This window comes from Rattus norvegicus, chromosome 6 (genome assembly GCF_036323735.1).
Source record: "Rattus norvegicus strain BN/NHsdMcwi chromosome 6, GRCr8, whole genome shotgun sequence".
Taxonomy (NCBI): domain Eukaryota; kingdom Metazoa; phylum Chordata; class Mammalia; order Rodentia; family Muridae; genus Rattus; species Rattus norvegicus.
In genome coordinates this window covers 48550339-48838696 of record NC_086024.1, presented here as the reverse complement: position 1 = coordinate 48838696, position 288358 = coordinate 48550339, and the positions used below count along the sequence as shown (strand labels likewise).

At 45.5% G+C, this 288358-nt stretch overlaps 3 protein-coding genes and 1 long non-coding RNA gene across 8 annotated transcripts; 2 read left to right on the top strand and 2 right to left on the bottom strand.

The window, feature by feature from the left end:
- Positions 1 to 25044: 25044 nt before the first annotated feature.
- Cmpk2 (cytidine/uridine monophosphate kinase 2) lies at positions 25045 to 36547 on the bottom strand. Of its 2 annotated transcripts, NM_001108017.1 has the most exons (5): positions 35180 to 35847; positions 33336 to 33450; positions 30696 to 30897; positions 28056 to 28289; positions 25045 to 26879 (listed from the first exon to the last, which is right to left on the bottom strand). In NM_001108017.1, the coding sequence occupies exons 1-5, from the start codon at positions 35762 to 35764 to the stop codon at positions 26762 to 26764; spliced, it is 1254 nt and encodes a 417-aa protein (NP_001101487.1). In that variant the 5' UTR covers positions 35765 to 35847; the 3' UTR covers positions 25045 to 26761. The 2 variants fall into 2 exon arrangements, with proteins under 2 accessions (NP_001101487.1, XP_063117965.1); XM_063261895.1 differs by lacking the exons at positions 25045 to 26879; positions 30696 to 30897 and having other exon boundaries at positions 28107 to 28289; positions 35180 to 36547.
- A 13904-nt stretch (positions 36548 to 50451) lies between these two features.
- Rsad2 (radical S-adenosyl methionine domain containing 2) lies at positions 50452 to 63712 on the top strand. Of its 2 annotated transcripts, none has more exons than XM_039112917.2 (6): positions 50452 to 50924; positions 52407 to 52568; positions 55754 to 55983; positions 57761 to 57910; positions 59419 to 59451; positions 59988 to 61009. In XM_039112917.2, exons 1-6 carry the CDS (start codon positions 50576 to 50578, stop codon positions 60066 to 60068), a joined length of 1005 nt encoding a protein of 334 aa, XP_038968845.1. In that variant the 5' UTR covers positions 50452 to 50575; the 3' UTR covers positions 60069 to 61009. The 2 variants fall into 2 exon arrangements, with proteins under 2 accessions (XP_038968845.1, NP_620236.1); NM_138881.2 differs by lacking the exon at positions 59988 to 61009 and adding an exon at positions 61028 to 63712 and having other exon boundaries at positions 50577 to 50924.
- A 19588-nt stretch (positions 63713 to 83300) lies between these two features.
- Positions 83301 to 90402, bottom strand: LOC134479352 (uncharacterized). Its single transcript, XR_010052554.1, has 2 exons — positions 89946 to 90402; positions 83301 to 84777 (listed from the first exon to the last, which is right to left on the bottom strand). It is a non-coding gene; the product is annotated as an uncharacterized LOC134479352 (long non-coding RNA).
- Positions 90403 to 90455: 53 nt separating this feature from the next.
- On the top strand, positions 90456 to 210456 carry Rnf144a (ring finger protein 144A). 3 transcript variants are annotated; one of them, NM_001082410.1, is made up of 9 exons: positions 90520 to 90608; positions 116152 to 116334; positions 167768 to 167913; positions 181784 to 181888; positions 182053 to 182113; positions 188530 to 188737; positions 192382 to 192529; positions 198158 to 198247; positions 206423 to 207049. In NM_001082410.1, exons 3-9 carry the CDS (start codon positions 167779 to 167781, stop codon positions 206552 to 206554), a joined length of 879 nt encoding a protein of 292 aa, NP_001075879.1. In that variant the 5' UTR covers positions 90520 to 90608; positions 116152 to 116334; positions 167768 to 167778; the 3' UTR covers positions 206555 to 207049. The 3 variants fall into 3 exon arrangements, with proteins under 3 accessions (XP_038968638.1, NP_001075879.1, XP_038968637.1); XM_039112710.2 differs by lacking the exon at positions 167768 to 167913 and having other exon boundaries at positions 90456 to 90608; positions 206423 to 210456; XM_039112709.2 differs by lacking the exons at positions 90520 to 90608; positions 116152 to 116334 and adding an exon at positions 160419 to 162231 and having other exon boundaries at positions 206423 to 210456.
- The last annotated feature ends 77902 nt before the right edge of the window (positions 210457 to 288358 follow it).

The following is a 288358-nucleotide window of genomic DNA, read 5'->3' as shown; positions in this document are numbered from 1 at the left end:
CCATGGAAGAGTACACAATCATTCACCTTAGACCAGTGAGAAGACCCTTCATGAAGTGAAACAAAGGAGGTGCCTTTAGCAATGTTTATGGTTCTTAATGGACTTTCAAGGGTTCTAGTGCCTACTTCTCTCTTGTCTGTTCTATAGAACCTAAGTTTCCCTTTGCCACCAGTGATGGCCCCAGAACCTTCTACACTGACCTACTAATCTGCAGACTCTTCTCTGTCCTAAGCACTTTAGTCAGCAGCAGTGTGGAGATGAAAGGGTTTATTTGGCTTACACTTCCAGGTCATAGGCCATCACTGAGAGAAGAGATGGCATGACTCAAGCAAGAGCTTTGAATCAATGCTGCCTACTGGTGTGCTCATGGACTCACATTTAGTTACCCCTCTGACACGAGACAAGCATCCAAGGTGAACTGATCGGTGTGCTCAGCCATGTTCCCATATTTGGAAAACTGACATATCATCCTGTCCTCTAAATCAGAGTTGTTATTTTCTCTAAAGGTGGGAGAAACTCAAGTGTTTGGTATAAAATACATGGATGGTGGTGATATGGCATGTTCATGCAATAGAAGCAAAATCTGACACCTGTTGTAAAAGGATGAATCGTGAGACTGTGCATTGAGTGAAGTAGGTTAAGCACAGAGAGGTCAACACTGTATGATTACACTTAATTTATTAGGTGTCTAGCAGTCAAATTCACACATTCCAAGTAGAGTTGTGCTGGGTAAGGAGGCAGAGGGAGATGTTTAATGAACATAGTTTGAGCTTTGCAAACTGAGAGGAACTTGTACCAGCAACATGAGTAGGCTGACACTGCTGACTGAAAATAGAAACAGATGGGTAAGATAGTAAAAAGCTATATGTTTCTTTCTGCTTCTAAAATTAAATAAATAAATAAAACCATTAAAGATGTGAGAGAAGAACAAAAGAATAAAGTCAAACTTTGGGTGCTAGAAATAAAATAACTGGCCTTAAAATTGATCAGAGACACACTTCCTGTCTTAAACTTTGTTAGGACCTGGAGAAGTTCAGAATAGAGCCTTACTGTGTATCTCCAGGACCTGCCTCATTATGACATAAACTATCACAAATCACTTGGACTGTGACACACTGCCCAGAAAGAGGTGTTGGAAAATTAGTAATGTCACATTTTCAGATAGATGAGGCTAAGGAACATCAGACATGGTAGGAGACTGAACTCAAGTGGAGGGCAATGCTCCAGAGAGGTTCTACCTTGGATCTATGGACTGTAAACATCTCTTGCTGTTTTCCCTCTGATAAGCTAGGGTTGGTGCATGGCCCTGGTTGTAATGAGGAAGCAATGGCCTCAGGATGCAGTGAAGAGAACCACTAAACTGCAGAGGACACGAATGGATGTGGGAATCATTGTATCCTACCACTGGCAATGCCCACCAGGGTGTAACAGGCACAGAAACAACAGGAAATGTAAAAGGGTATCCAGCCCTTTGCAGGGACCACATTGACCTCTGCCGTGTGTGTGGTTTGGAGGAGTATGGGGAACAGTGGTAAGGAAAGGGAAGAATCTGCGGGTCAAAAACTGCCCTTTGGGAATTAAATGTTTACATTTGTTTTCTCCAAAATTATACTCTTGACTTTTTCACAAGTGCAGGAAAATTACAGGCTGACAGCACATACTGTGTGCATGATGGATTCTGTCTGCCTGGAGGCAACCGAATGCAAAAACAAAACTCTGACAGCAGCAACAGCACACACACACCTACAAGGCAGTCAGGGCACACATTAACCTTTGCAAATTAATAGCTACTGTCAGTAAACAAACATCTTAGACATATGAGAAAAGACAATCCATTTTCTAACAGTTCCCAGAACTAGCTTAGAGAGTGGATACTAGAAATCTAAAGCTAGCTAATCCCTCTTTGTATTTATATGATATTTTTAGGTTTATTTTTTAATTGTAAGTGTATGAGTGGTTTTGACTGCATAGATGAGTGTACAGACTGTGTACCTGTGGCCCACAGAGGTCAGAAGAAGATAGCATCAGATTCCCTGGGACTAGAGGTACAGCCAGTTTGTGAGACACCATGTGAGTGCAGGAGAACGGAACTCCAGTCCTCTTGAAGAACAACACATGCTCTTAACTGCTGAGACATCTGTCCAGCCCCAAATCTCCCTTTGAAGATGTGGGAGAGGGCAACCAGTAGGTTACATCATTCATTAGTATTCCCCAGCAGCTTTGGAAGGGCAAAAGTAGGGATCCTTGCAGCTCTTCCTTCCTTCGCTTTTGTCTCTTGGTCCTTCTCTCCCATGCATGCTTCTTTGGCAGAGTCTGTTCTTATAGCTTCAGCTGGTCCCCAGTGCAGCCAGAATTCCTCTGACACCAACACTCCTTGTACAAATTGACTACACTGGGGCAGAAATCTTAATACGACTGGAGTTCTTTAAAAAAACAAAAAAAAAAAACCAAAAAAAAATCACAGTTCAGAAGAACTGGGACAGAAACTGTAATACTACTGGAGTTCTTTTTTAGAAAAAAATCACAGCTCAGAAGAACATAATAGAAAGATGAGGCAGGGTCAGAGGACTATAGATCACTGATCATTTGTATAACCAAAAGAAAGCCAGGATGTCTCTCATCTGCAAGTTTCTAGACATCTCCATTTCTCCTTGTATCTCTCTGGCCTTAGAGAATGTGCACCTGTCCATCAGTGATAAGCTCCTGGGCCAGCTTAGCGGCCCACTGGGTCAGATAGATCCTCTCCTGCATCATCGGTCTCTTCTAGCTCTGGAAGTCCCACACAGGGACACATCCTCCTCTTCTATGTCTGTTGGTCTTCTATGGCCCAGGTACCCTATGAGGTCTTGCGTCCATGGGTTCCTGGGGTTGTCTGGGGTTCGGACAGCTGTTCCTGCTCTTCAGTTTCACTGTGTCTGGTGAGAAGAGGGAAAGGCCAGGAGGCAACTTGGACCTAGCTCCATGATGCTTGTTCATAGAGCAAAAGATCAGGAGGCTTCCAAGGTTTCCTACTTGGCTACACAGGGGCATAGCTGTGGGAGAAAATGGGTTCAGGGAGCCATATCTCCAACTGTGAGAGCTGGAGGAACCCAGGGGGTATGAGTATTGAACTATTGTTCAACCTCCATGAAGAGCTAAGAGGCAAGATAGGTAAGACAGGGGCCTGTGGTGCTGAATAGAAATACTGGGACCCTCACTGTCTCAGGGCCATCTCTTCGTGTATGACCTGGAAGAATCTCCCTAACAGAGGGTGGGAAGCTTGGCTGTGTCCAGGGTTCTTCACATTATTCAAAAGAAATCAGACCTTCAAAGAATACCAACATACTCGGCATTGAGCTAGGTGGTCCGCCCCGGGTCCTCCATTAGTAATTTGGCTTCTTTCTACCATCTCCCCTCATTAGGAGACAGGTGAGCAGCCAGCTAGCTCTGAGGCCTGAGACTATACAATCTTTCTGTCACCTTTTCTGATCCCAACACCCCTCATCAAGCTGTGTTTAAGTGTGTGTGAATTTACATTTAGATGGAGAACATGGTCCATTTGCTAAGGTCCATTTTGGTAAGTGACAAATTCCAGGGTGGCAATGCATACTTACAACCAATTAGGAGAGAATTATCACTGCAAAGTGCCCTCTCTCACACCCTGGGACAGAAGCCAACATGTAACATTTATGAGTCTTACCACACCAGCTTCAGTGGACGGTAAAGAGGTCTAAATCCATTTCTACAAAAACACTTAATGCAAAACCTGAAACTTTAGGACTATAAAGCGTGATTAGTGGGTCAGTAAGAGGGGTCATTTCAGATTCTCATCTATCATTTCAGAAACCCACCCTAGACAGCAAGAATCTCTGGAGCATATATATGCTTTGTGTGTGTGTAATCTGTGTGCATGTGGGAATCAGAGGGAAAACTTGGTTCCAGTTCCTGCCTACCATGTCAACTGTTGCTCACATTATGTGCACCATGCAAATAGGCTCACCCAGAGCCTGTGCTTTTCTGTCTCCAGCTCCCTTCTTCTTATAGGTGTGTTGGGTGACAGCTGAGCTAATATGCCTGGCTGTATATACATCCTGGAGTTCTGAACTCAGATTCTCACAGCTGTGCAGCAAGCCCTATTTGCCATTGAGCCATTTCTGCAACCTCAACCCTAGAATATTGAAATTATACTAACCTGGGTTCAATTCCTATTTGTGTTACTACTAAGGCTTGTGGCCCTGGGCGTAGTATTGTATTGTGGGACTGTGAAAGGCACCCTGGTTCCCAGTTGAGCAAAGGCTTAAAACCCCAGTGACCCTGAAAGGGACAGTAGGCGTTTTGCCTAACTCCCGGAAAACCAGGTCCCTGTCACTAGCCACAGCCCTCCATAGATTTATGGCCAATGCTCCTCCACAGGTAGAAGATGTGACCACAGGTCACATAGGCTCAAGACAGATCTCCATGATAATGAAGCACTTAAAGGCCTAGAGGCTTAGCCAATGAACTTTCCTTCCCAGACACTCCTCTCCGCAAAAGGTATTTAATCTCAGGCCCACCCAGAGAAGTAGGGTACAGTTCTACTCATCTACCTTCTGTAATGAGAATAAATGTTTTAAAATCATGGACTACCTCTTTTCATCAGAGGTTTTGGGGAGCCGTAGAGAGCCCTTCACCTACAGAGCCACTGTCTACTCTCCCCTAAAAGGCTTCCCAGCACTGCCAGCTACGGCACCACCACCACCATAAAGTCAAGGACTATCCCCCCAATCCCCCCACCCTAGGCCTTCTTGCAGGCCTGGGGATCCCTGAGCCAGCTCCAACTGTGTCCTGTGCTCAGGCTGTACCTGCCCACCCTCGGAGCAGTGTCCTGCAGTTGCCCTATGGCTTGACATCTGCCAGGCAGCGGTGTGGGGTAAGCATGGTCAAATTTCCTAAGCGTCAGAGTCCTGTGGTGAAGTAGAAGCAGGACCCATAACCCTACATTGTATGGAGTGCAACGAACAGTGACATGTACCCTGTGGATTGTTAGAATTCAATGGCAAAGCCCAGAACCTTTGCCAGTTCATACGGAGCTCAGTGAGCAGCAACTGAGTGTGAGGTACTGTCCCACTGGCTGACATGATATTTAGTATCATGTATATGAAAAAACATTTCATGCTCTCCTCAGTAGGTTCCTAGTGCAAAATATGGCTCTTAGCATAAATAGCTCACAAGAGCAGTAAAAAAGAGAACAAAGATGACTGCAGAAAAGAGCTCGGGCTGCTCTTCCGCAGGACCAGAGTTCAGTTCCCAAGACCCACACCAGACAGCACACAGCGCAACTGCCTGCAACTCCAATTCTGCAGGATCCGAAGTTCTCTTCTGGCCTCTGCAAGTATCCTTTACACACGTGCACACAGAGTCAGATAAACACGTGATCATTAAGACAAAAACACAAATACTTTTAAAATTTTAACTAAATTTGTTGACATACGAGCATCTAATGTATTGTTTACACTGACTCCTGTCTTCCTCTCTCAGCTTCCTCCTACTCCTGTCATCCCCCTTGTCCTCCCTACAAGTCACCACTCCACATTCATGTCTTGTCTTGTCTTGTCTTGTTTTGTGACCCTCTGGTTGTCACAAATTTGAAAGTATCCATTTTATCTTAACACTGAAAGAATTATAAATGGTCAGCACAAATAGAAATAATGAGTTGATGTGATGGAAGGATGGTTCAGTGGTTAAGAACACTTGCTGTTCTTATAAAGGTCCCAGATTTAGCTCCCAGAACCCACATGGTCACTAGTAACTATCTCTAACCCCAGTTTCAGGGGATTCAGCACTGACTTCTCGTCCCTGTGGACACCACATATGCATGTGGTACACTTCCATGCATGCAAGGCAAGCACTCATCTGCACAAAATGAATGAATCTAAACCTCCCCACCCCAAGACAAAACTGTAAGCTGAAAGAGACATGAGATTGTTATTTTAAAATTATTTATCTTCAGGTGGATGTAGCTCAGAAGCAAAGTAGATGTCTAGCATCGAGGAGGCCTTGGGTTCAGTTCCTAGAATCATAAGACACACACAAGAATGTAACTTAAGCTCTTAAATTGAGGGCAATTTCCAGATGAGTCATATGTCCTACTTACTTTTCAATGGCTGTAATAAGACACTGTGACCAAGGCAACTTACAGAATAAAGCATTTATCTGGGGTATAGTTTCAGAAAGGTGAAGTCTATGACCACCATGATGGGGGGGGGGCGCTGACAGCAAACAGGCATGACACTGGAGAAGTTGCTTAGAGATCATATCTGATGCACAGGCACAAGGCAGAGGAAGAGGGAGAGAGAGAAAGGGAGAAGAGGGAGAGGGAGGGGGAGAGAGAGAGGGAGGGAGAGGAGAGCAAAGAGAGGAGAGGAGAGGAGAGGAGAGGAGAGGAGAGGAGAGGAGAGGAGAGCGAAGAGAGGAGAGGAGAGCAGAGGAGAGGGAAGAGAGGAGAGGAGAGCGAAGAGAGGAGAGGAGAGCAGAGGAGAGGAGAGGAGAGCAGAGGAGAGGAGAGGAGAGGAGAGGAGAGGAGAGGAGAGGAGAGGAGAGGAGAGGAGAGGAGAGGAGAGACAGAAAAAGGGAGAGAGGAAGGGAAAAAGCTAGTGGGAATGGTGTGAGGGTTTTAGAGCCTCAAAGCTTACCTGCAATGACATACCTTGTCCAACAATGCCACACCTCTTAATCCTTCCCAAACATTTCCACCAACTGAGGACAAAGCATTGAAATACTTGCAGCTATGAGGGTCATCTCAGTCAAACCACAATAGCATGGAAATTAAAAACCTTTCAAGATTCATACATCTTAGTGCAATAAAGAAGACTGTCTTCCAGAAAATAAATAGCCAAACACCAAACTGGAAAATGTGAGTATAGTCCATGAGACTGTGGAGCACAGACTTAAATATATAAAGAAATGACTTGAACTTCTCAAAAGGCAAGGTTCAGTAGGATACAATGATCATATTTGTGAAGAGACAGAAATAGACACAGAAAATACACAGCTACTTGGGCTCAATTTATATAAAATATAAATATGAACAATATAATAAATTATTCAAGTATATAACCCACACACATTTAAATATGAGTGTATTCTACACTGTTGGCATAATTATACGAATGCACTTTTTTATGCCAATGCTGGTTATCCAATTTGAACAAATTAGAAATGACTAGTATATAATCTTGGACTCTGAAGACTTTTTTTTGTTCTTGAATTTTTTTCTATAGAAGCTCCTGGAGCTATGCAAATGTACCCAAAACACAGAGGGAAAAGCTGAGGGATCAACAGCTCTAAGGGTGGTTTGTGGTCCTTTGAGGAGAGCTGACTGGAAGGAAGGGGGAGGTAAGTGAGTTTCAGGGTAACCACCCCATCCTACCTCAGCTCCAGTGAGTCTCTGGGAGCTGAAAACATAAGGCTTGGCTCATACCTGGAACCTGAAGGTCCTGAATATTGGCTTTCTTCCCAAGCCATGTCTCCTATGAAGGAATAGAAAAGCAACTTCAGACTGAAGCCCACATTAAGACATCAAGACACGGCTGCCTGTCTACAAGTGGAACACGAGATTCCCATCCACCACAACCAAAGCCATACATTGGAAATTTCCAGGCATTGAGCAGAATGCTAAGCAAGGCCTATGGATCTCTCAGAGAGGGTCAGAAAGTATAAAACCTCAGCCTTCTCCTGGTGACTGACCCATCTAGTCTTGAGTCCCTATGTGTAAAATGGGAAGAATGCCCCACCAGATTTTCCAACAAAGGAAGGAGTTAATGACAGTTTTAGAACCTTAACTGGTAAATACAAGGCACGAAAGCACTGTTTACTTGACTTCGGTTTCCATCCATCCTCTACGGGTGAGAAAACGATTATATGGACAAACCTGGGTTAAACCCAATGGGTCTCAAACTAAAAGGAAAGACACGAGAGAGCAATTTATAGGTGAAAGAGAGGTGAGTAGGAGACCTGGAAAGCCAGAGCAATCAGAATGTGTTTTATACATGCATGGAAATATTAAGAACAAATTTAAATAATTTACTTTTTTTTAAAAGATAAATTTAAAGAGGAAAACTGGCAGAAAAGAATGTCACAATAGTTTCTCCAATTTTTATTTGGATAGCTAGTAATCCCTAGGGTCCGGAAGCCTGGTTCTGACTCTCAGGAGTGAACAAGACTTAAGAAGCATTGTAGACCACTGAGGGTGCCACCCTCCACCCATCCCACCTCAGCACCCAAATCTTGATCTGGTGCTGTTTCTCCTCAGGATTACAGTAGATGCTATGGCAGTGAGCTAACTCTTTCCATCCTCAGCTGTACCTCCATCCTCTTAGAGCTCCAGGACTCTGAAATGGCTTTGCGAACAGTAAGAGGTCAGGAGACCAAGTTCCTTTTGTGCAACCCTGGTGCACAGTTAACTTCCTGTTTTCTCCACCCTAGTGTTATGCTGGAATTCCCTGATTCCTTACTCTACTGCCAGGAGTGGTTAGCCTTGCTCAAGATGTCATTATTAACAATATGCTCATGTGTTTTCAGTTTATTAGCCTTTTATTGCAGTTCTAATTATGCCTTTAGGGAAATTTCTCATAAAGTTTTAGGTCTACGAAAGGTAAACACATTTTAAAAGACTTGATACAGCTTCGAATGCAGCTTTCTGTCATTTCTGGATATCTGTGCATTCCTGTGGCCTAAGTTGCTGCTTTTTTTTCCCCATTAAGTTAACATGCTATCTTTGAATGCTTGTTCATTTTGTATGTCTTCATGCATGTGTAATGCATACACACAAGCCACAGATCAACCTCAAGTCTCTTCCTCAGTCCTTGTTTGTTTGAGACAAGGTCACTCACTGGGCTGGAGCTCACCTATCCCATGCAGCTGGGTGACCAGTAACTCCTAAGGATCTCCCTGTGTCCAATGTTCCCGCCACTGAGATTATAAGCACAACCACATGTTGGAATGTTGTTGTTGTTGTTGTTGTTGTTGTTGTTGTTTTGTTTTGTTTTGTTTCAATGTAGTTTCAGGAGATCAGACTCATGTCATTATGCATGTATAGCAAATATTTTACCGACTGAGCTATTGTCTCAGCCTTAAAACATACACAAACATGCACATGCATACTCAAGTCACTAGAATTATAGGAATTTTCACTATATTAAATCCATTTAATTCTCAGTTTTGAAGCAAAGAGAAAAGGGAAGGTAGGGACGGGCCATCCTTTATACTTAACTAGTTCATGGGCTTGTTGTGACAATAAAATGAGATCATATATTTTAAATGCTGCGTAAATGTCAAGGAGGAAGAGAAATGGATCCTATCATCCGACTTCCGATGAGTGCTTATGAAGCCGATTAATTACAGAGGCTCTTGCCACATCTTGACATTTCACAGCACTATAGATAATTCACATACATGGGCCCGAGAATCTGGGGCTTTTCTGGGAAATGTGAAAAAAAAATAAAGGTGATGACTTCCAGGAAGCCTTCCATCCTTTGGAAAAGATCACTTGGCCTGAGTCCCTGAGAAAAGACAGGATCAAGAATCCCATTTCTGAGAATGCCAGAAGTGGGAGGTTGCAGGAGATGAGCTGGGCTCAGCTCAGCTTCCCACATGATTGACAGTTGCTGGCTGGACCTTCACTCTTCTTGCTACATGAGACTTTAGCTGCAACCTGGAGCTTCTCCCTTCAGAAAATAAAATCAGCTATTTAAAGGAAATGTTTTTGAGACTATAAGGGGCATGTCCCTGAATCACATTCTTTTCTTTATTTAATTTTAAAAGTCATTGTCTTTAGCCCTGTTTGAATTTATTGATGTACTACCTCACCATTTAACACACACACACACACACACACACAGAGTATAAGAGAGAGAGAGAAAGAGAGAGAGAGAGAGAGAGAGAGAGAGAGAGATTCAAACACAGACTTTAGTTTTCAAGTCAGATAAGCAAGCTCCCAGAACTCCCTCTCAGCTCCTTACAGCTCTTTGAATACAACTCATATTTCCCAATCACCTTAGGGTCTTTGACCCCGCTGGAGCCTTCATGATCATCTACCTGGCTTCTTCACTCGAATCCAGCATTCAAACATCTTCCATGCCATCCAATGACTCATTACACTGCTGCTCTAGTCTGGGATCCCTCCCCAGATACACACATCTAGAGCACATAGATCAGCTCTGTGGAGTTCCCTGTTTCTCATCTGGCTCTGTAGCCCAGGAGGAAAACAAAATGAGGACATAAAAAGCACCGCCCCTATTACTCTAAGCCCTCTATGCTGACAATAACCATCAGAGTGGCCAATGAGTAGATCCTCTATGTGTTAAAATGTCTGTGGTAGGGCTGGGGAGATGGCTCCATCGGTCAAGTAATTGTGGAACTCAGTCCTCAGAAACCATGTGTAAAAGTCAGGTTCAGTGGCGTGGACTTACTTGTAATCTCAGTGCTGAGGAGTAAAAGATAGACAAACAGCCTTTCAAAATCAACCAGGCCCAGGTCTCAAAAATAAGGTGGGCAGTGCCTTAGAGATGACCACAAAGGCTTCCCTCTGTCTGACCTCCATATGCATGCATATGCAGACACACACGTGCATATACATACATGCATCTGTACACACATACATACACACACAGTCTATAAGAAGATCCTCTGTTCATACATTCAAAGGTCTGCAAATGTGTGAAAAGAGAAACGAGTTGAAATCACTCAGGATCTAGTCCTTATGGTGCAGGACTTCCCAGTAGAGTTGTCAGATACTTTTTCTGAAGATAGAAAGAATGTGAAGAGTTGTTCCTGAAGAAATCGTCGGAGGTGATTTAGGCCACAGTCACAATGATATAAACACAAGGAACTCCACACGGTACTGCTGTGCATTTCTGAGCGCTCATTTTTGGCTTGGCCTCTCTGTTCTAAAAGAACATTGGCTTGATGTTGCCTCTGCCGTAACTTTTGATAGTGGTTCTCAACCCGCGTGTTGGGACCGACCACTTCAGATGTTGAAAGACCCTTCACAGAGGTTGCATATCAGATCTCCTGCATGTCAGATATCTACATTATGATTCATAGCAGTAGCAAACTTACAGTTTTCACAGTTGCTAGCTGGACCTTCACTCTTCTTGCCACATGAGGCGTTAGCCGCAACCTGGAGCTCCTTGCTCCTGAAAACAAAATAATTCTGTGGTTGGGGGGAGGGTGGTCACCACAACATGAGAAACTGATATTAAAAGGACACAGCATCAGGAAGGTTGAGAACCACTGGCCTATGACATCTCAACTACAGCTTTCCTTTTCTGTCTATAGAGCCAAACACATGTGGGGCAGGGTCAAAGACCTATTGCTGTCCAACCTCTCAGCCCTGGGCAGGTGACATAACTTCAGAACAACTGCGGTAGAAGACTCTCAAAGCTCCTGAGTACTCTAAGCCAGCTAAGCATGAATCGCCATATTGACCATAGTAAACTCTTCCCTATTGGAAGTGTTTGGCCTTTATCTGCAGAAAGAGGCCTTGGAAGGTTTCTCTGCTTATGTTATATAATGAGGTGAATGCTTCCATTGCTACCTAAGTGGCTCATAACTCTTTAACAGTTGTCTATCAGTAAAATTAACTCATTAACTCAAACTGTTCTGGGCTTTGGGAAGAACCTGTGCACCACCATCACACTCAAACTCTCAAACTTAAAGTCAGTGCTGTGCATTGTGACCATTCCTCCCACGTAAAATAATGGTTATATTTAACATGATCAGATGAATCTTTGAAGTTGGGAAATCTCAATATTCCAGCTTTCAAAGTAACACAGTGGCAATATTGACAGCTGTATTCTCAGTGGTGCTAAGAAATCCTGCAAATTCCCTTGATTGGCTCAAAGAGGTAGAAGGAAAGGGTCACACTTCAGAGCACTTCCCGTAGGTCTGGGATAACCCCTTCTTATCACATCATCTCAGTTCAACTTCCAAGCATATCTCAGAGGGAAATCATAACATATTTTTATTTATAAGTGAAGGAACAAAGTCTCTTGGATTTTAAATAATTCTTCCACAATCACATATCTTATATAATTTCAAATCTTAACCTCAGTTCAGCCCTAATAAACCTGACATAAAATTTGTCCATTCTACTGACAAATATTTATTAAGTGCTTCTTGGATGCAGGCTGCTATATAGAAACTGAAATTATAGATATGTGTAACACAAACTCGCTGGGTGGCCGATGAAGTGAGGGAGTGGAAATAATCAATACATTGTACAGACACATGAAGATAGACGATAAAAATATAGCACTATATTGAGGAAGAGAGAGATTTGCTCATGGGTGTAGCTGAGACATAAGAGTGCATCTGATCGTGAGTATTGGGTGAGGTTCTGACTATAGATGTAGATGTAAGTGTGAAAAATACCCATGAGTTTGAGCCAACTAAGCCGATAGAGGTACCAAGTTAGACTGAGGAATAGAGAAGGTGTGTTAACAGTAATGCTAGAAGGAGAACTGAATGAAGCTCTTAGGGAGATGAATAGGTGGGGCATCCATGAGGACTCAGTATTGAAGGGATCTCATTGCTTGCAGTTCAATGATTAGACAGTAGGGGCAGTAGAGTGCCATGCCAGTAGGGCTTGGGGTAAGTAAGATAGGGGTGGGCGATAGGGGTGGAGGGAATGATTTACTCTAACTTCCCAGGGAGATCAAAGGTGCCAAACTAAAAGGGAATAAGATGAGTAGCCACCTATTTTACAAGTCCTTTTGCTGTCCTTTATGAAAAAGACCCACTTACTTTGGGTAAGATATTTGGAAAGAAATGCATACAGAATGCATAATATGCAAAATCCACACTTTCCCAAGTTGTTGAAAAACACCCATACCCTGTTAGACATTAGAATGTAATACGTTAATCCCATTTATACGTTAATCCCATTTTAACTCAGATGAAGCAATGGCATAGTAGAAGTAGGGGACTCATGGACCACTTATAGTCAGGTCCTGATTTGTAAACAGACAAATGGAAGCCCAGAGACAAAGAATGACTTCTTAGAGGTCACATGCACCCCGTTGGAAAGCATACTACCTCTGCTTGCAGCTTGGTGTTCCTCCATTGATCAACCTGTACATATGCACAGAAAAGAAGGGATCTCTGTCACTTTAAATGAAAACAAAACAAAACCATAGTCTGCCCACTTTTTACCTGAAAGACACATCTTCAGGTAACTCCACTAACTCTAAACCCCTTCACATTTAGTACAAGCTTTTTGCAAGTAAAAAATAGCCAGGAGATACAGGCTGTAACACTTGGAGGTGTAGGAGGAAACTCTATGATGTTTTGCTGCTTTCATTGGGTTTTGCTTTCAATTAAAACTCAGGAAATAATCATCCCCACCTCAGAGATGAACCAGTAAAGCATTAGAATTGGAGGAGCCAAGCCAGCAGGTGAGGCAGAAGTGAACTCTGATTGCACCCTTCTTTTACAGAAACGGAACACATCCTCAATTATGTCAAAATAAGCAGAGCCATTAATATCATGGATGTTAATAAAAATGTTGGAAACTCCACAGGAAAAAGTTTACGATGTGTTCTCTAAACCCTGGTATGTTGATGGCTGTTTAGTCATTCCAAGAGCCGCGAGACCTTGTAGGCACCATTATTAGCAAAATCCAACATAAGCAAGCAGTACGGTTCACATGGGATGCTATGGGATGAGGGGACCGGGGAGGGGACATTTGGAAAACAAATGAACAAGTACACATAAAAGGAGAGAATGTTTTTTCATGCCAGATCCCAAATCATAAACCTTGCAAGAAAGAAAATCGGAGCGTGTGCCTGTGTGTAAGTATGATTGTGTATTATTTACTGTCCCCGATATGCTGACACAAGCCATCGAGTTATAAAAAGCACTAGAGAATGAGTTGCAGAATTTATTACTCCGGCATGCATCTGCTGTTACAAATTATATGACCCAGAGCAGGGCAGGTCTCTCTCTGGGCCTCATTTTCCACAACTATTAAAGAGATTGAGCCCCGTGATCACCATGGCCTTTCTTTGAATATTTTTCTGACCTCAGGGCTGTATTTAGAATTCTTGAAGCACGAAATTAGCCACTTCGAAAGACTTGCTACTTTGACCTAGAAATGTTCTTCAGTCTGTCCTTTGTTTTCCCATTAGAGACGGCATTTAAATAAAAATGAAAGGAACTACTGTTGTTTTTCCAGGCTGTGCAGTTTGTGTGTAATGAGGAGAGTGGTTATCAAGCAAACAGAGCAGCTCCCCTGCAAATGAAGGAAATCGACGCTCTTCCTCCCTCTAGTGGTAATGGAGTGAACTGTTGCTCAGGAGTTTAGTAGACTGTGAGACTCATACCACAAGCAAAAAGGCAAGCAAGAGGAAGTGGGGTTGAGCCAAACACGGAAGGTTTTCCATAAAGGCCTCTTTTACCTAACACTTCTTTAAAGGAGCTCCAAATGCAAAAATGAAAAGCCCCAAAGGAGAATTGGCCCGATGCGTGGTCATCAACTACCAATTCATGCAGGCAGACGGAGATAGTTTGCATTTAGTTGATGCCTTTCTGTGTCTTAAAGTTGACTCTGGTGGGGAAATTGCAGAGCTCCTGAGTGAGTCCGACAAGAAAGACTGTCTAGGCAGAGTTTAGCGCTCTGAAAAGCGAGAATGCACCTATCAGAGTGCAGTGCAGGGAGGTGCGAGTTTCAAGTTCGTTTTCCATGCATGATGCATATCCTAGATGGAACTCTTCTAAGTCTCTGGGACCTCGGCTGGCACACCAAGCCAAGTCATTTACGCCTGCCTGGGTTTATCTCCCAAATCTATACCCATTGCAAGAGGACCATCGTAAGGATGTGTCTGCCTCACCACCAAGGGAGCTTAGTTGTCTGCTCCTTGAAATGTGAGGGGAATAAAATGGGAAGGCAGCTTCAAGTGACACATAATTTGTGACATCAGGACTTGAAGATATTCATTCTTAGTTGTTTTGTAACTGCCATGTTGGGAAATATTTATTTATTTATTTATTTATTCAACCACTCACTCATTCATTTTGAGATAGAGTCTCATGTGTACAGGGCTGCCATAGAACTTTGTATGTAGCCAGAACTTACCTTTTTGACATAAAAGCCCCAGCTCTCATCTTAAAGAGAATAAGAGATAGTTTATTCTGGAGCCAGCACGAGTGACCATGGCCTAGAAACACAGATTTAGGTTACCCCAAATTCCACATTCCAATACAGACACAGTTTCATAGGATTTTCCCAATGTTACAGAACAAAGAAAGGTATAAACCAAAGTGAGTTTAAAATACATTGGTGGGTGGACCAGAGAGGCAGGTACAGCAAAATGAGGGAAGCTTTTGGATAGGCCCAGGATGCTATACAGTGGCAATCTCAGCTCTTAGATTGGTGGAAGCTAGTGTCTTACTCAGTTAATAGCTTCAGAGAGGTATTTATTTATACAATATTTCTTTTTATTTATCATACAGTGTTAGTTTAGATACAGAGTAAGGCAAGCAATGGCTGCTCTGGAAGACCAAAACTAGCCCTGGATACAGTAATTAGCATCTGAACCTATGAAATCTAGTCTCTCCACAGTTTTGAAACTCTAATCAGTGTGCCAGTCTCTGCAGATACAGACTTCTTCCAGGAGATTTTTGTTCACGGCCCAGTACAGCTTCTTTTCCAGAATTTTTGCTCACACCTTGAACTTCTGTTCCTCCTGCTTCCACCTCCAAAGTAGTGGGGTTACAGGCACACAACACAATACCCTTTTTTGTGTGTGTGCAGTATTGGGGAGCAATACGCAGGGATTTCTATATGCTAGACAAGCATTCTACCCAGAAAGCTACATCCTCAGTTTGGAAAGTTTATTTTCAAAAGTCAAATCTAATCAGCCTGGAAGGATCTACTGATCTGATGGCTGCTCTAACGGGTTTGTTTGGCTTGGGCGGTGTCAAAGGTGTTCTACACGAAGGCACTGTAGCAAGACTCTAGAGAGTTAACAAGATAAATGGAAGCTAGACAGGGTCATCTGGACGTCCCATGTAAAGGTGTGAAAGAAGAGGGCTGTAGTTAGAAAAATGAGAAGCTACGGGAAGGTTTTCTTCGTCCCCTTTGCAGTTGGTTTGAATGCATAAATAATAAACTCCAAGTCAGCGATAACATGCCAGAAAGAAATCCAAGCAGTTGTCCTCGGTGTTATTTCACCAAGAACAAACCTAGATTTAAATTCCCTCTCTCGCCTTCCCTATGCCTTCCATCCTCTCTGTCTGTATGAGTCTGAAACCATGCTTAGCTGAAAGCCTGACTTGGTCCCTCTGTCTCTATGTCTATCTGAGTGTGTCTGTCCCTAACAAAGAGCTTTGCTGTGTCTTTATTGATCAGCATAAAACACATCAAAGGGAAGGAACACAGGACACTTTACAGAAATCTTTAATAGTTTTACAAGGGATTAAGTCACTTGGTCCAACTGACCCTGACCAACCCAGACAACAAACAGTATTACAAACATCACTGTTTGTCAAGCAATGTCCTTATGGTGTATTCAACAATTGTGTTGTGGATTTATTTTGTAAGACTACTTCCCGCCTCTACTTGCTAGTTCCAGCGAATGATTATTGTAAGGAACATGTGTTACTCAAGGTCAGGGACACAGAAGAGTATGTAATTGGGGATTACAACTATTTATCAGATTGTAACAGTTGATTCCATGGGAAATCTAAGGCAAGTAAGGCTGCTTGCTATACTGGTCTCTTAAAAAGTCACTTCAACAAACAGGCTGAGCATACAGTAGGATTTCGGTCTTAAGTCCTAACTGACCACAAGTTAACTCCTGCTGTCAGGTCCAGCATAAGTTCCAGTTTCTTAGAACGTAAGAATATGCTATTGTATTGCTATATTCCTTAATCACAAACAGTTGACAAATATTACTAGAATTTTAGACAAGCATATTGCTTGCAAGACACAAAGATAGCAAACTTTCCAGGAGATTTGACATTCTACAATAACTGGACAAGACCAAGGCAGCTGGAGCTGGCAAAAGAAGAAACAGAAAATGCAAAAGTTATTCAGAACCCACATGAAGGGCTCCTCAAGACAGGGTATTGTAGCTTTGCCAGACAAAGGACCGTCCTGAAGATTAGAGGCAACAGAACCCAGCATGTACACAGCACGTACACAGCTGGTACGGTACCTTCTGACTAAACTAAAGGACTCTAGGATCCATTCAGGATCTGCTAGAATATTACAAGAGGCTTACTTGCCTCAGCATGGGGTTGGGAGCAGCAAACTTTAGGTAAACCACTAACTAGTACCATCTAACAAGTCTTAAGTGCAACATTCAGATAGATCAATCTCTTCTAATGAGCCTAAAATATACCAAGCTGAGAAATTGTTACAGGGAGAAAAAAACCAATATCTGTCACCTAACAAGGTAGAATTCAGGATGGATAACATCCAATCTTAGGTTTGCCAAAACAAACAGGAAAAAGTGATCTAGAATGAGGGGAGAACTCAATCTAAACCAACTCAAAACCGACATGAATTATAATAGTCATCCAAGCTTCCTTCCAAAAACTTCAAAGATAAGCGGAGACGTGGTGGTGTAAAAACCATAATCCATTTCTCGAAACTGACATGCATTGAACTCAGAGGGCGGTGTGTATTTTTGGTGCTTAGTGAGACTGTGTTCTAATTTTCTTCATCTGTATTACACTTGAAAATTGTACCTCTAGGTATCTGAGAGGAAAAGTATTGAGGGGTGACATTCTGTGGTATTCAGACAATGATCTGTGATAGGCATGGTTTTGTTTTTGGATAATAGGGTTTATAAAGTATTGAATTATTAAATATTGAATAAACTAAAGTGTGTGTGTGAGAGAGAGAGAGAGAGAGAAGGGGGGACAGGGGAGGGAGGGAGGGAGGGAGGGAGGGAGGGAGGGAGGGAGGGAGGGACAGTATCATCAATTTGGGAGCTCACTGTATAAAGTGAGGACATGACAATTCCAAGGTTTGGTTGAAGGGAAAGGTTTTCCTGAGTTGCTTTTGAGCCTGATACTCACATCATCTAGAGGACATCAACCATGGAAGGCTTCCAAGTTCTCAGTTAATAGTCCCGGGCAAAAGAATGTCCCTGTGATGAGGTTTCCTAGTTAAAAACATAAAACTCAAGAAGGTGCAGACATCTTCACATTGTGGGCTGCATAGTCACCCAACAGAGCCCAGCTGAGGAAGTTGATGAGGTCAACCAGAAGGCTTTTTCTTTGAGCTTCCCATGGCTGAACTTCTGGCTCCTCTTTTCCATGGCAGGTGCTTTCATGCCACTGGGAAAACAGTGGTGTCCTCTTTTGGAAATGATTTACTTTCTAATTATTTCCAAAGATAAAATGGTTTTACTCATGGTATGTGCGCTGGTTAGTTTTATGTGAACTTGACATGTTCTTATTTTGAAAGAGGGGATCTCAATTGAGAAAATGCCTCTATCTGATTGGCCTGTGATGCATTTCTCGATTGACGATTGGCATGGGAGGACTCTGATCACTGTGAGCAATGCCACCTCTGGACATGTGGTCCTGGGAGTGTAAAAAAGAACAGGCTGAACAGGCCATGGGGAGCAAGCCAGTAATCAACATGGCCCCAGCATGGAACCTTCCTCCACAGTCTCTGCATCCACTTCTGCTTCCAAGTTCCTCCCTTGAGCCTTTGTCCTGACTACCCTACATGATAGATGGTGATTGGGACATGTAAGCTGAACCTCTCCATCCCCACTCCCATGTTACTGTTGGTCATGATATTTTATCACAGCAACATAAACTCTAAAACTCCCTGTCACAGAGTTAGGAGGTCAGTTCAATCTCATACAAGAGGATTTGGTGGACACTTTGGTGTGAACATGCTTGAGTCTGAAGTGGCAAAGGGGCAGGGTGGGCAATCCCATTTCAGAAGCCAGCTTCTCAGTGAGGTCAAATGACATGTGACAATTTAACAACCTAAAATGCATGAGAACATCTGTGTAGCCTTGGTTAGCCTGGAACTCTGTATGTAGACTAGGTTGATCTTGAAATCAGAGATCCACTTGCCACTGCATCCCAAGTGCTGGTATTAAGGGTGTGCACCACCACTCTGGCAACAGTGGGGAGTGGGTACAGAGACCCATAACCAGACATTATACGGAGAGTGAGTCTAAGTTGGAGGTTTCTATCAAATCCCCTCTGAGATCATGAAATCCTGAGGAGGTAGAGGTGGAAAAATTATAAGATCCAAAAGGGGTTGTTGTGACTTGAATATGCTTGGCCCAGGGAGTGGCACTATTAGAAGATATGGCTTTGTTGGAGAAAGTGTGTCACTGTGGGGGTGGGCTTTTGACACGTTCCTCCTACCCACATGGGAGACAGTCTGCTCCTGGCTTCCTTTGGATGAAGATGTAGAACTCTCAGCCCCTTCAGCTCTATGCCTGCCTAGATACTGCTATGCTTCTTGCCATGATGATAACGAACTGAGCCTCTGAACCTGTAAGCCCCAACTAAATGTTGTCCTTTATAAAAGTTGACTTGACCACAGTGTCTGTTCACAGCAATGGAAACCCTAACTAAGATGGGTAGAGATCACTAAGAGAAGAGTACACTCTGTGTGAACCACGTAAGGTGCAAATGAGCTCACAAAGACTGAGGCATCAAACACAGGGCCTACATGGGTCTGTGCTAGGTCCTCCATACACACACACACACACACACACACACACACACACACACACACACACACACACATATTTATATATAAGCTAAATAGCTTATTTTTTTTTTTTTTTGGTTCTTTTTTTCGGAGCTGGGGACCGAACCCAGGGCCTTGCGCTTCCTAGGCAAGCGCTCTACCACTGAGCTAAATCCCCAACCCCTATTTTTTATATTCCTGCTGTGAAAACTAAGAATGATTGGGTCTCTGACTCTTCTCTTCTGCTACTCTTGCTAGTCTTTTCCTCCTATTAGGTTGCCATCTCCAACTTCAATATGATAGTTTTTCCTTCATTTTATTATATTTATTTTGTTATATTTTGTTGTTATCCTTTAGAAGCCTGTTCTTTTCTAATGAGAGGCAGAAAGGGAGTAAATCTGCATTGGAGGGGAGAGTGGGGAGAAACTGGAAGGGAAACTATAATCAGGATATACTATATGAGAAAAGAATAAATATTCAATTAAAAAAAAACCATGAGAACAGGTTAATTACAGAAGCACCACCAAAGACCAGTGAACCTCAAGATGAGAGATCAGAAATGGGAAAAGCAAGGAGAAAAAATAATTACAAGACATAAGAAGATTATCATTTGCTTGTGGCTACCATGAACAATCTAAAGCATATATGACTGGGAAAAAGTTCCAAAGAGAGAAAAAGGGACATAAAAACTATTTGTTTTTTTTCAGAAGTAAAACGATAAATCTATATACCTAGCTTCAAACACATAACTTAACTTGGACAGCATAATCAAATTATTTAAGCCAGTAATGTAGAGAAAAGGTATTAGAAAATGACAGGTTATAGAATGAAGAGAAGACTTATAGCCAATCTCTCCTCAGAAACAATAATGGAGGAAATACTGAATCAATGATGTTAAAATAACAAAACTAACAAAATACAGAACCAACACATACAACACAAAAAACCTGGGATTCACATAAAGTTGGAAGGACAGAACCAACTCCTAAAAGTTGTCCTTTGACCTTGATACCAACACTTTGTTACCTGTGGATGTACACACACACACACACACACACACACACACACACACACACACACACACACATTTCTTTAAAGTAATACATTATCTTGCAGTTACAGAAACTGGTGGTTTAAAATGAACCCCTGAGTTCCTGGCTGACTCCTCTCCTGTCTCCTCCAGCTTCTGTCATTGTCATCTGTTGATGTTCGTCAGCAGCTGCAGACATCATTGCCTCCTTTTTCTTCACGGTTTGCAAATTCTCTAACCATCTAGGATCTGGGCAACTTGACTCCAGTACTACCTTCTGGTAAAAGAATAACACTTACCAAGATTTTATGTTGATTGGGGGATAGTCTGGCTTTCCTGGAGTTTCAGGGGTCCTAGCTATATAGCCATACATAGCCCTGGAGTCTTGTGCACTTATGTTGGTGGTGGTTGCTAAGATCTTTGAATTGTACACATATAGTTAGACCTATTGGAGAAATATCTTTTTTTACTGATTTTTTTTCCTTTTCTATTCTTTCCTTCTAGGACACAAGTTTGTGTATTGCAGATCTCCAAGGCTTTGTTAAATTCCTTATATTATTCAGATTTAATAATCTTTTTTACTTTAAGCATCTGGACTCTTCCTTTTGCTTAGTTGTTCAGCTAATAACCCAATCCATCAGTGGCCCATTATTCTACATAGTGAAATTTTCACTGTATAACATCCACTCAGTCACTCAGTAATATCTACCCAGCCCCTATACTGTAAGTCAATTCAATAAATAGTCTATAGGCACACACACACACACATATACCACATACACACATATACTTATTGGTTCTGTTTTTCTGAAGAACCCTACTTAACGCATATGGGAGAACCTGATTTTGTACATGGCACTTTAACTAAATTTCAAGCTAAAGCACAAACTTCACATGGTCTCCATACATACAGTCCAGCTAAGGGCAAGACTTAACTTCTGCAGGATATCCATCTCTTATACTTGCACATATAATAAGCTTGCCCCCATTCCATCTTCATTCACAGTATAAAGCTATCCTAAATTCCCAGCTGCTCCTGTTCATACAAGGTCATCTTGGAGTTGCTCTCCACGACTTGCCTGCTTTGTCTTTAACTATCTACATCCATGTTCTTCTGTTGTAGGCTGGGTGATTTTGGACTGTATCCTAGATTTGGGGAACATTGTGTTGCAGATATTCTGGATTCTCCTTAAGGTTTTAATGGCAATAGAAATTTTGTTATTGTTGTTTTAGCAGCTAAGTAATTTCGTTGATCCTAAAAGTTCAGTGTAATTATCTTGCCACTAGCCAGAATACATGCATGGACTTCATGTATGGTTTGTAGATTAGCTTGAAATTTAGTTAAAGTACATTTATAAAATCAGGGTTTCACATATGTATTCATCAGAATTCTCCAGAAAAACAGTATCAATAGAATATATATATTTATATAGTTATATAGTTATATATATGTATATATATAGTGTGTGTGTATGTGTGTGTGTATGTGTGTGTGTGTGTGTGTAAAATATTTATTGGATTGACTTACACAATAAGAGCTGGGTAGTTCAACAGTGGCCATGTGCATGCTGAAGGACTGAGAGCCTGGTGGCAGCCAAAAGGCCACATGTCTCAGGAATCCCAGTTTGCTGATGAAGACCCCAAGATTCCACAGCGAGTTACTTGTATTTAGTGCACATTGGAAGGCTGAAGAAGCTTCTGTCTGACACTAGCTGAGGACTACAATGGCAGAGTTAGAAGTACTCACTCATGAAGGAGTAAAGGCAGTCAGGCAACGTGGCCTTTTCCTTGGACCTCTGCATATGGGCCACCTGTAGAAAGGTTCTGCCCAGGCTGAGAACGGCCTTCTCCCCTCACTGGAACCTTGCTGAAAGTGCCTTTATATGCACACTTGGAGAGATATCTCCTAGGTCTTCCAAGTCTTAACCCAGTTCATAAGCCCATTTAACCAATACACAGGCTTTTTGCTATCTTTTACAACACTGCCCCCTTACGTTCTAGTAGGATCAGCCCATACTTAAATGTCTATGGGTTTTCTACTGGATCCAAGTAAACAAATGAGGCAGATATTGGCATGCCAGTCAAATAAAAGCCAGGGGCACTCAAGTTTACCCCACATTTCTTCCATGTACATTTTAGAATCTCCCTCTTGCACAGAATTTCATTGTTTTCTCCAGAGCATTCACTTGCTATTCAACCATTATAGATGATTTGAGAAGGCATGCTTGCTGAAAACTAAGACTGTTTTTGTTTGTTTTTTTGTTTTTTTGTAAATTGCATTGAGACATTATAGAATCCAGAATAGATGGAAAACATATGATGTAAAGAAAGAAAGTAACAAATCATTTTGGACCAGAAGCATGTTTACATTTTGCCTTTCTTGTTTCCATATAAGAGATTGTGAAAGATTGAGGAAATCAATGTGGTATCAGGGACGAAAAATAAATGTCAGTGTAATACCGGCATACATCAAGAGACCACACTGGGAAGAGACGAACATGTATTTTGGACTCTTCTGAGCACCATCCCCTAATCTACAGTGTAAAATGGCATGATAAAGGTCAGTTTGAGAACCATCCAGCTCTCAAAGCTAAGATTAGTCATCCATTCTATTGGGCAGGCTGCCTCTTCCATCAACTCTCTTCTCAAGTGCCTAGTGCATGTCAAATAGCATGTTGTGATATATTTACTTTATGAACTATAAAGTTTGAAACAACTGAGAGGTCAGATATACAAACTCACTACAGAGTAAATGGATGCATTTTCAGTATATGCTCAAAACAAAGACAATTTGCTGTGTGATAAAGAAAATGTGTGTGTGTGTGTGTGTGAGAGAGAGAGAGAGAGAGAGAGAGAGAGAGAGAGAGAGAGAGAGAGAACTTTACATTGGTATCCCTTAGAACTCAAAGGTAAACAGTCCTGGCAGGTAAATGAACTTTGTCACCTCACCTCTAACTTCCCTCTCTCAAGCCAAAGCTTCTCTTCCTGTTCTAATTGTCCTCTGACCAACAGAAGACAGAAGCACTACAGACCCATGCATGACTCTGTACAAACAACAGTCCTGGAGTGGTATTATCAGTAACTTGTGTTCACACCTTACCAGTCAGACCACCTTCTAAAGCTCACATAGCTGCAAGGGTTTCAAGATAATGCAGTTGTGTCTAGGAGACTGTGCATCCATTTAAGACTGTTAACTGGGGCCGTAGTTACTTTTCCCATTGTTGAGACAAAATACTTGACAAGGGCAGTTTAACAAAGAAAAGACTCATCTCAGATCATAGTTGAAGATGTATGGTTCATCTTGATGGGAAGGCATAGGAGGAGAGTGAGGTCATACTGCATCTGCGGTCAGAAAGTAGAGGCCAATGAGTGCTAGTACTTAGCTCATTTTCTCCATTTCAGCCAGCCCAGGATCCCATTTGAAGAAATAATGCCGCCATTGTTTTGTTTTGTTTTGTTTTGTTTGTTCTTTTTTTTTTCCGGAGCTGGGGACCGAACCCAGGGCCTTGCGCTTCCTAGGCAAGCCCTCTACCACTGAACTAAATCCCCAACCCCCAATGCCGCCATTGTTAACAGTGGATCTTCTTGCCTCAAATACCTCCCCTAAAGAAATGACCAGAGATCTGTATCCTGGGTGATTCTAGACCCTGTCAAGTTGACAATCAGTATTGGCTAGCACAGTAGGAAAGTGGGTGCACATGAATGTGGGGGAGCAAACCTTAGGTCCATGAAACAAACCCATGAGCATAACTCCCATCTATTTTGGGACCTTTTCATTCAGCACACTTACACCTATCCTGCTCCCCTCTGGAGATCTTCTTCTGGCTACTACCCAAATGCACCAGGAACAGAAGGATTTGATACTGCTCATGCTCCTTCTACCACATCCAGCCAGCTAGGCACATCTAAGTGCATGAGAAACTCAGCCCTGGGCTCTGTAGTCTTAGCAACCGTGTGCTATGCTGAACTGCCCTTATTAAGAATGAAAGGAGTCACGGAATAAGAATGCTGCTCACCTTATGACGAGCAGAGCTATGCCCTTTGGTATTAATAGGAGCCCCTAAGTTATCAAATGTAAATCACCTACCTATCAGTGGTACAGAGAATGGATCTTAAAACTCATTTTGATATTCATAGTGTGAAGATAATGGTTGAAACAAATTCCCCCTCATCAAAGCCCACTGACCACCAAGTCCACTCAGGCCCCAAACTCGCACCCTTACATAAACTCTCACTTACATAAGAACCTTTGACTATGGAAAGATGAACTTGTAGGGAGATATGCGGACAAGTGTGCCACTCAGCCATGATGACAAACTGGGTTAGGAAAGTCAGAGCAAGTTTATTCACGGGCAGGTTTCATGAAGAGAGCGCTAAGACTTCCTTCTCAGCTTCTGGTGCAATCATCTCAGAGAGGCTTGAATAAAACCCTCTGTGGAAGTAGCTACCATGTCGCACAGAGCCCTAGTGTTAATCAGCTTTAAAAATACGTTCTACAGAAGCCAACAAGAAATTTAAATACATAGACACATTTTTATAAGTTATACATAGTCATAAAAGAGAAAAATATTGAGGAGTTAATATTAAATTTTAAATCTTATTATAGTTTAAGATTAGGGTAAACCTTATAAGGCTTTCATGGAATTTCATATAATTATTTGGGGATGGATTCTTAAGAAATGGGACTTAGCATCAGAATGATGTAGGGAGACATCCACACTGGAACTGGAATGTTAAATAATAATCTGGTCCAGCCACCTACTTATGACCAAAAAATGACTTAATTTCTTTTATTGTTTGTTTTTGTTTGCATTTTTATTCTTATGGTACTGGGAATGGACACCAGAGCATGAACCCAGGGCCATCAACTGCCTCTTTTCAGAGACAAAGTATAGTGAGACTTTATCTACTATGGAGTTGCACCCCCAATCCTCTTTACAGTTTTTATCTTGGGACAAGGTCTCACTACACTACCCAGGCTAATTCTGAACTTACACCTAGCACTTTCAATTTTTCCTTTCTCAGCCTCCCAAGTAAATATTTCTGGGAGCACATTACTGCACCCTTTCAGCTCAAACTGTTGATGTTACCAATGTTAAATGACTAAGCCAAGGCTACAGAGCCACCAGGCTTCTCTTCCACAGCTCTATTCTCTATCTAAAGAGCCCTCGAAGCTGACTTCACACGCAATCAGAAGACATTCAAAGTGCATGATAATTTACTATGAAGTCTCATTCCAGAATCCACGGTGCTTATTAAGATAAATTAAATTTGTGTAATGAAAACACTGAGCAAATGCTTCATTTAGCTCCTTGGCCTCAGTTTGTGTGTGTGACTCACACACAGCTCCTACACTGAGGAAACACATGATGTAAACATCAATATAAACAAATTGGTGTGTTGGGTAAGTGCAACGCATCCAGATCAGTGCAGACTGCTCATTACACTCTGAATGAGATTTCAGAGTCGAGAAGAGGAATACAGACAAGCAGACGAGAACAAGAGGGGCTTGGAGCTCTTGCAGTTCAGGGGCACACATCTATTCAATTCTGAGGTGCTCATCCAGGCTGTCCAAGGGGTTCCCTGATCCTCTGAAGTAAGATCAATGGCTTCTTTGCAAGTGTCTCCACCCATGAATAGCTCCAAGGGAATGTCCTTAGACAGCCAGGCTCTGTGACATTTTTTAGTTACAGGGTTTGGGGTAAAAACCAATGAGGCAAGCTCATCAGTGTGGGCTAAAGCTGACATCCTTAGCTTCCAGCTTCAGTAAGACCTCCAGCAGGCTCACCCCTGGATCAGAAAGTCAAGGTGTTAAAATATATCCCAAGAAGATGGTACACGGCCAGACAGAAATGAATCAGCAGCTTTGGCTGGCTCGGTCAGTCAGAAGAAAAGCAAACTGCACAGTCTCCAGGTTTTTTTTCTACTAGGTTTGCTCATACGACCTAAATCTAAGAAACCTGAATGACAAGTGCTGGGTTTTGGTGCATCACACAGCTTCTCTTCCGGTATAATGAGGAACCCAGCCATAGCAACTGCAATTAATGACCAGCCCTCTGGATCAGCTGTAAAACTGTCTGCAGCACTGTCTCTCTGGACGGGCTGGCATCGACCAGACGGCAGCTTGGGTTCTCCATACGCTGGTACGTGGCTTCCACCCTGGAGGCAAAGATATAGGGGAGAAGTCAGTCTTCACTCCCACCCAGCTCATCCTGAAAGAGCAAATTTCTTACCTTGTTACTGAAGCTTAGAACAAAGCCCCATCTAACCCACCTTGGAGGCCAGCACCGCCCCTAAAGAGATGCAGTGGGGTTTGTTCAATGAAGGATGATGTCCGCGGTGATGCTTAATAACTGACAGCCTACTACCTGCCAATCATGTATCCTAGTCCTTTCTTCTCTGTTTATACTCAGATTAATTCTCATGGCAGAGAAGGCAACTGAGGCCCATTTATCCCCAATGATCACCCTAGAGTCCCATGCACAGATGCCATGAGTCTCTGAAGAGACTTTGAACTTCAGACTTTTAAACAGTGTTGAGACTGGGAAAGACTATGTGGACTTTTGAAGTTAGACTAAATGCATTTTTGCATTATGATATGGCCGTGAGACTATGGGGGCCAGAAAGTGAAATGTGGTGGTTTGAATAAGAAGGGCCGCCCATAGGCTCACATATTTGAGTGCTTAGTCACCAGGGAGTGACACTGCTTACAAGGATTAGGAGGCGTGGCCCTGTTGGAGGAGGTGTGTCATTTGGGTTGGGCTTGGAGAAACTGAAACTCAAGCCAAGCCCAGGGTCTCCTTCTTCCTGCTGCCTGCCTATGGATCTGGAAAAGGATCTCAGTTCCTTTTCTAGCCCCATGTCTACCTGCATGCCACCATGCATCCTGCCATGACAATAATGTACTAAACCTCTCCACTGTAAGCCAGTCCCAGTTGAATGCTTTCCTTTATGAGAGTTGCCATGGTCATGGCATTTCTTCACAGCAGCAGAACACTGACTAAGACAGATGCGGAAGGTCAAACCCAAGTTCTCTTACTTGTGCAGCAAGCACATGCCTGACTGAGTCCATCCCTAACCCTGAAACTATGGGTCTCAATCAAGGTCCCACCATTGCTGGCACAGAAACCCCACTTCTATCAAGTGGCGAGGCAATAGTCAGATGATAACAAGCACAGTGACAGGGACTAGAATGGCTTAGAGGACATTGCCTCTTGCACTTGAAGCATAGGAACTGTGCACTGTGCCCTTCACTCACATCCTAAAGCAGTCCCCATCTTGTCTTCAGGGACTGCAAGGCCTTCTACTACCCACATCGCCCTCAGGTAAACTTACTTCTGACGAAACACGCTGTTGACCTCGAGTTCAGCCTCTTCTTTAGTCTTCTCCTGGCCCCGACCCTGCAGTCTCCGCACTCTCTCCTCAGAATTCACAGTAAGCAGCAGGACCAGGTCAGGCTTCAGCAGGTCTCTTGGCCACTGGTACACAGGGTGGTGGGCAGGGGGTAGGTACTGTAGGCCTCCACTCACCTCAGTGGCTATGGCATAGGTGGCTGTGCTATGCCAGTACCTGAGAAACAAGGCAGCGATGAGTTCTCATCTTTGGAAGAAGTTAACGTACCATTTGAGGATGATGGTCCAGCCAGGCTGGCTCTGCTGAGGGCTTCTCAGCGAAAATGGAATATACTTGGATCTTTTTGTTTTTAATGTAGAAAACACAAAAATCAGAGTCAACAACAGTAGTAACAGGTGGACTAGTCATGAAATCATATATTCAATTAAAACCACCATATACCATAAAAACAGGTGTTAAATCCTTCTAGCCTTCTGTACTCTAATGTCTAGGGATGACAGACCTGCTCATCAGTGCCTTTTTATTTAATGCTATATCCCAAGTTGTGAAATATGACAGGCCTGAGAAGTTCCCATGCTGTGCCAAATTCAAATTGCCCATGGAATCCATGTTAAAGAAATAGAGGCTATAAGACCCTCTTCATCACTTCACAAACGTCTACTTGTCTGATTTTGCAGTGGTAATTAAGCAGAGAGGAGACCAATCTAGGCAGCCCCCAGAAAAGACAGCCATGGTCATAAACAGAAAAAACTCCAGCACACTATTTCTAGGGTCCCATCAGCTTTCTACCACCTACAGAAAAGGGTTCTGACTCCTTGGGAGGTGTGGGCCTACCTCCCAGCTTGGACCACATACCATCTTCACACCTTATCTCTAAGCAAGGATGATACCCTCAAATAGAAAAGTCCCTTCTCTGACTTCATAGTCCTACTCCATGAAGGCCCCATATAGAAGCTATGTCCCTCCTTCAGCTCCCCATACCCAGGAGGAGACTCTACTAAGGAACTGCTCGCTGGGAACCACAGCTATTGCTTCAGGTGTGAGATCCTGTCTCCCCCAGGGAGCTTGCATTCCTTGAGTGTTTCTTAGTTACATCTGTATCCTCAAACCTGAAAACTACAAAACCAGTACATAGTCAGTATGCCATAAGTGAGTGTTCCTCGTGTCTGTTAATGAATGGCATTTATTACTAAGCAATAATTAGTAATTAATTAATTGACGCATGCATACATATATCAGTGGATGATGTCAACTATCAGAAATAAGTAAATGTATGATATTATTAGAACAGGGGCTCAACTCTATGTGTCCCAACAAGTCTAGTCCAAGTGCTGTCACCAAAACCAATGGTAAACAGCAGGAAAGGGCTTCTTCTCACTATAGTCAAACCAGGAAGACAGGAGGACCTGCATTCTTAGCTTGGTCCTTGGGGACACTGACATGAGTGTCAATATTAAGTAGGGAAAAGGTAAATGCTGAGATAAAAGATCCATAGTCTTGGTCTAGATATGGCCTGGTTGACCATAAACTTGGGATCAGTCAGGAGGCATGTGGTTTCTATGAGATATTGCTATTGCCTAGTGGCAGACTCCACCCATGCTGGCAGATACTCATCTGTGACACAGACATAATGTCCTAGAATCAAAGGTAACCACCGTTGGGGATGAATTGGAGCAAAGGGGAAGGAGGTGCCAAGTATTATATATACACAATTTTAAGTTACCCATCAGGATTTAGTGAGCATTGTGGGGCCTCTGTGGACCCAAACAGAAAGTGATGTTAGTGAAAACACTCCCCAGGCTTTGGCTGCAATCAGACTCTTTATCCTAATATAAAGTGAATACATGTAAAGCTTCATATCGGACGTCACAGGAGGATAACCTACATCACGGACGTCTCATAGGAACTTAAGTTCTCAAGGGAAATAAAGTCGTTCCTAGGTTTGAAGACTTTCCAAGGCTGACTAACAGTTTAGGCTGGGTGATCATAGCAAATCCTATTATTCTCCACATCTTTGAGTTGCCATTTTCAATCCTTAACTTTCAATAGTTTTAGATCTTCTCAGAAAGGCAAAGGACGCAGTGGGGTGTCACAGGATCGGCTCACTGCGCTTGCCTAGAGGTTGTTGTTAATTATGTTAGTAGGAAGAATAATGTCCGTAAGTCATGATCTAACTTTTTTAATATTTTATTTATTTATTTATTTATTTATTTATTTATTTATTTATTTATTTAATGTATATGAGTACACCGTCACTCTCTTCAGACACACCAGAAGGCGGCATTGGATCCTTTTACAGATGGTCGTGAGTCACCATGTGTTTGCTGGGATTTGAACTCAGGACCTCTGGAAGAGCAGTCAGTGCTCTTAACCACTGAGCCACCTCTCTAGCCCAAGACCCACACAGTTAAGATCCACGTCCCTTATTAGTAAACTGCAGAAACTGATTCTAACCTATCCAAGGCACTATCCCAGGTGTAAGTATGATGTCGATAGTTAATAACTCATAGATAGTATTCATCTTGAAATAATAATACATGTTGACAATTCAGCACCTGAATATATTTGTGCAGAAGGAAGAGAATGACTCACATTTTAGAGAAAAAGCATCTTGCTACCCACCTGTCTACGATAACAGGAAACTTGGCTGACTGTTTAGCTATTTCAGAAGCCACGAGATAATTGCCCAAAGAGTAAAATGCTCTCCGAATGATAGTAGGCTCATCATCAAAGAGCTTCCTCCACTGGCTGATGCAGGGGGGTGGAGACTGTAAGAGGACAGCTTGGAGAGACTCTGACACGGACTGCGTCAGTGTGGTCTTACCTATGGGACATAAACAAAGCAGAAAACTAGCCGAAGCCACCATGGCACTCTCGGAGGTTAACATTAACCTATTAACCAAGGAAGAGAAAAGGTCTTTAACCTGCAATGTCCTGGGTTGGATAAGAAAGCAGGCTGAATAAGTCTTGAGGAGAAAGCCAATAACCGGCATGCCTTCAATGGCCTCTGCTTGGGTTCCTACTTCCAGGTTGCTATTTGTGCTCTGCCCTGACTTCCCTTCATGATGGGCTGCAAAGCTGTCAGATGGAATAAACCCTTTCCTCCCCGAGTTGCTTTTGGTCATGGTGTTTATAAAACAACAGACACCTAACTAAGACACTTTCCTTTTTCTACCTCACTCTGGGCCCTTTCAGATTCTGCGTCTGCTTCTGCTCACTCCTCTCTAGATCCATCTGCTCCAGCCTGTAGTCCTTCAGTCTGGCTTCTCTCTACCTGCTCCAGGCCCAGTTCTGCTCAACTCCCCTTAAAGACCACTCTGCTCTCCCAGCGCTGCCCCCGTCACTCTTGCTACTCCGCACTTGACATTTGGCTTGGCGTTTGGAGCTCCTGGATCTCCCTTCTTTAGGGTATATTAAGGTATATTTTTGATCTGCTCTTTGCATAGCCCTGGATGTCCCAGCCACTGCCTAGAGCACAGAGCTACAATGATAAGGCATAATCTACCCTAGACAGATGCTGTTTGAGGACCTCCCTGAGCTCCAACTGTTTACACTTATAGCCTTTCCCCTCTCTCGTATTTAATGCTAAAGATAGCAAGGCTTCCTCTCCGACTGTTCATTTACTGTTCCTCTGGGCTGTTCGGGCAGATCCCAACAGTGATGACCATTTTGCTGTGTGTGCTATGACAGTCAGCATATACCATGTTCTGAATGGCCAGTTCCACAGAAGAGTATTCAATGAGTCACTGAGCAGTAGAGAAGGTAATAAAGCCTCCTTGGTGGGCCATCCTGAGGATACAGCAGCCATCGCTTTCTCCTCTCCCTGTTACCACTTTCTGAACTTCACATGTGTATGCACAAGGGTGTGAGGTTCAAGGTTTGTGTTCTCCGTTGGTCTCACAGAATCTGAATTATCTCTAAGTATGAAAATCAGTTATCAAAAGTAAATAAATACCCGCTGGCAAATGGATAGCTGGTGTTAGCATTCTAGCTGTGTTAGCATTCTAGCTGTGGCTGAAAACAACCTGCATTAGGCCTCCACTCAGTGGTGAGAGCTAGCTGAATGCCATGCACGCTGCTTCTCCCACCGCGTGATGTGCAGTCAAAGCCAGGACAGTGAATGACAGACATCCTCCGCCCCCTCCCCCTGTGACCCAAGACATGCCCACAAGGAATGGACCTTTGAAATTATTATAGATAACAGTCTGGGGCCAGGGATGTGGATCTGTGGTAAAGCACTTACTTAGCAGGTGTGAAATCCCTAGAGTTAAACACTGGTACTGCAGCCCTCGTTCGTGTTCTGTTGCTGTGACTGCAACTGACCAAATCTATCATCAGGAAGAAACGAGTGTGCTTCATCTTACAATTCCCAGGTCTCACTCCACCACTGAGGGAAGGCAGGGTAGTAATCCAAGGCAGTAGCCTAGCGGGCAGGAACTAAAGCAGAGATAATGGGGGGATGCTACTCACTGGCTTACTCCTCCTCCTGGATTGCTTACCGTGCTTTCTATATAGCTCAGGACCCTCTGCCCTGGGTGTCACCACCAACAGTGGGCTGGACCCTGCCACATCAATCATCAATCAAGAAAAAAAATGTTTCCATCGACTTTCCTACAGGCCAATCTGATGAAGGCATTTTCTCATTTGAAGTCTCCTCTTCAGAGATGACTCTAATTTGTGTCAAGTTGACACAAAAAAAAACAAACAAACAAACAAAAACACCCGAATTGATGCAACTACCAAAACAAAACAAAAATAAGCCAGTAGTCTGCATCCATCCAAGTGACCCAGGAAAAGTCGGAAGCATTCCTCACCTTCAGCTTCCCCTGGGTTTGAATGTTCTGGTTACAATGTTAATGTATCTCCATGCTCTGACCCCTCTTGAACAGCTCAGGAAGCTTCCATTGCCTTCTTTCCCCAATTTTCTCTAAGAAGAAGCCTCTCCATGGCCTATGGCTCCTGAACATAAACTGTTTGGTAAAGTACTGCCCCTCACCCAGCCAATGCTTCCCCCTCCTGGTCCACATGACCTAATCTGCTCTTAGATCTAATCTTGGTTCTTAGAATTCAGCTTGGATATGCCCTTCAGTGTCCTCTGGAGACAGCAGCAGCAGAGCAGGAAATCTCCATTAACTCCTTCCTGTGTCCCAGTGTCAGCCTAGCACAGAGACTCACAGTATGGCATTTGCTATTGCAAGAATGGCCTCCCACAACCACTCGGTCCATGGCATGGACAAAGAGGACAAAGCAGAATTTGCTTACCAGTGGCATCCAGTCCTTCAATGGCAATGACCTGGAACTTCCCTTTCTGGATCTCCCTTGGGCACTGGTCAACTAGGTCAAGCACTTCCCGGGCTTCTGGAATAAAAGATGTGCACTGTAGGGGAAAAAAAAAAATCTGTGCATGAGCAAAGAAGTACTGGGGCTTCAGAGAACCTGTATCTGCCAGACACCACTTCCCAATGCCAATGAGGAATGTAATGAGGCCTATTACAAGTTGAACATAATACCTAGAACATGGGACCCTAGTTTTTAGAAGCTGAGACAGGCTCGAAAATTAAAAGGCTGCAATTGTCTGGGTTACACAGCCTCAATCCTTCACTGGCCAGCTTACCCTATAAGGACAGCTAGACATGTAATTCTAACCACAGCCACAATGAAACTACAGGTCTTGCTGGGAACAGGAGGCCTGAGGAACTAGAAGCACCCTGTTGACAAGTGTATCTGCACCCCACCACCACCACCAAACACCCACATGCTCCTAATGGTCCAGAAGGCTGAGAAAAGTGCTCGAAGCTACAGCAGCAGGATCTGTTTAGAATCCTCACTGTTCATCACCACATCCAATGCCTGGAAGACCTTCACCTGAGGTCCACTTTCATTTACTGGTTTGCTCACTGTGGGCAAGGCTCACTCCAAAGAGCTTTGTATTTGACTGGTCAATCTATGTGATTGCTTCTGCTATTTCCACCTTACGGATTGTCTTAGTCAGGGTTTCTATTCCTGCACAAACATCATGACCAAGAAGCACTTGAGGAGGAAAGGGTTTATTCAGCTTACACTTCCACATTGCTACTCGTCACAGAAAAAAAAAAAAAAATCAGGACTAGGAAGTCAGGACTGGAACTCAAGCAAGTCAGGAAGCAAGAGCTGATGCAGAGGCCATGGAGGGATGTTACTTACTGGCTTGCTTCCCCTGACTTGCTCAGCTTGCTTTCTTATAGAACCTAAGACCACCAGCCCAGGGACGACACCACCCCCAATGGGCTGGGTTCACTAACTGAGAAAATGCCTTGCAGCTGGGTCTCTGAAGGCATTTCCTCAGCTGAGGCTCCTTTCTCTGTGATAACTCCAGCTTGTGTCAAGTTGACAAGCAAAACCAGCCAGTACGTGGATTAAGGAAACTGAGGTGGAGAAACGAGCCATTAAGTGTGTGACGCCAGACATCCGATCATATGACCGGCTGACCACGGACTTTTTGCCACCCTCTGGCCCTATCCCACCCCTTGTAATACAGTGTTAACTACATAAACCAGCAGGCTCCAGGCACTGCTTGGGTATAACCCAACCTTAGGCTTTTCCCTGGAGACTGTTAGAAATCCCTGGTCCTCCACCATAGGAACATTTACAGATGACAGATATGTGTGTGCTGGGGACTTGGAGGCATAAAAGCAAAAAAATGCTTGAGCAGTTGAGGGGCCGTCTATGGCCCACAAACCAGTTGAATAATCACAGCCTCTTACACTCTCTGGTGTACATAGCATCTCCTGCACCGCAAGAAACCAGATTGGTAGCAAATGCCCAGCAAATTATCCCTTTATCTGGCTGACTTTCTTCTGATTTCCAGGGGACTCTTTACTCCCCCTGTAGGCCTTTGAGAATATATTAACAGCCAGGTGTTGGATGCACAGGTCACTAAGTTGACCTAGAAACCTGCACACAAAATATTGAAGGCAACACCAGTGTCTAACACAGAGTCTACCGGTTTTGTCTACATCACCTGGCTGGTGAACCAGAATAAACAAACCAGGCGGAAAGCACTTGATTGGTCAACCAAAATGCAGGGTCTCCAGCTCCACCCAGCGCCGAAGGGAAGGAACTCTTACCTCCTCCAAGACAGCCCGTGCAGCGTCCCGGTCTTGAAACACCGCAGAGTTGAGCAGATCAGGCAGCAGTGGGTGCAGATGGGGCTCCGGTGCCGGCAGGACGCATGCGCAGTCCACCTGCACCTGTCTGTCTCCCTGCAACTCCCACAGACGCTGCCACAGCAATCCCTGGGAATCGGCCTGGAACTCCGCCAAGTGCAGCCGTGTCGCCTCCTGGCATGAGCCCAGAAGCTGCAGCAAGTCTTGCCGGGTGTCCGGGTGGTCGCTGGGGTCGCGCAGCAGGAAGCCATGCTGGGCTTCGCTGGCCTGATCGCCTGGACCATATCCCAGCAGTTTGCTCAGCTCGCACCTCTGCAAAGGACCCTGGCGCAGCTGCAGCTGCAGGCGCTGGTACACCCGGGCCGCCTGTACCCGGGGCCCACAGCCTTCGCCTGGAACCAATGGCACACACAGCGCGTAGCTGCGCCCTGGGGGCCCGAGCAGCTCCGTAAGGCGAGCATCCCGGTGGCCCGCCGCGTCCCCCAGGACGAAGTGAGTCAGGGAGCAATCGGGCAGCTCTACAGTGAAGCGCCGCGGCCGAGCCATGGTCCCCGTGCAGGCCCGGTGTCGCGCGCACAGCCTCCGCGACAGTCGCCCAAGCCACAGTGGGGCTCGAGGGCAGCTTATTAGGGCCATGGGTGCCACGGGCCGCCTCCGCCACGCCTCGGAAACGAAACCGCGGTGATTACAGACCCAGGATCCCCTGGAAACGAAAGTGAAGGCAGATGCAGCTGGGACCTCCTGTGTGGCGGAGCTCCTCCGGGGCTAGGGCTTCTCCTCCTCCCACCACAGCCGCGCCTTTAACCGCCAGCGGCGGTTAGGAAATTCTGGCCCTGGGCTCTGGCGTGTTACTAACACCGTGTGGTCCCCGGGCAACGCCTTCTCTTGAGAATTCCAGGCTCCCCTGAGGAATCAGCTTTGTCTGGCTTGGTTCTGTGGTGGCAAGTGCTCCTAGTCCCAGTTTTGAACCCCTAGGCTACTTATTTCTGTTGTATGAGAACTTGGGGAGCTGGAGACTGAGGTGCAAAGAGAACCCAGAGAACAACAACAACAACAGAGAGAGAGAGAGAGAGAGAGAGAGAGAGAGAGAGAGAGAGAGAGAGAGAGAGAGAACCCTTCATGACCCACCTGTACAGGCAACTGACCAGCCTCAATGGTAACCTTTTCTCAAGTTCTGAAACCTGTTTGGGCAGCTTTTCAACTTTGCAAAGGAGGGAATCCCCCAGGGTGTGTCTAACTCACCTGGAATCCATTTGCAAAATGGTATGTGTGACCAGGTTGTCACATTAAATAATTGCCAATTAAAATTTCCCACATTGATGTCTTTTTTTTAAAGTATTTTTCTTCTTTTTATTTATTTATTTTTTTACACTACAGATTTTATTCCCCTCACGGTCCACCCTCCGACTGTTCCACATCCCATACCTCCTCCCCACCCACCCCCTGTCTCCATGAGGATCCCAACCCCCAGGCCTCCACCCCACCAGACCTCTAAAACCCCTGGGACCTCCAGGCTCTTGAGGGTTAGGTGCATCTTCTCTGACTGAACCCAGACCTGGCAGTTCTCTGGTATATGTGTTGGGGGCCTAATATCAGCTGGTGTATGCTACCTGGTGGTCCAGTGTCTAAGAGATCTAAGGGGTCCAGGTTAATTGAGACTGCTGGTCTCCCTACAGGGTCATCACCCTCCTCCTCAGCTTCTTCCGGCTTTTCCCTAATTCACCTCAGGGGTCAGCAGCTTCTGTCCATTGGTTGGGTGTAAATACCTGCATCTGACTCTTTCAGCTGCTTGTTGGGTCTTTCAGAGCGCAGGCATGATAGGTCTCTTTTTGTGAACACTCCATAGCTCCAGTAATAGTGTCAGGCCTTGGGGCCTCCCCTGGATCTGGATCCTCCCATGGGCCTGTCCTTGGACCTCCTTTTCCTCAGGCTCCTCTCCATTTCCATCCCTGCAGTTCTTTCAGACAGGAACAATTATGAGTCAGAGTTTTGACTGTGGAAAGGCAACCCCATCCCTCACTTGACGCCCTGTCTTTCTTCTGGAGGTGGGCTCTACAAGTTCCCTCTCCCCACTGTAGGACATTTCATCTATGGTCCCTCCCTCTGAGTCCTGAGAGTCTCTCACCTCCCAGGTCTCTGGTACATTCTGGAGGGGTCCTGCAACCTCCTGCCTCCTGAGGTTGCTTGTTTGCATTCTTTCTGCTGGCCCTCAGGGCTTCAGCCCACCCCCCATACCAAATCATGTTCCCCTCCCCCCCATACCCATCCTGTTTCCCTCTCCTGTCCCTCTCTCCTCCCTCTTGGTTGCTTTCTTCTTCCTCCCAAGTAGAACTGAGGCGTCCTCACTTGGGCCCTTCAGCTTGTTAACCTTTCTGAGTTCTGTGGTCTGTACCTTGGGTATTCTGTACTTTTTTTCTTTGGCTAATGTCCACTTATCAGTGAGTACATACCATGCATGTCCTTTTGGGTCTGAATTACCTCACTCAAGATGATATTGTCTAGTTCCATCCATTTGCCTTCAAAACTCAGGATATCCTCATTCTTAATAGCTGAGTAGTATTCCATGTCTAAATGAACCACATTTTCTGTATCCATTCTTTGGTCCTGGGACATCTAGGTTGTTTCCAGCTTCTGGCTATCACAAAGAAGGCTGCTATGAACATAGTGGAACATGTGCTCCTGTGGCATGGTGGGGCATCTTTTAGGTATATTCCCGAGTGGTATTGCTGGATCTTCAAGTAGATCTATTTCCAATGTTCTGAGGAGCTTCTAGATTGATTTCCAGAGTGGTTGTACCAGTTTAAGATCCCACCGGCAATGGAGGAGTGTTCCTCTTTCTCCACATTCTTGCCAACAGGTGCTGTCACCTCACCTGAGGTTTTGATCTTAGCCATTCTGATTGGTGTAAGGAGGAATCTCAGGGTTGATTTGATTTACATTTCTCTGATCACTGAGGACTTTGAACATTTCTTTAGGTACTTCTCATCCATTCAACATTCCTCTGTTGTGAATTCTCTGTTTAGTGTTTTATACACCTTTTTTTTTCCCACTGGGTTGTTTGGTTTTTTTATGGTGGTTAGCTTTTTGAGTTCTTTGTATATTTTGGATATTAGCCCTCTATTGGACATGGGGTTAGTGAAGATTTTTCCCAATCTGTAGGTTGCTGATTTGTCTTATTGACTATGTCCTTTGCCTTAAAGAAGCTTTCCAGTTTTATGAGGTCCCATTTGATAGCTCTTGATCTTAGAGCGTGAGCCATTGGAGTTCTGTTTAGGAAATTTCCCCCTCATTGTACCAATGAGTTCAAGGCTCTTTCCTACTTTCTCTTTAGATTGAGTGTATCTGGTTTTATGTTGAGGTCCTTGATCCACTTGGACTTGAGCTTTGTACAAAGTGATAAATAGGGTACTATTTTCATTTTTCTACATACAAGCGGCCAGTTAGACCAGCACCATTATTGAAGATGATTTCTCTTTTCCATTGTATATCTTTGGCTTCTTTGTCAAAGGTCAAGTGTGCGGTTTTATTTCTGGGTCGCCAATTCTATTCCATTGATCAACCTGTCAGTCTCTACCAATACCATGTAGTTCTTATCACTATTGCTCTGTGGTAGAGCTTGAGGTCAGGGATGATGCTTCATTCCCTCAGCCATTCTTGTCTTGTGTTTTGAAATTTTTGTTTACTTTTCAGTCTCTGTGTGTGTGTGTGTGTGTGTGTGTGTGTGTGTGTCTGTGTGTGTCTGTGTGCATGTGTGCATGTGTGCATTTGTGTGTGTGTGTGTGTGAGTATGTTGGTATGTGTGTGTGTTGGCTATATTTTTGGAGTCTCTAGACCACCTTAACCTCACTGATTCACTGTAAAAATATTATGTGTCTCAATGGTGTTTCCAACCTAAGATTTATTTCCCATACAATGAAGGGGTAAGGCCAGGGTGAGAGGACTGTGTGTTGAGGTGGTAGATCGAGAAGATACACTGCACAACAGACCCCAGAGTGAGCTGTTCAAGGAACACATCACCAACAGTAAACAGCCAGGACCTCTGTGAAATTACTGCCCGGTGTACCTGCCAGAGGCTCAGAGTCTTAGATTTAATTGTTGGAAACACACACACACACACACACACACACACACACACACACACACACACACACGGGAAGTGAAGGTAACCCTGCACGGCAATTTGTTTTGTGAAGTGTGCACAGAGACCTAAACCTCCCTGGGTAGCACACCAGGGCAAGAAGTTGCTTACATTTTGTTTCAATGAAGGTAGCAATATATCTTTTCCCCCATTGACTGAAGACCAGCAGATTGGCTAACTTTTTAAGAAATTGGGGCAAAGGAAATGAAGAAAAGGGGGAAGAGATCAGCCTCTCCTGGCCCACCAAGTTCCAGGAATGCAGCGGGTGGGATTTTCATTCTTTTAAAGTTGCATGAAACAAAAGGATGAAGATGAAACGACTTGAAGTCTCTTGCATAAAACCTTTACAAAATCGAGAGGTTTATAGAATGTTGACCCTTGGTGAGCTTGGATCAAAACAAAACATTTCTCTCATACTGACCCCATTACAATGTGCCCGGCAGGTCCTCATGATTGAATGAGGTAGAGACCAGCTTAGGCCTTTGTGTGAGTGATTGGACACGTACACACACCATCTACAACCACCGATACAGAGATCCATCAGAAGGTCTGATGGTTAAGGCTGGGACAGAAATGCACAGAACCTCTTGGTTCCTATGTGCACAGATAATGAGTCAACACTTGCACTCATGTGGATGGTCATTTCTTTAAAACTGCCTGTATTGGCTTGAATGAGGACACCCCCAGCATTTGAACACGTGGTCCCCAGTTTGAGAGAGCTGCAGCCTTGCTGGAACTAGCATACCATGGCAAGGAGGTTAAGGTTTGAGAGGTCAAGGCCTTCCCTCACTTCAGTTTATTCTCTCTACTTCATGCTGCCCTTTGAAGACGTGAGGACTCAGATTCCCTCTGCTACCAAGTCTGCTGCTTGCTGTCATGCTTTCCAGCCTCGGTGAATCCTTTTCCCCCTGAAATCAAAGTTAAAATAACCCTTCTATGAGTTACCTTGGTCGTGGTGATTTGTCACGGCAACAGAAAGCAATCTAATGTTACAGTTGGTACCCTCGAGGCAATACCCCACCCAGCTAAGCTCCCAGAAAGCAACTTCAAACAACGGCTGCTGCCACTGTGGCTCAGAGGGCAAGGGTCCATAACAGTTTGATAAAAGGGGTTGGGGACTTAGCTCAGTGGCAGAGAGCACTTGCCTAGCAAGCGCAAGGCCCTGGGTTTGGTCCTCAGCTCCGGAAAAAAAGAAAAAAAAAAAAAGAAAGAAAAGAAAACAGTTTGACAAAAGAGCTGGGTAGCGTTATCCACATGCAATGGATTTGGGGACATGACGAATGAAAAAGTGAAGGAATCGTGCAGTTTCAGAGAGCCACTGAAACCAGGCACTGTGTGGGTAGGAAAGTCCTTCATAAAGGCCCTTAGAGGGCGGTGTCCCCAACTGTGAAAGTAGAGTCTGGATGACAGTGGAGACTTCTGGAGTCTCCCACAGTGGAGATGATGTCAGGGCCAAGAGACATCTACAAAACAAACAAGAAAAACAAAAACCACAAAACTTCACAAATTGGGTAGAACCAGCTGAAAAGAAGCATGAAACACAGCTGAGAGGGCAGAGCCATCGAAGCCCCCCGACACTGGATGTGGAATTACAGGGTCTGGTATTTGCTATGATGGATTTAGGTCTTGCTTTGGTCCAGTATTTCCTCTTTATGATCTCATTTCTCCCTTTAGGAATGGCGATGTGTATTCTGTGTCATTATATGTTGAAAATAACTTGTTTTTTCATTTCACAGTAAATTACAATCTGGAGATTGGCTAAGTCTCAGAAGAGACTTTGGACTTTTGAAGGTTAACTAAACGTACTTTGCATTATGATAAGGCTATAAGCCCATTAAGACCAGGGAGTAGAATGTGGTGGTCTGAAAGAGGAATGTCCCCCATAGAGTCAGATGTGTGAAGCCTGGTCCTCACTTGGTGATGCTGTTTGGGATGGCTATGGGTTTAGGTGCTGCAGTCTTGCCAAAGAAAAAATGGTGGTAGGTGGGTGTGACAGTTTGCGTTAGCTCGGCCCAGGGAGTGGCACTCTTAGAAGGTGTGGCCTTGTTGGAGTAGGCGTATTACTGTGGGTGTGGTCCATCAGACCCATTTCCTAGCTGCCTGGAAGTCAGTATTCTCTTAGATACCAGCAGATGAAGATGTAGAACTCTCAGCTCCTCCTGCACCATGCCTGCCTGGATGCTGCCATGTTCCCACCTTGATGACTGGACTGAACCTCTGAACCTGTAAGCCAGCCCCAATAAAATGTTGTCCTTATAAGGATTGCCTTGGGGCTGGAGAGATGGCTCAGTGGTTAAGAGCACTGACTGCTCTTCCAGAGGTCCTGAGTTCAAATCCCAGCAACCACATGGTGGCTCACAACCATCTCTAATGGGATCTGATGCCCTCTTCTGGTGTGTCTGAAGACAGCTACAGTGTACTTATACATAATAAATAAATCTTTAACAAAAAATACTAGAAAAAAAAATAAGGATTGCCTTGGTCATGGTGTCTGTTCACAGCAGTAAAACCCTAACTAAGATAGTGAGCCTCAGGAGTTTAAAACCTTGCCCTATTTGTCTGGTTTGTGTTTGCCTTTGAAGATGTGAGCTCTCAGCTTCCCGTTCCTGCCACCGTGCTTGTGGCCTGCTTCGTGCTTCCCTGTCATCATGGACTCTCCTGTGGGACCACAAGCCAAAATAAACTCTTGGTTCCGAATGCTATTGTGGTCACAGTGTTTTATCACAGCCACAGGAAGCAAATTAGAACATCACCTATCAACTTGTCTTATGGGGAAACCAAAACAGTGCGGTGGTACAATGCTATTCAAACTGGAATCCCTAAATGGCCAGGAAAACAAAAACAAACAAACAAGAACAACAACAAAACCTAAAATGACAGCAACAACAACAAAAACCCTGCACAGTCTCAGTCAAATTTTTGAGTGCCAATTTAGGATTCCTAAGAAAGAGAATCTGGTGGCACTGGCTGATCCAGACTGAACAATTATTCCTGTATCAATTTCCCCGTTTGCAAGGAGATGAGAAGTAGAAGCTGAGAAAATACTTCAAGAGGTGACTTTGGGTGAGTGAGTGGATAAACTAATAGATTGATGAGTAGCAGGCATGTATTCAAAGAAATAATTATCATCTTCGGCCTAAGGAATTTGCTTTCAGTTTCCCAAGGCGAGAAGAGTAGTCATTTCAGTTTCTATTTACAGCATTGGCTCATCCTCAGCACTTCTAGTGCCAGGGCAAAGGAAAAGAGGATGCAATTATTCTAGACACGTGTGTGTGTGTGTGTGTGTGTGTGTGTGTGTGTGTGTGTGTGTATAGCAATGTGTATATATGTACATATGTATACATACACATATATGGGTAGATATCTATATATCAATATATTAAAATACTCTATATAAACAAGAAGGGTAAGTTCAAGACATTTAAATGTAACAATTAATATATTATAAAATGAAAAATGGCTCAGGTTTTGAAGTCCCTGCTAGCTATGGTTTCACTAGTCAATTCCATTCTAGGAAATAGAGAAGAAAATAGAAATTAGAGCTGTGAGAACACATGTATATATAGAAAATGAAAAGTGTCCAGGTCCAGCCTCAACACAGGATCTGAGTTCTCAACTGGAAGCAGGGATATCTGGAAGGCTCATAATAAATAAATACAGACTACTTTTTTGCATACAAACTGACACGCAATTTTTCAAGGCTTAAAGTTACTCTCTCTCTCTTTCTCTCTCTCTCTCTCTTTCTCTCTCTCTACACACACACACACACACACACACACACAAAATCTCACGTACACCTTTCTCTCCACTTGCTCTTTACATGCTCACACATGCTCACACATGCTCACTCACTTGCTCCCTGGCCTTTCTCTTGCCCCAGTCTTTTATTGATACTCCAAAAGCAAATAGAAAAAAAGACATTGTATAATCATTGCCAAATTAAATTCAAAAGAATAACCACATCCCACAAAGAATTAAGAATTACAATTGTTCCCCAGAGTTTCAAGCTTCCCTTATTCCCAGGCCTGTGACCAAAATAATAGTAATTACAAACTTAGCATTATTTAAACTTTAACTTTTGACTTACTATACTTCAGAGATCAGAGCTCTGAGGTCAGCTACTTGCATTTTCCTGTGTAGCTCTAAAGATAAGTGACATGGGCAAAGCTGCCAGGCAGTGGCCAGAAAGAATCAATTTAAACCTTAACTCAGCAGTTCCGCTAGCTTTCTGCTTCTGCGCATTGCACACAATGACTCTCCTAAGAGTCCCAGTGTTGTGACTTAATTTTACTAGTATATAATTTTATGCATTCTATACTTCCTTATCCAGGAACCACTCTAGAATGTTATACAAAACTTATTTCATAACTTCAATAACTTTTTCCTTTCTTGGGGTCCCAATACTGGCTCTAATTCATTTTCTATTAATTTCTTCTAACTTTCTTTGCAAGTCAAACATTAATCTGGAACTACCATTGTGCACTTATTACATTGTTTCCAAGATGAGAACACACGGCAGGCACCTGGGCCATTTAGGACCAGTGCTGTGCTGTGCCCCTATGCCTCAATTTCCAATTGTTTAAGAATCGTTACATCAAGGAACATCTAGTTTCACAGAATTCAACAGAGCAGAAGGAGAAAGAAATAGGAAAGTCAGATAGAATAGAATAATTATGCACACCAAGGCCAACTGAAAAGCAGTCACACACAAATGGAAATCTATACAGCCAGTGTTTAGGGCTAAGATTAGGAGAAATGGGAACAACTCTTTTTTTTCTTTTACGAAGAACTATAGCAGGCTACTGAGATGTCTCCATCCAAGCCTACTGCAGACAGCCTCTTATTTCAGATGGTGGGTCCCCTGGAGGGATATGTTTTCTGCTCCTGAGGGTTCCAGACACCAGGAACCCTTTTTAAACCAGGAGCTGCCACAAGCTTCTGAGGTGTCTCCATCCCAGCCTACTGCTCGCAGTCCCTGTCACGGTATGCTGTCCCCAGCAGAAAAGGACTCTCCACAGAGAGACTATGTCATGTAGTTACATATCAGTCTGTTTACTGGACACTGGAGATCTGTGGGGCTCTGACCTGGGGGCGCAGTCAAGGAGTTGCCCACTCTGAGGGGAAGAATGGAGTCACAGGGAGCAGCAGGAAGGGGAAGTGCAATCACAGCTGTTGAGCAGGCAAGTGGGGGAGGGGGCCTAGCCAGCTAGGTGAGGTGGCTAGAAACCAGCAGCAGGAAGTGACCCTGGTGTGCCCAGGCAGCTTCCAGCAGTGAAGGAGAGAACTCTTCCCAAGAGTGTGACAGCTCTCAGACGACAAAAGCTCCCAGAAGATCTTTGGTGAAACAGGTCCCATATCTTTATTTCTTCTGGATAGGGTCATGTTTTGGAGGCCTGAAAACAGATGCTTTCTATTGGCTTGGTCTGAGATGTTAGGGATGCCTCATCTACAATGGGGAGGGGTTTGGAGCTCTGTGACTGATGGCCATGATTCATTCCATGGGATGCTGAGGTCAAATGTCAGGGGCTTGTCGTGAGCAGTGAAGCACCTGTAGGCCTCTGATATGAGGTGCTGGGTGTTCTGAACCTGCTCAACCTGACCACGTTTCCTGACACGATCCAAAGTCCCACAATTACATACTAATAAATTCGGGTGTCACACTATAAGTAAAGAGGCCAGAATATAAGAGTCAACGGAAAGACATTCATGAAGAGTGCTGGTGATAGAATCCAATCCCCAGGTCAAGTGCAACAAAGGGATGGAGTGCCTGTACCAAGGAGAGGGGCGTGTCGTCTAGGTGACTCTAAGTCAGGCCCAGCTGGTACAAACCCTGAGCATCACAGTGCTGTGCTTCCATGGCTGGTGCACTCTCTGAGTGACGATTCAGTGAAGATTTCCTAAAGACTCTGATGTTTGCGAGTCAATAAACATTGACCAGAGGAACTTTATAACCCCTGCTAGAGCACTGTCCTCACCAGAGGTGGTGGAGCACGTTAGGAATGCACAAGGACTCTGGGGTAAAATCCCTGGATTAGTAAAAATGCTGGTGGCCATGGCTGTTGTCCCAACCTGTTTGAATTGTTTTCAGTATGAGACTCCAAAGAAGAGAGAAAACAGGGGCCTCCCTGATGTCACTCATGACCCACACCTACCTTCAGCAGTCTTTAGAAGATCCCCTCTTCCAACTTGACTTTGACAAGCCCTGACTTGGAGTGGACACCAGTCCCTAAAGTATGCTATTTTCCTCCTGGGAACTCACAGGGGCCATGTGTCAGTCTTTGCTAGAATATTCGGGAGGAAAATGGTGAAGAGTGAGTTTGGGGAGAATCCTGAAAAGATCTAGAATCAGCCAACACTACCCAGACTGGTCTTCAAGTCAGTGGGAACATTGTGAACTATCAATTGGCCCAAAGGTCAAATTTACAAGTTTCAGGTGTCTGTGGAGGCCATTGGTCAGTACTTATGACTGTACTGTAGTTTAATGTTTACATAAGTTCTATAGAAAGTCTGGGATATGGAGAGGTCTTGTGCGTGATGTGTGTGTGTGTGTGTGTGTGTGTGTGTGTGTGTGTGTGTGTGTGTGTGTGTGTGATCCCAGTGCTTTTAAAGATGATGGGAGACAAGGCCAGAGCATCCCTAAAAATCTATTGATATACTAACGTGTTGTCCACAGTGAAACAACAGAAGACCCTGTCTAAACAAGGTAGAAGGTAAGGAGCAACCCCCAACTCTGTCCTGTAACATCCACCACCAAATGAACTCTCCAGATTATACAGAAACAGACTCTGCACTTGCCTGATCCCTACTCTCTGCTGGGAAAAGAGTTAGAATTGCTAAGCCTGCCTCAGGAATGCTGAGAACATCAGGAACACTGAATGACTCACCTGTGAGCTCTGGACAGCAGGCTGTCCCTTCCTCACTTGTACTAGTTACACTTCCAGATTGTTGTGCTCAAGTCCCCGACCTGCACCAACTTAAGGGGAAAGGAATCCCTGTTGTCTCAGGGTGTGATGGGAGATGGTAGGGAAGTCACGGAGGCAGAAGCATGAGGAGCTGGTCACATTGTGTCCACAGTCAGGAAGCAGAAAGAGGACTCCCAGGGTCAACTCTTCCTCCTGGTGTTATGTGTTATTCAGTCTGGGCTCACAGCACAGCCTACAGGTGCCACTCACGTTCAGAGGAGGTCTTCCCTCCTCAGTTAAACTCCCTGGGAACATCTGAATGTACAAACACAGAGATGTTTCCACCATGACATTAGATCTAGTCAAGTTGACTATGAGGGTAACTGTCACATTTATATTTTACTCACAATTGTTGCTATCTTTATATGACCATCTCATACAGGGATCTCAATCAACATGCACTGAAGAGAAGGAAGATGAGAATCTGAAAGCTTGCCTGAGTACCTGAATTGATTAATTAGATGAATGAATGAATGAATGAATGAATGAATAATTGTAAGAAATCGACCTGCACAGAGAAGTCTTACCGAGAAGATAAGTAATGCTATTATGATAGTCAGTTATGAAGCAGCGTAGCCAGCGTTTGAACCCCGACTGAGATCTTGCGTGAGGTAAGTGTCCTAAGCTGTACTGTGAACCAGCAAGCAAATTGCAGCAGTGCCAGCCTCTGAAGCCGAGTAGACATTCCTCCCTCTACCATGGAAGCTCTACCCTTAATGATTAACCTGCACCCCAATTCTATTGACATTACGATGCCATGTGTGAGTTACACAGGACTATTCATGTTTCCCAGATATCACACAAGGTCAGGCAGACAAAGAGCTGAGTACGGAGCCGAGATGCAGCTTCCTGCCTAACCCCAGAAAACAGACGCTCCCAACCTAATACTAAATCTAGTCAGCTTGACAAGGAGGCTAGCAATCATTTTTATATTGATTGCCTTCACACTTGAGGGGATTTGTACACGACAGCTTCACACGGTCATCTCAACCAATAAGCCTCAAAGAAGTGGAAGATGGCTTGAGAAAAGTATGCATGGACATAGGAATGAATGACACGCTCAAAAATAAATCTCAAGCAGGTAATTAAATCTACCCCGAAAGCATGGGATTCAAACTCAGCTAGGACTTAGCACAGAAATATTTTCTCTTTCACTAAAGGTTGACACATAGCCATGTGACCTCGCAGAAGGGATTTCCCAAGTCGTGCCAGAGGTTACAAACACCTTTATTCCATCCGGTTTCAAGGGATTGAATCAGATAGCCCTGGCACAGCTGACCTCATTAGACAATAGGATTGTGCTCCAGAGTTTACTTTCAATTTCCTACCACAAAAATAGCAGAGGTTTCAGTTTCCATCCACAACAATGGCTCGGGGTAAGCAATGTTCTGTTGCTTCAGGAAAATGAGGGATTTCCTGGGTCACAAAGAAAGCAGGACTTGTTTGCTGAGGAAAGTGGAAGTTCACAGTGCAGTAACTAGTCCCTGAACAGAGTACCTCATCAGCAGCACCCCGTACCTGAGTACAGGACTTCAGAAGAGTCATCCAGCTCCTGCCTACGGAACCACGCCAAAGAATCAGCCAGTGGATGTTTTTTTCACCTTTCACGGGACATATATAAACAGCATTCCAATAAAAGAGGGATCTAGGGCAGCCTGATTCAGGAGTCTGTTACATGTCCTAAAGAAACGTGAAAACGAGGCCTAAGGGTGTGGCTCAGTTGGCAAAGAATCGCCTTGAAGACCTGATGGCAGCATACACCTAGGGTCCTAGCGACAGGGAAGCCTAGGGTAGGCAGATCCCCCCTGGAGCTTACCTAGCAAAATCCATTAGCTGTCCTAGGATCTGGCTGTCTCCACATGCCCAGGGCTGGGATTACAGCCAGGAAATAACAAACGTGCCATTATTTACGAAGGTTCTGGGAATCAGACTCAGGTTCCCCCATGTGCCAGGCATTAGAGCATGGTCTCTCCCCCCTGTGCTCAGAACAGAGTCACCTCCTTGCTATTTCAGAGCAAAGATTTTCTTGTTCCCCAATCAGGAAAACAGTTTAGTGATCTCCTAGTCTGTAGTAACAGAGTAGAGCTATTAATGTGTCTTAGCAGAAAGTAGTGGGGAAATGTCACAAGACCTCCGCTTGGTATATAGCTGGGATGCCTCCCGGCTCCCACTAACTCAAGTGATCTTGGAAAATACTAGGATGTACAAGAAGTTTAAGCTTAACTGAAAGAGGGGGCAGTTTCCATGACATCATCATCCAGGATGGGTGGGACTTTGCCAAAGAGCATTTCTTTCTAAGCAGCCTGTAAGTCCAGTAAACTCACAGCTCACCAAATTGGACTTGGATGGAATTGTCTGTTGGTCCTTCATCGCTGCCCTGAGATGAAAAAGACACTTGCATTCATCTCCTCACGAAATGATAACACAAATTGAGCCCTTTACCAAGGGAGTTATCTCTCCAGAGCCTGTATTACAATTTCATATCCATCAGTCTGCCCATAGATCCCCATCTTGGCTATTGGTGTGGAGGTGGGGGAATGCTACGATGAATGTGAACTTATAGTCATGTCTCTGGCATGCTGACTCCTTACCTTGAATAAATACCAGTACTGGCCATTTGGACCCCAGGACATGCTTCTTTGGCTGACTGTCCCAACAAGCTTCTCCTGAATCCTGGTCATGAAAGCCATCAAAGGAAGAAGCGCCCATGTGGTTACTCACATTGAACATGCGCAAATCCAAATTTGGAACAGTCAACTTTGTATGTACGCACAGGAGTAAATCTCCACATCTGTAACTGTTGCATGTGCAAACAGTTCAAAATGTGTCTAGGGTTATTTGCAGGTCTGTAAGTGTGGCTGAATCGTACTTGAACATCATTGTCATATTTGGACCACGCCCCTAAGACACATGCTATGCAACATGGGAACATGGCGCTCCCAGGGAAAGACAAGCCCCTTGATCACATGCTATGCAAGTATCCGCAAATCTGACAAGCAAACCAGGAAATAAGAACCCCTCTTCATATCCAGATGTTTGATAAGAGACACTCAACCTACATTCTCTTTATTTAAAGGAGAAAGCAGGTGGCTTAGAGGCAAAGGAGGAAGAATTGGAAATAGCATATCCATCGGATGTGTTAAATGGACAAAATGTTTCATTCGGAGAGGCTTTAAAGATGGCCTAAGGTTCTGATGTGCCTCCAACAGCACTTACCAACCCTCCTGGCTTGTAGTCTTCAGCCATGGCTCTGTCCCTTCCTTCTCTTAGGCAGACAGAAGAGTGGGCACGCACTCTCTACTTCCCCCAGACCCTGGAAGAAATAGAAACAGCTCAAAGAAAGCAACTGGGGGAACATGGCGCTCCCAGGGAAAGATGTCAGCAGGGACATCAAAAGAGAAGAAGTCCAGAGACTGAACAAAGCGAGTTTTGATATGTTGCCCCGAGGGACCTTATTACCGAAATATAGGAGCTTGCCTGGAGGAAAGGTACCAAACACACTGTCAGGATTGTAGTATGCTACCATACTGGCAAAACTTTAAAAGAAAGTTTGAGAAATATTCATACTGTATGCCCCTTTTTAATAATATAAAAAGGGAAAGGGTTAATTACTACGGAATCAACTTTCAAAATGGTTAATTTAGTTTGCCTAGTTTCTCTGTCACTTTTGCCTGGAATATACCAGTCTTGAGTTCCTTTGAGAGAGTTGCCAGGCACTGTCAAGGCCAGCATCCAATTGATTTGCTGCATACAAAGTTATGAAAGCCTAGGGTTCGGGTGGGTTTGTTTTGTTGCTTTGTTTGCTTATTTGGCATGGGGGAGGGGTGGGGGTGGCTGAGGTACTGAGAGCAGAATATTTAAAAATTGTTGACTATGCATAGATCACCATGATAAGGGTCTTTATACATATTTGTTTTGTTTGTTAAAATAACCTGCAAGGATGCAGCTATGTGTCTCTCTGTAAGGAACTTGTTCCAGAAACTGGCGGCTGCTGAAATCTTTGCAGTGTCATCAGGACAGATGTTTACATGGGTTATGGGGGCAGCCAGGAGCCAGAGAAAGGCAGTGGGTTGGCCTGCCTCCTGAAGTTCAGTCTTGGCTCTGGTTCAACTTTCATTTTCAGAAAACAGAAACTGCTCAGCTGAGACTTACTCAAGGGAGGTGTTTTCCTCCTCCTTGTGACACAATGCTCGGGAGGTGTGGCCGGTCTGCAGTTTATAAGCCCTTGCAGGCAGCTGCAGGTGTGTGCCTATCACCATGGGGATGCTAGTGCCTACTGCGCTGGCTGCTCGGCTGCTGAGCCTGTTCCAGCAACAGCTGGGTTCCCTCTGGAGTGGCCTGGCCATGCTGTTCTGCTGGCTGAGAATAGCATTGGGGTGGCCAGATCCTGGAAAGGGACAGCCACGGGTCCGGGGTGAGCCCAAGGAGACTCAGGAGACCCACGAAGATCCAGGCAGTGCTCAGCCCACAACCCCCGTTAGTGTCAACTACCACTTCACGCGTCAGTGCAACTACAAATGTGGCTTCTGCTTCCACACGGCCAAGACATCCTTCGTGCTGCCCCTGGAGGAGGCCAAGCGAGGACTGCTTCTGCTCAAACAGGCTGGTAAGTTCCTGGACCAGACAGAAGCCAGGATGTTCCAGGACAGTTGCACATAGGATGGGCATGGGAAGGGCTCCGTGTAAACTAGACACAGCATCACCAGGCAGGTGTCATGCGGTTTTGCATGAGTGGGCAAGGAGCGTTAGATAGACAAGAAGGGAGGTGGCCTGGCCAGAAGCGTGGAACTCACTCCTGTGAGCAGAGGTGTGTGGTCAGTGACCCTGTTTGCAACAAGTCCTCTCTGTGAACAACCTGGCAGAAGTTTCACCCTGTTCCATCTGTATTCCTTGCTAGAAACTTTTCTCTCTCTCTTAAAAAAAAAATTCTGTGTGTACTTGTAAACAAACAAGTTCTCAGAGCTGTCCAGCAAGTGTATTACACACTGAGCCACCTCCCCAGCCCGTGAGCCTTAAAATATGTTTTTGACGGGCCTGTCGTGGGATTTTTTTTTTCCTCAAGACTTGCTGCCCCACTCCATCAATCAGTCTCAGGTATAAATTCAGCAGTGAAGTGAAGATGTAGCAACTTCTCCTTCGAACTTCCCCTTCCTTCCTCCCTTCCTCCCTTCTACGCTTCTGCTCTTTCCAGAATACCTGTTCACCTAGAGGTGATCTTCTCTCTCTGGTTTCCCTTTAACTGAAGCACAGCAGATGTGTCTAGGAGGCAAGCATGCTAGCCGAACTTCCAGATGACTCATTTCCCTGGAGCAGAGCTGGGAAAGAGAAAAACCATCCGCCAGTGCTCCTGGTGCACAGTAGCCTCCAGCTAGCACACTGACCTCACCGGGACTCCCAACTGGACTTCTGATGCTCACATCAGACTGGTCCGATTCTGTGCTCTGATCATGAAACCATACAGTACATAGTACCACGCAGTAGGATCTGCCTCACTCAGCTCCAGTCTGTACCAGCTCATTACCCTCCGTAAATACAGTAAGCCTGGTTATCTCACTGGACCTGCATCAAAGTCTGGTGTTTTATCACCAGGAGTTTAGTGATGTAGCCACTCGGCCTTTGCTTTCCTAGCTGGAAACATGGTGTCTCGTTAAAATGCAGCTTGTGGATTCACTAGCCAACTAACTTATCTAAGCCTTTGCTTTTTGACAGAACTAGGTTCTGAGCCCTGACATCACACACACACACACACACACACACACACACACACACACACACACACAGAGTTTTTTTTAAAAAAACAAAATAATAATATTCATTTTTATGTGTGTGTGTACACTCATTTGTTGATGTTGCCAGAGGCATAGGATCCCTGGAGGGAACTGTGAGTTGTTCAAGGTGGTTGCTGGGAACTAGACTTTGGTTCAAAAAGTCTTTCCTGTGGAGCAATCTCTCCAGCCCCATAAGCCAATAATAAATATTGCTTGGAAATATAATATAACATAATATATATTATAAACGTAAATATATAAATATTAATAACTAAACAGGTGTTTGGAAAGTGGCTAAATAAAGAGTTTTCCCCTCACAGGTATGGAGAAGATCAACTTTTCAGGAGGAGAACCCTTCCTACAGGACAGGGGTGAATACTTGGGCAAGCTCGTGAGATTCTGCAAGGAGGAGCTAGCCCTGCCCTCTGTGAGCATAGTGAGCAATGGCAGCCTTATCCGAGAGAGATGGTTCAAGGACTATGGTAAGTTTCCTTGGATGACACCTTGGTCACTGCAACTTGTACTGTTGACTCCTATGTTTCCTCCCACTAGGCTACAGGCCAGAACATCTGGGGAACGGGGAGAGAATTAAAAAACAAAATCATCCGATCTTTCTTATTCTAATATCTCCCATGTATAAATAATCTGTTTGTGGGGCTAGCTTATTTTGTTTCCGTTGGGTGCTAAGTCAACAGGTATTGGGAAGCAGGTAAGCACACAGACCTTTGCTATGCCTTCTAATATAGTATGCATGGATGACTAATGTCTAAGTTTGGCCATTACTGAAGAAAATCAGCACACTCTATAGCCATATAAATGTCTGTGTGAGAGACAGGACAGGGTAGTGAATGCCTTTGATCTGAGAACTCAGGAGGCAAATGCATCTCTGAGTTCAATGCCAGCCTGATCTATATATCTATATCTAGTAAGGCCGCTCCTTTTTAAAAATCCCTGTTAGGACTAAGTTGGTTGTAAGTCTCATCACATCAGAAGCTCACATCACATGATCTGGCTGAATTCAGGGGCTCTTTAAGATTTTCTGAGAACCCCAGGGTTCGTCCAATGCCGTCCATGTTCACAGTTTCTTGGGAGCAATACATGAAATGACGCAGATCTTGAACCCAAATGTGCAGCTATGACTATTTCGGTTCAGGAGACAGTTATAACCTCCCCTCAGGGTCTCTTTCTCTGCCCTTGCTTTGTGACCCTTTGGAGCTCTGATGTCATTCAAATGGAAGTCTGTCACTTTTGGTTGGAGACACTGACCAGATAAGCTCACAGGATGCATCTGCAGGGGTGCCTGCAGACAAGGGTGGTGCTTGTGGGTGAAGTTTGTGCAGGCAAGGAGGATATTTAGAAGCAGGGACAGTGACCCAGGGAGGAAGCTGGGGTAGTATATTAAACCAGACATCTGTGATGGAGACCACCGGGAGGTGCAAAGTGAGAGAGAAGGAGATGACAGAAGCAACATGAAGAGATAGAGCAGTGGATTGTGCTTTAGAGGGTGTACTTGGACAGTACTCTTGCTCTAGGATTGGCTCAAAAATATCTGTCCCCGTGGCAAGGAGTGTGGACAGGAGGATGACTTCAGTACAGTGTCAGAGACTGGCTGCCCAAAACTGTTGATGTGACCCAGCATTCTTGCCTCGAGAAAGAGGAACACACAGACGACAAAAGCCAAATACAATCCTCTCTTCGTAGTAGCCGGGTAGCTGCCAATGACAAATGTTATTTGATGTTTATAATAGATGGAAATATGAATGTGGCATAGCCTCAAATTATCTAGGAGGCATAAAACCATAGTCTCTGTTAAATATGCCAAGTAAAAACGTCTGCAAATAACTTGGATCTATGCGCACGAGGAAAAGCTGGTCAGAGCCTCACATCTCCAAGTTAAGAGTTTGCCAAGATTCTTTCAGTGAGAGCAAACACAGAGCAATAGACAGCAGGGCACAGGTGTGGATGACCCTGTCCAGAGAGGACATCTGCTCCTGAGCCAATCTCTAACTGACCTGACACAGGTACTGCTTTCTTCCTAGCAGCGAACCTCAGGTGACGTTTGGGCTGTCTTCACACAGGAGACTCCCTTGGGTGTTGGGTCAGAGAGTGGCACACAATGGTGGTCACTGGGACACATTATTGTTAGGTATATAGCCAATGGGACCCCAACAATATAGCCAAACACATCCCACTTAGGTTTGCACAATCCTGACAAATGGCCCCATGGCTGGAGCTTACACACATCACTCCCATTGGTTACACAAGCTGGAGCAACAGCCGTTGTATATGCAGGAAAACATGGTGCCCTACGAGAGCTCCAGGGCTTCTAGGAAAACACAGGGACTGAGCAAACAAATGGGCTCTGTCAAACCATTCCTCCCAAGAGTTGTAACCAGGAGGAGGGGACATCACAGAAATACAGCCAAAGGTAGAGAGGTGTCAGGATGCAAAAATGGACTCACAGATGCTCAGTGTTCTTGTATATCAGCAAGACAGGGCACTTCTGGAAGGAACCAGTTTTCACATGTTAGGTTTTGAACTTCTGCTTTTCCTTGCTTTTGTTAGAAGCTAATGTCTAGTTGCCTCATCCTGTTTGATATCCCTCTAGGAATTTACTCGAGGTCAAGTTTTAGAACACATTGAGTTGTTTTAAATAGCAGCTTTATTTTGGCTCCTTTTTGTGCTTGTTAAATATAGGCAATAGGAATTAAGCCTTAAACAGGAGCTAAAATTAGTCTTTTCATGACTATAGAGAATACTGAATGCAGAGAATAGAGTCTAAAAGGACTCTTAGCTTCTATAATGTGAAAAAAAATTAAGATAAAATAGAGAAGTTTGGAGATGCTCAGTGACCCAGAGCACTCAAGCATGGTCATCTGCAAGGATCATCTCAGCTCTGAGGATGCCTGTTCTTCTCAGACAGGGGACAGCAGGGAGCAGGTCAGGGAGAGAGGTCACAGGAAGCAGGAAAACCTGAAGCTGCAGAAACCAGTAAAGAGAGGTGAAAACCAAGATGATTTTCAATAGTTTCTGAGCTCTTCAAATGACTCCTTATCAGAACTCTTAATGAGTGACCTAGCAGGGTGGGGCCTGGCTGAAGGGTGGCTCCTACACCCAGCTTGCCTTTATCTACGTATTCTTGGCCTCTAGATTAGTTGCGCCTGACATAGCACAGAGTCTCTGTAAATATTTACATAGTAAATAAAATGTAGCGAGTAAAATGCAGTAAAAAGGAAGCTTATGAGTCTGGTAAAAATACTAGATATTATCTATGAAGCAATTTTGACTGTGTGCAAGACAAATCTATAATTGTTCATTAAGTGATAGAAATAGGCTCCATAATTTAAATGATCTCTATGATGAAATAAGTGGAAAACCTGATTAAAATATGCCATTGATTCTTCATGTATATACATTATGCAGAGTTTAAAATTGATCACATTAAGGAGCTCTGTGCTTTCATTATACATGTATGTATTTTAATGATAATGTACACACCACACGTAATTCACATCTCTGACTTTCATGTGTATGAGACAGGGAATCATAAAATTCCTTCAGACACCGCTGGGACGAACAATGGGCCTTACTATAAAGAGATGTAAATGAAGTCGAGGACTCAGGGGGAATTTTTTAAAAATTATTCTTACTATCATTTTTCCTGCAGGAGACTATTTGGACATTCTTGCTATCTCCTGTGACAGCTTTGATGAGCAGGTTAATGTTCTCATTGGTCGTGGCCAAGGGAAAAAGAACCATGTGGAAAACCTTCAAAAGCTGCGGAAGTGGTGCAGGGATTACAAGGTGGCTTTCAAGATCAATTCCGTCATTAATCGCTTCAACGTGGACGAAGATATGAATGAGCACATCAAGGCGCTGAGCCCTGTCCGCTGGAAGGTGAGTCCAGCGGAGCACGCTCGACTTTACGCCACAAACACGCTCGAGAAGCTTGGCCCAGTGACACTGAAAACAAGAATACTGGGGATTCTGGAATTTTCTAGCCAGGACCTTGGCTCTTCTCTCTGTTTGGCCTACACTTTACTATTCCTCGTCTCATATTCTGTGGGCAAAACCTTGAAATAATTTCCTTCAGGACTTGTCTGAGAGTAAAGGTCAAGGCCATGTTGAGTGATTGGAGATGTTCTGAATAATAATAATAATAATAATAATAATAATAATAATAATAGAGCATTTATTCCCACTCCTGACTTGTGTATGGATGGAGGCTAGGTGTTCCTCTTAAATTTCGATGCTCTTGAGTTTGCATTGAATTACTTGGGACAGGGGAGTATGTAAAGCAAAGTCAGCCTTTATTTCAAAATACATTCCTTACAACTGGCCCAGATGTCAGGCACTGGTAGTCCCAGGCTCATAAAGATACAAGCCAGCCTATCATAGGTAGAACCCATAACCCTCAGGGGAAAGTCACTGTAAATTCAAATTTTCTACACTTGACTGCTCAGAGCCCCTCAAGAAAGGCTGCTAGGAAGGGTAGCTTCTTGAACTTCTCCCTGCCCTTATATCTAATAAGGGCAAGCCAGGAGGGTTGTCATGTGCACATATTTTTAACAAGCCACATGGTAACTCCTGTGTAGTTCCTTGAATCTGTGCCTGGAGACAGAGTAGACATGCCTAAGGGTAAGATTTGAGAACTGAGTTTTGGCAAGGACTATAGCATGGAGGACATATGTTCCATGACACTTGTATGTGGAGAACGTGGGGACGTAGGAGAATACCAAACTGAATTGCAAAACACCATGGAAGAAGTTGTCTGACTATATTTTGAAAGCAAGGAAGAATTTCCGCATGTGGGATGACCCAGGCAAGAGGGTCCCAGCCAGTCCAGTGTCATGCTCACCCACGGAAAGCTGTCATTTCAAGGTCACCTTTGATCTTCTTTATATATAGTGAGCCCCGCAGTGGGGATAAAGAGATATCATTTTTCTTTGATTGGACTATAATATGTTTGGAAGTAGGTTCAGGGGAAGTAAAACATGCTATATGCTTTAGAGATTTTTTAAAGTATAGATGTATTAAAATCGAATGTCAGTAACACCTTTGGGCACAGAGTAAATAGAAAGAATAATGAGTGGTAGAAGTAGGGAGAGGCAGAGACTTCTGACAGAGGACCCCAGAGACCTAAGGCTTGCCTCATTCAGTCATCTGTCATGTTGTTCGCCTTCTCTCTCCCTCACCTCAGGGTCACTGACTCCTACTGCTTCTCACTTTTCTACTATCTCTCACTCTTCTCCCTTCACCCTCTTATTCATAAAGTTCCTCTACACATTTTTCCTCCTTGCCTTGGATCGCTCTTCTCTCATGGCCTTTGCCTGCAATCTTCTGCCTCCCACACAGGTTTCCAGGTCGGCCATTTCAAGATACTGGCTGCCAGTGGTAAGGGTCAGTTCCTGCTTCTTAGGCATCTCTGATGTCGGTGGGCTTTTTACTGATATAGGCAGTTCCCCAAGGGAAAGCCTCTTTACTTCATTAGCTCCACCACTTGTGGCTCAGAGCCTTATATTGTAAGTCTTCACAGACATAGCAGTGACTAACAGTTGTATTCTGAGCTCACTAGGCGTGAGTTGGGTAGGATCAGCACTTGGGGAGGGTCTTCTCTTCGCTGAAGACTTGTAGTGAGCGATGGTGTGAGGCTCTTGGCTTTTCTCTCTCCCAGGTTTTCCAATGCCTCCTGATTGAGGGTGAGAACTCAGGAGAAGATGCCCTGAGGGAAGCAGAAAGATTTCTTATAAGCAATGAAGAATTTGAAGCATTCTTACAGCGTCACAAAGATGTGTCCTGCTTGGTGCCTGAATCTAACCAGAAGGTTAGATGCAGCAAAAGCTGCCTTCTTCACTACCGCATATGATTCTACATATTGATCTACTACAAAGATTCTAAGTGGGGAAAGTGGTGGCTTTCTCTCCTGAGAGCTTTGTGATTTGCCATGTTGTTATTCTAGACATTCTGGAAGGAAGAAGGGGAGAGGAATACAATCCTAGAATCAAAGAGATGGAGGTCCATCATGGACACCTTTCATTGGGGGGTGGGGTTCTTCAATGGTAGTAATTTCTTTTCTATCCAAAAATGGGTTTACCTAGACCACCTCAGAGATGATGTGATAAAAACGGATACTCACATGTATAACTCAATATAAAATTAACACACGCACTCAAACTCTACATGTGTCAGGGAAGCATGTGAATAGTGCTCAAACATTTAGGAAAGGTGGACTGTTTCAGTGTCGCTTTCAGTGTCATTACAAATGGCCCTCATACCTCCTTTCTAGTGATGATTTTAAAAGTTGGATAAAATATAGAAGAAATGTTTTGCTAGCTCTCAGGGTCTATATAGAAAGTAGCCAAGGAGCAGGGTTGCACTACATTCTTTCATTATTGTATTTGTGGTTTGTGTTTGTTGGTTTGGGTGGTAGTGACTTCCACAGTGTGGTGCAGAGCAGTTGGGACACAGACTGTGTCCCCTGCATATCCAGAAATATTAACTGGTCTTGAAATGTGTCTTAGGAGACTGCCTGGTGGAAGTTCTGGATTCAATCCCCCAGCGTAGCTAAAAACTGTCACTGCACATCTGTAACCCAGCATCCAGGAAGTGGTGTCAGGAGGACTAAAAACTCAAGGATATCCTTGGCTAGGTAGTGAGTTCGAGGTCAGCCTAGGCTACCTGATGTCCTGTCAAAAAGGAGGGGAAATAGAGGGGGAGGAGGGAAGGAAGGGAAGAGAAAGGAGGGGGAACAAGGAAGGAAGGAAGGAAGGAAGGAAGGAAGGAAGGAAGGAAGGAAGGAAGGAAGGAAACAGGAGGAAGAAAGAAATATTATTTGCTGCCTAGCCTTTATTAGGAGAAAAATGTTTGCCAAAACTTCCCTACAGACAGCACCGAGGTGCCCAATACACCCAAGTCTCAAGTCTCAAGTAAGGTCTCAGCAATGTTGGGAGCTTCAGAAACACAGTCCTTTGCAGAGAGCATGGCTTGAACATTGAAATCCTGGGAGAGTCTTGAATGGTGGCCTCTGTGGTAGGACTGAGAGATGACAACAGCTCTCCTGGAAATAGCTCGAGGATAAAAGAAACCAGCACTCAAAACAGGCCTCAGTGTCAAAGTCTTTTGGTCTGAGGCAGAAAATCCAGAATGACTGACCGTGCAGACTCTCCATTGCTGGGACCACTCCACAGCCCTGCAAATAGATGTAGAATGTGAGAAGGAGAGAAAAAATTCAGGGCACAGACAGACACCATAGGAGGGGCAGCCAGTGAGACATACAAAATAAACCATGTGTGTTAGATGAAAACTAAAGTTTGATTATTTTTTCCACTGCAGATGAAAGACTCCTACCTTATCCTGGATGAATATGTGAGTATTCCCCATGAGCTGTAAAATTACTTTAAAGTTAGCAGAGCAGCAATGCCAGAACTGTGCTAAACCGAGCTCCTTCAGAACACATCTGGTATGCCCAGAGCTCCCCTGGTGGTTATCCTCAGCATGGTACTGCCTTGGCTTCACATGTCACCCTTCCTCTCTGCACTTCCCAGGCACTATCCTGGGCTGGGCTGGCACTAGCCACCATGAGATGACATCCCAGGTAGCCATGCCTCTGCAGATGTCATAGGACGTCCCACTCAGGAGAGACCACCATGGTGTGGTCTCTGTGGGTTTGAGGGTTCTGTTGTGACAGCAACACTGTCACCTCCGCTCCACACTGTCTTGGATAGCTCAGGGGCTGCCAACACCTGCAGTGCAGATGAACCTTGACAATGGGAGGAAGTCTTATTGTCCCCTTCAGACCCCACCAACGTTATCTCCACGACCACTGCTTCCAAAGGAAAACCCGCCCTTCTTTAAAAAGGAATGAAATCATTGCTTTCCTTTTCTTTGTTGTTGTTATTTAGAACTTCTGGATTTATAACTTCTGCTGGTATCCCCCAGAGGACAGACAATTCCATTCCTGGCTCTGTGCACTCATGTGTTGACCTTGGCTTTTTGAGAAATATCTGTTACAACTTTTGTGTTTTGTTATTTTCAAATTAAGCAATGATAAAATACAGCAGTTGTACTTATTGTCAACATGAATTTTATTCAGTTAAGGTGGAAAGTTACCAGTGAACTACTCGGGTTATGGATCTAAAGAAGAGGGGAAATGAAAGTTATTTTAGAGTATAAACTCTCCTGATGGGCTGAAAATTTTTGAATAGCGCTGTTCAGTAAACCATGTGAGCCACAGAGTCAGAACAGACATGAATGAATCAAAATTTAATATTGTTTTTCCGATCGGATAACACTGCAATTCAGTGTGTGTCACCTGATTCCCTACAGAACGTAGAGAAACACAAGTACAAAAGACCTCACTTGTGCCTACAATGTTGAGAAGGAAAGAGTCAGAGGACGTCTAATGGATAGGATGTGCTGGGGGAACTTCTGTTCTTGGCCCTGCCCTTGCCCACCTCAGTAGCCTCTGTCTTGTCCCCTGTTCCTATCAGGAGAAGCGTGTGTGAGGATTCACATCACACACATAGCTGCCATTTTTTTCTGAGGTCAATTGAGCTGAGTTTCTCACAACACAGGGCAGCAGCCGCTCTGCTCTGCTCTGCGCTCTCAATGACATCAGTGCACATGTGGAACAAATCTAGGCGCCCACATTTAGAGAAAGTCTGTTCTTAATGTCCTCTCCACTCCAAGAAAGAATCAAGTCCTCTGGTCATAAGACACTGTTCACGATACTCCAGCCCTACCTATGTTCAAACCAAACTCTGCATGGCTGTGTGTTGTGCGAGCTGGGGATCGAGTCTGAGGAATTTAGAGTCTATCTTAGATCTCAATACACAGAGTCCATGTTCGGGATGTCAGAAATACTTTTCATAGGATACTCTTAGCTGGGTTTCACAGGACACACCATATGAAAACATACCTATTTCTACCTTGCTTTTCCCAGATGCGCTTTCTGAACTGTACCGGTGGCCGGAAGGACCCTTCCAGGTCCATCCTGGATGTTGGCGTGGAGGAAGCGATCAAATTCAGTGGGTTTGATGAGAAGATGTTTCTGAAGCGCGGGGGGAAGTATGTATGGAGTAAGGCTGACCTGAAGCTAGACTGGTGAGGTGAGATTGGACGGAGACTCTAACCAGCTACGAGGAGTCCACGAGCAGCCGCTCGCCACCACGCACATCTGGCTGTCTACGGACTGTTGCTACTGAGAATGCACTCTATGTTCTTTCTTTCAGTTTGACTGAACTAAGAAAGGAGTAAAACCATTCTGTGAACCCTTATACAGCCGATAAGGGTCCTCCACAGGGAAGGAGTTCAGTTCACAGAGGAACAAGGTCCAGCGATCTCAAAGAACTCACATTTTATTTGTATTCGAATTTTTGTATGGATCGTTACTGTGAATCCCATGTTTCCTTTTCCCTTTCTGTTCCCCCATGAGAAACTGGGTTATTTTCTGCTAACTATGCCAGTTTTGTCAACAGGAAGGATCACAAAACACACCCTGCGATTACTGCTGACTGTTCTAATGCTTTTCTGCTTTGGAATCTCGGACTTTTTGCTCAGAAATATAGAATCAAGAAGTGTGTTATAGAGCCGTACGTGAGAACCTTACTCTTTTGCAAGGAGCATATGGAAGGAGGTACTTCCGAGGACGTGTGTTCATGGCCTCAGCCTCTGCTGCTGCTGCTGCTTCAAGGATGGCTGTTCTATATCGTACCAATTCCTTCAAGGTTCTGGACAAAGCCAAGGTACACTTTACCTTTCATGGCATGGCCGTGAAGATGGCACTGACAGCCGCAACCACCCCAGCACTGAGGCTGCCTGAGTCTGTCAGGCTAAAAGGTTGTCCCACTTTTCTGAAAAGCTACAAGGGCTCTTCTGCACATCCAGCAGAATCATGACAGGATGGGCATGGAGGACTCTTCAGGAGTATGAAATGTGGCTGCTGCTCCTTACCATATTTCTCATGAAACTCTGAAATAAGACCTAGTAGTCTAGGTCACCATGAGAAAATAATTTCTTCTCTACATCAAATAAGCAAAAGAGAGAACATGAACTAGCCCAAATCTTCTTCCTGTGGAAACATTGCCTGAGTTTATTCAACCTAGACAGCCTCACTGCTTGGAAAATAATTCCCTGGAAATTAAATAAATACCATGGAAAATTTTGTTTTGTCCAAGAAATTGAACTCCTCTGCAATCCCACTGTGGCCACTAGAGGGCACCAGGAAGTCAGACTTCATTAAGTGTCTCAGAGACTTTTCTTCAGTCTGTTTTTAGGATTTGGTGAATTTTAATTCTGTTCCTTATCTGTTTTGTCTTTGTTTTTTGTTTTGGTGCCTATTACTAAAATTAATGCTAAACATTTTCCAAGGAACTGGAATTTTGGCCATTTACAAAAGGTCTTCATTCTTTAGTGAGGTCACTATAATTCAACTAAGACATACTCTGTCTCATTAAAAATAGGTCAGGTTTTCTGTGTTTTCTGTCTTGTTTGTGTGTGTGTGTGTTTACCTATTTTTGCTTGAATATAGATATAACTATGTATCCCAGGCTAGCCTGGAACTCATGATACCTCTGCCTTAACCTCCCCCTCTTAAGTGCCAGGGATTACCCAACTCCTGTACAGAGATTTTTAAGAGAAGTTTGAGTCACATTCCCCCCTGCAGATTGTGATTTTTTTTTAAGTTAAGTCCTGTGTACTTAGTTCACCTGGGAAACCATGACATCCCCGAGGACATGGGCAGACACCCACTTGGTCACACGACAGAGGGAAGCTGCATGTCTCTTTCCCTAATTAAAGTAGAGCATGAAGAAAGTATGATTGGAAAGTGAGCCATCATTCTACATGTACCCCCAACCCCTTGTGCATGCACCGGAGGTGGGAGATCTCTGTGCTTAAAATATTGAAAAGTCCCCTTTCCTTAAAGGGAAAAATTACGATATTTTACTATCATAGTAAAAATCAAACTTGGATTAGATCATACATTGGTTTGCTTTTTCAGTGTTAAATCTGGGTGTTCATTTTGTAAAGCATACGCTCCCTGCTGGGGAAACGAGGAGTGATCTAGTTGACATTTGTTAAGTGTGACCAGCAGATACCTTGTGTCCCATGATTGATTTATGCAGAGCAGTAATACTGGGAAGGGGGATTTACTTAAGAACATCGAAGGGTAGGACATCCCACACTGATTTCAAAGTTTTGGCGTCTTTATTATAATGTGTTCAACGGTAAAAAAAAAAGTCATGGGTTGTTTTCTTTGAAGCTGAAAGTCTCATGGTGTTATTTACCTAAATTATCTGAAAAATTTAAAAGGGGCCCAGGTTTCATTCTGCGTTGGAGTTTGGGGGTCTAATTGTTGCATAAATAAGCAGGCAACCAATCATCAGAGGTTGACTCCTCCCATCAATAATTCAGCTCGTGTTTTACCCTTTTGATGGACTGATGTTGTTTCATAAGCTATTAGTCGTCCAAGAACAATCATGCAGGCCTCATGTGAATGTGTTCAGATGAGGTTTGATGTTCGGGATACATGTGCATGTATCTCCCTGTAGAATGACACTGTATTTTGAGGCATTGCTCTAATGTATGGAAACGTGATCTGTGTATTAAAATGTTCTATGCATGACCTAAGACTCTGTGTTAGTCTCTCTTTGGTGTGTAACAGTCACTGTGCACTTTTACATGGTGAGTTGAATAGAAGTGAGTTCACTCTATAACTCAACCAAGTGATGGATGCTGTCAGTTCCAGACATCCCAGTCTGCAGCAGGGCTGCATGGAGCTGAACCACTGGAGAAAGTGTTCCAACCTAACACAAAAGCCAGTGTTTGAGAGCCCAGCAACCAAAACCCTGTCAGGCTCAGAAGGGCAGCGGTGCAGCTGGCCAGAGAAGGTCGCCCCAAAGCTCTTGCTGTGGCCACCAGTATGAAGGGTGCTACTACTCGGTAATACTTGGCCGTACTTGGTCAGCAGTTCAGAACCCAGAACAAAATCTGTTCTTGTAGGTCCTGTCCCTGTGAGATGGCCGGGTGCTGACTCCAACAATAGACTCACTCAGCAGAAGTATGAGACAGCCACCATCCAATTTACCATAGTAGTTCACACAGAAGGGCCGGTCTCCAGCACCAGATCTGAACTGAATACTTTAAAAGGCTCAGTGGCGGTCAGGCAACTCTGCTGATTGACAGTGGCAGCCATCTAACTGCTGGATGACATCTTCTCCCAGGCACTTTCTCTATCTCAACCTCTGCTGAAACCATCGCTGAGAGATGCATGTATTTGGCGAGTCAGCAAGAAGAGACTCCTTCAGACTTCTACAGTACACTCAGAGGTGTGTCTCCTAGGTAACTCTTAAGTGAGGCCCCACTGACACCAAAGCAAAGCATCGAGACGCAGTGCTCGGATCACTAGGGCACTCTCTGTGTGATGACTCAGGAGAAGATCTCAAGACCATGAAGATTGCAGCTCAGTTAGCAGACCCACATTCCACAGCCCCTGCTGTGACACTATTCCCAGGAGAGTGAATGAAACACGTTAGGAATGCACAGGTCCTCAGGGTGTAGCTAAGAAAAAAATCCTGGTGGCCTTTGGCTTGTTTTCATAATATGTTTGAATTGTTGTCAACCTGAGATTTCCAAAGAGAAAGGGAGCAAAAGCAGCCATTATGACGTCAGCAATGGCCTTTCACCTCCAGCAGAAGATCTCTTCCATCTTGGCTTTTGCAAACCAGGACTAGGGGGTGGGTCCCAGTCCCTAAAGCCTGCTATATTCTTCCTGGGAAGACTCAGGAGCAGTGCAACAGTCTTTGCTAAAATATACAGGAGGACAATGGCAAAAGGGGCATTTGGAGAAAGTCCTAAAAATATCTACCATCAGTAATTCTCATCAGGCTTGGCCTTCAAGTTTTAGCTGTCTATAGAAGTCCTTAGCTGGTACGATGCTTGCCCTTTGACTTAAGATAGATGCTTAATGTAAATTACTAAATCCAAAAGAAAGACTAGACTTTGAAGACTGGGCTGTGGGCAAAACCACTTGCCACTGAAGCCTGGAGACCCCAGTTCAAATCTTCAAAACTTATATAAAAGAGCACAGGGTAGTGAGTCTTAGGAAACTCAATACGCCTACAAGATGAGAGGACAGGACAATCTCCAGAAGTTCAAGGACAGCTATCCTATCAGAGTGTGGACAGTGGGGAGACAGGAGACCTTGTCCTCTGACCTCCATACCCCAGACGTGGGATATATAACACACATTCACAAACAGGGACACACACACACACACACACACACACACACACACACAATGATATGGAGAAGTGTCTAAGACATGTGGGAATAAAAAAATCAACACGCAAAACATTTCTATAATAATTCTGCATATGTGAGGAGAACTGAAGACACAGTTCTAGAAGATTCCAGACAAAAATGGAATGGCAACAGTGATCATTTTAATACAAAAAGGAATTTGCCCTTCACTTCGCTCCTCTTGAGAACTTTTGGTCTCTGTACAAACATAGATTTTCAGAGACTAAAGATCTTTGGCACAGTAAACGTTACCCACTACTTACTTTTCTTCTCTATGACAAAGAGTTGCATGTGCCATGTATAACATACCACAAACTATGATTTAAAACCCCACAGGAAGGTTCTATCAGCTTCCCTTGTATTCCCTATCTTATGATAAAGCAGGCCTTTCCTCCTCTTCTCCGTAATGCCCACTCTGACCAAGACACACACACACACACACACACACACACACACACACAAATGCACACATATGATCTGACATACAAACATACACATTCACAGGCACACACATGTACTCACATACCACATACCATAATATAACACACCATACACACACATACACACAGACACAGATACAAACACACACACACACACAAATGCACACATATGATCTAACATACAAACATACACATTCACAGGCACACACATGTACTCACATACCCACATACCATAATATAACACACACACACACACACACACACACACACATTTTGTTTCATTTTTTGGTCTATGACTCTACTCTTTGCTGGGTGGGGAAAGGAGGATTGCCCAGCCTGCCTCGGGAATGCTGGGAACCAGGAACACTGAATGACTCACCTGTGAGCTCTGGACAGCAGGCTGTCCCTTCCTCACTTGTACTAGTTACACTTCCAGATTGTTGTGCTCAAGTCCCCGACCTGCACCAACTTAAGGGGAAAAGAATCCCTGTTGTCTCAGGGTGTGATGGGAGATGGTAGGGAAGTCACGGAGGCAGAAGCATGAGGAGCTGGTCACATTGTGTCCACAGTCAGGAAGCAGAAAGAGGACTCCCAGGGTCAACTCTTCCTCCTGGTGTTATGGTGTTATTCAGTCTGGGCTCACAGCACAGCCTACAGGCGCCACTCACGTTCAGAGGAGGTCTTCCCTCCTCAGTTAAACTCCCTGGGAACATCTGAATGTACAAACACAGAGATGTTTCCACCATGACATTAGATCTAGTCAAGTTGACTATGAGGGTAACTGTCACATTTATATTTTACTCACAATTGTTGCTATCTTTATATGACCATCTCATACAGGGATCTCAATCAACATGCACTGAAGAGAAGGAAGATGAGAATCTGAAAGCTTGCCTGAGTACCTGAATTGATTAACTAGATGAATGAATGAATGAATGAATGAATGAATGATGAATGATTGTAAGAAATCGACCTGCACAGAGAAGTCTTACCGAGAAGATAAGTAATGCTATTATGATAGTCAGTTATGAAGCAGCGTAGCCAGCGTTTGAACCCTGACTGAGATCTTGCGTGAGGTAAGTGTCCTAAGCTGTACTGTGAACCAGCAAGCAAATTGCAGCAGTGCCAGCCTCTGAAGCCGAGTAGACATTCCTCCCTCTACCATGGAAGCTCTACCCTTAATGATTAACCTGCACCCCAATTCTATTGACATTACGATGCCATGTGTGAGCTAGGCACAGCTATCTGTGTTTCCAAGACGTATCACAAGGTCAGGCAGATGAAGGGCTGGGAATTTGGTAGAACCCATACCTAAAATGGAAGGGTAATCAGGAACGAAAAAGCCAGCAATAAACTGTGACCAAGAATTCACCCCAAGTTGTATCATAAGCACTGAGCCAGGACTTGTCCATTCAAACATTTTCTTTGTACCAACTTTGAGTTCCTGTGTCTAAAACTGATGTCACATGTCTGTGAGCTGGCACAAGGTGTTGTCCAACTGAGCTGGAGATGTCCCTGTCGTTGCTTCTGAAGATTTCAAGCACAGGTGTGGTATAATGCTGTGTTCATAAGACACAGCACAGTGGCTTCCAGTTTCCCAGTGCACAAAAAAGCAGAGGTTTCTGTTTCCATCCACAAGAATGGCTCAAGGTAGGCAGTGTTCTGTTGCTTCAGGAAAACGAGCATTTTCCCTCTTCAGAAATATAACAGGACATAGTGAGGGAAGTGGAAGTTCACAGTATGGTAACCAGCCCCTGTGCACAGTACCTCTGCATCACCCAGACCCTGAGCACAGTACCTCAGCAGCACAACCCAGCCCCTGTGCACAGTACCCCAGCAGCATTACCCAGCCCCTGTGCACAGTACCCCAGCAGCATTACCCAACCCCTGAGCACAGTACCTCTGCATCACCTAACTCCTGAGCACAGTACCCCAGCAGCATTACCCAGCCCCTGAGCACAGTACCTCAGTAGCACAACTCAGCCTCTGAGCACAGTACCCCAGCAGCACTGGCCAGCCCCTGAGTACAGTACTTCTGCATCACCCAGCTCCTGAGCACAGTACCTCTGCATCACCCAGCTCCTGAGCACAATACCTCTGCATCACCCAGACCCTGAGCACAGTACCTCTGCATCACCCAGACCCTGAGCACAGTACCTCAGCAGCACAACCCAGCCCCTGTGCACAGTACCCCAGCAGCATTACCCAGCCCCTGTGCACAGTACCCCAGCAGCATTACCCAGATCCTGAGCACAGTACCTCTGCATCACCCAGCTCCTGAGCATAGTACCTCTGTATCACCCAGCCCTTGAGCACAGTACCTCAGCACTTCCACCCAACCCCTGAACATGATGTCTCCAACTAATACCATTTGGCCCAAACAGTTTTCACTTTTGTCAGGACAGACTGTTCTGGTAAGAGAGGGACCATGTAACAGTGATATTCAGTATTCCACAATGCTTTCTAAGAAAATGTACAACTAGGGCGAAGGGAGTTTGTTCAGTTTCTAAAGTGTCTGCCATGAATTCATGCAGCGAAGGAACCTGGAGGCAGGAACTGAGGCAGAGGCTGAAATATGGCTTTTTTTTTTCACAGCTTGCTTAGCCTGCTTTCTTAAACAGTGGAGGACCTCCTGCCCAGGGGTGGTACCACATAAAATAGCTTGGACTCTTCCACATCTATCATAATCAAGGGCCCTGCTGTTTCCTCTCAGCACCAGCCTTGGTACTTCCCTGTCCCAAATGTTCTTTGTCAACCAATCTAACTCAGCACCTCTCAAAGGAATTCACTCAGGTTCTCAGAGCAAAACAGAATGGACAAAACATCAAATGACCAGACCCAAAGCCCAGATCCTGATAGAATCCACATTCCCCTCTGAAATCTCATTAGCCAGGCCACACTGTCTATGTTCCTCTCAACATTCTTATCTTTAAGCTCTGCCCCTAGTATTTAGTGCATTTCTAGCCCAAAGTTCCAAACCCTTTCACATTCCGTCCCCAGCAGCATTACCCAGTCCCTGAGCACAGTACCTCAGCATCACCCAGCTCCTGAGCACAGTACCTCAGCACCTCCTAAAGTCAGGTTTATTCAAGCAATGGCCTTACCTCCTGGTACTTAACAATTTCTATCTTAGTTTTGTCTGGTGTTGTTGTACATACCCCAGACAAAATGACTTCAATGAGGTAAGGCATTTTTGGCTCGAATTCCCAGGTCAAAGTCCATTATTGCGATGAATCAGTCAGCAGCTTAAAGTAGCAAGTTCACGGCAGAGAACAGAGTAGTGAATGAACACACGCATGTTAGCATTCTCATTAAATAGCGCTCCCTCATTCTGGGAGAGTCTCCCCACCCCAATGAACTCAATTAAGAGTCCCTTTGCCAACATAATCTATACAGCTCCTCATTGAGCTGTTTGGGTAAATATTAAAAATATCCACAAACCCTCCTTATCCAGCATCGTCAAGCCATATGGCACTAGCGGGGTGTATTCATCTCAGCAGCAGCCGGTTCTAGGGCGTCACGCCACGCTACCTCTAGCTAGTCTCTGGTCTCAGCAGTGGCCACCCTCTTGGCTCTCTGCAGCCCAACATTCCCAGCATCTGCTCCCTAATGGTTATAGTATCAACTCCCTGTCACCCATTAACATCAAGACTCAATAAGCTTGTAATTTAGCAATCAGATTTAGACCTTTCATTCTCATTCCTCAAAATGTCCACACAATAAACTCACAAACAATTGATATAAACCACCTACCTAGAAAAGATAAATTGCCCTATAAACATCCATCCCTTAAGAAATATTCATAATTACCTGCGGACTTAAATGGCCACATCTTCCACATCTTCCGGATGTCTCTGGAAGTGGTTTTCTGCATTGAACATCTCAGGCGTGTCGTGGTGCTCTTGACTTCTGAGTCATTTGAGGCATGGTGAGGCCTGTTCCCAATACTCAAGTGTGTCTGCTTTCAATAGAAAAAGAAAATAAAGCACAGAACAAGAACAAGATATTCCAGCTTATTGTTTATTGACAGATTTTTGAATAGAATATAACTATTCTGATGGAGTGATATTGATATTGGGAAACAGAACTAGAAAAAGGTAGGGTGCTGAGATATTCCTATTTTATTATTTTAATTAAGGAAATATTAATTTGTCATTATAATAAAATGGATGGGAATGAGGATATAACTCACAAATAGAGTACTTAACTTGTGCAATATCCTATGTAAAACACACACACACACATTCACACATAAACACCACAATGCCATATATCACACATACATACATACCACACATGCATACATATACACTGCACACATCAGACACACACATGCACACTATACACATACACAGTGCACACATCAGACACATACATATCACACATACCACACGCGTGCACACACACACACATACACACACAACTCATGTACACATACCACACATGCACAAAAAATGCACAAGTAAAATAAAACAAAATAGTAAATAATGGGTGTCTCCTCACAGATTTGGAGCAGATGAACTTTCCAGGAGTTGAACACTTCCTGCAGGATAGTGGTGAGTACATGGTCAAGCTCCCAAGGTTCTGCAAAGATGAGCTGGCCTTGCCCTCTGTCAGCGTCATGGTCAATGACAGCAGCATCCAGGAAATAAGGTTCAGGATCTACGGTGAGCTTCCTTAGGTGACACCATGGTCCGTACGATTCATACTTTTGGCGCCTGTGTTTCCTTCTATCCTGGGCTTCAGGCCAGAGCATCTGGGAAACTTGGAGAAAAGAAAATCTAATCTTGCAATTCTAATTTCCCCACGGACTGCCCATGTAGTTCGGGCCATTTTGATTCTGTAATATTCCAGATATTAAGTGTGGTAAGACAGGTAACAGGAAATGTCGTCAACAAGGTTTCAGCATCTAACGTAGCTTAGACACCTGGAGCCTAAGCTCAGCCACCACTGAAGAAAAATGCAAATTGTGTAATAAACCCCATAGGACCAAAGTCCATGTGTGTCTGTGTGAGAGGAGGAAACATTAATTGAGAAAATGCCTCTATAAGCTAGCACTGGAGAGAAGGCTCAGTGATTAGAAGCACTGGCTGTGTTTCAAGAGGTCCCTCGTGGCAGCTTACAGCCATTTGTAACTACAGTCCCTCGTCCAGATGTCCTCCTGTAGTGTTCCTAGGTATGGGTGCACAGACATTCATGCAGACAAAACACCCATACACAGAAAATAATTTAAAAAAGAAATAGGCCTGTAGGTAAACAGTGGAGAGCATTTTTCTTGATTAGTGATTGATGTGAGAGGGCTCAGTCCATTGTGGCTAGCAAGACCCTTAGACAGGTGGTTCTTAGTACTTAGAAAAAAAAACCAAAAAGGCAAGCTGAGCAAGCCGCGGGGAGCAAGCCAGTAAGCAGCACTCCTCCATGACCTCTGCTTCAGTTCCTGCCTCCAGGTTCCCACCTTGTGTTCCTGCCCTGACTCCCTTTGATGGACCTTGATGTAGAGTGAAATAAACCCTTTGTTTCCTGTTGCTCTTGTCATGGCATTTCATCATGGCAGTGGAAACTCTAAGACAGTGCCCAAAGGTCCAGGGCATATAGACTGGCTTATTTGGAGTCTTCCTTGACTTCTCTTATGCAGACATAATGAATAACCACGTAGTCCTCAGATTTCATTGTCACCCTGTTGTTAAATTTCCCATGTTTGTAGTGTCCTTAGAGCAACACACGGTATGAAGAAGCCCTGAAATTTGTGCAATTATAATTACGGTCTTTTTTTTTTTGGAGACAAGTTCTGCTCTTGCTTTATGAGAAATTTGAGTTTTGGGGTTATTCAAAGGGCAGCTGTTGGGGACATTGGTCAGTGGTCACTGTAAGGTATGTCTCCAGAAAGGAGGATATTTGCTGTGTAGATGCAGTCTATGAGGTGAATGTGACTGTTTTGATGCAGTCTAGAAAGGCTGAGCAGAGGGGGAATTCAGAGTACCCAGGGAGGGTGAATGGAGGAAGAAGCCAGGTAGTGTATTAGACCAGATTTCTGTGAAGGGAGGTACCCTGGGAAGACCACCGGGAAGTCCAAAAGGAACCTTGGGAGTCAGAATCATACATAACTAGGGAGTGAGGGAGTTGTGTAACAGAGAGTAGTGGTCCAGGGCAAACTCTCCCTCCTGGGGTAGGGGTGACTCTGTACCCCCATTCTTGTGTTGTCCAGAAAGGTGGCAGAGGCCTGACTACATTAGTAGGTCAGAAGCTTTAGTGGGTACCTGACAAGGATGGTATAATCCCTCATCATTGGCAAGAAGAGAAAGGGGAAAACATAAATATTGGGGGAAACATAAAGATTGGAGACTGAAATATTTTAGGCCCTCTCACAGCAGTCAAGTGAACAGCCATTGACAATGCTGAAATGCCTCTTGTGGAAGTCTGACATCCTCAAATGATCAGACACACAAAACTATATTCTGAATAGAAAGATTTGTGAATAACTTCACATATTTTAGATGGGTGAGGAACAAGTGCCTGCATGGTCATCTGAGCTCCATCTACAGTCAATTCTTGATCTCTGGCTTAAAAGATGAGGGTTGGGAAAATGTGTTTGGTTCTGAAGACAATCCGTTAGAGCACCCACAGTCTCTCCACATTTGAAGTCTATTAGTGGGCTGTCCAAGGCTCACTCTACAATAGCAAAGACAGAGAAAAAGCACAGATGTTCGTTGCTGAGTCCAGAGAGGACATCTGCTTCTGAGCTCACATGGGTTCCTCTTCCTATCAGTAGATGCCAGTGATGTTTGGGTTTTCTTCCCATAGGAGACTCACTTGGGTCTTGGTTCAGAGAGTGGCATAAAGTGCTGGTGACTCAGGTACGTATTAATAAGTACATAGTCACCGGGATCCCAATGATATATCCAAGCACACCACACACATTTCTACACAATCTTGACAAATGGCCCCCTGGCTGGAGCGCATGCATATCACTCACTGTGGTTACACAGGCAGAAGCAGCAGCCATATATGTGGAGAATGCATAGTAACTCACAGCCTAAGCCTCAGGGCTTCTACAAGACACAAGGACTGAGCAAAGACACGGGCCCTGTAAAACCGTTCCTTCCAAGAGTTGTAACCAGGAGGAGGGGAAGTCACAGAGTCACAGCCAAAGGGTGTCAGGATGCAGCCAGGGATTTACTGATGTTTGGTGCTCTTGTAAATCAGCCAGCCAAGGCACCCCTGGAAGGAACTGGTTTTTATATGTTTGGTTTAGAACTTCTGCTTTTCCTGGGTTTTATTAGAGACTACGTGTTCAGTTACCTCATGTTGATGTGATATCCCCTTTAGGAATTTTTTTAAGGTCACGTTCTGGGACATCTTGAGTTGTTTTGAATAACAGGAAAGTGTCTTATTTTGGCTCTGTTTTACAAGTGACATAAAATGAGGCTTGAAATAGAAATTACACTCACTCTCCGTCTTATTAGAGAGCAGGGGTTCATGGGGTCTTTGAAACCCTTAGCTTCTATAACGTGAAAGGAATTTTCAGAGAAAGAGTACACTCAAAGTCATAATGACTGGGAGAGCTCAAGTATGGTCATCTGCAGGGACTATCTCAGCTCCCAGGATGCCTGCTCTTCTCAGACAGAGCACAGCAGAGAGTAGCAAGGGGAGAGGTGGGGGGAGGGGGGTCCCAGGAACAGAAGAAAAACTGAAGCTGTAGAAATCAGTGAAGGGGAGCAGGAAGCCAGGATAATTTGCAGTGGTTTTTGAGCCCCAGTAAAGACTAACCAAACTGAGGATTCCTTATTCAGGTCCCCAGCGTGGTCTTGTTTACTTTCTGGTTCCTGCATCCAGCTCCTCTCGTGTGGGTTTTCTTAGCCTCTGTGTCAGTTAATCGACCTATCACAGGGCTTCTCTAAATTTCTCTAATGTTTATATTGTAAATCAAGTGTACAGCAAGCGTCAACCGAAGCTACCAAGCCTAGAAAAACAAATATTAGGTATCTTCTACAAAGCAGTCTTATCTGGGTGATGTAAAGAGAAATAAATCTGTACCTGTTGAAAGAACTCTAAGGAGATTCAGAATAATTTTAAAACTACTTTTGTGATTTCTATGCAATAACAAACGAGAAAAATCTCATTTAAATGCAGTAATAAGAGTTTGTACAAACACATGTGCAGTTTTAAATGATTGAATTCAGTAGCTCTATCATTTTACTATGCACATCTGGGCGGCTGTACTAAGTAGGTACCGTGTCTAGCTAACATCACAGTAACCACATACACACGATAAAGTATGTCGCTAAAAATAGTAACAAGATATATAAACACAAAGTGGTTTGTCATATACAGTCCAAATGACCAGAGTGGTTGGTTCTTCGAAAGAAAAAAATATTAATTGCTATTTATTCTTTGATAATTTCATATATGCATTCAATACAATTCTGTACACTCATTACTGCACCATTTCAACTCCTCTCAGGTTGCCTGCCTGTGCTCCTCTCCCAACCTCTAGGCCTGCTCTGTGGATTTTTGAGTAATCTAATGAGTTGCATTTGTGCTGCCCATATATTCATATATGTTATTCATATTAGAACATGGGCAAACCACTAATGGCCATACCCCAAAGAAAATTCTCTGTCTGTCCCTATCATCTGTCAATAACTCCTCAGCTAAGGGTGAGCCTCATAATCCCCTCCCCGCTCCACACTGGAATGTTGCCTGGCACAGGTCTTCTGTAAGTCACCACAGCCTTGTGACTTCATGAGAGAGATGGCTGTCCTGTCTAGAAATATCCCCTTTCTTGATCTCTGGCTCTTGCCATCTTCCTTCCCCATCTTCTGCAAAGCTAAGCTTTAAGGAGAGGTGACAGGATGTAGATGTCCTATGTATGGCTGAGCACTTTACAGTCACTTGTTCTCTGCCCTCTGACCGGTTATGAGTCTGTTTTAGCTATGCCTACTGCACAAGGTCGTCTGATAAATACAGGCAGCAACAATTACTTACGGGTACTCAGGTGTATGCTTAGAAGGTAGTTTGGTGTTAGGCTTGTTTAGCAAAATAATAGTAGTGTGTTCACCCCCGAGGGCCTGTGAACGTACCAGCCATGGATACTTGGCCAGATTTACAGTACCAGGGGTGTGTATTTCCTTCCAATGTGCCTTAATCAGAAAGAGGTTGGTCACCCCCATAATACCTATGCCATTATTATTTCCTTGGGGATATCTTGCCAGGCCTGGCATTACTGCAATTTTGGTGGTTCACAGCTGCATAACACTGTTGATGACATCACTCCCCACAAAGTATCTGCCAAGTACCTTCTCGGACTTGGAAAGACAGCAAGAATGGGAAGATGTTTCTAGGCTGGTGTCTGATCTGATCGATGTCTCCAAGTCCTGTGACCAAAGTCTGTGGTGGTTTCAACAATAGCGTCTTATCATGAAGTTCTGCTGGGTCAGCTGAGAACTGTGACAATTGGCTGCATTGGTTCAGGGGGTCCCTGCAACCAACACTTCAAGGTGTGGGGCTATCCCACATCTGGCACTGAGCTTTTTAATGGGTGACCTATGGCTTCTGAGAGGGGCATTAGGACACATACAAAGTAACTCCATATAAACACTTGTCTGTGTGTGTGTGTGTGTGTCTGTGTGTGTGTGTGAGAGAGAGAGAGAGACAGAGAGACAGAGAGACAGAGAGACAGAGACAGAGACAGAGAGAGAGATTTACATATGGTTTTTTTCAAGCTTACCCAGTATACAAAGTGTTTGATGCTTTCAAGGAGGTTAATACTCGGATTCTTGCCATCTCCTTGACAGCTTTGATGAAGAAATCAATTGATAACTTTAAAATTTGAATAGAATGTAGAAAGAATAATTTGTCAGCTTTCAGTGTCCTTAAAATATAGTTCCTGGGGAACAAGGCTGTGTCCCTTCTCTGATGTCACTTTTGTAGTGGCTTCAACGTGGCCCAGAGCCAGTTGGCTTTAATATAAACTGTGTAGCCTGTAGATCAAGAAACACTAGCAAGGCTTGAGATACTGTTTGGTAAGCAGAGAGCTTGCCTAGCCTAGAGGAGGTTCTGGGTTTGATCTCCGTTTGCACAAAGCAGAATGAGTGGCTGACACCTGCAGTCTCAGCACACTGGAGGTCGAGGAAGGAGGACCAGTGTGTTTAAGGTGACCCTCGACCACACAGCAAGTTTGACTCCAGCCTGAGTCATCTGAGACCCTGTCCAAAAAAAGGAATCATTACCTATTCCTTGGCAAGAAGAAAATGAACAGCTGAAAGCCTCGCACTGCAAACCCAATGCTGAGATACAGACTCAGGTGGTAGCCATCTTTAGTCCTGTCAGGGCAATATCAGCATGCTCGCAGAAGTCCCCCCTTATGCCCCAGGTGACCCACTACACCCGTACAGACAAAACCAGGAGATTCCTTACATGATGGCTACTGTGTGGCATGTCAGTGACAAAGAGAGAGGCTCTTCTGAAAGCAGCTCGAAGGCCAGGAGAAGGAAGTCTGAGGTCACATTCAGAGTAAAAAACCCAATGACATAGTTATCTTTTAGCAGAGCTGAGGCCGCCTAGATAGACTGAACCCTTCAAAGTACAGGTCAGCGTCACCCTCAGGCACATGCATATTGAATGGAAAATGCAAAGCTCAGAAAAGGTGAGGTGCACACAGCCTGCTGGACATGCAGCAGAGCACACACTGAACAGAGACACTGAATGACAACTAAAATTTCGTTCTACTTCCACGGCAGATGAGAGACTCCTGCCTTACTATGGATGAATGAATGAGTATTACTCATGAATTATATACATCACTTTAAAGCTGGCAGAGCAGCAATGCCAGAACTGTGCTAAACCGAGCTCCTTCAGAACACATCTGGTATGCCCAGAGCTCCCCTGGTGGTTATCCTCAGCACGGTACTGCCTTGGCTTCACATGTCACCCTTCCTCTCTGCACTTCCCAGGCACTATCCTGGGCTGGGCTGGCACTAGCCACCATGAGATGACATCCCAGGTAGCCATGCCTCTGCAGATGTCATAGGACGTCCCACTCAGGAGAGCCCACCATGGGGTGGTCTCTGTGGGTTTGAGGGTTCTGTTGTGACAGCAACACTGTCACCTCCGCTCCACACTGTCTTGGATAGCTCAGGGGCTGCCAACACCTGCAGTGCAGATGAACCTTGACAATGGGAGGAAGTCTTATTGTCCCCTTCAGACCCCACCAACGTTATCTCCATGACCACTGCTTCCAAAGGAAAACCCGCCCTTCTTTAAAAAGGAATGAAATCATTGCTTTCCTTTTCTTTGTTGTTGTTATTTAGAACCTTCTGGATTTATAACTTCTGCTGATTTTCCCCAGACGTTTTGTCTTTTATTTTTGTTTTTAATGAACTACAAAAACAACCACCAGCCTACTGTTGGCCTGAGATTTATGGACTTTTTGAGAAGTTCTCACCATAATTTTTGTCCTTTTTTTGTTATTTTCAAGTTAATAATGCCACGTTACATAAACTTTGTTTATTATCAACTTGGGTTTTGTACAGCTTAGCAGGGAAAGTAAGCATAGAAATGTTCAGTTTATGGATGTAAGGTAAAAACGTAAGTAAACAAAATTTGTTTTGGGACACAAATTGTCACGATTGCCTGGCGATTTTTAGCAACGTTCTCTAAGAAGCTCTCTGACCTCCAAGTGGTTGAAACAGACATGCATCCGCCAACATTTACTATGTCACCTGAATAACTCTGTGCTGGAGTGTGTGACGACTGACGCCCTAAAGAATGCTCCGTGTAGAGACATTATGAGTGTGAAGACCTCACTCCTGTTTGCAAACGTGGGAAGGAAAGAGTCAGAGGAAGGTAAACTGGGGGAACTTCTGTCCTTCCCCAGCTCACCTCAGTAGCCTCTGTCTTATTCCCTACTCCTTTCAGGAGAAGCGTGTGTGAGGATTCGAATCACACACAGAGCTGCCGTTTTCTTGAGGTCCTTCAGCTAAGTGTCCTCAGCACCTCGCTGAGCCCACTCTGCTCTGCTTTCTTCTCGAGTTTACCTCAGTGCACGATGTCTAAAGAAATCCAAGTGTCCACATTTAGGGGACGTCTGTCCTGCTGACACCCTGCGCTGCCCTAGAGGTGCGTGTTCCTTGGTACCAAGGACATACTTCAGAGCACATTCAGCGTCTTTATATATTCAGTCTGCCCTCCCCATGGGCATGCGTGTGCAGATGGGGTGAGGTAGAGTCCTGCTCAGTTCTGAAGACCTATTTGTTCACATGACTGGGATATCAGAAATGGGTTTATGTGGACACTCACCATTGTTTTAACTGAAAGCTAAACCCCATAACTAATATGAAGACATACTGAGTTTCTTTCTCCAGGGTCCGTCCTGGATGTTGGAGTAGCGGGGAGACATGTAGTAGAGTTGACCCAAAGGTGAACTGGTAGAGCTGAGGGAGAGGAGACCTTGACCATTTGTAGGGAAGATCACATGCAATTGCAAGGTCTGGGTCTTTTTCTATGGCTGACTCTCTCCGTGCTGTACACCACACCTGCGTGACTGTGGACCTCTGCTATTGAAGAGTGTTATGATAATTTTATGCAATTCAACACAAGCCAGAGTCATTTTGGAAAGGGGGTATCAATTAAGTGAACGTCACTCTATTGGCCTGTGGTGCATTTTCTTGATTGTGGATGTGGTAGATCCAGTTCACCGTGGGTGGCGCCATCCCTGGCTGGCGGTCCTGTGCGCTCTGAGACCGTAGTCTGAAGCAAGCCAGTCAGCAGCAACCTTCCATAGCCTCTGCATCAGCTCCTGCCTCCAAGTTCCTGCACTGTTGGGGTTCCCGCCCTCACTGCCTTCAGTGGTGAATTGTGATGTGAAAGACTAAACCAAAATAAAGCCTTCCTTTCCAAAGTTGTTGTTGGCCGTGGTGGATCTTCACACCAAGAGGAAACACTTTTCAGCTTGAACTATGAGAGGAATATAACCGTGCAAGAAAGCACAGGCAAGCTGCAGACACAAGGGACTGGGATATCTCCTGAGGAACTCTGAAATGAGACCCAGTATAAGTCAACACGAGAAGAACCCGTTCTCTCCATATAACCAATCGACCCAAGAAAGAGTCACTGAGCTCTTTAGCTTTTTGTTAGCCTGACACAGTCTAAGGTCACCTTGAAGAGAGGGAATCGCAACTGAGGGGAAAAAAGCCTCCATCAGATTTGTGTGTGGGCATTTCTGTGGGAGCTTCTATTTGATTGTTGGCTGATGCGGGAGGGTCCAGCCCAGTGTGTGTGGTGCCAGCCCTAGGCAGGTAATCCTGGCTGAGAAAGCCATAGGTTCAAGATAGTAAGCAATGTTCCTCTCTGGCTCTACATCAGCTCTAGCCTTCAGGTTTCGGCTTTGAGTTCCCGCCCCGACTGCCCTTCATGGCAGACTATAAGCTGTAAGGTGAAATAAACCCTTTCCTGCCCAAGTTACTTTTTTCAGTGTTTTGTCACAGCAGCAGAAAAGAAAACTAATACAATCATGTAATCAAAAGCCTCTTGCTGTGGAAATAGTGCATGGACTTTAATATACGTCCTAGACAGCGTCTTAGAGTCTGTTTCCAAAACCACCAGGGAAATTCTGATGCAATTCCAATATACGCCACAGGAGGGCGCTTAGCCATTTTGAGTGCCATGAGCATTTTACAGAAATTCTGCTTTTTAATCTCTTTTTACGTGTTTGCTTTTCTTTTTTCTTTACATAAAACATTCTTACTTCACTGTAGTTCAACTAGCACGTGTTTGTGTGGCGTCCAGAATAGGACAATTTTCTGCACTTTGTAATTTATGCTTTTCTGTTTGAGATGTGATCTATGCAGCCTAGGCTTTGGGGGGATCTCATGAGCCTCCTACCTCAGGCTCCGGAGTGCCGGGGATTACAGACTTGCACAACCATGCCTAGCTTTTATGTACTCGTTTTTTAAAGAGAAAAAACGAATCATGTTTTCTCCTGTGGATTTTGATGTGACCTAAGCTAAAAACAGCCTCCATGGAATCAGCTTACATTTAAAACAAATCCAGCTAAGTCCAGTGCACTCTCTTTAGGGATGAAAGCCTGGAGGACATTGGCTGATACTCAATGGGAGACTAGGTCATGTGACTGAAACATAAAATTGAAGTTGAAGCCAGATCTTCTGCATTGACGATATATATATATATATATATATATATATATATACATATATATATATATATATATATATATATATATATATATATATACCTAGTCCAGGGAAACTATTGCTCTCTCCCCCGAAGGAGAAAAATCTATGAATTAAGTGTACGCGCACGCAGAATGAGGTACTCTAAAGGCAGCCTAGCTGTTTCACCCATCGTGACCCCGTATCCACATGCCCGATGTGTGGGGCCTCTATGCTTAAAACAGTCAAAACTCTCTTTTCCAAGAGGAAGAAATAAGAACATTGCATCATGGGAGTCAAATTCGACTTTGCATTAAATAGTGCTTTTGCTTACTTTGGCGAAACCTGAGCGTTCTTTGGTGAAGCACAGGCTTTCTCCCGGGAAACTGCAAGACAACTTGATTTACATTCCTATGTGTTAAGGACAAATGTTTTGCATGAGATCGTTGCTCTAATTAGGATGACGATTCTGTGGCTGGGACTTTTATATTAGGAAGATGAGGGGGTAGGACACACTGAGATGGATTGTTTTATGTCACCTTGACACAGGCTACAGTCATCCAAAAGGAAGGAGCCTCAATGGAGAAAGTGCCTCTGTAAGATTAGGTTGTAAGCAGAGCTGTGAGGCATTTTCTGGGGAGAGGGCCATCCCATTGTGGGTGGTGCCACCTCTGGGCTGGTGGTCCTGAGTTCTATAAGAAAGCAGGCTGAGCAAGCCATAGGGAACAAGCTAGGAGGCCTTCGATGGCCTCTGCATCAGTGCCTGCCTCCAGGTTCCTGCTCTGTTTTGGTTCCTGTCCTGACTTCCTTCAGTGATGGATATGGCACTAAAGGCAAACAAACCCTTGCCTTCCCAACTTGCTTTTGGTCATGGTGTCTCATTCCAGCCATGGAAACCCAAACTCAGACATGCATGTTGGTTTGAAAAGGCTTTATCACCCCTCTCTGTAAGTCAGTGATGGTGTACACCCGTGGCTTGTTCGCTTCTTTTCAAGCTTGAAGCTGAGTGGAGTTACTGGGCTAAAGTCTCTAAATAATGGGTTGTGTTGGAGTTTGGGGTCTAGTTGTTACACAGCAAAACAGGCAACCATCAAATCTAGCAGCAGATGGTTACTTTTAGTGATATTTATCTCATGTCCTACCATATTGGTGAAAGGATGTTGTTTAGTGTGTTCACATGAGGTTTAGCAATATATATATATATGTATATATATATATAATGTATATATACACATATATATACAAATTTACATTCTAGTCATACACACATGCACACATTCCATACACACACACACATACACAAACACACACACAGACACACACACACACACTTCTTTTTTTGATATTTTATTTATTTACACTTCAAATGCTATCCCCTTTCTCAGTTTCCCTTTTGGACACCCCTATCCCCTCCCTCTTCCCCCTGCTTCTATGAGGGTGCTCCCCCACCCACCCACCCACTCCCACCTCCCTACCCTGGCATTTCCCTACACTGGGGCATCGAGCCTTCCCAGGACCAAGGGCCTCTCCTCCCATTGATGTCTAAAAGGCCATTCTCTGCTACATATGTAGCTAGAGCTGTGGGGCATTCCATGTGTACTCTTTGGTTGGTGGTTTAGTCTCTGGGAGCTCTGAGGGATCTGGTTGGTTGATATTGTTGTTCTTCCTATGGTTTACAAACCCCTTCAGCTGCTTCAGTCCTTTATCTAACTCCTTTATTCCAGACTCTGTGCTCAGGACAATGGCTGACTGTGAGCCTTTGTAATTGTTAGGTTCTGGCAGAGCCTCTCAGGAGACAGCTATATCAGGCTCCTGTCAGCAAGCACTTCTTGGCATCTACAATAGTGTCTGGGTTTGCTCTTTGTTTATGGGATGGATCCCCAGGTGGGGCAGTCTCTGGATGGCCTTTCCTTCAGTTTCTGCTCTACATTTTGTCTCCATATTTCCTCCCTTGAGTACACCTATGGTCACTTGATCTTTGACAAAGGAGCTAAAAACATCCAGTTTCCAGCATTTTCAACAAATGGTGTTGGTTCAACTGGAGGTCAGCATGTAGAAGAATGCAAATCAAATCGATCCATTCTTATCACCCTGTACAAAGCTCAAGTCCAAGTGGATCAAGGACCTCCACATAAGACCAGATACACTGAAACTAATAGAAGAGAAAGTAGGAAAGAGCCTCAAACACATGGGGGCACAGGGGTAAATTTCCTGAATAGAACACCAATGGCTTATGCTCTAAGATCTAGAATCGATAAATGGTATCTCATAAAATTGCAAAGCATTTGTAAGGCCAAGGACACTGTCAAAAGGATAAAATGGCAACCAACAGGTTGGGAAAAGATCTTTACCAATCCTACATCTGATAGAGGGTTAGTATTCAATATATACAAAAAACTGAAGAAATTAGACTCCAGAGAACCAAATAACTCTATTTTAAAATGTGTTACAGAGTTAAACAAAGAATTCTCAATTGAGGAATACCGAATGACTGAGAAGCACCTAAGGAAATGTTCAACATCCTTAGTGATCAGGGAAACTCAAATCAAAACAACCCTGAGATTCCACCTCACACCAGTCAGAATGACTAAAATCAAAAACTCAGATGACAGCAGATGCTGGTGAGGATGTGGAGAAAAAGAAACACTCCTCCGTTGTTGGTGGGAATGCAGACTGGTACAATCACTGTGGAAATCACTCTGGCGGTTCCTCAGAAAATTGGACCCAGTGCTACCTGAAGACCTAGCTATACCACTGAGCATATACCCAAATGATGCTCCAACATATAACAACGGCACATCTTCCACTATGTTCATAGCAGCCTTATTTATAAAAGCCAGAAGCTGGAAAGACCCCAGATGTCCTTCAATGGAGGAATGGATACAGAAAATGTGGTACATTTAGGCAATGTAGTACTACTCAGCTATTAAAAGCAATGATTTCATGAAATTCATAGGCAAATGGATGGAAACAGAAAATATTATCCTGAGTGAGGTAACCCAGTCACAAAAGAACACACAGGGTATGCACTCACTGATAAGTGGATATTAACCCAAAAGACACAATTCACAGACCACATGAAGCTCAAGAAGAGGACCAAAGTGCAGATGCTTCAGTCCTTCTTAGAAAGGGGAACAACACACACACACACACACACACACACACACACACACACACACACACACACACTTCCTAATGTATGCTCACATGTTCAATGTATTAGAATGGTCTGTTAGGTATGTTACACTCGCTGTGTGCTGCAACTTACAAATCAAGATTGCTGGAAGCTTACGCAATCCAAACTCAATGAGGTTATGAATATTTTTAATTTCCACAATCTACAGTCATTTGACAAAAGAGCCTCTGCTGTCCAGACAGGGTTGGCCAGTAGGCATGTCTATTGGGCGAATCTTCTTCATTATTCATTGATATGGTTGGTGCCATTCCTAGGGAGCTGGTTTTGCATCTGTAAGGAAGTCAGCTCCATAGGAAAGCACGAGGCAGAGAAGCAGCAGCCAGCGGGATTCTTCCTTGGTTTCTGCTTCTGACTCCTGCTAGAGTTCTTATTCTCTCTGGGATGAACTGTGACCTGGAAATACAAGTCCAGTGAAGCCTTTGCTGAAGTAAATTTCTTCTGGCCAGGATGTCTGCCACAATAACAGGGAGCAACCAGAACACCTGGGTTGGGGTAAATTGAACTCTGCTCTTCTAGGCTTGTCCACAAAGCCGATCGACTTGCCACACCCAACTACCCACATGTTTAAGAAACAAAATAATCCAAGTCGTAGCACACTTACAATCACATCAGAATAACAGATTAAATAAAACACCACCAGCACAACAAAATGCTTCTAACAAACACACAGCAATCCAAACGACGTGCTAGAGGATTTCTCAAAGGAGTCTCAGAAGACCTTGCTCCCTGTTTTACTCCCATAACCCCCCAGATCTTTCCATTAGGCGGGTAGTATCCAGACCCTGAGGGTAGATCCTGGTTCTATCCTACCTGTCATCCTGGCTTAGTTACCAAGAGAAAAAGTGTCTGTGTCTCCCTTAGCCGTCTCACTGGGCCATTGAGGGGCATAGCAACCTTGCTTCAGTGGGTGGCGGGGAGGGTGTCTTGCTTCCCCAACTTAACTTAGACCAGGTCTCTGAGAAGGAGTGTGAAACAGAGGTTGGCTGGCAAGTGCACCTCTGGAGAATGTGAGGGGAGACAGCGGGCCTGAATGCCTTGCTGCAGAGGTCTGGATCTAAGGAAGCCCTCTGCCCTCCTCCAAAGCCAGGAATGCTGAGTAGGCTCTGACTCCACCAGCAGTGTTTATTTAAGCATCTTTGGCTTCTTGTAATTCCCCAGAGGGGAAGTTTTCAGCATCTAATGCCCCGTCGATGAGGGTCCGAAGTAGCTTGGTTCTGTCTGTATGATATGGACATGACCCATCGACACATCCATTGTATTACAGAAACCCAAACCAATTATATGTCATTTAATGTAGCTATTGCATTATAGAACCCTCACCTGAACCGAAGTGGTAGAATGCCATCTGCTGTCTTCCTGTGCTCTTCATTTTAAACCTTAAGGGTCACATGCCATGGAGCGGTGTCCTTTGTGAATGAGATCAGGGCACTGAGTTGTCAGGTACGCAGACCTGGAGTTCTTCCCTGCATCCATTTCCTAGGTGGATTCAGTCTGGACACTTTCCAAACTCTAGATTCTTAGATTGTATCTCCTCAGTTCAGGTTTAAGATTGAGTGATGCTACTTGCTTAACACTGTGCCTTGTGTCTCTGTAGAGACAAAAGTTATGACAAGTCAGTGCTGCTTAGGACCAGTATATAATGGATGTGCTGGTTTAGACTTGGCTATGCTACAGTAACTAAGGAACCCTAAAATTTCTATAGGTTAACAGGGGCATGCTTCTATCTGAGGAATTGTCTTTCCAAGGGGTAGCCAAGGCTGCCATTGATTTCTTCGGGGCTCCCACTGGGTCTGTATGCAGCTAAATGTTCACGATGATGGAGCCAGGCAAGGCCGAGGGTCTCAGACTCTCTTCATTGACTTATCAAGAAGTGCGGCTCCTATGTACACCCAAGACAGGGTCTGTGCACTCTAAGGGCAATAGAGATGAAGCCCAAGGAGTTTTACCGTAAATCTCTGCCACAACCAAGTCCACCTACATTGAATGTAATTTAGTTATTTATTCTGAGCCGAGAAAGCATTTAAATTTGTCAAGCCACAGGGGCAAAATTCTATTCACTACTATGGAAAGATAGTAAATTAAAGGGAAAAAATGGTGGAACCAGCCAAAAGCCTTGGGTAGCAGCACACAGATGCCACTGACTGGCAAAGATCTCAGAACTGGCACGGGACTCTTTGTGACTCAGGGTTTCGTATGAGCAATGAAAACCCAGGATAGAGATTTCTCTCTTTTCTATTTTGGCCCTAACTAGATTCTACAACATTTGCTTTTGAGACACCCAGAGTTATGGAAGGCAGGATTCATATATTTCTTCTCTAAAATGGGCTTCATTCCCTATTCAACCAAGGATGGCTTTGAACTTCTAATCCTTCACCTCCTGAGTGCTGAGATTATAGGCATGTGCCAGTACATCTGATTTATACAGGATTGAGCATCTGTGCATGCTAGGCAAGCATTCTACCGACTGAGCTGCATCCTCAGCCCCAACTGACTCCCTTTACCAGGTTTTGCAGTGCCCGGCAATGAATGTTTGCAACTTTCTCTGTCAGTGTCGAGAATGACAGTGAGCAAGGTACACCACGTCTCTTTTCTGGAAGAAAACCAGAAATAAGAAGGCCTCGCTTTTTACTAGCGGCCCAACCTTTTCACAAGTGTCATTTACTTTCCCCGCCTTTGGACGACACTTTTATTTTTATTATCACACTTATTCCCTAAATTATAGTTACACACGGGCATGTTCCAGGTGCTTGCCTCATCCTGCCGGGAAAACTGGCATCTAAAAAGTACGAGTTGTCTCGTCTCACAGTTTTGGAGGGTGAGACTATTATCTAAACAGGGTTCTCAATACAAACAGAATTACTAGAAAAATATTCAGTACCTTATCTACACATATATTATAGAATAAATGTCTATATGTACCCTGATAAGTATACCATGTAGAAGTCCAAGATCTACTGGTTACATTGGAATTGGTTCTTGTGATTGAAAAGAACAAGACTCCTGCGACCTTCTACAGGCAAGCAAGATACCTTAGCACAGTGGTTCTCAACCTTCTTCCTAGTGCTGCAACCCTTTAACGTACTTCCTCATGTTGTGAGGAAGTTTAGTTGCTACTTCATGATGATAGTCTTCTTCTACTGCCATGAATCATGAAGTAGACATCTGGTGTGCAGGATATCTGATATGCCATCCCTGTGAAGAGTCGTCCAACACCTTTACAGGCTGAGAACTACCACCTTAGAAGCCGATGGTGGGAGTCAGTCTGAGTCCATAGGTTTGAGAATCAGGATGGAGTTGTATGGATAACGGAGAACAGGCAGAGTGATTCTGGAGCCTTAAGATCAAGAGCCAGGAACTCCTACATGGGAGGCAGAAAGCAATCCCTGCCAGCAAAGAGCAAACTGCCCTGTGCTCATCTTCTGTTCTCTTTCTGCCTTCAGTGGGTTGGGTCACGCCCCTTGGATGGGTGAGTCTTCGTTATCTAGTCTACTGGTTCCAGGGCCATCCTTTCAGCGTTCTCAGAGACACAGCTCCACTGACACCCCATAGCCCAGGCAAGTTGACACACGGTATGCTTATGATAGGGTCTGGATGTCTGAGCTGCAGATGTGGATGGGGATGGCTACTGAGATAAGCACCTCCTCTAGGCTCTCCCAGTCCTTTTATGGTTTCCCTATTTCATCTTTGATTTGTTTTGGTTTACAGAAGGACCTCCCATCAAAAACTCACAGTGCTGCTAACCCTGCACCAGTGTGTACCAGTGCCCTGACTTCCCTGTATCCTAAGGAGAATAGTCATAATGGATGAATAGACCCAAGCTGTTCTACTTGGGCTGCATCTTAACTAATACCACCTGCAAGCACCGTCTTTGCAACATGCTTACATTTTGAGCTATTCATAGCTGGACTTTATACAAACTGCTTCCGGGCAGGAGAAGACACAGCTCAGTACACTGCAGCTTGGGAAACAACTGCAACAGAGAACTGCCAATTGACTTGTACTTTATTGAATGTCCTCCGTTTTGACATTTGGACATTGGTAGACTTTCTTGAGATCTCAAAACAGAAAAAGAGGAAGTCTCTTGGATAGAAGATGTGCATGTGGGTGGGAACCTCACCTATGGTGGATGGCCTGAGAGTATTGTCAACTTTTTTCCTTCCTGAGGTTTTTGCCCAGGCGGCTTGTCTCTCCTGAAACTGTGCACACTGTAGAAAGTACCCTTGAGTACTTTTGAGGGATTTCCAGGATGAGATTAATAGGCAGAGAGGGGCCAAGGGCGGGAGGTTTTGTCCCATATCTCCAGAAACACATAGTCCCTCAGAATCCTGGGTTTCCCTAAAGAGAAGCTTGAAGAGGAAAGTCAATCTCCTCTAGAAACAGAGAATTGGATTTAAGTAAAAGCAACATTAGGCTGAGGCAGGAGGCTCACAAATTTGAGAGAAGCCTGGGCTAGATTGTGAGTTCCAGTGTACCCTGGGAACAGAGTTAGACTGTCTCTAAAGGATGTGAATTCTAGACTTAGAGTGTGCAATAGGGAATTCAAATCCTTCTGTCTATTTTCCTTCTTCTTTAACTGTAGGCCACAACTTTAAACTTCCGATTGTATCGTGGAGGAAACATCACAGTGGCTTTGCCTTGTTTCGGCCTCGGGAGCATTTACATGGGTACTTTTGCTCTGGCTCACTTTCCCTGGCCACTGTGGGTGATCATAAGACACATGCCCAGTGAGAGACAGTGAACAGTACATCTTCAGCACAGTAAGGTCCTTTCCTAACAGTAAGGTCTTTCAAATAGGCTCGAAGTGACCACCGTGCAGGGAGATAGCCAGTTGTCCTCTGGCAAGAGCTGGACTGCGGAGCCCTGTAAGGGTAGAATGGCTTTAAGAGCCAGGCAGCTTTCTGGAGAGAATGGCATTAGCCGTTGAGAGGCTCAGAGGAGTCAGCTTCATTCATTATTGAGCACTTATTACTCTAAGGCTCTGTGTGGGATCTCACAGAAAGACATTCTGGAGAGTGGTGATCTAAGCTACAAAGTAAATACCCAACACCGGTACCTACCATAATCCACATAAAAACAAGGTAAATAGATACAGGGAGTATGGAAGGCAATGGCAGACTCATTCCACAGGCTTCATAGATAGAACTGGAAATACACAGTGCGCTCTGCTGCAAGTCTGGATTTCAGTGCCTGTGTCGTGGCCTCTCCCCAGCAATAGTCACATAGTTCGCATTCACTAACTCGTCAGGTCAAGGGCGAGAAGATGCACAGGTTAGCACATAAGCTCTGGGAAGTGTCATCTGTGCAGTTTGATGAGGGTGGGTTTTCCTCCTACCCACAGAGCCTCATAGGCAGTATGCTACCAGTCCTTTGTGCCACGGACACCGGGGACCTCAGTATAGCTGCTTCCACTTGCTGCGAGCTTCCAACCTACCCAGCGCAGACTCTCAATCCTTCATTCATAACTTTGTTCCCCAACCCGGCCTGGGGAGGTGTGAAAACATTTCTCTCAAAGCTCAGGCCTTCAGGCCAAACTATTTCTATCTTTCAGTGAGAGGCCGAAGCAACAAAGTGCTGTTGTTAGGATTCTTCACACTGTGCGCTTTCTTGAACAATGGCATTTATACAGAGTCTGATGCAAGCCAAGGCTCTGGGAGGCCACGCGTGTCCTTGTTTTGTTTTGACTTTTGCCTATTGGACACAGAGTCTCACTATCTAGTCCAGGCTGACCTTGACTTTGCAATTCTTTCTACCTCAGCCCTCAGAATGTTAGCCTTCTTTGTATGAGGCACCACGTCCTCCAAGTGTGTGTTTCTGAAGATTAGAAACAGTCAACGCGGTAACTGGTGAGGGTATGGATGTAGGGGTTGGGGAGACAGTTCGGTCACTACAGTGCTTGTCATACAGGCCTGAGGACCTGAGCTTAGTAACCAGCATCCACGTAAGAGTACAGGTGTCGTGTATGCCTGCCATCCTAGCACTGGGTAATGGGGTTTGGGGTAATAGCACAGAGGGCTTCCGGAGCTTGCTGGCCAACCAAGCTAGCTGAATTAGAGGAGTTTAGGGTCATAATATAGGGTAGAGAAAGAGAAGTGAACACCCCAGCATTGCCTTTTGGCTTGCACACATACCCACGTACACATGTATACACACATATGTACCCGGGAATGTAGTAGCAGAAAGTAGAGGGTACAGAGCTTTTAATCCTGTTTTAATTCTCCAGGGGAAAACCGGAGAAGTCGAGCGAGTTAGCAAACAGAGGCTCTCCAGTCCCCTAGCCAAAGGGTGCAGTCCTCAGCTGTTTGAGCCCAAAGTGCTTGAGCAGAACATCTTAGGGGAGGGAGGGAGGGAGGGAGGGAGGGAGGGAGGGAGGGAGGGAGGGAGAGAGAGAGAGAGAGAGAGAGAGAGAGAGAGAGAGAGAGAGAGAGGATCAACCTCCCCCTCACGCCCCGCCCCCCCTCGAGCCTTCCCTAGTTAACTCTCATCTCCGGACATTCCCAGAACCTCCCAGAAATATCTTTACCAGATGGGGACCAAGCGTTCAGAACACATGCCTGTGGCGACATTTCATTCTAGCCATAATACATACTCAAAGGGTTCGCCCACTTTTGCACGTTTGACATGAATTTTCAGGAACTAACAGAGGGATTGCAAGAGAATAACTTATGGGAATTCCCATCCACTGGTGGATTTTAGGCGCTAAGAGAAAGAAACAAAATGCTGTGGCTTTTGTTTCACATATACGCCACATATACTCACGGAGCCTTAGCCTCAGGCCCGGGCCCGTTGAGAACTCTTCCATCCATTTGCTTCATCAGAACTTGGGTGAAAAGATGATTCTTTTAAAGTACCCACAGGCAGATCGCCTAGTAGGTTCTGTCAAGTTCAGAGGCTTACTATAATTTGCATAGCCAGACTACAGTAGAGGGTCCCAGATATCCCGCTGAACGATATTCCCAGTTCCTCATTGGTAGGGTCTTTTTTTTTCTTTAACACATTTCTTTGTAGCTGTTGGGACTTGCTCTTCTGGTATTGGAAGTAGGGGTACAACTTCAGGAGGTCTCATTGTACCCCCGAAAGGCACCATAAGGTCAGTAAGCTGACCTGGGTCCTCTGGCATTGGTGGGGGCTGCACAGCTGGTCCTGGTGCATGGACATTAAGGCGCCTCTGAACGGCAGGGGGCGCTGGCGTGCAAACTGGCTCTGCCTCCCGCGCCCGCGCTTTAGTGCGCGCTCGCGCCCCGTCGACCCCACGCGCAGCTCTCGGGGCGCAGGGCGGGGAGGCATAAAGGGCGCTGCGCTGCGGGGCGGGCTGCACGCGGGAGGCTGACGGGGCAGCAGCACCCGCGAGCCGGCACCGGGCGGGGCCATCGCAACCGCGCGCAAAGAGGCCGAGCGGGAGCCCGGACCGCGCGGGACCAGGTGGGTGACGCGCGCGTCCCCTTTGTGTCGGCATCGCCCGAGCGGGCCGCGCGGGACAAGGCTGTGCGGGGCTGGTTTCGGCCCCCTAACCGGTGCTGCCGGGCGGTGACCCGCGGGCTCCGGGGAGGCGATGAGGGCTCTGCTCCTTGAGTCCGCTGGGTGACGGCCGCGTCCTCCTGGCCGCTTGCACTTGGGGATCGCGCGCCACGGAGAAGTCTACAGCCGCAGGCGCGGGATGTGCTGAGCTGGAGTGGCCCGGGTGGGCGGCCGTCTGCAGGCCTTGGGTGGACTCCCGCCGTGACCTGGCCATGGGTAGAGCGAGGGCGTGGGGAAGGTCCGGTCCGTTCTAGACAGTGGCAGTCGCGAGTACCCCGCAGTGCTTAGCCGCGCCTAGCCATGGGCATGGTCCTCTGCTGGCCTCTGGCCCAGGAGTCTCGGTGTCCCTTGCACCTCTCTTTCCTGAGGAGTCCCCTCAGGACTCTCGCATTCCGTGCTCCGCATTGCTCCCGGTTTTCTGCACCGTCCCTGGAGCTCAGAGATTTAATCGCTCCTGCTAACAGAAGGCTTCCTGGCCGCCTCCGTTGCGCGGGAAGAGGCGACTTCTTCACCCTAGGCGGGTCTCTGGTGGTCGTACCTAAAGTTTGCTCTAGTTCTTGTTTGGTCTCTTTTTCAGAGAATGCTTTAAAGTATGCTTATTTTGAACAGTTATCTACAGCCTGCCTGGTGCAGGGTCAAAGGCCACATAACAAGGAGAGCTAGACAAGGCTCTGGGAACCCTTCCCACGGTTCCGTGTATTCCAGTGTCCTAGGATTAGAAGGACAGAACAATTTTGCTTAGGACACTTTTAGGAAGGAAGGACCTTCCAGGAGGGGTGTCTGGGAGACAGGTCCTTCTCCATGACCCTGGCCAGGGTGGTAGTTTAGACTGCTAAGAGATGCATAAAAACACAATAGCAGATGGAAGGAAAGGTGGTTAGGGCGCCCTAGGATAAGAGGGCAGAGACAGGGGCCGTTCTAAAGGAAGAGTTGTGGAATCAGATGACCAGTGGGGCGTAGCCAGGGTGGTGGAAAAAGCACCAGCAAAGGAATGCAGAGTGTGAAGAACCGTTCCCATGGGGTTGCCTCCGTGGCTTCCAGAGAACCAAAGTTTTGTTCCTCCTCAGTGGCACCCGTGGGCTGTACTACTTTTTCTAGTGTCTCCCACAGTTTGGCTTTTATTACATTTTAAAGACTGTTCAGGAAGTATGTGTAGAGGGGATTTTGAATTGGAGGCCAAGACTCTGGACTTGGCCTCTGTTGAGTGGGACTCCTGGGTGGTCTTGAAACAAACAGTAACTACTTCATGCTTCAGGGTGACTGTGGCAGTGTTAAAGGGCCAGGTGCCCCCCCCTCCCCCGTGGGGTTTTAAGTCAGGCACCACCCTTTGCCATACATACCTATTTTGTGTTCCAGGGTTCCATGTGACCCTCCTGGGAAAATGGGTGCATGGAACTCAGTTGGACTAGGAGGGACATTTTCTGGACCCAACACAATTTGAATTCTGGAGTTAACATTTTGATATATTCACTCGTCTTTAGTTTTTATAGTGAGGTTTTTGTAGGCTCTCTAGGGCAGGCTGACCTGGAACTCCTGAGGGAGCCGAACATGACCTTGAACTTTTCCAGTTTGCACCAATGGAGTACTGGAGTGAATGCAATGGACCACTATCATCAGTGTATGCATAACAAGGGGCCTGGTGAATGGGAACGGTAGGCAAATATTCCCCTGAGCTACATCTCCAGCTCCTGGAGTTCATTTTCCTAAAGACATCCCAGTTCTCACATCGGCGCCTCCCACCCCGGTCAAGGGGAACTACTGAAAGATAAATTACTGAAAGAACACGCGGACGGAATTAGACGTCCACAGGCCACAAAGCTGTGGGAGCTATGCTTATACTTTACAGGCGTCTTTCAAAATTCTTGTTTGCAAGCTTGCAGTGCCTGTTTCCAAACTGTTCCTAGACTACGTGGCTTCTCCTGGGGGCCTTATTGTGGCTTTGGAAAAGATACCACACACTGTTTTACCAGTGCTGCCTATGTTCAGAGCTAACGTGCTGTCCTGCTTGCAGCAGTAGGGCCCCAAGCCAGGAGCCACGTTGCCTGACTGAGAGTGCTGTTTTTTCCACTGTGGTTCCTGACTTGGCCTGGCTGCCTCCTTTTGTTCAAACATCTCCTAGAGGCTTTTTTCTATAGGGGCAGGGAGAGCCTTCGAAGCCTGTCCTGAGACACTGAGAGTCATGGATATAGATGGGTCCTCAGTCCTTCTCTATGACCATAAGGGCACTGTAGCTAAGGAGAGGCAATCAGGTGCCTTGGCCACATGGGGTTGGGGTGGATTTGTTCTGAGTATCTGTGACCCTTTCCCTCTTCTCTTCTTGGAATAGGTCTGGGCTGTCAATGCTTTCCTGAGAGCTATTTGGGAGAATGTTCATTTGACATAGCAGCACCCCTACTCACCTGGAATGTTTCCAGATTGAGGCTGAGTTAGAGGCTTGCAGAGTGGGCTCCTCTGAGGAAGGTGGACTGTCAACTATTATACTTCTCCTGGGTCTTTGTGGAAGATGTCCTTCATTCCTTTTAGACTGGAGAAGTTATTTGAGGTTAGCCTTTTTTTTTTTTTTTTTTTTTTTGGTTTGGGTTTCCCAATCATCGATACACATGGATAGTTTTTCTTAATTAGCTCAAGAAATTAATTGAAGCCACTGTTCACACGTCTGCAGGGCATTTGTTCCCAGCCGTGCTCCCACCCAGATGTCTGACCTTGGCAAGTATCTGCTTGTCTGGATAGCCCTAAAATGTTGGCCCAGATGTTCTCATAGGTCCAGGAGCAAAGCTGTGTTGAGGCAGGAGCATTTCTAGATTTCTAGAGGAATCAATGCTACAGAATGACCTACAGATACAGCCAATGGTGTGGCCACTCACAAGGAAGAGGTGTGTTTTCAACTCTGGATGGTTTCAACTCTGGAGAGAGAGAGAGAGAGATGTGAGCTTTGGGGAGGCTCCTGCAGCATCACAGATAACACTTTACTAGCTGTGAAAGCTAAAAGGGCCTTCTTTCTATTCTGCAGAACCGTGGAAGGCTTGCTCTAGAGCAGTGATTCTCAGACCCGTTTGGGGGTAGAATGACTGTTTCACAGGGTCTCATATCAGATATCCTGTATACCAGATACTTATAATTCATAACAGCAAAACTACAGTTACAAGGTAGCAATGAAAATGATTTTATGGTTGGGGTCACCACAACATGAGGAACCTTTATTAAAGGGTTTCAGCATTAGAAAGGTTGAGAACCACCACTCTCGAGTGTGAGTTTATAAGCTCGATGCAGTATCACAGGGAGGGAGAGTCAACTTCCTGCTTGCCTGAAGTCATGCGTGTCAGTTCATGTTTGATTGTGCGCTATGCTATATGTCTGGTGCAGGAAGTGGAGCAGACAGGGGTATATCCATTAAGTTTCATGTGTAGGTATTGAGTGTCATGTGGATCATAGATGCAGCCCTCATACCCACGGGGCAGGTATATGGTCTACTCCCACATGATGCGGGCAAGCATAATCTGAGGTCTCACAGGGTACATGTGGAAGCTGGGCCTTGATCTTAGAAGTCTACAGAACATTAAGAGTGTGTGACCTTGATCTACAGTGTAAAGAGCCAGAAGCGAAGACAGGAGCAGGTTGATGTTGAGGTGGGGTCTACCTTGTTGGAAATGTACAGCATAGTGGACTCCATGCTTGCAGAAACCGGCAGGTTGTTAACCTGGGAGATTAGAAGGCCAATGTGCAATCAGGACTTGAAATAGCAAGAAACAACTTGGGCTGTATAGGAACGTAGGGCAAACAAAGAGGCTGTGAGTTCACCTGGTTGACATCAGCATGCTGGAGGGGTCTGTGTGTGTGTGTGTGTGTGTGTGTGTGTGTGTGTGTGTGTGTGTGTGTAAGAGCGAGAGAGAGAGAGAGAGAGAGAGAAAGACAGAGAGACAGAGGGAGAGAGGCAGAGAGACAGAGAGAGAGAGAGAGAGACAGACAGACAGACAGACAGACAGACAGAGTATTTTCTTCAGTGTATTTTCAGTACCACTTACTCCTGCCCAGTTGGCTTATGGTGGAGGCTAGAGTTCAGGACAGGTTTATGAGAGCAGTGAAATGGTGTGGTTGCCACAATCAAGGGGTGTTACTCCAGAGTGGCCTAAGAAGACTTCTGTGGGCTGCGGTAGTTCCTGTGGGTGTTGAAAACTTCCCAGCCAGCCTAATGTGGCAGGCCGTGGTAGCATTGGCTTTGGGGGGGTCTTCTTTTTGGGACCCCTCGGCTTCCAACAGTGGCCGGTGTGTTTTCTGTCCCTGTGTTAAAACGTCATTGACTGAGGCGACTTGGAGAAGAGAGTTGGTTTTAGTTTATGGTTCCAGAGGGATAAGAGTCTGTGATGCACAGCAGCAAGTGGCAGACTTGGTGGCTAGAGCAGGAAGTTAAGGGGAAGCGAAATGAAAATGTTGTGACGCTTTAAATAACCAAAGCCACTTCTAGTGCCACACTTCCTCCAGCAGGGCCACCCCAAAACAGCTCCACCAACTGGGGACCAATCATTCAAATTCCTGAGTCCATGGAGGACATTCTAATTCAAACCTCCAACGTGGGGGCAACTGGGAAAGCTCTCAGAGTCTGGCGTGAACGGGGTTGGCTAGTCAGCCGGGCTGTTGTTATCTGACCAAAGACTGTAAGCATTTCATGCAATGTCGTGCTTCTGGGAGAATGTGTTAAGCTTTCAAAGAACCAGTTTTCATGTAATCTGAGGGTCAGGGCATGGTTGATTTTGGGAGGTAGCACAATGGGAGGTGGTCCGGAGGAAGGAGCTGTGTGATACATCAAACTAGGATGTCTCCTGAACGCCTGGGCAGATGGCACATCTCAGAACGTGGCTCTGTTACTTAGCCAGTGTCCTGAGTAGAAATTCTGTTCACACATGCATGCATCTCTGTCTCTCTGTCTCTCTGTTTCTCTCTCTGTCTCTCTGTCTCTCTCTGTCTCTCTGTCTCTGCTCACTCTGTCTCTGTCTCTCTCTGTCTCTCTCTGTCTTCTGTCTCTGTCTCTCTGTCTGTCTCTGTCTCACTCTGTCTCTGCCTCTGCCTCTGTCTCTCTCTCTCTCTCTCTCTCTCTCACACACACACACACACACACACACACACACACACACACACACACACACCCATACCCATCATGGGCTCCCTGCACCTTCATCATGTAAAGGTGATTCCCTTCCTGGCGTCAACCATTGAATTTCTCTATCATTCCCGGGGCCCATCACACCCATCCCAGTGAATCTGTCTTCATGCCCCGAAGGAAGAAACCAGCCTGCTGTCAGGGCCAGCCACTCTCCGAGAGTCCTCACACAGCTGTGGGTAGAGGACACAGAAATAAATGTTCAGAGCTTGGCATCTTTAGCCCCATTTCCCACACGCCCACTCTTGACAGGAGCATCGGAAGCCAGCATCAACACTGAGCATTCACGTGATGCTTTGTGTCCCTCTCCGCTGTCCCTCTGCACTCTGTCCACTTACTCCTGCTCAGAGCCCCTGGGATGCTTGGTTGAGTAGCCTGTCCTCCAAGGAGATCCTCAGTAGCTGCTGACTTGGATCTTTTTGCTGCCATCTGTGTCAAGACCAGACCCAGATGATCTGCCCACAGATGATGTCCTTTTCCTTATCTGGAGCACCACTAATGTGTCTTTACTCTTCCCGACAGGCATTTTGTAGAGAAAGAAATGGAGGCATACAGAGAAGAAAGAGGCAAGACTAGAGTTAAGGCTCAGGCCCAGGCCCTGGCTCTCTAGGCCCAAGCTTACCTAAGGTTACATTGTCTTAGGCTCAGCCCCCACCCTCCCGTCTCCACTAAGGTAGATTTTTCCCATTAGGCACTTCAGTAGTAACTTTCCCTCAGAACCCACGGTTGCATTTATCTAATCTATTTTAGTGATCTGTGTAACTTGTTTCCTTCGCTAAGCATTGGCTCTACAAAGGCAGGAACTTACTCATTTGGGAACTCCTCCCTACACGCCCCACAGGTTCGTTGCACTCCTCCCACTCTTCCTGAATGAATTGCTATGTACCGATTGACAGCATTCAGAGTGTCTAGTCCCATGGGGGTCTCCATGGACACATCATCATCGAAGGAGAGCTTAACTGTCGCTCTCTATGACCTCAGCACGTCCCACACTGCTGGCCCTTTGGAATGTTGGGCTGAAGCCAAATTCACCTCCAGGCAGGACCAGTCAGGTGTGGGCACTGGCTCTTCAGTGAGAAGGGTAGAGTTCTACCAGAATGCACAGCGGAAGCCCTGGACACTATGTTTGGTATAGTGACTGTGTGTTCAACTCCTTGCTGACAAGGGCAAGGGTCTGGTGGAATAATGACCAAGCTGCATCCTGAGGCTTCATGTGGTACAAATGAGGCAGGAAGCATGGTCTGCTTCCTGGGGCATCCATCCATAGTGTACTGGAAGGAGCCATGAAATGAGATAGTCATATTAGATTAGGACCAAGAACCAGGCTGTGCTCAGCAGGCTTGCATGAGGAGAGGCTCTGAGGAAAGGCTCAGTGGTCCTGTATTGGGTATGGCACTCTGGTACAGAGGACTGACACAGTGGCCGCAGGTTTGCATTTGAGGGTGCTGAGGAGATGCCCAAGCAGGTGAACCCCAGGAACAGCAGGGTATGGCAGATCCCTCACCCTTACACATGGAAGTCCTTCTGATAAATGACTGGAGTAATCTCCCCAAAGCAGGGGGTAGAACCGTTCACAGGTATGCTTACCAGCCAAGACGGGAGGAGAGCTTGTGTTCTTTCTTCTGAGGTAAGAGAAGCAACCACCGCAGATGAGGTTCTGCCTCAGGGAAGAACAGCTTGTGACTTTTGAGGACTCCATCCATGCACTCACGCACCCAGAAGCATAGGGGCAGGTGTGTACCAGACCTGTGCACTGGACACGTGTATGTATTATCAGAGATGGAGATTCACTTTTCCTGACCATCCCCCTTGGCTCTGCCATACCTCTTGGTGTCCTGCACCTGAGAGCTTGACACACTGACACAGCAAAGCAAGGGCTTCAAGAAGACTGTTAGATTTGGCAACCCAGGTTGGGGAACTTGTTAGCTAAAACGTGTATATATCTTCGCGATCACTGGCCAGGGCTAGACACTTGGAAGTTCTTGTGTGGGTGGGTCAGCAATGACTTGCTGTGCCTGGAGACCCTAATCCTTTCTTTGCTGCTCAGAGAGGCAACTGCCATAGGCAGTCTGGTCGGTGAAGGGACCAGATGTGACAGGAAATTAAAACAAACAAAAAAATTCCATCTGTTTGAGGCCCAAGAACTTACCTTTCAACATGTCTCCCCAGTTTCTGCCCTTGCCTCTGGGCTCTCCTAGTGCTCTGTCCTCAGGCCTAGTACTTTAGTGCTGAGAGAGGAGAGAGAAATTCCCCGCAGTCCTAGCATGAGAGCTGGTAGGAGCCAACCACAAGTGATAGGTAGGAATCCAGGCCTAGGTGTCACTCTGGACCGGTGATCATCATTTTCGCCACCCTTGTGTCATCTCTCTGTCCCCACAAGGACCAACCACAGTGGATAAAGGCCCCCCCCTACCTGATATCACCTTACCTTGCAGAGACTAACCATGGGCCATTTACAAGTGCACTGTATCATGTGTGCATGTGTGTCCGTGCTGACTTGTCTTAACTGTCATCTCGGTACAGCCCAGAAGAAATCCCTTGGGAAGGGAGTCTCAGTTCAGAAATTACCTAGGTCAAGTCGGCCTCCGGGCATGTCTCTGGGGGAATTGTCATAGTTGTTCATCGAGTCAGGAAGACCCACTCTGGATGTGGGCAGTGCTATTTCATGACCTGAATTCCAAACTATTTGAGAGTGATGGATGTCAGCTGAGGAGCTAGGGAGCAGGCAGCACGGGTGACTCTGTTCCTCTCTGCTCTTGACTGTGGATGTGGTGTGACCAAGTGCAGCGTGACCAGCAGTTTCCAGCTCCTACCTGTTTCTTCTCAGCAGTGATGGACTGTAACCTGGAATTGTAAGCTGAAATAAACCCTCTTCTCCCGTAGGCTGCTTCAGGTCATGGTGTTTTATCATTGCAATAGAACTAAAACTAGGAAAGCAACACAGACACACACACACACACACACACACACACACACACACACACACACACACACAGACAAGGGGCAGAGAGAGAGAGAGAGAGAGAGAGAGAGAGAGAGAGAGAGAAACAATGTTAGTGTTTGTATGCATTCGTGTGCTTTGGTAGGAGGAGAGTATCTGTTAACAAGGACTTGAACCCACAGGTATGTCTACTCATCATAAGGGTAGATGAATGCAGGCTGATGCAGCTACTCTCATGTCCCTGAGAACCAGGGTGTCCTCTTTGCCTTTCTCCATCCTTAGTTCTCAAGATACTGGCCTTTGCTTGTATACAGATCCCTGGTCTCAGATGTCTGGCCTTGGCTGTGGGCTTGTGTTGTTTGTATTTCGTGTGTGTGTGTGTGTGTGTTGATGGATATTGTGTATATGTGTATATATGTATATGTATGTTGTGTATATATGTATATACACATATATATGTGTGTGTGTTTTGTGGATATTTGTGTGTGTATATGTATATGTATATATTGGGTGTATGTATGTATATATGTGTGTGTGTATAGGTGTGTTGTTGGATATTTGTGTGTATGTGTATGTATCTGTATATGTGTGTGTGTTGATGGATATTTGTGTATATGTGTATATATGTATATGTATGTTGTGTATATATATACACATATATGTGTGTGTGTGTTTTGTGGATATTTGTGTGTGTATATGTATATGTATGTATATGTATGTATTGGGTGTATGTATGTATATATATATATGTGTGTGTGTGTATAGGTGTGTTGTTGGATATTTGTGTGTATGTGTATGTATCTGTATCTGTGTGTGTGTGTGTGTGTGTATAGGTGTGTTGTTGGATATTTGTGTGTATGTGTATGTATCTGTATCTGTGTGTGTGTGTGTGTGTGTGTGTCTGTGTGTTAATGGATATGTGTGTCCGTGGCATCTTCTCCCTTTCATTAGGAAGAGACAAGTTTTCTGGAACCACTACAGTTGATTCTGCTGTGCTTGGGAAGACTGTGTAAGCACACAGGAGAAATGCAGAGAAGTGAGAAACATGCAGGGGCTCCAGAAGCTAGGGTGAGGCAGAGTTCATGCTCACAACCAAGGGCCGTGTTTGGCTATTCTGGGCTTCAGTAAACAGCTGTCCCTCCTCTACCTGTCGTTCCTAGAAGAGCTGGGATCCATGTGGGCAAGGTCCAGGTGAATGTTCACACGGCAGTGATACTCCTGATGTGTGTGTGTGTGGGGGGGGCGCCTCTGTGCCTTTGTCTGAGCCCCATGTGGGTTGCAGAGACCGTGTAGTAGCTGCATGAGGCTCTCTCCAGTAGGCGTTTCCTTGGTACTTAGATACACATCTTTTCCCACCAAAGCCCTGAGAGTCCGGATGCAGTCTCGACTATTTGCTGTACATTTATGAGGTTAGTATGTACTTATGTTATCCACTTGCCAGAGAGTACTTGGTCCTGGGGATTCTGAGTCTTACCCACTATAGGGAGGGTAAGGAAGTAGAGAAGTGGGGCTGAAGGTCTGGCGAGGCCTTTCTATAACAGGTAGGGCATTATACTCTGCGGTCTGCAGAGCACGAATTCCTAAATGATTGGAATTTCCTGCATTCCACTTTCCCTCTAGAAATCTGTTCAGCCGGAACCCACAGAATCCCCTGTGTCCAGCTCCCTGGCCTGTCCCTTGATGCTGGCTGTGGGAGGACCCTGCAGGTGCGTGGATTCGAGGCTGAGGAAAGACTGAGCCTCGCCCTCAGGCCCCGCAGTATCCTGTGTCTGGTGGGAATGCATCCTGAAGGACCTGGCTTGACAGTTGTGCAGCTCCTGCAAGCCAGTTGGCTGCAGAGAATGGCTCTTATCTCTTCATGCTTTAATACTCTCTGGCCTAGCTCCTCGTTGGCTCCCAGCTCCGCTTCCTTGACAGTGCCTTGTTTCCTCTCTGTCCTAGATGCCGGCGACAGATCAGCTCCAGCCGGGAGCAGCAGCTCCACCGAGCCCACTGATGACACATGCAGGCCATGAGCGGCTCCTGTCTCTCTGGCAGATAAGGGCTGTGTTTCTAGGTGACAGGACCTCCTTTGTGTGGCTGTAAGCCATAAACACGGGCAGATGGAGGAGATGGGACAGCCCTGTGCGCTGTGAGGCTTGGCAGCTGACTCCTCTGGCTCATCTTATTTGAGCTTTGGGTGTGGGTGAACAGTGTAAAAACACAATGTGGAGCACAAGTAGGAATTTTTCTATGAATCACATGTTGAGATAACTATATTTTGGTTGTATTGGGTTAAATAAAGCACATTACTAATAGGACTGGGGAGACAGTTCAGTGGTTCAAGTGCTTGCCACATAGGCGTGCGGACCAGAGTTAGGACCTCTAGATCTGAAGTGCACGTCAGGTGGGTGGGGCAGTCTGCTCCCTGTTGGAGGGCAAAGCCAGGGTCCCTGGAGCTGGCCAGCTAGATGGAGCTTGGTTGAGAGACCCTGCCTCAGAGAGTACAGTGGACTAAGGAAAACTCCTGGCATCAAACCTCATATACATGTGAAGGCCTTCATGTACATATCCACCCTCGTGCACCTATACACATGTGCTCACACATATGCAACCTTACATATACATACACGCACACCACATGCACGCACATGTCAAAAAAGAAAAAACACATTACCTAAAATCAGTTGGGACAGTGTCCCCCTCTTCCTGCATCTTCTCCCCATCTCCTCTTCCTGTTCCCTTTCCTTATTCCACTTCCTCTTCCTTCTCTTCCTCTTCCATTTCCTGTTTCTCTTCCTCATTTTCCTCCTGTTCTCCTCCTTCTCTGCCCTCTCTTCCTCCTCTTTCTCCTCCTTGTTGTCCTCTTCTTCCTCCTCTTCTTCTTCTTCCTCATCCTCCTTTTCCTCTTCCTCCTCTGCCTCCTAATAGCATAAAATACAAACTCACACGTGCATTTGGCATTCTGTCTTCTTGGGCTGTGCTGCTGCTGGGAGAGCACAACAGGAGCAAGCCTCCGAAGCCTGTGGCATCCTGGCCAGGCCTGTCCCTCTGGAGAGGTCCCTTCCCAAGGATGGTCTGGCCATGGGTTGGGTCCTGGTCCTGTTTTCACTGGGATTGTGTCTTGAGTCTACTTGACACTGTGGATACCCACCCACATTGTCCCATTTGGGCACCCCTGAGTCCTGCAACCTATATTATTGTAATTAAGCTACTAAATGGACTCAATTCAGCATAAAATTGGATCCTAGAGGGTTTTCTTTTAATGTGGAGAATGTAGCCATTTCCTTAACAGAACTTCTCAACCTTTGAAATATATCTGACCACCTTTCACCTTTGCCGGAGGTTGTTGCCAGGTGTCCCAGTTTTTCCTCCTGCTGGGAACTTATTATGCTGGCCTTTTAGTTTTAAATCAAATTGTAGCCACTGAGGATTCAGGGCAGCTGGTGGGAGAAGCCCCTCTTCCCTGTGCTTCACTCTTGCATCTGTCCCTGACTACATAGCCATGTCCTGAATGCTAAGCCGTTATCCCAGCCAGCTGCTCTATCACCCTGATTCCACTCTCCTCCCATGACCTCTGTGCTGCTGACCTCCTTTCTGAGAAGATTCTCCTCTGTGGCTTCTGTGTATGTGCTTTCATAGCTGCCCCATGTTTTTTCTGCTTCTCTGAAGCTTGTGGCTTAGCCTGGCCTGTGCTCTGGGCAGTGGGCCTCCTGGCAGACTCCTCCCAGTCACTGGCCTTTCGGTCTCACTCTGCGTCTGGCTCGGATGTACAAATCCTGGCTCCCCGTCTTCCTGTCCTATGTAGTGGCTGTGTGTATTTCCATCAAGAGACAGGTCTCCCGGCTTCCCCAGGTGGCTCTGGCATGGTAGTAGGGACAAACGGGAAGGAAGTCACCATCCCTCTGTTCCCTAGGCCGGCAGAGAGCCAAGGTGACTGAGCTTTGCCAAATGGGATATTTGTCAGAGCCTGGAAATAAAACTATTAGTTCTGAAGTACGAAGGGACAGACCTGGGACTCTTGTCAACACACATGCTTTATTGCATCAACAGAATGAGCCCTCGTGGGGCCTACTGAAGCCCGAGTGCAGTGAGATAGATCACATGACTGCTGAAATGAGGCGCTGCTTAGTGTTCCCTAAGCCGGAGCTGGGGAGGCCCCAGGAGTCTGGCACATGTCTATCTCAGGCAGTGGTGTCGGGGGGATTGGGGGTGGGGTGGGGGCACAGCTCAGATACCTTGGGTGACAGAGTGGCCAGTGGGCTCCAGGACAGAATCGTGTGCCGGGCACAAACTTCCATGTGCTGACCTTTTTCCTGAACCCCAGGCTGGGCCTAGTGCATGACTGCCATCCCAATACTTGGGTGGCTGAGACAGGAAGTGCATACCAGACACAGTATTGAGTTTTAGGCTAGGTTGAGTTTAGAATTTGGACCCGTCTCAGAAACTAAAAGGAAGGGCAGCTTGAAGGAAAAGGAAGAGAACCCTTTTGAGCTCATCCACCAAGGGGCTGAGGGTGTCCCTCGGATGACTGAGTGCTTCATATGCATTAAACCCTTGACTCCACCCCTGGCTATGCACACAACTATGATCTCAGCACTCAGAAGGTGGAGGTAGGAGGATGAGGCGTTCAAGGTCATCCTCGTCTTCTTAGTGGGTTCTAGGCTTCCTGAGGTACATGAGAGATACTGTATAAGATTTTTAAAAAGGTATTGCCTAAAGGTTTATGTTGGTGATTTTCAAAGCCATGCGCCAGCTATAAACCAATGGCTAATGGCCTAATAAGCATAATCACTTAAAGTTCACATAATCCTAGTGCGTATTGGTTTATTTATATTTGGATCTTTCCTTGTCTGTCCAGATCCCAGTCTGCTTTCCTCAGCTCTGCTTAGGTGGAAACAAGGAATAGTTACAGTGTAACTGTGGGCAGTGGGCAGCCGTAATAAAGACCTTGAGGGAGAAAATAAAGGTTTCTTTGTAAACATGAATCCTTTAATTCCTAGAATTTTTTTCTTTAAGAAATTAGCTCAAAGGAACTTCTTATTTTTTAAAGATGAACTAGCTGTGGGAAGGAGGTGAAATGTATCATGTTGGCTCAGTCAGAATGTATCCCTTGGCCCAAGCTTGCGGAGGCTCTAGATTAAGGATGAATGTATTCTTTTTCTTTGCCATGCAGCCTGCCCCAGAAAACAATGCTAAATGTGGAGAAGAATAAATGATTTGTGCCCAAGCGCTTCATGTTTTCATTTCTGATTTAAATGTAATAGCTCCAAATGGAAAATATTTAAATGTGGTTAAATAAACATCATTCACTAATTAGATAAGATTTTTTTAGAGATTGTGGCCCTGGGAAAATGTTTAGATTACTAAGAGAAAATAATTGTGAGGCAGGATTGTATGTAAAATGCCTTTATCAACATGGAAAATACGCCAAGGGAAAGACTCATAACTCACAAGAACGTGACTTCTGTTTTGGTTTTGGATCTTGACTTTTTTTTTTAATTGTGGTTTTGTAGTTGTCTTCCTGTGTCGTTGCTTGGGTTCAGCCAACTGTTGTCTGAAAACACCCAGGGGAGGACCTTTTCCTGTCCCGATTTTGCTCTTGATATGATTACAGAGATGCATGCACATTGTTTTAGGCAGCCTATGTAAAGCAGAGAGGATATACAGTATATGGGGGCTTGGGTGTGAGCTCTGTCTTCGGTGGCAGACATAGAGACCCAGCCCTTACGCTATCTCTGTTCAGGAACCTAGAAAGTTTCTCTTCCCTTAGGGTCTCCTATTTAGGCAAAACCAGGATTCCTGGCTTCAAGGAAAAGGATCCCATGGTGTCTTAGCTAGGGTTTTATTGCAATGTAGAGATTCCATGACAAAGGACAACATTTAACTGGGGCTAGCTTACATTTTCAGGGGTTCAGTCCATTATCATCCAGGCAGGCATGGTATTTGAGGTTTTTTGGCAGCCAGGACTGAAGAGGGTCTTCACCTCCCTGGGTGGAGCTTAAGTTAAGACCTCAAAGCCCATCTCCACAGTGACTCACTTCCTTAAACGAGGCCCACCTCCTAATAGTGCCACTTCCTATGGGTCAAGCATATTCAATCCACCACACATGATGAACCCTTATGAAGCAGGGCTGGGGGATTTACCAACAGACATTTTACATGTAGATCTCAAGCTCAGAGGCTTTTAGAAAGACAGGTGATTGAATAGCAAAAGCTCACCAAGAGGATAACGGTGAACTTCTTTCTCCAGGGCCAGCCAGAAGCAGGTTTCTCTATGATGGGTGTGAATAGGGTGTTTTTGGCTTTGGTGCTGGCTGGTATTTTTGTGAGTTTGACACAAGTTAGCATCACCCGGGAAGAGAGAACATGGAGTGGTGTAATAGCCACCATCAGGTTGGCCCGTTGGCAGGTCTGGGGAATTTTCTTGATTAATGGTTAATGTGGGAAGATGCATTATACTGTGGGCAGCTTCCATTGCAGCTGACCTGGGCTTGTATAAGAAAGTAGGCCAATTCCAGAGACTGACCCACCAACCAAAGAGCAAGTATGGGCTGGACCTCGGCCTCCCTGCACATACATACGTAACAGATGTGCAGCTTGGTTTGGTGTTGCAAGTCTCCCAACAACTAGAACAGGGCTGTCCCTGACTCTGTTGCTTGCCTATGCATCCTGTTCCCCTAACTGGTCCACCTTGTCTGGCCTCAGGGGGAGAGGATGTGCCTAGACCTGCAGTGACTGGATGTGCCAGGGTGTTCTCAGAGAAGAAAGGGAAGGGGTTGGGAGGAGGGGCGTCTGAGACTAAGCTGTAAATTGAATAGATAAATTAATTAATAAAAACAACAATAAACCAAACCAGACAAGCAAAGAGAAAAGAAAAGAGACTGAGCAAACCACTGGGTTGTCAGTAAGTGTTGCTGCTCCATGGGCTCTGCTTCAGACCCTGCCCTGAGTTCCTGCCCTGACTGCCCTCACGACAGTGACTGGATGTGTGAACCAAATAAACCCTTTCCCCACCTAATTGATCACGGAGTATATGACATAACAGAAAGCACACTAGGATCACTCTCCAGCTGCATTTCTCAAGGTCGTAAGGGCCCCCTGCTCCCCTTGGCTCCAGAGGACCATGTACCGGAAGAGGAGAAGTTCAAGGATGGACATCTGCAAATGGAGGTGTGAGGTAGATTTATGACAAAGAGTGGGCACCAGGGGGTTGGGGATTTAGCTCAGTGGTAGAGCGCTTGCCTAGGAAGCACAAGGCCCTGGGTTCGATCCCCAGCTCCGAAAAAAAGAACCAAAAAAAAAAAAAAAAAGAGTGGGCACCAGTAGCTTAAGGTTGATGTCGCTTGGGCCCTTGGGATGCACACTTGCTACTGTCTCTGTGGGCAACATGGGCTTTCTTGTGTTTTCTGATGTGGTCAGCAGGACCGGGCAGCTGGGAGGTCTTTCTCACTCTTTCCTTCATCATCTTTCCTGCCCTTCTCCCAGCCTCAGCTATGCAGAGACTACTGTTTTACAAAAGGACTGGCATACCTGTCGATTTTGGGGTTTGGGGAGGAGGCAGAAGCTGGGGCCATCACCGGCTTGATCCCAAGTGATAACTATAATACATTCCATGGTGAAATATATTATTTTAGATTGAGATGTTAAACAAATTGTAAACTATACCTTATTTTGTATGCATGTGTGTATGCCTTTGTGTGTGAGAGGCTATTTGAGTCTCTCTCTGTGTGTGTGTCTGTGTGTCTGTCTGTCTGTCTCCCTGTGTGTGTCTGCGTTCACAGGTCACAGGACAAATTGCATGAGTCAGTTCTTTTGCCTGTGTGATTTCAGGGGATTGAACCTAGGTCATCAGGCTTGGTGCAGTTGCCCTGATTCACCCTGCCAGCTCCCCACCGAAAAGCCTTTAAATGTAAATGATGGCTCATCCCAACACATACATTATAATTTCACACAGGACAAGCATTTCAGCGGATGAGCCAGAGGTCTAAGATAGGCATTTTGCAGTGGTGGTTTAGAGAGAAATGAGTAACAGACCAGGAAGGAACCCTCCTGTTATTAAACTAAACAACAGCGCAAACATCAGCACTGTTTCAGGAGGGCTGCTGGTCAGCTCCTGTGGAGGTCAGGCCCCTGCAGATCTGCTTGTAATGGTGAACCTGAGAAGGGTGGGCAGAGGCCTGCAGAGTCAGCATGCCTGGCACCTCCCAGTGTGGCAGCTGTGGTCAGGGATTGTGCAAGATGAGGCAAGATGAAGTCAGAGGAGAGGGGTCTTGCCCAAACTCTCAGCCACAGTGGGACTTAAGTGGAGGCCCTTGACTTCCGTAATTGTTCCCAGTTTATTCATCTACATGGTGAGAATGATACGTCCATTACTTTATTCATGGGGCTTCTTTGAGGACTGGAGCCATCATGCCTCTGAAAATGTAAAGATAGACATTAAAGTGAACCCAAGAATACCTCCTGGTGGGAAAGGGTGAGACCTTCTCGTCCCCAGCAATGGAGAGAGCTGGAGTGTGGAGTTGTAGCTCAGTGCTAGAGTGCTTGACAAGAGTCTCCAGGCCCTGTGGCCCATGGCCTGGCACTGTATAAAATGAACAAACAAATATTAGAAATTAGAAATTGCTAATAATTTAACACCGCAGCGGGTGGTGTTAAACCTACTAATGGCTGCTTCTCCTCTGTAGTTGAATCAGATTTGCCTTATGAGTTTTGGCACACCGTTGTTGAGTGCATACATGTTTTTATGTCTTGCAGTAGAACTTGCCTCTTTATATTCTGCATCTTTATATTCTGTAGTTCTTCTCCTGTTGAACGCTTGCCATTCAGTTTTCTTTAGATTAGCTTGAGCGTGGTGCATGTTTCTCCATCCCTTAACTTTTAGCCTGCTTCCTCAGCTTTTCAGCGGGTTTCCTCTAAATGATGCAATGGACGGTTGTAGTTTTCTTTTGAGCTCATCCTCCTTTCCACTTAATATAATACTTTTATTAATTTGAAGATTTCATAAATATATGCAATGTATTCTGAATATATTAATTCCCCCTTCTCTCTTCTTAATTTCTCCTGGGTTCACTCACACCCTTCCTTCCCTTCTAACTTTGTGCCCTCTTTTAAAATTTAATTTCATTATGCACAGAACGATTTGTGCTGCCCATATACTCCTGTGTGTGGAGTCATCTGGAGGAACATGATGGAACTATCAGGGGTCATAGGGGTCATACCGTTTAAGAAAATGAACCCCCCATCCCTTGGAAGCCATCGTTGTCACCTCCTCAGCTAGGTGTAAGGGACTCATGATCCATCCCTCTCGTTCTCCATGGTGGAGAGTTGCCTGGCATGATCTTCTGGTGGAGCCGCAACTGATGTGAGTTCCTGAGTGCAGTGGCCCTATTATGTTCAGAAGACTCTGCTCCATTCCCAGCCTGGGTCTTACAGACTTTCTAAATCTCTGTTCATTCCCCTGAGCCTGCCGGGTGGGGATAAAGATCTGTGATGGAGAACCACATAGACACTCACTCACTCTGAGAGGTCGTGATTTCTGGTTCACCGCCACCCGCTGCACGAAGTAACTTCCCGGATGAGGCCTGATACCCACATCTCTTAACCGATCTTTTTAGACAAATCACGTGTAAAAATGATTTTTTTGATATGGTTGCCTAGCAGCTCTAATACCTATGGGCAGCTATTTTCAATTCATTGCGTCTTTTTCTCCTTCTGACTTTCCTACTTGCATATTTATAGGATTACCAGGCTATGATTAGCCAATCGATCAGACCTTACAAAACCAAACATTTTCAGTAGCTGTCTTATGATGTAAGCTCTACACTTCTAAACCTAACGCCCCTTCAGCAAGCACTACGCCACTAGACTGTATACTAAATCACCCTTGCCATAGGGCATCCCTTCTTGCTAGCTCCAGCCCCTGTGGAAGATCATAGCTGTGACTCTGATTTCACTTTCTACACAGGGTTTGTCATGTGGTTTCGTCTCAGAACCTCATCTCCCCAGTACTGCCCTACAGAATGCAGATGGGAGTAGTGAGCCTACAGGCTTCCGTAGAATGAAGCTGACGTCTTCAGCCTCTGCCCTAATGTGTGCCATTCCTGTCCCCACCAGTGTCCAGTCACAGTGTCCTGCAGTTCCTGGCTGTGAAGGTGGAGAGGACTCAAATCACACAAGGCTCAGAGAGCTACCTCCAGAGGCCGAGCCATTTTAAAAACAGGGTTTTGAGAATTGACCTTCTAAGCAGTAAGAGACCCTTAGAGATGCCCCTGTTCTTCTGGCTGTCAGCCTAACATTGTCATGTCAGAATAGCTCTGGGCACTTTTACATGGTGAGATGTCTGAAAGGCTTTATTGACCCACCCATTCCTCTTGGCTCTGTTAAGTGGGCAGTAATTGTCTGCATAGTCTTTGTGTGGATAGTTTCATCTTCTGTTGTCTGTGGGGTTGGCTACAACTGATTAAGAGCCATTAGACAAGCCGATAGCCTGGGAGAAATAAGATCCGTGGCCTTGGTGGGACTTTCCCAAGAACCATATCAGTTCAGTTGCACTTTTTTAAACAAGATCTACAAAAGGAGTCAAACTTAAAAGGTTAGATTCTGTTTGTAGGAACGTCCCAAAGACACAAGACCATTGGTGCATGGCAGAAACGACAAATTGCCCGTGTGAGAGCTCTGCGGGAGTTCATTTTAGACTAAAGACCATTTATTCATGTGTCCATTTATTGGATGTGCATGTATGTGTGTGCATTGAGGAGGGGGCTCCTTTACCGTGAGGGTCTTGGCCTCAAACTTGTTTTATCAGGCTTTTTGGCCGACACCTTTTACCAGCTGAGCCCTCTCACTGACCCTGATGGTGGCATAGCACTATGACCCTGTGAAATCACTAACCACACTAACTCGTAAACTCTAAATCACCTTATCTTACCTTATGTGTATAACATGAATATAATAACATTACAAATGCCCAAGCTAGACAGTACAGGACCATACAGCACACAGCACTTCTCCCTCCTGCCCAGACCTTCAGTCTTGGGATACAGAACCACCCACCCCGTCATAGGAATCCTCTCCTTGTTAGAGTTCCCATCTCTCCCAGCACACATATGTTTTGGATAAAAAACATAATTCATCTTGCTCTTTGGAGAAATTCTTCCTTACTCAGCAAATACAAACCCACCTCATTCTTCTTTAAGATTTGTCGCCAAGGGAACTGCTTTCTGAGTTTTTTTTTTTTTTTTTTAAAGTCACAATGTGTCTGATTGTCGCACGGCTCTAAATAAATTAGTTTTTCTAGTGTAACATCCCGACCGCAACAAGATTCTTATTTTGCGCCTGCTCCTGCATCCAGTGGGGTAAATCAATTGGTTCTTTGTGAGCAGCTTGAAGCTTAAGAATCGGTTTCGTTTTTATGAGTGATTTCTTTGAATTGGCAAGGATGGCAGAATAGCCAGAGAGAGACCTTTCATCTCAGCAAGAGAATTTAAAAAAAAAAATTAATTGATATCCAATGAGCCAATGAGTGTGCTTCATGCTTGCCTTGAAAAATGCTTCAGTTGCTTAATTTACCCCGGAGAAGGAACATGTTAAATAGGTTCCTTCAAGACAACAGGAAAAGGGATTGCTGAGGAGCCCTGGGTGGCTTCTCAGTGGACAAGACTCTCTGTATAGTATGCAGATAAACAGAGAGGTGCTTTATTGACGCCAGACAAGACCCCCATTCATACTGGACTCTAGGAGCTCACACATGTGGAGGCCTCTGCTCGCAGCCACTGTGAGAACCTCCCTGCCTACCAATGCTCTGGGTTTGGAAATCCAAACTTTCAGAGCCAACAGCAGCTAGAAGACAGTCCTGGGACTGGGGAATGGGAAGATCTGGGAAGAAGCAGCCAGGTCCCTTTGGGTCCCTTTTTTGTTGTGTGCCTGTGCAAGGAGACATGGGTCTTTCTTCTCACATTTACTTTGTAGTGACAGCCACAAGCAGGTGAGCAGAGGCTAAATGTCAGTATACCGTGTGTGTGTGTGTGTGTGTGTGTGTGTGTGTGTGTGTGTGTGTGTGTGTGTGTGTGTAGATGGGGGTGAGCAGTAAAAAGAAGAGAAAGAAAGCCCTGTTTGTGGAGCCAGGAGTACAGGGAATGAGGCCTTTCCTGTGGAGTTTTAAATCATAGTTTGTGGTATGTTATACATGGTGGTTGTGACCCTTTTCGAGAGGGGGGAAAAATAAGTAGTGGCTGATGTTTACTGTGCCAAAGATTGTTAGCCTCTGAAAATCTAAGGCTGTGCAGAGTTCTCAAGAAGAGCAAAGGGAAGAATACATTTTCTTTGGGATTAAGTTGTCCCCATTTTTTTCTCTGGCGTCCCCAGGAAGAACTGTGTCTTCAGTCCCGCTCAGGAACGGGAGGCTGTTTTACAAATGTCTTGCACATTGCCCCTTATTCCCAGTTGTGTCTTAGGTGGTTCTCCATTCCAGCACGTGAAGGGCCATTGCTTTGTCTCTCAGGAGGATGATGTCCTGCTACAGATTTAGCCTGCTCTCCTAGTCATATCCCCCAGCGTTTACTCCATGAATGGCTCCCAAAAGCTGATACTTAGTGGGCCACTATTGTTCCCCCTGAGTGAGGGCTCCGGGAGTTGCCCTATCCCCTGACTTTCTAAAGGACACGGAGTATAGCTTTGGCCACACCGATCACTACTGGTGCCCTGTGCTTTGTGTCTCTGTGAGTTGGTGTTAGAGAGTGAAGTGCATCCTCAGATTTCTACTGCCCTTTCCTCTGGTGCCCATGCACAGGTGAGCTCTTGGCTGTCTCCTGACGATACACATCACAGACACACACAGTTCTTCTGTCTGCCCCAGAGCAGCCTAGGGACCCCATGTTTGCCACCTGCCTCCATCCCCACAGGTGTTTTGCTACTCTCAGCTCGGATGCTTTACTCCTCAAAGTGAAAACCTGGAAGCATCTTTGGCCTTTTCTCCTCTCTTTCCTCTCCCTCCAACTCCTTTCTCCTCTTCCTCCTCAGTTCCTTCTAACTCCCTTTTGAAAGGGTCCTTCTTCCTTTCCTTCCCTCCCCTCCCCTCTACCTTCCCTCCCCTCCTTTTCCCCCTTTAGTTCCCCCTTCTCTCCCTCCCCTCTCCTCTTTCCTATCTCCCTTTCTCACCCCTACTCAATCCTTTCTCTTCCTTTCTCTTCCTACCCACACCCACTTCCCCCTGACCTCCTCTCCCCCTTTTTTCTCTATTCCATTGCTCCAGAAACTCACCTTGGAACACATCTGCCTCCTCTCAGCTCAGCTGCTGGGACTTGCCTGAGGCTCCCACACCCACCTGACTGAGCTGGTTTCTTCTCAGCCTTCTCTGTGCCCTGCTTCCATTTCAGTAAGTCCGTTACCACCCCTCAGAGACCTTGAGAGACATCTCTAAGTGACAGCACCCTCCCCAGGCAAGGCTTTACTTTAATGTATCACTTAAGACTCACAAGTGTGCATACACGTGGGTGTGCTTGTATCTGTGGGCAGATAGGTACACATATACTGAGACTACAGAGGTCTAACAGGCTGTCCTACAGTCTCACAGGGCAGCAGATTATCACCTACAAAGTTTATACTTGTGCAGTTTACTTGGGCAAAAGGTAATAGAATTGCGAAGGAAAACCTCATGGTGTTTGCAGTACGTGTGCTTTTGCGTTGCGCTGCTATGGCTACCCCGTGGCACACACAGCTTTGGCGCTATGAGTTGGATGTGCTGGGAAAGGGGCCAAGTGACGGTCCCAATTCTGTATTCTCCTCACAAACCCAGTTAATTTAGTAGTTCCCTTTATTTAATAAGTCGTGATCACATATGGCCCCCTCTATATAAAGATGTGCGTACACCTGATGAAGGGAATCAGTGTGATCATCCCTTCGTATTTTCTGCATAGGCTTGGCTTTTGGGGTGATTGACTTTCTGTGACGGCATCCGTGTTCATATGAAGGCTCCTTCATATGACACTTCAATGAGGCACTATTGGGATTGCCTGCTGGGAAATGAGACATCTTACTTAGTACTTCATTGTATTTTTATTTTCCTTGGGACAAACAAGTGAATTTTGTTAATTACTAGAAGGGTCATGGGTAGACACGGGGTTCTATGTTGTGCAAGATTTTTAAGAGCAGGGACTCTCTACCCTTATGTCAGCAAAAGTCCAAGTACAGGTGAGGAGTGGAAGATGAAATTAGCATAAGCCTTGTGAGTATCTGCAGAACGGGCATGGAAACACGGCAGGTCTCATTGGGATACATGTGGAGAGGGCGGGGCATCCACAGGTTCTGCTGCCTCACCACTGGCTCATGCTGCAGGGCGGGTGGTGCGGCATTCCCTGGAGTCACAGTCCTTGCCTGGGGACGTTATGGGAAAATATGCATGACACAGAGCCAAAGGAGAAGCACCTGCACTTAAAAAAAAATCAAAATTCATCATTCTTCATGTGTGCTAAATCAGCAAGCGAATGAGAAATAAAACACCTTTACCACCGCTAACAGTGTCAACTGGCAACTTCTCTTTAAAAATGCAAATGAAGGGCTGGAGAGATGGCGAGGTAGTTAGTGAGCACTGCTCCAGTGGAGGGCCGGAGTTTTGTTCTCAGCACCAGCATCGGACGGCTCACAACTGCCTGTCACTCTAGCTATGGGGAGTCCAACAGCTTACTGTTAGGTTTGTAGGCACCTGCAAGCACACATGCATACACACAGACAGGCATATACATGCCTGTCCGTAAATAATAAAGCACACAGTATGATTCATCACTGTAGAAGGCATCCCGCATATGGATTTATGCCTTTAATTAGCACACGTTAATTACACATAGTAACGGGTTCGTTGTGACACTTCCACATGTGTGTATAATGTATTATGATCATATTCGCCCTGTTTTCCTCTCTTGTCTTCTCACCCTCACCAGACCCCTTCTTTCTGATCTCCCTTCTACGTCTGTGTGCCCATCTTCCAGAGCAAATGCAAACAGGCTTTTGTGACCATGAGCTTTGGGAATGAGGGAGTCAGTGGGCTTTGCAGCCTGAAAGGTTGAAGGGCAGGAACACTGAGCTCCTAGCTTGGAGCCCAGGCAGAGTTTTGCAGCTGGCCGGCCTTTGCAAAGCTCCTCTTGATGCAGCTCAAAGGGGCTCCTATCCCCCGTGTGCTGTCCGAACAGAGTGTTGCTTTCTTGCTGGCGATTGCGTTGCTGTTCCTCAGCTCTTCTCATGTGGGAACACCAGCAGAAAGGTGGATCTCCAGAAGGAATGTGCTGCCTTTAGTCTGAAGAGTCAGAGGTTATTACCAAGTGAAGGCAGAAAATAGACAGGAAGCCTAATGGTGGCACTTTCTGAAATAACCATAGTGAAGCTGTTCAAGGCCAGCTTTCGAGCAGGTGAGAGGCTTAGGAGGAGGGGTTAGGGCTCCGCTGGGGAAATGGAATGAGAGCTGAAGGCCTCAGTCTTGAGCAGTCTGCTCATGAGTGTTGCAAGAAGAATGAGCATTTGCCTGCGGTGTGGGCAAAGCCTGATGTCCTAGTGTAAGGGAAGAGAGAGGGATATACCAAAGAGACACGAGTCTGCCTACCAGGATGCCTGTCATATGGCTGCCCACTCACTGAAGGGGCCCGGAAGCTTTCTACAGGTAGGAGCAGGAAATGGTCACTGGTAGTCTATGCTCCATGACTAGGAATTCATCAGAAACAAAACAAAACAAAACAAAACAAAACAAAACAAAACAAGAGTTCAGACAAGAGTGTTGCGGTCCTGGTGAGCACAGCCACACATGAAGAAATGCAAAGATTTAGAAATTCTAACGCAGTCTTACCTTATACTTTTGCTTCTTCCAGGAGCTTGTGCTTCTCTTCCCTTCCTCACCCCTTCCCTCCCTCTCCCCCTCCCGTCCTTCCTCCTCCCTTCCTTCCTTTTTCCTCCTTTAAACTAATAGTTTCCCAGATCTGTCATTCACATAGTATGAAAGTCACCATCTTCGAGTCCCCATGCAAGGGTTTTGAGCATGTTTACAGATGGTCTTGTGACTGTCATCATTTCCTGATTCCAGGATGTTTTCCGTAACCCATGTCTGTGTAATGAGTCTCAGCAAACCAGGCATTATCTTTTTCTCCTCATAGATTTGCCTGTCGGGACATTTTGCCTCAGTTGTTTCATTAATGATGAACGTCTGTGCTCGTCATTCTTTTGCCTAGCATAGTGTGTTAAAGAAAGAGCTTCCAGCCGGGGAAATGGCTCAGTGGGTAAAATGCTTGCTGCAGACCCAAGTTCAATCCCACAGGACACATGTGAAAACCTAGGCATGACTCCGGCAACCCCAGTGCTGGAAAACAGAGACTGAGGGATCCCCAGATTTCCTGGACCGTAGCTTAGGGCAAATGGTGAATTTCTTGTTAAGTGAGAGACCCTGTGTTAAAAAAAAAAATAAGGCATGATAGTGATTTAAGAAGAACTTCCAAGGATCATCCTCTGGTCTTTATACTTATCTGCACAAGTGATCATACCTCTACACACACACACACACACACACACACACACACACAGAGTCATCTGTGTCATAGTGTGAATCAGTACTGCAGTTCCTTCCAGGACCAAAACAGTTGCACAGTCACGCAGCACACCAGCTAATGGACGTCTTTGTTGTTTTCACATGTAGCCTAGTGTGGATCATGCCACCGGGTTCGTGTGTGTCACAGGACCTAGTGAGTAGCTGCCTTTCACTCCCCATCCTTTTGTTTCATTATCGCAGGCATTTCCTGGGTCATAGGCTAGCCTTAACTTTAATCAAGAGCTGCAAAGTCTTTCCCAAGCAGACTTCGCTGCCTTGCACCCCCACCCGCCCTGTAGATCTCTGCATCCCATTTAGAACATTTGTTGTAATTACTAATGGAGAATATGTGCTCACCCTCATTCTGTTTCCCAGGGCTCTTATTTCTCCTAATTCCATTTTGCTCATTATGCATTCCTGAGTTGTGGGTTTCGGTGTTGCATTTCTTGATGGGAAGAGAGTTTCCATTGAGTGCCTATAGAGACCACCATATCCCTGTAGGAATCCCACTGGGACAGACAGAGCTGGGTGGTCCAGGCCTGGAGGACGGTCCTTGATGATGGATTGATCTGTTAATTTCTCGGTGGAATTTGCTTGTTACCTACTGAACCATCATTACTTCACTGGCAAACTGTACTGCTACTCTGACGCTTAATGTGACAGGTTTTCAGACAGCTGTTTACCCAGCATTACCTTGGGCTTGGAGATAGGAAGGTCAGGGTCAACACCTTGGTCCTTGTTAGCATCCTGACCATGTTGTCTTCCTGTTATTCTTAGGTTGACCTCTCTCTGATCTCTTGCTTCCTAGGTACTTTGTGCTCTGCCGAGTCTGGAATACCCAGGGCTACTTTCTCAGAGTCATATGGACTCTTAGTACAGAGACCTCTTTCTTCAACCTATGGAAAGAAGCACCTGAATGCTCATAAACACAGCAGGAACCCAAGACCTGGCTGGAAGACACCACCTCTCCTCATCTCTGCCCCTCCCACAGGTAACTTTGGCCTCTAGAGATGAAGGCTTAGAAAACTTCCTTTCTTTCTTTCTCATTACTAAAGTCTCAGGCCAGGGACAGGGACAGTTGGACTGCCTGAATAGAATTTTCTACCCATCCTAAACCATGGCATGTAGATAAATTCCTCGTGGGGCTCTCCTGGATGAATTTTAAGGGGTGTTGTAGATGCAGCCTGTTAAATTTACGCTTTGTAACAGGCCTCTCCTCGGTTGATTATTTTCCCTGTGTGAGGCTGATGCCGCCGCTCTCACGCTGGACCTTAGTGACAGGTTCACGAGGCCGTTGTCACTTATGTGGCTCATCTGGGGGTCTCCTGTGTTCGTTCATGCTCTGGCAACATAAGGAGTGAGTTCTCTCGTGTGTGCCTGGTGCTCTTGTCACTCAGAATGAGCCATCAACACAGCGGCAGGACTGGCTCCTGCTGTCTCTCAGGAGGAGGTATGAGGACGGGGTAGGGGCAGCCATGGGAAGATACCATGTGCAACTGATGGTGTGAGGAAGTAAATTATGATACATGACAAGACACAGATGTCGTGAGAATATAATGTAGGGAAAGCTTTCTAAGTACATACATAGCGGTTTTTACAGGTGGCCAGGGAGAGCTTTAAAACAGGTGGGATTTGAACTCAGACTCCAAGGAGCTACAAGCATTAGCCACTTTGCACCTGGGAAAAACCCATTATCGAGAGAACCTGAGGTCACTGAAGCCTGGAAGCAGTGCATCCTGGGAGCTTGCAGGAGCTCCGTGGAAGACAGGGTGTCATGAAGGGAGCCTAGGAAAGCTAGAGTCAGGATGCTTAATGTGACACTGAAGGAATGTCACAGAACTGGACAGAGGGAAAGGACTGGCTGGAAAGGTTTAGACTGAGGAAGGGGCTCCAAAGTTCCTTTGTAGAGTCTGTGATGACAGAACACCCCATTGGGGTGCCACACTGGCACTATCCCCAAAGCCTGTGATAGGAGGTTGATACGCACTGAGATGGATGGAACAGCATTCTAACCAGTGGCTGCTGCTTGAAGGAATAAGATATTTGGGGGCGGGATTTAAAAGCTGTGCTGTGGGACCTTCTTGTATCATGAAGAGCACGTGTGAATGTTGGCCAGTAAAGGAGACCTAGAGGAGACATCCAGGAAGGAAGAGGCTGGGCACTTGAAGGCATTTTCAGAGGGCGTTTCCAAGGAGCCGTGTCCAGGTCCTCGTGGGCTGGGTGAGGCGAGGAGCAATGGATGCTGGGATCTGAGCCATCTGGGTCACTGGTGGTGTTAGTGGGGTGGTTTGGTCTGGTGGCTGTGATGGTGCTGGCAAGAGGGATGGAGACAACTGGGAACTGCTGTGAGCAGCTTTACTGCAGGAAGAGCATCATTTGTGGTGCAAAGGTCAGAAGAGTTATTTATTTTTAGTTGGAAACAAGTTTCCGTGGTCCTCGTGCCAGCGTGAGCGGCCGAGTCTAATGACATCATGCACATCCAGCTCAGAGGCTGCTGCAGCCACTCTTGTCTCTGGCATAGGAGGTACCAGGGCTTACCATGGGAAGGCTTTGGGTGGGTGTGTGGTATGGTACGTGACACGCAGCTGTGCTTCTCTATGATCTAAGGGAATAATAGTTCACCCGCTCTGATGGTCAATGTTGACTGTCAACTTGGCGGGATCTAGAGTCACCTATGAAGGGACTTTTAGGTTGGATTAGTTGAGACAGGCAAGCTTACCCTAAATGATAGGTGGCATCATTCCATAGGCTGAGGTCTTAAACTGAACAAAAAGGAGAAAGCTGACTGGACACCAGCGTTCATTCCTCTCTGCTTCCAGTCTGCCGATGCAGTCTGACCAGCTGCCTCATGCTCCTGCTGCAGTGAGCTGGACTAAACCTACACGGCCCAGCTGGGGGAGTTGCAGGCTCACGCTACAGGTCACGAATTAAGTCTCTGCTTGGTTAGACAGAGAGGGACAAAATGAGAGACACCAGGGCTGCTGGCATGCGGAAGAGACGAGGTGTCTGGTCACAGTGGGTACTGAGCCCCTGCAGTGAGACCAGAAGAACTGAGGCTTGTGGTGGGGGCTGAGGGGAGGTCCATACCCTGAGAATTAGGGACTTAGAGAAGGTCAGTGTGGCATCGGTGCCTCCCTGAGTGATGAGGGAACTGGGAATCTTGGGGTGTTTGTAGAAATAAAAATCTCTATGGTACCTTCTCAGAGCCCCAGAAATGCAGGCATTCTTTTGCCTTGCATTTTCTTCATTTGTTTTCTAAAATGGTCTGCTTGGGGCATCTTCCTGTGCCCATGCTCCGTGTACCTCTGTTATCAGCTCATTCTTTTGAAGACGTTGGACTGATAACTGACGTGTCACCGATGCCTTTCTTTATCCAGTGCCATGGCCAGGTGTATGGTGGCACCAAACGTGACTTTCCCTGTGATATTCCTGTTACCCCTCTCTTCCTTGGAATATAATGTTTTAAGTTTTTATCTTCGAAATAACATGGCAGGATCATCGCAGCCCTGTCTGCGAGGCCCTTACGGGTCCAGAAGCAGACTCTCCCAGCTGTGAGGATAACCGTTAGGGAGCAGACCAAAAGCCTTTCCAAGGCTGAGTGGATTTTGCATTCTGTCCAGCATCCTCCCACACTGACCTCCTAGGACATTTGCTTAGGAATCTGTCACGGATTCCAAAAAGTATGAAATGGCTTCATACTAAAAAGATAAAAAATAAGATCAGGCTGCAGAGGCCAAAATACCAGAAAATGATATTCTGGCCCAAGCAAAGATGGTTCGTAAATGTTTAGGGTTGGATAACAGGGTACAGATGACTCCAGATACCCTCAGTATGCACATCTGGAGTGGAAATAACGGGAGATGTGTAGATTTCTGCCTTTTGTTCTAATCACTTCCCCCGTCCTCCAATTTGAAAACTAGCCTTCCTTTTAAAATGGGATGGGGAAAATCTGAGAAAGATTGGCTGGCCCTTGACCATCTGTTGGCCTTGGGAGAAGCTGGAGTTCAGAGAACCACATTGGGTTACCCTAGCTCCCTGCTGCTATGCAGTAGGCTTCATAGGGCCAAGCTAGCTAAGGACCTCAGCTAGGAAGGCAGGTCTCAGTGCCCTGCTTCTGTGGGCTCAGGGGCACTGACCTTGGAGAAATGATATCATCACTTTATTTTTTGAGGTACGGTCTCTCATTACTTAGAAGCTTCATTTCCAGCTAGTATGGCTGGCTAGCAAGTTCTGTCTGTTTCTACTCCCTAACTCTGGAGTTACAGATATACTGTGCCCAGCATTCCACGGGCATTGTGGAGTTAAATTTAGCAGGTGTTCACACCAAGTGCTCTTGCGCAGTGAGTCAACTCCCCAGCCATCTTGTGTTTCTTTACGTAACACAACTGTGGGGAGTTTGTGAGACCTTTCTGCGGATAGACCTAGGAGAGCGATGGTACATTTGGACAGGTTCATTGGAAGCTGTGAGCTTTTATCCCAGGAGCAACCCGGAGAGCAGGAGAAGGCCCAGAAGGAGAAGCTGGGGCCTGTGCTGAACAAAGATTAATGTGTCCTTCCTCTGATTTAAAAAGACAGTTGTTTGCCTTATTCCTCCAAGGCCAACAACGGAGTTTCGTAGACAACACTTTCACATTTACAGAAGTACTGTGCAGCCGTCTGTCTCCCATATTCACAGCATAAGTAACTCCCCACTCTAGTTCCATTGACTATTGGTGCATTAAATATGAATGAGAACGCCATTAGGATCTTGGCCTCGTCCTATGCTTTAGAGTGGATAGCATGATCCAGTCATCACAACCTCGTTTCAATCCTGACCTTATTGGTTACAGTAATTATTGTGTGTACTGTGCCTTAACCTGTATTTCTCAGTGTTTTAGACCCTATGTCTCCTGCATACATAGTATACACATAGAATATATAACAAAAAACGATACATTTGTGTTCAAAACCTAGGTGGTGCTGCCTCTGATAGAACCCCGATATGATTGACAGGTTTGAACATAATCTATTCCCATTTCTGTCATTCCAGCAATGATCAAAACAGCCAATGGGTCCTCACCAGCATAGTTAAAGAATTCTTGTAATAAAATTACAATCATAGGCTCATTCCTTCCCGCCCCCAACTATGTTCTATGTACATGAACCTAAAACAGTACGTGTTTAAGAGACCAGTCATGGATACAATTGGGTTATTTATGTAATTCTCATGTAGCCTTTTGATGTGGTCTAGCTTTCTTCCTGTTGCTATGACGAAACACTCTGACCAAAAGCAACTTAAGAAAGGAAAGGAGTTATTTCAGCTTGCAGGTCACCGTGCATCACTGAGAGAAGTCAGGGCAGGAGCTTAAGCGGGAACTTGAAGGAGAAACGAGGCTACTCCTGGCTTTTTGTGTAGAGTCTGGTATCTGAACACCGTCTCCCCAGCCTGTGGTCTTCTACTTCAGACCTATTGTTCCTCGTAGCTGTAGTTACAACCCAGCCACTCTCCTGTCACAGACGTCTAGGTTATCGTCAGTCTTGGCTATCGCGAGCGCTGCTACTACTAATGTCTTTCTTGCCCACAAGTGAGTTTTTTCTCTCGATCAAATATCTACAAAGGGCACTTGTGCTGAAGGGGGATGCACTAATAATCAGATACAAGAGACCGCCGCCGTGGCGATTTCCTGAAGTATGCCGAGCTCTGCTCTCTTGCCAGCAGAGAACCAGTCTCCTGTCAAACTGTGCTTTCAAAGCATCCTGTCACTGAGCGCGGTGGGGCTTGTTAATCTTACCCAGTCAGTGGTGAACAAAGTGACTCTGATAGGGCAGCCCACACCTCACACTTCATTCTCCTCGGTGGCAGTGTTAATGGCTATTGTGTACGGCTGCTCACCTTTATCCTTTAAGCGGTGTTTTCCCTCACTGGCTTGAAAAGCCAGCCCTCGTACATGCTGAAGAGGATTGTTCATTCTATGGGCTAAAAATAGCGCCTCCCAGTCTGTGCCATCGATTTTCATTTTTCTGCAGACAGTCTTTTGGGTGGCCACACATCCTTGACTGCAGCACACAGAATCTTATCAGTTTGGCCTCACGGCTAAAGCTGTGTATCGGATGTGCTCTATATATTCCAAGGGTTTAAGCTGATCCTTTAGGTTCCCTCTGGATAGTCTTGTAAATTACTGGGCACTACTTTAAGTGCGGGGTATATCGTAAACTGACACGATTTTTATCCATATGAGACAAACAGCACCCAGGGATATATTGATCAACGCCCCCTTTTCTCCACCAACCTCGATGACATGCACACCCTATTACATGTTGTATGTTCATGTTCTAGGTCCCTTCTGTCATTTTATCTGCTTATTCCCATGTCACTACCTACAGCTTGTGGAATTACTACAGCTCCTGAAGGAAGTTCCACAGGTGGACCGCCCAAAGTTGTAATTTCCTCTTGGCTGTGTGCTTGAGCCTCTGAAGGTCTATAAAATGGTAGAGCTGATTGATAAATCATTATAGCAGCAGAGGCAAAAATAAAGTGTCCTGATCTGGATGGCTTTGATTGTCAACCGACACAGCCAGAATCATCTGAGAGGGAAGCCTTGATTGAGGAATTGCCTAGATGAGTTTGGCCTTGGGCAGGTAGGTCTGTGGGAGCTGTAGTATTGATTGGTAGCTGATGTAGGTGGGCCCTGTCCACTGTGGGTGGTACCATTCCTAGGTAGGTGACCTAGGCTGCATAAGAAACCCCTAGAGTGAGCCCTAGAGTGATCTAGCACGTAAGGCCAGCAAGCAGTGCTCCTCCCTACGCCCTGCCTGGGTATATTCCTGCCTTGACTTTCCTCGGTGGTGGACTGTGACCTAGAAGTATAAGATGAATCAAGTCCTTTTCTAAACTCCTAAGTTGCTTTGGTCATGGCGTTTTATCTAAGCAACAGAAAGGAAACTATAACACAGCCTTAACAATTACACTGATTAAAAAAAAAAATCCAACAAATGCCATTGATGAATCGACTGGGATGCATTAAAGCTGCAGGTTAAGAAGACAGTACTGCCATTTTGTCCCCACTGCACCCTTTAATGGGGACATTGGGTGTCTCTCATATTCCTTCTGAACAGCTTTGTTTTCTCTAATCTTGTGCCTTCTCTATTTTTGAGCCTTGCCCATCTGTGCTGGCTAGTTCTGTCAGCTTGACACAAGCTAGAGCCACTTGAGAAGAGAGATCCTCAACTGAGAAAGTGTCCTCAACAAGCTGGCCTGTGGTGTCTTTTGATGATGTTTGATGATGGAGGTGGGAGGACCCAGGTCACTGTGGGTGATGCCATCCCTGAGCAGTTGGTCCCGAGTGCTACAAGAACTGAACAAACCAGGAAGCAGCACTCCTCCATGACTTCTGCATCAGCTCCTGCCTCCAGGTTCCCACCTTAAGTTCCTGCTCCGACTTCCCTAGGTGATAGTGTGTGACCTGGGGAAAAAAAAACTGGAATAACCCCTCTCTTCCCCATGTTGCTTTGGATCATAGTGTAAAAACCGTGACTAAGGAGTTGAAGGGGTTTGCAACCCCATAGGAAGAACAACAATATCAACCAACCAGACCCCACCCAGAGCTCTCAGGGACTAAACCACCAACCAAACAGGACATATGGAGCAACCCATAGCATATGTAGCAGAGGATGGCCTTGTCGGACATCAAAGGGAGGGGAGGCCCTTGGTCCTGGGAAGGCTCAATGGCCCAGTGTAGGAGAATGCCAGGGTGTTGAGGTGGGAGAGGTGGGTGGGTGGGGGAGTACCCTCATAGTAGCAGTGGGGAGGGAGGATGGGATAGGAGGTTTCCAGAGGGGAAAAATGGAAAGGGGATATAACATTTGAAATGTAAATAAAGAAAATATCCAAAAATAAAAAACCCTGACTAAGACTCCCTCTCCTGTAGGGTTTGTTCCCAGCTGCTTTACTTTGGGAACGGCAGCCTGTGAGTGTCAGCCGACATACTCATCGACTCTCTTCACTGGTCCCACATGTAGTCTTGTCTGAAGGTTCTCTTACATGTAAAAGTCAGCTGTGAATAATGAGAAAGAGCACACTCTTCTTCCCTTTTCTGTTTGTTTATAGGTCCAGGAGGAATGAGAACCAGAGAAGGTGTTCTTTCCCTGTGCCTGGTTTTAATCGGGACTGGCTGTTATCACCTTCTCTCTGTGTTCAGTGTATTTGGCGAAGGAAATCCTGCCTTCCTTCTTACTTTGTTTTTCAGAGCTCTGTCTTCTGTTTTTATGGAGGATGCATGATGAGGTTTCCCTCCATCTGTTGGGATCGGATCCATTTCCCACCATGTTTTTTTTTTTCTTTCCTTGTGTTATGTGACACGTTGCTTATTGCAATGTCAAATTCCCTTGCTGTCCTTGGAGAAACATGTTTAAATACATGTCTCACACACATCTGGATTCTATTTGCTCATATTTTGTTTTAAATTTTTCTTCCTTTACTCATGAGAAAGTTTGGCCTGTGCTTTTTCCTTTCCCTTAACTGCTTTTATCTGATTTAAGAGAAAAGTGACTTTCTTAACTCTCGGTTCATCACTTCTCCCCCAGCCATTTCCTCAGAAGACTCTTTTGACATAATGTCAATTAACCTGCTCTTGACACTTTAGAAGTGTTCGGTTATAAATGAAGCTTAGTGATCTATCGTGGGAAGACACTGTGGTGAGTAGCGTGTGGGTGCTGGGAGCTCAACTCTGGTCTTCTTCAAGGTCAATGAGCCCTCTTGACCTCTGAGCTAGCCACCTTTTGGATCCTTAGGGCTATATTTGAAGTCCCACTTTGTGCCAGGGCATTTTGTCTTCATAGCATCAGAGGGAAGTGGGCAGCTCAGCTTTGTCTTTGTGGCTCCTGAGCGCTCAAAAATCCCTGTGGCTCAAAGCAGATATCACTGTGCAGAACACTGAGGGTGGGATCCATTCTCTGCTAGGAGGTGTCTCACAACCATTGTGAAGAGGTGTGACTAACAGCCAAGGTGGAAGAGGTATTTTTGATCCATTTGAGCTAGGTGAACAGTTCAGTTCTCACTCCTGTAAAGGAGCTTAAGCCCATGTCACAACATATAGAAGGAATGTTGCTACAGTATTAAGATTAGTAATTATCTAGCCATAGAGATGGGTTAGTCCATAATAGGCTGCTATGTAGGTCTGAATTTGGTGCCTCCAGAATCTATGTTAAGCAAAAGCCTGGAGTGCCTTGCAATTCCAACATTGGAGAGACAGACGTGGGAGAATCTGTGGGCCTTACTGGAGAACCAGTCTAGCAGAATTGCAAGCTCTGGCTTCAGTGAGGGACTCTGCCTCAAACAGCAAGGTGCAGATTGGTGAAGGCACCTGCCTCCTCGCATGTGCACATGTACTTTCCATTTTAGTGCCCCCCGGGACCTGAAATTGGGGCACACATCATGGCTTCACTGCCGGGTGCATTTACAAGGTGTCTGTGGTACAGAGCTGGGTCCCTTTTCTTCTGCATGCCTTACTGTGAGTTAATGTGTGTCTAAAAGTAGAACCACAGAAAGTTCAGCATAGAGTAAATGGTAGAGATCGTTCCGTGCAGGGGTTCCCAGATGTTATTTTGGGAATGGCAGTGTAGCAATCCTTTCCCACAGGTCGTCTTAAAGAAATCTATTCCTTAAAACTAAGTTACAACAACATTCTGCCTAGGCCCAGATTGGAAAAAAAACAAACCTCCCGTGGCCTGTGTTCACCATGGTCTTCTAGCCCGAGCTTCCAGGATAAAGTCAGAATATCCACAGACCCCGCAGGGACTTTTTTACTCTTCACCCCATGTCAGAAGTACAGGAACTCGATACCAGAAGCTTCAGAGCTGGCCAGTGGCTAGAACAGCAGATCTCCAAAGCCCCCTCCAGACCACCTAATGTGCCACAACCAGGCACAGTAGCAGCTCCTTCATGCAAGGCAATTAGGAAATGGTTGGTACATTTCACTTTTATCTCCTACCCACCACACACACACACACACACACACACACACACACACACACACACACACAAATATCTATTTTTGAAAATGTGTGTGTTGTTTGTATGCCTGATGGGTGTTGGGACTGGAGTTACAGATGGTTATGAGCCACCCCTTGGGTGCTAAGTACCCTAGTCCTGGAAGAGCAGCCAGTGCTGTTAACTCCTTACTGCTTCCTTTAAGTCAGCCTCCTGTCAGGACACATCTTGCTCGAGTGGCCCACACTTATTTCAGCCTGGCCAATCCCTACATTCCAAGCTGTGCTGGCCTCTGGTGTGTCCTAGACTTGGGAAGCCTGCCTGGTGTCCAGTAATGGGCACCAGGACAAAAATCCCTGCTGTCTGGGTTGTCTATTTGCTGGTCGATGCTGGGCTTCTCCCTGTTTGTCACAGAGGAGTTGGTTCTTCCCAAGCAGACAGACCACATGCTATTTCTGGGCTGTAAATTTCCAAAGCTGTTTCCCCGTCCACCTCTTCAACCACATGCTGGAAAGAGACGTGTGTTTCCAGCTATAATCGGTACACTTAAATACTGGTTAAATTCAGAGGGAATGAAAAAATCCGTACATCTTCTGACCCTGAACGAAGCTATAAAAATCTGACATGCCCAAAGGTCCTCTGGGGCCTTTCAAAATAAGACGATCCTTTTTAACCTTTTGAGAGGTTATTGGGGGTTTCAGAATAGCACAGACCACATTTAAGGGGTTGTCTGATTCATAGGGGACAGTGTCTGACCACTGAGGAGTCCTGGATGCTCACTGGCAAATTCTTTTCTTGTGCCTACTTTGACAGAGATGAGGTGCTCTGAAAAAAGATCACTCTATTTGCTGGTAAACTGCTCAGGATACCCCCGGCTTTGGGGACCTTGATACCCAGTGCTGGTTCTGTACTTAAAAGAGGTGTGTCACTAGGGAGAAGCCAGAAGCATCCAGTGGAAGGCCATGTAACTCTCTGTTTTTTCGGTCTCATTATTTGATTGTTATATTTTAGACTAGAAGTCATAGTATATATCCCATGGCAGCCTGTGAGACGCAGCCTAGTCACAGGCGACGAAACCGAGGTACCCTGGGCAATAAATGTTCCCTAGGGAGTATGATTTGCAGTTGAGTCTTAAGTCCAAGAGTCTCTTAGACCCAGATTCCCCGTTTCATAGGGTCCTTGGATCTGTTTGATGCTATGCCTGTTAACAGTGGTGTTCACCCAGCCGCTTGGCTTCCCACTGAGAATAAGCATCCGTGCTTCTGAAGATGTGCAGGCATGTGTAGAGGGTTCCCCAGTGCGTGATCTGAAAGCCTTGCAGAAAATTCATACAAAATGGGAAGAGCACAACGTGCTTTCCAGTCACCGCTCACCTCAGCAAGATTCTCAGCATCTCTGAGCCACACAGCTTCCTCCTCCTTTCTTTTCACAGTGTAAAAAGATGTAAGAGATGGCTTAGTGGTTAGATAAGAGCACTTCATGCTCTTGCGGATAACCTGGCTTCAGGGCACCCATATGGTGGATCATAACAACTGTTAGCCCTGGATCCTGGAGATCAAATGACCTCCTCTGGCCTTTGTGGGCACTAGGCACAAGGTGTACATAGAATACTCATATACATATGTTCCTTTTCTAATAACTTGTTGTTACTGGTGGTGGTGGTGGTGGTGGTGGTGGTGGTGGTGGTGGTGGTGTGTGTGTGTGTGTGTGCTGTGTTAGGGATATCATTGTAGAGTTGGTTATTTTTTCACACCTTGACACTCGTACCGTAGATCAGACTCAGCGGCAAGAGCTTTTACTCCTGAGGCCCCTTGCTGTCCCCATAGGTTTAGTCTCAAATGTCAAACATCTAGAGATACCTGTGGTTGAAGACTCTCATCAGTGGTACCTAGGGCTGTGTGGACTAAGTTGGGTTGAAGCAACACCTAAGGAAGCTACTCTTCTCTAGCCCACCAACACATTCCAGGTATCCTCCAGAGACTTGGTGCTGCTCTTCAGTTCTTTGGACTCTACTGTGTCTTACATAGACCTTCTCTTTGCCCAGGGGTCTCTGGAAAGTGAGGGAGTGGCTTTTTGAAACAATATCATGAACAAGACACTTACCTGTCACGTGGCCCCTTTAATGTCCCATTGGCATTGGTGGAGTTTGGACCAAAGAGCCATGGCACAGGGTGTCTTTCACCCTGATTCTGTTTCTAAGCAGCTTTGTGCTTAGTTAATTCAGAGCCACCTCTGAATAGTGTGTCTGGGTTTCAGTGGCACAGCAATCTCATGGAGCGTTTGGACTTAGTGATGTTACAGGTCTCATTGTCCCCTGATATCTGGGAGAATACCTGCAGACACACCCCGAGGACCACCTCTTTGCAGATGCTGTTATTTAAGTTAAAGAAATGTCTTCACTCCCTCCCACCCCCTTTCCAATCTTAGAGCCGTGGATTGTCTTGTAGGTTCTGCAGGCCACCACGCACTCCCCTCCCACCACCCAGTCCCAATCTGTCTGTTTTCGCCAGCTCCATGTCAGATTCTCAGCTTCTCTTCGGGGGTTACAGCCGAGGCCTCTAAACTTGGATGTATCCAGACTGGGGTGTGGGGGTGGGGGTCAGGATGGGGCTCCAGGGACACACATGGATCGCTGGAGGGCTTCTGTCACCATTGCTCTGGAGGTGACAGACCGGAGCATACGCTCCTTTCCCCAGCCACAACATCATCAGCACACATGGTCTCGCCCTCGGTGGCGGGACTTGATCTCTACTCTGCTTGGCCTGAGCAGCCTTCTCTCAACACCACTGGGCTGGGCTGTTGTCCCTTGGCAAACTCTGGAGGACTGCTGAAAACAAAATGTGGGGCAGGGTGCCACAACAAACCAGGACAAGCCTTTCTCACAGTCTCACCCTGCTTTTCGGTACTCCCTCGGTCTGGTAAGCAAAAGAGAAATGCTATGTACCCAGTAGAACAAATATACTCAAAGGAAAGTTTCAGATCTCCAACACTGTCAGAATTTATTCTTACTCACCCACGGACATTGAACTCCCTAAGGCAGTGGTTCTCACCCTTCCTAATACTGAGACGTTATAACACAGTTCTTCATGTTGGGGTGACCCCAGCCATAAAATTATTTTTGTTGCTTCTTTGTAACTGTGATTTTGCTACTGTTATGGATTGTAAGGTAAGCATCTGTGTTTTTGGAGGGTCCTAGGCAATCCCTGTGAAAGGCTCAATCAACCCCAAAAGGGTCACAACCTACAGGTTGAGAGCTATTCCTCCGAGGGCGTTCTTGGCCCTGGGCTGTGGCTCCCACCTCACCCTCTTACAGCAAGGAGCATTCTGCATCATAATGATGAGCTCCTGGAACTTCAATATGTTGTTTTGTTTTGTTTGTGTGCTAAGTCGTAGTTTTCTGTCTGCTACTCTGGGAAGGTCCATGTGACCATGTTCAAGTTCCTAGAGCGTCGTCTCTGATGGCCTCTGGTTCTCACTCGTATGGATGTGAGAGGACATTTCCGAGGCTTGAGCTGAAGTGAACATGAGTTGCTCCCTTTTTTGTCTGCAGCATATGGACATACAGGGACCCCTTCACCTTCGCTGTTAGGGGTCACGGTAAATCAAGTGACTGTTTAGAGGAGTTCAGACATGCAGCATCAGGGTATGGTGTTCCAGACTCTATTGCATCCCAGCCATATAGATGGATGTTTACTTTGAGTTTTTCTCATACAGACCAGGTGTTTACACTTTCTTTTTCCCCACAATATCTTTTGCAGCCTGACATGGGCATCTGATGCACACTTTTTCTAGGCTCCTTCTCACAACAGCCATCCTTCTCTTAAGTGTAGGGATCGCCATCATCTGGGGGAAGTGCCACCTTGCTATGATGTACTGGTGTAGCTTGAGCTCAGGCCTGCCTGGGCTCATTTGACCCCATATACTTTCTCTTGCCTTCTTCCTCAGAAGGGCTTGACATCCTCGAGTAGATGTTTTTTCTCTTGCTCTGTCCATTTTCCCTAGGACAATTAATGGAGGATTTACCAGTGAATTTACTGCCTGCGTTATAAAAGGCATATTCTAACTCTGAAGGGCAGGGGTTTCCTCAGCAACCTGAATGGGAGGGATGAGGAGAAAGGCCAGGGCAGTACCTGGGTTTGGTGACTTTTGTGCCATGAGTGGTGTGCTGTGAAGAGGGCAAGGCCAAGAGAGACATCTGGGAGGCCCCTGGACATGGCTCAGGATCTGCCTCCCACCACCCCTCAGCTCCTAAATTACACTCTTGATGTTCCTGGGTTGGGGGTGTGTGTGTGTGCAATGTGTAGATTGTTTCTGTCTGATCCTTGTTACTACCCTTGAAGCAGAGAGCATCTTGTTGATACGTGAGACCCACATTCCCCCCATAAGGGCCGAGGCAGACCATATGTCACCTCAGAAATATCTCAGCAGACCTGCAACTCCAAGCAGGTCTGATCATGGAGATCCTTAGAACTTTGTAATCTGCATTTCTAGCACTATCTCTGTGGTTGGTCAGGAAGTGAGAAATGGACAAGGAAGCAGAGCTGGTAGGAAGGACATGGGGAGTGAACAGGGCATCTCTTCACACATGTGGAGAGTTATTTAGGAATCCAAGGGTCATGGCTCACTTTCAGGTTCACTCAAGTGTAGCATTGCTAAAAAAAATTCTTAAATAAAAAAATAAAAACCCACAGTCGAGGCCCCCAAGTCCTATGCACTCCCCAGAACTTACCTAGAGCTCAGGGGTTGTCTGGTCTCTGGGTACCACCCATACCTGTCCTATTTTCGTGGAAATCATTGTTCTCTGCATTGCTGCCTCTCTGACTCGGCTTCCCGGGACCCTCTCAGTCCTCATGTTCTGAGACCCTAGGAAACAGTTTTTCTTAGAGATGTGCAGCCTGGCCCTCCTGACTGGAAGTGTGTGTGCTACAGTCATGGAACCATTGGAGAGTCACTGGAAAGAGAGGAGGAGGAAAGGGGAACCCTACTTGGCTTTTTTCTCAGAGATGGTTTTGGATTCTCCTGCCTCCTTCCCCAAGGAGGAACCTCAGAAGACATCCGTGCCTAAAGTGGAATCTGTGCAGCTAAGCCAAACCCACTCAGATCCACTCAGACTTGACCTTACCATCTCAATTTCTAAACGTCAGCCTCAGCCTCCCTGAGCTTTGTGGCTGGCATGTTGGAGGAAGAAACTTCATTGTTGTTGTTGTTCATTGGGCAACTGAAACCAGGGACATCCTATGGGCTGCAAGTGCAATGGGGAGAGTGAAGACCCTGCATGCAAAAACAATTCTTTTATTTGAATTGGGGTCTCTTACAGCCCAGCCTGGCCTTGAACCCACTACATAGCTAAGAATGACTTTGAACTTTGAACCCTTCAGCCACTGAGTGCTATGTTTACAACTGTACATTACTAGCCACCTCCCCATCCCCCAGTCTACATGGCACACTGGGGACTGAGCCCATGGCTGCATGCATGTTGTACATTCTACTAACCAAACTATCTTCCCAGCCCCATGGACTTCCATGACAACCGAAGGAGAAAGCCAAAGTCTAGAAAAACTGGTGAGAGTTAAAAGGGTCACTGCTCTCTCTGTGCCTGGTTAAGCATTTGTTCACCTCCCCAGCTCTTAGTCTTCTCACTTATAAAGGAAGAGGCCCTACTAGGTAACCTCCCTCTAGGCCCTTCCATGCCTTGAGTCGTCTGTGCCTAAGATGAGTCCCTGTGTGAGAACCCTTGCCCTATGATGGCTAATCTTTCCTTCAACTTGGCATAGCTCAACGGGGAGCCCAAGTGAAGAATGTTTCCGTTAGATTGGCTCACAGATGTGTTTAGGGCGTTTTCTTGATTGCTAACTGCTGTAGGAGGTCCCAGTCCACTGTGGGTGGTGCTGTTCCTAAGCAGGTAGGTCTGGCCTGTGCAAGAAACGTAGCTAAACGAGAGCCTGGGAACAAACTAGTAAGAAGCATTTCGTGGTGGCATTTTGTGTTTGTTTGTTTGGTTGGCTGGTTTTTGGTTTTTTTCTTTCAAGCTTCCACCTTGCCTTCCCTCTTTGGACTATAACCTGTAAGATAAAACGAACCCTTTCCTCTCCAAGTTGCTTTTGGTCATAACATTCGTTGCAAACGAGAATCTGTCTCTTTTCAGAGATGCCAGATCTTTACATTTGGAGATGCAACCCCCACCCCCCCTATTTCCCAAATGGCCTGTTTACTTCCCCCAACTTGAAGTGAGAGGAGAGAACTGGAGCGTGTCGCAGTCTCCTCTTGACTTGGAAACTGCCAGAGAAGTCACTGGTTGGTGTGAGGCCAGCTTAAATTGTATGGGGACACGTGTGTCTGTAGTCACGTGCTCATGTTTGTGTGCTTGCACTGGAGAGCTTTACTTAATGTTTAGAGTAAGGTCGGATCCTGTGGCTGTCTCCCGGCGTTGTGGGTTTATGGTTTGTCTTCTTAGGGCCTTTCTGGTAATTTCTTTTGAAAACAGCATGCGATGCTTTTGCAACCAAGAAAGAAATAACAAATGCTTTCTTTTCCTGAGGCTGACATTGGACCAGCTCACTGTTCCTCATTGCCTTCTCTTACATCATAGGAAGGCCTGTTGCTTCACAGATATTTGGTTTCTGCTCAGTTTATGTTTTCTCTTTTTGTCTTCCATTACACCCAGATGTGAATGGTGATAAAGGTCACAGGCAGCCCTGATGTGCCCAGGAGAGTCCAAGCTCGTCTGAGAGCAGAGCTCATGGGCTCTGAGTTTGAATCCTCATGGAATTTGGACCATCTGGGGCTGTGGCATTCTCAGATACCTGCTGTTCCTGAATGGGTGAGGGGAAACTCTTGGGATCTAGAGAGATGAGGTATAGAGCCAGTCTTTGGAATCCTGAACACGTTATTAGAGACTAGAAGGGCTCAATAAGGATGTATTCATATTTTGTGTTTACGGCTGATGATGTTAAGGGAGTTAGATCTGTGGCACAGTGGATGTTTTCCCTAGGACCAAGGCTTGACATGTTCTTCCACTGTGGGGCTTCCTTTTCCTTCTGCCTGAAAAAAAAAAATCCTTTGCCCTCACATAACGAAGCTCTTCTGCTGCCCGAAGGCCACCATAGGAAGCGTGCTTGAGAGAGTTCACCCTGATGAGGTCACCTGGCAGCCTCTGTCCTTCCTCCTGGGAATCATTAGGCAGTGTGGCAAATAAAGGACATGTAGAATTTTTCACTGTGTCCGGTCCTGGTTGGAAATATCAGCGTATATCCAAGGGTAACCTTAAAATCCATGCTGTCCACTTCTCAGTGCTGGGGTTATAGGCATGTATGGCAAACCGTATATAGCTGCCGAGGACTGAACCCAGAGCCTTGTGTGTCTTGGGCAAGTATTCTCATCGATTGGGCCACATCCTCAGCTCCTAGAAAAATATCATCATTTACTAAATATACCTAAAATTTTGGGTAAAGTATTGAGCTCATTTCCTTGTCAGAACATGTACCCCACTGTAGTATGGTACTCATTAACTAAGGTGACAGGGGGCATCTATAATACTCACTAGGCAGCCAGTAAGATGTCAATTATCTGCTCTCCTGCTCCTCTTGATTACTCATGCACCTGTTCCTTCATCATCTGAGGTCTCGGGATGGCGACCCAAGGCTGACTTTGGACATTACTTGGGGAAGGTGAGCTGGCTATAACTTGAAGGCCTTGTGACCCCTGAGCACATCCATGTCTTGTTGACCCTCTGGGATCGAAGAACGTTAGGCTGGTTGCTCTCATTTTGTCAGCAGTCAGAAAGCAGAATGAGTTGATCAGTGAGGAGGGTGGTGTTATGGTAGGGATGATTTTAAAGTACAGATGAGAGCTGAGGTGGTGACTCAGAGGAGAAAGTGCTTGCCACACGAACTTGAGGACTGAAGTTCAGATCCTCAGAATACCTAAAAGCCATTCAGATTGGTGGTGCACCATAAGCCTAGCATTCTGGTGGTAGAGATGGGATCCAGTGTGCTTTGCATATACCAATGACTGCGGTTTGACCACTGGTAAGTTGTCAGTCATCCTAATCAAACCTCATGGACACAGCCATCTTGAGTCCTGGGAAAATAGGGCAGTCAAGTCATGACAACTATAGATGGTTGGGTCTTTACAAGGTCAATTATCCCTGTATCCGTGTGTGTGTATGTGTGTGTGTGTGTGTGTGTGTGTGTGTGTGTGTGTGTGTGTGTGTGTCTGTATTATATAACATTAAAAAGTAGCTCCAATTTAAAGCTACTGGGTAATATTGTCATGTGTACTCATATGACCATCTGAAACACTGCTTTCTCTTAATCCCAAGGAGAGAAATCAAGCTTTCCATGGAAGGCCAATACAGAAAAGGGGTCCATAGATGTCTTAGATGCAGAAAGAAGCAAACTGGTGCAACTCTCCTCTGGCCTTCTGGCTTCTCTTTCTTCCTTCCTCCCTTCTTTCCTTCTTTTCATGTGTGTGTGTTTGTGATTTTCGTGCACATATATATGCACATTCACACACACACACACACACACACACATACACACACACACACATCTCCCTCTCCCTCCCCCTCCCCCTTCTCTGTGTGTGCACGTGTGGGAAAGTCCAAAGTTAATGACCAGTATATCTCCCAATAGCTCTTCAGTGTGTTTATACAGGCAGGATCCCTCCAAGAACAGAGAGCTCACCAATGCCAGCTCCTTTAACTAATTAGCTTGCCCCAAATGTCACACCACCATCCAGGGTGTTCTATGAAACTCACCCAGAGACACAGTTCTCATCATAGTTACTTTCTGTCCAGGTGATAAAATAGCCAGACAAGAGCCACTTAGGGGAGAAAGGGTTTATTCTAGCTCAGCATTCCAGGGCAATGCAGCCCTTCGAGGCAGAGAAAGCATGACCACAGACCATTAGGCAGGTTGCTCTCATTTCATCAGCAGTCAGAAAGCAGGGAGAGAACAAGATGTGGAGTCGATTATAAAACCCCACCGAACCACTTCCTTCAGCAAAGCTACAACTTGAGAGTTCACAACCAACCCAAACAATGCCACCAAGTGAAGACAAGGTGCTCACACACCTGAGCCCGTGGGGGACACTACGCAGTCACATCATGGCAGCTCCTTTATTGCCTTCCTTAGGAGACACTCCTGGTCCCCTTCAGCACCCAGGGAGGAGCAAGTGAAGAAAGAGGCTCTGTGTGAGCGGTGGGGATGGCACTGTATCACTCTTGCCTGCCCTGCCCTCAATGTTTGATTGTCCACTGTGGGGACCGGCGTTTGCTGACATAAGAAGTGTCTGTGCAGAGCCTGTGTTGTGGCTGGATGGCAGCAAGGTCAGTAGCCCAGCCTCCAACCTAGAACACCCCTCAGCCGATGGATGGTGAAGTGTCCTAGATACCACCAGTTCCTTGCAAGCGGGGTAACTGTAGGACAGAGTAAGTTGGCATCTCAGGTTTCTCCTGGGATTAAGCAGCCAGTAACAACACTCATCTCCCAGAAGACAGCCCCTTCCTTGGCTGTCTTTCCTTGTCCATTTCACTTCTCCATATCTGTTTTGGGGTTCTGTGGGAAACGCTTCCCAATATCATCAGCCTAAGTTGAACCATTGTGGGCTTTTAGGAGAAGGCCAACTCAGAACCCTCTTGCAGATTTCTTTGTTCAAAAGTGTGAAGTGAATATGGCCTAGAGTTTGCTGGGCACACAATTATAGGACTAAACGACTAAAGAACATGGGTGTCCCTTTAAACACAAAGCACTACACTTGCTTGGTAGGGGGTTAGACTTCTATCTGCCATTTCAAGGAATACAGAAGTTCTGTAAATTGTCTGTCCCCTAGGGTAGGGGTAAAATGGCCACCTTTTCAAAATGACGCTTGTTTCTGGGATGCCCCTGGGATCCTTTTAAATCACACACTCTTATGCTATGGCTGACCCTCCCAAGGGTATTGTAGCCATGGCTGGAGAAAGATGGCATTATAGATGAATTCAGAATAGCACTTCCCAAGGTGATGTTGTCTAAGGTCCTAGGTAGAATAGTTCCCTATCCTCTATGGACCACCCTTGAGAAGGTTGAGTGAGACATGTTCTGGAACCTTTTGTTTTCTTTAGTTGCACTAGAAGTCCTAGAAGAGTGTACCATGTGATATGATTTAAGAGTCAGAACAGGGGTAGTCTTTTTAGGGTGGTTGGGTATAAGAGAGGCCAGTTAGCACACAGAGCTCAGCAAATGGATCGGCACGAACCACAGCATGGGCTCCTGATTGCTGAAGCCAGTTCTGCCAATTATTCCTTGCTTCCCAGCTGGGGCAAACCAGTGATTTATTCTGGGAACACTGAAGAGACTCCTGGAATTGAATGAGCTCTTGTGGCTGTGGCAGTAATGAGACCGAACCCGTTGAGACAGCCTCCTGGCACTGAAGACTTAGCTCTTAGTATTCTACTAGAGGCGGTGAGTCTGTCCTGAGCACAGGAAGCCAACACGCTTGACAAAACATTCATTTTCTCGAGTTTCTAAAATAGCAGCTGGAATTACCTGTGCATTTGTTTATCTGTTTATCTTCACAAAATAATCTAGCCACAATGTTCGGGAAAGCAAATGGAGTCTTCTGTGGAGCATAGTAGACACCCTGAGTCTGATGCAGCAGCCCCCAGCATGTCTGAGGAGCACCCTCAGAGAGGTGACAGTATTCACAGTGTCCTTTGTGTGTCCTAAAGTCCTCAGTGGACCATTGAATCCTGGGTGATGCCTATGGTCAGAGAGGTTCAAGGTCAATGATGCTTTGGCGACACATGAGATCCCATGGTGAGACCATTTCCTGGACTCAGCCATACTCAGTGATTGCTGCCTCAAAGCACAACATCCCACTGCTACCTTAGGAGATGCTTGTCCTCAGGGGGGAAGCTCTTGGAGTGGTGGTGAAGAGATGGGAATGGAGACCACAATGATGGTGTCCCCTTGATTGAGCCAAGTCTTATTGGCTGCACCCCCTAACATGCTGATCCCCACTTGGGAATCAATGCTGGTATGGATGCATTGTGTTTCTCCTAGACTTCAGGATTTCTACTGAGCCTTGCCTGGGCTCAGAATGGGAACTGATCTGGCAAGCAGTTTTGTGCAGAGGTTATGAGGTTGAAGGTCACTTATAGCAGGGTTGGTGCTTCGACTCAGTTGAAGTTGTGTTCTTATAAGAGGGAGGAATTTGGAGACAGACACAACAGGGAGGAAGATGTGGAAGAAGCCGAGAAGATTGACATGTTTCTTCTCATGGTGCTTAGGACCAACTTGCCAATGCCCTCCCTTTGGCTCCAGGGTCCAGAACTGTGGGGTGATTAATTTCTGTTGTGTTCTAGCCTGTCTGTGATAACTGATTCCAGCAGCCATAAGAGACAAACACATGAAATACCGCTTTCGTCACTGTATGAACCAAGGCACACAGAGGGCAGGTGCTTTAGGAAACCTTCAGGAAGCATGTTAGGTTGTTGTGGGAACCCATGACAAGTTAGCCATACATCAGCCCCACGGTGCTGTGGCAATGAACCAGCTGCATGGCCAGTTTTCAACCTGTGGGTGATCCCTACGCCATAACTCTCTGCCAGCTGCCCTTTGCTTTGCTCAGTTTGGAGCCCCAATTTATTGCAGCAGAATTACATTCTATACAGAATTCAGTGCACAAAATCTTTTATTCCCCCCAGCTTTCAAAAATTGCTCGACTGAGGTGTGTCTGACATTTAAGAAGCTGTGCTCATTTACTCTATATGACTCTGAATTTGCAGATGACTTAACACACACACACACACACACACACACACACACACACACACACACACAAAAATTATCACCATCTGGGTCATACCCAAATCTATCACCCATCTTTGTTCCCTCCAGCCTCTCTAGTGATGCTATTTTATCACTGAAAGGCAGGGAAATAGCTCACTGGTAAAGTGTTTCTCATACAAGAGGGTCCAAATTCAGATCCCAGGACCCATGTTGGAAAAAAAAGAGAAAAAAGAAAGCAAATAGCACGTTTATCTACATGCCTCTATACATATATGTATTCCAATAAATCAGAACATACAAAAATACCATTTTTTTAAATGTTAGGCAAAGGTAGGGGAGGTAGGCAAATCCGTGAAACGCATTGGTCAGTCTAGACCAATCAGTGAGCTCCAGGTTCAGCGACTGCCCCAAAGCATAAAGATTCAAAGCAATCAAGGAAAACACTCCATGTTGACTTTAACCTGTCACCTGCCACATGCATACAATATATGTGCACATACATGTACACATGCAAGAGAAAAAGATTGAAAGTACTTAATATAAGATTTGCTCTTATATTCAATATAATATTATCAGTGATCTTTCTTTAATTTTTCTAGTACTGAGGATTGTACTTAGTCCCTTCTGTAAGCGAAACAAGCGCTCTACCATTCAGCTCCACAAAATCAGTCATAAGGACAATGGAAGGTTCTGAGCATATAAATTCTGAATCTCTACCATATATTCCTAAACATTTTGGGGAGCCATATTTTTCTTTGTTTTTCTTAATGTGAAGTGTGGCTTCCTAGAACTTCTGGTAAACACAGGGGGAAAAAAAAGCCCTGCCACTTTATCTAACTTTTTTTTTTTTGCCTGAATGTATGTTTGTGCAAAATGCACATGCACATGCCTGGCTTCTGCCAGAAGAAGGAATCTGATTTCCTGGAACTGGTGTTACAGATGTCTGTGAGTTGCTATGTGGGTCCTGAGACTTGAACTTGGGTCCTTTGAAATGAGCCATCTCTCCAGCCCCTATCTGATGTTTTGATATCTTCTCTCTGTTTCCCACTGCCCCTTTGTCTTGTTTTTATTGAAGACTGCCAGTGGCTCCGTGCAGCAGCTGGACTTAGCCACTGACTGGGAAATCACATGGGTTCCTCTGGGGACAGTAGTGTAGTGTACAGAATCCCCCCAAGCTCTCTCCTGTTTCCAAGCCCCCGAACCCTTGCCTAATTTCCTATCGCTCCAGCTGTCTGGTTTCTTGAGACTGTCTGTTGTCTTTGGCACTTGGGGCCTGGTCATGATGGTGAGGAATGCCATGGATGGAGACTCTGTGACCAGCCATTCTAGTAGAGATGGTAATTCCCATGTTGTTCATTCGAGACCCACAAAAGGGAGAGAGGGGAGGTAAGCTGACTTTACTGGGTCAAAAAATAAAGTCTAAATCAGACCTAGAGAGTCCTCGTGCAGCTGGCAGTCTGGGACTCCTTTTGCAGAGAGTCAGTGGCAGAAACAAATAGGAAAGACAGGAGTCCAATCCCTAGGCCATCCTGTGCCTACAGGAGGACCACACACTACCGGGAGTCTGCCAGAGTCTGTAGCTACCCACTAGGGCATTAGCAAGCTGCTAAGTATCACTGAGGGGATGCAAGAGTTGTGATGGGGAGGGGTCCATGAAAGACTTTCCTTAGTGCTGGGGATGTGCTGGCCCAGTTATTAGAGTGTTTTCCTAGTGTTCACGATACCTCGGGTTCCTTCCTCAGCACTATACATTAGCCATGTGTGACGGTTGAACAGCTACAATCCTGAAACTCAGGAAGTAGATACAGGAGTGGAAGTTCAAGGAGACTCTGGGCTAAGGAGAGCCTGTCTCGGAAAATAAAAGAGGAAGACAAAAAAGATCTGCTCGTCAAGGAACTGTCTCGCTCTTAGCAGATCCCCAGCACCCCAGTTGCCTGTCACTGCTGACAAGACATCGGGCCTGATCCCTTTGCGTCCCAGCTCTGCCTCATTCCTCATCACTCTGACACTTCTGAGTTTTGTTTTTTTTTCCTTGCTGCTTTGCAAAGCTCAGGCATTGCAGGTTGGTTTATAAGCAGAGAGGCTTGGGGAAGGAGTCTTTTTTTCTCCACACACCCTGGAGGTGAATTGCTCCCTCCTTACAGCACTTACCCAGTCCTCTAGCATTATGCAAGTGACTACAAATCACGCCGATGCCACCAGAACCCTCCCACCTCTCGAAGCCTCAGCAAAAGCTGAGTGAAGTGGATTCCAGTCTTGATGGGAGTCCACCTCCTCTTCTCTGCCACCTTGTCGCTCTTGAGTTGGGACTGTGGGCAGCTCCCTCGGCTGCATGGGTGCATCTCAGGCTGAGTGACATGGTAAATGGCAAGACACCTGGTTCACCTGTTACACTCAGGCGGCTAACCTTTCTAGCTGCTGGAAAATAAAAGTCAAGTTACATAATTTCCTATCCCCAGCCCCACCTGCCCTTCATATTTCACGAGGCTTGTAGTGTTGAGAATGTAATCTGCTGTTTTAATATGGTCTTCCACATAGGTAAGGCTGAACAAACATAACCCCAAATGGGACGTTCCTTGTTTTAGCTGATTCTTGCTTCCTGGGGCTAGGATACAGGGTTGAGAGGGTCCTCTTGTTAGTCCCCAGTTTTCTCTGCTCCTTCCTTTCCTAGTCTTCAGAATGTGGACTTTCTCTCTGTGAAAGTGGCTGTTTGCTGCACTTGTTTCTTGGGACCATGGCTGCCAGCTGTGGTTGTGTCCCCTTCTAATCAAGATGTGCTACTGAGCCTGAGGACAAGCTTCTGTTTTTTGGTTGCACCCGGACTCAGCCTCCCAGAAGAACCTTCCTGCAGATGTGGGTGTCTAGGAAAGCATTGTTTGCAAGGTACATGTTATAGGGGCAGCTGATTAGCCAAGCACAAGTTCTCACCCAATGGTGTGACAGAAGCCCAGCAGCAGCATCCAAGAGACCCAAGAGCTGTGTGGTGTTGAGGGCTAAAAGTTGATTTCATAGCCGACTTATCTCGGCTTCAGGCTAGACTCTGATATTGACTCATTTGGTGACTTTGGAAAGTTCCTTGTGGAACTTTAAAATCTAAGATTTCTGATCAGCAGACAATGTGGCTGGAACATTATATGGGATGGATGGATGGATGGATGGATGGATGGATGGATGGATGGATGGATAGATGGATGATGTGTGGGTTTAGCAGAAACTTAGTAGATAAGCGGTGGTCAGTGCAGGTTGCTTTTGACCATTTGCTGAGCTGAGACTCCCACCAGCAGGCCTCTGTTTGGCAAGGCTGCACACCTCCAAATACAGCATCAGGCTCCTTGCATAGAGACCCAACATTCATATCACAGGATCACCAAGGATTGAACCGAAGACAGATTGATTTTGTCCCATAGCCTTCCTCAGTTTCTCCTCTGCACACTGTTCCTATTAAACCTACATATGAGATACTTTCCTAAGGTGGCTAGAAGATCGAGCATTTCCCTTCCCGTGTTAGCCACAGGGTGGCCAGGTAGTAGCGCAAAGTCCAGTGGCCATAGGGGTCACAGTCAGGCTTATGCCTGGCTTACAGATTCGGAATCAAAACCTACTTTCAGAAATTCTGTATTAGGTTTTCATGAGACATAGACATGGGAAGGGAAAGGCATGGGATGGAGATGGCTTTTCATTACTGCTCACCAGAGAGTCACCAGGCTTCACCCCATGGGTCAGCATATGGTCCGTGGGCTGAGTCTGGCCACTAGCCTGTCTTTATAAATAAGTGCCCTTGGATCCCAGCCAGGCCTTGGATTGCACACTATCTCTGCATGTTTTTATGCCTGAGCATCGGGGTTTAGTGGTCTACAGGGTGCTGTGATCCACAGAGCCGCAAGCTTGAGTGTTAAACAGTATAGAATCCTAGAGGAAGAATGGCTGTTCGAGCAGGGCCCTCATATTCTGAGGGAGTAGCTAAGTCATGACAGCAGGAGTACCACACATATTGGTGTCATTTCCCCGTAGAACGTCCCTGAGTGCAGTGATCAGATGAAAAGCCCAGAATGGATGACTTATGAGAAGCCCAGAATGCGGTGACTGTCAACAGGATTCTCATCACTTCATCTTCCTTCTTTCCAACTTTCCTGTTAGCAAGTGTGTTCACAAACTAAGCATGCACTTCAGGCCTGTAATTCCCGCTCCTGGGGAGGCTGAGGCAGGAGGGCTACAACGTGCAGGCCAGCTTGGCTTGCAGAGTGAGGTCAAGGCCAGCCCAGCAACTTGATGAGATTTTTCAGATTTTAAAGTTGAAAATAGGATCAGACGTTTTGCTGATGGGTGAAGCCTGGAACACAAGAGGCTTTAGTTCCAGATTCAGTTAGAGACCTCATTTTGAGAAATAATCCCACCCACTATTCTGATCTGGTATTGCTTCGTGTCTAAACACATAGTATGAATGTCAGGTCAGTGCAATGCTCGACCCTCATCAGGGAAGGTTCTTGAAGTAGATGATAAATAGCAAAGAAACTGGTAATGTGTAGAGAATAGGGGATCGGGAATTCTCCACCATAAATTGGATGTCTGTATCATACCCCTCCCCTCAAGGCTCAGGAATCTATGCTGAACTGGAAGCAGGAAGATTGTAAGAGCCAGAGACAGTAGATGATGCTAGTGAAACTCTGTCCTTGCAACACAACAAGGCAGATGGTCCACAGGAACTCATGAGACTGTGGCAGTGTGCACAAGGTCTGCATAAGCTCAAGCCAGACCCATCCCAGCAAGGGTCGGGGGATGTAAGCATGAAGTCCCACCCCTACTCAAGGAGCAGAAGGGATCTGATTGCTACTAGGTGAGGAAAGACACTTTTCTTTAGTGGCGTGACACTGGGTCTATTGACCACCGTCCAGGGCAGGGCTCACATCCAATACTCAGGCAGCACAAACTGAACCCTGTGTTTTGTTTTTGACTTTTAAAAGAGAACAAGAATGTGAAATTTGGTGGGGAGGGAGGCAGTGGTTATGGAGGTGGAGAGGAAAGGATCTGATCAAAATATGTGTATGAAATTCTCAAAGAATAAATAAAAATGGTATTTTAAAGAAAGAATAATTGGGGGAGCCACCTGATACCAAATTCTGCCCTCTAGCCAGGGAACCCAGGGTCTACCAATCTCTGCACCCCAACCATCACCCCAGTGCTGGGCTTATAGACCTGTGCTGCACATGCCAGCACATCTGGCTTTTACATGGGTTCCAGGAATCTGAACTCAGGTGCTCACGCTTGAGGAACAGACACTTCAGTTACTGAATCGTCTCCTTAGCCCAACTACTCTCATTTTTAAATTCTTATTGGGATTTATGTTGCCTTCCCCCTTCTTCTATGGGATAATTAAGCTCCTTTCCAAAGGCTGACAGCCTGGAGGTTCCACTCAGAGATGAGAAATGCTTGAGTCACTTCTTATCTCTGATGGGGATGAGTCAAAGGCATTGTTCCTTTTGACAATAGCGTACATTTCAGATTTTAAATTAGGAAGAGACACTCAGGAGAGCAGATCTACACAAATACTTTTAGAACTCTGAGGTAGCACACATGGTTACCACCCTCTGGTTGAATTAAGAAGACAAGTTATAGATCATCTATTCTGAATTACCACGATTGCCACAGTGGCCACAATCCTTATTTTATTAAAATCTTTATAGTTTATAGTATCTATGGAGTTCTGAGTTAAACTTCCTTAAAGATATGTGGATGGATAGATAGATAGATAGATAGATAGATAGATAGATAGATAGATAGATAGACAGGCAGACATAGTTTTTTTTTTTTCTGGCTGAAGAGACGATTCCATTAGTAAATTGCTTGCTATGCAAGCATGAGGATCTGAGTTCAAACCCCAGTGCCCATGTGAAAGGCTGGGCATAGGGCACAGCAGTGCCTGGAATCCTGGTGCTGTAGATGAGGAGACAAGAGCCTAGCTGAACTGGTGAGCCCCAGATCCCAGTAAGAGACCATGTCTGAAAATATAAGGTAGACAGCACCCGAGGAGTGATGCCTGAAGCTGACTTCTGCTGCACTACAAGAACACACACACACACACACACACACACTCACATACACACACACACTTACACACACATACACACACCTCACACACACACTCACATACACACACATACACACACACTCACACACACATACACACACCTCACACACACACTCACATACACACACATACACACACTCACACACACACTCACATACACATACACACACACACTCATTCACACACACACACACTCACATACACACACACTACACACTCACACACACATACACACACCTCACACACACACTCACATACATACACATACACACACACTCATTCACACACACTCACACACACACTCACACACACTCACATACACATACACACACACTCATTCACACACACTCACACACACGCTCACATACACACACACTACACACTCACACACACATACACACACCTCACACACACACTCACATACACACACATACACACACTCATTCACACACACTCATACACACACACTCACACACACTCACATACACATACACACACATACACATACACACACACTCACATACACACACACTCACACACACATACACACACACTCACACATACTCACACACACACTCACACACACATACACACACCTCACACACACACTCACATACACACACATACACACACATACACATACACACACACTCACATACACACACACTCACATACACACCTCACACACACACATACACATACACACACACACTCACATACACACACACTCACACACACACATACACAGAGAGAGGGAGAGACAGAGAGAGAGACAGAGACAGAGACACAGAGAGTGTGTGAGAGAGAGACAGAGAGAAGGGGGAGAGAGACAGAGACACAGAGACAGAGACACAAAGACACACACAGAGAGTGAGAGAGACAGAGACAGAGGGAGAGGGAGAGGGAGAATGGGTACCTATATAAACACATCAGCACACATAAATGCAGGAGTGACTAAATAAAAGGTCTCTGTTGGGAGTCTTGCTGATACTTTCCTGTGACCAATCTGTGCCTAGTGCAGCCCTCCCAACTTCCTTAGGTAACAGCTTCAGTTAGCATATTGACATTCATCTCATGCTCACACCTGTAAATGCAGCCTACACTGTGCATCCCCGCATGCCTTGCAGTTTTTAATCATGTGCTCTGCAGCTCTTTCCACTCAAATGCATGCAGCTTTCCTGTTCTTTCTGCAGTTCCCCACCTTGAGGAGCTCTGGTTCATGTCACGAGCCTTCCCTTGTGTTGCTTCTAGTCTTCCATGACAAGCAGGGCCATGGTGACTGACTAACTTTGGCTGGGTGCTGAAACGTAAGATTATTGGGTCAGTGAGCCAGTTGTGCACTTTGGGCAGATATTGATAGACTCCCGGGTTCATGGACTTTGTTATTTTGAACCATTCTCAGTGGGGTGTTCCAGAAACTTATAACCTTCCTGCCAGGTACTTGGACTTTTCCCTTGACTCATTGGGAATAGCATCTTCCAGCCGTTAAATTTTCTGTCCACATTATGTTGTCATGCCATTAGTATCTATTCAGTCATTGGTATTTATTTGATGATTCGCTTTCTGTTATTTGTTTCTGTGAGACAGTCTTGCTCTGTAGCTCCTCCTATCCTTGGACTCTATGAGGAGCCCAGGTTGTCCTCATGCTTTAGACAATCCTCCTGACTCTCCAACCCCCACGTGAAAATTATCACGATAGATGCACCCCATGCCTAGCTTTTTGGTTACTGATTTTTGAAGCTTTGTATGGGTTAAAGATGAACTTTTTCTGTGATCCGTTCCTCATTGCTTTTATTGGCTTTGCAGTTATTGAAGTTCATTTTTATAAAGGAATGCTGCAGGAAGAAAAGTAGCCTCTCTTCGTTTTAATCAGATAAAGGCTTCCTTTTGTGAGCGTGCCTCCTTTGCAGTAAACCCACAGTGAGGACTTTGAAATTTTCACCTCAAAAACATTGGCTAATGCTTCCTTCCCTGGTATGGTGCATGCTTCCTTTCTCTGCTTTACCAATCCCTTTAACAGGAACCTCACACATAGAGGCTCCCAATATCACAGGGAAGGCCATAAGGAGCGTTGTCACACTCCTAATTTGTAGATGAATTCCAAGAATGGGGGTTACTTAATCACAACATGGAAACATTTCTAAGCCCCTGCAGTATGTCCCACTGCCTAGCAAAAGCGTCATTCCATTGGCTTTTTCCATCACCCACATTTGTTTAATAGTGTCTCAGAGATTCTAACCAGGTAATTGCAACTTTGTAAATGTTGGTTGATTTTGCAAGAGGCCCCAGTCTAGGAGGAAGCTGAGGGCTCAGGTCCTGCCCCAAGTGCACAGAATTGGCCCATAGCCCAGAGTCAGTCTGCTTGTTCTTAGGAAGCCAGGATTGGCTCTTCCCCATATAGGTCATCCCACCAAAGTACAGATGACTGGACATGATTCTTATAAACACCTCAGTTTGCATGAAGCCTAATACTACCATGCCTATACATGCCCTGTTGAATGAGCATTTTTTTTCTTGTTTCTTAGAGAAGAGTTGTAGGGTGTCAAATAAGTGTCACAGATCAATTCTTACTCTCTGTTGCTGTTGAGGAAGATTGCTGGGCCACAGTGGTGATAGGCACAAGCCATGTGCAAATCACCGTGCTCTGGAAGTGTCTGATTCTGGAGTGAGAAACATTAACAAGGAGAACCCTTAAGCACTGGACATGGAGAGTTGGAGGGAGCAAGTCTGACAGTCACTAGGACAGAAAGATGAAGTGGTGTTATTGTCCTTGTGAAGCTGTTTGGACACCCCTGGGAACTGCATCCCAGCCCTCTATACCCCCCCCCCCATCTTTGTATAGGCTTCAGCGGATTAGTGGAAGAAAGGAAGCCTGTCATCCATTGTAGTCCTGGGTTCGGGGGAACTATTCTGGAATGTCAAGAGCTTTGTAGGTGGCCTAAAATGTCAGAGGCCCAAGATAGCTGTGAGTTAGGAAGACAATGGCTGGACAGAGTCACTTTGTTATTTTGCAGACTGCCATTCTGCATTAATGGAGCTCAGGTGACCAAATAACCCTGGGTGCTCCGCAGTACCTAGTCCCAGTAGACCCATTACCATTTCTACAACTGTGTCCTCTCCCCAGGTGGGGCCTCCAAGCAGAGGGATATCTTGCCATTGTCGGAGTGATATTAACCTCAGGTTGAAGTCAGGATGTAAATGAGCACCTCTTCTAGACTCTTTTTAAGTGGGTATTCCCAACAGGCATGCATCTGGCCTCGGGGACTGCACCCAGGCTGTCTTCGGGTTTTCTCGGGAATAATTGGAAATCCCGCATCTCTGTTTCGCTTCAGGAAAAGTTGCGTCAGTTCATCTGGTTGTGTTCAGTTCCCACAAGGTTGGGCTTTACACAACGGCTCTGCCGTCTGAGTCCTGACCATCAGTCTGGCTTTTCCTTCTCTGTGAATATTCTCACCTAATTCAAGCTCCACTTCTGCACCTGTGGGGACTGTCACCATGTCAGAACTCATTCTGAGTAAGTTTTGAAGGATGGAATTTTATAGGGTGTTTTTCCAAAAATGAAGTATTGTCTTTTAGGTAAAAAAAAAAAAAAGCAAGGCAAGAGGTCTGGGGTGTTGCGGTATTGCGACTTGCTGCCCTGTCTTTTCTACCTCATGAGCTTCTCTGAACTTGAAGTCTCCTCAGCCAGGGCCCAGGGGCAGAGGGGTTAGAGCAGCCATGGTGTTCACTGAGTGTACACAGGCAGAGGAATCCAACGGGAAGGGGCTGAGGAGTGTTGGAAACTGACTCTGCTCAGCTCCTGGGCTAAGAGGGGAGCATCTCAACTTCACCCTTTGTCTTTCCTATTTAGGGATGTACTGATCTTCCAGCCTTCCTCAAGGAGAGGCGAGGATTTCAAAGTAGAGAGTGGGTCTCCCCCTGAATGTGCGTTAGGTGTTCTCTGGGATTAGCTGTGAGGGCAGGCGAAGGATTTCTGTTAGTGTGGTTGAGGCTGTTGAGCCTTGGATCTATATGTCTGCATCATTGTAAATCGACATCAGGCAACCAAGGCCTTCATTACCATATAGAGGACTTTATGATGAAAATCTTATTGTTTTCTCAGAACGTGACAGACAAATACCAAGCACCCAAGTGTAAGGACAAGAGAGACAGTGCTAGGGACACGAAGAGAACCGGGGAAGCCCTAGCAATGGATTTGTTCGCCTTTATTTGGCAGGCAATGACTTTAGGAACAACTTTAGGAACACTGGCCTTGAATCCTGCATTAATAAGTTGTCGGGTCAACTGTATTAGTATCATTCTTGAACCTTGATATTTTATCCGTCGAGTAAAGATAACTGATCTGAATTTATCTCTCTGTGATTCACTGTGACCAGTATGAAATACAAAATGCAAGATGCAACGAGACAATGCCACAGATTATTCTAGGTATGTCATGAGATCCTATGCAGCACTGTTGGGCTAGAAACTGGGTGCGCAGGTGCTGTGAACAAGCCGAGTTGATGGTACAGAGCGTTACGCTTGTTTATTGAGGATCACGAAGTTCACAAGCTACACCAGTCTTCTCACCTTCACTTTGGGTTCTTGAGGTCTCATTTGGGATCGGAACCATGGCAACTGCAAGCTGTCTGTTCCTTCTGAATCTTATTATTGATGTGCATATCAGTCAAATCATAGATCACTAGTTACATGTGTGATTATCAAAAATGCCACAGATGAGTAGAGGGTGATGGAACGATTCAGTGCAGGTGGTAACTGACCAAACAAACAAAACAAAACAAAAAAAAAATACCAACAAAAAACTGATCATAGAGATCCAGGGGAAAAGAGTATCCAGACAGTGTCAACGTGATAGCATTGATGGCAGGAAGAATTGCAGAGCTGAGTCCTGCCTGTCAACCTACTTAGCAGAGGCTGGGAGACATTCATGGAAGTAGACACTGACAGAGCACCAGGTGGATATGCCCTACTGCAACCTCTTTATGTGTCTGCCTCACGGTTCTGGTTTGACCACCTGCCCAGATAGGTGTACCCAGCATCCACTGGCTTAGTCTACTTGCATAGATAAATGGCAACATATCCCTCCTTGACAGTTATTCTGCAAATAGAGTTAACTCCTGGCAAGCCATTCTATCTTGAATGGATGGGACACTCTGATTCACATTGAATGCAGTGGCTTTGCACAGGGGCTCCTCTCTGATCATCAATGGCAGGGACCTTATACTTGGAGAAGGATCCGCCCTGCTCAGCTAAGAAGCAGGCATTGCCCAAGGGAGTCCAGTCCTGTTGTAGGTCTTGCTAACAAAGGAAAAAAGGCAACATTGTATTTTTCTCCTTTCAGAAGTTTATTTTTGTTGTTGTTTAAAAAAATATGTAATATCAGCACCAGTTCCCTGAGGGTTCTTTCTTCTTCAAGGAGGAAGCAAACACAAACCACTAAATAGGTATCGGGAGGTCAGAGAGTGTCTGCAGGGCCAGCTAATCCTCTCCCACTAAGGCCAGAGGAGGCAGCCCATCTAGAAGAACATGTCCCATGTACAAGCAGCAGCTTTTAGGACAGACCCCGCTCCAGTTGTTTGGTACCCACGTGATGACCAAGCAGCACATCTGCTACATATGTGCGGAGAGGCCTAGGCCTAGACGTGTATATTCTTTAGTCTCTGAGAGCCCCAGGACTTGGCGGTTTCTAGACCCCTTTATTTGTTCCTCTTCCCAAACTGCCGACAGGGAACAAATCTTACTCTGATATTCATGATTGATAGTCCCTTTAGTTAGCATTTTAGAGTGAGTGGCAGAGCTCAGCTTGTTAGTGCTGCCCGGGCTCAGGCTCTGACCCTGACAACTCTATTAGAAAAGTGTTCTCTCAGCCCAGACCCTGAATCAGTTTCTAGAAATGCCGACAGGCAGCAGAGTAGACTCACTTCCCCCTCTAGGAACTTAGACTCTTTGGCAGACAACAATACAATACAATATCCACGGGTAAAGCAGAAAGGGGTGGAATGCTGGGTGCAGAGTACACACGGGGCCTGGGTGTACCTGGGAGGAAAGCAAGGCGTGGCAGGGGGAGGGTGGTTTCTGATGGGAGGTGAGGGTCTAACCAGATGCATTGGGGTTATCACCTGGTAAGTGAACAGGTAAAAGAAGCAGAACCAAGACTTAGAAGAATGGAGAAAGATCTATCACCCACAGTGGGGTAAAGGAGAAGGACATCTTTTCCAAAGCAAGGCCCTCTGGAACAAAAGAATCATGGCGATTTTATTCATGGGCTTGCAAACATTCACATAGTGCTGAGCCAGTTCCTGAGCATACTCAGGGCAGAACTTTCCTGAGCATGCCCAGTTAAGATCATACACACGCTTAGAAGACACAAGTGAAATGTTAGACGGGAATGCCTCTCGGCATACTCTGCTTGCACTTTTGCTTTTTAATTTTATTTTTCGTGGATATTTTATGTGTTTACATTTCAAATGTCATCCCCTTTCTCCCCTCTCCTATACCCCCCTCTCCCTCCCCCTGCTTCTATGAGGATGTTCCCACTCCCACCCACCCACTCCCACCTCAACGCCCTTGCATTCCCCTGTATTGGGAAAATGAGCCTTCACAGGACCAAGGGCTTTACCTCCTATTGATGCCGGACAATGCCATCCTCTGCTACATATGCCGGCTAGAGCCATGGATCTCTCCATGTGTCCTCTTGGGATGGTGGTTTAGTCCCTGGGAGCTCTGGGGGTTCCGGTTGGTTGATATTGTGGTTCTTCCTATGGGATTGCAAAACCCTTCAGCTCCTTCAGTTTTTTTCTCTAACTCCTCCATTGGGGTCCCCGTGCTCAGACCAATGGTTAGCTGCAAGCATCCTCATCTGTATCAGTAGGGCTCTGGCAGAGCCTCTCAGGAGACATCCATATCAGGCTCCTGTCAGCAAGCACTTCTTGGCCTCAGCAGTAGTGACTGGGTTTGGTGGCTGCATTTGGGATGGATCCCCACATGGTGTAGTCTCTGCATGGCCTTTCCTTCCGTCTCTGCTCCACTCTTTGTCCCTATATTTCCTCCCGTGAGTATTTTGTTCCCTCTTCTAAGGACTGAAGCATCCACATTTGGTCTTCCTTCTACTTGAGCTTCATGTGGTCTGTGGATTGTATCTTGGGTATTCTGAGTTTTTGGGCTCATATCCACTTATCAGTGAGTGCATACTGTGTGTGTTCTTTTGTGACTGGGTTACCTCACTCAGGATGATGTTTTCTAGTTCAAAGCTGAACACACACACTTGTGTTGACTGTATGGTAATATTGCAGTCTGTCCCTGAAGATACCTGCCTTGCCTACTGGCCAACTGGACACGGTCCAGGTAAGAGGACTGGGGAGAGTAACCCACAGGTACAATGATAATCAGAGCCCATGACGAGCAGATCTGTTCTAGATACATTTTGAAAGGGTAGCTGGCAGTGGGGGATGGTGTGTGAGAAAAGCTTAGCCCCACGGTGACACAGAAGCCAGGGGAAGAAGTCTGTGGCCACATTTACCAGGCAAGGATGGGGTCAGGTACATCACTGCTTCTTAACGGGATTTGGAAACATGTCCTCTTCTGAAGGTTGCGTCTCTTTTAGAGTAGACTTCAGGTTATGCAGCCCCGATGGGAATGAAGCGATATAGGCAGATGAGTGTAGGGCTCATCAGCTAAGAATGCTGGCTGGTCCTCCAGAGGAACCAGGTTCCAGCCCCAGGTATCTTCTATAGGCCTGACACCCACCTCTGGACTTTGAGGGCACTACACACACACACACACACACACACACACACACACACACACACACGAACATATATTCCTCTTTATGTCTATGTCTCTGTCTCTCAGGCATACACGTGTGCCCCCCTACCCCCCACACCCACAGGCAGAGGGAAAGAGAAGAGGGGGGGTACAAGCACGCACACAATATTTTTAAAGATTACCAAGTAAACAAAACATAAGCAAAAAAAAAAAATCCGAGGCCATTAAAGCTCAAAATAGTTATCCCTCTGGCCCTGAACAAAACAATCTGCTCACCCCTGCTTGAGGGATCTGCCCTGCCTGGTTTGGGTGCAGGGGAGGAGGAACTGGGTAGGTTTCCTGAATGAGACTTCCACATGTCAGGAAATTCCAGCCTCAAATCCTCCAGGGCAGTGGGTGAGAGGTCAGAGCCAAGGAAAGGAAGCAAGCCACCAGCACCAGGCTAGCTGGCTCCCAAGCTCCACGAATCCCGTGAACTCTGTATGTATGTCTACTTCCTGTCTGATTGTCCTTGGTTCTAGAGATCCAAAGACAAATCCTCACAAGAGCATTAGTGACAGGGCCGAGTGGGCCCTGCTATGGAGTTGTTTTCTGTTCTCTTACATCTCTGTCTTTGTATGAAAATACAAATCCAACAATAACAAAGAAAACGAAGTGCAGAGAGCTCGAAGAACCCCAGTCGCTTCAGCAGCATGAGGTCTGCCACGTCAGAAATCCTCATATTTCCAAACCGACTATTTCTTTAAGCACCTGATTCTTTGCTGAAAACAGTACCCCATCACTCTCTGCCCTTGGTACTTGGTGTATCAGGGTGGGGGGAAATACTGGGGGGGGGTGTTCCACCCTCTCAGAGAGTAAGGGAGGGGAGTTGGGGGAAATATTGTGGAAGGGGGTCACTGGGAGGGGGTCAGTGAGCAGAATGTAAAGTGAATAAGTAAAAAATGAAAATAATGAATTAAAGAAACCCCCAAGTCCATCTTCAGGGATCTAACATGTGATATAGGTTAAAAACAAGGCAAGGGACATGTTTGAGTAAGCCCTGGTTGAGGCATGGTCCTTCCCCCTCGTTGCCTCCTCATTGTCTGGGCTCTCCTGCAAGGTGGTCTGACTTGTCAGGACTGTGTGCAAACTCTTTGAAGAAGGGAAGTTCCCCCTCTGTCTTGATTCTAGCATTTTTCAATAGGATGGCACCCTGGTGCCTCTTAGGAGTGTCTCTGCTCCTGCCAGGAGGGTTGTACTTTAGAATGCTTACTAGATGATTATCCTTTGCTGTAGAACATGTGAGAATGGTTTCATCTTTAGTTTCACTCCAGTTTTCTCTTTCATGTTTTAACTTGGCGCAAAAGCTGTACAAATTGATGGGATGCTAGCCTAATATTTAATGCCTGTGATGTTCTGGTCAGGAGAACATCCCTTCAGCACAATTTCTTGTGGTAAAATGCTTACTACACGCTTGGGGACAGAAGCATTAAAGCACACAATTCTTTGTGGTTGTAGTCATCTTGAATATTCCCCACCTCTGGACCTCCGCAGAGCCCTGAGCACATGGGTGACAAGGGACCATCAAGTGACATTATAACGGGGACTGTTTTTTGCCCAAAGCACCAGTTTTTCCTTCGGGTTAACAAACAGCCGACGGATCCCCAACACCAAGATAAAGCTTCGTTTCTATGCCTTCATTCTGTGTCTGTCTCCTTTGCCCTCACCCTTGGGTCAGATTCTGCAGGAGTCTGCTAATCACTGCCAGTGCCCTCCTAAAGCTGGTGATCTTCTCCCAAGGCTGAAGATGTGAACAACCGAGGTTTTTCCAGCAGGTTGCCAACCGCCAGCTTTTAATTACAACATCCCGCTCCAGCCCTCTGGAGTGGTGCCTAGGAGGCTTCGCTCATTGTCTCCACCTTCTAGGAACAGCAGACCTTTGTTGACATCATCACCCTGGTGAGATTGCTCTTCCTGAACCAGGATGGTCATCTCCTGGGAGCCAGAAAGCCCCACCCCCACCCCACACTAAGTAGTTTCTCAGGCTGTGACAAAACACCTACTCGAGCCAACTTATCAAGGCTTATTTTGAGTCACAGTGTGATGGTCTAGTCCAGTGGTTCTTAACCTGTAGGTCACCAACCCCTTGGGTCAGAAGACCCTTTCACAGGCGTAGCGTATCAGATATCCTGCGTGTATCAGACATTTGCATTATGATTCATAACAGGAGCAAAATTACAGTTATGGGCTAGCAATGAAATAATTTTATGGTTGGGGGTTACCACAACACGAGGAACTGTATTAAAGGGTCACAGCATATAGAAGGTTCAGGTCCATCATGGTGGGTAATTTACTGCAGCAGGCATGTGAGGGTCTCAGATTAAATTCTAAATTTTCTGGCAGAGTTGTGTCAGGTAGGCAGACAGTGCTCTGTAACAAAATAATGGTGCACTTCCTTGGGCCCGGTTTCTCATTTGTTTCCTTAGGAACCACTTCGTCAGCTGTCTCCCTGCCCTTGGCTTCATAATGAGATTTGGCTGGGCAGGTTCTCTGACTAGAGAAGGCAAAGAGTTCCCTTCTACTGTGCCCTGAGGGTGCACACTGGCCTGGTTGGCTTTTGTAATTCTTCATCTACAATCCTGCTTCAGGCTTTCCAGATGCTAATACCCTTTGCTTAATACTTGATTGCATGCATATGTGAATGTAGGAATTAAAGCAAGAGGGATTGCTGGGTGTGGTGGTTCGAACCTGCTATCCCAGAGAGATGTGAGATGAAGACCAGCCAAGAGGACCAGGGATTCAGTCTCACAGGTTCATCCCCCCCCCCGCCCCCCCCCGGAGCTGGGGACTGAACCCAGGGCCTTGTGCTTGCTAGACAAGCGCTCTACCACTGAGCTAAATCCCTAACCCCACACAGGCTCATTCTTAACTATTAGCGAGTCCCAAGCCAGCCTAGGCTGCATGAGATCTTGTCGCAAACACACACACACACACACACACACACACACACACACACACACACACACACACTCCACACACACTCATAGAGGTGAGGAGTGCGGTAGTGAAGGAGGTTGGACTTTCAGGAGGCTTGGGTTACAGTTCTAAACAGAACACAGCTCAGACCTTGGGACTCTGGTTGGTGTCAGCAGAGTTTGAACTTTGCAAAGTATATCCTGTATTCATCACCTCTTCCTATGAGATCTGTTCCTCTTTCTGTGAGGAGCTGAGTCATATGTTTCCAGGTAGGCCAGAGGCTGAGTATTTCATATCTTTCAGAAGGTTATAGCTTTGAGAAGTCCTGAGCCGTGCCCCAGCCAGACCACCTCCTTACTCATGAGGTCACTGGCTTGAGAAGGTACAGTCTCAGCTCCAGGGCCTCATGGTCACTAGCTCCCAACCATGAGTTAGACATGAGTTTTCCTGGACTTCTGGGAGTCCCCTCTCACCCTGACTAACTGTTCTCCACTCTGCTCTTCCATTCAGTTCTGATCTCCACAATCAAAGGACTGACAAGCTCTAAATCCCCAAGTTTCCCAGGCTTGTTGCCCTGGAAGCAGGCTTCTGTTTGTACCCTGAAGGAAACAGCTATTGTACTCCATGCTGAGTTGGCTGCAGGCCTGTTCTAGACCAGGCTCCCAAACACCAAATTAAAGGAACCACAAAAGCTGCAGATGACAAGAGAAAACATCCCCCCCTCTGCACCTCACAAATGACTCTTTGTGTAGCTGAGTGTGCTCCACATCCCGCCACTCTGAGCTCCTCATAGCTGTGCCTGCGTTCTCTTCTTTATAGGCCACTATCTGAAAATAAAGCAGAACAAAGGTGAAGGTGACAGTGTCCCTCCACAGGTCTGAAATAATACAGCAAGGGGAGTTTATTCCAAAACACACAGGATTGACACTGACGTTGCTTGGTGTCACTGCTTAGGGAGTCTGCCAGCATTTGAGGTTGGAAAATTCTCTCTGGAATCAGGGGTAATTCAGAGAGCCCTTCAACATAAAAAAAAAATGTAATGATTCAGTGCTCGATGTTTAAAATGTTGCTCTCCGGTAGCCAAATATAATGTTTATCTGATTACCATAAAAGTTGATATACTAGGCCCTTTATGTCTTCCTTTGCATTTGTTCCTGGATGGAGTTCAGAGAGCTCAGCTGCCCTTGGCCTTCTGCGGGAAGCAAGCCATGATGATAACAACACTGAACGTTAAAATCTTTTTGTTTCATTTTCTGAGATTATAATGTAATGATGTCATTTCTCCTTTCCCTGTTCTTCCCCTAAACCACACCCGTCTCCTTGTTCTCCCTGTTCTCTTCAAATTCATGGTCCCTCCATTAATTGTTGTCGCATGCGTGTATGTTATATGCTGAGACATCTTCCTAAACATAACCCACTCAGTCTGCATAACGTTACTTTTGCATAGGTTTTCAGGGCTGACCATTTGGTGTCAGATAGGCAATTAGTATAATTATACCCTCAGGGATAGTTTCTCCCGTTCTCAGAATTCCTTAGTTAAAATTGATGGTAGTTCTCGGGGTAGGGTTAAGGCCTGATGGTCTTACCCCTGGGCACTTTGACATACCCATGGTTATTGTCCATGTTCAGCTCATATTTAAGAAGTCGTGTTGGTGAGAACTTACGGGTATAGGTTCTAATAGTACCAAGAGACATAGTATCACAGCAAACTTGCTGAACTCTGATCTCTGGCTTTGACAGTCTTTCCACTCCCTCTCCTTTGAGCATTAGCTTTAGGAGTTGATTTATAGATGTATCTGTTGGGACTGGGCTCCCTCTACAACTCTGAATTTTGACTGTCATTTTTTTTTTTTGTAATGGTCTTTATCTGTTAGAAAGAGAAGTTTCTGTGATAAGCTGTGAAGACTACATTTATATGTCAACATGGAGACAAATATTTGGGGTATATACATTGGGGATTATGTTGGTTTAGTAAAGAAGTGGTTGTAGGCTCCTAGATCCATGACTTTATTAGCCCTTTGTAGTTATCTAGGCTTCCTCTGTTAGATGAGATTTTCTTCAAGTCGTGTGGATCTTATATCCAATCAGAGAGTTGTTGATTACTGCAAAAGTATGTGTACCACTACTGGGCCCTTAGGGTTACTGTACCATCTGTGGTTGTTGTTGTTGTGATTCACAGATGTCATAGCTGAGAGGACTATTTATTATTTCTCTCCTTTGGAAGCTTGCAAGGCACCTCCTGGTACCTAGTCCTTAGGAAGGAGGGACCTCTAGCTCCTGTGTCTGAAGTGCATGGTGGCTTCAGCGTTGAAACTTAAGCTTCTACTTTTGGGGGGAGGCAACCAAGAGCAACAGCGATATTGTAAAGTTTTCAATGTCTCTTGGACGATCCTTACCAACAACTCAAGAAGGCTTCTCATGCCTGGTGTTGGTGGTTTTGCTTTGTGGTTTGCGCTTTTGGAGGGAGCATTCTCATCCAAGATTGGTAATTTTCATTTAAACTATGTGTACATATTTACACACATACTTACATGCATTAGAGGTTTTTTGGGGGGGGTTGTAAGCAGTGAATTGTTATGGAATGACATTTTCAGATGTCCTTACTGGTATTTTAGTCTCCCTTCTTTTGTGTTTCTCTCCCCTCTCTAATTATGCCTTCCTGTATTATCTTTAGATTTAGTTTGTTGTGTATAATTGTTTAGGCTGTTCATATGCTGGTATTTCTTTTTCCTTCAATTATTTAGCAGACAGTTTTGCTGGGTATATTACTCTAGTCTGGGTGTCATGGAAGACATCTTTTGGCTATAACAGGTTTCACTGAGAAATCACCTGTGACCCTGATGGGTTTTTCTTTATATGGTACTTGCATTTTTTTTCTCTCTTGCAGCTTTCAATACCATACTGGCTAGTTTATGTCAACTTGACACAGCTAGAATCATCAGTGACAAGTGAGCCTCAACTGAACAAGCCTTCATAAGATTACACTACAGGCAAACCTGTAGAACATTTTCTTAGTGATTGATGGGGGAGAGCCCAGCCCATTGTGGTTGGTATCATACCTGGGCTGGTGGTCTTGATTCTATAAGGAAGCAGGCTGAGCAAGCCATGGGGAGCAAGACAGTAAGCACCATTTTTCCATGGCCTCTGCATCAACTCCTGCCTCCAGTTTCCTGTCCTGTTTGAGTTTCTGTCCTGGCTTTCTTTGATGATGAACAGCGCTGTGGAAGTGTAAGCCAAATAAATCACTTCCTCCCCAGTTGTTTTTGGTCATGGTGTTTCATCATAGCAATGGCAGCTCTAACTAGGACAAATAGACTCTCTTCCATTCTGTATAAAAAGTGTGTTCAGTGATATATCACAGGGATTTTCTTCTCTGGTCTTGTCTGTTTGGTGTTCTGTATCCCTTTTTCATCATGTGGCTGTGTCTTCCCTTAGACTAGGGATTTTTTCTTCTGTAGCCTTATTGAAGGTCTGATCTATTCCATTGACTTAAGATTCTTCTCTGTAATCTATGGTTACCGCCAGCCCCGTGTGTGTGTGTGTGTGTGTGTGTGTGTGTGTGTGTTTATAATTTTATATGTTCAGTGTTTCTTCTGGCTCAATTTCACTCTCAAGACATGATTGTCTCTGTCAGATTTTTATTTTTATTTTTTTAAGCTTTATGGGTTTTGCCAGGGATGTGGTTGGGTTGGGCTGGGGATCACTCAGACATTATTTTTCCTTAATTTTACTGTTTGTGCCTTTAACCTCCTTGAATTCTTTGATGAAATTTATTATTGTTCTTTTAAACTCTGCATCCTGAGGCTTTTCTAGATAATTTCACTGTCTGCGGACAGGCTACGGTGATCCACTCTTTCCAGCCGTGTGCCACCATCTCCAATTGGTCTGTTTATATTTTGAGTATAAAAGTGGATCAGAATCCCATGGTTTAATCAGACCTGAAATTGCCCTCATAGAGACACTCAGCTGTCTCTTCCTAACCTACGGGTCTCTCAGTCTACGGCTCAGAAGTCAAGATTAGCCACCCTGAAACTTCCTCATGATGGTCTGCTGGATCCCCAGGCTGCTGATGTTGAACATATCTCCAAAGAGGGTCTCAGCAGGGTTTCTTTCTTTGTGTGTGTGTGTGTGTGTGTGTGTGTGTGTGTGTGTCTGTGTGTGAGAGTGTGTGTGAGAGTGTGTGTGAGTGTGTATGTGTGAGAGTGTGTGTGTGTCTGTGTGTGTGAGTGTCTCTGTGTGTGTGAGTGTGTCTGTGTGTGTGTGAGTGTCTCTGTGTGTGTCTGTGTGTGAGTGTCTCTGTGTGTGTGAGTGTGTGTGTCTGTGTGTATGTGTGAGTGTCTGTGTGACTGTGTGTGTGTCTGTGTGTGTCTGTGTGTGTGTCTGTGTCTGTGTATGTGTGTGTGTCTGTCTGTGTGTGTATGTGTGTGTGTGAGTGTCTCTGTGTGTCTGTGTATGTGTGTGTCTGTCTGTGTGTGTCTGTGTGTGTGTGTGAGTGTCTCTGTGTGTCTGTGTATGTGTGTGTGTCTGTCTGTGTGTGTGTCTGTGTGTGTGTGTGTCTGTGTGGTGTCTGTGTCTGTGTATGTGTGTGTGTCTGTGTGTGTGTCTGTGTCTGTGTATGTGTGTGTGTCTGTGTGTGTGTCTGTGTCTGTGTATGTGTGTGTCTGTGTGTGTGTCTGTGTCTGTGTATGTGTGTGTGTCTGTCTGTGTGTGTATGTGTGTGTGTGTCGTTGTGTGTCTGTGTATGTGTGTGTGTCTGTCTGTGTGTGTGTCTGTGTGTCTGTGTGTCTGTGTGTGTGTCTGTGTCTGTGTATGTGTATGTGTCTGTCTGTGTGTGTCTGTGTCTGTGTCTGTGTGTGTGTCTCTGTGTGTGTGTCTCTGTGTGTGTGTGAGTGTCTCTGTGTATGTGTGTGAGTATGTGTCTGTGTGTGTCTTCGTGTGTGTGTCTGTGTGTGTCTGTGTGTGTGTGTCTGTGTATGTGTGTGTGTCTGTCTGTGTGTGTGGGAGTGTGTGTGTGTTCTGTCTGTGTGTGTGAGTGTCTCTGTGTGTTTGTCTGTGTGGGTGTGCCTGTGTGTGTGTCTGTGTGTGAATCTGTGTCTCTGTGTGTCTGTGTCTGTGTGTGTGTGTGTCTGTCTGTGTGTGTATGTGTGTGAGTGTGTGTGTGTGTGTCTGTAATATTTTGTCTGCTTGTTTGCTTGCTTGCTTGTTTGTTTTCACCTGTGGGCAACAGGAGCTCTCGAAGCAATGTGGACATCCATGTGGACATTTCTTTCTGTGGTGCTGATGATGTAAGTGTGAATCCCTGAGCACTCGAGTGGAAGGAAGTTCTGGCTTTGTGCTGAGAAAAGCTTGAGGCCACCCTGCCTGTGGTTCTGTGTCTGCTTATCAGCGTACATCCCATCCAGCCTTCCAGTCATGTTGATGTTCAGCCACTGTTCCTGTCCTTGAATTCCTAATGATTGGCCTGTGACCTCACCTGGACAGGTGTGCATTAAAGGTTCAAACTCCTGGAGCTTCTGGGAAACTCCAGGGCACCGGCTGGCCTTTTAGTGGAGGGTCTCTGTCCAGCCCTGAACCATGTGACAAGAGAGGCAGGTAGCAGGCTCCCTCTTTGGTCCTTTGCTCCTCAGTCTGCCTGGTCCTCCCACTGCAGCACTTTAATTTAGGGATGGTTTTATGGTGCCAAGCCGTATTGCTGAGCTGTCTTCCTACAGAAGGAACTTCATGATCCAGTTCATCCCCAACACAGGTCCTTCTTAGATTTATCATTCATTATTCATTAGCTAATCAAAACCTTAATGAATGAGGTCGTTATGGATTCACTGAGATGCCTGTAAACTTTTACTCTAGATTTTTTTTTTTTTTTTGATTTTAGTGGCATCTTGGGAAAACCTTAACTTAGAATGTCATTCTTTTCTTTTGAGCCTACATATCTGGGGTGGGAGGGGGTGAGGCTTTCAAAAAAATAATTCAATGGTGCAGCTTAGGTTGAGATTTGTAGGTTTGGATTTAGTAAGAAAAGGTCACAGGTAGACCAGAAGGCTCCACGACACACACACACACACACACACACACACACACACACACACACATACACACACACCACACACACACACACACACACACACACGCACAGAGCTCCTCTGGTGACACACTGAGTCAACAAACTTATGCATTCTTCACTAAATCCTTTGCTTTATTCAGACTTCCTTCATTTTTACCCAGAATTTCACCTTACCTTCCAGTATCAATGTCACACATACTCATACGCATGGCTTCAAGGAAGACCCTGGCAGTCTTGAGGATCATTGTCCAGCATTCTTTAGAATATTCCCGAGCCACTATTTGCACAGTGTTCTTCCCACTATAAAACTGGGTGCGCAGGTTTAAGGACATGGCCGCAACCTGAAGTGTCAATCTCACCCAACCCAGAGTGCACAGTGTCAACTGGCCTGACCACTGTGACACCCACAGTGTGCCTCCACCAGAGACAGTGTGACATCACCCTGGCACCCTCCTCTCTGTGCTCCCGGACACAGTCCCTGTGTGCAGCCCACCACAGAGTCTGACTTGTACTCCATCTCCCCGGGGGAAGTAGCTACAGAGGCCAGCAGAACTTTCTCACACAAGATACGTGCCTTTTCTCTTTTTTATTTTGCGACAGGGTCTCCCTTGTGTAGCCTGGTCTGGAAGTCACTGTCCTCCTGACTCTGCTTCCAGAAACTGGTATCGCTGGTGCGAACTGTCATGCTAACTTGAAATTTGTGTCAGCTTCCCGTCATTTACTGATCTTTTCTGATTTGTTTGTTTGTTTGTTTTGTTTTTGATGATTGCAAGGATATTACTTTTGTATTTGGGGGGGTCACAGTCCGTACCCCTGCTCAGGGCACTAAGCTTTTTGCACAGTCTCTCAACTTTTGTGTGTCTTTGCACATTGCCAATGGGAGTGGATTGCTTTGAGCATGTCCTTGCTTTGGGGCACTGTGGGGTTTCCCATGCTTCTCAAGAACCCTGTTTGAATCAGCCGCTTACCCTGTGCATGCGGGTTCCTTCAACTGGAACACGTTATTGGACTAAGGATCTTGGCACGGCATGCATTTTAATGCAGAGTGCATTCATTCTGTGTCCTCTCAGCTGACGTGCACGGAAGGGTGCACACACACGTACTAAATAGTGTGCGTGCCAGCACAGGCCTACCAATGTTTTCCTCTGCTGCTGTAGGACGCTGAGCATGAGTCCCTACTTAAACCTCCAGTGCTGTTCTATTATCCCAGGATTTCTAGGGCCTTTGCCCCTAAGCCTCCTACCCACAGGGGTGCTTTGAAGACAGTGCAGATAAACAAGTGATGGCTGAGAAGGATTAGCAGTGTCTTAAGTAGCCACATGCTCACAGGCAGAGGCCACAGGGGACCGTGGGGTATCCCGATCTGCCATTCCCTACCCCATTCCCTTGAGTCAGGGTCTCTCACTGAACCCAGAGTTCCCCATTTTATGACCAAGTTTGTTACCAGGGAAGTGGAGGTTTCCTTTTGGGGTTTCTTAGTCTCATTAATAAGCTAATTTAATAATGGAGTCAAGAGAAAGCAAAGGCCAATGTCATTAGAATTTAAGAGAAGATTCTGAGAAGAGGCTCAGAGAAAGACATGTTATTTATGTTAGCATGGAAAAGAAACAGCTTATTAAGAAAAAGAAAACCATGCCAGGCGGTGGTGGCGCACACCTTTAATCCCAGCTTTGGGGGTGCAGAGGTGGGTGGATCTCTGAGTTCCAGACCAGCCTGGTCTGGAGAACTAGTTCCAGAACAGCCAGGACTATACAGAGAAACTGTCTAGAAACAAAACAAAACAAAACAAAGTGAAAGAAAAAAGCACCCCTAAAAGTGGGGTTTCCTGGTAAGCTAAGAAAAGTACTTCCAAAGTATCCTGGTGGCAATACATTGTCTTTTGTACCCCTCCCTCACCCATACACAGTAGGTCATAGCTTTTTGGACCATGCATGCTCTGTTCCTCAGATGATGTCACTGGAAGGAAAGGCTTCTACCCTGAAAACTGGCTTCTTTCACATGTTAGAATTGATGTAGCTGTTTTAGTTCCTGCTTTTCTGTCAGAGGCTGGCTGCCCAGTAAGCCCCAGTGTCCCCCACCACCAGTGCTGGGGTTACAGGTGGACACAGCCTTTTATGTAGGTGTTGGGGACTTGAGCAGCACATGCTCTTACCCACTAAGCCATCTCCGCAGTTCCCATTGTCTCTTATATCTTTGATTATTATAATTATGGACTAGCTGCCTACAGAGAGCCCCGTCTAGAAGGCTGGATCACAACACTGACCGTTGCATAATCTCACTTGAAGGTAAGGAGAAAAACTGATAGGTATTGTGGAACAAGAAAGTTCTAGTAAAGAATGGTTGAAAATGACCCTGTATAGTTCAGTTCAGTGCCTGGAATCTTGAGCCTACACGGACCTTGAGTCATGTGGATATGAGTGGGGACTCCAGCATTAAATGATGCTAACTAGAGGTGTGCAGGAGCTGTGGTGAATCCCTATCTCCCTGAAAAGCCCCTGAAAACACAGCTGCCTTCTGTGGCTGCATTCTTGAGTTTCTGGTTTAGCATGTCTGGGTTAGAAATTGCAGCTAACAGGTCGTATTAGTTAACTGCCTTGTTTTAACAAAATACCTGACAAAAACCACTTAGGGAAGAAAGTATCTTTTGGCTCACAGTTTGAGGGTGCAACCTTTGATGGTGGTGAAGTCATGGCATCTGAGTGGTTGGTCACATTGTATCCACAGTCAGGATACAGGATGGAAGCTGGTACTCGCTCCTTTATATCCAATCCAGAACCGGAGTTCATGGGGTGGCACCGCCCACGGTTAGCGTCTCTTCTTACCCTTTTAACCTAATTTAGATAATCACTCACAGGCTGCCCAGAGTGTGTCTATTGGGGATTGTAGATCCTGTCAAATTGATCCAACAGGTTCTCAGGGACTGTGGCGGCTACTGCTGCCGCTGCTGCTGCTGCTGCTGCCGCTGCTGCTGCTGCTGCTGCCGCTGCTGCTGCTGCTGCTGCCGCTGCTGCTGCCGCTGCTGCTGCCGCTGCTGCCGCCGCTGCTGCCGCTGCAGTTCCAGAGAGTAAAGGGCATCATGGGTCACATAGCAGAGAAAGAAAAGAGGAGATAGCCAATGACTTTGAGATTTTACAGGGATTCCATAGATCACCCGGCACAGAAGCTGAGCATGGGCAGCTACAGCCTAGGGGATAATGGAGGATGGCAAGGGAGCTTGATTGTGAAGAAACCTGGGGAGGATTCTCAAGAGCAGGGATTTGTTTGAGAAGGCAATGGTGTCCTTTTCCTTCCCTTCCCTAGCTTTGCGTTGAAGATGTTTGGGTGGAAAGGCATGGAGATGAGATGATTCTGACAGATAACCCTGCCAGCCTCCTATGAAGTGTTCAATGGTTAGACATTTTCTCCTTCAACCATTTCCTGTCCTTGAATCCAGTCCTCTCATACCAGTGCACAGCCCTCTGTGTATCTTCAGTTGAGCGTGATAAATATCTTGCCCTACAAACATTTTGAATTACTTGAATCATAATTGTAGTTGACCACACACCCTTAAAATAGTTTGTTGTTTCCCAGGACTTGACATTCACATTAGGAAAACAATTTTTTCCATGGTGCATTGTGATTCTCTTAGCAAATCCCTATTGTAAGTCTGCAGCTGCACAGTGCTTGCAGAATCATATTCAGGCCAGTGTGTGTGTGTGTGTGTGTGTGTGTGTGTGTGTGTGTGTGTGTGTGTGTAAAGGCCCTGGTGGGATCTCATACAATATAGTCATTTTCTTACATGTCTTGTTGTTGTTGTCGTCAGTATTGGAAACACGATTTTGTGCACAGTTCAAAGACTTCACAAGAAACAATACAGAAGTGGCCCATGAAGTGGGAATCTATCCTGCCTTTGAAGTTGCTTTGGTGACAGGGCAGGTGCAGAGCAGGGACAGAGGTAAGGACGGGGCTGACCTGTCCCTTGCCCAGTGCAATGGAAAGACTCATTGTCTAGCGGGCATCAAACGGAAAGCATGGAAGGAGAGAAAGGAAGCCATACAGGTCCAGCCCTCCCAGCTGCTCTGAAGGAGACTGTATAAACAGGAAGGGGAGTGAGGTGCTGAAGCTGGGGGGAGACAAGTCTTGGGAATCAGTAAGATGGGATAGAGCAGTGGCCTGAGACAGGCTGTGGAGGAAGCAGGAAATTGCTCTTGCACAGGCCAGAGCCTATGGAGAGTGTTAGATTGAGGACTCAGGACTGTGTGGATTCAGTTAAGCTCCATTTGTCTGCACTGTGTAACCCACTATAGGCTGCTGTCCCATCTTCGGCCATCTTGTACAGCTCATCACCAAAGTTTTGGTGTTTGTACCATGCAAACATTCCAGTTATTGTACTGAATGTCCTGGAAGTTTCTTTGGCCTGTCTGGGCTTTGCAGATGTCTTTTCTTCCCCTTGCAGTCTTGGTGTGGTATTTGGCAAGTTCTCTCACCTGACTGGTTTTAATGACTCTCGCTTACCAAGCTAGCATCATCTGTCTTCTTCCTCTGCAATTCAACATGTGCCGTGACTGTACATGGGTTTTACAGACACAAACGGTAGGAGGTTCCCTTGGCCTTCCAACATTGCCTAACTATGTGGCAGATGATTGAAACCAGGCCCATTTGATCCCGTCCTCCTTTCCCTGGCATAGTGCCCTGCAAAATATGGACCCAGTGTCTGTATGACATTGTCGGCAACAACTGTTCCCCATATTCTACCCTCCAGGATCAAGAAATCACTTAGCAGAGGCTGCCCCCTGGGGACATTTCCAATCTTGAGTATGAAGCCTTATCAGCCTTCCGCTTGACCGAGTGTTTTTAAGGCTTATGAACCCCTTAGGACTAGTGACCATTCTTAAATATAGGCACTTTGTAGGGCGAAAAGTATATACTTGAAAAAAATTAGAGATTTAAATAGGAAAAGACGCATAGAACTATAAACCTCACGCAAACAGCAAACCATGGTCTTGATCTTAGGACCTCAGAAAACCCATGTTGGGGTTCATTGGCATCTAAAAATAAATCTAGAGTTACCCGGATATGCCCTATATGAACATGCCCTAGCAAGTTCTTTCACCTGTTAATGACTCTTGCTTACCAAACTGGTGTTCTCTCTCTTCTCGCTCTGCAATTCCACATGTGTAGTGACTGTACAGGGTAGAGGAGGCTCATAATGCTAGTGTCCCCTTGCACCTCAGAAGGCTGAGAAACTCTGAGATCCTCTTGTGCTCTCCTGTCAGTATTGACTACATCAGGGCGCATGTTTAAATTATTTTAAAGTCTCCATTTTATCTATGTAAAGTCATTTTACCTATGTCAACGTGTCCTTTATAACAATAGAAAATATACTTGGTGCAGAGTAAGTTAATTGCAGCCGTTAACTGCCCCAGGAAGCTGCTGGTCCACCCTTGCTGCCTCCCACTCCCTGTCATGAATGCAGGTTGGTAGCTCTTACTCCTGAATGATTCCAGAGTCCCATGACCACGCCCTTGTCTCCCTGAGCTCTGCTCCTGGGGTCAGGTCTCCCCATGTGTCTAAATCTCTACTTTTTATTTTCATGTTCCCACACCACTGGTCACTGTGTCTTATCTGTCTCATATGTGTGCAATTTGTGCTGGCTTCTTTTGAATCCCAGATGCCTTCTCTCTCAGTGGTATTGGGTATGGAATTCAGCTAGCAGTTTGTCTATTGAATGCTTGCACACAGGCACCAATGGGCCTTGACTGACAGGACATAAGGAAAGGCGAAGAACGTTTAGACTGTGGATCTAACGCTAACTGCAGAATATGGGGGGATCATGGGATTCTTTAGATCAGCAGCTCTCAACCTATATGATGACCCCTTTGGGGGTCACATATCAGATGTACTGTATATCATACATTTACATTATAATTCATAACAGTAGCAAAATTACAGTTGTGAAGTAGCAATGAAATAATTTCGTGGTTGGCAATCACAACGTAAGTTACTGTATTAAAGGGTTGCATGGTTAGGAAGGTTGAGAACTACAGACTTAGGGTGATAAAGCCATGTTGTCATGAGACATCACAGGGGAAGGAGGAGGCCGTCTGTATGATCCCTCCTCATCCCATCCTTCCATGAATTGGGCTTGTCAACCCCTTTGCACACATGTGCAGACTGAAGCCCACAGGGGTTGAGGATCTTCATGTTACCATTGATGGGCGATGGTTTGGAAACATTAGTTCTGTCCTAACACAAAACACAGAGGGTCCCGCCCCTGCAAGGTTGCTCGGAATCATGTTTCTGGTGAGAAATGCTAAGTGTTCTCTTCTTCCTGATGTGATCCTGTGAATGGTCATCTTTGAAACCAGACAGAACTTGGGGTTACCACCCTGGAGATACTCCTCTGGCTGTGGCTTTGAAGGTGTTACCAGAGAGGGTCTGGTTACCCTCTTAAATTCCCTCAAGTGGCTTTGAGTATTTCTGGATGCTGGATGTGGTGTTTGCTGAGAGTGGTGTCAGAGGTCTCTCCTTTTACACCCTGCATATGTCTGTGTCACTATGAGTACAACCCTGTGCTGTAATGAGGAGATCAGTGGATACAGAACTCTGCTGTCTGCTCTCACATGGGGGATCCAGACACTGTTGTCTGCCCGCTTCACTCAGAATGAGATTTAGATGAAGAACAGTATGTACCACTCCTGTGTGTCGGTGTTCATCTTAAGATGAGGCAAGGGGGAAGAGCTGAGTGTTCAGGCGCTAGAGATCTTCTCTGAAATCTTAACCGAGTGCTATTTAGTCCAAAGTGGTTGGCAATCACAACATAAGTAACTGTATTAAAGGGTTACACTGTTAGGAAGGTTGAGAACTACAGTCTTAGAGTGATAAAGCCATGTTGCTCCTGTGAATGGTTCCTAGCATGGCTTTGGGCAGCAGGCTACTAGAATCACAAAGCACACATGGACTTAAGTGTCCTGTGTACCCGGTAAGTACATGGTACTTAAAATCAAGTGGCAAGGGCTCAGAGTGAGAAGTAAGGTGTTCCAATGCAAGGATTTGTTTATGCAACAAAAGGGCGATCTTGGAGAGGATGCTTAGACCTGGGAGCTTGAAGGTCTACCTCTTCCCTTTCTCCGTGGTCCCCTCGGCTGTGTCGCTCACCTTGGATGTTCACGCAGCGAGCAGGGGTAAAGCAGCATAGCCGGTGTGTAGCAGGCAAACACAGATGAGCAGGAGAATCAGCCATAGGCCTCTTGGGATGTGGCAGGGCAAGTCCTGGGGGTTGGGAGTGAGCATCGCTGAAGGATGGTTGTATGCATTTGATTTCCTTAAGTGAACCTGACTGTCAAAGAGCATCGCTGTCCAGAGCCGAATGTTCTTGAAAATGGGGTTTCTTAAGCAGCACACGGGGATGGAGGTGTTACTGGTTGTCCACTGGGGAAGCTGTGTCTCTTGTGAGGATGAGAAGGGCCTGAGAGATGGGCTTCATTAGGTCCTTTCCCTCAGATGTTTCGTGTCAAACACAAGAAGGAAGTATCTTAGCCAGCCTTCCGTGCTTGCTAAACGTCACCAACACACTCCTATCAAATGCATCTCGGAGGCTTAAGGATGGGTGGGTGTGGTCTGTTTCAATCTTGAGGTTTAACACCAGAATGTAAAATAGCCACCCTCATACCTGAGACAAGAATCCCTGGAAAAACCTCCTCAGAGGAACTGGTCTCCATCCACAGCCACTTGCTGTCCCCTCCCTAACGCCATCCCACCATAACCGGGAGATGGAATTCTCGCCGTGTTTCTATGGAAGCCACAGGAGGAGGACCTGAGTGTGTATGTCTCTCATTTCAGACTGTTCTGCGATGACCACTGCAAGATATCGGCCCACCTGGGACCTGGCCCTCGACCCCCTGGTGTCCTGCAAGCTGTGCCTCGGGGAGTACCCAGCGGAGCAGATGACAACCATTGCCCAGTGCCAGTGTATCTTCTGTACCCTGGTTGGTCACTTGCCTCGAGCCATATTCAAGGAACTTGTTGCTCTCACTTCCAGACATACCAAGCCTCCCTTGGGACTAAAGGTGGTGGGAGCCTAAGTGTATACCCAGACTCCCACACATATGGGAAGAATTCCTCTGTAAGTCAGGCAGGTGGCTGGAGTAGAAGTTTTGCATGACAGTTGCTGGTGGCACACAAGCTATCTCTTAAGAGGGATTGTAGTATCTGCTGGGACAAGGAAAATGCCCAACACAGCACACATTCTTCTTGCCAGACAGGAGGGCTTTCCCACACCTCGTTTTCAGTTTATTGATGAGTCCACATTTGACACTGTGGCTGGGCTAACCTGAGAACCGTCGTGCGTAGGGAGGATACATAGCCATCATTAGTGTTATTTCTCCCTGCTGGATGCGGCATGACTATGTCTACTGCTGGAGGCCTAATTTTCTTACACTGCACCCAGAATCTCTCGAGGCCAGTGACCTGTTCTCAGTATGAGTGTAGAGATTGCTGACTTGAGAAGTTTGGGTTTGAGTCTAATTCAGACATGAATTTTTCTTTTTGTTTCATTTTTGTGCGTGTAGATGTATGTGTATCTGCTCTCTTTCTCTCTAAGAGTGTGCGTGCGTGCGTGCGTGCATGCGTGCGTATTAATGTAGGCCAGAAGAAGGCATCAGATCCTCTAGGGCTGGAGTTATGGGCAATGTAAGCCAGTGATGTGGGTTCTGGGAAGAAAAGCAAGTACTCTTAACAGCTGAGCCATCTCTCTAGTCCGAAACTTAGAATTTTTATCCATCATAAAAGAAAACAACAACAAAAACTTAACAGAAAAAAAGTGTTTTAAAAACTGAAAAAAATAATATTTACTCATTTTTTCCGATCCTCCACGCCCGGCACAGAAGGAAACATAGATGGAGTAGATAGGACAAGGCGGTGTTGATCAGAGGGTGCGGCCGAGCGCGGTTGTGTGACGACGTGACGGGTGGGTTAGCATGCTGTACAGAGTGTGCAGGTGTGCTCTCTCAGCTTAGGCAAATACGAGCAGCTACCGCAGTAAACCCAAGGTCAAAAGGACACGATACGCGCTTTATTGATTACTTCAGAATGTTTGCCGTCGGGTCTGGGGAACTGGCTCATTACGGGCAGGGCCTTCCAAATGTGAATGCCTGAGTTCAGGTTATCGGAACCCACACAAACCCAAGGGCATAGCATGAACCTATGCAATCTGAGTGTCCCTACCAGGAGGTGGGAGGTGGCGACAGGAGGGTCCCTAGAAACTCATGGGCCACCCAGCCTGGCTTCCACGGAGGAATAACAGTGAAGGCTCCATGTCTGAGGCAAAATGGAAGGTGAGGGTCTGCATCTGAGGTTGTCCTCTGCACACACCCATGTTCACATATAGGAATTCACACACACACACACACACACACACAAACACGCGCGCGCATGAAAACATCACCTCAGTCGCCTTAAACACGCTGTTTGTGTTTGTCAGTTAGATATCAATAAGGCTGAATGTCAAAATGAAACACTGCAGTTGCTTTCAAAGGTACAGAAGTGGGGAGGGAACTCTCTTTAGACTGTTCTTTGAAACAAACAAACAAATGAACCGATCACTTCTGATTTTGAAAGCCATTCTGACTGCAGAGTTGGGCAGTTGCCTGTGGAACTGAGATGAGAACTTGGCCGCAAGTCTTTCCTACCTCCCTGCCCTGAGGGACTTCACTCTCCTGCCCAGGGCCTGCACCCTGTTTCATTTAGGCCTTCAGATCCAGGAGCCTGAGCCTGAAGCCCACAGCACCTCATACCCAGCTGGCCCTAGGCTCAGAAGCAAGGAGACTTTGTGGTTCATTATGTATCCCCTCAACGGGTAGCTTAGTGCAGGACTCATAATAGCTAATCAATAAAGGCTCAGGACATGAACCAAAGTGATTTGATCTTGAACCTGGAGCTCACATTCAAAGACAGGTGCCTCATTAAAGCCCCAGGAAAAACTAACATCAACCTGCTAGGGAGGAAATTGCTTTTGATGTTTTCAGAAGGAAGGGGAGGACTGGGGAGGCTGGAGACTAGAAAAAGATGGACTTACTCTCTCCATCTGATTAATGCACTGAACAAGGCTCAGATCTCAGCCAGTGCATGAGCTAGGACTAGGGCTTGTCAAGTTGGGCTTAAAAAAAATTAGCTTTCTGCAGAGTGCTTCCCTATTGCCGGAAGGGGCATTATTACAGTTCCCACCAGTCCCTAACGCCCATCTATTCTGATTGCCTTTGGGTGCATCCGCTTCTCTCCAGTCACCTGGAGCTGTCAGAGCGGCAGTATGCTCTTTCCTCCTGAAACACCCTGCTTCCTGCCTTCGTGCCAAACCTTTCATTTCATTGTTGTTTTTGTTTCCATGTCTAGAGGATTCTTGTAAAACAAACAAACAACCCTAACAGGTGCCAAAGGCTCCAAGGGATGTGAGATGCGGCCACCACTTTCTCAAGGAAGCCAGGCCAGCAGTACCAAGGAGCAGTGTAATTCTGTGGAAGCTGTGACTTTCTCCCCTGTGGCTGTGGATGTTGAAGATAAGCATCTTGTTTGCAGCTCTGGGGTAGAAGCAATAGGGGCGCCCATATGTTGGCAGAGAAGGCTAAGAAGTGCCAATATGCCAAGCCAGTTGTACATCACCTCCTCTGCTGGGGTCCCTGGGGTCACACCAGCACGGACAAGCCGTAGAGAAGCTAGGGCTCTTGATCAGACAGACGGGAAAGCAAGACAAGTGTGTCACACTGGAAGAAGGTGTCGTGCTTCTAGACAGCTGCACAGGGATTAGTAACATTTGATCCAGAGAAGGAAGATGTTGGCCCACAAGGTTGTGTGGTTCAGAATGGCCCCTGTAACTCGCTGTTGTGTGAGGACTGTGAATCACTGCCCAGCTGTGGAGTGATAGGTTTGACTCCTTACCTTCTGTGGTCTCCACAGCTAGGAACCTGGGCTGTCTCTGATCACCAAGACTTACCAGCTTTGTCTCTTTTCTGTCACTGCCAGCACCTTCCCATTCTCACCCGAGTCTCTGTGGTGCATACCAGCTACTCGTTGCTGTGTTTTATAAGAACGAAAAAGAAGCCAGGGATATGTTTGGTGGAGGTGTGGTTTGGTGCGGGGGAAGGGGGTGCCTCTGTTGGCCCATGCTGGGCCATCCCTTCCCACTGAGGGACCAGCCACATGATGGATGATGTGGCATAGGATAGAGTTTATTTAGGATATGGGGAAGGGAGTTGAATAGGAGAGAGAAGGGGGGAAGACGGAGGGAGGGGGCGAGAGAGAGAGAGAGAGAGAGAGAGAGAGAGAGAGAGAGAGAGAGTATTGTAGTAGAAGACGGGGGAGAATGGGAAGAGAAGGGACAGGGAGGGAAGAGAGGAAGGGATTAAGAAGAGCAAGAGAGTGAGGAGGGGTTTGCTTTTATAGTGAGTCAAGCACACTGTTGCCAGATATCTGTGGGGCAGAGCCTAGAAGAAGTGCTCACACTCTTATCTGTGGCTTATACAAGGACCAGATTCTTTTTCCTTCATCCTAAAATGGTCTCTAACAGATGGGTGACTTCAGTGGTCATTTCTTTGTCACAGTATCTCTAGAAGAGGAGGAGGGGTGTTATCAGTAACTCTAGATCAAAAGTACAAGTCCTTCTCCAAAAAAAGACCCTGCTGTAGGATCTGACTCCTGGGTTAGCTAAGATAGGTTCATTGATTGGTTCAGCCAAGGGACTGGAACCTGTCTCAGATGTCTAAACTAGCTAGTTTCTCTAAACCTCAAGACCAAGCAGGTAGGGCGAACCATTCAGGGGGAGAGTCAGAACATTCCCGTGAATGTGGAGATTAAATACCCTCCATGCTAAAGGCTTCAAAACACAGCCTTGGCTTGTGCCTCCTCTCTCTGCAGCCACCTAGGCTCCTCCCACTGCCTTGGTTTCCTTCTTCTCCATATTGGAAGCTTCTCACCTCTTCCGTCATCTGGTGTTTAAACATATTTTTTTGTCCTCACCAGACACTGTGGTTCTGTTTATTGATCCAGTTCTGCTGCTGTGAGTAGTCTTGACGTACAGCAGGGCTGTGTACCTAATTGCTTGTAGGCTTGGCAGAGTTTGAAAAAACACAGTCTGTCTTACTCTGTGGAGTCAGCTGGCTCTGGTTGGAGAAAATGATAGCGTATAGTTCCTGAGATTAGGCACCTTTGTATAGGTGCACATCAGAGGGAGAACGATGAGTATGAACAGCCAGAGTCACATTGTCCTGCCAAACGGAATCGGGGTCCAAGAGTCAGCTGGTTACCCTCACCCTACATCCTCCCATTCAGGGGTTGGGCACCTTTTCTAGGATCAGAGAGGTACACAGATGAGAGAACCAATGAGCAGGGTAGGCGAGCATCCTGGCATTGGTTCACCAGGTGGGGAAAGGCTAAGTAGGGTGGCTCAGGGGCAGGGAGTGAGTTTCTATGTTAAGCAGCTGCAGAGTAGGCTTTCGTGTTCTGTGCTCAGAATAGTTTCCTGTCCTGAATGGACTTCTCTCTTCTCTAACACAACTTTCACGCCACAGGTGGAGCATCTCCACGTCTACCTCAGACTTCAGGGTCCTTGTAAAACTACCTCATCGATACTTGATACCAGGGGTTGGGGATAACATGCATTGATAATTTGGGGTGTGTGCTGGTTTTTATCATAACATAAACCTAGGTTTTCACATCAACATAGGTTTTGACATAAACCTAGACATACCTGGGAAGAGGGAATCTTAACTGAGAAAATGCCTCCATTGGATTAGCCTGCAAGCAGGTCTATGGGGCTGCCTCTTGATTAATGGTTGACGTGAGAGGTCCCAGCCTAGGAAGGATAGTGTGTGATCCCCAGGTCCTTGGTTTGGATGGTGTAAGAATGTGGGCTGAGCAGTCCATGAGGAGTGAGCCGATAAGCAGCGCTCCCTCATGGCTTCTGCTTCCGTTTATGCCTCCAGGGTCTTGCCTTGAGTGCTTTAACTTCCTTCAGAAACGCTGTGTGACCTGAGAGTTGTAACCCTCTTCCTCCCTATGTTGGTTTTAGACATGGTAATTCATTAAGGCAATAAAATCTGAGTAATGGAACCAAGCATGAGGCATGGCTGTGGCAAACCTGATCCTGTAGCTCTTTTGAGGATTGTAGATGGACCCTAGAACAAAGGGAAAGAAAAGCCATCAAGAGTTAAAAGCTTGGCGAACACTGTGGGAATTTGGAAGGTAACACACTGAGAGAGATGCGGACAGTGGGAGGCCTGGCTTGTAAAGTTTCACAGGGAAGTTTTGAGAGTTCTGTAAAGACTATAAGGGGATGATTGGTGCAGTAGTTTGAATTAAGAACTGCCAAAATGAGGAAGAACAATAATACCAACCAGCCAGAACCCCCAAAGCTCCCAGGGGCTAAACTACCAACCAAAGAGTACACGTGGAAGGACCAGTGGCTCCAGCTGCATATGCAACAGAGGATGGCTTTGTCCGGCATCAATGGGAGGAGAGGTCCTTGTTCCTGTGAAGGCTTGATGTCCCAGTGTAGGGGAATGCTAGGGCCCTGAGGCAGGAGGGGTTGGGGGGAGTGCCCTCATAGAAGCAGGGGGATGGGGCACAGGATAGGGTGTTTAACTGGGAAGGTGGATAGCATTTGGAATGTAAATAAATAGAATGACCAATACAGAAAAAAAAAAAAAGAACTACTAAAATGAAACCTCTGCTTTGCTGAGACAGTAGGTCCTTGTCATCTGCGGCTGAGGAATTAGCAGTCATTAAGAAGAATCCAGAATCCTTTAGGTAGAATCTCCTAGGAAGTGACTCATCGGGGTCAGCACTGGAAAGTTGTGGTCCAGAGGCAGCCAAGGCTGCACCTCTGCTGGAAACCAAACTTGGTGATGTGTAAGCTTCTTCCTGGGTGCTGCTGGTTTTGAAAGCATGAGTGGTTATGGAAAGCCGCTGAGGCAAGGCCATTGGTGGAGGGGTGGAGACTGAGTTGCAGTAGAAGCCTAGGGATTAAGGAAATCATGGAGAAAAGTTGAGGCTTAATACCATATGGCAGGGCTAAGGTCCCTACAGATTAGCCTATGAGAAATGCCCTTGGCAATGGTGCAGTCCAGTTGACTGTAGCTGTGACCCCATTCCCCCCTCTTGGTGTAAGAATGTACTTTGTTTGATTTAAAAAGGTTTGGACCTTAAATGAGTTTTTTGTATATTTTAACGAGACTGAACTTTCGAAGTGTTTGAATTTTTAAAGACTGTGACTTTTAAAATTGAAACATTTTATATCATGATACTGATGTTAATATGCGATCTTGGGGGGCAACAAGAAAGGAAAATTTGCATGTCAGGTTGACAAGGAGTCAATTGTGCTGGTTGTTTTTGTCAGCTTGACACAAACCTGAATGCATTTGGAATAAGGAACTGTGAAGAGATGAAAAAATTGAGAAATAGAATTCCTTTGTAAGACTGGCCTGTAGGCAAGGCCATGGGGTGCTCTTGCAGTGACTAATGTGCAGTGGTGCTATTCCTGAGCCTACTGGATGAGCTAGGAAAGCAGACTGAGGAGGCTACAAGAAGCAAGCTAGTAAGCAGGACTTCTCCATAGCCTCTTCTCTAGGTCCTGCCTCCAGATTCCTTCCCTGAGTTCCTGCCCTGACTTCCCTCAGTGAAGGAGTGTGACCTGAGCGTTATAAGCTGAAATAAGCCCTTTCCTCTACAAAGCTGCTTTGGGTCATGGTGTTTTATCATAGCAATAGAACCCTAAGGCTAAAGGTTTACTGTATCCTTTCTGTGTTCCGCCTCTAAAAGCCTGTGGCATGGACAGATTTCTTCCTCTGAAATAAAGGACCAACGGATGGGAATCTTATAATGGACTGCTGTTGTTATAATGGTCAGGGAGTTACTGGGTATGACTCTGTTTCTAAGTCTGTGCCCTCTGTCATCATTATCAACCTTATTCATCACATGGGATGTTGATGAACACACACAAACACACACACACACACACACAGCACCCCATTACACACAGACACACCACTACTGCCCCATTACACACAAACACACACACAGCACCCCATTACACACAGACACACCACTACTGCCCCATTACACACAAACACACACACACACACAGCACCCCATTACACACAGACACACCACTACTGCCCCATTACACACAAACACACACACACACACACACCACTCCATTACACACACAGGCACACACACACACACACACACACACACACACACACACACACAGCGACTTCTGTTAGTGCTGTCCCAGCAGCCATGCTATGCTATGCTCCCTTGAAGCCCATGCTTTGTCCTGACAGCCTGTGTTCTGCACAGCATAGCCCACAATTCTGGCTGAAGTAGGACAGTTTATTGAGTATCCTTAATGCTCCCTGCTCCTCCTCACTCATAGCCTTTCAGTGCTTTAGGCACAATCTTCCAAGCTGGCATGTGTGTGTCCTAATATATAATAGAAAAAATGCCACAAACTTGAAAATAAGGTCCTTTGTGCAACAAGAAATGACAGTTCATGCCCTGACAGCAGAATGTCACAGTCCGTGCTACTGAGTAAGCAATATATAGTGACAGCTGCTTGTCACCAGGACCCGGACATCATTGCGCTCTGTTTTTATATATCAGAAGGCAAGGAGGGCTGGTCCGTGCGTGTCTCATGCCTGGTGTTCATCACAGCCCCTAAGGAGAGCTGGGCTCCTCTGAGGTAAACCTTCTAGCCCTTTGCTGGTCTGTACCTGGCTGTCTAGGCTTAACATTTGCCTCCCAGGCCTCATGTATACCTCTAGGCCCTCGAAGTCACTTGATAACTTCTCCACAGATCTCTTCTGCCCTAGAACTTCTCATTCCCTCTTCCCATCCTCACTACCAGCCCATCCAGTGACATCCTCTGTGATAGATGATTGCCCTGTTAAGCAGGGCCAAGTGGCATGTCCCAGAGAGGAGAGCAATCTCTCTCCATATCTCATGATGGTCTTTAAGAACCTGTTACCCCTGTGTCACTTTTCTGAAAAAAATATAGCTAGGAACTTGGGGCTGCTCTGTAGGCATGTTCTTACCCACCATGGGCCAAAGTTCGAGTTTTTTCCTACTATTCACAAGCCCAGGTGCCTCAGAAGGATGCCAGGATTGAAGGAGGATACCTTCGCTCTTCCTGTTTTGACGAGTTCATCCCCAAACTGGCCTTTGTGTTCTTACAAGAGGCCTGTCTGTGACGTGTTGCAAATAGGTCCACCCTGAACCTGGGTTGAGAAGACTCCTCATCAAGGGTGCTCCCTAGTGTCCCAGCCCATTGTCATCACAATGTAACGGTAACGAACATAAACTCCTGCTTTTGCTATTTGATGGATTGATCTTTGATGGTCTAGAAAATTCATGTCTCCCAGAGTAGCCATCTTGGAATTCAGGCCTCAAGTGTTACCAGCCTGAGAAATTGCATGTGATCACGTGTCAAGCTGTGATTCGATCAGACTCCCAGCCTCCCCACACATGGCAGCCTGTGCCCTCCCCAGGCTTTCTTGCAATCCAACAGGCAAAGAGGCTTCCTTTGACCTCATCTCCTTCTTCAAGTTGCAGCATATTTCCCTGTGAAGAAGCTATCCATGTTGGGCTGACCTTGAACCCTCACCAGGGGAGAGGTCCCCACTTGTCTCAGCCAAACCTCAGTCTGTGTCTTCATTGGATGCTCATAGTGACAGGCTCTTGGTGGCTCCTGAAGGTCATTTCAGTGAGCCTTTAATCGTGAGCCTCTGTGGGAGGCCTGGAAAGGTGTCTTAGAGTGCTCTGGTTACCCGCATTCTTAACTAGGCATCACAGAAGTCATGGCTCCTGTGTGTAGCCTGGGAGGTCCCCAGAGAGATGCAGAAGTTACCCTTACATTACCTGGTGTGCGAGTGAATCGTGCTGTGACACTGGACAGGGACACCGGGCACTGTACGCCTCAGATACCAGGTGGCTCACTTCATGACCAGGATGGCCTCTCTTTTGGACTAGTGGGCTACTAAGGTTGAAAGGTAGACTTTTCGTTTTCATATTTTTTTAATAATTAAAACATTTTTTAAAAATAAAGTTGGAAGTAAGGAATTGTAAGTAAGGTAAAGGTCACTATTTATGAATTGTCTCCTTGCTGGGAAGCAATACCGGGCCTTCCACCTGGGAGTTTATCAGCACAGACCGAGTGATAACTGGATATATGCACAGAATAACCAGACACTGGCAGCAGACATGTTTGTTAAGTACCCTTAACAACAGCTGAGGGAACTCTTCTTAGAAGCCTTGGGAAGGTGCAGCAGGTTGGTACCCAGGCACAGCTGTTGGTGATATGCACTTGGCTAGGGGCAGGGCTGGGCACCAGAGAGCACAACCACATTTACTTTGGAGACGCAGAATCCCCATTTTGCCGGGAGCACAGACTAATAAACAGGAGTGGTTTCCATCTTTTTAAACATGTAAAGTTCAGATTTTTGTTTCTGTTTCATTAATTTTCAGAGGCTTTTTTATTTTGAATGCTCGTGAGTGCCATCAGGGCCTGGGAATTCTGGGGACTGTGCTCTTTGCTGGAACAAGTGTGGGGCAGTTTGTGCTAAGCTTCCAGGGCTGCCCAAGATTCTCATCAAACTGTCTTCAGAGGGCTGTGCTGTACAGACTGATAGTCTCGGGCTCTGAAGCTCCGTTATCTTCAGCCCTGTGTAGGAAGCTTGATGCTGTCTCAGATCTCCAGGTCTGCTGAGACACAGCATGTCAGTGGCTACATCCTGGCTCAGTTTTACAGAACTGACTCCCCACTGACTGGCACTTCATCACAGATAATAGAGAGGAAGCTTAAACTCTTCTGACCTTCATAAAACCTGCTAGTTGATGGAGGAGATATGAAGAAGTCTGTTACTGCCAGCTCTGGGAATGCCGGGAGAATGCTGACTTCCAATGGTCAATTGGAGCAGCATGCCTCTGGAGAGTGACATTTGCCATGTCTGCCAAGCTTACCTCACACCCAGGGCAGAAGGCTTCCAGATGAAGGTTGTAGCCATTGATACAAGACTGGTTCATAGATCCAAACCCGACTGTGATTCCAGGGTCCTTGCTCCCTAAATGTCAGTCCCAGAGCCTACTTCTTTCGTCTGCATCAGGCCCTGAGTGGTCTTTATAAACCATGGTTTGTGATTAGCCTAAGCCACCTGTGTACACGTGAGCCACAGTGTCTGGGTATTGTCACTAGGGTGATCAGCAGCCAAGCAGGCTTTGGAAGACAAAGCATTCATAGTTGACTCACTGGAGTTTCAGGCCAGTTTCTGCAGTCCACTGTTCCTTGGCAGGAAGCTTCCAGTGAAGTGGGAGTGTCCTGGCCAGTCAGCAGATCTGTCTCTTCAGCTCCTTGAAAGAATTGGAAGCCACAGTGGAAAGTGTAGGGCCTGGAACATTCTGTGGCTCCTCTCCTGCTCTGCACAGCTTTCCATAGTCCCTTCTTCTTTCCTGAAGATTCTTTGTCCTTAGGACCATTTTTTTTCCCCATCCCAAGACTTCCCTGACTCCAGGTGACACTGATCCCCAATGTCTTGGTTTATTTTCTGTTGCTGAGATAAATCATGACCCAAAGAGGGATGGATATATTTCATCTTTCGGGCGATACTCAATCTTTGAGGGAACTCTGATAGGGCAAGAACTTGAAGCAGAAACTTTGGAGAGAGGCTGCTTACTGGCTTGCTCCCTGGCTCACGCTACCTTTCTTAAATAGCTCAGTCCCACCTGCCTAGGGAATGTCGACACCCACAGTGGGCTGGGCCTTCCACCATCACTTAGCAATTAAGAAGACTCCTGAACTGGCTATGGGACAGTCTGATTGAAGCAGTTTTTCAGTTGAGGTTAGCTCTTACCAAGTGATTCTAGGTTTGTGTCAAGTTGACAGTAAAAGCTATGGTGTGCCTCTGTGTTATCTCCGATGTTGTCAGTTTAGTACATGTAGTCTTTGTTCTGTGAAAAAGGTTTGATGTAACAGAGATGCTTCAAAAATGATTGCTTATGCTATGAGCGGCCGTTTGTGTATGTGATGTGTCTGAGTGTGTTTGTGTGTGTGTATCAGAGTGTTTCTGTGCATTGTTTGTGACTGGGTGTGTATGTGCAGTGTGTGTACAATGTATGTGTCTGTGTGTGTGTGTGTGTGTGTGTGTGTGTGTGTGTGTGTGTGCCCACATGTGCCCACACGCATGCACACACTTGTGTTGACTTTCGGAGATAGGGTTTTGTTCTCTGGTTCGGGATGACCAGCTATCTAGTAGCAGGCACTCATTGTGTAGTCAGAGTGACATTGATATCATTATCTCTTGGTCTCACAAAGTTCTGGGATTACAGTCCTGAGTCATCAGACCCAGTTTAAGGAGTTCCTAACTGAGGAAAAAGGAGAAGGGTCAGACAAAACTACTGGAGCCAACCTTGGAATTAAGCACTCATGCTCTGGAGGCTTGGTGATTGTATTGGTAGAAAATGGCCTTAGATGGTGAGCCCTCAGTTTCACTGTGGAAAATGGTAGTGATAACGCATCCCATGGGGTTCTGGTTCCCAGGACTATTTGTTGAGCTACAGAGGCAAAATGGCTAACAACAGTCTGGTACTTGGAAGACATTTGATTAAGGAAAGATGATAGATATGTCAGAAACTGCATCTGTTCCTGTTTGGGGGATGTTTATTTATTGTTAGAAAAGTTCCTCTGATTGTTTGGTTTGTGTGTGTGTGTGTGTGTGTGTGTGTGTGTGTGTGTTCATTTTAAGACATTTTTTTTTTTGCTATTAGATTGGAAAACAAGGCTTGTGAGTCATGACCCACTTTACATCTGGAAGAGGGCCGTGGCTGGGCTTGATGGCTGCAGGAGCGGTCACTCTGTAGTAAACAAATCAATATTCTCATGACATAAGCCCATGGTGTGTGCTGCTCAGAGATGCAATCTATCAGCCTTCTGAGCTTGCTCTCGGGGAGCGGTCCCCCAGACGTGACTCACTGCTTGTTGCTATAAGCCAGCCTTTGAACAATGTGGTTGTGAGACTTCCCCGGGGTATACATCTCACACCTGGTTTAATTGTTGTGCTTCCATTTAAAGAGAATGAGTCTGTGTCATTATATTGGACTCTGGCCAGTGTGGTCCGAGTTTTCTGAGTTCAGTTGCTTTAAGACATTCCAGGATCCCCCCAGAGACCCAATTAGACAGATTTAATTATAGACAGTAAAGCAGTGCTCTCGTTGCTAAGGGTTTGAGCTTTTTATGCCTGTGACTGTAAAAGGCGTATCACACAGGCGAACAAATGAGACAAGAGCTTCTGCGTGCTTAGTTGCTATACCAAGATTTGTACCAGAGTTGGGGTATTCTTTATTCTGCCTTAAAGAAGCCCAGCAAGGCAGACATTTTTATTTTATCATCTAGAGAACTAGGGGCCAAACACAGGAAAGATGTGCCCCCGTGGCTATAGTAGAGGTGCCAAGATTAACTGAGTCGATTTGACTCTTAAGACTGCAGGGGTCAAGCTCCCTTTTCATGTTGTCACCGTGGACAAGGCATGCCACTTCCACACCAGCCACACGGAATAGCCCTTTACTGCCAAGCTAAGTGCAGGTCAGCAATGGTGTCTGGGGTGGGGCGGGTGACACTGTAACCCTAACAGGACTTGGTGGTAGTCCTAGTCTTACCCTTTTCTGGTTACCTGCCCTCTCTTGTCTTGGGTAGGCCTCCCATGGACCACAATGAGTTTGTTTCTGATAACGTCACCATTTTGTGCCTCAAACAGAACTCCAAAGCCTCTCTTGTCCACAGAGAGATGTAAGTGGGTGATGTTCAGAGCCAGTGTCATTACCACAGAGCCCTGGAAGATGCAGAAAGCCGAGGGGGTTAGACAAAGGCCACTGCTTAGAGCATTGGTTCTCAACCCATGTAATGCTGTGACCCTTTAATACAGCTCCTCACGTTGTGGTGACCCCCAACCATGAAATCATTTTCATCGGTACCTCATACGTGTAATTTTACTCCTGTTGTGAATCATAATGAAAATATCCAATATTCAGGATACCTGATATGCAACCCCCAAAGGGGTCATGATATACAAGTTGAGACGTGCTGGCTTACAGCCTAGGGCAATACTTTGTATATGCAGTCAGGTCTCTGGAAAGCAGCTTTGAGAATGGTTCTTTGAGGAGTTGGCCTCGGCCCTCCTCTCCTACTTCCTTACTTCCTCCCTCCCTTTTCCTTTGTCTTCCTTCTTTCTCTTTCCTTGCCCTGTCATATCTGACAACAACTCTTTTGCTGAAGACATGTACTCCCTCCGGCCCTTGCAGTCTTTCTGCCACTTCTTCTCCAAGGATCCCTGATCCTCAGGAGAAGGGGATATAAAATTGCTATCCCATTTAGAACTGAATACCCTCCAGTTTCTTATTCTGGGCACATTGGCGAGTAGGATCTGTATTAATCACTCTCTACTAAAGACAGAAGCTTTTATGATGAAGGTTGAGAGATGTACTACTCTGTGGGTATAGTGATAAGAACCTCAGGAGCAGTTTAATACAATGTCCATGTGGCAGAATAGTGGTAGTAGGTTTATCCCAGGGCCTACAACCTAGACAGCCATGTGTTAGATGCAGGGAACAGTATCCAGTATGAGTTCCATCATAATGAGCAGAAAGTGGTTGGTTATTCCTGTAACATTCATACTATTATTGCCCCAGTGGGCACATCTTGCCAGTCCAGTAGTTAATGTAGCTCTCAGGGTTAACGGTTAGCTGTTTGATTAACAAATCACATTGCCTTTGATGTTTGAGAAGTAAAGGTGCTTATGCGCTTTTCTGTCTTTCTTTCAGTGCCTGAAACAGTATGTTGAGCTCTTGATCAAAGAAGGACTGGAAACTGCAATTAGCTGCCCGGATGCTGCCTGTCCTAAACAGGGCCACCTTCAGGAGAATGAGGTACGTTCAGGGAGGGAACATGTGATACTGTTGCCTGTGTATGGTTGGCTATGTCTGACTTATCAGGATGCTGTGGTTTTCTGCTTGGTCTTGTGTTGTATTATTTTCTAGCCCTCTCAGCATTACCATCCTTACCTGTAATCTTTTTTTTTTTCCCCTTTCAGATTGAGTGTATGGTTGCAGCTGAAATTATGCAGAGATATAAAAAGCTACAATTTGAAAGAGGTAGGTGGCCTGCTGTAGAGCCCATTTTGTATCCCACAGAAGGTGGATAACTTTTATGGAGCCTTCTTTTGGGAAACATGTATATCATTTGGTGGGTGTGAAAAAAATTACACCTCTGGAATAAATAACAGTGTGAAATCCTCTGAGCTGCTCACGGCCTGGTGGCCTGGGCGTGTGATCTATTTGGAACCATGAGGGACTCGGGAGACACTACTTATATACAGAGATTGGGGCTTCTTGTTGGCTTAAGGAGATCCCTAGTTCAGACAGTTCTTCAGCCAGGTTTGGGTTTATTTGGTTTTGGAAACTCTTAGATAACCCATGCATTGAAAAGACCCAAAGGCATGGGAGGAGGTCCCAAAGCTTGGTACTCCCCTCTGGTGCCATTGCAGAGCACTGAATCTAGATTCAACCTGCTCTGATCACTGCCCCTTGCAGGATTAGCTAGCTGTGCTCATAAGGAAATGAGCCTTGGGCCTCATTTAGTATCACAGGCCTGATAGACCAAGGTCCACTGTGCTCCTGTCTATGGCCATTGGGTGACTTCCCTAGTTTCTAATCCTAGTAGGAGTCTAGCCACAACCTCAGCTCTGAGGGCCAACTCTTCCCCTCCTGCTATGAGAGACCTTCCTGCTAGACACAGCCCTGGTGAAGACAGAGAGAAAGGCCTGTGGAGTAGATTCAGAGGAGGGTTAGTTAACTTTGATGATCACATTGCCAGGCACTAGACACAGCCCTGGTGAAGACAGAGAGAAAGGCCTGTGGAGTAGATTCAGAGGAGGGTTAGTTAACTTTGATGATCACATTGCCAGGCACTAGACACAGCCCTGGTGAAGACAGAGAGAAAGGCCTGTGGAGTAGATTCAGAGGAGGGTTAGTTAACTTTGATGATCACATTGCCAGGCACTAGACACAGCCCTGGTGAAGACAGAGAGAAAGGCCTGTGGAGTAGATTCAGAGGAGGGTTAGTTAACTTTGATGATCACATTGCCAGGCACTAGACACCCTGGATGCCTGTGCAGGCTTTCATCTTTGCTCCCTTGGGTGATCTGCCCTCAGGAAATGGTGTTTGAAAGAACCTACAGACCCCCTTATCTCCGATTTCAGAGACTTGAGGTCACCTGCAAAGAGCAGATGAGAGACAGTGCGATGCAGGTGGCTTCCTGCTGCAGAGCTTCTGTAAGGGCCTCCAGTGAGTGCTCTGACTGACAGTGCAGTGGAAGCTGCTGTGACCACATCCCCTCCCCCTAGACACTGTGAGCCTGCATCAGAGGCCTGCTGCTGAGCCAGATCCCAAGGTGATGGGCCTGTGTGGAAGTGCAACGTTCTAAGCAGGATACACCAGTGACGAGAGGCTGTGGACACTTCAGGGTATCAAGCTTAAAAAGAAAATAGGAGAAATGCTAACGATAATGTCTGATTTACTTTAAAGCACAATATATACATATTTTATGTACATATGTATCTTATATGTACATGTGTATGTATGGACAACTTCAAAAATTAACCAGGGGAGTGGAGAGACAGCCCAAAGGTTAAGAACACTTATAGATGTTCTTCAACAGGATTCTGCTTAAGTTCCCAGCACCCAAGTGGTGGCTCACAATCATCTGTAACTCAAGTTCCAGGTCTGACACCCTTTTCTGGCCTCTGTGAGTGCCATTGGCGTGAGGGTCATAGACACCCATGCAGACAAACACAGACAAGTTACACACATGCCCATAAAATTAGATTAAATAAAATTCTCACGAGGTCAACAAGGATTTTTAATGGCTTCAAAATTTGCTTTTAAAGAGTTTGTTTCTTTCCACCGTTCACGTTGGGACTGCTTACCTTAAATATAACATCCTGCAGAATTAAATATATTATCCTGCAGAATTAAAGACAGAATGAGGAGTGATAAAAATCGATTTCATCTGGATCTCTGAGAACCTCAGACTCTCTTGAACTCCTTTTCAGAGGGTCTTAACAGAAACTGGGGGGGTCGTTCCTATCCCAGCGAGATGAACTTTCTGTGGCTTCAGGCTTAATTCTCAAGTGCAGCTGGTTAGAATTTTCCTACCAAATAATTTTAAGCTTTCTTTTTCCTCCCAGTACTTTGGCTGAACCTAAAAGTTTCTGGCTCTTGAATAAGAAGTGAATCACCTTAACTTAGGTTAGAAAAATACTGAAAACTCTCACTAGAAAACTTCTTAGCAGCCTCGCGCCAAGTGATGTTTAGAGAGGATTTGGACGTAATGCCCCAGAAGCGCCAGCCAGATGGCACGTGGGACCCACAGCGCAGCTGGCTGCTCCAGCTAGCACCGTGGACAGACCCAGAGATGCAATCTCAAAGCCAACTTTGACTTGCTTCATTCCTTCAAAACTCAGTCTGTGGGGGGACGCCTTATGCACAGACTCATTTAGATGATTTCCTAACGTGTGGTCACAGAGAAGAAGTCCTACAGTTAGCTCTAGCTTCAAAAGGTTTTTTACTTAGCACCCCCCACCCCGCCACCGCCACACGTACACCCAGGTGACTTGACTGACCTCTGCCCCTTGAAGTCTTTGACCATCTGGAGGCCACAGAGGCTTCTTAACTACTGCTTCTGCCTTCTGGAACCTTCTCTCCCACTGGGCGTACTCTGACACCCAGGGGAGGAATGGCTCTGGGGAGACGGAGCACTCTTTTGTACATGCCTGCCCTGCGGTGTCTGACTGCGATGTACCGTGGAAGACTACACGTGTTTCTTTCCCTGTCTGTCTGGAAGCGCATGGTATTTCAACTACACCCTTTGGTTTATTAAAAGAAAAAAATCTCAGAGTGATTAATAACATGACCAGGCATGTTTCCACCCATCACAAGAGTCCTCAGTTTGTACTGTCTTCCCAACAGGGACTTAACCCACCAGCACAGACAAGGACCAGGGAAAATCACTCAACATAGCAGCAGGGAACACAGAGGGTGTGTTGGGTACCGGTCCACCAGAATACTTTAGCCTACCATCTGTCTTTAAAATGTAAGCCACCTTTGTAAACAGTGGCTGGACATTTTTCTAATAGCACAGTTGGGACTCTGCTTCAACAAGGGTCCTTAAGAAATCTGTGTTAACCCCAGCCTCCTCTGCACAACTAGTATGCCTCTGGCAGAGTGTAGTTATGACTTGATTCTTTTGCTTGCCCAGAAGGCATAGTTTGCTTCACGTAAACATATCTTATGTACATACATGGGAATGTGTAATATAGTAGATATAATTCAATGTAAGATTCAACATGGACCATGGGTTATTTATAGATGCTGCTGACAGGAGAGCTGAGGGACACGTCTATACATTCTAAGGGAAGCACATGAATGCTGCCTGCTGTGGGCTTTGTTGTGGGTTTCTCCTTGCTTGTATGCACAGCCGGGAGAGTTGAGCAGTGAGAAGGACAACGGGCATATTAATAGATCCCTGTTAGGGATTGGAGCTGTTGCATAACCAGGTGTGATGGGTGGGCCTCAGCCCAAGGAGGATGGGTACCTTCCGCCTAGAGACAGATCACTTCACCTTGTCCGTAGGGAATCTATCCCTGATGGTAGGCAGGGTCATACCATTGCCCTGAGTAAAACAGTCATAGACTTGGAGTTGTTACCATGGAAACCTTCCCTAGGTCTCCTCTCCATGCCACAGCAGAATGAGGCCTTCTGTGATAAAGGAGCAAGGTAGCCTCACTTAACTGTTGTCAAGGGTGGTAGCACAGGTCAGGAAGTATGTGAAGAGAAACCTACCTCAACCCACACTGATGTCTGGGGCTTCCAGAGCAAAGAGGATGGTCAGCAAGCAGGACATACGGACTCCAAGGGTCTGAGACAGAAAGCCCTACTCCTGGCAAGGTTCACCTGCAGCATGATAATAAGCATGAAGCCTGTGTTCATTCACACATCCAGCATGTTAAGTCCCCATGTCTCCCTCTTTCCAGAACTTCATTCAGTAGCTGTGCAGATAAAGTGTGTGTGATATCTGGTCCAGGATCAGGCTCCCTCCCCAAACACGTGCACGAAGAGGGGTGAATTTGAAAGTTGGTAGATGTGGAAGGGGAAGGGTGGCTAGCAGAGAGGATCATTAGAGTCCTTGGCTGTAGGTGCTCCCTGGGGATTTCTCTCAGCACATACCTGAGGGCTGTGAGGTTTCAGGGAGCACCCCAAGCCTGCCCAGCAGCACTTCTCCATGTCCCCCCGTTCTATCTCCATGTGCGTCTACATGTTCAGTGACCAAGAACTTTCTTCAGGCAGCAAACACTGACACCCACGTTGCACAGAAGCTACTGTTCAGGAGCACCACAAGGGGCTTTACAGTATTGCAATGGAGTCCAGTCAATGTGGAATACAGTTCTCAGTTCTGGAGTGCCACATACAGCATCTCAGGACCTTGCTGTCCTAACAACAAGATCCTTTTATGCTTTTGGTGAACACTTCTTAATCAATAAGGAGTGGTTGCCTTGGATTAAGAGTCAGCCAACTATTGCTGTTAGGCCAGCCCATCTCCAACCCCCAGCTGCTATAATTAAGGTTTCCCCCAGAACCTTCATTTGTGGGTTGGTTCGTCGGCTCTTAACCCAGCAGCAAACCAAGTAGATGTCACAGAAAACCAAACATCACATGGTCTAGAACGATGTAAATTAATCCCCACCTTGCGCTTCATAGAAGTTGGCCTGCCTCCACACCAGTAGGTAAAACCATTACTGATCTTATACCTGACAAGCTTGCTCCTCCAGCACTGATCAGATTGTCCCCTATAGTTGGAGCAACAGGAAACCCACAGAAAAGCTCACACATGTGTATGAGGTCAGGACTGTGCAGCATTGGACCTTGTAAGGGAGGGTTTATTTGGCTCACAGTTGGAAGTTACATACTCTGTAAGTTATACAAGTAGAAGGCATGGTGGCAGGAAGGTAAGGTAGCTGGTCACACTGCATCCTCAGCTGGGAAGCAGAAAGTGCTGGGTAACTGTTCCTAGCTTGATTGCTCCTTTTTATCCAGTCCAGGACCACAGTCTGTGAAATTGTATTGCCAGAGGCTTGTATCCTAGGTGATCAAGTCTCCTGTGGAGTTGACAGTCAGTGCTAATCATCATGGCCTTCTGCACTCCCAGTCAGCTGGGTGTCCCATTAGGTGAAGTGCCTGTCTTTGGATCTGGTGAGCTACAACCACATCCGGCTACCTGGCTTAGGGCCAGGAGGTTTGCAGGCAAGCATGTTTTCTCAGTAAAAGTCAGTGCTCCCCAGATTGCTTCTGAGGAGAGCCTGACTGCAAAGCTGAGGGCAGGCAACTTGTGCAGGAGATGATCCTGTGATTTGCTGGCCTGCCATGGCCCCTGCTGTTAGCCTCCTGTTTGTGCCTCCTACTGCACCTGGTGAAAGTTCAAAGTCCACTAGAGATGAGGGAAATGGAGATGCCCTGCTGGCTCACTATGGAGGGCAGCTCAGGACGAATTATAAATGCAGGTTTTGGATCAGGATGTGAAGAAAGAGGAATGCCACCATATCCTGTTTTTAAACTAAGTTTCCTGACCAATCCCATCAAGTCAGGCTTTGCAGTAACTTGGGCATAATCTGCAGAGAAGACAAGCTTCTAGTTTTACCCAGTAGTTAGGGGTTCAGGCTTGGCAAGAGAATCTGACTTGGGCACGTGAACCGCCCTATTAGAAGACTGAGAACAAAATTAGACACCTAGGTCTGAAATCAGACATCTAGAACTGGAAATGCCATAGCAAAAACCATGGTTTTGTATGCTTCGTGAAAATGTAGTAAGGCAACAGAACTAGTACAATATTGCCTGCTTGGCTTGCGCCCTTCCTCCCTTCCTCCCTTCCTCCCTTCCTCCCTTCCTCCCTTCCTCCCTTCCTCCCTTCCTCCCTTCCTCCCTTCCTCCCTTCCTCCCTTCCTCCCTTCCTTCCTTCCTTCCTTCCTTCCTTCCTTCCTCTTTCTTTCCTTCTTTTTACCGTTCAATAAATACTTGCAAATGACTGCGTATGACCCTGGCACTGGGTTAAGTTTCAAGAAAAAAGTTCTCACCTGACTTCAGGAAATATGTCCTGCTCGCGGTGGGGGAACCAGTGGGCAGGTTGCAGACAAAGATCTGGTAATGTTGACACTTAGAGGAACTGGGCTTGGCGAATACTTCTCCAGAATATAATGGAACTGGAGGCCAAGATGGCAACTGAGGTAGCCCTGGGCACACCACGTACAAGGGTAAAAAGCTGGAAGGGGTTTGTGTGGAATTGGATGGGCACAGGAGCTGTAAAGGAACAGTTTGTCTGGGGAGTGTCTGACTGGGTCACCTAGATGTCCTTCATTCTCACTGCCTTAGGCAGGGCCCCAGAGGGTCTCCATGCTCACCCTCTCCAGTACCCATGGTATCCTGATTCTAATTTATGCCTTCTGTCTCATTGTGCTAGAGGTGCTCTTTGACCCTTGTCGGACGTGGTGCCCAGCATCCACCTGCCAGGCCGTGTGCCAACTCCAGGACATAGGGCTGCAGACCCCGCAGCTGGTGCAGTGCAAAGCCTGCGACATGGAATTCTGTTCTGCTTGCAAAGCCCGCTGGCACCCTGGCCAAGGCTGCCCAGAGACCATGCCCATCAGCTTCCTTCCCGGGGAGACCAGGTACTGTGTAGGAGCTGTGGTACAAAGAGTAGGCTGGGGGCTGAGGGCTGGGGGCTGGGAGCAGGGGCTAGCAGAAGGGTTAGGCTTCCTTCCTGAAGGTCTCACCTGAGAGCAGGTGGCTGTAAATGCTTTGGACTCAGAACACACTCCACCTCCCGTCTCTTTCAGACCTGTGGTTTACTTGTGAGAACATTTGGCAGGTATAACACAAGACCCTGGGAATATAAAGATGTATAACATAAAAAGCACCCTCTGCTCCCTGCATGAAGCACATTGGACTACTCACCCAGATTAATTCCTCTGGTACCTGCAAGTTTTCCATAGCTGCCCTCTGTTGGAGTTTATCTGAAATGGGAGTGTAGGAGTAAGGACAGTAGGCATAGTAAGTGCTGGTGATAAGCAAGGTCACCAGTAGGACCACAAGTACCTGAAGCCAAGGGCCCCACATCTTTCTTTTTTTCTTTTTTAAAATTTACATTTCAAATGTTATTCCCTTTCCTGGTTTCCTGTCCATAAGCCCCCATCCCATCCCCCTCTCCTTCTTCTATAAAGGTATCCCCCTTCCCTAACCAACCCCATTCCTGCCTCCCCACCCTGATATTCCCCTGCACTGGGGCGTCCAGCCTTGGCAGGACCAAGGGCTTCTCCTTCCACTGGTGCCCAACAAGGCCATCCTCTGCTACATATGCAGCTGGAGTCATGGGTCTGTCCATGTATAGTCTTTGGGTAGTGGTTTAATCCCTGGGAGCTCTGGTTGGTTGGTATTGTTGTTCTTATGGGGTCACAAGCCCCTTTAGCTCCTTCAACCCTTTTTCTAATTCCTCCAACGGGGATCCCATTCTCAGTTCAGTGGTTTCTGAAAGTCTGAGTCTATTAGAATACAGCAAAGGACTACTGTGTTTCTTCCCTTTTGCTTCTCCTAGTCAGATAGCCCAGTTGTTTGCCCAGATGGACTTTATAGATGAATTTAAAAGAGTGAACCATAGGAAACTGGTTATATCAGAGGTATTTCCCCACAATAAAATGTATACCATCATGTAGTTCAGTGAGGCAAAGAGGCTATGGTCCTGCTGACCACACTCTCATGGCTGCACTTCCTACCCAAACGGGGCCCTCCCCACCTGGTCCCCAATTTCTTCTGTTTTCCAGTCCTCAGGAAGGTACCTCAGATCCTCTGTGGCTCTTCCAGCACAGCCCTGCCCTCTCTCCCTTTGTCCGTAGGTCTACATGTCTGCTCTGTTCCTTACCAGAGCTGCCTTGACACCCTTTGCCCAGGATCCCTAACCATTCTGTCATCTCTATCTCCAGGGTAGTATTGGTGGCTACATCCTCTGTTTTCCTACTGTGGAAACTTGGATGCATTCACCGCCATCCAGGACTTACCATGTCGTAGGTCACATGTTCCCATGACTGACAATTCTACTGTCAGGCAGGGACTATGCAAGCTTGACGCTTGACCTGGCATACGTCAGGCATTGGATACCAGCAAAGGCCACTGAATTTAGACGTAGGGTTATAGAAACTTCCAGACTCTAGGAGGAAACATACTTGCTTGGCTTGATTAAAAGTGATCGATAGAGGTTGATTTCTAGGAAAGGGAGAGCTAGAAGCAGATGAAGCATCTACCCAGGGAAGCAGTCCAGTTTTTTATTTTTCTCTCAGAGTAATCCTTAGTAAGTGAGTGAGTGAGTCCTGTCTCTTAGCAGGAAGGACAGGAGTGGAGGGCCCTTCCTAGTTGAATGGAAGAGGTTCCCAGCCCAGTCATTTTTCTTATCATAAAACTTTCTCAGGCCTGGGGATGAGCCCAGTCAGTAGACTGCCTGCCTATCATGAAAGAAACCCCATGTTCAATCCCCACCACGCGATTGAAACCAGACATGGTGGCTCATGCTTAGAATCCTAGCATTTAGAAGGACGTTGACACTGAACAGTTTCCTGGATTACTCTCCATTTTATATATTGAAGAGAGGGTCTGTCAGTTGAACCCAGAGATCATCAATCAGACACACTAACTATCTGGTCTACCCTAGGGAGACCCTGGCTTTACCTGCCTCTAGCACTAAGAGTAGAGAGAGATACTGCACCAACCAAGCTTTTATTTGGGTTCTGGGGATCCAAACTCCAGTCCCTGTGCTTGCATAGCCCCCACTTTTCCCACTGAAGCATCTCCCCAGCGTTTCCCAGACTCTCTAAACCTGTCACATTCCATTGGTGGGTAAAACAGAACCCCCTCAGGAACAGAAGCCTTGCTACACTTAGGAAACCAGTGCACATGGTCATGAGGAAATTCTCATTGCTGATCACCAGGCATTTAAGTCTCATCTATTCTGTGGCCCTCTCAAACGATCCCTTTGCCAAGATGCCTTCCAATAGAGGTGCTCTCTGACTTTAGCAACTGTGCACTCGGACGAGTTGTACTCTGATCGGCTCCAAGTGGAGCCGTCTCTTTGCAGGTCTATATGGATGCCATGGGTTCTAACATAGGTACAGTATGCGCCTTGGTGGCATCTTCTCTTGGCCTTTCCCATTTATTCTCCCAGATGTTGTCCCGACTATCTATTTCAAGGGAAAACTAAAGGAATGTTATGGGGCGACCTTCTTCAGCCATGCCTAGATACCCGTTTTACTTTTGAAAAGTTAATTAACAGTACTGACTTATTGTCACTGTTTTCAAAAGTCGGCTACTGTCTTAGTCACTGTTCCCATTGCTGCGAAGAGACACCATGGCAGAGGCAACTCTGATAAATAAAAGCATCCAACTGGGGCCTGGTTTACCATTTCAGAGGCTTAGTCCATGAACACTGTGGTGGAAAATAGACAGGTTTGGCGCTGGAGCAGTAGCTGAGAGTTTTACATCCTGATCTGCAGGCAGCAGAAAGAGAAGAGAGAGAGAAAGACACCGGGCATGGTGTGAGCTTTTGAAACCTCAAAGCCCACCTCCAGTGGCACAGTTCCTGCAACAGGGCCACACCCACTCCCAACAGGCCACAGGCCCTTACCCTTCTAAGTCTTCTTAAGCACTCCCTGGTGACTAGACATTCAAATATGTGAGCCTATCGTGGCCATTGTCATTCAGAGCCCCACGGCTGCTTTGTACTTTGCACAAGCAGAATACTTTCATAGTTTTCATGCGTTTGTAGAGGCATCCTATAGCTGGTTTGTGGAGAAACCAGCATCCGCCACCAGACTTAAAGCTAATAACCATTGCACATCCATCCCAAGATGCCAGGGAAGCTGTCGGGCAAGCCAGGTAGGTCTTCTGAAGCAAGTGTGTATCTTCATGTACATGTGTGTTTATGACACTTTTTTTTTTCTGACAAGACCAAAGTGGATAAAATTTATTATTCACTCTTTGGAAAATGTACACATTTGTGAAGCCTTTGTTTTCTGGTGTTTGGTTTTTATAGAAATCTAAATTTAGGTATGTGCCGGTGGTGCTTTTTCTTTTGTTTCGTTTTGCCTTAATCTAGCAGATAGACTATGTTTTTGTTTTCCAGGGCTTTTGTTTCTTTGGCTCTACATCACTTCCTTTAGTAGCAAGAGACCTGGGTCCCTGTCGTAGAGAAGTGCTCCTGGAACAGCCCTGCTGCTGAGCTCGTCCTCATTCCCTTCTGCGTGACCCTCACAGTATATCTCTCCCACAGCTCTGCTTTCAAGGTGGAAGAGGGCGACGCACCCATCAAACGCTGCCCCAAGTGCAGGGTGTACATCGAGCGGGACGAGGGCTGTGCACAGATGATGTGTAAGAACTGCAAGCATGCCTTCTGCTGGTACTGCCTGGAGTCTCTGGACGTGAGTACCGTGCAGCCTCACAGGGCAGCCATGAGCTGTGGATTCAGATATGTGGGAGAGGGACTGTCATTGCCTGGGAAGCTGGAGGCCTCGCTAGGGGCATGATTCTCCTGTGTTTGTGTGAATCTTGGTTCCCTGAGGTGACATCTGGGTACCGAAGTTTGGGGCAGGCTTGGGGCTTAGCTTTATTTTGAAGAGTCTTGGAGTCTCTGCAAACATCAGAGTAAAGATTCAAGTAAGGCAAGACAGATGTCTGGTTCAGCATGACTCCATAGCTGGTGCTAGTTTAAACTTCCAGAGTCTGACCCCAGGAAGTTCATTTCAGGCATATTTAAGTACAGCACAATTTGGAAGACCATTTCCTGGTGTAACACAATCCTGAGTACACAAGGAGACACAATTCCATTGAAACTCTTCTGAAAACACACGTCACTTCTTCTGCGAAGATGGCTTTGAGAGATAGGGTATATGAATTATCTTAAGGGCCTAAGAGGATCTGATGAGGTCTCCATGACACAGACAGCACAGAGGTCATCTGGGCTATTAGCCACCTCTGGTCCCAGTAGTAAGAGCTTGAGAGATCCCCTGCCCATTGACCACCTCTACCTCCCAGGCTTCTGGGTGGAGCTTGGGGGATCCCCTGCCCATTGACCACCTCCACCTCCCAGCCCTCTGGGTGGAAAGCAGATTATATGCATCCTTGTCTTTGCAAAGACGACCCTGCAGGTTAACATTCAAACATTCATGGTTTTCTCCTAGTGCTTACCTGTGAGCTCAGACCTTTGTACTCCCAACAGAAGAAGAGGTGCTGATTATCTTAGGGTCCTAATGAGCCTGGCTGTTGTGATAGGGTACCATTGGGGAGCATGGGGATCATGAACAACAGACATCCAATTCTCACAGTTCAGATCCTGGAGAGCTGGACTACGGCTGCTGGCAGATGGGGTCCTGATGGAGGCTTCTCCCTGGACATGCCAGGAAGAGAAAGCTCTGATCTTTCCAAAGACATTAGTCCTGTCAGGGACTCCATCCTCAGGAACTCATCTAAACCTAATCGCCCCCAAAGGCCCACCTCCTGACACCACAGAGGCTGCAACTTGGAACTTGGATGCCAGAAAGCACATTTAGTTAACGGAACAGTGGGGAAAACGAAAGTACACACAGTAAAACATGTGCATTGGGAAACGTCTGTGCCTCATCTACATGGGAGGGAAACATATATTCCCTGTGCTGCCTGCCAACATAGAAGTCCCTAGCCTAACACAGCACCTTTCTCTCACGTGTTCTCTATGTCAAGCCTCTGCTGCTACTGCTGCAGCCGTTGCTGCTGCCACAAGGGTTTCTTGCTGCTTCAAGCCCTCCCTCATCTACAAAGGCCTGTTTGTGCAGTTCAGTCAGATCTAGGCTTCAGGAAGATGAACTGACAGTGTGACGCAGGGGGTTTATCCTGACCCTAGATAGCCTGGCATGGTCACCCCCAGAGACCTGGTTTCTCTGGAGTCACTGACCTGGTGGAAACAAAACCTGTCTGTTCCCCATGCTCTTTCCTCAGCCACATTGCCAGCTCGGGTTATGTGCTAGTTTCCTCTCTGTTGCTAGGACAAAATGCTTTGATCAAAGAGCAATGTAGAAAAGATTTGTTTATCTGTTTTTAAAATGTTTACAGTAAAGTTAGGGCAGGTACTTGAAGAATTCATGGAAAACTGCTACTCACTTCCTCACTCCCAGCCTGACTTGACCACCTGCTTAGAGAGTGGCATTGGCACAATGGGCTTCACCTTCCCACCTCAACTAACAGTCAAGACAATGCCCCACACCCAGGCACAGAGACCACTTTGATCTGGGCAAACCCTAAATTGGAACTCCCTCTTCAGGTGATTCTAGGTTGTGTCAAGTTTACAGTTAAAGCTGAGCAGGAGGGCATCTTTCCCAAACGGTGGGACCAAAACTTTATTTTTGGAAGAGTTTGATCATACGTTCTTTAAAAGAATATCCTGAAATAGTGGATTTAAAAATTACCTGTTAAGCACTGTAGTAAGCGCATCCTGAGATGGGCCTATTTATATCTGTTCTGGACAGCAGAGATTTCCATGTTCAACTGCTTTAGTAGGAAACCACGAGGTGTTTAAGAACTTCCTTCACAAAACTAAAATCACAGTGAAATCATGTCTAGGCCCCAGTGACCATCATTTTCTGGCATCGACTTGATTGAATTTAAAAATCCTAGGGCATTAGAGGCACAAGTAAGTGTGTGTGTGTGTGTGTGTGTGTGTGTGTGTGTGTGTGTGTGTGTGTGTGTGTCTGTGCAAGGGTGAGGATTACTGAGAAGGGAAGTCCCACTCTGAATATGGGTGGATGGGTGGCTCTATCCCCTGGGCCAGATGGAATGAAAATGAAAAAGGAAACCGCCAACAAAGGACCAGCATGCATCTCTCTGTGCTTCATGAGATCTGCCCCATGCGAGCAGGCAACTCCCCCTTCCCATCATACCTTCCCAACCACGATGGACTGCGTCCGCAGACCACAAGCCCAAATAAAACCCTTTTGTATGTGGCTTCTTGTCAAGTGTTTGAGCACAGCAAAGAGTGAAGGAACAGTGCAGACTCTGTGTAATTCTCCGGGTGCATAAGAAAAGTCACCTTCAATATGAACCCATCATGCTCAGGAGACCTGTTCTGCCCCTGGACAGTTACCCTCTGGTGGGTGACAGGCGACTGTCCATACCATCAGTGTGGAGGAAACATCAGTTAGGCCTTCCAAGAGGAGAAAGCAGGTGGAAGTGTCCCTTTGCCATTGTGGGAGCCAATATCATGATCTTCAGGGTCCAGCCCTCTGTGATGGGTTAACTTGATGAGATATATACTTTACATGGAAACCCACTTCTGGGCATGTCTGTGAAGAGGTTTCTAGATGGGGTTAATTGAGGTTAAATGTGGGCTGAAGTCCTCGACTGAACAGACGAGGAAGCTGCAATATGACCGGCTACCTCAAGCTGTGTATGAGGCTATGCTTTAAAATTTTCAAACTATGAGCCAAAATGCTCCCCTCCTAAAGTTATGTCAGAATAACAAAGAAAGTTGCTAACACACACTGGCAGGCAGGAAATGCTCTGGCATGCAGCAAGGGCACATCCCACAGAGAGGGCAGTTTTGGATGGGTGTGAAGTCCACTACGCAGAGTGACATGGGGCCAGAGGCTAGAGGATGGGGGTGGCTGGGGACATGAAAGTTGAGCAAGAGTTTGTTCGCCTGCCAAAGAGAACAAGGGATGTTGAAGCTAGCAGTTACAAAAGAATTGGACACACACACACACACACACACACACACACACACACACACACACACAAAGGCCTGATGTGGCCAGAAACACTGGTGGGAGGAACTGAAGCCAGGGTGGAGTAGTGCTCTTCTCTGTGTGTGAGGATGAAGGCTCTGACCTCCCTCCCTTTGCCTGGATACCTGGTAAAACAACCAGACGAGGACGGATGGGATCAGAACCCCTTACAGAGTCTGGAGAATGAGCTTGCGCTCTGCCCGTGGGTCAGTATTATTACCAGAATGGTTAGGATCAAAGCCTGGATTTCGGTGGCCCTCACGACTACACTTAGCTACCCAGCCTCAATACCCCAGTTAAGAAGCAGAGAGGTTTATTCAGTGTGGTCCCATTGGGCGGAGGAACAGGTAAAGGAGTCCAGTGATCTGGCCCTCACCCCTGTGGATGCCTCTTCCAGGTTTAAATAGAGGGCGAAATATAAGAATCTAGCAGCCCTGGCTAAGGTGTGGTCGTGGCCATCACTGCCTCAGCTCCAGACTCTGCTGCAAGGCAGCCTGACAAGTGGTCAGGAAGTTGGTTGTGAGCTTAGCCTGAGAGACAACCACAGCCTCCCTTAGTACCAGGTTTCAGCTTATTTCTTCCCCCATCTTGAGACTCCTGGGAAAACCCCAAGTCCTTTGAGGGCATTGCTTTTTTTATAGTCTTAGAGGCTGGCATAAAAGCTGGCACTGAAGTCAGGACTCTTATCTCAGATCTGGGAAAGCAGAGGCAGGGGGATTCCTGGAGCTCCTTGGACAGCCCATCTAGCTAAATTGCTGAGCTATGGGTTCAAGCTACTGGTGTCCCAAGCATCTCTCTTCAGAATATTTCTGCCTGTGCCAGAGTGGTCACGGTATCCGTGGGTATGGTCTGGAAGTTTTTGTTTGCCACAGGCTATCTAGAAGGATTGGACAACCAGTACCCACTTTCAAGGGCGGACATCAGTAAAGACTCTAAAGTAGTTGATGCCCTGTGGTTCTCAATGTGTGCTTTTGAAAAGGACTTGAAAGCCTTTTAGAGAGCCCGCAGAATAAGATGCTGGGATAGGCAGATTGGGAAAAATGAGACGAGCGCACTTAAGCTATTCTCTGGGGAAATGTACTATTAACATCGATGTGAAGGAAAAGGCAATTAAGACTCCAAGAGGAGAGCTCTCGGCGGGCAGAAGTAGCCAGATGGAGTTTCAACAAAGACACATCTGGAGCTAGAAGAGGCTCACCTGTCCAAGGAGGGTGAGACAGCTGCTGGGCTTCTGCCTCCAGTGGTCATTGCCTGGAACTGCATCGTAAAAGCCAGTGTTTACTGCCACACTGCCATATAATCAGACCATGGCACCTTAGGACAGAAAATGCCACCAGGGTAGTTCCCCTTTCAGCATGAGAGACAGACTAGGTCCACTATTCCCTTGTGTTGATCTGAGGGTCGAGAAGTTGGTGGGTGGTATCCTAGACTTTTCTGGTTATATTAGACCCCATGGTTATTCTTAAAAGGAAGCTTCCCATTGGTGTCCTTGGTTAAATGAACAAATGGTATTGGCCTGTTGGGTGCTGTTTCCTACTTGTTTCCTGTTGGTGGTGGACTGGTAGGTCTTGCTGTATGTGGAGGTGAGAAGAGCACCTGTCCTGGATACTCAGTGGTGCTGAAAAACAGATTGAGGTACATTTGAGTGATGATCATCCTCAGAGGGACCAACCAACCAACATAATGAGCCTTCAGCCCAGGAACATGGCAGTCTGGAGGTGACTGTCCTGAGAGTGTGAGGTAGGGCCACCTGGAGGGAGATATGGGCCAGACAGCTCACTGTGCACTGTGAAAGGATCCCTGCTCACTCTAGACAGGTGGCGACCTTGTGGGTAGAGGGTGGTTGCTGGACTAGGTCTTGAATAAAGAGAAGCATGGCGGTGTTTTGAGCTAAGGAAGGACTCACCTGATGAGAAGCTGTTCTGGTACGGTGAGATTGACACAGGCAGGCCCAGAGGAACTCAGGAGACTCAGAACCTGATCTTTCTCTTCAGTCACCTGTGTTAGTACAAGCTCCAGAGGCAGCCTCTACACCCAGGAGACCCCTAGCTCAGTACTGAAATCTGGCCAAGGCTTCCTCTTGACTGAGGTTCACACTTCCTTCTTGCTGCTCTATGGAGAGGGATGATGGCCAAGAGGGACAGTCTCCAGGCAGGCAGCAAGGGCACGCCCTCGCTGTCACTTCTGCTTGTGTCCATGTACTGTGTATCTGGAAAGGTAAAACAGACTGAAATGTTCAAAAGACTGAGAGTCCGAGTCCAGCATTCACTGTAGACCTTTCTCTGCCCTTCCCAGGATGACTTTCTTCTGATACACTATGACAAGGGGCCCTGCCGCAACAAGCTGGGTCACTCCCGGGCATCAGTGATCTGGCATCGGACACAGGTAAGAGGCTGTCCACCTGGAACTTTGATCCCAAGGAAAACGTGTGTGTGTGTGTGTGTGTGTGTGTGTGTGTGTGTGTGTATTCTAGAAGATGAGAGTGTGTATGTTTGTGTTCTAGAGGATGAGTGTGTATGTTCTAGAGGATGAGTGTGTGTGTGTTCTAGAGGATGAGTATGTGTGTTCTAGAGGATGAGTGTGTGTGTTCTAGAGGATGAGTGTGTGTGTTCTAGAGGATGAGTGTGTGTGTTCCAGAGGATGAGTGTGTGTGTGTTCTAGAGGACGAGTGTGTGTGTTCTAGAGGATGAGTGTGTATGTGTGTTCTAGAGGATGAGTGTGTATGTGTGTTCTAGAGGATGAGTGTGTGTGTGTTCTAGAAGATGAGTGTGTGTGTTCTAGAGGATGAATGTGTGTGTTCTAGAGGATGAGTGTGTGTGTGTTCTAGAGGATGACTGTGTGTGTGTTCTAAAGGATGAGCGTGTGTGTTCTAGAAGATGAGTGTGTATGTGTGTGTTCTAGAAGATGAATGTGTGTGTATGTGTGTGTTCTAAAAGATGAGTATATGTATGTGTGTGTTCTAGAAGATGAGTGTGTGTTTGTGTATGTTCTAGAAGATGAATGTGTGTTTTAGAAGATGAGTGTGTATATGTGTGCATTCTTGAAGATGAGTGTATGTCTTAGAAGATGAGTGTGTATGTATGTGTGTGTTCTAGAAGATGAGTCTGTGTGTATGTATGTGTTCTAGAAGATGAGTGTGTGTATGTGTGTTTTCTAGATGATGAATGTGTGTGTATATGTGTGTCCTAGAAGATGAGTGTGTTTGTGTTTGTGTGCGGGTCCTAAAAGACTTGCCAATTGAAAGTAATGCTGATGGCTCTGGGCCCAGTGTTCAGAACCCCTTGTGCTTGATGAAGAGCTGTCTAGAGCTGTCCTGAGAGAGGCAAGCGAGTTGCTAACAGGAAAGGATGATGGGCAACTAATGGAACATTTCTGCTGTCTGTGCTGTAAGTGTCTCTTATGTTAGCTGATTCAGCAGTGTCGAATTATATGTTGAGTGGTATTTATCACCTGTGTGGCAGGCAGGTCCCTTTGGGAGTCAGAGCCACATCTGTAAGACGTTCTTTTGTGAAGCCTGCTGTCTATTAGTTGAAAAGCATAGGGGTGCTGAACCAGTATCCTCACCCACAACATAAATCATCTCCAGAGTGAGGGGCAGGGATGGGGTCTTAGATGGAGTGGGTGAGAAGGTTCTTTATGGGTGAGTGTTACTTCTGAGTATCAAGGAGTACAGCTATGTGTAAGCAGCTCAGGAGAGAGAGGACAGAGACAAGTGAGGTGCTTGGATCATGGAAGGACAGAGTGGGACAGGGAGTACAGAGTTAGTTTGGGATTTCAGCAAGACCATGTCTCAGGTCATGGATTGTATTCAAGTTGGTAACTAGGAGAGTGGGTTCTACAGTACTCCCTGGTTGCTGTGGAAGGGGCTTCTTTCACAGACTTTCTCGTGAATTCTCTGAGGACACTGTTTCAATCCATGTGAAGATAGAGACCCATTCTCAGGATGGTAGCCTAGAATTGGGAGTAGAACTAACTGTAACTACCTTTTCTTGACACTCATTGCTACAAGTTGCTAGAGCTGGCAGCTCGCGAGTGTGAATGCAGCAGGACTGAGGGGAAAGGCATAAAACCTGTGCCTGCAAAGTGTTACTTAGGAGCAGGTACTTCTCCCAGGGACTGACCAGGCCTAATGCCTCTACTCATTCTCTGACAGCAGTGGGGGTGTGAGTTGCTTTGGAGTTCCTTGCTTTTCAAGTAGCTCTACTATAAGCATCCATGTGGGAGAATGTCACTCACAACCTGTTGGCTTGTCCTCATGAATATGCTAGCTTCAGCATGATGTACAGCATTTCAGACACACGCAGGCTGTAGGTAAGGGAACACAGCACATCAAAGATTAGCGTTGGATTGAGATAGACCAAAAGCAATGGGCTAGCCTGTGCTCAAGGATAGGGAAAGGCCATCACAAAAGTGATGAGTATGTAGAGAGCGGAAGTGAAGGGCAGATGTTGCATACATGAGGGAGACTCTTTATGGAAGGCCTTTCCCCATCCCCTGTTCATTTGCAAGCAAAGCTAGGTCCTGTGTTAGGGCCCTGCTGCTTCCAATTTCATCCAGTCCTAACACACCACAGACTGTCCATGACTCCAAAAGACCCCTTTATTCTTGTGGTTTGCCTGGCTTAGTAGGTTGCCTAGAGAGGCCCTGTTCTCCTGCCAGCCTCCCAGTTCTGGAGCCAGAGGCACCTCCCCCATTTCCTCTTTGGACAGGATTACTGCCTTAGCCCTGCTCTCGACAGACTTGTTAATGATGTTGAGAGACAGAGTTTTATCATCTTTCATCAATATCCTTGTGACATTTTTATTGAGTGTTTGCAGAGCACACAGTATTGTAAGAGGGAAATTCAGAAACCTAGTCTAGACTAAGCAAGGGTCTGGGGCCACATCTTTTCTTTATGTTTTATGGGCTTGGCATAAAACCCGTGCTCTCCTGAGTCTGTATAGCCTTGGTCTTCCTTACTCACAAATCTCTGCTTCATGCCCTGCCCAGCTCTGCCATGCCACTTGCACTCTGTGCAGCCTACTCAGGCCTTACATCTGACCTGAATATGCGACATCACCCCCCTCTCCCAGAAAGACGGTGTGCCCACACCATGCCTTTTGCTCGCACAACTGCCTTCCCCACTGGACCCTTCATCTGTCTTGCATGTTGAGGTGCATCACCCTGTCCTCGATGTAAGGGTTTTCTCATCCTTGTTGTCTCAGTGCCCTGGTCCTGTTACCAGGTCAGAGAGATGCTTCAGAAATGGCTGTTAGAAGAGGTGACACTTCAGCTTGAATGGTCGTGTTGGTTCTTCACAGGATTCCCCAGCCTTCTTTCCTCAGCTGCTTCCTGGATATATAGCAGGTTTGAACTAGAGTAGCCATGATCTCTGTTCTGTCTCTTCATGGTCTGTTCCTGATAGAGACAGACATAGTAAGCTTATGGGTTTCCGCCCAGAGGCCTGTATACCCGGGTGTGGGCATAGTGGTAATATCACTTGAGCTTCTAGTGAGAAGATAGGCAAGGCCCAGTCAAGGAGGTAGACATGAGCCAGGAGCAGTTGTGATGGGGGAAGCAGAGCCCAGGAACAGCTAGCTGTGCGAGGAAATTGGACATGTATGCAGTGGCAGGAGAGGACAACCGTGCTCTCAAGAGGCCCACACACTAGTAGGTTCATCTTTTGGTGTTGGGTCTAGCAGAGAGGTAGTTCCTACTTCCTTTGATTGCTTTTACTGCTTCTCAAGTCTTGCCTTCTAGCTCCATGCTGCATTGCTGGCCACACCCTCCCACATGCGATGCTTTGAATGAAATCCAGCAACCCTGAAGATTCTAATCCAGCCTGTTTACAAGCTGGAATCGAGGAGTTCATGTAACATTGGAAGCAAGGGCATACCTGTTGCTCATCCAGGCTAGAAGGCTGGAGCGGAGCAGAACAAAGCAGGGCTGACAGTGGGAGCGGGATGGGGTGGGGGTGGGGGTGTGGGGTATTGATATATAAGACCATGTGTTCTGCAGGTTAAAACTTGAAAAACGAAAACCTTAAAGGAGGAAAAAGTGTGGGCAGAGACTCAAATATCATGGGTCAGCATCACAAAGCATTTGGCATGTATCTGATGGTAGCTGGAATCAGACATGAGTTGGGAAGGGAGAGAGCAGATGCTATGGGTAAGCTAAAGCTAACATTGGGAACTCACCAAAGGTTTTAAAGCCCAAGAATAAAATGCAACAAAGGTCTGACTTAAGGATCTACCAAATCACATTTAGCTGGAAATGCCAGGCTGGAAGCCTCTGGAAACCCGATGTCCTCCACTTCTCCTTTCTCCCACTCATATCCACTCCATCTATTTTGAAAATCTGTCCCAGTCTTGTATCTTGTGCCCAGAATCTCTAGAGCACTGGGCACCTAGCACTTCTTAAGCATGGACTTTTGACTGTGATCGGACACCCACAGGTAGACACATCCAACACTCTGAAGGCACCTAAATAACACTGTCTACAAAGACATCAGCTAAAGTCCTGACATCAACCCTGCAAGCAGGTCCGGTGTCCTTCTCCTTACCAAGAACAGGGCAACTGCTGAGAATTTCAAGGGAGTTGGGATACCAGGGATGTCTCCGCTCAGGGCCCTGGTCAACTCAGACCTCCATGACATTCATGATGGACCTCAAGTATAGTACACTGTGACCGCAGTCTTTGGGCATGTTGCCTGCAGTGTAAAATATGTGGATTTTATGAGTCCCTGCTTCCTTAGCCTTCTTCGTTATAAAGTTTGGTAACATCGTTAGCAGATTTTGAGGCTCTGTGCCTTAGAGACATTGCAGCTAGCTTTTTATCAGTTTTCTGAGCTTATAAAGTATTGCACACTGAATGCATTTGTCTCAGCCCCCTTGTCAAATGCTCCATTGTTGGAGTCTTGGGGGTGGGGGGCAATTTAATTGGGTTCTTCTATCTACCACCATCCTAACCTCTATTCTTCCCCAAGCCCTTCTGAGCCCCCAACACTAGGTAGGAGAGAAAGAAGGTTAGAAGGAAAGGGCTACAGACTTCTTTAGACTGCTTCCTGCTGGTTAGGGGGCATCAGGTTCCTTGGGGGCAAGTCCAGTCTTCATCATCAGGCTGTCTCAGTCAACAGTCATCCAGCAACCCAGCAATAGCAAAGCCATCAGCAAAGAGCAGCAGTCGTTACAGACTCTCCTGGGTCTCTCACATTTATACCCTTTCCAGAGTCCCCAGAATTAAACTATCTGCAGCTGTCAAAAACCACACACCCCTAGAGCAGGAGACAATCATTAGTTGCTGTGAACAAACTGAAGCAGCCCCATATCCCACACTTGGGATAAAAAAACAAGCAAAAACATATTTGCATACCGTGAGTGGGTTTTTAAAGAAACCAAAATTCTCACTCCACTATGAATACATTACATATTATGAATTTTTTTAAAAAATCCTCTTTCTTGTAAAGGTTTTGTATAACTTACCTTGTCCTGAGTTTGCACACACACACGCGCGCACACACACACACACACACACACACACACACACACACATGCACACACCCCTGTTATTCTGGGTAACAAGGTCTTCTGGGAAGAGAAACAGGACTGGAAAGTGGTAGTGTCTGGGCAGGCTGTGGTGCTAGTTGTACACAGAAAGACATGAGCTCATAACTGAGTCTCAGTTGATGATGATGATGGCTGGGCACAACATCCAACCTTCTTTTGAACATTTAGCATAAATGCTACCGCTGGGGAGTCTCCACTGGCTTTGCTCCATCACCATCCCAGACCCAAGCTGAAGCACAGAAGAGCTGGACACTGTTTTCTTTTCTCACTATAATGAGACATATCCTTCACAATATGGGTATCTGCCAGGAGAATCTTCTCTAAGCTTCCCTTCTCTTGTGAATGGCTAAGAAGGTTTAGTCCAACCATGAGGCAGACTTCATCTCAGACCTTTAGGCCAGCCAATTTCTGATTGTGCATTCCCTCGTGTACGTGAGCATATGCACCCCCGCGCTCCCAGCTGAAGGACTGGGGAGTTCCTGGAGAGGTGCTTAAACAGACACTAGAATGACCGTCTGAGAGGCTGGAACCATACTGGGCCCTTTGTAAAAGCATATGGGAACACAGATTTTGCCTGTGTTAAATGAGAACACAGAAATCTGGGTGCGGCAGCACACATCTGTACCCCAGCAGTAGGAAATGGGACACAGGGTCTTGATGGCCACCCAGGCTAGCCAAATCTGTGTTCTCAGGTTTAGCGAGAGACTGTGTCTCAAAAAGAGAAAAAGTTGAATAACAATCAAGAAAGAAACCCAACTTGTGCTGGAGACCTCCACACATATGCGCACACAGTTGGGCACACACCCAAACGAATTTTTCTAAATTGAGATCTTTGAGCTGCATTTCAATCCAAGGACATGGGTTCCTTTATTGGAATTGTTCTAATCATCTTAGGCCTACCTAGTTTTGCTCTTCAATGAATGACTTTTTCTCTCCTTTCTTTCTTTCTTTTTTTTTTTTTTTTGGTTCAACTGGGTCATCCATCCCAGGGCGTGTGCTAGCAGGGAGACTAGGCGTGCTCACAAAGCTTGTATTCTGATATAACTGTATTGGCTTATGAAGGAGGCTTGTTTTCCTGTAGCCCCCAATGCATGCTGAGGTCACCATTTATGTACTGAGTGATGATCCTCTTGAGAGCCTGGATCCATCCCTCTGCCACCAATATGGTTTGCCCGTGGCCTGACCATGGAGGTGTGTTCACGGAGTGACCTTTTCTTTGCGTCCCTCACTTTTGTCTCTTTCTTTTCTCCCTCTGGTGATTTCTGCATCTGCCAGTCACCAACTGGCAGTGGCTTGACAGCTCAGCCTACCAAACGGCATGTAAATACAGACAAGGTAGGCTGAGGAACCGAGCCGAGGTGTTGTCTTATACTGGGGAGAATGTGAGCCTGTAGTCATGGGTTTGACTGTGGAAGATGCATGGCTTCTTCAATCATTTGCCATCTGGTGTTATCAGGAGCTCCAGATGACCTTGGGTGACTTCACTGCACGCGTTGGGACCTTAAAGTTAAACGTATGTGTTTGTATGTGCATCTGACTGCAGATGCCTGCAGAGATAAGGAGGAAGCATCAGATTCCTTAGAACTAGAATTACAGACATTTGTGACCTGCCCAGCTTTTATTAGGAATGCAACTCAGATCCTCTACAAGAGCAGTGTCCTCCTAAGTGCTAGGCCATCTCTCCAGCTACCACATCGTGCACGTGACTTTTAACGTGTCACCTGACCTGATTGGTGGGATCCCATCACCAATATTATGTTTAGCAAACAAACACAACCAGCTCAGCGGCAGAGCCTCATGTACAGTTCAGAATAAGATCGTATTCATTTATTTATAAATGTGGGCAGGTACATGTACAGTGGTGTATGTGCACATGTGTGCTTTGTTTCCAGCAACAACTCCAATAAGGGAATTCCTTCCTTTCCTGATGTTTGATGCTTTTCCATATAGTGGGCCTTAGAGACCATCTATCACATCCAAAGTTGAGAAAACAGACTTGGGGGAGTCGTGCACTTATCGTCTTGAGCACTAGGTGGCAGTCAAACTCTACATTCAACTTTTCAGTAGGCAGAGTGTGGCCAATCTAGGCAAGGATAGGGAAAAGAGGACCTTGTTCATTTGAAACAACCCCACTGCATGGTGTAGGTGTGTCAGCAGGTCTATGTTTGGGCCTTATTACCTAGAAGGGAAAAACGAGTTTTTGAAAATATCAAAAATGTTGAGACTAGCAAAACTAGTTTGTTGCAGTGTCTGATGTCCCATGACCCGGCCATTCTAATTCCTTCATTGGAAGGGTCCTGTCCTTGTCCTCTTATATATTAACCATCTGGGAATCTTTGCCATCTCAGCCGTTTCCTGTCCTCTAGCAAAGGTAGGGCATTTTCTTGGATGATCTTTACCCACTTCCTGCGAGGTTTATTAGCCACTGATGAAATATGGTCTTTCTGTTAGACAGTGCTCTCCTGGAGTCTCCGTACCCCAGGTGCCGTTGTTTATGCCATCCATGATCTGATGGATAACGGTTGCTCAGGGAGAAATCACTAAATGGTTAAATGCATAGAAGAGTGGATCGGGGAGGGGCATGAAGGAAGGAAGGAAGCAAGGGAGAAAAGGGAATAAAGATAGATAGATAGATAGATAGATAGATAGATAGATAGATAGATAGATAGATAGATAGATAGATAGACCAGCAGTTGGTTGGAGAGATAGGAGGAAGTATGGCCCTGTGGATGATTGCTAGAGGGATAAATCTATGAATGAGTGGGTAGGTGGTGGATGGATACGTTCATGACTCCATGGACGGTTGGATAGGTGAGTGGGTGAATGAACGCAGAGATGGATGGTTAGTTGAATAGACGAATTCATGGGATTGGCTAACTGTATGGTGGGGCGGTGGATGGACATATGAACAGATGGATTGGTGGGTAATGGCGGGTACTAGTTGGTTTGGTTTAAACTTCAGCTATGCAACCTGCGGATCAGCCTTCCTCACCTTCCTTCTCTGTTTCCTTTCTAGGTGGTGGGGATTTTTGCTGGATTTGGGCTCCTGCTCTTAGTGGCCTCCCCGTTCTTGCTCCTGGCCACACCCTTTGTACTTTGCTGCAAATGCAAGTGCAGTAAAGGTGACGATGACCCGTTGCCCACCTAGAGGACGGCATGATGCTGGAACAGACCCCTTCCTCGGGACGTGTGGCTCCCCTACCCCCTACCACCCCTCTCACTAAACATGGTTTTTGCCTTATGTGCCCCGTTGAGCTTCAGTGTCCGGCTCGCTGCAGAGATTTCAGGGATGATGTCAGCGAGTGGGCAGAGGCCCAGGCGTGGTCTCCCGGGTGCTGCTGAGGCAACGGAGGCAAAGTGGGGGCGGGGGGCGGGCGTCCCACAGAGTCATTCTGTGTCTGCAGACCTGGCTGGGGGTAGCATCAGCTGCACACCGGGCAGTTTCCTCCCCTGGGAGTTTCTGAGACCCGCTTGGACAGAGGGACACTTTGACTTCAAGATGGCATATGTTGTCAGTAGAAGTCTTCGAAAATTAGTACTCTCTCCGGCCAGCACCTGAATATCCGACTTGAGAAAAAAAAACCCCACCCTGTTTGTGACAACTGTTTTTATTCCTAAAGGCATTTAGTAAAAATCCTTTTTAGAAAGCTTCCCCCCACACACACCCTGTCAACTGAGTAGTGAAAATCAATAAGGTGCGTATAAACCATCCTATGCCTTTTTTCGAAATGTGCATTTTATGAAGTTATAGGTAAATCTTTTCTGGCCTGACCATTTCTTTCAGGAGCTACAGAAAGCCTTATGTACACTCTGTGTTTCTTCTTGGAACCCGCTGTAATCGGTTTTTTGAATGCTGTGAGCTGTGTACTGTTACCCACACGGGCCCCGTTGCATTTCTTTGAAAACACTGCTACATGTGTAGGATCATCTCTCCACCCCATTGCCCTCTGCCCCCGTTCAGCTCACAGGGTTCATCCCTTCAACCCTCTCCCTCCCAGTGGCATCAGATGCCTTTGGATATCTTTAAACCAGATGTTTTCCTCTGAACTAATTTTACAAGTGACTCTGTCTTGATTCCTTGCCCCACTTTTTAGGCAGGCACCAAGGAGACAGTGTCATCCTTCCTTGGGGAGCTCTTGGAGGCCGGGTTGGAGCTTTCTGAAGTCTATGCTTTGTTCAAATGCTTTAAGTAATTTGAAAAAACCATGTGATTCATACAGTCTGAACTCTGTAGTTGACCCATTTGATCTTGCTAGGGAAAAAAAAAGGAGAGAGAAAGAATGGAAAATGAAAAAGGAAGGAAGGAAAGAAGGAGGAAGGGAGGGAGAGATCCTTATTTTGATGTGCAGAGTTTGTAAATTGACCCTTCTCTGGGCTATGTGACAGTTTCCAAGTCAACAAAGGACAAGATAATACTAAGACACAGGTATTCCGTGAATTGACTCTGAAAATAGGAAGGAGTGCTTCCCTTTCAGATTTGGCTTTCAAAGTCCAGTGTGCGTCCCAGGATCAGGCTAGAGATGTCGAGGTTTGGCAGGGGAATGAGTGGCTGGTCTGAAGGCGTATTAAGCATCCTACAAAGGAGTAAAGCAAACACAGAGTCCTCTCATCTCAGCCATTTATCTACTGCAGCCACATCTGTAGTGGCTGTCTGTGTGACTCCACATTTATGGGTCAATGTCAAGCCCCAGCCGACACTCCCTGCAAAGAAATGACTTCATTTTCTTTATTTTTAATTGACAGTGAGTACCTGAGGCAAAACAGAACCACTGGTCTCTCACCTTCTGGTACTGATTTTTCTCTATTAAGCTAAAGCCATTTAGAAGCTCGGTCCTCACCAAAACCACACTCAAAAAGTCCCCCTGGTAGTTGGAAATTACAGGTGTGACTTCTGGGTGAAGCCTAGGCCTTGAGCCTCTGTGGTCAGAAACTGGTCAGTAGCTGGGATTTGAGACTTCAGGCCTGTAACTTGTATGTGAAAGTAACCAGCCACCACCCCTTAAAATGCCTATCAGAAGTCTCGGCAGTCCTGGGCCCAGTTCCTTCCTGCTTCACCTTGATTACTGTTGTCTGATCATTGTTCAGTGACATGCTGTCGTTGCAGTAGGGTTGACTGCAGCTCAGGCTCCCTGATCAAAGATGGGGTCACCTTATGTCTGGGAGACTTCTCTGGATGCTCACACACCTCTGTAACCCCACCTGCTCTCACACAGCAGCCTACAGTGAGCTTCCTAAGCACATGGCTGGACAGAGGTGGGAACCATAGGGGCACTGGGGCAAAAAGGTGTAGTCAGAGTATCCTGTCTGCCCTGAGTCTTTTGTAACAAGCACACTTATTCGGTTGGCTTCAGTAATAAAACCTAACTTGTCCGTTCCCTATAGAAACACCAGCAAGATCACGTTGAAATATATACACTTGTGTGTTTTCCCTGTGGGAGCCCGTTTAGTAGAGGCTCCCACATGCATTTATCATGGACATTCAGCTAGAGCCATGTGTGACTTGAAATGCACAGTAGAGATGGCCCCAGATGCAGCTGGTCTCTCTCTCCTAAGAAGGTCGAGGGGCTCTGTGATCCACCGTAGCCTCATTTCCATCACTCAGAGTGGTTCATCAGAACTGAAAATGGAGTTTCCTGAGACAGACTGTTTTCCTGACTTGAAGAAGGCAGGCCTTGTGGAGAAGGCTCTTAGTGATAGGCTATGGGGCTATTCAGTATGGCTCTACTGAGGGCTGCTGGTGTGAGAGTTATCCAAGGCTGCTGGGCTGCTGACTTTGCTACAGTCTTACTGGCTGTCTTATCTCTGCCAAACTCAGCCCTGCGCCTTGTGGCCCAAGTGGCGAGGCTTCACATTCTCACCCAGGGTGATGCTTGCAGAGGACTGGGTGACAGCTCCTTGTAGGGACAGGGATTTGGATTTCATGAGTTACAGCCGTCCTCACTACACAGAAGTAGCTCAGACTATGGAACCAACACTCCCTCACCCCGTCCCCCTTTTGTACCTATCTTGAGGAGAACAAATTCTCTCTACAGTGTATTTATTCTGTAAAGCAGATGTGAGACTCTGGCCGGTTCCCCACTGAACGCAGTGCATGTGGGAGGAAGGATAGTCAGGCTTGAAAAACTGGCTTCAAGGTGAGACTATCTTTTCCACTGGAGTTAGAAAGGGGAAAGGTTATTTTATGAATTAGACGAGAAAGAAGAGTTCCCCTTGGTAGGCTTTAAAAAATTAAAGGGATTGAAAAAAAAAAAAAACCAGGGAGGACTTATTTTGTATACTTCCCAGATTTCCACAGATTAATAAATGTACCTGTGAATATATATATGTAAATCACAATGAAGTTGTCAAGGGAAACCATTTTTGCATGTATGCCATTTTATGAAGGTTTCCTTAAAGAAAATAAATACCAAAGCTTGTTTCTCCCTCACAATGAACCCAAATCCTTATAAAGTTAAATGAGGTGAAGAAATTTGGCTATTGCCAAAAACTTAACCAGGAGGGAAGGGCTTGTGTTCAAACACTTACTAATGCCCTCTGACTAGGGGAACCCATCCTTTTTGGTAGTTAAAACCCCGTGGTCTCCAGCCTTCCTGACTTGGATAATCCTGTCTTCCAAGATCCCAGGGCCCTTCAGTTAGGTGTAGCTGTGTGCCACATGCCTGACTTTTCTTTCATACTTTGCTTACTTTGCCTTGGGTGTATTTTAATCTTGTATAAAAAAAACATGCATGTGTCAGTCATGCGCACGTGCACACGTATACGTTCTGTATTTGACAAATGGTGGTAAGACCAAACGAACAAAAAATAAGAAAATTGCATTTGTGGTTTTGCAACGTGAGTACACTTTGTACCACTAACACTGTGATGTATAAGAGCTGTCTGAATGCCTTTTCATGTTGTGATTTGTACTTTAGAATCCTATGGAAACATTTGATTTATAATTCCAATACATATTTTAAATGTATTGTGTCTTATGTAGTCTGTCTCCCCTTTCAAAGGGATATCTTTTTAAAGGTATTTTGGCTGGAATACAGGTGATAATTTTGTAAATCCTGCCTGGCTCCATCTTTTGTAGCTGCTTCATTGACTAGCCTGAAGATTGGAAAATGAATGTGGCTGGTGGCGAGACGGGAAGAGGGGGGATCTTGCCGCTTGGAACACAGCATGTGTGGTCTTAGACTGTTCATCACTGTGACAACATACCCAGCAGAAGCAACTTAGGGCTTTATTTGGTTTCATGGTTGAAGACGCCAGTCCCTTTCGGTGGAAAATAGAGGGCAGAGTCCTTAGCAACAAGAGTGTGTCACTGTGACTCTTTACATCTCAACCAAGTAGGAAGCAAGAGAGGGAACAGCTGGTGCCCAGCTGCTTTTCTTCTCCTTTTTTATTCATTCTTGGCTCTCAGCTGCATCAGTAAGTGACTATGGGAGTATGGGACAGCGAGTCACAGGGCATCTACACTCAGCAAGTGCAGGGGAAGGGTCAAAGGAGAGAGGGATGCTGGTGTTCAGCTCGCTTTTTCAAGAAAATTTGGTTCATGACCCATCTGTGAGATGGTATTGCTACAGTCAAGATGCTTTCTTCAGTTAAGTCCTAATAGAAGTACCCTTGTAAGTAGACAGAGGTCTGTTTGCATGATGATTCAATGAAGACTGACCAACATGTCAACCTATGAGGTCATTTCTCCCACATTCAGGATGGATTTTTTTCCCCTTATTCTGTAGAAATGCTATTATAGGTACACTCAAAGATATACTTCACTAATGACCAAAGTATTTCTTGATCCACACGTTGGCAAGGTAGATTAAGCATTAAAGACCTCCTAAAGGTTCTAAGGGTAGTCTCAATTCTCAGATGCTCAGCTCATCTAAATCATAGGGTAAATCAACTATTGAATCATTCCTTTATTTCTTGTGGTGCTGGACCAAAGTTACATCTCTGGGAAGGCTGCTACATATGATGTCACTCCATCCATGTGCACTAGCCGTACTGCCATACTTTAATGAGGGCTCTGTAAATACCAGTGACATTCTTTTGAATGCTGGGAAAAGTGGATAATACAGTACAGACATTTCTGATAATACAGGCAGCCATCTTTCCAAATCAACAGGGCATTGGTTCTAGGGTCCCCACTGATAGTAAAACAAGCAGATGCCAAGATCCCTTACAGAAGATAATGCAGAGTTTGAAATCCATGTGCACACATCCTACTGAAGACTTTCAGTTATCTTTAGGCTTTCCTCAAAGCCTAATACAATTCAAATGCTTTATTGGTTACTTTTCTGTTGCTGTAATAAAGTTCCATGAACAAAACCTACTTAGGGCACAAAGAATTTGCTGGATTATCCAGATACATAGAATCCATTACAGCAGGAAATGCATGGCTTGGAGGCAGGAGCAGGAAACTGAATGATCGTTCATCTATACACAGGAAACAGAAGGAAGGGAGATGAGGATATAGACTCTCAGAGCCCACCCCAAGTGAAGTACTTCCTCTAGCAACACTATACCTCCTAAAGGTTCTGTAACACCACCATCACCTGGGGACCAAGTATTTAAACACACGAGCTGATAGGGAGTATTCCCCCACAAATCACAGGTTCTCTCTAAGTAGTTGTTATAGGGGAATTACCACAAGGAAGAAAGTCTGCACATCCCGTGTAGAACTGACTTTAATTTTTCCTGAATATTCTCTCCTCTGTGGTTGGATGAATCTGCTGATATCAAACCTACATATAAACATGACAAAGTGAACCGAAAGCCAAAAATCAGCACATGTCCCTCGAGTTTTTCATCTGCTTCATCTGAACTTTCTAGGATAATATGGATCTCATCCACTAAGGTGGATCTAGGAACAGGTAACTAGCTATTTGTCCTGTATTTAAGTTGGAAATATGTCCATAGTTTTAATATGTGGGTGGAGGGACGAGTTCTCTGATGACTTGTTCATGTGGACCCTGAGGGCTCAGTGCATTGGTTAAGTGACCTTTTGCTGTGACAAAAGGTATGGAGGAGAGGACTTACTTTGCTTCGCAGTTCAAGGGTACAGTCCATTATGGTAAGGGACTTAGTGTCATAAGACTATGAGGCAGCTGTTCCCACTGCATCGGATGTCAGAAAGAAATGAGAGCTAGTGTTCAGCCCACTCAACCATACATCACCAACATGGCCCACCCAGTTAACCCAGTCTAGAAAGGCTCCCAGACTTGCCTAGAGGCTCGTAAAATTCCATCTAGTTGGCATTCAAGATTAACGGTCAACTTACTATATGACCTGTCATAGAGCGTTGTCTGAAGAGGTAAGCAGAAGTCAATTCTTGGAATAAGGAATGACAGGTGCGTAGCAAGCTTTGGGCCCTGGAGGTCTAGACAGCTGTCCAGGGAATGCCATGCATGAGCAAGGTCTTGCAGATGAATAGGAGTTAACCTAGGAAATGAGTTGAAGAGGAGGCCCAGTCCAACAAACACAGGCAAGTGGATTGATCATATCATATTTTTACGGTGGCAATAAAATTACTCAAGTATTACTACCTCATGGTGGCACAGAAATTTGGCTTTCATTGTCAATTTTCTGAGATGTGTAGCTTCCTGGGTGCTGTAAGAAAAGACCACACTGTGTAGGTAAGCAACCTACAGTCATCATCTCACAGATTGGTAGGCAGGAAGTCCCAGATGAAAGTGTCTCCTGGGTTGGAATCTTCTGAGGGCTGTGCAGAAAAATCACTCGTGTATCTTTGTTTCCTTTTGGTAGTAGTATCTGGCAGCCCTTGGCCTTCTCCAGCTGAATGTGTGTGTGTGTGTGTGTGTGTGTGTGTGTGTGTGTGTGTGTGTGTGTGTGTGTATAGTGTTCTCCCCCTTGTGTCTATGACTGACAGTTATGGTCACACTGAGAAACTCAACTTGATCATCACAAAGACCCTATTTGCTGACATTGTCACACATTCATGAGTTCATTGGGTTCATTTTGGGGGGGAGTCTGCCTTTACCTGACAGCATGGTGTGCGGAACACTGGCCCAGCAAATCTATCTGAAGCTTGCTTATTCAACTAAGCTGGTGGATCAATGATCTCCTGGTATCCACCTATCGCTATCCCTTAACACCATGCTATCTACACATGCTGCTATGTTTGGCCTTTAAGTGGGTGCTGGAGATCTCAACTCGGGTTCTCATGCCTGTACAGTAGGCACTTTATGGACTGAACTGTATTACAGGTCCCCACGTACAGAATCTTCACTGCATTTCACACGGTCAGTGAGGAACTCCAAGTAATACAGGTAGACTCCCATCCATGAGACTCTGAGGATTTGGCTTGCAGAGTCCACCCAGCATACATATCCTCAATCATAATTCATTTGGGATCCATAACAGGACAAAAGCCCAATTGTGCTCAGCTATTTGAGGAGAACCTTTCAGGGATGAGAAAATGAGGTTGCCCAGAGCAGAAAATGCTCCTCTGCAGAGCTCCTAAGGCATTGTTAGTGCACAATGGATGGTAAATAATCACGGAATGTTTTTATTAACGACAAAGGAGTAATCAGCGCCATAATGAAACTTGCAGATGAGACTAAACTGGGATTTATAACAAATACCAATTAGGAGGCAGAGACAATGGAAAGAGACCCCCCACCCCAGAGGGAAAGTTACAACAAAGCAAGTTTCCGTTTTGCAAAATAACCACAAATGCACCTGCAGAGGCTGCATACTGTGGGGAAAGCCCAGATTGCTGAAAGGGAGACAGTCCCCAGACACAGCATTTTTATGACAGGCACGGATGATCAGTACAACTGATAATGCCAAGCACTCGATGTCACCGTGTTCTTCACTGAAGATGCACTACTCTGAAGCCCCTCGTCTGGGTGCACTCCAGGAGCTAGCCAAGACCTTCACTGGGACCTCTTCTCTTTCCTATGGTTGCACCTTAGGCCTCCAAGCTTGCCTTGTTGATTCCCCACTCCTGTTCCTATGATCTCCGTGCTCTCTCTGATGCTTCAGTCAAAAGCCCTTGAAGTCCTCTATGCACGTGAGTGATTCAATCATGTTCTTCACTTACATGATCCTTCCAAATAGTCCCACTTACCTGCTTATTGTTAAGTATAACTTGTAGTCCATGGGGGAAGGGATCATGAAGTGGGTAGCAGTGCATCCCTTAGAAGAGGGAGGAACAAGTGTGCAGGGGGGGCACATTTTGGGCCACACTATTAGGTTGTCTGACATTTGCACTATGGTCCCACACACAATAGCTTTCTAGCTTCTGTCCATAGAAATTCTACTTAGGGTCTGGAAAAGTCCTGAAAAGTCATCCAAGTTCCCTTTGCTCATACCATCCTCATACATGTAAGAAATTTGTACAAATTTCTAAAACATTGTCAAAAATTTGTACAAAAATAAGGTTCACTTTTTTAGGTTTGGTTATGACAAAGAGGGGTGCTTAGGGCTGCTGGACTGGCCAGGTTAATAGTAGTGTGTGTTTACATCTAAGTTGTTTTTTTAATATATATATATATATATACACATATGTGTGTGTGTGTGTGTGTGTGTGTGTGTAGCCAGCTATAACTCGTTCCCAGTGACCCACCTTCTCCAGCCACATTCTTCCTCCTAAATATTCCAGGAAGCACCAACATCTGTAACCACCTGTTCAAGCACACAAGCCCGTGGGGTTTCATTTCACATTTAAACTATAATGGATAATAAATGCTAAGCCATCAGGGTAAGGAATGAGGACTTCAGCTTTGTATGTGAGAGGAGGAAGAAACCCTCATCTGCCCCATGGAAACAGAAGAAAAGACCTTATATTTCCTGCTACTTGTGGAGAACTCAGATTCTGTCTGCTACACAGTGGATGGGTACAACCTGAGACCTGGCTACTGCACTTCAGCAGTCACATGGGATGAATGGAAGGATGAAATTTGAAGATGACAACATCTTCTCATAGAAATCTGCCCAGGGTCCATGGGTGGACACGAGGTTTTCAGAGAGCATATGTAACACAGAGAGTGCTCCCTGGAGGAGCAGCTTGGAAGGAGAGGTTGAAAGGGGGTGAATGATGGAGGAGGTGAGAGGCTAGAGCAGGTTTGCCACGAGTTTGAGGCCAGCCCGGGCTGGGTAGTGAGCTCTGGGCTCCAGAGTAAAACTTCATCTCCAAAAGAGAACGAAAACATTCAGAAGACGGAAGTCAGGAGGGAAGAAAGGAAGGAAGGAAAGAAACGGGACTGACTGTGTAACTGGAAGTGCTTAAAGCCAGGAAACTGCTTTAAATTTTTTTTAGTCATCTTATTTTTATTCTATGTGCATTGGTGTTTTGCCTGCATATACATCTGTGTTGGGGTGTTGCATCCCCTGGAGTGGGAGTTACACAGTTGTGAACTGCCATGCTGGGAATAGAACCCTGGTCCTCTGGAAGAGTAGCTAGTGCTCTTAACCACTGAGCCACCTCTCCAGCTCCTATCTGTGCTTTACATGACACAATGGTCTTGAAGAGTTATCCATCATCCAGAAGTCTCAGCCAATTAGAATATCAGGACTGGACTCCCTACAATGGGTCCCCTCTCTTTCTTGCTTCATCTTGCGTTTCTTTTCTGTTTTCTGACCTTTCTTTTCCCACTAAGCTTTTTAAAGTCTAAATAAAACATGACTGACCCAAATGATGCAGTTGGATGATTCTGCCTTTCTGTTTTCCTGGGAAGATGTCTAGAATCAAGTACTCTAGAGACAGCTCTGTCTAGCACACACACAACACAATGTGTCACCATGGGTGGCCCACAAGCTGGATGTTTCCACTGCCCCCAAATCTAGACTGGCTAGGACAGACTCTCATGCCAGTAACCTTTGCTCCTACAAACTTCATCCAGAAAAAAAAAAAACCCAAAGCAAAATGGAGGGATATGCCCAGTGTATTTTTCTGGAATCCCAGACTACTGTTCTCTGGCTCTAGTATTTCTTTCTTTTCTTCACTGCCTACGCCAGCATCCTTCACTGTTGCCCAAACCCCAAAGAGTTATGGAGACTGTTTCATAATCTCTTTTTATATGGAGGAACCCCTGGCTTTCTCCTAGAGACCTAGTAGAGATGCCCTCAGCCATACTCCATCACACACATCCATCACACTGCTCCATGCCTGACCAGCATCTGCTGATCCCTTCTTCTCATGCCACATAGCACCATGTTGACACTTGGATGGACTTCCACACGTGTCTGTTTTCCTTCTGGAACCTGGTTCCCTTGTGAGCAGAAGAGGCTTGGGTTGACTCTTTTGGTTTTTGTAGCATCATAATGAATGAGGAACAAATGGTTTCAGACAAGGTAGATGGACCGGGTGAAATGAACTGGGAACCTAATCTGTTTTGAAGACATCATTAATTCTTCACTAGTTTCCTCTGACCTCCCCTACCAGGGGTCACAGGTGGAGAGACTGCTATCTTTTCAGACCTCACCTTCACTCTCACTCTTAAGTTCAAATTCACACCTAAGACCCAAGCAAACACAGCATATGGCGCTTTGACCACTCTTCTCAAACTTGTTCATGTCAATATTCTTTTGCCTGGTTTTAAGTCTCTAGCTTGCTTTTGGGCTGCCAGTGTCAGCATGGAACCCTGATGGGAGCTTAGCCTCCCGCCAGGCTTCAGTGGAATGTGTGTGAATAGCCCATAGTAGCTGCTTCTATTGTTCCTGGAAGCCTTGTATTATTTAGAGAGCAATTAATCATTTTTCTGAGGCAGCCTGAGGAGCCAAGCCCACGGTGTGTGGTAGATGATGGCTTTTTCTTCCAAGATGAACAAAGTAAAAAGCCTAGCCAAGGCTTTCCTAAAGACGGGCTTATCTCCCGCGTGCATTGGCAACATTTCCACTCCAAGGTGGAATTCCATTACCAAACAGCCGGCTTACAGACACAGCTGAAGGCTGGCACCCCTGCTGCCAGGATCTGCGGACTCTTGGCACATTGGCCCTGTGCAGTTCGTGCTTCCGGCCCAGTGCTGAGGCTTATAGCTTCGTCTTGCACTCCCTTTGCTAAAAGTAACATTGCTCCCAGATCACCCACAAATGAGCATTGCCAGAATTTTAGTGGTTGGTAGGAAGTTCTTGACACATAGTGGAGAACCTACTGTGTGATATTGATCTCTTTTTTTCTTATCTAAAAGAGGGTGCTTAACACATATCACTGGTATTTTAAATGTTTGTATGTTTTATGCATATGAGTATTTCCCTGCACGCACGTATACGTACCATGAGCATGCCTGGTGCCCTTGGAGTCGAAGGCATTGGATCCCCTGCAACTTAACAGATGTTTGTAAGCTACCCATGTGGGTGCTGGGAACTGAAACTGAGTCTTCTATAGGACCATCGAGTATTCTGAACCACTGAGCCATGTCTCCAGTCCCATCATATATTGCACAAATTTTAATAGTACAAATCTGATGGCTATTGTTTCTCATCTTACTCTGATGTAGGAAACAAAAGACGTAGAAGAAATATGCCAGACAGCTACTAGTAAATAACACACAGCTCCAAAATCCAGCGGCTTCAGCCGAAGAGCATCTAATCACCCACAGTGTCGTGTGGTGGCTCTCAACCTGTGGGCCATGCCCATCAGAAAAGATGTATTTCCCGTGGTCTTAGGAACCCCGCAAGCATACATTGATTTTTCTTGCTACCTTGTAAGTGTAATTTTGCTACTGAATGTGTCTCAGTTCCCAAAAACCATTGGAAACATGTGTTATCCAATAGCTGTGACCCACAGGTTGAGAACCACTGGCCTACTGATACCTGTAAGGGAGCAGGGGCACAGTAAAACCTCTGGACCATTCTGTGGATGGGAAAGGGCTCATTTGGGGAAACTCAAACTTGTCATGGCTACCTCCCAGAGAATACAGAGGATAACAGAAGGCAGGGAAAGCCTTGTCAGTTTTAAGGAAACAGGTTGTAGGGACAGTGAGAGCAAGGGCATAGTAGCCCTCAGTGAAAGCATGGATACAGACCGGAAGACTGAGCAGTGTCAGGTTGGAAGCACACTGTCATCAAGAGGGTGGGATATGGGAGCGGGACACATCCTCTGGAAGGGGAAGAAGGGCCAGCTACCTGTGCCCGAGTCTGTGCTCCATGAGCAAGAGGAATTTAGGCTCGGAAGCCATGTATTCTCCCCAGCTCTTCTCATCCTGCTGTAGACTGAGGGCTGTTAGAGATCTGCCAGCTTCCCACATGCCTTGGGTGGGTGGATTATCCGTGAGCCCCATGGATCGTCTTCCTAGCACTCCACTCTGAGGTATGAGTGAGCTGAGTATGGGGCAAAGACAGAAAACCTAAGAGGTCAGGCTTTGTGTGATAGGCTGAGGCGTGGTCAGTCTTGCTGGACTGGAGGATCTTGTGTGGATGTTGATCCTGGATCAGAGCACAGAACTAGGATTGACAGCTGTTGTGAGACAGACTTTCCTTGGGTCCTTGGGGAGATGCAACACACCACCACCACCACCACCACCCCGAGACACACACACACACACACACACACACACACACACACACACACACTTACTCTCCCAAGAAAGGGAACCCAGGATAGACCAAAGTAACAGTTACACCAATCAATTGGTTCACCAATTAGGTTTACACAAATTTGGAGTCTACTGATTGGAGCATGGGTAAGGGAATGATCTGCAATGAGCAGGGATAACTCACAGACAGCTGCATTGCCAGCAAGTCCATCCCAACAGGGTCCAACCACGTGTCTGCAGTTTGTCCGGCCAGAGTTTTTACTTCCTAAGAACCGTTTGCCTCCTTTTATACTTTTCGTGTGAGCCCTGAAGAACCTTGAGGCTTCTATTTTTCCTATAGATATGAAACTTGGCCTACCTCCTGTTTACCACTGGCAGTTTCTGGACCTCCCCCTCCTTCCAGGGCCTAGCATTCCAGTTTGGAGGGAATGGTTCCAGTTCAGAGATGCCATATGTAACAGCAGCAGTCCGCACAGGAGAGAGATCATCAAGCCTGGGCAGCTAGTTCGGAGAAAAGAGGACACACTTAGACGGTGCCTGCAGGACAGATGTGTGAGACCTTTCAATGGAGACACGTGGCAGCCTCAAAGGCCTCTGTTTTGTCTCCTGCTGTGGATGAGTTTGTGCAGGGTCTAGGAGTGGGTGTGTGTGAGAGAAGGAGCAGAATGAAAAGGGGAGGAGGACTCTATGTTTAGTTCGGAACAGCAGAGTTAGTTTGTGTACATGGAGGAGCCCAGTGGAAATCCCATGAGGCAGTGACCCTAGAACAAAGTCCAACAAAGTAATGAGGAGGCAAGGTTTGACTTTTGGAACCACTTTTGCATAGAAGAGCAGTAGGGCCTCAGGAAGTATGTGTGGTGGCAGCAGGAGGTGTGCATGGGAGAGGAGAAAGAGGGGGTGGGGGAGAGGAGGCAGGAGGTGGGCATGAGGGCAGCAGCAGCAGCAAGTGTGCCTGAGAGAAAGTGAGGGGAGGAGCAGGCAGTGTGCATGAGAGAGAGCAAGAGGTGTGCACAAGGGGTTATATCCAGCAAGGAATAGGCCCAAGGCAGGAGAACAGCACTGATGGACAAGCAGAAGAGGGGACCATATTTCCCAGAGTGGTGGATGGAGATGCCATGAGTGGGAAATAAAGGAAATAAAGGAAGCCCTGGGTCTCCTCTAAGGTAGCAGAGGATAGCTCTGTGGGATCTTGTTGAAATCATCCGTATCTCTTACAGTAAGAAAGTAGTCGATGATCTTGTCAAATTTCATTTTCATGGAAGTGAATAGATAGGAGAAATGGTGGGGAGGGGGAGACAAAGGGCACCTTATGCATTCAAAAGGTCGAAAGAAGTAGATGGATACTAGAGAGAAATCTGCTTTTTTGACAAAAGAAAGGAAGAAAGAAAGGAAGAAAAAATAAAATATGACTAAATGCATTACACATGTGTGTGCTAAATAATCAGGGGCAGGAGTTTTACACACACACACACACACACACACACACAGAGAGAGAGAGAGAGAGAGAGAGAGAGAGAGAGAGAGAGAGAGAGAGAGAGAGAGAGCGCCAGCCAGCATGCAATGATTCAGGATGGTCAGCAGGTGGCGCTGAAAAACCATATTTCAATAGTTTCTGGGCTCTTACTGTTTTAAGTTTGTAGTCTCTCTCTCTCTCTCTCTCTCTCTCTCTCTCTCTCTCTCTCTCTCTCTCTTTCTCAGTTTGAGATGTGGATTTTGTGTCTGTCTTTGCCCACTTTATTTCACACTCATCTAGTTCCTTTCCAGAAAGTATTTTCTCTATTGTGATCCAAGGCAAGGCCCCAGCTGAAAGTGGCATTTGAGTGGGGAGCTGGGGATTGGATAGGATGGTGAGGTTAGGCCTTCCTTTTCTCAACTCACTAATTGGAGACCTCTCGAAAGCTCATTCTGCTAGGTTGTATTTCCTAAATGTGACTCCACCACGCGAGAGGGTGGTTTCACCTTAAGAGTACATGTACTGAGTGGGGCTGTGTTGGGGCTTCAATCTTTCGTCCTTCAGACTCTCAACTTGAGAAATGGAAGTTCAAAACCAGTCTGGGCAGCTAAATAAGACCCTGTCTCAAAGCAACAAGAACACAAGAAAAGGAGAGAGTCCACTGTCTAGTGCTTGCCTAAGTGTGGATAAGTCAGGACAACGAATCATGTACACGCTGAGGGAAAGAATATACTCATCCAGGGTCATCTTTCTAAATAAAACAGGTCCATTTGTTCACTGTTCTAAGTAAAGCGGGTATGTTTACCTGGACAGCCTTCTTAGAGAGTATCTCCGTGTAGGTCTTAGCCACTAGTGACACAGGTTTTCCCATGACATATGACGATGGCCACCACCATGGCCCAGGTAGACCCTGGTCATTCATTACCCATTCATTTTTAGGTGAAGGTTTTCTACTCTGTGTCCTTCAGAACCACTCCCAGTTTCCACAGACCTATCCTGTGTACACACAGAATGTCACTGACTTCCTTACACTGCCATGTTCCGTGTTCTTCCCTCTTCACTCTGGAGGCCATTTTCTCGGTAGTGTTCCTTGCAGGCTTCATGCTCTTGTGAGACAGGTCAGGTTGTTATACCTCTAAAGCACTTTGAGTGAGTGCCAGGCCCTCTGTAAACCTCGGGGAGATATAGGCGGTAGACCCGAGTCTACGTGACTGGAAGGCACGGACCCTGCAGTGGGTCCAGCAAATCGTGGGAGTTTGCTCTCTTGGATAACCAGGGTCCGGTGTAAGGAAGGTTAGAGTTAAACGCTGCTGGAAGAAAAGGACGTGCTCTTGTGACCCACATTTCACCAGGGACTTTGACAGGAGCTATGGTAGCACTTCCCCCTCCCATCCAATCACTTTGTGAATTGCATAAGTAGCTTTTCTATGATTGGATTATCTCTTCCCTCCCAGAATTATCTCCCCCTGTTCTGCAAGCCCTCATTGACTGAGCCCCTGGATCATGTCTGGTAATATACATTAAGAAATTGGATTCTTTTTCAGAGACAGCCTTCTCTGCTTTTCCTCTTGGATGATTTGGGGCTGATGTCACTGATGTCTTTCAGCAGTGTCAAATGGGTTGAGAGTCCCCAACTCCTTGTCTGATTGCTACTCCGGTTTAGAAACCATTTGCTCTGTTCAGCTGATATGTGATGTCTCCCCACATGCATGTTAGAAACCAGGATAGAAAGAGAATGTTGGTGTCTCAGTTCCCACATCCTAGAGAGGAAAGTGGGGGTGCAAAGTCAGGAGCCAGTGCCCTCCTGTGTGTCTATTTCTCACTTTTGCAGAGTTATCTCTGAGCTAATGATCTGCATCCACAGACACACTCATCTCGATCAAGTTCTAAGATCCATTCTGTCTAATCTGAGCCAGAACATTGTATCAGCTTGCAGCAGGGCAAAATTCTGGATCAGTGCAAGGCTTTCTCTGTAGCAGGAATTTTGAGGGTCTCTAAGAGTGCTGAGGCTTTGGGAGGTACCAACAGACTGTTGTTTCCCAAGGACTGTGCATTTAGAGAGTCTCTTCAAATCACAGGACAAAGGAGCATCTATGTCTGTGCCCATCTGAGACCAAGCGGAGGCTGGAGCATGACCTCAGCTGGCTTGTGTGCTTTGATCCAACTGTGCCCTCTATGCGTTTTCATCGCTGATGTGTGCTTTAAATACGATCATACATGCAAAAATGTTTAAAATTGAATGTATGCAGTATCTGTACCCTTTGTGTTGGATATTATTTTTCTTCTATTAGATATTTTCTTTATTTACGTTTCAAATGTTATCCCTTTCCCAGTTTCTCCTCTGGCAATGCCCTATTCTATCCCCTTTCCCCTGCTTCTATGAGAGTGCTGCCTCATGCACTCAGACACTCTCTCCCACCTCCCCACCCTGGCATTCCCCTACACTGGGGCATCGAGCCTTCACAGGACCAAGGGCCTCTCCTCCCACTGATGCCCCACAAGGCCATCCTCTCCTACATATGCGGCTGGATCCATCAGTCACTCCATGTGTACTCTTTTGCTGGTGGTTTAGTCTCTGGGAGCTCTTGGTGGTCTCGTTGGTTGATATTGTTGTTCTTCCTATGGAGTTGCAAACCCCTTCAGTTCTTTTAGTCTTTTCTTTAACTCTTCCAATGGGGACTCCATTCTCAGTCCAATGGTTTGGCTGCCAGCATCCACATCTGTATTTGTTAGACTCTGGCAGAGCCTCTCAGAAGATAGCTAGATCAGGCTCCTGTCAGCATGCACTTCTTGGCATCCTCAATAGTGTCTGAGTTTAGTGTCTGTATATGGGATGGATTCCCCTGGTGAGGCAGTCTCTGGATGGCCTTTTCTTCAGTCTCTGCTCCACATTTTGTCTTCATATTTCCTCCTGTGAGTGTTTTGTTCCCCCTTAGAAGAGGGACTGAAGCACCCACACTTTGGTCTTCCTTTTTCTTGCCTCCATGTGGTTGTAAATTGTATCTTGGGCATTCCGACCTTTTGGGGCTAATATCCACTTATCAGTGAGTGCATACCATGTATATTCTTTTGTGATTGGGTTGCCTTACTCAGGATGATATGTTCAAGTTCTGTCCATTTGCCTAAGAATTTCATGCAGTCATTGTTTTTAATAGCTGAGTAGTACTCCATTGTGTAGATGTACCACATTTTCTGTATCAATTCCTCCATTGAAGGAGTTCTTTCTGGGTTCTTTCCAGCTTCTGGCTATTATAAATAAGGCTGCTATGAACACAGTGGAGCATGTGTCCTTGTTATATGTTGGAGCATCTTTTGGGTATATGCCCAGGAATGATATAGCTGGGTCCTCAAGTAGTATTATGTCCAATATTCTGAGAAACTGCCAGACTGATTTCCACAGTGGCTATGTGTTGGATATTATTAATAGTTCAGGTCATGCACCTATTTCGAATATCTCCCTTTCCTGTCCTTGCTTCATTGATGGAGTCTAGGATTGCACATTCGTATAGGGGGTGAATCAACCAGATTGGTAGAAGTTTGACAGAGTAATTAGGAGCCAAGTTTGGGCCGTTTATATTTATTACCAAACACTGTCGTGTAGATAAAGAATGGCCACATCCCACAATACCTAATGTGATCCTAATGTAAAGGCCAAGTATAGAGCTGACAGCAGCACATGGGAGGTCCTACCCAGGCTCACTGGTTTGCTGGGGCCAGGAAAAGTGTCATGTGCTCAGCTGCCGTGAGGGCCTAGTCAAAGGACATGAGTGACAGCATATTTTAGAGAAATATTGATACTTTGAATGTGAGATATCATATTGCACAGGTTCATGTGATAGAGCCCCTGGTTACCAGGTGTGCTGTTTGCGATACTGCGAAACCTTAGGGAGGTGGGGTCTAGCTAGAGTAAGTAAGGGACAGCCTTTGAGGGTTATAGTCCAGCTCATTATCCAGATACCACCCTCAATTAACTAGATGCCACACGAACCAGTCACCGTGGAGTCTTCTGTCACTCGACTTTCCCACCACAATGAACTCTATGCTCTGAAATCAGGGGCCACAATAAAACCTCCATCTCTTAAGTCACATCTTGTGACAATATCTGGTCAAGGCGATGAGAGAAGGAACTCGTGTGCTTCTCTTAGTTGGCCAGGGGGCTTGCTCTAAGCTGTTGATGTTGCGAGCAGTGTGGTGGGAAGCCACAGAAGCAGAACCAGCCAGGTAGGCAGTGAAATGGCAGGAGGCAGACACAGGCTCCAGGCACCCTGCCAGAGCTCAAGTGTGTGTTACTAAATGCTGCTCGATAAGGAAACCCAGAACATCGCTGCTAGTCAGGGGCTTCACCATGACAAGGCTGCCTAGAGGCCACATGGATGGATGGGGAAGGAGCTGAAACCCCCAGAAAAGCTGCCTTCCCTCTGTGTCTGAAAGCTCTCTGCTTGAAGCCTGCTTCAGCCGAGGCAGATGTACCACCCAAGTCATCCATTAGGAGAGAGAAGAGGCTCTTGCATGATTTAGCAGCTCTTTGCTAAAGGACCCTTGGTCCCGGAGCAGGAACATCTGGGCATGGGGAAGACTACATTTGGGTCACCGCCATGAAATGGATGACAACCCAGGAGGGGGCCTCAGGGAGGCAAGGTTTCATGTAGTGGGAGCAGATCCGGGTTGGTCACAGATGAGGACACACTTCTTGATCTTTTAAAGTTTCTGAGTTTGCCTACTTCAAACATGGTATTCGGGGGACCTGAGTCGATGAGTGAATGGATAAGAGTGTTTGCTGCATGGGCATGAGGACCTGAGTTCAAATCTTCAGCACCTACAACATGCTTGTAACCCAAGGCCTGGAGGACATGGAATAGAGACAGCTGGATTCCTCAGGCTCGCTAGTCAGCATGGCTAGCCAGAATTTGTCATGTTCAATAAAATATCCTGTCACAAGGGGATGTAGAGGAGAGTGACAAAGCAGGAGACCTGATGTCCTTTTCTCCTCTGGCATTGTGTGTTTGTATACATGCACACACATGTGCATACTCCGGGGGTGGGGAAGAGGAAAGGTTACTTTCTAACTACACGGCAGCATATCAGTTGAAACTCCACTTAAGCGTTGAGCCATTCTGTTTAGCTGATACAGAAGAGGAAATGGATTTTCAACACAAATGGCTTTCCAGGATGTGGGCAGCTCCCGAGTGGAGCACAGATGTGGATGGCTTCATGAATCGTGTTCTTTATTCTCCTAATCCCCGGTGCCAGTGTCCTAATTTTATTCAGGCTCCCCAAGGTCACAAAAAGGTTCCTTTCTTTTTGAAGGTAACCCATGGCAGTTGTGTCTGTTCAAACACTGCCAGCAGGCAGCTCAGAGCCCTGTGAGTGTGTGCTTGGCACAGGTGTGCATTTGTGAGGGTGATGTTTACCTGTTCAAACAACGGATTTGACTTAAGGCAACAAGCAGTGGTTCTCATCGATCATACCCAAACACCCAGACAGGGTACCTGGCTGGGCTCTAATGCATGTGATGGAGGATGTCAACCTCTGAGGCACTGTGGTCATACTTCTTTCCCATCAAGACCTGCAAACATCTGTTCTCCACAACCTGTTTAAAGGCTACACTTTGTTAGGTATTAGTTAATGGTCGCTGAATCATTTGCCTTTAAAGCAGGGGCTTTTCTCTGCACTTAAAGTTGGTATATGGGGCTAAAGTGGCCACTACTCAGAATGTGAGGGGGTCCCAAAGAATCCCCAGAATGTCAAAGCAGATTATCTAGTGCAGGGTCCCCCACCCCCACCCCTTTGTCCTATCTTTTATCCTGGCCGCTCTGGTCTAGACCATTGTTGTACTTGAATGACAGTTGCAGAATGGTAATCACCTTATTGGGACACTCAGAGTGAGGACACCCACGACTGGGCCTAGTGGGAGTGGACAGTTCCTATTCTAGTAGAGCCGAATTCTTGCCCGTGGTTGCTGGGACAGTGAGGACCTTATTAGCTACAGGAGCAGCAAATCTCAGCAACATGAGCATGGTCTGGGAGGAGGAGCCTGAAACTAAGGCTGCCCATGAAGCAAACCACTGGTCCGGAGACTAGGGATTCCCTGCAGCGAGCTGTGCAGTGTGTTCCTGAGTATTTTAGAGCTATGAAGGCGTTCGTGTTCAGGTATACAGGTAGCAACAGTTTTTGATTTTTTTTTCACTAGAAGTCTAAGATGAAAATTTCAGGATCCATGGGTCAAATGGACAGCTTGGATCAGACAATTAAGCAACCACTCTGGGGATTGCTCTCCTGCCCTGTGAGGATGTCCAACAACTGATTCTGAGCTTTCTAGGCCCATGCTGTGCCAACACTCACATACCTGTCTCAGTGCTCCGAGCTTGGCATTCGCAGGTCTACAGCTCACTGTAAAGATATCATAATTTCATGTTTTGTTAGTTATTTTTACCTTCTGGGATGTCTTGGCTCTGCTTTGGGCAAGAGCATCTGAGATTTATAAGGTCTACACAGGCTTTAACAATGAGAAAATAGATAAAACCCATAGAGCTTCTATTAAGAAGCATGGGGACACAGTGGTCAAACGGTAACCCCTGGAAGTTCTCAAGGTCATAGCTATTCCACATATAAGCATGTCCCTCGATGGTGAGGGACATGTCACTCTGTCTACCAAAGCAGGATGACCAGATTTCCTGACTGTGGGCCCTGAGGAGCAGTTGGAGATTAGAGAAGAGTAAGACGGTACAATGTCCGACTGGTTCCCAGTAGGTACCCCGGTGCATCTACGCCTTCTTCATAGTCCGCAGTGGTCAGAGACTCTAAGCTCGGGCTAGCCTGCAGGATATGTTCACAGCAGTGGCCTTTGGATCCGAACGCCTGGTTTCCAGGCAGCTGTAGTGGGAAGGTCCTTGTGCTTGACTAATGGCGAAGGATGAACTAGGTGTGTGTTTGCTTTAAGAAAAAAAAAAAAAAAAACAGGAGGCAAACAGTTGGACCATTTCTGCTTTGTGTTTTTGGCTGGCTGCTTCCTGCTTCATAAATCTGGAGAGGGATATGAGGGAGTCAGCGAGCTGCTCCCTGTGTCCCAAGCCTGACGGTTTTGGGGGGTGGGGGTTGCCACGGTACCTCTCTGGACCAGCTGCCGCATCCATCTGCAGCTGGGCCTCTCCGTGATCTACGGCCAGAGTGCTGCGCCCAGAGCCTTTATTGCGGCTTCGCAGCAGCTGGTGTAAATGGGAGTGGAAAAATAAACCCTTCTCTTCCTCAGCATTAGGCAAAACGCTCACTAACACAAATAAACACTCACCTTGCCTCTGTTGTTGAGGACCGGGATTATCCCCGTGTTGCTGTGAGCCCCTGGCTTGCCGCTTAGTTTTTAACCTCTAGAGCTGGTGAACCAAGGCTAGATGAGCATCCCTGGCCTGGGAGAGGTGAGTGAGAGTCCATAGAAAGGGCCTTGAGCTAAGAGAAGCATTGTCCTTTCCACTGAGTCTGAATTTCAGCTTGAGATCCGTTCTTTGAAGTGACAGATGGCAAAAGCGATTACTTAGCTGTTGACAGTACTGCACTTTATAGGACCAGGGAGGCAGCGAGGCTGCATTTGAAGGGACAGAGAGCCAGTGCACCATCCAGCCTGGCCTTATTCAGGCTCACAGACAGCAGGTGACGAATGGCCTGAGATGCCTCAGTAGACATGCAATGAGTCCCATGTCTCAGTCACTGGCAGCAGGGATCCTGATGGGCGGTGGGCTGCACAGCTAAGGGAAGCAACCACTTAGCTTCTCTTGCAAGTCTTCCCAGTAGATGCCAATCGGTGTCAAGTGTCTCTGGTGTGGACATACTACAGGCTCAAAAGTGGGTTAGAACTCCCACAGAGGACAGTGGAATACTTGTAGGGAGCACAGCAAAGTTGGTCACCAGCCGGAGGCATGGGATGATATCCTGAGAGATCTAGACATCCCACAGTAACATATAAGGATGTGACCAAAGTTGTTTGGTCATTGTGGCTGATGGTAAGAGTTATTCTCTCCATGAAGCCTTTTCTGACCACTTACCTAAAAGAGATTTCCTCTCCTAGGCACCAGAACATTTCATTTATTTCCATTTGCTGTTTCCTAAGTGTTTTAGATGCTTTAATGGCGGCAACAACATATGTTACATCTCCTCTATGTAGCAGGGCAGTTGCATGGATGCTTGCCTTCTTTGACTGAATAAACAGCTCTCACATGAGTTCCTGGTCATCACGGGGTACTTTTGACAAATCATCCAGCCTAGTGACTGTAGGCCTAGTCTGACGGGCTGAACTGAGGGTTGGGTCTGCAGGATGCCCTTCTCTTCTGTGCTGTCTGCATCTGCACGTACCCTTCCTCCCAACATAGTCCAGAGTCCAGGGGAGAAGGAAGGAGCCAATAGGAAGTACTATGCTAGTGGGAACCCAGAAGACAAACACTGTCCCTATAAATGGAGCAACAGTTGAACAGAGTCTGGCTGATATTTCAAAAACAGTAGTCATACCCCCTGAGTGTCTTAATTTCACTGTCACGGGTGAAGAGTATCCCTCTCTTTATCAACCCCAATAAGTGGTTTCCATTCTTTAGGTTTTCATGGACTTCTGCCTGAAAATATCAAATGACTGTTAGAAATAAGTGATGTAGGAAGTCTTAAATGGTACTCCATACTGTGAAATGCGATAAAGTCCATGCCACCCCTCCTGGATGTGAGTCACAGATCCACTCCTGAGCCTAACTAGATCCAGTGCCTGCTTGCTAGTCGCAGGGCCAGTACCCTTGAGACCAGGTTGGCTTTTTAGTATCTCCAGCACTGAGTTCTGATCCCCTTTGTCTTATTAAATAATGAGCCCAGATGTAGTGCTGTCCAGTTTATTATAAGGCAACTTTATTTTATTTCATCACAGTTGATAATCATACTGCACCTTGTGGGTAAAATAAACTTTGTCATAGGTTTGTGTGTATACCAAAAAACCTAGAGAATATGCATTTGGGGTTGATGCTATTCATGGGGGTCTTAGAACATATCCTGTCGGTGGGAGGTTACTTTACAGTAGCAGTTTTCAACCTGCAGATTGTGACCCGTTTAGGGGTGAAGTGATCCTTTCACAGGGGTCTCCTAAGACAGTCAGAAAACACTATTTAAGATTCATAACAATAGCAAAATTATACTTATGAAGTAGCAACAAAAATAATTTTATGGTTGGAGGTCAGCACAGCATGAGGAACTGTATTAAAGGGTCACAACATTAGGAAGGTAGAGTACCCCTGATATAAAAAAGCCTTGTAGTCTTAATTTCTAATTGCATTTTGATCTGTACTTTAACAATAGAGAAAAACCCTCAGAAAGACATACAATGAAGATATCTAGTTGAAGAATGCCATAAGGAAGGGTGGGTCAGAACTCACGGAAAACGGTGTATAAAAAAGAGACCAATATTGCTTTCAATCATAATATCCCGGGGGGGGGACCCTTCTAGAGAAGAAGGGAAGAGAGGGACAGGAGAAGGACTGGGAAGGATGTAAAGTGAATAAATAAATTAATTAGTGAAAAAAAACCTCAAAGAGTAGTGAGGAGTAGTGGGATTGCTCAGTGGTTAAAGATGTTTTTAAAGCCAAAGCTGAAAAACTGACTTCACTCCATGGAACCCACATGATAGAAGGAGAGAACCAATTCCTGCAAGTTATCCTCTGACTTTCACGTGTGCACATACATGTTTCATGTACAATAAATAAGTTAGTAAATAAATACATAATTTGAAAAGCATTAATGGAAGACTTAGTAAAAACTGAAGACCTTCATCATACTATCCTCCTTAGGTCCCTGGGTGAACTCCATCAAATCATTTTTTTCTCTTGACTTAGAACTTAGGATTCTTAAATAGTATGTGTATCCTACCGTGGAAAGCAAGAGTACATCTTTCATGTAAAACATGATTTTTAACGTACCCAGAAACAATTGTTTCCACAAAAGTTGAGGCTCACACTCTACAGTTGAGGGCGTTAAATATAAAAATATATAAGCAAATATGTATAACGTGTGTTGAGGTGCTGAGTATTGGAGCTAAGTTCATAAGCATGCTTGTAAGACTCCAATGCTAAGTTACATCCCCAACCCTAAGTCAAATCAAATTTTAAAAGTTTCCTTCTGTGCAGCTCTCTTGCCTCGGTGAGTTAGTAAGTGCCATCCCCCGTTATAAACACAAGCTCACTCCACCCATTTACAAATACCTGAGAGAAACAGTTTATGAAGGAAGGTTTGCTATGGCTCACTGTTTCGGTCCATGGTTGGCTGGCTGCTTGCTTCTGGGCCAGGGTGAGGAACAACATCTCAACACGTACACATGGAGGAACATGGCTGCTCACTCTGTGGCAGCCAGGAAGCAGAGAGGGGGAGAGGATGAGGCTGAAGACAGAGTATATCATTCTAGGGCATGCCCGCCAGTGATGAACTTCCTCCAGCTAGACCCTGTCTCCTCTTTCCAACCACCTCTAACCACACGGTCCAATTACAAAATCACTATTGACCAATCAGAACCATCTGGATTCAATTCCCTCGCTGGAGGCCAACCTTTCCTTCAATCCACGAACCTTTGTGGCTACTTCATATCAAACCAAGGCAATTTCTTTTGCATGCCCTTGTTCTTGGATTCCTCTTCTACACCAAAGGCTTCTCAAATAGCTGGGGCTTCTGGAATTTCTGACTTAAAAAGCTGAGGGTTACTCGGCTATCAGAGCGTCTTAGCGACCCTTTCTTGTTAATTGGCAAACTCTCCTCAGAGTCACCGGCATCTGGGCTTTATATGTGCCCTTGGACCATGCCATTTCTCTTGGGCTTTCCCGGGATACGATGGGATCACATAGTTAGGGGACTTCTCTTCTACTGTGGGGAAGCTTCATTTGTTGTTCTGTCTTGAGCTAGACAATTCTTCAGCAGTGACATCATTCTCAAGATGTGACCTCCCACTCAGGTGGAGGGGTGGTCAAGGTGACACCACTCTAGTAATCTATGCAGAGAAGACTAGTTAGCTCCTTTGTTTGTATCCCGTCGCTTCTAGAAGCTAGGAGCCTGAATAAGTGATAGACTTTTATACTGAGATATTCTTTTGGTTGATATTCTTTGGCAGTGGTTGTTTAATCTTCACTGTTAGCCTGGCTTGGCTTAGATCTGTCATGAGAACACAATAAATGGATGTATCAATGGCAGTCTCTCCAGAGAAGTTTGACTGAGGAGGGAAGCTCTACCTGGAAGAGAGTAGCAGCAATCTGTCAGCTGGAGTCCTGGACTAAACGAAAATGAGAAAATGAGCTGAACATCAACATTCATGTTTCTCTGCTTCCAGACTGGGGCCACAGTGTGACCAGCCACCTCGTGTTCCATGACCTCCTTCCTCTGATGATCCCTCAGGCTGTGAGTTAGAATAAACATGTCCTTCTTTAAGTCACTTTTGTCAGACAGCTAGAAAATGTGGTATTTATGTCTCGATAATTGAATAGCTTTAAGATCTGTGTGCAAGGGCTGCTCAAGATGGCCACCTTTTAAAGATTCGCCGAGCTCAAGACAAAAGGTGTTTAAAGTAAGGCCGTCCTGTCTCAAGTGCTGACAGCACTTGTCCTATGTACAGTTCATTTTCTAAAGGTCATCCAAGAGCTGGTCAGAGCTGCCCACCCTGTCCTCATCTTTACCAGCTATGAAAAGAGTCTGTCAGGAATAAAGAACTTCTAAGAGCTCCATGCCATTAGCCTAGCACCTAGGAAACAAAGGGAGCCAAGTTCATTGAGTATCTATTATGTGCAAGCACCTCCCCCCACCCCATGCCCTGACGCACACAAAGCCGTTTCCACACATGTATCCTTTTCCATGGAGTCTTTCCCAGTCTTCGTTGGTGAGGCAGAAGAGTGGAACTCCCCAAGCCGGGAGGACCTCAGGCAAGCGGAGCAGAGCATATCCAAGCTTGTCTGTTCCCCACAGCTGCCTTTCAGCTCCAAGAGCATCTGCGGAGCTGCTGTTTCCCTCTCAGTGCACACGGCTCCAAGCAAAGAGCCGCAGAACTCCGGTGCAAGCTGAGAGGGAAAGTACGTCTCTCTGGTGTTGCTCGTCACCAGCAACAGTCTGTCTGCACTAGTTTGATGCACAGGGTCAGTTTAAACCCTAGATGTGCCAAGAGCCCCATCTGCTCCTCCATCTGAAATGGGAATATTTTGCTCTTTTTTTTTTTTTTTTTTTGAATCTTGATTTGGTCTTTTGGTTTCTGTGTTGCAGCCTTCAGTCGAGAGGCCAATTATGAGGGAATGTATTAAGTGTTACTGGGAAATGAGAAAACAGGACCAGGGTATGAAGACAGGGAGAGTCAAATGAAGCCTCTATAGGACATCCGGTTCAGAGGACTCAGGGAAATCACACATGAGCCTGAAAGACTCCAATAGACACTGAACTCTGGCTTCATGTCTTTGTGTGAAGGGTCAGGAAGACGCTGAGGGAGGAGACAAACACCTTAGAGATACTCTTGAGAAATGGAGCTGTTGCCATGGGACCACTGCTGTTTATCCCAAGGCTCATCTTTTATGTATGCCAGCCTGGGAAGGGAGACCAACGGTAACACACAATATGTTGGAGCTTGCAGACCTCTGGGATCTTATCCTTCAGCAAAGAAAGCTATGTCTCTTCTGTACAGGAAAGTGAATGATAGCAGAATTATAGAGTCTGAAGCCATCAGGGCCGGGGCTGGGGAATCAGGGAGTGATGGAGTGAGTACTTACGAGACATCACAGGAACATGTGAGGACCACCAGAGTTCCTGCTGCTTATTGATGTCCAGAGTCCTCAGTTGTTTCTTCGTCTGGAAAGTGGAGTTGGGTGTGAATATTCAAAGGTTTACATGATGAGCAATGGCACAGCCATGTTTGATTGTGCGAAGTAAAGGTTAGAGCCATGTTACTCAAATAGCTCTTTCCTCACTACTGTAACAGAATTGCCCACAGGAACAACAGGCGGAAAGGGTTACTTCAACTCATATTTTCAGAGGGATTTCAGCCTAACACTGAAACCACAGTCTTGGAAGGTAAAGTGACTTATTGACAGGATCACGAGACAGTGAGTCCTCATGGTAGAGGGGCAGAGAGTACAGGCTGGAACCAGGGTGTATAATTCAATCCCACACTCTAGCCTAGTCCTCAGTGATCTAATTTTACCATCCAGGCTACAGTCTCCACAGGCTTTGAAATGAAGCAGAACCACCAACCTGTGGGGAGCGTTCCAGATTCCAACTATAAGCTGGTGGGACTCTTACAGTGGAGGAAGGGAGACCTAAGGGAGAGAAACCATCATTCTTTTTCCTTTGGGGCATTCTCTTTCCTTTCCTTCTTTAGCTCTGCTTTGCAGTTGCTGCCTCTTGGTGAGTTGTCAGTCTTGCTTCTCACTGTAGCAGGAAGCAACCTGCCCAAGCTGTGGCATCCAACAGAAAATGAGGAGAGTTGGAGCTTATAACAGAAAGGCAGGCTTCCATGGGTGGTAGGCTCCTGCCGATGGGTGTTTGCCTAGCACTGCAAACTGCTCATGGGGTCCATTCATGGCTCTGACATCCTTTCATAAATGGGATTTTTTTTCCAACATGGAAATTAACCTCCCTCATAGGATGTTTTTTACTTGGGTGGGGAGTCATATGAATAAAGTATTTGTGGTAGCTTGAATGAAAATGCCCTCCCTTGGTTCATAGGGAGTGACATTATTTGGAAGGATTAGGACATGTGGCCTTGTGGGAGGAGGTGTGGTCTGATAGGAGGAAGTGTGTCACTCCACTCAGAGCGGGCTTTGAAGTTTCAGAAGCTCAACCCAGGCCCACGGCTCCCTCACTCTTCCTGCTGCTTGCAGATTCAGATGTAGAACTCTCAGTTCCTTCTCCAGCACCACCCTTCCAGCTGTGGTAATAAAGGGATAAACTTCTGAATTCCTAAGCCAGCCCCATTTAAATGCTTTATTTTATAGAAGTTGCCATGGTCAAGGTGTCTCTTCAGAGCAATAAAAACCTTAACCAAGACAGCATTCAGCACTGGGTGGTTTAAATGAGAAAATGTCCCCCATTGTCTCATGGGACTGAACACTCGGTCTTTAGTTGGTGGTGCTGTTTGGGAAGGTTCTAGAACCTTGGAGAGGTGTGGCCATGCTGGAAGACACATGTCATTTGGATCTGACCCTGATTACCCATAGCCTCACGCCACTTCTGGTTCTACTTCCTGTGCATGTATGATTGGTATGGGATCTCTCCGCTTCCTGTCTCTGCTGCCATGCCCCTACCTCATTATAAACTTCCCCTTACATTGTCTTTGGTCATGTTTTTCTTTCCTTTTTTCTCCTCACAGCAACAAAACAGGGTTACTACTTTAATTCTACTCTGAATTCTTAACATGTATACACACAGTGATGGCTGCCAGCTCCCATAGAACCTAGATCATCTCTGCCCTAAAATGTGTACCATTAGAGATGAGTGACACTTACTGAGTGGACCGGGTTCTAAATAAAAGCTGAGCTTCATTTCCCATGAAGTTCCTGTGATAAAATACCCTGACAGAAGAAACTCAAGCAGGGAGAGATTCGTTTCAACTTGATGTTCTAGAGTGTAGTCCACCCTGTCTGAAAAGTCAGTGTAGTGCGTGCTCGAGGTAACTGGACACATCCAGCCAGGAAGCTGGGAGCAGGGAATGCATGCCTGTATGCAGCTCACTTTACCCCTTTCACACAGTCTTCAGATCTGTAGTGCGGCTCCTGCCACCCCAACTATCCCCCTCACTGCAAGTGTATCCTAAGGCTCAAGGATTCCTCAAAGAAAGGGAAGCGTCACAGGATGCTCGCCCAAAGAAGATTCCAGATCATGTCAAGCTGTCAACAAAAGAAAAAAAAACTGGAATGCAGAAACTATCATTTTGAAGGATTTTCCATAACCAACTGGACAGGGGGCCATCTTACTGTTCCTCCTATTTTCGAAACTCTAAGGTAAGGACTCCTCCGTCCTAAATTTAAAATCCAGCATTCATTGAAAATTAAGGTGAATTAAAAGAATCACAGAATTCCACTCCCAAACAGAAAACAAACAGAACATAGGCATTAAGGCTGAATGCCTGTGAATGTTATGGTTCATAGTGTTTTAAGGAAATCAGGGGACTGTGGCACTGTAAGTCCAATGGTGGCCTGGTAACCTCCAAGGAGACAGAAGAACAGAGGGTGCAACTCACCGTCCACTTGTGGCAGCTAGACAAGCAGGGCTCAGAAGTCCCTGCGTGGGAATTGCTGCCTGTGAGGGTGGTTTCTCTATAGAGCAGCATTCCCTCACACAGCCTGGTCTTGGCCTCCAAGGGTAGACACACAGCTGGGTTACCCAGCCCCTACTTCTCATGCTTCTCACTAGGAAGGGTTGCCTCTGTTTAACTTTTTCTGGAAGGTCAAATCTAAGGTTGGCTCCTTTAGGTCACGGAACTCCCTAGAGTGCTTTGCTTTCCAATCCTGAAAACACTTCCCATGAGTCCTCTCTTCTGCTTAGCCCTGGCCTCCGTTTGGCTTTGCTTGTTCAGCACAGCAGCGTTTATTCCCCACTAAATGAGTTCATTTCCCCTGACAGACATAGGAAATCTAAACACCTCCTGGACCCCATGGAGAATTTCCTTGGAGAAATCACCTGCTTTGTTCTCAACAGTAGGTGGCACTGTTGCTGTAGGAAACCCCACGGTTTCCAGGGCCCCGGCCAGCCGCGAGATATTTTTACCCAAAAGAGAAAAGGCCCAATGTGAAACAAAAACTTGGCAGAAGAAATTCCGAGAAGAATGCAAAGCTCCTAAAAAACTAAATTACCAGCAATTCCCTACTCACCGAACCCCAGCTTCACCAGCGGCCGTCCTCCATCCCACTCCAGGCCTTTTGGAAAAGGCAAGCAACCTGGCAATCCATAGCCGCTGATGACCCCTCCACTAAGTCAGCACAATTCTGACCCTTCCCACCAGGACCCGCATGTTGTTCCCACTCAGGATGACGTGAGACCAAATGCCCTCTTGTCCCCCTGGCTGTTGACCTCTGGGGAACAAAGGGGACCTTATTGTTGATGAGCTCTAGTCCAGAACTCCTGCCTCAGTTCTTCTGAGACCGACATTAGCAAGAAGCCCCTGTTCTAAATCTCGCAGAGTTCCAGCTGAGTCCAGGTGTGGGCAATGTGGCCAAGAGGCAAAGCTATTTTCTGTCAGGACCCCTGTGGCTTGCAAAGCCCAGTCACCTCTAGATTGACTCTTGGGATCCATAGCAATAGCATCTGAGCCACCTCTCAGGTCTCTGTTAACAGCACTGAATCCTGTGTGTTTATGCGTGTGCATGCGTGAGTGCGTGCGTGCGTGCGTGCGTGCATGCGTGTGTGTGTGTGTGTGTGTGTGTGTGGGTTTAATGGAAAGTTGGCACATCATGAAGTATATAAACGAAGAGAGTTTGGGGTGGACCGAAAGGCAGCATAGGTAGTAAACAGCATATTTAGATGAACACGTGGCCATAGAATTTAAGTGCATTATATATACGCCGTAAAGAGAGGAAGAGACATACCTAAGTTGGGAGAAGTTATCCTGGTTAGCTTTAATTGTCAACTTGACACAGTCTACAGTCATCTGAGAAGAAAGCTCCAATGAAAGAGGTGTCTCAATCAGATTGGTCTGTGGGCATATCTGTGGGGATGGTCTTACTGTGAGTTGATATGGGAGGCTCCAGTCCACTGTTGGCAGTACCGTCCCAAGCAGGTGGTCCCGTACTTATAAGAAAGCTTAGCTGAGTATAGGCCAGCCTGTGTGAGAGGCAGCCAGCAGAATCCTCTCTAGTTCTGTTGCATTTCCTTGGCTGTGAGGTGAGTTCCTTGGTCAGAGGTACCGCAAGCAGATCTGCCTCAAGTTCGATCCTTGACTTCGCTCACCAATGGACTGTGGTCTGGAGTTGTAAGCGGAAACAAACCTTTTCTTTTTCAAGTTGCTTTTGGTCAGAGTGTTTTGTCTCAGCAATAGGAAACCAGGCAGGCAATGTGATCATTTTATTGGGTGGAGCGGTGTCTCCGACAAGGTTAGCGATGAGTTGGGGTGGGGATCACAAATACTAGTTGATAGAACAGAGTGGTGGCTAATCTCGTCAACTTCAGATTTAGAATCACCATGGAAATGAACCTCTGGGCATGTGTAGGAGGGAGTCTCTAACTCTGAGTTCTACAGCCTGAATCCACAGGCTGGGGTGCTAGAGCAATTCAAAAGGACAAAGGGGACAGAGCATCAGTATTTCTGTCTCACTACTTCCTGATTGCCTGCAATGTGATTACCTCAAACCCCTGCTGCCGTGTTCTCACTACTGAATTGTACTGAGGAACAGCAAGGCAAAATAAACCCTTTGTTCCTTAAGTAGTCTTCTTTTTTCTTTTCTTTTCTTTCTTTTCTTTCTTCTTCCTCCCCCTCCCCCTCCCCCTCCTTCCTCCCCCCTCCTCCCCCTCCTTCCTCCCCCCTCCTCCCCCTCCTTCCTCCCCCCTCCTCCCCCTCCTTCCTCCCCCCTCCTCCCCCTCCTTCCTCCCCCCTCCTCCCCCTCCTTCCTCCCCCCTCCTCCCCCTCCCCCTCCTCCCCCTCCTTCCTCCTCCCCCCCCTCCTCCTCCTCCTCCTCCTCCTCCTCCTCCTCCTCCTCCTCCTCCTCCTCCTCCTCCTCCTCCTCCTCCTCCTCCTTCTTCTTCTTCTTCTTCTTCTTCTTCTTCTTCTTCTTCTTCTGTATTTTGTCCCAGCAACAGCAAAGTAACTAATACAAGTAGATTTAATGCCCATGCCATACTTCCTGAGGATGTACTATGCCTAAAGAGAAGGACCATTTTTTATTAAGGGGTGAGACATTACAATATTTGCTCACTGAAAAATGGGTTCTGGACACAGCAGGGAATTTGCACCATGCCCAGAACCTGCACTAGTTCAAGTCAATCAAATCCCATCATTTGTTGGGTAGGTGGCATGAAGTCCTACTCGTGGGTGAGGAGCTATGACAGGTGAAATCTGCTGGGAGAGTCAGTTCTCTTTAAGAGCGTGGTCCCTGCTAGGTCACACACCCTCCTGGAAGGCTGCTGTACCAAGAGTTTATGTGCAGCACAAATTGGACAGAGACAAATATACACCAAGTTGAGTGATCAAGAAAGGAAGGTAAATCTTGGAGGAACTGGAGAGGAGTAAGTCTAACCACCATACACGTGTCAAGTTCTCCAAGAGCGATACAATGTTTTAAGTTCTAGGTGCGAAGCTTTCTCAATGGGAAAAGTTACAGTTTTCCTGAGAGATGGAGGCAATATTATTGAATTGCACAAGCTCTAGAATTCCAGAGATTGAGTTTTGCTACTTGACCTAGACCTGTGTTAATTAGTGGGCTGGTCATTTGCTCCTCTAGGTGTTAACTTCCCTGCTGTGGGATTGAATTTACAACTCATGCTCAATGGAGTTGATTGGGGACTGTGAGAGAAAGAGAATGAATATGTGAGCTAAAGCAGACTAGATGCTGGCTCTATGGTAAGTCGATTCTTGCTGATACTAGAGGAGCGGATTGTGCCTGGCTCTACTTCTGGTTGTACAGAGATGTGTGGTTGCAAATGTATGGCCTCCTATAGTCCAGGGCAAAATGTCTGACCTGTTATCTGAGGTACCTCACTTCATATTATAGATGGTGTGGGGACTGTTTACTACAGAATTAGAGACTAATCACTTCTACATAGAAAAGAATGTGATCTTAGTGCCTGGAGGGCGCGTGCAGGAGAAGTGAGTCCATTAATTCACATGCCTGTGGCACCCCCAGGTTACTGTGTCAGCTTTCATCCATATGAAATTCTCAAAGAATAAAGTTCAATTAAAAAATATACAATGTCTTTCCCCTCTTCTGTGATGTTTCCTGAGCCTGAGAGGTAGGGGTTGTGTTACAGGTGTAGTGATTGGGGGTAGGCACTTCGCAGTCAGTTGGTCCTGGAGTTTTTGACTAGTTGTGACTTTCTGTGATAATTTTTACCCGGTGCACCTTTCCTTGATGAGGGCTAAGAGGGACACCATCTGTGACTATAATGATGGGTATTTAGAATGCAGTAAAGCATTTTACTGCTTTAGGAGAATGGCAGTTGTTACCTAAGGTCCATAAGATAATGGCTTCTATACCTGACAGAGAAGTTGCACCCACAGAATTCTAACAACACGGTTGCCCTAGCAAGACCTACACAATGACACCAGTCAATATGCCAGTGAGGACGAGGGACTCACAGAGAGGGAGAATTAGTCTACTCCAGGGATGAGCTCCTGATGGTCAGCTCCAAACACGTACAGCTAGGAACTACTTTAAATAGACTCAGAAGGATGTGTGTGTGTGTGTGTGTGTGTGTGTGTGTGTGTGTGTGTGTGTGTGTGTGTGACATACAGCTGTGAACGGCCCAGTTTGGGATCTGGGAGCTTCACTTGAGTCCTCTGCAAGGGCAGCAAATGCCTCAGCTGCTGAGCTGCCTCCCCTGGTCAGTTTCTCACTTCTTATGAGAGCGCTCATCCTCTTCTCTGCCTTCAGGACCCAGTTATCCCAAAGACTCCACCTCCATTTTCTATCACTCTGGGGATTCATGAAGAATTCACGTACTCAGTCCATAGAAATAATCCACTCGCCATCGTTTATTTCCTGGGACAGGCTAGCCTGCATCTCTCGATTCTCCTGCCTCAGTCTCTGAAGGGCTGAAATCACAGATATAGACTACTACACCCTTCCCTATCAATTTCAGTTTGACTGGATCTCCCTTTCCCTTTCTGTGGACTGACTAGCCTGGTGATGGAATGACCTGGCCACCTTAAGAACATACTTGGATTGTGACTGAAAACCTGACATTCATCTTTCAAAATAATTTATCTTTTAAAACTCGGCCTTCAGAACTACAAAATAAGGGCAGTGCTATGTGTCCTGCTTAATTGCAGTGCCCTTGAGATACGAGAAGTAAGCAAGATTTCTGGTGGCTTAGCAAAAATTGGCACGTTGTAGAAATCTTCCTCAGATATTAATAAAAACAAAGTTATGATCTTTCAGATAGATGGAAGCCGCCTTGCTGGGAGGCAGCCTGGGAATTTGAGAACATCCACAAAGCCAGTGCAAAGATTAATTAGCAGTCTGTCGAGAAGCAGGTCACAATGCTGAATGCCAATGTGCTAATGTGTCTCCTGGTTTCAAGACAGTCACACCTTTTGTCTAATTTGTCTAATTCAAGGGGCTCCTGGAGCTGAGAGATATGACAAAAATCTGTGTGAAAGAAAAATTCTCACTGACTAAATCAAGCTCTGTAGTTGTGTGAAACACACTACTTTGGTGAGCTTTGCCTCAGAGTGTGTGTTGGCAGTGCAGTGTGCAGTCCAAGAGTCCCCACAGGTGAACTCTCATCTTTAAAAAACGAACCCCCTACACTAAAATTGGCAAAATTAGGTTGTAAAATTGAGAGTAGAGAGACGGTTGGCCAGGCATAAATTTCTATTTGAGTCTTGTTCAACTGTATAGGTTTTTCCGGCTGGCCCAATCTTTAGGGTAACCCATGGCATGCATCATCGGAAGGCCTGTGAGACTCTTGGATATTCCACATGAAGATAGAGCAGTTGAACAGAGTGACCCTGAGTGGAGACTTTGCGTGACTCATCCAAACAAATCAAAAGCAAATAAACAAACAAAAACACCCAAGGCTTTGAATTCAGCTCATTGGGGAATTAATTTCCAATTCCTGAGTTAGCCTTTGGCCTAGCAGATGGACTGGTAGTGCTAGTTTTTTTTTTTTGTTGTTGTTGTTGTTTTGTTTTTTGTCTGCTTTTGTTTTGTATTTTGTAGTTTATTTTTGCTGTTTATCTTTCACCTTATTGCTAGGACACAAATGGCACACATTTTCTTGTAGATATTTGGGGATAGGAGTAGGACATGGTTCAGATGCCAGCTCTTTCATTTTCACACACTACAGAATTACAGAAATTTAGGGAGAAATTTTTGTGCCTATCAGAAGCCTACAAAAGACAGTAGAAAGTCAGGGATGGTTTGCACGCCTGTCATTCCTTACTTGGATCTTGAACCAGGAATATACCCAAGTTCTAGACCAGGTCTTGTCTCAAAAATAAAAACAAACCAACTATGATCACCACCAAAACTTAAATAGAGGGATCGATGTGAACTTATTGTACCAAAATATTTTGTGGGGAGCCCTTTCAGAATGTCCAAGGACCATGTGACTGAACTCTATTGACTTCAGTTTTGTTTGTTTGTTTGTTATATTTTTTCGGATCATGACTCCTGTAGCCAATTTTAGTCTCAGACTCCTCATGGAACTGAGACTGGCCTTGAACTTCTGACCTGAAGGAACATGCCTGGTTTATGCAGTAGCTCTTGGGGACAGAACTAGGAAAACATTCTACTAGCTTCAGCTGCAGATTCCCACTGTGGCTCTAAATTGCACTTCATTCCATATTTGGCCTCTCTGTATGCATGAGTCCATCCATAACCAAACCGCTGGATGTCTGGCCAGTCTCACACCTTCATATCACCTCTTTTTGTAAAGGGGGATCCTATTCATTCAAGCAGAATCCACGTATTGGGTAGTATATAATAAAGCCTGATCAGAGGCAGAATCAATACATAATTGATAATCAGACTAATAGGAGAAGGCTGGACCCTTGGCGCAGCCTGGGTTCTGCCATGGATGAGGCATATACATTTCTGTGGTGTTAGCTTCTCTTTGAGTTTTTTCCTTTGTGGCTCTTATCCTGCCCAAGCCCATGTCTGCACCCAGGATGGCTCGTAGGTTCATTAGAGACATGTCGAAGAGCCAACAGCCCGAGTCTTTAGTGCAGAAATGTGTTGGCGTCAGAGCCTGCATTTTCTAGCTGGGCTCATTTACATACTGATCCGAGCTTACAGAACACACTCTGAGTTTGCCGGTGGACTAGTCCTTAGCTGCATATACTTACAGATAATTTACATTTATTCCATTTTTGGAAAGAATATAAAAAAATTTCATTCAAGATGTTTATATTCTGACATTTTGTGTTCATTTGTAATAACCCAAATTCAGGAGATGCCTTTTACATCTTTGCAGTGAATAGTTTATATTTTTTATAGCAAATAACTTGTCTTTCTCTGTAAACTTATATTTATAGGGAGATTTAGCCAATTAATTCTTAGCCATTAATTCTTTTGTCCCAGCAGCATACTATTTATAACTTATATTAGGTAAAAAATTTACATTATACATATTTTGGTTCCGACCTTATATTAAGGCATTTAACCCTCAAGACAAACCCACAGAGTTGAGAAGGCAAGATTAGTGTCCCCAGTGTAGACAAAGAGCCACAGTGCATAGAGGTCCAATATCTTGCCTATGGTTATAGTGCTTGCCAATAGTGGGGGATGCAACTCAACAAAATTTTCTGGGTCTGGTGTGTGCAGATCCATCACAATGTGTCTTTCCATAAATGATGGAATATGTTTGATTAACTTGGCCTGGGAGCTAAGAACTCCAACTTTTCTGTGCTCTTCAGCCTTTTTCCTTTCTCTAGCTATGGCTCCCACTCATCTGGGGGCTTTTGTAATTCTCGTCACTTTAAATAACACATAACTTCTTCTTTTTAAGATTTATTTATTTTTATATACTAGCACACTGTAGCTGTCTTCAGACACACCAGAAGAGGGCATCAGATCCCATTACAGATGGTTGTGAGCCACCATATGGTTGCTGGGAATTGAACTCATGACCTCTGGAAAAGCGGTCAGTGCCCTTAACCACTGAGCCATCTCCCCAGCGCCCAACACCTAACTTCTTGATGTACCCCTAACACATATGCACACACTGTAAAACCGTACTACACCTCTCTTCCCTCCTTCCTTTTTCTCTGCTTTTGTGTGGCATGGATGTGTGGTGTGCTTGCCTGTATATGCATGCACGGAGGGCAGAAGTCTAGGCTTAGTGTTGGATTCCATGGCTCTTCATTTTATATTTTGAGAAAGGGTCTCTCACTGAATCCAGAGTTTGACATTTCAGCTAGCTAGCTGGCCAGTGAGACTTAAGAATGATCTGTCTCTGCTTACCCAGATCTGGGATTATAGGAACATGCAACCCTGGCTCAAGAGACACCAGTCCCATGCAGTTAATGTATTACCTACTGTACCGTTTCCCCAGTCCAGCACCACACACTACTTTAAAAGATAGGATTTCATGTAGATCTTGGCCACTCAGCCCTGGATCATCTTGAACTTATCCTCTTGTCTCCACCACCTTATCTCTCTGCTTTTATAGTTCTGGGGATTGAGGACAGGGCTTCATGCATGCTAGGCAAACATCCAGTCCTGAACACCTGGGTTTTCACATCTATCCACTTATTGCTTTTGATGAGTATTTACGAGTCATTCTGTCCTACAGTCTCTACACCTACTCCTCCCCATGTCACAAAGCATCTCTATGAATTTCAGTGACAGGTCACCGTGTCCTTCTCTCAGGCCAAACACAAATTATCAGTTCTTTTTTTATACAGCTCATGGGAGAAGCCAACTAAATCTGTCTTCAGAATATGTCTTACTTTTGCTTTGCTGTCATGACCAAAGTAACATGAAAGAATCGTGTTTGATTAGGCTTATGGTTCAAAGTCCATCAAAGTTGGGCAACAAGCAACAGGCATGTGGGCTGGAGCAGCTGAGAGTTCAAATTCTAATCTGCAAGTAGGAAGGAGACAGGGAGGGAAGCAGGAAGAAAGGGAGGGAGGGAAAGAGGGAAAGGAGAGAGAGAGAGAGAGAGAGAGAGAGAGAGAGAGAGAGAAACACAGAATTGTGGTAGTCCTTCAAAATCTCAAAGCCCACCCCTAGTGACACACTTCCTCCAACAAGGCCACTTGGAACTTAGTGGAATCAAATGGTTCCACCAACCGGAGACCAAGTATTCAACCATGACCCTATGGGGGCCATGTTCATTCAAACAGCTACTGAATACACCTGAAAACCTTACCATTCCATTAGCTGTCCTGACACAAGCTGCTCGATCCTTCTTGGATCACAGCAGCTCCCTCCCTGTTTGTCTGAGCATCTCCTATGGCCTAAAGGTACATTTCGAACCTAAACTAGACACTGGGCATGAACCTGGGTCTTCTTGCCTCTTGTATGTCTCATCTCCTGCCATTTGTCCCTGGCCCAGCACTCTCTTCTCTGTAGGCCACTTCTTTTTTTTTTTTTTTTGCCAATCCCCCATACCCCCTCAATCTCCTCCCTTTGCTGAGGTGGAACTATGTACATCTCATCATTTGGCTCTCTCACTGTGTATGGACTCTTCCTACTTCATTCTGTGAAGACCAGGCAAGATCTGTACCCTTGTTGTTATTCCCAAACCAATAAAAATCAGATTTGTTGGCCAATAAGCATATGAGTTTCTCTCCTAAAAACTCCCATTCATGAGTGACACAGAAGTCCACAAACTATCCTAAGCCACCTGTGCATAGAACAGGGTCACAGGTAAGATCAAGGCTATCAACCAAGAAGGATGTTCAGGATAGATGAGAATTAGCTGTTGAGCCAATCCCAGATCCTGAGAGTCAGAAGCCTACATAATATTTGTTCTTATCCAGGGTGGCTCTGGATATTAGGGCTGGATAGTGGAGTAATTGTATTGATCCCCCACCTAAGTCACCATTCAAGCTGACCCAGCATAAATGTTGAGTGACATTTGTTGAGAAACAAAAACAACAAAAGGAGGAACACGCCTTAAGTCTAGAAATGGAAAAGAGCTGAGTGGCATTTGGGCCAAGCCTGGACTAGCCAAAGTCCAGCTATGCAAAATCAAGTCCAGCATTGGCTGTGTCCATAAGGTCTGTGGGGAGGTTGGAGGGGGAGAGTGGTCACATAATCACAGCCTAGCCTCTTGCTTTAGACCTCAACAGTAGAAAGATGGAATTGGTTCCACTGTTTTGTTTCCTTGGGGCTGAAGCTCTGCACGTGTGCTAGGCAGCACCTGCAGCCCAGCTTTGCTGAGGCAGACAGGCAGGCAGGCAGGCCAGGTAACACAGCAAAGCAGATTACCTTTCTGGAATCTTCTCCAGCTTCTGTTTATGGGATATACCTCCTGTTCTTTTCCTTTTGTTTGTTTGTTTAAAGGACGATTAAATAACCTCACACAACATCATCCCACCGAGAACAGAATGAATCTGGAGCCTTTTTTTTTCTTTTGTGAGGAGATAATGAAGTAAACAAACGCCCTTGCCTTCTGCCCACCTCTCAGGTGTGCCTGCTGTCAGTGTTCTCCTGCTCCAACCACCTTGCATCTGAATTTGCCTTACTTACAAGCAGTGTTGGAGGATCTCAGTGGATCCCACAACCTATTCCTTCCAGAAGCCTTCCTTGTGAAAGGAACAATAAGCCCGAGCCCTCCTTATGGATAATGTGGGTCATTCATCTTTCCTATCATTGTGTGTATTTATTCCACATTTATCTTTCTGGACTAGATTTTTATTTTGAGTCTGATAGCCAGGTTGACCTCTGCACCTGGGTATCTCAAAGGAAGCCATGTTAAACATAAAGCTGCCTCTTTTCCCAATGATCGGGACCTGTATCCTTCCAGAACAGCTTGCTTGGGCTAACAACTGTTCAAACTTGAAAGCAACATTAAAATCAGATACAGATTAACCACCAAACACAACATGCAAGCACATTAGACATGGTTTAGTGATTCTGTAATAAACACAATCAACCATCTTTCTTGGCATCTGAAATGGACAGGTGGAGACCATGGCCTCTCTTCTCTCCTGTCTTTTATCAATGACCTGTTACCTGTCCTTTGTATACAGCCTTGTGTTGGTCAATTTCCTCACTAACCACAGCAAATTCAATCCTTTTTATCCTTAAAAGATGAATACATAGAAGTCATGTGTTAAGTTTTAGTAGACATGCCCTGGGGGAAGAAGGGTAAGTCAGAGACAAATACCATCAGAGAAATACAACAGGCCATCCAAGTGAGGACATTGAATGACAGGGAAGAGGTGGCTCAGGTTTTTAAGTTGCAAGGTTACAATGAATTCAGGATAACTCTTGTCATTCCAGCTCTGTTGAGGCATCCACCCACTTAAGCCCATAATTTCAACTAAGCCTTCACTATACAGAAAAGTCAGAGAATATTCAACTCCTCTGGTGGCTGCAAGAAAAACTATGGTGGTTTCTTTGAATGAGAGTGTCTCCCAGAGGCTTAGTATTTGAACATTTGATCCCAAATTGGTGGCACTGTTTAGGGGTGCTGTGGGAAGCACCGTCTTGGCAGAGGGAGTGTGCCACAGGTTGGTATTTGAGAGTTCAGAGTTTCACTCCCTTTCACTCCGCTTCCTGCGTGCTGCGTGTGCGAACCCTCAGCTTCCTGCTCCTGTCATCATGTCTGCCAGCTGCTGCTGTGCCTCCCTCCTGCCATGGCAGACTCTTACCCTTTTAGAATCATTGACACAAATAAACTCTTTCTTCCATAAATTGCTTCTAGTTACAGAATTTCATCGTAGGAACAGAACAGTAACTAACATGCTCATCTAATTAAATGTTTAAAGATGACAGCAAAAGGCAACATTCCTCGAGACACCTCAGCCATCATAGAGCCTCACATCAGCTTGCACTTCTAGTTTGTAGTTCTTGTGTATATAAGAGGTCAGGCCAGATCTAAGTGGACTAGGAAAATTAAGTGCAGTTTGATTCTGGAGGGATCCACCTTTTTAGGACCCACCTCAGTCCTCCTCAAAGAAGACATAATCATAGGTGCATTCGGCAATTGCAAAGACAGTACTCTCGTGCAGAGAAGTTCACATAAGTCACATGATGCCCGAGGACTCAAGCACAGGAAGAGTGAGCCAATACAAACCACACTGTAATAACCCCACTAAGATAGCAGAAGTTGAAATAGATGCTAACTGTCTTACTGCTTCTGGAAGCATACGCATCACCACGTAGTTTTTCTGTTTTGTTTGTTTGTTGGTTGGTTGGTTCATCACAATGAAATCAAAACTCAGGAGGACCACCCCAAGGTTTTTTGTCACTGTGGCCATCTGTGGACTAAGAGGTATGCAGTGAAGTTTTGATACTCTGTCTGTGTTGCATTTGTTTCCATTGTTCCTGTTGTATCACAGCCCAATCTTGGAGCGACAGGAACTTCAACTCAGCTCTGTGGGTTGAAAGTACATGTTGGCTCTGAGGAGTTCTTCCTTCCTGAGTTCTTTCTTTCTGGTTCACAAATTCTCAATGTAGGGGTCAGTGACTGAGGCTTTAGGAGAAGACTCTAAAATGATCTATTTCTTCTTTTTAAAATGTATGAGGGCTCTGTCTGCATGTATACCTGCATGGCATAAGAGCTCATCAGATCCCTTTATGGTCCTGAGCCACTATGTGGTTGCTGGGAAATAAACTCATGACCTCTGAAAGAGCAGCCAGTACTCTTAAGCACTGAGCTATCTCTCTAGCCCTAGACAAATCTGTTTCTAAGTTCATTCCGATTGCTAGCAGAATCTGGCTTCTTGTGGTCAGAATTATAATCCCCTCCTGCATGCTACTTTCATGTTGTTTGCTTGCAGTTGCTGCTTGGGCGTTCCAGCATCTCCAAGACAGCAGAGGATTGTGGAATTATTTAAGTTTCTATGTATCCAGACTCTTCAGTTTTCCCCATCTGTGGCATTTCTCTCCCATTTCCCTCCAGAGAAACCACCCTCCACCCCTCCCTCTCTCCTTCCCTCTCTCTCCTCTCTCTCCCTCTGTCCTCTCCTCCTTTTCCTTCCTCTGCCTTATGTGAGTAGATTATATCCATGTAGAGAGCTGTGCTAGCTACACTCTTAATTTCACCTGCAGAACTTCTTTGGATCTTCTGTAAAATCGTTGCACATTCTAGTGTATGCATACTTTATCTCGGGGCACATAACATTAAGTAAAATTAGAATGTCTAATAGCTACAAAACTAAGAAAATTTTAAAAAATAGGTTTCTTGGAAATATAAGTGAAAAGCAATATAGTAATTGGAATGAAAATCTTGTTGGTGGTTAGATAGAGTGAATTGAGAGTTAGAAGTGATATGCTGAGGTAGGATCAGGGTCGTACATCAAAGCAAGACAGAGGCTGGAGTTGCTGGCAGAAACAAATACTGGTAATTGTCAGAGATGATGAGGGAGGTGATGAAGAGAATGTGAGAAGAAGCAATATTCTGAGATCCATTCACTAGATTGTTTCACATTTCTTAAAATAAATCAGTCTTTACATCTAGAAACCCAAGAGGCCCCAAGCAGGAATAATAAAAACAATGAAAAGAAATCCTTACATTCTAGTGAAACTGAAAAAATGAAAATTGAAACAATGATTTTTCCAATAAAATAGGCTGATGCCAAGGTTCCTGGTTGGTATCCACAAACTGAGGGTGAGATTCTATTCCTAAAGAAACACCTACACAATTCATTGAACATGGAAAAATCGAATTGATACCAATCCAGAGTCTTTACCCTTGTAGAATATTGTTCATGGTACTAGAAGAGACTCCTCATGTTACTGAAGGCAAAAGGTAAGCAAGCACCAAACAGTCACAAGTCCTTTGATCTTCAATGGCGTCCTGCTTGCAAGATTTGCCAGAACAATAGCAGCCCAAACTTGGGGGATTAACCAACAGATACGTGGTTGGATTTAAGACACAGTTAATGAGATGGAACCTTTTCCTGACACTGCTTGAGTGGCCAAGAACCTGAGGCTAGAGAGGTTGGGGACCTAGGGGAAAGCCACATGCTACCATTTTGCTAAAGAAATATAGCAATAAAATGATATCTGAGGGCATTCTACTGTGCTCACATCTCCGTGCTTTGCTCAGCCATCATCAGAGAAGTTTTCTACTGTGGAGAGAGAGAAGGAGAGAGACCTTAGGACAATCAGGCCTAAATGGATGTCTCCATTAAGTCCCCCTCCTCAGAGCTCAGGGATACTGCAAAAGAGGAAGCTGAAATATTGTAAGAGCCAGAGGGTGGAGGACACCAAGGAAACACAGCCCTCAAAGCACAGCAGTACTGACATACATAAAAACTCACAGAGAATTATCATCCAAAGTAATGGACTTTCTTTTGACTTACAGTTGCAGAGGATAAGAGTCCATGGTGACAGATAAGCATCGCAGTAAGAGGCAGGAATCTGAGAGCTCACAGCTTCAATGGCAAACGGGAAGCACAGAGATCAAACTGGTGAGGCAGCACGGTTAACTGGGGATCGAGTGTTCAAATGCCTGAGCCTACAGGGGACATTTTTCATTTCAAGCTCCACAGTAACCATCAGAGGTAAAGTGAGCCGAGAAAAAGCCCAGTCACCAGTATAAATGAATCCACACAGAACATGTGTCCGTGTGGGTATGGATTTATATAAGTTAGTGTTTATATTAAGGTAGCTTGAAGTGACCTAAAATGTTCAGTTAAGACTAAGGTTGTTCGAGTTGATGAAAATAGCTTTTAATTATTTTTAATTGTGTGTGTGTGTGTGTGTGTGTGTGTGTGTGTGTGTGTGAGAGAGAGAGAGAGAGAGAGAGAGAGAGACCATATTACAGCACACATATAGAGATCAGAGGACAACGTTAAAGAATTCCACTTTCTCCTCTTACCATGAATGTCCCAGGATGTGACTAGGCTCTTCTGCCTTGTTAGCAAACAAAGCACCTTTACCAGCCGAGCCATCTCACTTGGCCTTACAATTGCTTTTACATAGAGAATTATGTCCTATTTACAGGAAACACATCTGAGATGAAGCCAGGCAAGATGGTTAAAGTGAAGGTAAACACTCCCCCCAGGCTGCGTTTGAAGCTCATCTTCTGTCCGTCGATGGATGAAGTTAGGATTTCTTGCCTGTATTGTTCAGGAACAGATGAAATCAAGTTACAGCCTAAACTGACACGCAGAGCTTATGTTTTCATTGTCATCTGCTTTGTGAAGGAAATGTCTGTTGCATAATTGAGATTGCCTTCATACAAGCACGCTCAGCCATGTGTAAACAGTATCTGAACCTTTGACTGTCGTTTATCTCCAGTGAATTATTCGAATCCTAACTGGGACATGGTGCTGAGTTCATCTAAACTTGTACTCTGTGTGCTCCAGAAGTACGGTTCTGAAATGGTATCGTGATGTCCTATTGAAAATAAGGAAGTCTGTTAATGCTGCTGTGAGCAGAAGCTTACCAGCTCTGCCTCAGTCTCAGATAATGAAATAACAGCCAGTGCATGCAGGCAAACACACAGGTTTTGAAGCTAGTAGAAACCAACAGGTTTTGCTTGTGGCTCTCACATGGGTAGGTGCATCTGACCTTGAAAATGTTCTAGTTGAATCTGAAAAGCTTAGCTTCTGAAGATACAATTACTTTTTAGCCAAAGGTTGAATTCAAACAGGATGCTGGAGTGAGTAATAGATCGCCTTGGCCACCAGGGCTGATTACAAAATAAAACAACACACACACACACACACACACACACACACACTGCATTTTCACAGACTACAGATCAGCTTGGAACTGGAGATAAACACATGTGCCATCCTTGCAGACTGTGGCACAACCTGAAAACCTTACATTTTCTTTGGGAGAACATTGGCAAGGCTTCTAAAACTTCCTCCCCTTTAAAAAATAATCACACAACCACTTATTTTTATTTTTGCTATAAATAACGTTTTTTATTATTTCCCATTTTTAACAAAATACCCATGCTAAAAAACCCAGAAAATTGTTGGATAAATAGCTGACTTTTGTATATCTGAATAGCAGTGAGGTAATGAGTGAGCTTGCAAGGCTGATACAGCACCATTTATTCTTAATAGGTCTTTATAGACTCCCAACTTGGGCTGTGAGGGCTCCAGTGGCATCCTTTTTCGGATACTGTTTGGTTCCTGGTAATGCAGTTCTCTATAAGACAGTTGCAACTCACTTAAGATCGGAAAGGAAAAATGTTTGCAGAGGTAAGTGGCAACAAGCCCAAGCTGCAGAGACTAGAAAGTAATGTGAAGTTCAAGAGAAGGAAAACAAACCACTATGCAGGGATGTGACAGCGAAGAGGTTCAGACAAGTGGTTAAGAAGGGGAGATCCAGAAGGTGTAATGTCTGTCTCAGTATCTCCCCAGTTGCTGTGATAAAACACCTGCCCCAAGGCAGCTTCAGAAAGAAAGGACTTATTCCAGTTTATACTTCTAGGTCACTCTTCTCTACTGAGGGAAGTCAGAGCAGGGGCTCAAGACAGGATACTGGGGGCAGAAACTGTGGAGGAATGCTGCTTAATAGCTTGCTCACTTAAGGGTTCAAGTTCAGCTACATTTCTCATACATTCTAGGCTCACAAGCCTAAGGATGGTACCACCCACGGGTGGCTGGTCTTTCCCACATCAATCACCAATCAAGAAAAGCTCTTCCAGACATGGCCAATCTGATCAAGGCAATTCTTCAGTTGAGATAAGAACTAACCAGGATCATTTCTATGTGTGTGTGTGTGTCATGGGTTTTACTCAATACTTAGATTTTCTTTCTCATGAACACACTCTTCTTTCTGACTTCACCAAGCACCTCACCACTCTTTCATGGATGCTCTGAGGGTTTCCTTGGTCTCAGTGCAGGTCATTTCTAGCTCCAACTCTCATGAATGTGCTCCCATGCTAGATACTGGATTTTGAAGGGTATCCCACATATGTAGCAATGATCCTCCCTCTCCTTTATCTCCATTCTCAAACCACAGACCTCTAAAGTATTCTTGTCTTGGCCACTGGAGTAGGAGAGTTCCACTCATTACAGATGGGTGTCTAAGACCAGACATGCCAGATTCTCTTTAAGTGACTAGGATCTTCATAGGACACATTGCAATGGAGGATGAAGGGGGGGGGGCCATTCTTGTAGTTAAGTAACGTTTAAGAAAGTGGCATGCCTTCATATAAGTAAATGCAGGGCTGGTGCAGAATAAATAAAATGTTTTCTAGCACTCGAAGTCCACAAACAGCATCTCTATGGATTTGCACAAGATATAGTCATGTGACTCTCACCTCTGCCCAAACAATAGCACTGAAGGATGAACTAGAGGATCTTTCCCGGTGCCACAATTACTGTTTTATAGTCTCTATTAGGAACTGGGTTTTGGCCTTCCTATTCCTGACTATGAGCTTTTCCCCTCCTCTGACTCATTCTGGCTTTGACAAAAGTGATGGAGAAAACTGATTTCCATGCGGGATTCAGAGGAGACTGCACCTCCTCTCCCTACAGTTCATGGCAAAGGCTTCACAGATAGTACATGACCCCAGATGTGCGAGAAGAATGAAATGTAGTTGATCCATGAGGCAAACGTGAGGGCAGTCTATATAGAGGATACGAGATTGGAAGAGGCATGTGAGGAGGGGAGTCAAGAGGAGTGGAGGGAGAGTGGGGTGAATATGATCAAAGTGTATTGCATGCTTGTATAAAATTTCCAAAGAAGAAATAAAAATATTTCCTTTTAAAAGGGAGGAAAGGTATCACGGTTTCTGCCTGTGATAATTCTAAAGCATGTTTGCTGCCTGTTAGAATCTAAAGTAATTTTTAAACAGGAGAGAGAGAGAGAGAGAGAGAGAGAGAGAGAGAGAGAGAGAGAGAGGAATGCACATGTATATATGCATGTGTGAAGCCACATATCAATCTTGGGTGTCATTCCTTACAAGCAGTCCTTTAATTTTCTGAGACAGGATATGTCATTAAATCCAAGTCTCATTGCTTTGGCTGGCCTGCCAGGACAGTGAGCCTTAAGCACCCTTTTGTCACTGCCTCCTCAGTGTTGGGATTATAAGAGCATGCCATGTACATGGCTTTTTACATTGGTGCTGTGGATCTGAAAAACCAGCCTCTCGTGCTTCTTTGGCAAGCACTGAGTTGACTGGATATTGAGAACAGAGGAGTATTGATGATATTTATATTAGACCAAGACAACAAAATGATGCATGTGTATACCAAGGGATTCCAAACTGGAGGGGATTATAATTAGGACAGATTGCTAAAGATCACCAGCAACACAGGTAGACAGGAAATATGGACACATCCAACCTGTCCCAAATGTCTTCCTAGGCTACACTGGTATTAAAATTGTATGCAAAGAAGGAACGTTTATATCATATCCAGAAAAATCTGGGTTCTCTTTGTGTTTTAGCCTGCTTGGTGACATGTAACACTTGAGTGGTGACTGACAGTTTTAATTGTCAATTTCATACAGCTTAGAATCCTGAGAAGGTCTCACTGAAGGATCAGTTACATTGGGTTGGTCTGGTCACAGGTCTGTGGGGCTTTTTTAAAAATTAGATTAATCGATATAGAAAGATCTAGCCACTGTAGGTGGCAGCATTCCCTAGGCAGGGTCTCTGAACTGTATGAGAGCAGAAGAAATGAGCTGAGCACAGCATTCCTTTGTGATCATTAATTTTACTCTGCTCCTCACCAAAGATGTGACTTGAACATTTGTCTCAAGTGCCTGCCTTGACTTCTCTGCAAGGAAGGAATGTAATCTAGAACTGTAAGCTGAAATAAATCCCTATCTCACCCTTTGGTTGTTCCTAGCCGAGGTATGTTATCACAGCAATGGAAAATAACCCAGAACACTGACCACATTGGCCATACACTTATAGAATTCTAGCTGCCAAAAGTGCTACAGTAACCCATCTAGAGACACTTTTAATAAGGTAGCCATATCCCCATATCCACTGTGCTCCATAAATAGCTATTGGGTATTTTGTGGATAGCTGCCAATCTTTTTGATGGGAGGGGGTGGGAAGGGCAGAATAGAAAAGCTCATTTTGGAAAACAATCACCTTGTTTGAGCAGTTTATGCCTGACTGATCCTGGATGAAGCTATAAATGGCTTTCTTCTTAAAACTGCTTGAAGGGGTTCAGTTCAACACATTTTCTCCCCTTGTTTCTCTGGAACGCAGGATTAGAAGTTTGTGCCTTTGTTGTTGACAGACACTGATTATTTTCCTTGGTCTGTTCAGAATATTCTGGTCTTCCAAAGAAATGCCCAAACGTGAAACAGGTATGCAAGCAATTTTTTTCTCAATTCAAAATAAAGCTACAATGTTTCATGCTAAACAATTCCAGCTGCTGTGAGATCAAGGTGTGTAGAATTATTAACAGGAAGAAAATTGTTAGCTACAAACTTTGGAGGAAATTTGTCTCTGGCAAGAACTTTCTTTGAAAGATTGTACCCAGCATGGAAATGTTTAATTCCCCCACAGTCACTCTACAGGGGCCCACAGAGGATGCCATCAACAATAAACAAGGAGATGCTGGTTACAGACTTTTGGAATTGCCAGCTTGAAATACAAGGAGGGAAATGGTAGGGAGGAAAATAGCTTCATTAACTGTGTCTCAGCTTTGTAGAATAGTGCAAGATGAAAATCATGTGTATAGGTGGGTATCTGTTCTTGACCTGAAGATCAGCTGCACAGTAGGTCTTCATAAAAGTCTTTACAGATGGCTCAGCTGGTAAAATTGGATCTATCTGAAGAAGGGACGATCACTGGGTATGGTAACTACTCTGGTGAGAATGTGAAGGTATTTTGCTATTTTTGAAATGTTTCTGGGATATCGACTGTTCCACTAAGATGATGTGTCTTTGGCTTTACAACACACATTAGTAAAATGTTCTACAACAGAAACTATCTCTCAGGGGAGATAGTTTAATAAATAAACAAAGTGCTTGCTACACCAGCACAAAGACCTACGTTCATTCCCAGCACCCATGTAAATAGACAGGCATGTTAGCAGATGTCCTGAGCTAGGGAAATTCCTTCTTCTAGGAAAGTGGAACCAAGTGGTTCCCTTGGGCTTCCTGGCTAGTGAGTCATATCTAATCTGTAAGCTGCTAGTTCTAGTAAGAAATGCTATTACAAGAGCAAGATGTAAAGTGACTGAAGAGGAACAAGACCCAAGGTTTGACTCTGGCTTCCATGCAGACTCGTGTGCACCCACTTGCACACACATACCATACCCTATCGAACAATAACAGGATGAGAAAAAATATATAGAAGAATCCTGTGCTTTGTTTGCTGTCTCTTGACCCAATACATATTACTTAAAATCAAACTGCTATGTGTTAACATACAAATTAATTTGAAAGGAACCACTAAATAACTATACACAAAGTAGAGTTAATAAGAAAGATTGATAGAAATCATATGCTTCTGAAGCAGATTTACAGAAATTGTGTAAAATATCATTCATCTACTCCTCTTTGGCAACCCTATAATGGCTACTCCATTGAAGGTGAAGGGAGATGGACAAAAAACCAGAAATTGGCAAAACAAACATCAATACCAAATACTTAACCAAAAGGTAGCAAACATCCCATTAAGTGTAAATGGTCTAAACAGCCAATTAAAAGACAAAGACTGTAAGATTGGAGTGAAATCAGGATCCTGTAGGGTTTGTAGTATTTCAGTGTACATAAATAAATCAGATGATAAAGTTGGAAACAGTTATAAAACAGAGGTAGACGGATTATCTTATAATTCGTGTTATGATCCAGAGGAGTAAAAATGATGAGGAATAAAGAAGCTCTTTTCATAGCAATGTAAGAACAATGGAATAATCTAGAAGGTTAACTGATCTACCAAGGATGAAAGCTTCAGAGTGTATAGAGACCCTTTAGTGACAACGGAAAGAATAACAGATATTGAATTTCACTTTTCCCTTCCCCGGAATTTGACAGAAGTAAACATGTCACTCTGTCTTCCTAAGCCTCTGACTTTGTGAAAGAAATCATGTGATATGATTTAGATCCACCAGCTCTGCTTTCATGGGCTTGAATGTGCACCGGAACAATTTGTTTCCTTGCTTGTCTCCAACAAAGAGAACTGAAGGAGGGAGAAAACAAGGAGAGTACATTTGGACCGAAGCCTTCCCAGGAGTGCGCAGGGTTCACTGGTATGCGAAACAGCCCAGGGGTTGCATTCTGTCCTCACATAAAACCTGTTGCTAATTAAAGATTTAAGAAATACAGCTGGAGAAGTCACAGCAGCCCAGATGGCATTTCACAAAACCTCTGGTGAGGCTGAAGGCCGACAGTAATTTTGCATGATTCATTGCCCAGGTGGGACATGGGAGGCTTAGCCCAGTACACTCCAGGTGGAGAAGTACACCCAAGGACAGGAGTCTCATGGCCAGGCAGATGGCAACTCAAGAAATCACTCAAGAATGATGCAACCATCAGTTCCAACCTCTTTTCTCTCTGTCATGGTGTATTTGTTCGCGTTGGTAATGGAGGAAAGAGAACTCTCATTTTTCAAGTTTCATGTAGCTTTTCAAGATGATTTGTTTAACCTCCTTGTATAACAACAATAAAATGAACACGTGATTTAGGTTACAGTAAGGAAAGTAGTTTAGATTTGAAGGATGAGATATTTTTCAAAGTCTGATCCATGAAATACCAATTTTTTTAATGATTCTTGAATAACGTGTTGAGAAACAACTAAAAGAAGGTTTGTGTTACAAAACATATTTAAGAAAGAACCAAATATGGTGGTATATGTAATCCCATGGTGGTAATCTGTAACCCCAGTACTTGGGAAGCAGAGGCAGGAGGATCACCATGAGTTCAAAGGCCATCCTGAAATACATAGTAAAGCCTAGGTCAGCCAGGGTCCAGTCTCAACCCCTCTCCCAAGCCTGGAATGCCTTGATGGTTAAAATTCATGTTATGAACACATGAAAACCAAAGATTGGTTTGCCAGACTGATTTAAATTTGGGGGCAGAGCATAGCATCCAGCAAGCTGGATACCTAGACTAGCCTAATCTGGTTATAGATTCAACCAATAGACCCGGTCTCAATGAATAAAATTGAGAGAGGTCAGAGAAGACCAATAAAGATACCTGTTGCCAACCTCAGTGCCTCTGCACACAAGCACATATATATGCCCACATACATGGGAGCACATATCAGCGCACACAAGCATGTATGTCAGTAACACCCATAACAACAACAAAAACAGCAACAACAGCAACAGCAGCAACAAAACACTCAAACAAGAACAAAAACCCCAAATAAAATGAGAAATGAAATATTTGTTTAGAATGAAAATATAATTATAAAGGTCTTAAACATTAGAAACTTTAGTCTCAGTCTTTTCTAGGCTGTATTTTGGCAACTGACGAAATATGCTACATAAAAAATTGTTCCTCAAAAAATTATTGCACATTCCCCCCCAAATCTGAAATGTTCCCAGCACCTCTCGGTATCACTGGGATGGAGGGAAGACTATAGACATTCAGGATTCAGCTATGCGCCTGGTTGATTCTTCTGACCTCCTCATCCTTGCCAGGAGGCCAAGGACTAACCCCCAGGTGTCATAGTTAGGTTTTCTACTGCTGTGACAGAACACCACGACGAAAAGCAACTTGAATAGAAAATAGTTTTTGTTTCTTTGTTTTGTTTCGTATTCATTTCCACTTCCCTATCTCAGTGGCTATCCTCAAAGGAAGTCAGGGCAGGAACCCAAGTGAGGAATCTGGAGGCAGAAATTGATGCAGAAGCAATGGAGGAGAGGTGCTTACTGACTTTGTCCCCAAGGCTTGTTCAGTTTGCTTTCTTATACACAAGTCATTTAGCGATTTACAAAGGACCACCTGCCCAAAGATGGCACTGTCCACAATGGACTGGGTGGTGTCACAGCAACCACTAATTATAACAGTTCTCCATTTCCTACAGACAAATCTTATTGAGACATTTTCTCATTGTGGTTCTCAGGTGACTCTAGTTTTTGTCAGTTGCCATGAAACCAGCCATCACACAATGGAACAAATGAATACAAATACCACAGCTATATATCTAATATCAAATGACAATCTTAAAATCATCAGATTTAGGTATAAATTCGTAACTGTTGACACCTAGTACTTTATTTAAAATAAACATAATGCACTTTACCATGAGTGTATAAATCCTCCAGGGAAATTCTGGAAGCCTAAAATGTTGGTCTGTTTCTTATGAGGCCAACTTGCTGTCTTCAGACCGTTACTCCTTTTTTGTCACATGCTCACACTGGGGCATGCTGGTTTAGGGGTTAAAAAAATGTAAAAATATCCTTTGCATAGGTTTTTTTTCCCCAGTGCATTCCTGTAACAGAATAAGTGTTGGAAATGACCAGCAAAGACCCTGTTTTCAGCCAACAATAGGGAGAAGCGCAGAGCAGAGAGTTCAGAAACAAATGGAGTCCTGATAAAGTAGTTTAGTTTTGCTCAAACTGCTCTGGTGCTGGCTGACAGCAAACCACATAGTTGTTAAGGAAGCCCAGAAGAGCAGTCAAAGGAGCCCCCGAGTTGTTCTGGGATTCAGAGTCCAGATTTAAAGGACAGAACTCTTTGCTGGGATGACTAGCTGATGACACTCTGTAAATATCAGGGTGTGTAGGGGGCACACAGCCAAAGGAGCGCAGCTAGGGAAGCAGGGATATAATGAAGCAAAGGAGAACTGAGCAAATGGGAAGTGAAAGCCATCGTAGCAGCGAGGACTATTAAACCACCAAAACGTCCCCCGAGGGAAGTGATGGAAGCCTCCATTTTGAAATCAGCAAAGCAGGGGAAAACGGACTGTAGGGAACAGTCTCATGCCAGCAGGGAGCAGACACGATGATTGAATAGCTCTTCTTGCTTGCTCATTTCCACATTCTGTGAAATTGTATTGCAGCTAAGAAACAAGATATCTTGCACTCTGGTGGGATGTTCACAGACTCATCATCTGAAGCAGAGAGCTGGAGAGAGAAGAAACACGGTCAAAAATCCTGTCCCTCCTTCCTCACATCTTTATAAGCTAAGGTTTCAGATGTAGTGGGAGGTTGGAGTTTAGGCTAACATTTCCCTCCCACCAACCTATGTTACCTGTGAAGTGGTTTTTGACAAACCTGGTGATCAGATGGGGGATGGTCAGATACTGTTTGTGTATTTCTCAGGGTAGGATTGTGTCTTGTTACTTGGTCTGCACGCATGAGTCTGACAGGTCCCTCTATAATGAAGCTACAAATGCCCTCTATACACTGACCTTGGGAACAATTCAAATCACAGTGCTGAGATGGCTCCTGAGGTCTTGCAAATGGGCACAGCATTTAGACGGGAGACCCCTGCATGTGCTGTCTGAGGCTTTGCGTCCTTTCTTTCATTCCCTTGATCATCTATTGATGTTGTTGTGGGTCATGATTCAATGTAATTTTGTTCATGTTGCTCAAAGGGTTCCGACCTCAGGGATGTGAGTGCTTTCAGATCCGCTCATGTAACCCTCTCTGCTTCTTATCCTATCACTTTCCATACACCTGTGTCCTACCACTCTGGCAAGCTCCACAATTGTCTTCTGTGCTTCCTGTCCTGGAGTCAGGTGTCTCTTGGAAGAGTCCTGACTCCTTTCAGAGCAGACAGATTCTTAGAAACCAAAATCTAAAGGTCAGGTGTTTGAAGTCCTCTCAGTAGACTGAAGATACATTATACATATATGTATTTATATTGAAACATACCATGTCTGTAGATATCTGTTGTGCATCTGTGTGGATAACAGGCAGTCTCTCACACACTCACATAACCTATGTTGGTTCATTCTAGCATTCTAGTCTTATTACTGATCTGCGCTCGCGCGCGCGCGCGCGCACACACACACACACACATATACAATCACACAATCACATATGCAGGCTGATGGAATTTTTCTATCTTTATCATTTCTAGTCCAAAACAGTCCAATCACATGTCCGGGTAATTCAGGCAAGTTCTCCTTCCCCTCAGAAGGTCATGTGAGAAACCTGTAATAGACACAGGTTAATTTGGGATTTGAAATTACAACTTTAGGTCATCTAGTTTAATATTCATTTCTTAGATTACACACATTCTAGCTTATTCTTTCACTGTGCAATCTGCAGGTTTCTGACAGATTCGTAGTTCACATATTTATTATGCCCATGCCACACATGGATGCCAAGAAAGGGTCTGTTACAGACTTTCAGCATCAGCTCCTTTAAAGGATTTTGTGGAGTTTGCCACACATATTTATAGCCTGGGTAGCTGCTTTCAACACTGCAGGGCTTCAAGGGAAGTCTGAGACCGAGGTAATAGGGTGTTCCCAGCTTCCCACTCTGTGCAAGTCCTGGCATGCGCCTCACTCATCCACAACCAAGGATGGTAAAATACACTATTCTCATTGTGTTGATCAAATACTTATCTTCTAGGTCCACTGAAAGCAAGGATAACAAGTAACACCATTTGCTCTCAGTTTTTTGTCCTCCTTGTCTTCTTTCCCTTATGGGGAGCCATGAGTTCTTCACCTCTCTCATCTCTTTCTCCTTGAAAAACGTCCTATAAATATTTCTTTTAAGGGAAGTTTGCATGGGACAAATTTCTACATCTTTCATTGGTTCACAAAAGGACTTATTTCTTTTGTAATTTTGATGGATAATTTAAGTGCAAATGTAGTTCTTCATGGATGTTTCTCTTCTTCCTTATTTAAAATTTAATTTTATTTTGTAGCTGTATGTGAGTGCCTTCAGAAGTATGCACACATGCTTGTGTGTGTGTGTGTGTGTTTGTGTGTGTGTTTGTGTGTGTGTTTGTGTGTGTGTGTTTGTGTGTGTGAGTGTGTGTGTGTGTGTGTGTGTGTGTGTGTGTGTGTGTGTGTGTGTGTGTATACAAATGCACACAGAAGCCAGAAGAGAGTATCGTATTCCCCTGGAGTTACAGGTGGTTGTGAGATGTCTGACATGGGTGCTGGGAATGGAACTGTGTCCTCTGTGGGAATAGTACATGCTCTTAAACACTGGAACACTGACCTCTCTTCAGGCAGGCTGACAGGCTGGCTTCCTTCCTCTGTCTTTTCCTTTCCTTTCCTTCCTTCCTTTGTTTCCTTCCTTCCTTCCTTCCTTCTCTTTTTGACAGGATAGTTTAGTCATCTCTCTTCTTGGTTTCATGTTTTCTGAAAAAAAATTCCAACAAAGTTGTTATCCTTGATTTTCTTTCCTATATTAATTTCTTCCAGTTTGAATATGAGACGTGTGGTTATTGACATATATTTTTTTTTAATTTTTGGCATAGATCTGTATTTATATTCCTTGTTGAGTTTATTGTTTGATGTCTTATATCAATTATGGGAATGACTCAGTCATTACTGATTTAAATATTTTCCAGTTGTCTTAGTTGGGGTTTCTACTGCTGTGATAAAACACCACGACGACTAGAAGCTTTTTGTGAAGAGTTTATTTCAGTTTATACGTCCACATTGTAGTCCACCGACAGGAAGTCAGGGCAGGTACTCAAGGCAAGAACCTGGAAGTCGCAACTGATGCAGAGGCAATGGAGGGACACTGCCTACTGTCTCGCTCTGCACAGCTTGCTTTCAGATACTTGGCAGGACCACCTATCCAGGGGAGGCATCACCCACAATGGGTACCACATGTAGTGGGTAGACCCTTCCACATCGATCATTAAGAGACTGGGCCATAGATTTGTCTACAGGCTATCTGATAGTAGAATTGAGTTTCCTTCTTCCAAAATGATTGTACCTGGTGTCAGGTTGACATAAAACTAGCCAGCAGACCATCCTTTCTCTTTCTTTTTCTTGCTGTCAGTTCTGTTTTAAATATACCACATTCTTTGTAATGTCTGCATGTTTCTGGAACATTCTACCTTCATCTTTTGCTGTTCTCTTTCTCTTTGTTTTTTTTCCCCTTTTTTTTTCTTTATTAACTTGAGTATTTCTTATTTACATTTCGAATGTTATTCCCTTTCCCGGTTTCTGGGCCAACATCCCCCTAGCCCCTCCCCCTCCCCTTCGATATGGGTGTTCCCCTCCCCATCCTCCCCCCATTACCGCCCTCCCCCCAACAATCACGTTCATTGGAGGTTCAGTCTTAGCAGGACCAAGGGCTTCCCGGTTGTGGTGGTGCACGCCGGTAGGATTTGGTGAAGGAGGCAGAGGCAGGAGGATCACAAGTTCAAGGCCAGCCTGGGCTACACATTTTTTTTTTATGAAGACATTGCAGTATCTATTAACATAAAGATGCTAGGTTTCCGATCTTTCCTTGGCCATCTTTTTCTCCTGAAGGTAGCATGTTTCCGTTATAATGTTTTGCATTTCTAGCACATACAATTTATTTAGAGATACCACTCCTCTGTCTTCTTGTTATCATTAAATGTGCTTATATTTATTTATTTTATTATATGTCATGATGAGTGTTTTACTTGTATGCTTATATGTAGAAAACATGTGTACCTGGTAGCAGTAGAGGTCAGAAGAAGGTTAGCTGGGAGCTACCATGTGGTTGCAGGGATCTGGGTCCTCTAACTGCTGAGTGTTATGTAAGACTCCCACCCCCACCTGTTACTAATGTTCTCTCTGTTGATAGCTTTGCCTGGCATTCTCTGTTATTTTAACTTCTTAGCCTGATGTCTTAACAACCTGCCACACTTGAGTCTGGCTCCAACCTTTGCTTTGGTGCTTTGAGCTGTGTTTTTATGTCTTTGCACATACCTTACACTTTTATTGAAAGATCAATATGACACTGCATATAGAAGAAGCTGAAAGAGGTAGGCCCTTTGAATGGGGTTTTTTGGTTGTCTGTTGAGAAGTTAGGCTGTGCCTCAGGCCTCTGACGCCCGTAGCTGTGACATTTTCTTAAGTGTTCTTACTTTTGGCTGTCTGAGTTTCCATAAAGACTTCTTATTAAATTATGTCTCAGCTTTCCCATATAATCTCCTATCATTCCCCAGGTGTCTGTCTGATGGTGGTAAGACATAAGGGGAATGAAACATTTCTTACTGTATTCCTGTTACCAGGTCTCAGTCTCTTAGGGAGACCATGGCCTGGGGCTGTACCTTAGTCTGTTCAGTAAATTCAGATAGATGTGTGCATGTGTGTGTGTGTGTGTGTGTGTGTGTGTGTGTGTGTGTGTGTGTGTGTGTTTTCCCCACACGGGTTAAATCAAACCCATAAGTCTCAGGCTAGTTTCTTCTGAGGTAATTCTCAGTCAGGGATTCTCTGGATAATTTTTAAAACAGTCTTTCCACTGCCTAAACATGAGATGGTTTCTTTTCAGTCCAGATACCTGGCTAAGGTAACAGGATTGGGGTAAAACTCTTGTGCCTGGGCTCTTTAGTGTAGGTAGTTGTTAGCTCTCTAGGCAATCTGCACAGAATTCACCACCGGTTTATAAATTCAAGTTAAGTTTGGCCCTCAGCATAACACAAAACATCATTATTTATTAGGCATAAATGTGCATTAAGTACAACGATATCGAAAATGATTTGTGTGCATATATATACATGCTCATGCATAAATGACATATAACCATATATATAACAATATGTACCTGCATATGACTCTGTGATATATATAAACATTAATATTGACATACAGTTTTAGGGAAAGAAGAATTAGAATTAATGCTGCACAAAGGATATAGACTTCTTTAAGTCCTGTGTTCTCTAACCATACCCCCCATCATCACATGACCCTGCCCATCTGCCCTTTCTCTGAATCTGTTCTAACAACTCTTGAAAAATTATATGATGCTTGCTGCATTTTCCTAGTGGTTACGATGGAGACAAGTTGTCTCATCCCACACTTTTGAAAACAACCGACTCAGAGTCAAGGGTATTTTAAAATTCACCAGCCATCTCTTCATTCAAGAAAGGTACATTATACTCTCTCTTTTGTTCTCCTGTGGTTGTCATGTTTGAAATGCTGCATTTTTGAAAGGCTGACCTATGATTTTCTTTCTTTCTTGTCGCTTTTAAGAGCACAGGCAAGAGAGAGGAGCCCTGTTGGTAGACCACTCGGGCCCCACAATGCTATCATCTCATAAATGAACTACCCTATTGTGCTTGAATAGATCTTATTTTAAAAAAACTAATTCATGGTTCCAGAAATATTAATCAGATGAATATTCATAGTGTAGCAGTGTAACCAGGTGGAATTTAGCAGAAGGGTGCTTGACCCAAGGGAGACTTCTGTACAAGGCAAAATGCAGGAAAATAGTTTCAAAAGAATTTAAATGTACCCAATGCTTTTCATTTTACTTGCTTAAAATTAGGAAAGAGGATGGAAGGAGCTGTCATTTGCTTTCTGGCTGTGACTGGCACCCCATTTCAAATCTCCCTTCCTGCCTTTGTTCAGCTTCAAAGGTATTAGAAGCCAGTCATAGTCACCCCCTCGCTTCAGTTCTTTCAGGTACCCAACTCCCCAGCTCAGGAACAGTGTGCACAGCTGGTGACATTGGCAGGGAATCAATGTTATTCCCTCTGCTACAATCTTGTCTGCTCTGAAGTTCTGGGTCAGGGTCATTGGACCATTCTAGTGAGTATGGATAAACTGAGGCATGAGTGACACGCTGCTGCTTTGGAACAGCTGTGGTTGACAGCTGAGATGGAGCTCGGATTAAATTGCTCAACCGAGTGCAGTACTATTCCCCTTAACTAGGTGGAAGGGCTTACTGTGTGGTAAGGATACCGGATGACTTGGGATTAATGAAAAAAACGCCACCTGAGGAAATTTGCTTTTCCCAATAAGCTGCAAATGGCAGATACCCCATCAGTCAGACCCTCACGTGATAGAAGTCCCTCCAGAGTTTCTCCACCCTCTCTAATCTGCCTGTATGCCCCACACTGCAGTGAATGAGAAGTCTTGGGGAAGAGTCGGGCAACTTTGACTTGTCTACCTCCTGAGTTGGAATGTAGGGACCCAGGATTTGTCATTTGTCCCTTACTAAGGACCAGTATCCCTGAAAGTTCAATATGGTAAGTCCAAGAAAAAGGAAAATGATAGGACTTCCCCAATGTGTTTTCCACTATAATTGCTATCAATCTCTGTTTGCAATCATATCAGTATTTGTCTTATTTCTCTATGTGATTTTCTCATGGGCTTTTCTAATACTACATGGACAGGCTTCATGCTATCATCCATCCACTCTACCTTTACTTATTGAGTGATGTTTGTTCTTTGTCTCTGTGGAGAACAACAGATGTAGATGCAGAGTATGTCGTGGGATTCTGAAGAGGGAAGAGCAAGGAGGTACCTTTTCATGTTGCTCTGTGCAAGGCCTTGAGCAACCTAATAATCACCTGCTCTCTCAAGTGCACCCTGTCACTCTCCAGCTGAGCATACTGTATGGGATCCCACTTTTCATTCTTCTTGAAATGGTATCCGTGTGATTATCACACTAACTTATCACAAGATACAGACCATTGACACGCAAGAAGGAATTGAGAGGCTTAAGTGTGTTATATGGGGATCCCATGAGCTGCATGAGACCCTGTCCACTCCTAGGACCCATTTTTGGTGGTATAGTTGCCTCCCAAACTGTCCATGTTTGTATGAGTAAGACGAGTGAGTTTATTGACTCCCCTGGCTAGACTTGAGCAGACACATTTCTTTGGTTTTCGTTGGTATCCTCTCTGAGGTGAGCAGATATCTATTCATATCTCCTCAGAAAAAGTTACCAGGAAAGTCCTGCAGAAATATGTTTTTAACAGTAAAATGTGTTCTGCATTGCATTAGTGGGGTGTAATGTAAGGAAAGTAATGAATATTTATTAGGATATTATAGATGATAGGATCTATGAGGCAAGACCCTCTGCTCTTCTGGGAACCTCTTATAAGAAAGACATCTCATGTTTAGTGACAGCAGAGAGAAGAGGAATCAAAGATCCAAAGAATTCATGTCCTACCCAAACTTACACTCCCAATGGAAGGTGCAGACAGGCTTTCAGTTAAAAATTGTGTCTCAGGTACAGACAGCATGCACCTGGCAAAATCAAACTAGATCAATAAATTGGATGACTGAGGTGTCTGGTTCAGAGAACAGCTCTATCACTCAGTGACTATGAACCCATCTATGGCTGACTATACCTGTGTTTCTTTGTTCAACCGAGATATAGAGTAGGAGGTGCCTCTTTCCATTTGCTGTCTATGTCACAGTCCTTCCTTTGGGTGTAAAATGATTTGTCTTGTCATGATGTACTGGACCCATGAGACAAATAAAGCCTTTCTCCCTTAAGTTGTTTTATTTTGGGTGTCTTGTGACAGTAACAGGGAAAAAATGAGACAATTAATCATATAGTCATGTAATCATATTGTTTCCATTCAGTGCCCAAACTGATTGCCACCATTCCAGTGAAGCCCATGGCCTGACACTGGAAGGAGTATAGGTGGATTCCTGACTTATTTCCCTGGCATGATAAATCTTGGGCATCAGGGACCAAAAGCAGCGACAGCCAATGACAAGCTAAAACAGGGGGTGAGGATGTCTTCCTTGGAAAGGATTGTTGCCAACTGATGATATAATATTGAACAGAGTCACCATTTGCAGAACATTTGCAGAATCTTCTCTATGTCCTACATCCACCACTGTAAACTAAGCAGACTTAGGTCTTGTGGCTGGACCTTTCCTGGGTCAGGTCCTGGAAGTTAAACCCTTACACTGCTTCTGTCAGAACGCACTCTCCCCTGTGGCTCCATGCTTATCTAACCATCATTTTGTCGATGATGATTACATTTTTGGGATGAATAAAATCATCCGTGTCCTTGGAGGTATGACATACCAAGAGTTAAACATTATCCAATTACTGACTGATGGTGAAACTGGAACAAAGGGGACAGCATCGGCAAGAGCAGCTTCTCTGCGACTGATGCGATGGAGTCTCACAATTATCACTGGATTCATTTTTAAGGACCATTGCAGGACAGATAGGGATGACCAGTTTGCTCTGCAAGCACAGAATCTCAAAGCTCGAGAAGTGAACCCTTCCTTTAAAATCTTCCTGTATAGTCCGATACCCAGAGAAGCAATAGGAGGGACCCTGCTCCCTTCCTGCCCAGCAGACAGCATACTGCTATTGGAAAACTGATACTTTGAAGAACTCAGCTCCCCACACATCATTCCGAGAGTCACAACAAAGGCACAGCGATAAACTATCTTTATCCCCTCAGATTTTGCTTGTAGACAGGGCCCAGCGACTACTCTGCCTCTCCAGGCATGGAGACAGGGTCAGGCTTGGATTCCTGCTGGGGTCCGGTTATCAGACTCCAAGTCCTAGGCTCTGCCTATCTCACTAGAAACTCACCCATGTAGTTTCCATTTTGCAGATCAAGGATTACATGTGTTTATGAGATGGAGAGTTACACATATTTAGTCCTAAAGTCAGCAGAACCGAAAATCTGTTTTTCTAGTTATTTTGAAATTTCTTAAGCATTCTGTGGGAAAATATATTTACCACAGCTAATAAGACTCCATCTCTCCACTATCATTACGTTTCCTCGCAGCGTTTCCAGTAAGAGCACTCCAAATTATCCCCCCTCAGCTTGTTCATCTGCTCAGTCAATAAGCGGCATTTTATTGCTTTTATGAATTAAGCCCTCTGCATCCAATCATCTTGGAAACATCTGCACAGAAGCAGTCTAGGGAGCTTTTGAAAAGTCAATCAGAGGAGAACAGCTTTCACTTCATGTGCTGGGCTTCTCTCTTTTTTTAATTTTAATAAAGTATTTACACATGTTTGCTGTGCCTGCTATGGAAACACGGTAGCGACTGTCACGGTAGCATCACAGAATATGGGGAGAATGCTCCAAGCCAGGGTGATGGTGGCCTCCAGCTGAGGCTCCCACCCCGGCTGCTGCGACAGAGCAGGGCTGATGTAACTCGTGTTGACTGGTGGGTGATGTGATTTCCTCACAGCTTCTACCTTTGTGCGTTCCCTATTGTAAGGAGTTGCAGTTACACTACAATCATTGTAATAAGAATGTGAATGTTAATGAGAAGTAGAGGTAAAGTGTCCAGTTACAGCAGGAGACTCGGGCTAGCTCCCCGTGCAGGGATGGATATGTGTATGCTATCAGACATTGACTGCTGAGGTAGGAAGACACAAAAAAGATATTTGGGTCTTCCAAGAGAGCTCACTTGGTAAAGGTCTTGCCTTGCAAATAGGTAAACCTGGGTTTTATCCCCCAAACTTACTTAAAAAGAGTGGGTGGGTGTGGTGTTCACACGTGCGGTCCTAGTACTGGGGAGGAAGAGATGGGTAGCTCCTGCTCCCTGGTTGGTCACCATGGCTTGCTTGCCAAGCTCCATGCCAGTGAGAAACCTTGTCTGAAGAAAAGCAAGTGGACCAACACAGGGATAATTATTTCTGGTAATCTTCCGTTCATGCATATGCACGCCTGTCCACCTGCAACCACATGCACTGGTGCACCTGCGCACACAAGAACATGTACACACATGCATAAACATACACAAAGAAAAAAAGAAGACAGACGGTGCTACCCTTGGTACTCAAGTCCTTAGGTGACTTAGGAGAACTGCAGTGCACTCGTTTTACCCTTTTGTTTGTTTTTGACTGTTTGATCCTGCCACCTTTGGACCTTTTAATATTCACTATGGGTTTTAGTGTGCCTCAGCCTATGTGGTTTTCAGGGCGAATAGGCACTGGGTGTCTGTTCCTATCCTGTGAGTGTGGAGCCTTTCTTTTATGAGTCTCAACTCCTTGGGCTATGGTGTATCTATCTATCTATCTATCTGACTACAGTGTATCTATCTATCTGACTATGGTGTATCTATCTATCTATCTATCTGACTACAGTGTATCTATCTATCTGACTACAGTGTATCTATCTATCTGACTACAGTGTATCTATCTGACTACAGTGTATCTATCTATCTGACTACAGTGTATCTATCTATCTGACTATGGTGTATCTATCTATCTATCTGACTACAGTGTATCTATCTATCTATCTATCTATCTATCTATCTATCTATCTATCTATCTGACTATCTATCTATCTGACTATGGTGTATCTATCTATCTGACTACAGTGTATCTATCTATCTGACTACAGTGTATCTATCTATCTGACTATGGTGTATCTATCTATCTGACTACGGTGTATCTATCTATCTGACTATGGTCTATCTATCTATCTGACTATGGTCTATCTGTCTGTCTGTCTGTCTGTCTGTCTGTCTATCTATCTGACTATGGTGTATCTATCTATCTGAAGAGGGAAGAGCAGGAGGCATCACCATCCGGGAGGACCTCCAGGAGGAGCTGAGATATAATAAGACCAAGGAAAAAGATGCTGAGGGAAAGCAAGGAGCAGGGAGCAGGGAGCAGGGAGCAGGGAGCAGGGAGCAGGGAGCAGGGAGCAGGGAGCAGGGAGCAGGGAGCAGGGAACAGGGAGTAGGAATCAGGGTGCAAGGAGCAGGGAGTAGGGAGTAGGAATCAGGGAGCAGGGAGCAGGGAGCAGGGAGCAGGGAGCAGGGAGCAGGGAGCAGGGGACAGGGAGAGGGAGCAGGGATCAGGGGACAGGGACAGGGGACAGGGGACAGGGAGCAGGGAGCCATTCTTCTCAGTATTCTCACTGTCTGAAGAAAGAATTGAGGCAGAGACGTGAAGTGCCGTGTTAGGAGAAAACCTCAAAACATTGTATCACTTTCAGGTTCTTTAGTTCCCTCTTTGTTTTTCCATCTTTGCTATTGATGGATTGTCAAGTTTCCTTTTATCTTTCCATTTCCTCCCTTCCTAATTCCTTGTTTTCCTCCCTCCCTCCCTCCTTTCTTTCTGTCTGTCTTTCTGTCCTTTCTGTGTGTCTCCTCCCTTCCTTTGTCTTTCCTCATCTCCCTCTTCCTCTCGGGATGGAGCCTAGAGTCCCGTGTACAGATAAGCGCTCTATGCCTGAGCTACATTCTTGTTTCAGTTTCTTTCAGGCAGCACAGGGATTCTGTGCATTGCTTACTAAGAGTCTGCAGAGAGAGAATGGGCGGGGAGCATAGTGGTTTGAGAGAAAGCCTTTTTAAACCCTGAAGGTCTCCAGAGCAAAGCTGAATGCAAGGACACACTGCCTTCTAGACAAGATCTTCACAGCTGCAGCAATGTCCTGCCAAGACCCTGGACGCGAGAAAGCAGTAGACAGGTTTGGGCCGGATGCCTGAGTAGAGGAAGAGCGTCCAGGCCTCATGAGTCTGATGTTTGCTACAGGTCAGGCAAGGAGAAAAGCAAATGGATTTTCCCACCTCTGTTCCAGCTCATTCCTCCTTAATGCGGAGGAGGGAGCACAGAGGCTCATGTGTGGTGACCACTGAGCTATGATTCCCTGCCTTCGTCAGGGCACTGGTGGTGACGGACATGCAGTTATTTGCTTTTGGATGTGGATCAGGAGCAACACTCTGAAGCCCAGATGGAGAGAGGGTTGAATACTTTTGGGGAATCTCTGGCTGCTCCTTGAAAGCTGAAGAACTGAATCCAGCAAGTATCCTTGGCTTAGGAGAATCTTTCCAGAGAGGTTGATCCCTGACCCCCATGACATCTCTATCACCTTTGATGGAAGGGATGTAAATCACTCCAGCATCAACCCCAGGAGTGACCTTTATGGAGTTGCAATCCACTTTGCACTGAAAGGAAACAAGGGGTACTGCATCGTTGAAGTCCAGGTTCATCGTCTGACACTGGGCACAGACATAGATAGGTAGGTGGACTTCACTTTGGTGGAAGGTGCACTTTATTAGAGGTCCAGAATTTACCAAGAATATGAGATCATCACCATTTCCCAACAGATAGTGTAATTAAATGGGACACCTTCCTTCTTAAAAGTAAAGAACACTTTGAAGACTAAATGAAGAACTTTTTATAGCACGAGGGTTTCTACTTTTAATTGTTGATGCTTATTATTGTCACATATTATTTAATGCTTTCCAGTTCTATCCTAAAAAATAGACAGGTGGGGATACTGGCGAATTCTGGTTTATTTTGCTGTTATTTTCCGTGCAACTGGCTAGAATTGTTGTGTGAGTATAGTACTAACCTGTAGACTCCCATGGCTGCAGATGTCGGACATTGCTGTGGGGATATAGCAAATGGGAGGAGTCTGTTACCTTCCCCACCAATCACTGTAACACAGTGATTCTCCAATGAGACCCTCATGTCAGGTGTCTTCTATCTTTGCCCAAGTCAGTCGCAGCTGGTTGGTTTTGTTGTGGTTGCTATTGTTGGCTTTTGTTGGTTTTTTTTTGTTGTTGTTGTTTTTGTTCCTCCTCCTCCTCCTCCTCTTCTTCCTTCTCCTTCTCCTTCTCCTTCTCCTCCTCCTCCTCCTCCTCCTCCTCCTCCTCCTCCTCCTCCTCCTCCTCCTCCTCCTCCTCCTCCTCCTTCTTCTTCTTCTTCTTCTTCTTCTTCTTCTTCTTTGTTTTAATAACTTCAGACTTACTCACATATTCTAAGCCTCACATGGTGGTCCATGACTTGCTCCCACTGCATTTTTCCTGTTCTCTGAGAGCGACATCTGACTTATAGACCAGACATGTGCTGTGGTTCTTTGGAAGGTATGTACTGAACATCTGCTGAATTGAGTTAAGACACTGTTCTGAGGAATGCAAAGCTCCTCTGTCTTGCCTAGAATTATTTCATTTCCTATAAGTGGCTTTAATGGCAGTAAGTCCTTCTCAGTTTAGATTCTGGCCATATCTTGCTCTTTTCTGCACATCATTTCCCATCCTTTGAACACTGTCTTCATCTGGCTCCCAATAGACACCATTGTCTATGATTTCTGCCTTTCTCTCTTCTTAAAATGCCTGTTTATTGTATTTTGTATGGGTATAAGTGTGTCCCTGGATGTATATATGTGCACCAAGTGTGTGTATGAATCTGCAGAGGTCAGAAGAAGGCATTGGATCCCTTCTGGACTGGAGTTACAGGTACCATGTGAGTGCTGGGAACTCAGGTCCTCTGCAAAAGTGGTAAATGCCATTTACTACTGAGCCATCTCTTAGGCACTCTGTCTCCTCTCCCCTCTCTTTCTTCTTGGCTAGATCCCCCTCTTCCTGACTCCAAAAATCTAGGGAGCTCTCAGCTTCAGCCCATGTTTTCTTTCACTTCATGATCTTCATGATGTCATGCCACCCACAGCTTTAATTACTAGCTAGTTAGCAATGACCTCCAATTAACATTTCCCACTTGGACGTCTGTCTAATCTCCATGTTTCTGTATTTAATTCCCTATTTCGCATCATGCCCACTGTTAATGTTTCTTATGATCTTCAAAAACATATGTTAGAATCCCATGACTATGGCCTTATTGGAAAGTAGGGTCTTTGCACATGTAAAGATGAAGTCACAGTAGATTAAGGTGGGCCCTACCTATTTCAATGACTATGACTTCATGAGAAAGAAAGAGACTCAGGACAAAGACACAGAAAGAGTAGCATGTTACATCAGATGCAGAAACTGGAGAAATGTATCTCTAGGCCAATGGATATACAGATCCCTGGATAGCACCAGCAGCTGGACAAGGCCAGAAGACTCCTCTTCTGGAGCCTACAGAATATCTGGATTGCAGACTTCTGGCCTCCAAAACTAGGAGCTGATAATATTTTGAAGTCTGAAGACTTCCAGGCCACTTTGTTATAGTAGTTCCAAGAAGTCAAGAATATCTACCATTTAAATCACGATTTTTTGTTTATTTGTTTTCTTGAGATATCGTTTCATGCCATCATGCAGGCTGGCCTTTAATTTAAAGTGATCCTATGATTTCGGCCATACAGGTCCTGAAATTATAAGTGTGAACCATTATACCTTGCTGAGTTCTCATTCTTTTACCCCATTTTTTTTTATAACTTTCATGATTGCATATTATTCTTGTTCCTCTGGTCAAAAGTCTTGGTGTCGTGGTCTTGTTCATTTGGGTTATCATAGGATCTTTAAATGTGTGTTCCTGCTTGTATGTGTACCTCTTCGTGTGTATATGTGCACATGTATGGGGAGGACAGAGATTCATGTTGGGTTTCCTTCCTAATTGCTCTGTACTTTTCCTGTTTTTGAGGCATGGTGTCTTGATGGTCTCTGGCTCTTGCTGATTTGTTTAAGCTAGCTGTCCAGTAAACCCTGAGAACCTTCCTCTCCCTGCCTTCGAAGTGCTGGGATTAAAAAACACTACCATGATTCGTTGCATTATCTGTGTTCTAGGGTAACAACTCTATCCTCTTTGTAGCAGGGCAGGTACTTACTGAGCTATCTCCCTAGTCCTAGTTACAGGACCTCTTGCTTGGTCTTACTGCTGTCCTCATCTGCTCAACACAGTTTATTCTGGCTGCAGGAAGTGCATGGCCCATTCCTCATGCTGCTCAGATCTTTCTGCTGTTACTATCTTAGCACAGTACACTAATACCTACCCCGCACACTCTGGGAACTTATCCTCTTTGTTGTCTGTCTTCCTTCACACAGATATAAGCCCTACAAAGGTAAAGAATGCAGTCTCCCTCTTAGCTGTGTCCTTGCTTCTCAGGTCAATAGCTGGCACTTTATGCATTGTCTATTAGATTCATGATGTCTGTCGGTTGGGTTGTTCTCCTCTCTACTACAATCGCTTATCCTGCAGAGCAGTCTAGCCTGGAGGAGGCAGATCATTATTAAAGTGGGCTTGGTTTTTTTTTTTTTCATCACTTCAAAATCTTGGCTGAGAAACAAGGCTATGGGTGCTCAGTGTCTCTGACACAGGAGTGGTAGATACTCATAACATTAAAGAGTTTAACCCAAGAACAACAATATCAACCAACCAGACACCCCGGAGCTTCCAGGGACTAAACCATCAACTAAAGAGTACACATGGAGTGACCCATGACTCTATCCGCATGTGTAGCAGAGGATGGCCATTTCAGACATCAATGGGAGGAGAGACCCTTGGTCCTGTGTGGCTGGATGCTCCAGTGTAGGGGAATGCTAGGGCACAGAGTCAGGAGGGGGTGGGGGGATGGGTAGATGGATGGGGGAGCACCCTCATTGAGGAAGGGTGGAGGATGGGATAGGGGAGTTTTGGTGGGGAGACCTGAAAGGGGGATAACATTTGAAATGTAGATGTCCAATAAAAACATGAAAAAAATAGTTTAACTGATAGGAGCTTCAGAATTGTCTGGTCTCCTCTTCTTATTTAATGTCTATCTTAGATAAAGCACCACAGCTATTTGAGAGGCCAAATATTTCTTTATTGTTAGAAAGCCTGAGAGGTACTGAGTTATAATAAGGATTGGAACTCTCTCCATGATTATTTGTGTGAATAAATGCTTAGGTTCTAGGATTTCAAGGCTCAATTCGAATTCCGTTTTTCTGACCTTGATGTTTTTCACCCAGCCTTTAAGTTGTTTTTCAAGAGTATTTTTTCTTCTGCCTGGACATAGTTGGGGAATTGATCTCTTCAACAGTGAGGTTCTGTGAGGTAGATTATGACTAAGTTTTCATTTTATGTCTTGTGGGGTAAATAATAATTGGTATCTTTGGCAAGTATCTATTTATTAAATGCTATTTCTACTGGCATTAAGTTGTGCCCTCAAGTTAATTTAACAAGAAAAATGAAAACTTGACAGTTGAATTGAGCACTCATCATACTGACTCTGACTGGAAGCCAACTGGCCTATCCCAGTCTCAAACGAGGGAGTGAAATGAACAAGACCAAGCTTGGTGAGAACTGACCTTGTATCTGAGGCTGGATCTGCTGTGTGGCCTCAAGTGATTCTTCTGAATAGCTTGGTTAGTTGTTTTGAGGTGTCCTACAAGGACGTCAAGAACTCTAAAGGGTAAATAGCTAGTTGAAGTTTTCAAGGCTTACAGGGCCTGAGACAGGATTGTGAAGTCAAGTCTGTGTGGCATGAAAATATTTTAAGGTTGTCTTCTCACAGACAGAGACATTTGATATTTGAAGAATATTTATTTACTGGTAGTACCAAGATTGGTACTATAGACTTCTGGTAGCATTTGAACCTGGTATATCTTCAAAATGTTCCTGTGTTAAAGGCATTGTCTTTAACACAGGGATGCTCTGATCTCATGGTGGTTTAATCCGTTCATAGATTCATAATATGGTGAACTATTGGAAGATGGTGAAATTTTATGGAGTGGGTCCTACGTATAGAGTGATAGTCATTAGTGAACAAATTGTGGTATATTTACTTCTTGATTCTTACCCTTTCTCCCTTTTTCCTATCTTAGTCTCCGTCTTCCTGGCCACAGGAGATGAACCTTCTTTGCTCTTTTGCATCCCACTTCTGATGTTCTACTTTACCACAGAACTAGAAACACTGGAGTTAGTAACCATGCGCTAAAACCTCTGAAACCACAAGTTAAAATAATTCTTTCCTCCTTCATATTAATTTTCTCTGGGTTTTGTTAGTCTTGACAATCTGTCATAGCTTCTGTCTTGAGACATCTGCATACATTAAAAGTCACTGCTCATCAAATGGGCTCAAAGGACTTTCCTCCTCCCTCCTGTCACCATTCCTTGCATGGTTGTGTCTGGTATTTAGATAGAGAAAGTGTCAGCTATGTGTGACTGATTAGTTGAGGTGACATTGTCCTGTAAAACATGATCAAATTCACAGTCAATGCAAACAGCCCATTGTCCCTTCCTAGCTACAGCATTGTTATATCAGGCATAGAAGTAAATAACCTTCAAGAAAATGGGTGGTTGCCAATAAGGAGAGAAATTCAAGTCCTGGAGCTAAATTTCAAAGAAACAGGAATTGAAATAGGTACACGATGATAAGGTTCACATGCCCATTTGCTTGGGGATCGATTATGGTAGCTGAGCCATCTGTAAGCCTTTCACCATTCTCTAAGACTGGATACATCTGAGAATGATGAGTTAGAAAACAGAGTTCTGACCTAGAGAACACAAGCCAAGCATGACCAATGCTCCCCATGATCTGCCCACATGTAGTTACTATTCAACCCCTGTGCATTGGTGGCACAGTATTACGTAATTCTATAGCAATTTCCCAGGTCTCTGTGGCATGTTCCACAAACACTGGGATTTGAAGCACTGAGTAGGTAGACTACATGCCCACATCCACCTCCAACCTTCCTCAGAACCGGCCAACTAGAAACTGAGTCTCAGCCAGCAAAGAGAGTTTTGGAAATGAAGCTTCAAGCTTTCCAGAACTGGTATAAAAGAAGGTCTATGGGTTGGGTTGAGACAGAATCTCCATTTTCCCCCACAAATTTCTGAGAAACCAAATAAGTAAATGAGTAAAAGATGGCTGTCATGTGCTATACAGTAGCCATTTGCAATGTGCCAAATAGTAGCCATTCTGTAATGTGCTGTATAATGGCTGTTCATGGCACCAACCATATACACACAAGATCACACACTCAGAGTGAACACGGATTAAGCACTGATCATTTCTCTTTGCTTCAACTTGTAATCTTCATTTTATAGACAAATGCTCAGAGAGCCAAGTCCGTTCATCTAAGACTATTCTGCCTGGATTTGAACCTGATCTGGCTACTCACACAGCTTATTTTCCCTTTGCTATATCAAATCATCTTTCAGCATCTCTGTGAAGAATGGGGAAAAACTCACCTGCATCGTTGTTGAATAATGACTAAGGCTGAATATGGCTGACTCCCCGCTTCCTACACTTGTGCAGATTGTTTACTGTGTACACCTTAAGGGCACTACTACCTGGACACAATCCATGGCCACGCAGTTCTGAGCATCAGAGAATATAAGGTTCTTTCTATATAATTGGTGACTTTCATTTGCTCACCCTCTCCTTACAGTAGAGAAGTGGGCTTTTCAATGCAGAAGTAAATATGCCCCCATCCTTTGGCTGCTTTCACTGGGGCTGCAGTGAATGCTCCTACAGGAACATGCGCTTAGAATCCAGCAGCTCTGCACTCAAGAGCAGAGCGTAAATGAAATGGCACGGACTAGTCGTGCATAATGAATTGGCCATCTCCTATTCATCCTGCTGATTCGGAATGGTTTGGTTTTTCCCTGAACATGCACCTGAGAATTCTGCATACTTTCTCCTTGAAATCTTAGAATAAAGAATCTGGAAACAAAAGCTGAAGGGCCATACTAATGTGAGATGCACCGCGTTTGGCATCTATCTCTTCTGCCTCTTTCCCCTACTTCTGGAGCCATTCCGAAATGAAGACTTTTCTATGACAGTGGGTGTGTCTCAGTGCAGGTTGGAAAAGCAAAGAAAGCTGGGGATTCCAGGTAGGCACTTTCTGAGCTCTAAGGAGGGAGAGCATGAAACATATTCAAGCTCATTTGTACACACATACATGGACAACACACACACACACACACACACACACACACACACACAATATACTTCAGCTTCCATTTCCTTCAAAGATCAAGTGGTAGAGACATTCTGCTGTTTCGATTTTCCACAGTCTTCCACAACCCCGAAATCATTTTTTCCAGCCTCCATTTGCAGAGGTCTGAACATGTATAAATAGAACATGGCTTCCTGCTGAGATTAAAACTCAAAAGGGTGAAAGGTCATTTTAGCTCTTGAGTTTGGAAGATTTCATCCTCTATTGCCTGACTCATCATTCATCACAGCAGACGGGCATGAGAAAGCAAATCTGCTCGCTTGACAGCAGCGAGGAAGCAGGCATGAGGAAGAGAACATCTTTCAAAGGCATGCTCCCAATGACCTATGTCCCGCACATAATGATAAATCCATCATGGTCTAACTCAGCAATAAGAGTTGTGTCCTTATGAACCAGTTACTGCTGAATAATGCCACCAGCTGGAGATCAAGACTTCAATAATGAACATTTTATAGGACAGTTTATATCCATACCACACTGAGGGGGTACTGAACAAGCCTGAAAAGGAAGGTATGAGGACTGCCTGCAATGGGAGAAGCAACTGAAGATCTAGTCATCAGTCTGATATCACCCACCCCAACCCCATGTAGGAAGTCTCCATTCCTTATACTAAAACAAAAGCAAACGTTCTGAGTGTAAGACTGACTCGCAATTTCTGCTCTGACATTTATAATGATGCCTACCTCACAGGGTTGTATTGAAGACAAGGGAACCGGCATATTCACCCACAGTGAGAGTCAGCTAGTGAGCAGCAAACATACTCTTCCCCCACCCCTGGGGAGGCAGTGAGGCCTGAGCCAGTTCCCCCTGGCTATCTCTAAATGTAAAAGGACTCCCAGCAAGAGACCGTGCAAAATGAAGTGTTGTGATTTCATGTAGGGTTTATTCCAGGCACACCACTGTGATCAGACATCGAGCCGGGGGTGACTGCTATTGTAATAATCATACATGTCCTTGTCTCTCTCATTTGGGAGATGATGACTGCAAGCTTTCGTATGTCTTTCTAGCTGCTGAGCATGGTAGGTCTTAGGTGGGAGTATTAAAAACATAAAAAGACAGATTGAAGACTGAAGACAGCATGTGTCTGAAAGCACTTGCACATGGGAGCTTCACGAAGCAGACCTGAAGGAGCTAATGTTGAAACTGACAATTCATGGGGGACTTCCGTAGTGCAGAGGAAGAGTTGAATGAAATGTCCCCCCTAAATCACAGTCCCCCCCACCTCATCTTCCCTGTATATCTCAGAGACTTGGATGGAATCCACTGTCTCACAGTTTAGCTGAGAGAGGCATGCACTTCTGTGAGTGCCTGTAATTAGAATTATTTCTCGGGTGGGATTGCCAGTCCCAGCCATGCTAAGGGATGCAGTTAAAGGCTTGCAGTTAAAGATGAGTGTGGCTGGGAGAAGGCTCAGCAGATAAATTTGCTTGTTTCACACATTCAAAGGCCAGAGTCTGGACCCCTGCCCCTGTGCTTAATAAAAACCAAGGCCCTTATGGGGCTGCTGTATCCCAGCACCTAGAAAGAGAAGGGATTCTTGAGCTGGTTAGACTGGCTGGAACCGGTGAGCTCTAAGTTACATAAGAGACCTGCTTTGTATGCCCCAGACCTGGACAAAGCTGGAGCCCATGTCATCTTTAAGTAGAGAATGCTCTGAATTTGCAGTGTAGAGCACACTCTGTGGCTTGCCCTACCCCTACCACCGAAAGTATTCTTACTACTTCTGTCAATATTGTCAGAAGAGGATGTTGGATCTCCTAGAAGTAGAGTTAGAGATCATTGTGAACCACTAAATGGATTCTGGGAATCCAACCTGAGCTGAGTCCCCTGTAAGAGCTGTCAGTTCTCCTAACTGCTAATCTCTCTCTCTCTCTCTCTCTCTCTCTCTCTCTCTCTCTCTCTCTCTCTCTCTCTCTCTCTCCCATAACCTTTCATTGTCGTGGGCATACTTTATCACTAAAATCCTAAGCATTTCTCCTGAGCTTACTCTAATACTGCTGATTTACTTTAAAAATATTCTTCCTTAAAAAAAAAAATGCCCCCCGGGGTTGGGGATTTAGCTCAGTGGTAGAGCGCTTGCCTAGGAAGCGCAAGGCCCTGGGTTCGATCCTCAGCTCCGAAAAAAAGAACCAAAAAAAAAAATGCCCCCCCACCACCACACAAAGGTATGCAGACAGGGGAGAGTACACAGGACACTATACTCATGTTTCTTCTGTTTGCATTGACTAATATGGTTTAGAACCACAGGCAGCACTGCCATGTAAGTCAGCAGGCCTCCAACTCTGGCGCTCACCCAGGTTTCTATAGTAAAAGAAACCAGGGCTCCACAGACAAAAATCTCAGATTTCGAGACTCAGAAGAGGCTGGGCATTTTTTTCCCAGTGCTTGAGAATTAGAAGGGAAAGTGCCATAATAGGAAGGAAGCCAAGAGAACAGAATTTCAGTAGCTGGAAACGATTGCCCAGCACAACAAATAAAGTAATAGTGTGTTAATAAACAAGACTGTACAAGACTAAATAGCCATACATCCTATTAATAAAATACAATACCTTTAAAATGTCAAATAATTTATGTAGCCATAGCATCCACCAGAAGGTGGGGTAAACTTTCCATTGCTTGGAAATGGTCTAGTGTAGTGATCTCCATTCAAAGAGGAGGACTGGTGGGAAAAAATAATTCTTGTAGCAAATATCTGATTGCCATGACCTTATGTGGAGATCCCAGCTGACTTCATCAACAAGTCTTGTGATAGGACCCACCCATTCTTTAACAAAGACATGAACACATGAAACATATACATTTTAAATATAAACAAGGTCCAGACCATATATGTACAGTCACCAAAACTAGACAATATTGATGAAGTCAAGAAGTGCATGCTGACAGGAGCCTGATATAGCTGTCTCCTGAGAGGCTCTGCCAGAGCCTGACAAATACAGAGGCGAATCCTAGCAGCCAACCATTGGACTGAGAATGGGGTCCCTATTGGAGGAGTTAGAGAAAGGATTGAAGAAGCTGAAGGGGCTTGCAACCCCATAAGAACAACAATACCAACCAACCAGAGCTCCCAGAGACTAAACCACTACCCAGACTATACATGGACAAACCCATGGCTCCAGCTGCATGTGTAGCAGAGGATGGCTTTGTTGGGTACCAATGGGAGGAGAAGCCCTTGGTTCTGCCCCCTCCCCCAGTGTAGGGGGAATGTCAGGGTGGGCAGGTGGGAAGCGGGGTGGCTGGGGCAGGTGAACACCCTTATAGAAGAACCGGTGTGGGGGTTGGGATAGGGGCGCTAATGGATGGGAAACAGGAAAAGGGAATAACATTTGAAATGTAAATAAAAAAATCCAATAAAAAATTTTTTAACCAAGGTCATGTGGATAAGTGAAAAGCGTCAGCTGATAATAACGATAAGTCAGTCTGAGCTCATTTTAGTTCATTATTGTTAGCATGGGTAGTATTCTAATGTATGATGCTAGTCAAGAGATGGGGGAATTTAGAAATTCCTTGTACTATAGCAGAATTTTCTATACAGTAAATATTATGTTAATTTAGAATTTTAAATAAAAAGATGCTTTATTTTCTGGTCTCTTATAGAACCCTGGCCTTTCTCTTCACATTGTGGCTGTAATACTGAATGGGAAAGAGAACATCCCTGGCCTGGTGAAGTATATTTTCTACTGGGACAGATTTCTTGGGCTTTCTTTATATTGTCATTAAATTTGGATCTGCGCTCAAATTAAATTTGCATGAATGCTATTTTGAGGCACTCACTTCCCTCTGCCATTCAGAAACTTCTTCAGATGTCAGGCATGACAAGAAGTGAACATGAATGTAGACAATGTCTGCCGAGGCTCTGCCAACAGTTGATTCAAATACCATGCCTGTTCAGCTCAGTGAGATGAAACTGTGATTGTTGATTGCACACAAATCCTACTTCAGGGGGGATTTAGCCAATAAAAAGGTACCCATTGACACATTCTCAGCAAGAGAAAGAGAGCAAAGAAATCAATGCCAGGAAGCTGAGGATGTCACTCTGTTGGTGGAGTACTTGCCCGGCACACGTGACCCTGGGTTCCATTCCCAACATCGCACACAGTCAGTGCAGTAGTGCATGTCTATAAGTCCAGCCATGGGACATAGCCACAAGAACGTCAGAAATTCAAGGTAATTCTCTGCTACAGAAAGGGTCTGAGACCAGCCTGGGATACATGAAACTTTTTCTTAAAACAAAATGAAAAAGGAAATCCACCTAAGTGCAGGTGCCGGTGGGAACATATTAGCAAGTGTAATTGTCTGAAGCCTTTTGGCAGGCAGAAACCTATATATCCTTCAAAGATGTCACCTCTGTAACAAGTTACGATGACTGATGATCATCTTATCAGCTGGCCTGCCCTCAGCTTTCAGTTACTACAACAAGTAAGAGACCCAGTCAACTTATAAGGAAAAACAGGTTAATTTTGGTTCAGACTTTAAAGGACTCGGTCCATGCCAAATTGCCCTTCTAAATTCTGGTCCCATAGCCTGGCAACATATGGGGACTGGGAGCACAGTGCTTGAGTCACTCATGAATTAGTCAGATGTAAAAGAGAGAAAGAGAAGGGACTAGGGTTCCACAATGCCTTTCAAGAGGAGTAAATCTCAGTGCCCCAAAGACTTCCCAATAGAACTCACCTCTTAAAGCTGAAATCAAATCCTCTCTAATGCTCAGGCTTTTGGGGACACAGAATATCAAATAACAGCCTTGGGAACCAGTGACGTAGCAAGACGCCAGACAGATATATGTAGCCACAGTGGCTCCCCAGGACCAATAATTCTTTTCCATGTCTGAATTCTTTCATTTAACCTATGCCCTCCAGATTCATGCTAATAGATGGCCTCCTTCTTTAATGAATATGATGTCAACGTGACGTCATTGTGGTTTTCCTTTCCCATCCATCACATAATGGGTACTCAAGTTGGCTTACATTATCGTGGCTCTACAGTACCATGGAATGTGGGTGTTTTCAGCAACCACCATCATCTTACTAATCAACCTGGCCACCTTCACTTACATTTCCAACAACAAAAGAAGGGGTGTCCCTTCATCAGCCATCCTTGCTGGGACTTGTTATCTTTTTTGTTTTTATGATTTTTGTAACCAGTCTGGCAGGAAGGAGGAACTATCCCAGTATGGGGGTATGTTGCATTTCTCTGATGATTAGAGATAAGGCCTTAAGAGTGAGGAACATTTATAATTCGCAACACACATTACCCATTTATACAGAAAGCCAGTCTCACATTGTGAACAGTCTGAAGTTGTGGTAGGAAGTGTGCATGGACTAATTCTCCACTGACCTTTGCAAAGCTCATGCCAGAGATAAAGGAGGTTACTGGGTCTGGAAATGGATAGCACAGATTCTGTCATGTACTGAATTTATGTCTTGATTGTACTTTGCTCACAATGGACAAGGTCCAAACACCTGTCTTACCATCCCCATATACGTGTCTATCTAATCTGTGAGCCTCTTGTACCACATTCACCTGTCATGAGGAGCATGCGCTAAGCTGGTAGTTTAAAGAGTATGTTTCCCTACACACATCATCTTGGAGCTCTGCTTATGAACAGAGGCATGGAGGACAACTGAACAGCAGTACAACATCCATTTAATAGATATGAAACAGCAAGGGGCTTTGGAGTGTGGCACATCCGTGACAATGACAGACAGGGATGGGAAGACAGCCCCATTTGTGTCTTGCTGTCTGCTAGAAGAGACTTGTTGACCTCATCGAGGGATGAAAAGGAAAGCATAGATCCAGCAACCCCCAGGAAAAGATTTTTTTTTGATGGGAAACAGTCACCTAGACACAGTGAAACCAAACTGCATAATGACTGTGCTTTCATAGGGGACCATTAAACACAGTTTAAATGTCAACACTGCCGGAGGAGATGGCTTGTCTTGAGAAAAGCAGCTGTCAAAGCAAGTGCATCCTAAGGAAGCCCGAATAGCATCCCGGTAGAAGAGAATCCGGTCTCCATGCTACAGATGCTCCTGCTTCCCAGTGCACTCTGATACATACCACTAAAGACGCTCTTAATTGTCTGATTGTCCGCTGAGAAATCTTCCGCTCTTCCTCTGCTCTCATCAACAAGAGCTATTCACAGCATACATGTCCTCTACTGTCACCATGAAGAGAACTGAATGTGGCACTTTTAAGTACTTTCCAGATGTTTCCCCAGCTTCTTGAGAGCCACGGGAAGCATCCCGTGGCTTGCTATCGTAACAGGCTGGACCCCAAAAAAGGGGATTTTGACGAGCAGGGTGAGTATTCGACTTGGTGTGAATACAACTCCACTATATGATTAGGGAGTCAAGAATGGGAACCCCAGAGGGAGAGAGTCAAGAAAATCACTGGAGGGGAGGAGCCGGAACTACTACTCACTCAGAGTACTTATGTGCACTTGGTCCACGCTGCCTACTGTGTGTATATGAAGGGGGTTATCTTTTAGGGGAAGGGTACATTATGCACTCATGGATGTTTTCTTGGCTTCTTAGTAATGTTAGCTTTTTCCCCACTGAGAACAAGACTTGAGAGACCTGGGCCGTGGCTCTGTATCTTGTGTGTCTGTGTGAACTAACAGACAGCTCAGTTCCTAAGGACAGACTGAATGTACTGGCCTTTTCCTTACCTATTAACCCCAGTTTATTAACAGACTAGCTGGCTACACTTAGTCTTAACTTGGGTTCTTAAATAAAAACAACTATTCCATTAATTAAGCATAATTATGAATACCAGCTCCATACCAGACCTTGGTGTAATTGCTGACTCAGTGTGACAAACGGAAACGAGTGGAGCCCTTCTGGAATTTGCCATGTGCAGAGGGGAGATAAACCATGCTGTATACAATTAGAAGACAGTAGGCTGAACATTTACAAAAACAAAAACAACAACAACAAAAAACAAAACAAACAAACAAAAACAAAAACAAAAAACAAAACTCAAACTCAGAAACACTCAAAAGCCCTAGTTTCTGAATGTAACATTTTAAGTGATTTCACCACATTTACTGTTTGGCAGGTAATAAATGAACACGATATCACAATCAAGCCTGCATTTAAAAGCTGACCCTCCCTCCCCACTGCAACATCCCAAATATACATAATAATGGAGCTTGGTATCAATAATTGACAGTAAAGTAAATCTACAGGAAACCCAATTAAATCTTTCTTTCTGACATTATATCACACTGTTCATAAAAGTCAAGGCTGGCCCCACAGCATACTCTGTGGGGCCAGCAGGGGCTCCTCTCAGGAGGGGAATGCTGCAAAAGTGAGGCTCTGCTCCAGTCAGTCTCAGAACCCTGGACCACAGGACTGGCGGGAACTATATGTGGACATGGGGCCAGAACAATTTCCAACGAGCCGTGTATCTGCCCAAGTGGTTTCTCACAGAGGGTACATTGATGTTCAAGATGCCCAGTGGAATTCCTCCGGAGCTCTTTAACTTCTGCACCCAGCAGCTCATGTGGAGTTTGTTGACTTCCATCCCCACCAGTGCTTTCTCCTGAGCACTCCAGAGAAAGTGCTGATGGCCAGCAGCAGGATTATGTATTCACAATATTTTCATATCTATGCAAGGAGACATAAGCACAGAGGGCATCATTTACATTAAACATCCTGGTGTGCCGCTATGGAAGATGAGGTTTGCACAATGCGGCAGGAAAGACTTTCCTTTCAAAGCAGAAGCTGATTATATAAGATGACACTTGCTTCATCCGAGAAGGTTTTCAGATTTTTATATTTAAGGATTTACATCAGGGACGATGGGAACGAAAAGAATGAGCCACAAAGGAAGGGCTTATTCAGTGTGGCACCTTCTGTGAAAGTCTTTAAAAAAAAAATCAAAGTACAGTACATTTCCCTCCTCTCCCCTCCCCACTGTCTCCTTCCTTCCATTTTGAGGCATCCACCGCTGTGAAGGAGGGCGGTTGCTTTTCAGAGTGTCCCTCACAGGCTTTCCCTGCTGGCCACACGGCCTTCTGTGCGAGTGCCGCAATCTCGTTGTATTTTTCCGCTGTGTCTAAATAGAAATCACTCATTCAAATCTTATTCAACTTCCTAGATATAAAATGCGGAGCGTGGCAAGGGCCCAGCGTTCTCTGCGGTCCGATGCAAATGTATGCAAATTTCTTCATATTAGAATCATTGTCTGGTTGTCATCCTCGCACGGGGCACATCAAAGCCATATGACCTGATTTTTGCACCTGCTGTTTAATTAAATTTACAAGGCAGACACACTCTCCACTCCCACTGTTGCACAAATCCGTCTTTACAACCACAGCTTCTAATTTACAAGGCAGTTGACTGCTGAGGGTTTTTTTTCCCCCTCCATCCATAGCTGCCCAACTGCTCTTTGTTAGCCTGAAGATTAAAAAAAAAAGAAAAAAAAAAGAGGGCATTATATGGGCAGATGGATTAACAGAAATATTAACAATTAATTTTTATTTTTCCACCCAAGGCTTGACTTTTAAAGCTCTACTAGTACATAATCCATATATAGCAAATTGCATCTGTTTTATGGATGTGTGTGTGTTGAGGGGTTTGGCACTGGCACACGGCTGTCGTGTTGTTACAAAGATGCAAAGAATGGGTCTGAATCCATGCTTTAAAGCAGTCCTAGTTCGGTCGCTTACCCTGTGTATTAGGAAGGTTAATGCTGCTGGTCTCTCCAGTTTTATGGTTCTAATTACTTAGAGAGCAAGGGTGGTCACACACAAGGATGGAGGCAGGAGGATGATCACAGCTCTGGGAACTATGCATGTTTTCAGAGAGATATTTATCAGTGAGAGTGCTATGCTGTGACACTCTCTTGGCCTCCGTCCCCGGGAATTTTAATCTCCACACTATAAGTATCTAGACAACAGGGGAGGAAGGAAACAGGAATGTTGGGGTCTCTCTGCTTTCTATTGAGTTTCTATATAATACATACTACCCCCAGCAGATACTGAGCTCTTCTCTCCCCAAGAGTCCATGGCTAATGTGCATATGATCTCCCAAAGAGGCTAGTCTGAGAGAGGAGCTAGGGAAATGCTTAAAGAGGTTCGAAGGAACGATAAATACTTCTTTGTCTGTTCTTACTAATTCTTTAAGGCTAGGGACCTAGGTGGGCGGATAATGCCTCCTCTGTTGCTGTAGGACATTCCGTTTATTTTTATTCAGTCTGAAATCTTTAAGACCCTCAAAGCCATCATTTTAATGACATAACTTGAAAGTCGATTTTTCAGATAAAGGAAAGTGAACTTCTGAGATCTGACCCATAGGTGGCGCCACAAATTCACTGAACCAAGGAGCACTGCAATCAAGTTGGGAAAAAGTGGCATAAATTTAAAACCTTGAGCTACACTAACTGTGGGACATATGGGTTGCGTCCCAGGCCTGCCCAAGAATAACTTTGAAGAAAATTTTGTTTTCTGGCAATACAGATGCTAACACACCACAGAACCTTTAAAAAGAATAAATATGTAGATGGCTCAGAACTTTCAGAATAATTTAACCTTCCCCCAAAAGTTAAGATAGGAGCATAAAATAAAGATAATGTAAGCTTTAGTGCTCTGCTTTGGGGGGGAGCAGTTTGGTGACAGCGATGCTCAAGGAACGGTTAGTTTGCCGGTTGGTATGCATTTAATAATGCTTTATTCTGTTAACCTCCAATGTAAAGGGGTGAGAGTGAATTTTAGAATAATCTGATCCTTGATGACTAAATAATGTGAAAATATGATCCCGTATGTAGAAAATGCATAAATATCCAAATTGTGATTTTTCCCCCCTTCTTTGTTCTGCTTGCTCAAAGCGTTTCCAGTTGTGGATCCACTGTAGCACTTAGACAGGTAGCTTGCAAAGAGCAGTTCCTGACGAAGTGGAGTTTATCAGCTCATGATTGCAATTGCAACCAAGACTCTTAGATAGTAGCATCCAAAGAAGCAGAGAGCCTTTAATTCTTAAACATCCTGATTGGTCCCTAAAGTGACCAAACGCAAGTTAGAAGCAACAGGCATGTCTGTTAGAGCTGTAAAACCGGCAGCCCCGTTGACACAGGAGTTGCTTGCTTCAGCGTGGATTTCTGGAGAAACGTAGTAAGGATGTACCGAAGAGGATTATGGGTAACGTTTGTGCTATTCAGTCCCTTTGACTATGAAACCCCCTGTGTGATGGAAGCTTCCACAGAGAAGGAAGGGTCAGATGACATCCTTGCCATGTTTTTTGGTTGCTTTAGACCATTGGATATGGGCAACAAGCAAGACTGGTTTTCATTTCTCCTTAAATAAAAATGGTACATGGTGTGCTAAGCACGTGATCCAATGGTTAAGGGTTAAAAGTACTTGATGTTCTCCTAGAAGTCTCAGGTTGATTTTCCAGCACACATGTGGGCAGCATGTGGCCACCTACAGCTTCAGATCCAGGGCATTTGATGCACTTTTCTGGCCTCTGTGAGCACCAGGCATTTATACAGTACATAAAAACTCACATAGGCTCACACACATACACATAATAAAAAAAATGAATATTTAAAAGCAAAAAACCGGTGCAGGTGCTGAGGATATGGCTCAACAGAATATTCAGTCTGCACACAAGAGGACTTGAGTTTTGAGTCCCAGCACCCATGTAAAAGGATAGGCTCGATGGCATCTGCTTGTAACCCCAGTGCTAGGGAGGTAGGGACAGGCAGATCCCTGAGGATCACTGGCCAGCCAGCTTATCACAATTCATTTTATGAACTCCAGTCCAACGAGAGCCCCTGACTCCAAAAGCAAGATGAATGACCCCTGAGAAATCACACCGAATAGTATATCCTCTGGCCTCCACATTCATGTAACACATGTTCATGCACAAATGTA

Coding starts and splice junctions, on each gene's coding strand:
- Rnf144a (XM_039112709.2), top strand. CDS start 167,779: ATGACCACTGCAAGATATCGGCCCACCTGGGACCTGGCCCTCGACCCC. Junction 181,889..182,052: donor GCCACCTTCAGGAGAATGAG/GTACGTTCAGGG, acceptor TTCCCCTTTCAG/ATTGAGTGTATGGTTGCAGC. Junction 188,738..192,381: donor TTCCTTCCCGGGGAGACCAG/GTACTGTGTAGG, acceptor TCTCTCCCACAG/CTCTGCTTTCAAGGTGGAAG.
- Rsad2 (NM_138881.2), top strand. CDS start 50,582: ATGCTAGTGCCTACTGCGCTGGCTGCTCGGCTGCTGAGCCTGTTCCAG. Junction 50,925..52,406: donor GCTTCTGCTCAAACAGGCTG/GTAAGTTCCTGG, acceptor TTCCCCTCACAG/GTATGGAGAAGATCAACTTT. Junction 55,984..57,760: donor TGAGCCCTGTCCGCTGGAAG/GTGAGTCCAGCG, acceptor TCTCTCTCCCAG/GTTTTCCAATGCCTCCTGAT.
- Cmpk2 (NM_001108017.1), bottom strand. CDS start 35,764: ATGGCTCGGCCGCGGCGCTTCACTGTAGAGCTGCCCGATTGCTCCCTG. Junction 30,898..33,335: donor TGAAGGACTGGATGCCACTG/GTAAGCAAATTC, acceptor TATGTCCCATAG/GTAAGACCACACTGACGCAG. Junction 26,880..28,055: donor AACAGCGTGTTTCGTCAGAA/GTAAGTTTACCT, acceptor CTTTGCCTCCAG/GGTGGAAGCCACGTACCAGC.